This window comes from Chlamydotis macqueenii, chromosome 21, assembly GCF_036417535.1.
Source record: "Chlamydotis macqueenii isolate bChlMac1 chromosome 21, bChlMac1.mat, whole genome shotgun sequence".
Taxonomy (NCBI): Eukaryota; Metazoa; Chordata; class Aves; order Otidiformes; family Otididae; genus Chlamydotis; species Chlamydotis macqueenii.
The window spans coordinates 7461732-7742094 of NC_141576.1; the positions used below are offsets into that span (position 1 = coordinate 7461732).

At 45.0% G+C, this 280363-nt stretch overlaps 9 protein-coding genes and 1 long non-coding RNA gene across 12 annotated transcripts; 7 read left to right on the top strand and 3 right to left on the bottom strand.

Annotated features, from left to right (window-relative positions):
• Positions 1-11278: 11278 nt before the first annotated feature.
• MICOS10 (mitochondrial contact site and cristae organizing system subunit 10) lies at positions 11279-26476 on the bottom strand. The gene is made up of 4 exons (XM_086764281.1): positions 26379-26476; positions 15169-15216; positions 14436-14545; positions 11279-11523 (listed from the first exon to the last, which is right to left on the bottom strand). The coding sequence occupies exons 1-4, from the start codon at positions 26443-26445 to the stop codon at positions 11515-11517; spliced, it is 234 nt and encodes a 77-aa protein (XP_086620407.1). The 5' UTR covers positions 26446-26476; the 3' UTR covers positions 11279-11514.
• CAPZB (capping actin protein of muscle Z-line subunit beta) lies at positions 25855-94992 on the top strand. Its single transcript, XM_086764280.1, has 11 exons — positions 25855-26006; positions 35448-35554; positions 51843-51932; positions 63217-63338; positions 68743-68856; positions 81538-81679; positions 82190-82306; positions 90213-90278; positions 91453-91529; positions 92807-92919; positions 94743-94992. Exons 2-10 carry the CDS (start codon positions 35552-35554, stop codon positions 92907-92909), a joined length of 834 nt encoding a protein of 277 aa, XP_086620406.1. The 5' UTR covers positions 25855-26006; positions 35448-35551; the 3' UTR covers positions 92910-92919; positions 94743-94992.
• Positions 94993-98892: 3900 nt separating this feature from the next.
• On the bottom strand, positions 98893-102974 carry SLC66A1 (solute carrier family 66 member 1). The gene is made up of 7 exons (XM_010128942.2): positions 102767-102974; positions 102089-102218; positions 101770-101857; positions 100502-100656; positions 100174-100266; positions 99576-99761; positions 98893-99244 (listed from the first exon to the last, which is right to left on the bottom strand). The coding sequence occupies exons 1-7, from the start codon at positions 102934-102936 to the stop codon at positions 99146-99148; spliced, it is 921 nt and encodes a 306-aa protein (XP_010127244.2). The 5' UTR covers positions 102937-102974; the 3' UTR covers positions 98893-99145.
• An 806-nt stretch (positions 102975-103780) lies between these two features.
• Positions 103781-108631, top strand: AKR7A2 (aldo-keto reductase family 7 member A2). The gene is made up of 7 exons (XM_086764728.1): positions 103781-103985; positions 105491-105678; positions 106180-106284; positions 106792-106888; positions 106989-107088; positions 107413-107542; positions 108108-108631. Exons 1-7 carry the CDS (start codon positions 103787-103789, stop codon positions 108267-108269), a joined length of 981 nt encoding a protein of 326 aa, XP_086620854.1. The 5' UTR covers positions 103781-103786; the 3' UTR covers positions 108270-108631.
• A 293-nt stretch (positions 108632-108924) lies between these two features.
• MRTO4 (MRT4 homolog, ribosome maturation factor) lies at positions 108925-111355 on the bottom strand. Its single transcript, XM_086764729.1, has 8 exons — positions 111274-111355; positions 111135-111193; positions 110961-111064; positions 110793-110874; positions 110450-110517; positions 110057-110208; positions 109516-109592; positions 108925-109213 (listed from the first exon to the last, which is right to left on the bottom strand). Exons 1-8 carry the CDS (start codon positions 111299-111301, stop codon positions 109061-109063), a joined length of 723 nt encoding a protein of 240 aa, XP_086620855.1. The 5' UTR covers positions 111302-111355; the 3' UTR covers positions 108925-109060.
• Positions 111356-111405: 50 nt separating this feature from the next.
• EMC1 (ER membrane protein complex subunit 1) lies at positions 111406-122998 on the top strand. The gene is made up of 23 exons (XM_086764727.1): positions 111406-111569; positions 111726-111850; positions 112131-112196; positions 112360-112453; positions 112915-113043; positions 113197-113323; positions 113690-113839; positions 114154-114321; positions 114904-114975; positions 115449-115508; positions 115754-115876; positions 116105-116201; positions 116903-117019; positions 117871-118070; positions 118313-118462; positions 119033-119194; positions 119423-119542; positions 119781-119918; positions 120287-120460; positions 120621-120831; positions 121057-121141; positions 121620-121749; positions 121968-122998. Exons 1-23 carry the CDS (start codon positions 111490-111492, stop codon positions 122145-122147), a joined length of 2958 nt encoding a protein of 985 aa, XP_086620853.1. The 5' UTR covers positions 111406-111489; the 3' UTR covers positions 122148-122998.
• Positions 122999-123290: 292 nt separating this feature from the next.
• UBR4 (ubiquitin protein ligase E3 component n-recognin 4) lies at positions 123291-202871 on the top strand. Of its 2 annotated transcripts, XM_086764730.1 has the most exons (107): positions 123291-123461; positions 128218-128315; positions 129019-129122; positions 129825-129954; positions 130059-130198; positions 130532-130634; positions 131161-131302; positions 131461-131585; positions 132289-132413; positions 132637-132696; positions 132822-133012; positions 133253-133352; positions 133442-133579; positions 134088-134205; positions 134623-134810; positions 135396-135555; positions 135674-135759; positions 136736-136905; positions 137552-137834; positions 138451-138583; positions 139006-139085; positions 139683-139811; positions 140259-140441; positions 140649-140771; positions 140861-141090; positions 141746-141870; positions 142384-142481; positions 142605-142762; positions 143455-143664; positions 145367-145468; positions 146347-146447; positions 146639-146837; positions 147022-147210; positions 147578-147641; positions 147832-148023; positions 148727-148797; positions 148935-149082; positions 149620-149847; positions 150080-150250; positions 150379-150561; positions 150844-151002; positions 151615-151767; positions 152058-152285; positions 153140-153297; positions 154383-154554; positions 154713-154914; positions 155211-155374; positions 155598-155814; positions 156200-156416; positions 157771-157803; positions 158942-159005; positions 159481-159615; positions 160282-160456; positions 160690-160827; positions 161275-161396; positions 161770-161881; positions 162430-162560; positions 162702-162879; positions 163071-163175; positions 163671-163808; positions 164469-164637; positions 165768-165864; positions 166298-166405; positions 166882-166998; positions 168151-168360; positions 169102-169251; positions 169966-170193; positions 170306-170384; positions 170844-171083; positions 171746-171914; positions 172508-172652; positions 173338-173423; positions 173935-174022; positions 174155-174348; positions 175397-175636; positions 176768-176906; positions 177408-177533; positions 177701-177829; positions 178278-178621; positions 178869-178959; positions 179331-179415; positions 179819-179946; positions 180681-180810; positions 181293-181450; positions 181957-182066; positions 182605-182746; positions 183521-183602; positions 184570-184743; positions 185190-185311; positions 185732-185929; positions 186042-186122; positions 188449-188536; positions 188935-189062; positions 189504-189611; positions 189840-189959; positions 190678-190868; positions 191221-191394; positions 191919-192018; positions 192584-192802; positions 193072-193185; positions 193502-193644; positions 193944-194069; positions 194452-194646; positions 196577-196801; positions 200161-200251; positions 200819-200981; positions 201720-202871. In XM_086764730.1, exons 1-107 carry the CDS (start codon positions 123328-123330, stop codon positions 201782-201784), a joined length of 15522 nt encoding a protein of 5173 aa, XP_086620856.1. In that variant the 5' UTR covers positions 123291-123327; the 3' UTR covers positions 201785-202871. The 2 variants fall into 2 exon arrangements, with proteins under 2 accessions (XP_086620856.1, XP_086620857.1); XM_086764731.1 differs by lacking the exon at positions 157771-157803.
• Positions 202872-208010: 5139 nt separating this feature from the next.
• On the top strand, positions 208011-212942 carry LOC147598182 (uncharacterized). Its single transcript, XR_015260875.1, has 5 exons — positions 208011-210248; positions 210458-210616; positions 211676-211793; positions 211898-212101; positions 212483-212942. It is a non-coding gene; the product is annotated as an uncharacterized LOC147598182 (long non-coding RNA).
• Positions 212943-213596: 654 nt separating this feature from the next.
• IFFO2 (intermediate filament family orphan 2) lies at positions 213597-253441 on the top strand. Its single transcript, XM_086764484.1, has 9 exons — positions 213597-214377; positions 239829-239889; positions 240148-240243; positions 242467-242607; positions 244345-244487; positions 247132-247252; positions 249450-249539; positions 250164-250294; positions 251038-253441. The coding sequence occupies exons 1-9, from the start codon at positions 213731-213733 to the stop codon at positions 251141-251143; spliced, it is 1536 nt and encodes a 511-aa protein (XP_086620610.1). The 5' UTR covers positions 213597-213730; the 3' UTR covers positions 251144-253441.
• Positions 253442-257967: 4526 nt separating this feature from the next.
• ALDH4A1 (aldehyde dehydrogenase 4 family member A1) lies at positions 257968-267915 on the top strand. Of its 2 annotated transcripts, XR_015260864.1 has the most exons (16): positions 257968-258150; positions 258912-259005; positions 259312-259404; positions 259509-259556; positions 259898-260053; positions 260636-260785; positions 260885-260959; positions 263387-263574; positions 264445-264518; positions 265036-265232; positions 265655-265702; positions 266084-266236; positions 266424-266545; positions 267132-267250; positions 267371-267676; positions 267765-267915. XR_015260864.1 is itself a non-coding variant. In XM_086764666.1 (15 exons), the coding sequence occupies exons 1-15, from the start codon at positions 258116-258118 to the stop codon at positions 267481-267483; spliced, it is 1665 nt and encodes a 554-aa protein (XP_086620792.1). In that variant the 5' UTR covers positions 257968-258115; the 3' UTR covers positions 267484-267915. The 2 variants fall into 2 exon arrangements, 1 of the variants encoding a protein (XP_086620792.1); XM_086764666.1 differs by having other exon boundaries at positions 267371-267915.
• The last annotated feature ends 12448 nt before the right edge of the window (positions 267916-280363 follow it).

The following is a 280363-nucleotide window of genomic DNA, read 5'->3' on the forward strand; positions in this document are numbered from 1 at the left end:
CCAAAACAGCCGCGGGACTGGCAGCCCCCGGGATGGGCAGGGACCCCACGCACGGAGCGGGATGGAGCCCCCCCGACAAGTGATAAAAACCACCGGCTGGCAAGGCACGGCCGTGGAAACCCGCTGGCTGCAAGGGAAGAGCTGTGTCCGAAGGTGATTTCCCAGCATTTGCTCCTGCAGGGACATAAACAAAGTCTGGATTTGGCTCAGTGAACGCAAACAGTTCCTATTTAAACATAAAACTTGATGCTGGGGTAGTGTCCTGGCTGCACAGAAGACTTTGGAAAGTTCTCCAACAGCAGAGAGGATGGTTTTATCTTCTTTTTTTTTTTTTTTTCCTTTCTTTTCCCTTCCTCTTGTTACTTTCTTCTTCTCTTTCTCTTCTTTTTCTCTTCTTTCTCTTTCTTCTTTCTCTTTCTTTCCCTTTCCCATTAAAAAATCTAACAGACAAACACAATCCCAGCGAAACCCCATTCATCGCTACGATAATTATCAGGGACCGGAAGGGCTCTGTTTCTACAAAGGCGTAATTAATCTAATAGAGGCCTCCACATTAAACACTGGCATGGCACTACCCAAATCAAAAGATACCTGCAAGGCTTGGATGGGTTCTGCTGGCTCCTGTTTGCGTGAAGATTTGCACTGAGATCAGAGAGGCAGGAAGAGGAGATGGTAAGAAAGGAACAGCTGTGCTGAGAGCAGCGTTGGTCGTGCCCTGGCAGCAGTCCTGGGGAGAAGCGAGGAACGCGAGCTTTGGGGCTGGGTGCTCCATGAAGAGGCTGGAGGCTGCCAGCAAAGGAACGGTTTCCTGCTGCTTGGCTCCTCCAGCTCTGGGACAATAGGATTTTGTAAATAGGATGGCAAAAACCTGCTTCCATCATCACTTTCTTATCCTTCTAGATGCAACCTACGCGGCTCTGAACCGTATGGAACGGCTCAGCTCCAAATGGGCCAAAAACAGACAAAGGAGAAGCCTTTTGCCACGATCGCATACCCCATCAGGAGCCCAAACTCTACTCTCCCAGCGTTTTCACCCACTGCTGAACTTGGGCCTTTAACTAATCTCTACCTGTTCCCCATGGCCAGTATTACCAGCAGTGAACGCCTGCCCGGGAGGCTATTTTATTCTGGGTAATACAACAAGGGAAAGAAGATACATCAGAGGCTTGGAAGCAAGTTCTGTGGATAAATGAGGAAAAATAAGATCTAGATGTGACCAGCTACAAAGCAACAGACCATGGGCGTTAAGGTGAAATTCACCCAAGTGTATCAGGTCCACAATTCATCTTTTTGATGGGTTTTTTGGGATCCTCGGCGCTGGGATGCGACTACACTTGAGTGGAGTGCCAGGCTGCGTGCAGAGATGTGTTCACTCACTGCTCCCTACTATTCACTCATGTTCCAGTTCTGTAAACAGCAGAAAAGGGAAGCACAGCAATCTGTAGATCCGGGGGTGGCGAGGCGCGAGGAGCAGAGTTCAGGTTCTCTGGTGTCAGAAGGAACAGGCTGAGGTGCCGTGTGACAGAGCAGGCTTGCTGGAGGATGAAAGAAGCTGCCGAGAGGCTGTCAAAGCCCTGGGCCAACACTTTTCCCCTTCCCCTCTGACAACGCGGTATCACAGCCAGAAGGAGTGAAGACCTGATGCCTGCAGATGTCATTTGGACAGACGCTGGCTCAGGCACGGGATAGAAGCAGCAGCTCCGCAGCTGGGAGCAGACGGGAGGGAGAGCAAGGAGGCAGCACCAGCAGGAAAGGAGTCGTCCTCACCGGCCAGACCCCTTGCCCCAAGGCAGGGTCACTGGCTTCAGCAGCATTTTTAGACTCTCACTCCACATCACCCCCTCGTTTACCAGCTCCCGCTCCCTGCAGGCTGTGAGGAGCTTGCTGCCTGCCCCGAAAACACCCGTGCCAAACCACACTGTTGTTTTCATGCCGAGTGGTACGACACGTAGTACGACAAAACTCCCCACTCTCACCCCCCAACGACAGCCCATTTCATCAGTCTGTTGTTTTCCACCACAGACAGACACCATACGAAAACAGGTGCACAGAGCCTTGCCCAAAATGTCCTCACACCCACCTATGTGTTCCCCCTCAGCCTTTTCCCCTGTTGCTGGATCACCAAGGCTTTTGTGCACTGAGACACGGCAGAAACCCGCTCTCCGATCTCCAGGAGCTTCCCTCCCTCGCCCGCTCTTGCTGTTTTGGGCCTGCTGACAAACGCCCACAGTGCCAGGGGCTCCCCGCTTGTCAGGACACGACTGGGAACTGTGGGCGTGAGAATTAAAAGGGTGTATTTGTAAGTTAAAAATACAACTATTCCTTTTATTTGTGTCTAACGCTTCCAAGGCTCCCTGCCCATAGCTGGATACTAGAAAACACATGGGAAAGGCAGATGGAAAAGAGGGAGCGAGCGGGAGCATACGTATCTGCAAAGGGCTGCAACGAGGAACGAATTGCCCTTCCCAGCAGCTGGGCTCACCTTTGTCTCTCCCCCAGCAATTTGTGTTTTGTTCACCATCCCTGTGTCGCACTCCAGAGGGTCCAAAGAAGCACGCTCAAGGGCTAAACCCCCTTGCATGACCCTCAAGGGACTTAGGAGACTGATGTCTGGGTCTGCCCGACTATCCTGCGCCATCTCAGATCAGTCAATCCACTTCACCTCTGAGCATCTCATTTGCAAAAGGGTACAAAATTTTATTGCAGCTACCTGGAATAAAGATGGCTCTTTATCAGCTCCCTTCTCTCACCAGACCATCACCTGCTGGAGTTGAACTCCCACTTCTTGATTCCTAAATAAGCCCTGAGACATCTCCAAGACACCCCTTCAAGACCTCAAACTGCTGTGTGTAAGGACATATGTGCCTGAGGGGAAGGGAGCAGAACTCATGTCAGGAGACAGAAACAAAAATTTTACTACTGAAAAAGCTGGGGGATGGTTTCCCATCACCATCTCAGGTAGATGAAGGGAGTGGACAGCAGTGGTGGGTAGCACGTGAGGGAGTGCATCCTCCCATCCCTGCCAGCACATCCGTGTAGTTCCAGCATCCAAGGATGGAGCAGCCCTTACAAATACCATTCTTGCTTTTTAATACTCACCCAAGCAGTTCACTGCTTGTTCAGACCACCAGGTCAATCCACCCTGCGCTTAATAACGTACACAGAGGTAAGGGGAGGCTAGAGGGGAAGGTTCAGCCACAGGAGGAATTTGGACCAGCAACTTCCAGCAGGCTTTAGGACAACAGGTTTGAGCTCTGTGCTGAATCCCTTTACACAGGCACAGCAGAAAGGCGCAAATCCTAGTGGGAATTTGGCTAGGTGGCTTGAACTGCAACGTCTGACTTGCCTGGTCATGAGTAGAAAGATCTAGGGATGGACCTGGCTGGCAGGGACTGTGCTTGGTAGTAAAGGAAAAGGATTTATCATAGAGCTCATTAGAAAACATCTGGGCTCAGCAAATGACCTGGAATGCGACTCGGCAGCGGGGTGCTCCTCTCTTCTCGAGTCCTGAGAATGCGAGCTCCCGCAGGGTAAGACTCGAGCCAGCTGTTTCCTCTAAACCCATCAGCCTTTCCTTCGACAGGGGTCCAAACGCTCGGCGAGCAGGAGAGAACGAGAAAGTCCTGTTCCCTCCCTGTGGTGACTGGGATTAGTGGTTTCTCTGTAGTGCCGTGCCAGTACATTTTGGGGCCCTGGGGCAGCAGTAAAAATGTACCCCTCCCATCTCTGAGCAAGTCCAAGTGTGTTTAATCGCTTTATTTTCCACCTTGCCCAATCACTCCTGCTCCCAGGCACTCTAGGCCCCTTTGTCCCTCCCTCCCTCGCTTCCCCAGCAACTTAGATCATGCAAAATCCTTCTCCTGTTCAGTTCATGTCTGCAGGGGCAGTTTCCATCAGGGAGGGCTGGGAAGAAGCCGCTGGGCTTCATTTGCAGGTGCCCTCTTCCCTACGAGTTCAAATAGTTTTTTTTCCTTTCTACTTCAAAAATACCAGTTTCCTCTGACTCCATTACAATCGGCTAAATCCCCTCTGATAACCATCTTATTCTCTGCTGCACAACTTCCCCCTGCTGCAATCGCTCAGAACCTCTTATTATATTAATTATTCTTTTCTTGCAGCGCTGCCCGAAGGCTCCAGCCAAGCTCAGGGCCTCGTCACAATAGGTGCTTGTATGTGTTAAGAGACAGTTCTGGCACTGAAGCGCCTACAAACTGTCAAGCAGCAGTACAAACTTAGAACGTACACATGTGTGCAGGGAACATTTTGCACATTACCGAAAGGAAACCAGCACCCGCCTGATACGGGGTGACTCAGCCCAGAGCAATATTGCACTGCTGTTGCACAGGGAGAGGCTCACGCACAAACTCTCTGGCCTTTAAGAAAAGCACCCAAAATCAGAAGTCTCAAAGCACCGGTTTCTGAAGTCTTGCTACTGCAAGAGAGAGTCAGCATTTTTTTAAATGAGAGTAACAGGGAGGAAAGAACGTGTATTTGTGTTTGCTAACAGATTAAACTCCTCTGCTCCCACTCCCCTTACCTTACAGAAGAGAAATGCAAATACAATCCTTAAGGTGATGATTTTCATATTTTAGAGGGTGTGGTTCATACAATCATAGAAATGTGGGACCCTGAGAAATCTGTTTTCATTGCCTCCCTCTCCTCCTGCCCTGAAGCGAGACTGTGATTTTTCAGTTTGTGAAGCAGGTAATAGCAGCGGACGAGGAACTGAATTAAACTGGCCAGGGGTCTTAGCTTGTCATGGCTTTCTTGAACATGCCAAGTGATCTGTGCTAGCACTGGCCCAATTTTTCATCATATCTGGTTTTAATTCTGGTAACAGGGACTACCTCAGTAGCTGCTGCAATGTATGGTAAGAGTTAACACTGAAGCCTCAGTTAAATAATTATAGGCTCATCCTGTGCTCAGAGGAGTCACAATGACCTTCTCTCTATCTGCCAGCCTACCTCTACTTATACCTAATATGGACATAAAATCCACAACTTAGCAGATAGTAAACTAGAGACTCCCACAAGCACGTCTCCTACTAGGATGCTCCCAAAGATTTAAGGGGATTATTTCTCAGGCCTTGAAAGAACCCAGTAAATTCACTTTCTCTGTTCTATCTGACGAGGTGCAGACAGCGGGACGATGCGGGCTTTCCCATACAGTCCTTCCAGTGCCCCTCCAGTCCCAGCCACAAACACTCCTGCAGTTCCAGCCCCAGGCTTCCATCCATCATTCCAAGATGCATTTATTGACACATGAAATACCCTAACTCTCAACAGATTATCTATGAAACCATGTAATCTTCAGAGAGAATTAAACAAAAACCGGGCCCCGTGCCAGGAAAAAGGAGAGGGGGAAGCACACACCATCAGCCGTTCCCTCAAACAAAACCAAGGAAAACAGTCCAAAAGGGAGGAGCTGGAACAACAAAGCAGCAATGATCGGCATCAAAATAGGTTGTCTTGCATCTGAGAACCACGCCAGGGACATCTTCAGGGCGTGTCTAACCAACACGTCCTTGAGCTGAAAAATTTCTGCATTTAGTCCATAGCAGACCAAGCCATGGGACTGAGAACAGAAAACTGCAGGCAACCTTTATGGCCTTGGAAGTTTAAGAGAATTTATGACCAACAAGAGCAGTTAGATCATCGGATATGAATTCATGTGTGTTACAGGTCATTTGATTTCACCCAGTCACTCCCAGGTGGAGCACAGTAACTTGCACTCAAGACACCAAGAGCTGAAAAATCACCCGTTCCTCTACTAGCTTAGCCCAGTCTCTCTGCTTCTAATTCAGGGCCTCACTGCTCGTCTGCATGGGTCAGGCTTCAGCCTCCAGCTACTGCTTCTCATTGTGCCTCCCCCTGTTAGGAGCAAAACCTTCAGTTCCTGGCTCTTCTGTAAGCCCCAAGTCCTTGTCGTGCCTGGATGTCGAACTCCACATTTGACTGCACCAAAATCTACATTGCTCTACTTTCTTTTTTATTTGCATAGCATCCCACCAAATAGCAATTATTCATCTGCCACCAGTTTTAGATTTAATTCCGGCTAATTAATGAAAATTACAGATAATACAAAGCATTATACTGATTCCTGAGGGAGATACAGCATCCACAGACGCCAGAGTGCCACTGCTTTGCAAACCAGACACAGGGCCATCAGGACATGAAATGATTTTCTTCTCCTGTGGCCTCAGTCAACCCCAGAACCTACCAAGAGGTTGCTAACGAGAGAGGTAACACAATCCATGGCAGTTACCTTCAGCCTAAGCCTCTTTTCCCCTTACTCCATTGATTACTACACCTCTTTCTCCCTTATTACTCCGTGCTACAGCACGTTGTCCTGGAGACAAGGCGCAGAAGTTTGGTGACAAGAGGCAGGGGAGTGGAAGAAATGAAAGGGTGGATAAGAAAGTGCAGAAACACTCCCCTTCCACAGCACACCTTTACCTTGTTTGAAACACCTTCCATAGCAAGCATTTACCTTGTTTTCCTAGCATCTTCAAAGAGCAGAAGCCGAAGGATTTTGTGAACTGTGGAGTGCGATGGAATCCAGTGTGGACAGGTAGAGAACTGCGAGGTCCCAGAATATAAACTAGCTGACTGTACAGAGCTGAATTTTACCTGCGAATGAAGTAGGTCTTAAAGCCATGACCAAGGAGAGAGTATCACTATTTTCATTTTAGAGGGGAGAAAATTGAGGTGCTATCACAACTGGACTCCTAAATCCTCTGGGAACGCATGGCTTATGGGATTAGTAATGGTTTTGGGTTAAGCTGTTAGTCACTACTAACAAATTCAAGTGCAGCACCGAGGAGGAGGAAGAATACCCTCTGAAACTTCTAAAAAGAAACATCCTCCTTCATACAACGGGAGATTTATGAACTGAATTTGAACTGATAAGGGCATGACCTTTTCTAGGAAGGGGCGTACACTCCTAACCCAGAGCTGGAGTCTTTACGAGCACTACCAATAAAGACTATAGATGAAGAGTGATTTATTAGTCACCAACAACTTTCTCAGCACCTTTATAAGCTACAGGAGGTGGGTACCCACTGCTACGAGGAACATCCAGCTCTAAATAGCTAGCAATGCTGTACAGCTAAGTGCTGACAGCCAGAAGTCACAAGAGAAATGGCGATCCACAGCTGAATTTCCATAAACTATGTTCCCTTTTAGTTTCAACCTCAGTTAAGCATTTCACTGTGGGTGGGCTATATGCTGGACTCGGAGCAGTTAAGAGACCGTTTGCATTGCGTACAGCTGCCTACTCGAGCTGGCGTGCCAAAATTTGCACCAGTCCCATTTACAAAGGCAGGGCTCGAGTGGGGGATGAAGAAAAAATTTGTTTATTTTTTACTGTCAGGATGTGTGTGGTAGGGCAGAAAAGCAACAAAACCCAGCCAGCTCAGAGCAAAAGGAAGGGTCAGCAACACCTCGCTGATTCAGAACACTGCTGAAAAAAAGCGGTTTTCCTAGCAGGTCGCTGATCACGTGTTCCCCAGCTCTGCCGCTAGCCTCTCCCTTCCAGCTAAAGCCTAAGAGCTATACCTCGTGGTAGATCCCTACCCGACAACCACAGTCTCCTTCAGTCAACTCATGCACCCACTGCTTGCATTTGCAAACAAGCAGCTTTGGGATTTCTTTTGCATTGCTCCAAAAACTCAATAAAAACCAATAGGGAACACAATTAAAATATCTGGAAAGCCAATTCCTGCTCCTTTGGAGAATCATTTCTGTGAACCCTCTGGAAGAGTTGAGTTATGCCATCACCGCTGTGTTTCCACTACTGCAATGATACGCTCTCCTTGATAGCCTCCCTTAATCTCAATCAATTACCTAAGTTCATCTTTAAGGTAGATCTACTAAGGCAGTAATTATCTTCTGGTATTCTGCTTATGTTATACCCAACGCAGTGGTGTCCTACTCCATGAGATGCAAAGAATTGGTAATATATGTCAATATTTTCTCTCCCTATCAGATTCAGATTCACACCAAAGTCAATACTGAGGACCTCAGTGTATAAATCACCTGCTAGTGGTTCTGTAAGCTGCCACTTGGTGGGCAATAAAACAGAATTCCTAACTTAGCAGAGATTTGCCATTAAGAATTGCAGGCAATTTGAGGATAGCAAATGATTGCAGAACATACCCTTCTGGAGTCTCCTAGACTATGAAGTGGGCAGCCTTCCCCTGAGACTCCATGACCTGCCAAATAAAAACACAGTCAGAAAGGACAGCTGATTGAGTCAATGGCTCAAGGCTCCAATCAGAGTCCCAGCTGCATGCCATGTTCCCTCTAAGACTTATCGCTGTCTACAGCTTCTCCCATCTTTAAATGGAAATTATAAACCTTTCTACCTCCCTTAATCCCATGTTTAGTTTGTAAATTCTCCAGGGCAGAGAATGGTTTTTATTTGTGTGTACAGCACCACATACACCAAGGTCCTGATCTCAGCATGATTGAAATACAAAGAAATGATGGTATCTTGATCAAACATGAAGAGCTCACATAAACAACAGAAAAGCAGCTTGATATTTTTTTTTCCTGTAGTCTGTGCTTTTCCGTGACTTGTTTATTCATCTCAAAGCCTCAGCAGGCATCTAATCAAGCTGTTAAGAGTCAGATATGTGGCCAGTCAAGCACTTAGGGAGTTGCTAAACATTCAAAAACAGTTCTATTCAGCAAACTACTTTTTTTTTTTTCCCTTCTTCCTTCTCCTAGATGGTGGTATGCTTTATTTACTCACTGTATACTCACCATTTTCCTATTAAAATTGCATCAGGGTGATACAGTAACTTCTCCACTAAAAGGTTTCATTAAGTTTTGGGTAGGGACACCTGACTTTTTCAGCCTCATCTTGTTTGCACTTTTTGGTACTGATCCAAATCCTGCTACAGTTTGACAAAGCAATGATTTCAGCAGGCTTAAGAAAGAAGGAAAAATGTGATAGTTTCCAGATGAGTGTATTATACTAAATTTAACATGCCTTTTGGTACTTAGAATTTCCACTTTTCTCCCTTCCATTTATGTAATTAGGACTCAAGCAGCAGGAAACTGTTCCTATTCCAATCTCAGTTGGGAACAGTACGGTCTTATTCCCAGAGAGGGAAACAGGAGACTTGTCCTCACAGGGAGATATTCTGCACAGTTTACACAGACAGGTTCAAAAATAGGTTTTTAATAATACAACTTTCATTAAACCAAAACAAATACAGGCCAATTATGTGCTAGTTATATATACATATATATGTATCTCAACACAAACAGCAACAAGCGAGGCAGCTGTGAAAAACAAAAAAAAAATTAAAGAACAGTGACAAAACTTACATTCCACTTTTTAGAGTAAAATTCTGCCATTTTTCCACACTCACCCTAGTGAATTTCATATTAATGCGCAAGAACAGTTGTTCTGCTTATTCTCACTTTAACAATAAATGATGTACGGTCATTTGTTGTTCGAGTGGGTAACTACAAGTGGATACCTACAGGGGTACCCTCCGAGTTCCAGGACCAGGAGAATCACTTGATCACGGGTCACAGTACATCATATTAAGTAAGAATTAACTCCAGGAAGTGATATTTGAACTAAAGCAGAGCATACCAGGCCAGGACAACTCATTATCCCGGACACTAAATAAAAATGGAACCCATCATCATCGCCCAAATGACACAGCGCTAGCTAATGCTTTTTTCTGCATGTTGACAGTAGTTATACTCAGAGCGTTGCTGCCGCTTCTGGTTCCCCTGTTTCTTACCCAAGCTGATGTTCTTCTCTTCAGCTGAACTCACAGGCTTACCAGACTGCTAGCATCGCAGCACACACACACAGAACTCAATAAAAACACTTTCCAAACCACAGAAGAGATATTGCTCCAAAGTACATAGTTCAAATTAAAAATTGGGGCCAGATAAAATGATTCAAAATTGGGAAGAAAGAAAGAGATCCTGTTTCCAACAAGCTGTTTTTTGACCTGACTGATGAATGCAGTCCGGCAAGGGAGGAGGTGGAAAAACAAGGACATGCTCAAGCAATGGTCCTGGATGGTATCATGCTTTGACAGTCTTTAACGCTGCTCTGGCATTAAAGCTATTTTATTTCACAAGTCCGTTGCTGTAGGCGAGCTCTTCAGCTTCTGTTGACTCTGGGCACAGCTCAACATGTTTCTTCAGCATGCAAGATCCACACACAAGTGCCCAGGGGAATGTGGGGGTGCAGGACTGCTGTAGCACCCAGACCAAATCTCAGTCCCACTGCTGAGTAAGATAAAGAGTTCTCAAGGTCTCTGAACTCAGAATACTGCCTCTCAGTCCATCCCCTTCCTTTTTTTGGCATGGTTAAAAAAAAAAAAATATTGCACAACTTGTTTTCCATTGTGTTTTCCTTTCTGGAGAGGAATTTTTTTGTCACTCTTCCATCTGCCAGTGCTCACCACGCAGCAGAACAGGCTTTCAAGAAACAAAAGCTCCCTATCAGTCTCTACATTTACGTCTTGTGCTACACAGACAATATGCAGCAAGCACAGAAAAAGAAAAAAAAAAGTCCTTGAAGGCCATCTCAATAGCTAGAAAATTGTGCTGAGTAAAGAAGCAGTGAGGATGACCTCTCGAACGAGAAGAGTGGTAGACAACATGCCAACAAGTAATGACAAAGTAAATGTAAAGTAGAATGGAGTACTTGGACCAGCGACTTGCCAAGATAATAAAGAACTTTAAATATTTGTGACCCATTCCCAGACACTGAAACGTAGATGTTCTCCGACAGAAGAGGGGTGGAAAAGCAACCACCCTAAAAGGCAAGCTCAGAGCCAGATGGCACACGTGTTTGTTTAATTCGCCCACTATAACAAGGAAGTTCCAAACTTGGGTCACTCTATGACTCAAAGCTACAAGAGGCAGCACTGGCTAGCTGCATCAGTCACATGGTCAGGATTTGCCCTTTCGGATTCTGCCTCTTTGGAGAGGACAAAACTCCAATTTTAAAGGGCAACTGTACAAACAGGACATCGGAGTATTTATATTCCTCTCCAAACACCAGCACAAGCAGCAGGGGTCTAGTGGGTGATTTATGAGGTGGGAATGCTTCTCTGAAGTGTACGTTAGATGGGGGTTGCCTTTCAAGAGTGGAGAGGAACATACGACGGCTGTCTTTTCTGAAGAGCTCTCACAGTGGCTTTTACCCAGGTGGCCACAGCTGCTAGGTACTCAAACTGAAGTCCTCTCCTGCCATTCTCTCTCTCTCTCTCACTCACATACAAAGTCAATACACCAGAGAAGGCCATTTTTCTTTTATTTATTTCCCAGAAGAGCTTTTCCTTGTACTTTCCAGACATGATACAAAACAAGCAACAGAACTTGATTTCATGTACAGAAACAGTTTGTTGGAGTATAAAGAGTTACTGGTGATCGTTACTGAAGAATGTTGGCTTATTCCAGGGGCACTTCAGTATTCCTGAGGAATAATCATTGATTTCTCCTTCCTTCCCACTGGGATAGTCTTAGCCATTAGTCACTGTTCCTGTAAAGCAAGAAGGCTTATATTATTAAAAAAGCCATTCGGGTTCCTTACATGGAAGGTGCTGCACGATGTAAAGCAAGCCACTCAGCTTTGTAACATTTCCAGGAGGTAGGCTCACATTTTCATCCTTTGCTAGACTGAGAAGTTGTGTACGGAAAAGTTAAGCAGCTATTTTCATACCAGAAGCGTGCCCTGTTTTCATGCATATTTCATGCATTCTGGTAAGAAATGGAGGCTTATATGCATGAAAAACCCAACATTATTGTTCAGGTTAACTATTCAGAGATTGAACAGAAATCGGATAGAAATCAAAGCCACAAAGGGCAGGAGGAAAGGTTCCAGTTGCCAAACTTCTTGTATGGCTGCACATCAATATAATCCACATTGCTATCAAAGTACAGGGTTGTGGGGTTTGGGGTGATGAATAATACAGGCTAAATAACCTGAAAAACACAATACTTTCCATTTTGCAAGGAAACCTTAGGCCATGTAATTCTCAGCCACATCATTTTAAGCCTTGAAATAATTGCTAGATGTTGATTTTAAATTCAGCTGAAGTCACAGTGAAATCCACTTGATAAAAACCCTCAGAATTTTATGACCACAAATTAGAACTTTTCTCATTTTAAGCAGTCTCGTGGTCTAGATGAATGGCTCTTGCATTGGTGCTAGTGTTTCACGATCTACCTAATAACCCAAAGGATGGGCAGCGAGATGATCCAAATTACAGCTAGAATAGCTGCAAAATTCTCTTGTAATCTCCTGATTATTTGGTATTGTGAAGGTCCTTTGCCCTCACTTGTTCTTACTGAGGATTCAGAATTAAGAACTTGGTCCTGAAGAATCAAGAATCCGGACTGAACAGAAGTCCTGAGTAACCTGGTCTGACCTCGTAGCTGACCCCAGTTTGAGGTCAGACTAGATGACCTCCTTGAAGTCCTTTCCAACCTCAATTATCCTGTGACACCACGAACTTGACAGGTTCAGAAAACTAGAAATAATTTTGTTCAACCTAATCTGTGTTACGTTTCTCTCTCTCTTAATAAAGTTGATTTTCTTGCAGAATCTCACATTTTGACAAGTTCGCATTTGAAGAGAAACTCAGTTTTGTAAAGGAAGTCCTACAGAGTATAGTTACAGCTATTTTCTAGGAAAAAAACAGATGACTGATAATGCAACAATATTTTCCATGCTCCGAACCAACAGAAATGAAATAATTTTGTTGTAATAACCTCGGAGCCATTATCCATGACACGACATTTTGGAGAGAATTAATGACATTAACCATTAGATGGCTTCATCCGCACCTTTCCTCTCTCAGCATGTTCAGCCTCCTTGTGCCAGAGAAAGCTGGTGGAGACAGTGCACTGGAAACTATTTCTCTTGTCTTGTGCCATGCAGGCAGCTGCGCTTCTTCCGTGAAGTGCCCTTTCAATTACCTCATGCCTCAAACAACTACCCTTGCTCCAGAGCACAGATTAGTCCTTAATCCAAGCAAAAACCCTTACTAGGCTGACCTGAAAATCAGTTTTCTGTTGCCCATCATCCCTAGTAACAAGCATCCTTGAATGAATAATGTCCTCTCAGAACATGCAAACAGGGCATTTACCATTCACATGAAGCCACAGAAACGTCATTCCAGTTTCCTTTTGGAGACATAAATTGGAGGAATACCCTCAGGATGGTGCGGAAAGCTAACACGTTTGGATGTTAACAAATCTGGCCAGAAGAATCACGCACAGACTTTTGATTCTGATTGCATTCTGGCAGCGTTGTATCAGCTGCATCTAAGTCTTCTCTCCATTGCTATCCAAGATATTTTACTCTGAAGAAGTTGTTTCCAGAATCTTGTTATTGTTTCCATTCCTTTGCAGGCAGCTGAAGATAATATTTGTAAACAGGTATGTCTGGGAGGGCTGGCAAAAGGTCATCTGCCAGTAAATCTAAGGAGGACTGGACTCAACTTTCAGGTCTTCTTCATTACATAGAAGAGCAATATAGGAGCAATTTTTGCGTTCTGTGTACTTGCCACGAAAAGTTCCCGGCAGAAGATTTTACCTCAGTGCTTTCTGAAGTGCTAAAATAACTGTGTCCTGGTGCACGCCCCTCCATCAGTACCAGTGAAGTGCTTTTAGCAGTATATGGCTTTGTGGATCCAAAATATACATGCACACCATCTTTATTTTCTTTCAGATGACACAATGATAAATTACCATAAGAACAGCTCCAGCTTTTAGTGTGAAGAAATAAAGAAAATATTAATGGAGTCAGTTTCTGGACTTAGTCCACTGTATGCAGTTTGTGAGCTCACAAATGGTTCCTGCTAATTAATCTATTTTAAAATATTTTATCTCAGCCTGGTCAATGGTAATACTGAACTCATTTAAATTATCCTCTTCAAAACTATTTAAAGTGCACAATTTGTTCAGACTAATTATTACATTACTATCCAGCCAAACCAGCTACAAAACTTAAAAGTGATTAGTGTTTTCATGTTGCAAAAAAACCCTCATAGAAGATCAAAGATCTGCTTCCAGAGGCAGATCTCCCTGACATGCATCTTCTGAGCTCATCTCTTTCAAAGTCTGAAGACAGAATCTTACCACTAGTTTAGTTTTTCAGCTTTTCTAACATGTATTTTATGTGTTTCCAGGTTGTGGGAAAACCTACCTGCAGGATCTCCTAAAATTAGTTTATGTATTCAGTCTAGTAATTTTAGTGCTAAACACACCAGATAGAAAAAGTTTCTAAAGAGCAGGGGAATCACCCCGGCTTCAGCAACACAACTTTCTTCTTTCTAGCACTCTTTTGGGAAAGGCAGAGAAATAACCATTTAAATAGTGTCTAGATGTATCATCTAATGCTAACTTATAAACAGTTACAAATTAATAGTAACTAGTACTGATACTTACTTTTACATATTTACCATGGAGAAGATACGGAGACTGGAAGTCATGTTGACAATTGGAATAAGCCATTCCTAACCCCATCCCTGACCCAAAAGCGATAGGCCATGTCTTTCCTGTGAGGGAAGCCAAGCAGAGAGAAGTTAAAAAGTCAAGAAAAGCTGTTCATTTCAGAGTGATACTATTGTTAAATAAGCACCGAGAAATAATAAATTACTGGAAGATGAATATTAGGCATTTTTAAGTGCTACAAGTCCTAAAACCAGGTAAAAACCAGACCATTTCAGAAAAAATAACAAGAGCAAGAGTGAGTAAGACATCATATTTAGAATTTAATGGAGAGCAATCTCTGAATTCAAGATGTTACTGGAAATTATTCTGTTACTAAAGCATAACTAAAAAGGAATTTAGATCAGTTTTAAAACCCTGGCAAGACTGGCATAAACTGATGTCTAGACACACGGCTCCAGTAATTTGGCTCAGGGTTTCCTGAATTTCCAGAATTTGAGCTGAGCACAGGAGGAGCTTAGAGAGATGTCACATGTAACAACCTTGTTACACAATAGTCAACAGTTTAGGTAACTCCATTTCAACTGGAAAGACATGGCCAATAATGAATGAATTGGTCTAACGTGATGATTAAGTTTTACACGCCTCAAAGATTTCTCGGTTTTAAATTCCACCCACAACAGACAGAAATTAGGAAACTAGGCAGTCAAGATTTCTGCAGTATACCTACTTTTGAAGAAGATGACTGAAAAAACAATTCCTAATCCAAATCCAGCACCTGTAAGAAGAAACGCAGTGAGTGAGGACTCAGACTACATGTTGTTTCAGCACATCAAAAAAAAATGTTCTTAAATAGCAATTCTGAAAAAAAAAAAAAAAAAAATTGTTTTCTTAAGTAACTGCAACCAGCTAATTCAGATTAGAATCCCAACCTATACAAGTATGTTATTGGAAAGATTTGGGAAACAAACCAGACTCTCATCCCAGGGAAAGTCACTGAATTTCTGTCACCATCTCCAATGTGGAATTAAGATTTATTTGGCTCATTGTCAGCAAATGAGAAACACTTAAATGAAAACTTATTGTGTCCTAGAGCTTTAGATTTTGCAGATGAATATCTTATTGTATTTCGTTTATCTCACTACTTTAACTACTTCAATGTGTGTCCTGAGGGCAGCAAAACTTTGATGCTTTGTGTTACCCTATACCTTGCAAAAGAAAGCTCCAGGCTGCTTATCTTTCACATCCACAACATTCATTATGGAGCATATTTAAACACATTAGGAATGAAAGACTTTTCACATCCTTATACTATATATAGAAATAACTGCAGCCGTTGAAAAAAAAAAAAAAATTATCCAAGCACCATTAAAGAACTCAGCTGGCATATTTTAAAATAATTTTTGCTTTCCTTGGAAGGTGTGCTTATGATTTTTTGCAAGAAGTCAGGCAAGTCTGCAAAACTCCTCTCACGACCCAATAAATATAACAGTGAAAACTTTGAGCTCAGTGGGCAAACTCTACCTTTAATTAGATCCACTAAAGACAAGAATTTTAGATAAGGTGCAGACGTACAAAAGTTTAAAAAAGGGGGAGAAAAAAAAAAAAGTAAGTCAGTCATTAAAAAAATACCCAACAGCTTCAGGTTTATTTTGCAGCAAGCACATCCTGTTACGGGTTTCAATTCTCTCCTTTCAATACAAGAAATCTAACCTAGGTATAACGAGTTTTATTAATTAAAAGACTTTTTTTGGTTGTTTTTCAATAGTCCTAAATGTATGTGACCCTTATTTAAGCTCCTGTTGAATGCATTACTAAGTGGGTTGAGTCCAGAACAATGCCAAAGAATCCTGTACCCTCTTGGCGTATAGGAGTATGTTTCTTTTTCTTAAGTCTCCTACTGTTCTTTAAACCTTTTACCTTGCAAAAAGCATACTAACGGTAGCTCCTGTTGAGGCACTGCATTACCTAGTAAATTAACTAAGCACTCCACATTTTTCATTGATTAAAAAAAAAAATTGAATATTAGAAGAGAGATGACCAAACAGATGATTTGAGCAAACCCCCTTATGCTTACTCTCCTGTTCAGACTTCACCACCCGTACTTACCGAGAGCTGGAAATCAGAGTTGCTTTTGAAAACTCTTTTCATTTTACTACATGTTTTCATTATCTCCAGTTGTGACAGAGGTAACTACTTTACCAGGTCATTACAACTCTGGAGTAGGCTTACAAAACACGCAACTGCAGGGAAGAACTTTGACCGCCTGCCAAGTGGTCCTGACATAACTCCCCCAGACATTTTAGAAACCCAGCATTTCTCAGAAGGTCAAGTTTTCACTCTAATCATTTGCACAGCTAAGGGAAAGTCTCAGTTCCTCAGAGATGTCTGGTCAGAGCTTCAGGCTTTTTCTGCATTTCAGACAGCAAGAGATACGCTCCTTGGAGCATCTCCTATAAACAGCTAACTACTCATAGCGTGTCACTGACGGGCATTTATACGCAGGCTGGAAGAGACATCATGCATTGCTAACAGCAGCAGTTCATCCGTGCTAATTCCTCCTCTCCCCCTCCCCAAGAAGAGCCTTCCTTCTGTACCTTTGCTATAATACAGCTGGTGTTGGCTCTCGCAGAATGTTTATGCTATTAAGGATAATTACTATCTTCAAGAATTCATCCAACGGACAACTGTTTGGCCCTCTGACCCGACTCCCTCTGCCAGTCTTTTCCTACAATAGGTAGTTATGCTGCCTTTTTGTTTTGGGTTGTTGTATCGTCGGTCTGAAAAGAACTTTCTGGAGGTAATCACTTTCTGTTCAGACAGCACTAGGCGTTGTTTGAACCGTCTGGTTCAGAAGGCCTGTCATGCAGTGAGCGATACTGGTCCTACGCTTCCTGTCCAAGAAAAGATCCCCTCTGCCAACCCAAACAGTTTACCTAATCAATGAGAAATGATTTACAGGATTACAAATTCTGCATCATCTCAATGCACAGCCCAGGCAGTTTCTAATGTCACCACATTTTCCACATCGCCAGTCAAACCCTCATTCTTCTGACCAGCGTGGTGGTAAACTGCTTACTTTCTTGTCTTAAGAAAAGCTTGCCCTAAGGAAGCAGCTATCGTTAACGCAGTTTTTTTCCATCTACTTCCAGAAACCATCATTATCTTGTATTCTCTTCACCTCTTTCAGATGCTCTCTCACATTACAGCTCCATTTGCAAAGGCTCAACGCAGATGCCATAAATGCTGCTTCCTGTTGGCCATGCGGGAAGCTACAGGATACACTGAAAGGTGAAAAACTGATTATTTCTGCCAACTGCCAATTCAGCCTAAACCTAAAACAAAACCTAAGTCTTCCTCACACCAATACCCAACATCACTGTCAAGCAGATGTGGTTCAGCATGACTGACTTGTTAAGACAGAACGGTCTTTCTTAGGAAAGCTTTTTTTCTTTTTTTCCTGAAGCAGTGATAAGCTTGGTTCTAGGGAGGGATTCTTCTCTTTCATGAAAGTGCACAGTGTAAATTTTAGAGGCTATCACTGCACCCTATTCCAGCAGGAAGGGGAGCATAGTGGCTGATTAGTTTTAAAAGATAATGGTAAGATACCTAAGGCCTTGCTTTAAGTAACAAAAATGCTACAGAGAAGTGAAGGAGGAGATCTGACAGCTAATTTTTTTTTTTTTGTTTTCTGTACAAGAAGGCAACTTGAGAAGTGAAGCCAGAAGAATACCTTAGCTTCCCTCATCGCAAAGACAGTTAGGTTCATTTCTTTTCTGAGGAAGAGACTATGCTGAAAGTTGTGGCTGATCGCAACACCCAATCAACCAGAAATGCTCAGATCTGCCCCCTCAAGTCAGCCAGTGCATAGACAGCATTTGTTCTTTTCTACTTGGTTTTAATGTTTAAGCATTGGTTTTAACTTAAAACCAGAAGCTTTAGCTACATTTAACTTCTTAGCCAGTCTGGTTAAGAATCTATTTCTGTGGACAGTTTGTTACTCATCTTTATTCCACTAGTAAGTATTTGTGGTTATGTGGTCATTTCCTGTGTCTCCAGGACCAAGTGGGAGCTAAACCATCTTGTCTTGGAAGCCAAGTAATGCGTTTCACTTTAATTCTATATAAAGTTACACCAGAGATAAACAATGGCAGAGCTGTTGATGAGTTTTACAGGTTTAAGTTCTCACATGCTCAATTTCCTTTTAAAGAGGCAACATGTTGCTTCAAAGAGCCTCCCACCTGACCAGGGGACACTCGGTCTGCAGCTGTTTCTACTAAAGATCAGCACCTCTAGGCCGGGCTTTAACTTCATAACAATAAAACATGAAAGGTTTATCTTACAATAAAAACAAACGAACATGGAAAAGCTAAGGGCTTGATCCACACTGGGCACATTTTCCCTCCCTTTCTTGCATGACAGACTCTTTGGAAAAAAAGGCCACAGGAAAGAGTATAACGCATTTTTCACCTCCTCTGACAGTTTAAAATGTTTAACTAGAAAAACAGTCTCTTCCACCCTACATCGATCACGTCAGCTTAAACTCATTTACAGTCAGTGTCAACAGGGAACAGGACAGTCCTGCGGACATCTTACTCCCGCTCCCTAGTAAGCATCCCGGCCGTACGGACCAGCACAGCCACACGGAATTGGTATTAGGCAGAAAGCCCAGTCTCCAAAACTTTTTCATTCTACTTTTTTTTGGCCCCTACACCTTCTGAGAAAAACGTCATAGTACCTCAAACCAATGTAACACACAGAAGAGCACGCGCCATATACCCAACAGGACATCATAAAAGTGTCTCGGAGAGAAACACAAATCTTCAGGACGGGCTGCTGCCCCATAAGAACATCTGGGAAAACCTTTTTCTATAAATTTAATCAACAGTCCCTCCTACAGCGATACTGCACGGTTCTTTCCTAGGCTACCCAAGCAGTTACGGGCTGAAGCAGCTATTAAGACTGCCACATCTAGTTATACTGTTCTTCAATAGCTTCAAACGTAAAATAGAAGGATTAAAATATGCTCATTGACACCTGGCAAATGTGCTGCTGTTACTATAGCAGTTGGAAGTTTTTCAACTACTTAATCTGATGACAAAAAGAAAACTATTCTTTTCCTCTGTCATTCCTAATACACAAATACAAAATAGAGAGCTTCAGCCTCCTCTCCTTCAGATTCTGTTATTTTACACCTAAAAGAACTGAATGATTGAAATAAAATTACGAAGGAGCTCCTGGAAGATGGCTTCTTGTTCTAAGAAAATAGCAACCACTCTGTATAGACAAGACCTTCTAAAATAGGTCAGAGACTTGTCCCAGTAGAACGACAGCCTCCATGAGGATTAAGAAAATCCATTGAGCTCAGTTAGTTTCTCTCTGGGGACAGTGACAGCAACAGCTTTGAGGTCCAATAGTAGATCTCATCCACAGGTCTGATGCACTGAAAGTTTCAAATGAGCGTCAGTTCATTTCAGCACTAAAATTTCCTTTGGGTAAGGAAATACCCAAGAAAAGTCAAGATCTTCAAAACAAACCAGGAAGGCAAGCAACTCTCAAAATTATATTCTCCTTCCTGTTGTAGGATGTCCCGTCCTGCCCCGCTCCAATGCCATTTTGACAAGATACGTAGATAATTGTTTTGCAAAAACGGGGAGGAGAGCCTCCTTCCCACCCTAGGGCCTTTACAAGGCAGCACTTAGCACCAGTTAGAAATCTGAGACCATGAAATCACTTATTTACAAAGAGAATTAATTTTAAGCAGACTCTTAGCAAGGTCTTTCGTGACAGGAATCAGATTTTCTTCAAACACCAGCTTCGAAGCTTTCATTCCCATCTCCCCCGTTGTGTGGATTGTTGATATAGCAGACAGAAAAATGAGCAAGGACACTGGAAGAAAACACTGCGAAACTATATACCAAGTACTCGAGGAAGAAGGAGGAAAAAAGTATGTTTTGTTTTCTTCTAGCATTTGACTGTAGTAACACAGAATACTTGGAATGATAGAATATAAATATCCAAATGCCATTATAACACAAAAATCCCAACATGCTTTCAGAGGCCGCTTTCACCCCTAAGGGCTCCTGCAGTCCCCCCGCCGCTGATGATAAACATCAACGCTGCTGCAGATGGACACACAGCAGCAGGAAGTATCCCGGTTAGCCCATGATCTCCCACGCAATCACAGCGATAGTCTCGTAAGGGACCAGACTGCTTATCCCCACACTGGTGAAAGAGCTGGTGAGATGAGAGGGCACGCCCATTTCCTCCCTTTTTTAAGAGGGGAAGGGGAGAAGAGTGGAGTCTGCTCTCTGAAAAGAGGGCACAACAAAGGATCTTATGAAGCTTTTAGACAAAATCAGAGTCGCACTTGCTTTAGAAGCACATATATAAGAAAGGAGCAAGATACTCATACAGACAACAGACCTCTGACAGAGAACTCTGCCTTGTCTAACTGCATTAAAATATTCCACTAATCAAAACAACAGCATTGCTAAAAAGAAAAAAGTTTAGCACATCCACATTTAGGGCTTCTGCAAGCGTAACCATGAGGGCTGGCACTCACGTTTCTTCACACCCAGCCAATGTAGGTTGACCATTACTGATGTCTACTGGCCCAGCTAAGAAACAGAGGCAATGTAGAGCAAGAACCATTACGGTGGCACCTCACCAGCAGAGATGCTAAGGAAAGAAGCCTGATCCTTCTCAAATCTCTTGTTCTCAATTTATTATCATGAAGGATGTGAGAGAAGCCCCAAAATAATTTTCCCAGAGAACTAAATCTCATATAACGAAGAACAAAGAGCTGTTCCCACCTACTGCCATAACATCTCAAGGAACAAACGAGTGGTTTAGGGTATCACTTGGCCAGAGTCCCCCTCCCCTGGACAGTGTCACCGTGTGTCACCTCCCAAAGAAGGCACAGCTGGCATCTTATCAACGTACTAACGCTGAGGACAAGGAAGCCGGTGCACTTTGGATTCATTTCCAGCCAAGGAGATCTTACGTATTTCGGGGTTTTAAGTGGCTGCACTGTCAGAGGGATGTCATAGCTCTTCTTTCAGGTTTTCTTGCACACCAGAAGCATTGCCAAGAGCAGGCCGGAACAAAGGTTGAGCAGGGCGTCCCCCAGCGTTGCTCACGGCTTCGGTTAGTGAGCTGATCAGGTGCACCTAGGCAGGGCAGAGTTTCCTGACTCAGCTGGATGGCCAGCCAAGAGGAACAACAGGACACAATGCAGTCAGGAGGAGAAAAACCTGGATTCCTACAGATTTTTCTGTCTTTTTCTTCCAAAAGAAGATAATAGCCCCTTAATTTGGAGACAGTCATTGCATTCAGAACTCTGCTAAGAACATAACTAAATATTGCTCTTAGATTTTTGACTAAAAGCCTATTCTCAGAAAAGCATTTGTCTGCTTCTTCCAAATAAAACATTTCTTCGTTGGCTGTATTGCCTCTCCGCACAGCCTAAGCCGTAACCAGTTAATATTTACACTACTTGGTCTGCTACAAGATCCAACTAGTAGAACTGGATCTCCTGTATGACAAAGGAAAATAACTTGGAGTTACAAACAAAGCTCACATAACAATGCAGTTGTGTGCTCACACAATATTTGTGTTCTCCAGTATTAAAAACAAAATCCCAAACAAAGAACAAGTCTTTTGACCTGGCAGCTAAGACTGGATGGCCACACTACAATTGCCAACCAAAAAAAAACCAGTTCAAAACAGGAATTTCAGGATTTTTGTATATTTAGAGAAAGTCTAATCCAGTTTTCAGAACGTATAATCAAGTTTTATCATTACAGAGACTGACTTTATCCTATTCATAACCATGTGAAGGATTATTTAAAAATACTGACATTGCAATCCATACAATGATTCCTTCTGAAACATTCAGTCTGTGGAATGACACAAACAATACAATTTCACCCTTGCAGTTAACAGAAACAGCTACTCAAGCAGGCCAGATGATGCAAGCCAGAAGAAATCACGTAACAGTTGCAGGAGAACTGAAAGTGCCCTTTTCTCTTAAAAAATTTCTATTAAATGGAAATTAGAAGCATTTTATTTTCAGATGTCAAAACAGTGGATTAGAAGAAAATGAACATTACTACACTGGGTTATTTACAAGCTTCCAGGCGGAATTTTGGTCAAACAGGGCCATACATCAAAACATTTGCCTCCTGCAAAAAACAACAAACTTCAGCACAGCAATTTAACACACAAGCCAAGAAGCGAACAGCTTTCCTAGGACTACCTTTCAGTATCAGGTAAATTACAGTGTTTAACTCATTTAAAACTACAGCAGTTTCGAAACAAAACAAGACACACAGGCACACAAATCTCCCTTCCCATAAACACACACTCCTTATTGCCTCCCCGTTCCCTGGAAACGGCATATAATAATAATTTGTCCAAAATTATAGCCTCGCAGAGAAAAAACAACTCTGACAGTCCTTCATGAGTAATTGTCTTTCAAAATAAACAGACATGAATTAACAATCAGTTAAACAAACAAATCAACCCTTTAAATGGGGTTTGAAGAAGGTGGAAGAAGACCACAATACTATTTACTTCCCCGTCCCTTCTCTGCAGAGCTCTACTGATAAAAGGGAGGAAACGGTTGTGAAGGCTGGAGAGGACACAGGAGTTTATAAAGCTTTGCAAGCTGGGAAGAAAAAGAAAGCCACTGTAGTTTGATTCTCCCTCCCTGCACACGAAACAAGCAACTTTTTAATGAGTAAGAAAAAACAGCACCAGGAAGAAAGATGGAACAGAAAGTTAAATTATTTAAATGACTTCATGGGTGACAAGTCTTGAGAACGGTGCGAAGCCACAGCCAGCATGATCTGGATCGCCCGTCAGAGAAACTGCCGGCTCAGCCAAGAAAGCACAGCCCAGCCCACTACACACAAAGGGAACAAAAATACCTAGAGCCATCCTCATCATCATCAAAAGAAATAAATGTCAGTCCTAAGAAAAAGGAGGTGAGCGCATAAACTCCATTTAACAGTGTTTTGTTGTTTTGCGCAGGCAAACAGAGGTTTACAGTACTTAACTCTTTGAAATGAAATGTTGTCTTAGCAACGCCTGGCAACACATTCTGTTTTGAACTAACAGGAAAAAGAAAGAGTTGTAATTCTACGGTACAAGATGCACACAGGTAGTGACCAAGAGGTCAAAAATACAATACAGCATTTAAAAAGATGTAACTAACATAAGATAAATATGTTTTGGACGTTTTAGTGGCAGGAGACCAACTTTCTTTCAGGAGCTTGATCTCCAACTGAAACATACAGCACAACTACAAACAACACAGCCAACTACAAATACACAGAAAGCCTGAAAGACTAACACAACACAGGGCAGGCTGCACAGCCCCCAGTATTATTTAGAAATGTGCTATTGCTAATAAAGTCACCCTGATAGCTGCTGCCTCCCCTTCTAACTCTCTTCTGTTTCCCACGTCCCTCCAGTCCCCAAATTAACCCACAGGAGTTATCTGTCTCTACAGTTCTCACAGACATTGAAAATTGTCACATGTGCAAGGCTACAAAAATTCAGTGCTTTCCTTTACTTACAGGGTCTGGAATGGGAAATCACAACACTTGTTTTTCCCCAGCTGGAAAGATCTCTCTTGCAACAGCACTCAGGATGTACAGGAACGTACGGGAAGGAAACTGTGGCCACCAAAAGGAAAAGTCCAACAAAGAAGCTAGGATTTGGTAGACTTCTATATCCCACATAACAAGCAATGGAATTCTCAATTTTCTTTCTTTCTTTCTTTGCAGTATAACAACCGCCCTTGATACTTTATTGGAAACTCCAGCAAACTTTGCAATAATATTACAAAAACAATCACCACAACCATGCAGGTTTTTAAAGTCCCTGCAGAGAAGACAGTCATCTCCGCTGAGAGTCTGAGAGAGTTTGTGTTGTCAGCACGCAGCTAACAGTTTGCATAGTTAGGCCACCGACTCACTTCACATTTAAAGGCCATCATCATCTTCAGTCACAAATCTCTGGAGTATGAAGCGACTTCTCGGTTGTTCCAACTTCCACAGTTCACACCGAGTCGTTTGTCGCTGACACCACGGAGAAGGTTGCCAGCACAAACGCGTGAGTTACGAGATCAATCATACAAGCACATAGAACAGAAAAATGCTATCACACATGAAGAGAAATACGTGTTTGAAGCCATCACACTGGGTTTAGTACTAGGGATAAAATTAAGGAGCTGCAGCCCATGCGCCCTTTTTGGGCAACCTAATGAAAAACATGAATTTCATTAAGACCTCTACTCAACGGTCTAGAGCACTAGCGCAGAAAGTCTAAGCGTGTTTTCTTTCTTCTGTTGCCACTTTAGGATGGAAGAAAATGCCAAAATAAAACAATAGGTGTGCTGAACAGACATGCTGCATCAAAATCCACCCTGTATCCACTTCTTTCAGCTTCCCAGAGAGACTTGTCATGTACAGGATTCCTACACACACAGCTGCAGCATGGAACAAGTTCTTGTTTATAATTTGGCATACTTAATATTTTATGATAAAGCAACCAATGCTACGAAAACATAAACATATCTGGATATGTTTGTCAGACAAACCTGAATAGAATTTCATAAGGCAAAACATTGCTCTGGAGCACTTGACACTTTTCAAAGGCCTGTTATAAACAACAGAAGTTTCAGTTTACATAATATTATTAAACATCTTTTCTAATGGAAAAGTATTAGGCAACTAAAACCTCGAGCTCCTCATCCGCTTTCAAGCACAAGGACACTACAGCAACAAGAAATAAACATTCACATTTCTCAGATATTATTTACGGTTCTAAGAGAGACTTCCCCACCAACATGGAAAGCATACCTTTCGTGTCAGATACTTCACTTCTTGCTCTATACATTGCATTTAAAGATTTGCTTTCGTATACACATTTCATAAAGCCACAACCTCTGTCCAGTCGATTTGCCAGCCTGCCACATGAAGAACACCAAACTGGGCATACACAATACGATCGCTCATAAAACTCACAGTTCTAATTGAAATGTTATGAACGGTTTGTCGCAGATCTGAAGCACTGCAGGCATGTGCATAATCCTAACTTTAAGGACAAATAAACATGAAAGAAAATAATGAAATGAATGAAAGTGTTCCCCTACTTAAAGAAAAGGCACAACTGTCTGCGGGGTCGGGCCACCAGATGAAAAGCTTCTCAATGTCGAACTGCACACACCGTACTCGGTAACACATGCCAAAGTCATCAGCATGTCACGCTGAGAATTGCTTTTAATAAACACAGCCCACCTCGTCCAGTGAGTGATGTGAACAGCTCTGCAGAAACACATTTCGAAAACCAAGCCGTCGTCATAGCAAAACTAAAGGCGGGCAAGGTCGCGGCACTGAAGGACCCGGGGATGCGTACCCGGGGCCCATTCATTCAGGGCAGGCAGCGTCCCACCGGCCGCGGAGCTCAGCGCAGAGGGATATTTCCCTGGGAAACCTCTCATTTTCAACACAGGGAGTAACCAGAGGTCAAAACCGACCCTCCGCCACCGGATCGCCGGTAAGACGGGGCCACGCCGGGGTTTAGATCCCCGGGGAGGGTCCGCGCCCGCGGCCAAGGTCACCTTGCCAGGCCCGGGGCCGCCCGGCTCCCTACCGCCGCCCCGGTCCCCCACCCCCGGAGGCAGCGCTGCCCCTGCACTGAGGGCTGAGCCCTAGGACACCCCGCCGGGCCCGCAGCGCGGCGAGGCCGCCGCCGACCTAAGCCAGGCCCGGAGCAGCAGGGAGCACCGGGCCTCACAGGGCCCTTTGCTCGCCGGGCTCGGCCGCGGGGCCGGGCGGGCGGCGGCTCTCCCGGCCCCGCGGCACCCGGCCGGCCGCCACCGCTCCTCCCCGGTTCCTCCCCCTACCGCCCTGCCCTCCCCGCCCTTACCCAGTTTGACGGCGGAGTCCGCCAGACACCGGTCCCACTTCCTGCCCAGCTCGCCCTCCGACGCCATCTTGGCCGCCCCCTCCCACCGCAGGCCGCACCCCCGCCTCCTCCCCCGCGCGACTCTCGCGAGATCTGCCGGCGCCGGCAGGCGGGGCGGTGCCACATCTCGCGAGATTTCCTCTCGGCCCGGCCCGGCCGCCGTTGTCAAGGTTACCGGCGGGAAGGCGCGATGGCCGCCGCGCTCGACCTTGGGCCTGGCCCAAACGCCCGTTTTTCCCCATAAGACCCGGCCTACCGCAGCCCCAGGCCTTTCTGAGCCTCATCCTTTCAGGCAGGGCTCCTGCTGTGTCCTCGTGAGGCCTCGTATCCCTCAGCCTAGGGTAGGGGATCCTCCCCAGCCTCTCGGAGGCCCCTGACTTGGGCCCAGCCCTGTCCACCTGCTCCCCTCAGGGCTCTCACTTCCTTGGTAAGAGCTGATCTTTGCTGTAGGATCCCACCTCTCTCACTCCAGGGTTGGGTATATCCTGCTGGACGCATATTCCCATGTAGGTTTTTTCCTTCACTGAGGCTTGCAGAGGTGCTGCGTCCTCCATGGCTCCTGGATCTTTCCTGGCTGTCCTCAGTGTCCCTTCAGGGCCTGAAATGAGGTACAGGAGTGTGGAAAAGCCAGCTGTTGCCAATCCCTATCGATGTCCCAGGGATCACCTCTTTTACTTACGAGCAACCTGGGCCCCACACCTTGGTTAATTGGGAAAAGAAGTTGAATAACATCAGGAAGAAAAAAAGTCATAGTCAATAAGTTATTCCATACACTAAGATGCTAATATTAGAGAAGGGAGTTGTGGGAAGGGTTCTCGATGATTTGTCTTTGACACATCCTCAAGTGTGCTACAGCGTTGTAGAACAAGGAATGTAAGTGTGAATAGTTTCAAACTTACTGTAATGAACTTTATATCACAAGTGTTGCGTAGGCTTTCTGGAAGTCATTCTCCAGAAGCCTTGTGAAAAAATACAGAGTGTTTTTTAAGTAATAATGTCTTCATTCACAGTTGCTAAGGCAATTTTTAGCTGTGATTTCTTGTTTTGTTTCCTTCAAGTTCTGACAGTTTTCTTTATCAAGTTGGAGAGGAGGAGGCTCTACTGCTTTATAAAACTGGAAGTTCTTTAAAAAGTCAATTAAGGGCTAAAGCAGCAAACAGAAGTCAAAACTCCCTGAAACTGGCAAAAAAATTTCTGAAGTTACTATTGTTTGTGGTCTTTCATTTGTCTTAAAGTATAACTGGTTTTGATCTAGGTCAACGATGAAAGATTTTTCCTATATTTGGTTTAGTTCAACTCCTTCAGGTGCCACTAAAAAAAAAAAATCGCAATTGCCTATTACTTAGTTAAAAAAAACCTAAATGGCTTTCTAAAAACTTTTTTGGAAGGCACATGATTAAAGTAAGCCCTTGCAGGTTCAAGACATTTCCCTGGAGAAGGCACTCCTTGTTCTTCTGTGAAGGGAACCTCCTTTTTCCCTCCTCCCCTTGCAATTTACTCAAATCAGTTTGCATTCCTGCATAGTTGGTATCACAAACAGAACCATGCATCAAGTTAATTACAAAAACACCTACAGCATCAAGCAGGTTTTTTTCCCTGACCGGATGAAGAAGTGTTTTCTGAAACCACTGACCCAGTGGTACGTCCCAGTGTGCCACCTCCACCCTCCCACTTCCAAACAGCTCTGGAAAATATTGGGAAGGGAAAGATACTTGAAGCCTCCAGATAATTTTTTTTTTTCCCTAAAATTAATTTCCAGAAATCGGTGTTTAAAACCAACCCAGAAATGTGGTCTTCTCTTTGGCAAAAACAAATACCTGCTGCAGGCCAATGCATAGTCTCACATCACACTTACTCATTTTCCGACTGTCAGGCTCGCTGGAAAGCGCAGTTTCTTCGGGGGTGAAGGAAGCGGGGTGAGCTGTTGGACTGGGGCGCTTCATAAAGGGTCACATTGCGGTGTAGGGGGTCTCAATGTATTTTGACAGCCTTGCATCAGGACCTTGGTGGACTAAACCCCTTCTGAGGAGATGGAATAGTTCAGTATAATGGTTTTGAACGTCCAGCTTCCTTCTGAGAAATCGGTCTGCCTCTTTTAAATCCCGGAGTCTGCGTGATCTGAGCGGGCTCTGGAAAATGTTACCCATTAAAGACCTAGAGCACATTCTCTGTACCCCCTTCCCCACCCCAGGGAAATATTAAGGCAGGAGAGATTGTGTCCAGAGACAGCCTTTTCTCTCCATTGCTATAGTTACTTGGCAATTAGACCTTCTCAGTGTAATATTAAGTATTTATTATTGTATGACTCCAAGGTGATGTTTAGAACATGCGGTTTTGAAAAACCTTCTTTGCATTTTACAGCCCAGCGTGTGCTGTCCCAGGGTTCCTTCCCTCCCTTCTCCCCTCACACTTTCTTCTCTTTTCTTTACAGTAAATAAATATCTGAAAAAGTAGAGGAGGCCGAAATGAAGCCAGAAGGCTTCAAAAATCCCTGCCTTTCTCTGATGGAGGTAAACTTTTAGTAGGTTCAAACCTTGTATCACCAGTTTTCTTAATTATACACCTAACTTAATTGTGTATTAAATTAGTAAGACTACTCCCAGACTACACATTAGGCATTCTTTTAAATACACTGCTGGTTAGTTTTTCAACAGATGGCCACCAAAGAAACAAGTAGAATTGGGAATCTAAGATGATGCTGCTCTTCAGGAGCGCTGCTTCCCCAGTGCCGAGTGAAAGCAGCCACATAGAGGGCATGTAGAGGGCACAGCCCGCGCACGCAGGTGGAGGTGAGGGGCTGCACCACCAAAATTCCAAGCCCCTCTTCATCACAACAGGCTTTTTTTTTTTTTTAACTGTTAGCCCTAGCTTTTACATAGTGCAGTACAGGATGGTTCACCCTCACCCCAATAGTTTTTGTTTTAAAGCGTCCAAGCAAGTTTATTTTAAATCTTGATCCTTCCCCAGGATGAGTGTATCACCTCTTATTTTGGTTTTGCAGAGAATCCTATAGCATCTCTCTGTCACTTCCCCACTGGATACTTCTCCTCTTTTCCAAAGAATACACATGTAAGTTCTCCCATAGTTTTAGATAACATGAATTGCCTCCCACACACTTTTTTTTTTTTTTTTTTCCTGCCAAGAGTAGCAATAATCTGCATAGGAAGGCAGCAGTGTAGGAGTTATCTGCTTGAAATGGTTGACACAGCCTTGGTAGTGGGCCCCCACTTTGCTGTCTGTACTTCCAGAACACTTCTTTCATGCTACAGAGAGAAGCAGACCTGGGCAGGAAACTTCCAACGCTGTCTCCACTCCAGCTTTTTGGTTTGTTTTTTTTTTTAATCCTCACAGATACAAGCCACGTTCACCAGATACTGATGCTTATTTTTCTCTTTGAAAGCCTTCTTGCTATCCAAGCAACAACAACAAAGTCTAAATCTGAAGTCTGAGGAAAAAGAAACCCCTCCTCAGCAGGACTTCGCCCTAAAATGGGAAAAGTGCCAGAGACTCCATTAAGTCTACTTTGCTATTCTTATTGATTTTATGGGGAAGGCAGTCGGATACTGTGGGGATGAACAATAGTCTAAAGGCTGAGGTAGGCTTGCATTAGGAGAGACAGCTTGGGATACAGAGTGAAATATCATTCGGTCTTTTCACGGCGATCACATTCACGTTAATAAGCAAGTCCGTTTTGTGCCTGCGCTAATGTGTTTTCATGCCAGGTTCGCAAAGCTGATGTAATGTTATATTCAGTAGTGCGGTACCGCTGGTTACAGTTGTCAGGTACGGCTGGTTGAAGTGGAACTTTGAAAAATGGAACAAGATGTGTCACAGCTCGTTGTGCTAATTCTGCTTTAAGCTGTTTTTGCTGTGAATACGAAGTTTGCCCCCAAAAAATCTCTGGAGGAAAGCACTTGCATGGAAAGACTGATCTGAGTTTTTGCTAACTCTTATTTTACAGGCATAAGCACCGCTGTGACATTTCTCATCGTTATTTGATGCGTACTATTTTGTGATAAATTTTTTAGTTTCATAGTAGAAATAGAAAAAGAACTCCTGCACTGTATTGATCGAGGTTTTCTAATGAATAAGCCTGTGGAAGAGTGCTATTTTTCAACTCTTTAAGTATGTTTTTCCATTCATCCATGTCACTGGCTAATTCTACACAGATTCTAACTAGTGAACCGTGACTATTGTATTAAGAAGGAATCCAGGCCCTTACAATTCTTTTGGCTGGTATATTAGCGAGCTTCAAATGAAGTGCAACGTGTCAAGGAAAAAGTAAGAGAATGGAAAGTTTTGTTTCCTTCTGGTGCATTTAATCAGCTTCTCCTTGATTCTTGTTTAATGACAGGCTGCAGACATTATTGCTGCAGTTAATGACCAGTTTGACAAGAATGTTCTCAATACTCTCTTTGCTTAGGCTAAAGGCATTTCTGAAAGCTCCTGTCTATCAAGGTTTCTGTGCTGAAAATATAAAGTTAAAAGAGCAGTCGCAAGCACAGAAATAAACAGCATCCTAGGATATGCAACTAAGTGGAACGTGCTGGAAAACTAGGGGTCCCAGTAGTCTTGCAGTCCGCTGCTCTGGACTGATATTTAAAAAAATGCCTCATGATCCTTTTCTGAGCAAGCAGTGCTAGGTTTCTTGAGGTGAGATTTCAGATATGTCTCAGTCACATTTGTCCATCTTGTACGAAACATTTTGTGGAATACAGCTGGATTGAAATCTGTGGGACACGTGAACACAGTGCGGCTGCAAACAACTCCAAGGCATGTCCAGACACAGTGTTCTCAAAACGTGGGCAGGACTGAAATACAGCAATTGTTATTAGTGGATGAGGACGTTACTTTATATAAGGAAAAAGAAAATAATTCTTCTCCGTCCAAGATACGGACCCAGATTGCAGAGATGTGACTTTGTAACGTGACTCTGCTAAATCCCGTCAGTGCACGTTGGCTTCAGCTGAGTGGCTCGGTCTGCTCTCAGTCTGTGAAAGAGGAGCATGGGAAATGCCTGGTTCTTACCTATTTAGGCAAAACAATTGTGAGAAAATGGTCAAAGCCAGAAAAACCTTGTGTCTCTAGCAATACGTGAGTGATTTGCAACAGCAAGCTTGAGTGATGTGTAACCTTTAATTTCTCTGCCGTTACTGTGACAGTGCTGCACTGGTAGCAGAATGTCTCATTTTTGGCCAGTATATGAACTTTTTAGGCTGCTAGGTTTATTGTCTTTTATGTTAATCAAATGAGCAGATCTGCTTGGGAGCTGATGAAGTGGAAAAAGTCTGGTTTTAGCATTCCTTCTAGGGGAGGGAGTGCCTCAAACCTCACACTACATGGGCAATACGTTGTTTTTCATTAAAGACGGTATTTTGATTTGCTCATCGGTTCCTGCAGGGAATGGGGAAACTCTTAAAACCTTTATATTCCAAGACTACCCTCAGCAAAGTTGCCTTGGAATGGGAACGGGGGCGGGGGAGGCTTTTTTATTGTTTGTGTGCTATTTTGACAGTGTGTACAAAGATCTCCATAGTGAGAACTATCTGTGGCTTGAATACGGAATTCCAAGACATTGGGTTGGTGTTGTAGGTACCTTTTTCCTATATTAGTTTCTAAGAAACACTCAGTTTTCAGCCTCAAATCAAGCGATGCTGCTGATTTACCGACTCTGACTAATAAAACCCAGCAAGCTAAACTTTACCATTGCTGGAAGACTCTTGCAGCAGTAAATTCAATTTATGAGAACCCCTAATAAAAGTTTACATATCTTTCAAGTGCAACAAGCTTGACATGAAAAAAAATGGGCAATTTGACCTAAAAAAAAAAAAAGCTCAAGATGTCTTTTTCGTTAATAGAAGAATGAATATTCAGTGAAGGATGAAAGTTTTTCCTAGGACCTTGTTTCTAAGCATGTTCTCACAAGTCACCCTTGGTCCTGGCTGGAATAAACAAAATAAATAGCATTTCGCCATGCATGCAGGAGGAGAAAATAAAAACCACATTGTGTTGGACCACAAATGCTTCACAAAGTTCTGGCTAAACGTGAAAAGTACTTTGTAATGCTAATAAGTATTTATCCTTTTGCTTCCTTGAATTTAATCAAATGTACAGGGAAAAGCACATGTATTTTATAGTTGCTGATTGCAAGATCAAAAGCCTTGTTATTAATTGCACATGAATCTGATGATGTAGGGCCGTTAAGCCGTCAACTGACATCATTGTTTGCTTCCTTTGTTTATAGACTCTCATTTTAAAGATGCATAATCCTGACACAAGGCCTTTTGAGCACACTCTTTTCTGTTTCGGTGGGTGACTCCATGCCAGGAGGTGTGGGAAATGCCTGTGGTGCAGGTAATGCTACCTCACAGCGCTGACATTTCTCGAATGCCTCTGAATTAGCTGTATTTGGTGTGAACCCCTCCACGAATCGCGACAGAAGGCAGGATGGTACAACCGTAGTTACGTACGTGGAGCCTTCTGCCTGCCTAGATCCGCTCCACGCAGCAAACTGCAGCCTGCCAGGGAGAGTCTGGTCCTACATCTTAATAAACAAACAACAAAAAAATTCCCCTAAGCACGTCCTGCTATAAACAAGCAAAGCAAGCAGCTGGTCCTCATTTGAAAAGATGTTACATCAATTGCAAAAGGAATCTGCAGATCTCCTTAATGCAAATATTTTTGGGAAAACAAAAAGCAGCTGTTTATTCTTCTTTATACCTATTAACAGGAGAACAAAATCCAGGATGCTTGTATTTCTTCCGCTAAGAAAAACATCCTCTTGGCCTCAACGTTCATTTGGATCTCAAACTGGGCTGTGTAATTCTGCTATTGCTCTGCTTCTTCAGCAAGCAGCTAGAACCAGCTTCTGTTCGTAACTGTAAAAGTAAGAGTAGTCATTGAATAGTTTGGATGAGTTTTGTGAGAAAAATAGTGACGTTTGGAACATCCATTTTCAAATTTAGCATTTCTGTCCTCCTGCACCCTGCCCCAAGGAAAACATGCACATTAGATGTGTGGATCCTTGTAAAATTAATTATTTGCCCTGAAAATGAGCAGGCTTGCTTTTCTTTGTTACTGCTGGTAGGCACCTCTGAAGGAACATAAGGACCGATGGATCTGGGGATTGCAAAATAGAAGCCACTTTGGATTGCTGTGGTTTATACACTAGGTTTAAGGAGGTTAGGCTGACTAATGCTGGCAAAGAATTGAATTTGGAGACTAGAAGAGGAAATGCCTTCTGAGGTTATGTGGCTGCTCCTCTAGACATGGCAAACTTACTTCCCACCTTAGGGTTTATCTGGTAGTGGTTTATTGATGGAGTTTTATGTGCTTTTGTTTTTCTATGACGTAACATAGCTCCTGTTTTTCTGGAGACTGTTCTGCTGTTTTCTGTCCTTTGAAACGAATCCTTTCCGGGTTCATTTTGTTCCTGCACTGAAAACACCGAAGGATTAAAAATGCCAACAGAGGAACGGAAAAAAGCGGATAAAGGTTAACTCAGCAAAATGGGCGACAGCAGACTGTCAGAAGCCAACACACAGGACAGCTTTGACTTTCTGATTAGCGTAAGCAGTGATAGCTGTTATGTCGACACGTGGCTGTTGGTCGTGCAAATCCACGTTTAACAGTTATGCCTCCGTGCTGGCTATTGATACCAGCTGCACGTCCAAGCAGTTCACTTCCCTGGAAGCTGAGCTTGTTCTTTTCAAACTGAAAGCTACGGCTGGTTTGCCCTGTTCTGTTAAATGAGCAGTCGGGGTTGTCATCTCTTCAAAGGTCCTGTTTGGTATCTGACAGCTAGGAAAATTTACAGTGGAGCCACAAACATCTGTAATAATGTCTGAGCGAAAAGTCAGAGCTGGGCCTTGGTCATCTCCTAAGTGTTACATCCAAGGGAAGAACGAAGCGGTGTGTGACTCCCATTGTCAGCATTTCCAGTTTCTCCAGCAAACTGCTGAAAGGAAATGGAATACGAGGGCTTTTGGCTCACGAGGGCCAAGCCTGCAGTGCAGGAGCCAGACAGCACCAGTTCTTGGGATCATGGCAGCAAAACTCTGGTGAAATGCGGGCCAAATAATTGTTCCGAAAAAGCCGTAGAGTAAAAGCGTTGTCACATAATGAAGCCGATGCTTTCCTGGGGTAAGTGGGTACGCTGCAGCTCTTAAATTCACAGGCTGTACAGAGAAATACCAGTCTAGAGTCTGGAATTTGGATCAGTTTTACCTGAGATCACTGAAATGTGAATTAATAGATTAGGGGGGGAAATATAATTTCTTTCTGGGACAGCGTGAGAAAAGCAGGAGTGTTTTATTTGTGCATACACCCAGATTTGCTGATTTCTGTCTCATTTTGCAAGCAGTATTGCAGCTGCCCAAGCCCTGCAGTCATCTAAACACTCACGCACCTGCTTACTCCCCAGCAGGCACCTACATGCTTCGCCAAATCAAAGGCACAGCTTCCAGAGAAGCCTGAAGACTTGCTTCTCAAACTAATTAACCCTGCGCCTTAAGCAGCCAGTGGTTCATTATTTTCCCTCTTCCGAGCTAGGTTTCCCTCTGTACCTCCAGTTTTCAGCGCTGATGACGTTGCCCAAACGTTACCTGCTGGGGCTGACGTTTCCCGTGCCAGCTGCCCGCCCGGTGCTGGCTGCGGTTCGGCCCCCGGGCCCGGTCAATGCTTACCAAGCGCCTCCCGCCCCGCCGAGCACCGGGGCCCGACTGCCGGCCGCCGCCGCCACGGCCGCTGAGCACCCTCCCGCAGGCCCCGCCCCCGTTTCTGATTGGCCGTCCTCCTTCCGGCCGCTTACCACCCCCCCCCCCCACTGGAGTTGGTGGTACCCTCACGCTGGTGGTACTGCTTCCCCCCTCCCGGGGCGGGGGAATGGTTCTTCCCGCTCCGCCCTCCTGCCCTGTTCGCGCGCCGCGCTCCATACTTGGCGATAGCCGGCGAGCCGCCCGCTGATTGGCGGAAGGGCGGCGAAGAGGCGGGGCGGGGCGGTGCGCAGCTGACCCGGATGTTCACTCCTAGGCAACGGCGGAAGTGGAAGGGCCGCGGCCTGCCTCGGAGGGAGACCGGACGGGACCGGGAGGCGCCGCCGTTGCTACCGCCCAGCGCAGCCCCGCCGAGCCGCCATGGTAAGGGCGCGAGGGGGCGGTCCCCCGCCGCTGCCTGCTCCCCCTTTCCTCCTGGTGGTGCTGCCCCCTCCCATCCCCCCTCGGTGCCGCGCCCCGGTGGCTCCTTCACCGCCCCCAACCCCTGTCGGTCGCTTCGAAGGGGGGTGGCGAAACGGCTGGGCCTCGCCCGGCCTCCCCGGGGCGGCGGTGAGGGAGAGCCCGAGCCGGTGCTGCCGGGGGAGAGGGAGGGGTGGCCTGGCCTGGCCTGGCCTGGCCTAGGGGCGGGAGGGGCTCTGCCCGGGGCTCCGCGGGGCGTTCGGGCCTGTCCGGCTGTTCCGCTGTCCGGTTACTTCCAGGTTTCTGGGCCTGGTGCCTGGGGTGGTGTTTACAGAGGGAACGCTTCCGCTTCGGACGGGGAATGTTAGCGCTCGCTGTAAACGGAGCGGGTGAACCAATGCAGCAGCGGGGTGTGAGAGTGCTGGGGGCCCGGTCTGCTCTGCCTGCTGTTCATAAACCCCAAATTTTCACCCGGGGTCTGGCATTTCCTCTGGAAGCTGGACTTGCTCGTTAAGGTGTACTAAGATCTAATGGAATCTGCAAAATACAGGAAAACCGAGCACCGTCAGAACAGGTAATGCTGCAGCAATGGTGCCGCTTCTCTGCAGCGGTGAGAACTTTCAGTTTTTCAGACGAGAACCTCGAGTTTCTTCACTCTGTGTAAAATTATCTCCATCCTCCTGTATGTTCACTGAGTGGATTAGCCCAGATCACAAAACCTTTCAGTTTCATTTTGGCACGGTGTGTCAAGGGGGCAGATTTCATCAGCTCTGAACAAATGCAGCAATAAGGACGGGAACCGGCCCAGGCCCTGCCCAGCTCCTGGCTCAGCCTGGGTGGCCCCGTGCTTTTGTGGAGCAGTGTAGCCCCCGTGGATGTAATCACTTGTAAGGAATCACTGAGATACTTGATACCATTTGGGAATTTGTGATTCAGGTTTTCCCGATGTAACAATTTAAGAATGTTCAAAGGTATTTAGATTTAAAAAACAACCCAGTGCTCGGCTAGGTAGCAATATAAAGGCTGGTTAAACAAGCAAGTGTAATCCTTTACTTCTTACCTTCAGCTGTAAGACTTTCAGAGGCAATATCTTATGTTTTTTTCTTCAAAGCTGAAGAAGTGGTGATCCTGCTGCCTGCGTTATGTAGGATCAAGATCTTTAGTTTGTGGTGAAAGGAGAAGAGGGTTAAGGTCAAGGGTCTCTGTTCTTGTTTGAACAAATGAGTTGTTGTACCTGACTTCTGAGGGTGAGGGGGGTTGACAGGATGGAGCATCTTATTTCGACTGGGTATTTTATTTTAATCTATTGAAATTGGGATCTGTGAGACCTGACTGTAGAATTTGAAATCAGGGTTCCAACAAACCATCCTAACTTCTGCCATGGCAAAAATCCTCACAGGAGAAGAACGCAACGCAAACAAGTAGGCTTCATGTACAGTAACAATGGTGATACCAGCTTCTTCTTTTAAGGGGATGTGAAAGCATTCCGTAAGACAAATCCAGTGAGGGTTTAAATGTAACTTTGTCAGTCTTCTGGAGGAGGAGGAACACAAATCCTTTAGAAATCTCCTGAGTGTTACAAGCTTATGCTGTCTTCTGATTTTTCATGTTTAGTCATGGAGACCACTGCGTGTAGGAGAAATCTGATCAGAACTTGAAATGCTGTGTGCTGGTCTCCAATCCTGAGTGGACCTCAGGGATGACTCTGCAGCAGTCGCTCTGTTATTCATGTATCGTGGTGGCTGTTACATGTCTGAAGACTCACTGAAAGAAAGTGGCAACTTAAGCGTGGTTTATCTAGGTCCGGTAGGAGTGTGCAAGACAAATCACTGATCTTGTTTGCAGACGGCAATCGATCTGTAGTGATGGTTTAAAACTTGACTGACTCTTACAGTTACCTTAGCGTTATGCAGATAGTGCAGTTGTGACATCCGGCTTCAATTTAAGTGCAAACTCAGTGCTTAGAACGCTTCCAGGATTGTTCATTTTAGCAGGTATGGAAACACAGTACTGAAATGGAGCACTGAAACACTGAAATGGCCCTTTCACTGAAGACAACAGCAAGTTTCCTGACAGCTGGGAGAAGCTCGTACGGTACAGGATATTAGGTCCAACATCTTCTTGGTACCATGGGGTTGCTCATATCTGTGTAGGGCAGAGAGGTGGGACCCTTTGTCTCCTCTTTGCCATCTCAAATCTGAATTCCTCCTGGTGAGCTTAAGTGAGAATTCAGAAGCGTGTCCGCATTTCAGTCAGGTGCTTGGTGAAACAGGGCAGGGCAACACATGAAGCTTGAAAACCACCTGGATGGATGCTGTCTCTTGTGCTAAAAATAAACTGAATGCACTGTTCAGGGCAAAGCAGGACTTGAGAGAGTGGATCTGCTGAGATTTCTGGAATTGTGGGTTATGAATGGGTGGAATCCAGCTACTCTTTGTAAAAATAAAAATCTTCCTTTCCAGGTTACATAAACTGTCCTGATCACGTTAGGAAGTATTTCTTCTGCCATGCAACTCTTCAGGAAAAGGCAGACAATTTTAGCACAACTTATAATTGAATCAACCATAAATTCAAACCGTCTAGTGTAGTGTTGGCTGCACATAATCTGTTTAGAATTTGTGAGGCAGCTAAAAAGCGCTGAAGCACGGCCAAGGATGCGTGATGCACCACTGACACTCAGTACATAAACCTTGCGTGCTGTTCAGAGTAAGTAGTATTTTCAAGGTAGAGGCTGTTTGTCTTGGGCAAGGACGTTGCTGCTTGCTAAATAACCTGGGTTTGTGCAACTGCTACCCAAACCATATTGAGTGATTTGTGAAACCGCCCAACTAAAGGCAGCGCTTTTCCAGCTGCTTGAACAGCGAGCCCATCTCCTTTCCAAACTGATCTGTCGCTTTTAAAACCCCACTGTGCAGCCTGAGAGCTCAGGGTAGGCTTTCAGTGTCCACAGCAAGTCCTTTGCACCTTGTGCCTTCTGAGAAATACTGACTTAAGCAATTTTGTAGAGTTCATGTTTTATTAGCCAAGTATATGAGCTTAGATAAATGTTATCTTAAAAGGCAAATTCCCAAAATAATCAAGTTAGAGGATGTTATTGGGATAGGGAATACGACAATTGCAGTGATGCTTGAGCTTGTGGTTTGTTAGCGAAGGAAAGGCATTCGCAAGTTGAAGTTGTTCAAACAGGATTTCCTCATATGGTAAATATATATGCTGGTATCTTACTAGTTGCCATCTGGGAGTAAACCAAAATGAAAGTGCAGTTCAACTCTTCTGAATTATTATTTTTAGTCCTTATTACCGTAGTTGAGTAGAGAAATTACCCTCTTTGGGAAAGAGGCATTGCTGCCCCATTCAGTTTCTACTCCTGCAGTTGTCAGCTGTGCGTTCTGCCAGTTCACTTCCACGTGCGAAGGACAGCTGATTAACTCGATCGTGTGTGTGATCGTGCAGCGCTTGGCTTTGGGTAGGTGGATACTTCTGAAGGCGTGGATGAGGAGTGCTTGTGCCGGTGCTGATTCTCCTGCTTGCCCTTTGGAGGGGTGTTTGGTTAAGTCCAAGTGACTCCTAAGTAAACTTGTACAGAAATGCTTTCTTTTGTTGGTTTTTTTTCCTCCCCTTGAGTTGGTCCATGTTGTAGCAGTGCCACCTCAAGTTGAAATAAAACTGAATAAGTTTCAGGGTCTGCTGCAGAGCAAGCAATTTTACTGGTGTGAAATTCTGAAAGGTGTCTGTACAGGCAGCGTAAGCTGGAGTTTAGGTCTATGCTAAGCCCCATTTTTTACCCCACTTTGGTATGATATGATGTTTAAGAATTTATTTTTTTTTTCACGCAAAGGACATGACTGCAGAAGTATAAGATGCTCAAAGTGATGTTGATCTTCTGGTTTTATTCATATTTTTATTCAGTCGCTGTGCATTATAATTTCCCACTTTGCCATTGATTTATGCAAGGAGTCCTGAAGAGTTTAAAAAGCCTCAACCAAATCTTTGTTCTGCATCTCCCTAATGCACAAGTTCCAAAGTATGTGTAAGGTTCAATTCTTTCTAATCCTTTGCCGTTTCCAGGAAGAAAGGTGGGGGAAGGAAGAAAAAACAAACAAAAGGAAAAAACAAAACAAAACAAAACAACAAAAAAACAACCCCACCCAAAACAAAACACATAAAACCAGGGGACTTCAAATTTGAATTTTCTTTAAGGATTAAACCTGTGTGGTGTGAAGGAGCAGTTAATACATCCGAAGGACATGAGCCTTTCCCAAGCTTCGTGCTCTCTCTAGCTGGGCTCTAGCCCAAGGTTTGCTGATAGGTTGTATTAATTAAAAAGCTTCCCTAAATTGAATATAAAAATCAAGAATTCAGGTCAGTGCATTGGAAGTGTGTGGCCACTTTAAGCTGGAGTATAGACTGATTTTTTTCCTTCATCTTTTGTACAATTCCTTCTTAAATACTTAATAGTCCATGAATGAGGTGCTCATGTTGACGTTAACGTGAGAATTGGCCAAATAGATCAGCAGATGGCTAAGAACTGTTGCAGTTTACTTGAGCTGAGTAACACTGGGTTCCTGTCACCTGGACCTGATCGAGTGGCCAAATCCACTTACGTGGTCTTCTGTCCTAAAGCAGGATGGGGACAGATGCTTCCAAACGGGTTGCTGTGGGAAGTTGGAGCTCTTGCCTGGGTGACAGATGAGACATTTGCTTTTGAAACTTCCTTTATGGGGCATGAGGGTAAATGCTGGTTGAGCAAGTTTTCATTTCCCTGTTAGTTGAGCTGAGAGGATTTATTATGGGAAGAAAATGCAACGTACTTGAGGAAGCTGCTTTGCTGCTTTCCTCGTTAAAATGTTGTCATTTTCCAGAATAGGTGCTGTCTGGGTAATGCCAAATGCAGTGGCCATCCTCTCCTTTTTCTGGGTTTTTAGACACAATGAAGTTTTGAGTGAGGAATTGAAAACAGTATTTATTTCTTACTTGTGCCCAAAATAGGTTTGTATTTAGAATTACTTCAGTTGCATTAGATAATGTCTTGTGCTGTGTTTCTTAGAGTGGTGGCCTGAGCATTGGCATCAAGCAGTGAGATTAATTTTCTTGCATTATCTGGTGGTGTTTTTTTGCCCTGCCTTCCTCTTCTAGGGTTTAGAAAGAAAATGTGCAGCACGCTTTGAGCTCGTGCTCTTTGTGCTGCTGCTTCCAAGTTGGGCTGAGGAACTGCAGAATGTATTTGCACACAGTTGACTTATGTGTCTGTTCTCCTCATAAATTACCTGCTTTATTCCTGCTATATGCAAATTAAACCTTAGTAGTTTATATTTCATCAGTGTAGCCTGTGTTATTTTTTAGTGCCGGGTTGGCTTAGGAGTCCTGACTCTCAGCTTAAAACCACGGGATGTTACTCAAAAGTGTTTGCATCCATGCCGCAGAGCATGTCCTTGCTGGTGCCGTTTCCCCGAGTGTGAAGACGATGTTCTCCATGTCTTTTTGTTTCAGAAAGCGGAACCGAGTTCTCTCCTGGTGCATTGACTTGGAATTTCAATCACGTCCTTGTTGCGAAGTGGGAGGGTTACCAGCCTGGGTGAAAGCAGAACCCAGGATCTAACAATTTTAGCAGCATCAGCTGAAACAAGACTGAAAACAGCACTTAAGAGGATTTTTTGTGGAATGAAAAAGAGTTGAGGGTGCATTGAAGACATAAGCTTAGTGGTTGCCTTAAGCCACCAATCAAAGCCACCATAAATAAAATACTCTTTATTCTCTCAGGGAGTTTTGTTTGCATTTCTTCAGGTGATACTTTCTATCTTTTCCATTAGACAGACTGCTGAGTTTGAAAGTGATGTCCTGTTACCCACCTTCCCCAGTTATTTTTGCTTTGGTAAATATCAGGATTTAAAAAAAGCTTGCTGCTAGTAAAGGTGGTTGGTGCCTGGCTGATAGCCTGTGCTTGCAATTTGAGACAGGCTTGAGAAACAAGAGCTGGGCCTTTTGGTGAGTTAATTCAAAGGAGGGAGAGAGCCTTGAAATGGAGGAATGAGGTAAAATATCAGCTGCGTTACGCTGACCACAGCAGTTCATAGCTGTATTTATCCACTTGAGTCCTGTCGCTGTGCAAATTTAGGGGTCATCACAGAGAGTTCTGAATGTAACGCTAAGAACAGGTGTGGTCTTGGCTCGGTGTTGACAGTGGATGGTCAAACACAGCTTTCCTGCAGCCATCAGTACAGGCAGAGCTAGTGCAGAGCACAGTAAGGTGCAGACTGGCCCAATGGAATAAGTACTAGCTTCATGTTAAATTGAAGGAGAAGTCTGATGTGGATTTAAACTGGCACGTGTGTGTTATGTGAAGCACTGCTCCAGCATAAACTGTCTCTACTACTTAAATTTATTAAAAGTTTTGCAGAACTTGTATGTAGTGTTAGATCGCACGCTGTCTCTCTGCAGTTTTGACTTCAGGGTATGTCAGACATGTGCAGAAGCGGCAAGGAAAGCATGAAAAGCCTGAAAGAATAGGCAAGTCCGGGAATTACTGCAAGGGAAGGAATTCCAGGGAGCATGAATATCTTGTTAGGTGGAGATGTGATATTCTTACGGCCTATTTATATATCTGTATGCAGAACCACTAGCTTCCTAGTTTAAAGCTTGAAATCCTTAGCACTGAATGCATTGGACAAAACTGAACTGTCCTGGCAGCGTAGTCGGCCAGGTATATCTTGCTAGACAGAAGCAAAAGGCATATTAACCTACTTTTTTGACCTTTTAGGCAATCGGAGAACGTTCAGGGATGAGGGCTAATTAGATAAACTCTGTCTCTCCTCTCTGCCTTGCTAGGCATCCGATTACTTTGCCAGAGTTATCTCATGAATTTACAACCCTGGCTGCTAGACTTCAGGACGCTGGAAAGTGCTGAGTTTGTATATGAAACTGGGCAGCTGTGAGCGTGGTGGCAGCTTACCTGGGTGGCGGGGGCTCTGCAGACGGGCTGGTGGAAAGCATTATGCTGAACTGGTGGTGTTGGGTGTTTGTGTTAGTTATGCTTTCAGTAAGCATGTCTGTGTTTGTTGTCACCTTGGTGACAGAGCGTGTGCCTCCCTGCTGCTATAATAATGTGCGCTTTCTCAAATGGTTTTGGTGTAAGTAACTTCTCACGTGAAAAAAATCTAGATTGCAGTTGACTGGGAGGAGAACCTGAATCTGTCGGGCCAGGACCAACTTGCCAAGCATGGCTGTTCCTGCAAGAGAAAATTTCTCTGTTTGAATTGAGCAGTTCCTCTCCTGATACTTTCGTGACCAGGCTGATTTGAACATGAAACAAACAACATGTAGAATAAAAGTGTTTTGAAAAGAGCATCCAGCATTAACAGGATTAAAAGAAAGCATCACAAACAACGCGTCTGTGGATGTACAGGATTACAAATGTCATTGGTGAATCTCAAGAGCTGTTGCATTTGTTGTAATTATGGTTTCATTTAAAAAAAAAAAATTGACCCATGTAAAAATTAAGCAGTCTGTCTCTAGAGACTGACTTGGGCGCTTCCTCAGTAATATTTGAATGGAAGGCAAGAAGACAATGTGACTGAAAAACAGTTCATCAGACTTCTGAACCAACACAGGCTACTGTATTAGCTTATTTCAAAGACTGAACTAACCTAGTTAGCTGGTTACTAGTAGGTTTACAGAGAAAGAATGAAATAATGAAGTGGGGGGATGGGGATGAGAGCATATGAGTCAGTAATTCAGGATACATCTGCAGCGTCGAAGCTAAGAGCAGTACAAAAGGATCTTGCAGGGTAACGGGAGTTTTCACAAAAGGGCTGACAAGATCAGGAAGAAGATCCTGTGAACGATTTCCTGTTGCATGGGCTGTGAAAACTTGACGAGGGCTCAGCAGTAATCCTTCGCTTGGTGTGAATCGGTGTGAGCAGGCTGATGGGCGAAGGAGGGTGGTTAGGAGGTAGCTTCACAGTTTCTAGAAAGCAAGGCTTACTTGCCTGCACGCTACCTCAGTGTATGCCAAAGTATTAGTGAAGCTACGGAAAGTGATTGCAGTGTAGTGCTGAACTGAGTCACAAGGAAATACCGAGAGGCACCTGAAGTTTCTCGATGCATTAAGTAATAGTGAGTGGTTACACTGTCAGTAAAGCTGTCTGTGTCTGAATGTCTGTCTTTTAGGGGTATGTGCATACTCGTGCTCAAGCCAACATCTGTTCTGATAGTGAAATTGTTAGGCAGACACTACAACCTTTCTTATGAAGTGTTTGCAAAATCAGGACAAGTTCTCCTATCTCCATGCTCTGCTGTAACAGTTTTTTTTTTTTTTTCATTTTGTTTAGCCAAGATTGCCTATCCGTAGATATATCTAACAAAGAAAATGTTACTTTGTGTTAAATTCACACTTAAAACTGGAAAAAAAACCTGTTGTGCAGGAATGTTAACCTAATCAAATCTGTTCATTTTAATTGGAATAGGTGGTCAGCTCTACAGTCAACTTCAGTGACTTTAATCCTGTTTATTAAAAGTTAGCAATGCTGTTTTGCAATCTATGCAACTTTTTTGTGTAACTATTTTACTGCTGCCCCATTTTACTCTTTCATGTGGGGCTAATAGATTACGTGTTCGTTTGATGCCATGATTTACTGGGAAATAACTTTTTGCAAACTTTATGCTTCACAGGAATTCTTGGCGCAAGATGAAAGCTAGTAAATTACATTGTCATGTTCAATGACAAGTTTAATAAATAAAACATTGTTTCTGTTACCCAGAAGACAAACACTGGTGCAGAAATCATTAGTGATGGTGGCAAAAGGTCAAGATGTTCTGTTCCCAGAAAGCCTTGTTGCTGGTCCATCCTACTCTTCTGTTTTTCTGTGGTGGCTCTGTTCATTGGACGGGTGATGGAGACTTGCATTGGACCTTATATAAGGTAAAACTACTGACGTTAAATTAGTTTTCAGAGTAGATGCGAGTATCTACCATCTTGAAATACATCCCTGCTGGTAAGGAGGTGCCAAGTAAATAAATATTAGTTTTTTTCACGATGTACTGTACACCTTTGTAGATGTGCTAACAGGAACTGAAGTCTGTCTAGTTGAAAAACAGCAATGAGAAGTGCAAACTAGCAGCAGAACATACTCTGGAGATGCCGGATTCTTACTTCTAAAGCCCATAGTGAGTTACAGTCAAATGGCCTCCACCATACTATCAGGGGTTGTTATTTTTCTCTCAATTGGTATAAAAAGGCTTGACAAATAGTTGTTCCATAAAATTGAGCTTCTAAATAAAGTAATGGAAGTGGCTATGGTTTATTTAGAAACTAATGGATGGAAGTGCTTTTGGTGTATTACAGTCCACTTGATAATTGTTTCTAGAGTTGAGCTAGGATGTTGGTTAATGTCTGGTGAACAGTGCTTATCTGATTTGGAGGTATGAGTGATGAAACAAAGTCAGACACAAAGTGTGATTGAAGGGATGCTTGAAAGCATCTGCCTGAAGGTGAAGGAACAAACAAGGACTTGGCAAAACACAGATCACAGAGCTTAGTGGAGGAGGAGATCTCTTTGGTAGTTGCTCCATTGCAACCCCTTTAATCTGTCTAGGACTTGCCTAGTTGTGCTGTCAGCCTAAGAAGTATCCAGTGTCATCAACATGCTGGTGGCAATGAAACTTAAGCTGTCTCATTTGCTCTCCTTCCCATAGATTATTTTAGTTCCCTGCATGAGTCCTTGGAGCAGATGTAGAAGTTACTCTTCCCCGTAGAACCTCTTTAAAGGAGAGATCCCTAATGAGCACTTGCCTTTCCAAAGTTGGTGTGTATGAAATTTCTGAACCAATGTAGAACAAAAGCTGATCAATGCTTCTGAGGTTCAGAGTGGACCTCATGTTTTGACAAGCATGCAGGTGCCTTTGTCAGTATATACAATACCTAGTCCTGAATTTAGAAAATAAGTCAAGAAGGTGTTTTCAATCATTAATTAGGGCTAGTACTGGTTCTCCATAGTGTGCTCAATTGTTTTAAGAGTTAGAGCAGAGTAGAATAAAAGATATAACGTTCTGCAGGAGGACATCTCTGAGAAGGATTCGCTGACTCAAAAGCTGTGATGTGACTTATACAGTTGCTCCGTAAGTAAATATGGTTACAGGGAAGCTGTGGGAGATGGAGTACAGCAGCTTCTGCTAAAATCTTCAGATCCATCCCCTCTTGCTTTTATTTTAATCTTTAATCCTTCTCACTTGTAATGTATGGAATGACCACTCAGCAATTGATCTGTCTGTTTTGGTCTCGACCACAGCAGTAACACAACCACAGCAAATTGAGCTAAACGTGTTACTAATCATTCGACATGTTCAAAAGTGTCTGAGATAAGAAAAGCCCCTGGATCATATCCTAACCAGAGAAGACAAAGTTAGAAGTAGTTCAAGAGAAGGAGAAGGTAGTCTGTATCAGTGTCATGTTCTCTTAATAAACTTTACTTATTCTTTTATGGCTATCCACAGCATAGTGTATCTTCAGGTTTTATTAGGTTTGATTGTTTCTTAAATATGCAATTGCCGTTTCTCCCACTAGTGCACCTTGCTGTCAGGAAGCTGTGATTTATAAGTATGTTATAAATGGTTTTAGATAGTATCTGCCAGAAGAGGGTTAATAGTCAACGGGAAAATTGCCTAGAAAAAACAGATTGCAAGGGATATGTAGAGCTGATGGAAACATCATGAGTGGAGAACCTGTCTGGGATTCATAGATCGTACAGAGTTATTCCCCTTACCATCTAATATCCTAAAAAGTGAATACTGACAGCTGAGAAGAGAATCCTGCGACTTAACATACTACTGTACTTTTTATTACACAGGGGTTACAATAATTCAACCCTTTGCTGAAGTTTCTAGCAGTAATACTATCCTGTTGTGTGATTTGAAAAGGGAGGCTTCTGCCTTCTGAGCTCTGGCAGTTGGCAAGCATTAAAATGACAAGCAGGAGGGGAAGCTGTGTATCTGTTTCAATTTTAAAAATTTAGCATTTAGTATCGCAAAGCTGAAACATTAGTCAGACATTCCTGGTGGAAGAACTGACAGGAAATAATATGATTTACAATCTGGAGTATGTCTGCAACATAAAAAGATGGGGAAAAAAGAATAATATGCTGGTTATGTACTTCTGGCCCTAGATTAATTTAAAAAGATATTTTGCTTTTAAGCTGACCAGCAACCAAAGTGATCTGATGTGTGATTGCTTCAAATTGCATAAGTTGAGCATATTTCTATTTTTGGTGTCTCTTCTGATTTTTATCTTATGTTTCTGTTCTTGGAAAATTGAGATGCCAGCTTGTACTTTGTTTGCGTAACTTTTCAGATGCCAGTCTTGAGCAAAACCTGTGCACAAAGCCACTACAGCTCACCTGCAGAGTCCTGACAACCTCCGTTTCAGGGCCCAAACATGGGCAGTGTGGGCCAAATAATGGATGCTCTTACTACACCTGTGTCTCTTTTTTACCTTAATCCTTACTACTGCAGTAGTTTTTAGGTCACTCATTGCTTCTCAGCTGGCATCACAGATAGAAAGGGGGTAGGTAGCACAATCATGGCTTGAGTAGAAAGGTTGTATTTGTTTTGCTGATGGGAAAGATTTGGTGGCCCAAGCAGCTTATTTCCCAGAAAGGGCTGAAACGGAGAAGCTGCCGCTGCAGTGGCGTTATCTTGGTTCAGGAGTTAGCTTAGAGTAGTGTTAATATAGAAATACAATATGGAAGTGAAACCAGCCTGGTTTTCTTTTTAAAGAAACTGCCTAATTCTGTGCTTGAAAACAACATAGTCATATGAGCAGGAGCCATGAGAACAAAGCTGTGAAGACCAGGGAATTAAATGTACAGATCTTTGTGACAGATAGAAGCAAACTCCTCCTGACTACAAGGCTGGGAGCTGTAAATGAAATCTTTTCCCTCCTTTCAAGTGGAGTGGCTTAGCCTTTGAAAAGGGTAGAGCTGCAGGTTTGTGTAAACCCTCTTTAAAACCCGGAGTCTAGGTTAAGTCTCAGGTAACTAGCAACGGAGAGTTGTCAAAACTCACGATAAAGCCTGTGGATTTCTGTAAGTGTGTATGGTGAAATGCATGTGTAAAGATATTTAAAAAGAGGAGTGCAAAATACTTGTAGTTAGTAACTCAACAGATTGCTGGTGTCTATTAAAAAGAGAAAACAAGCGTAGCGTCTGTGAAGTGTTACCGGTTCTGCCAGTGACACTGGTCTTTGAGAGGTGTTGGGTACACATCTTGGCTTATAATCACCTTGTTTGTCAGGTGGCATTTTGGGCAAAATACAACGTGAATATGGTGTAGCTTGCTTATACCTTGGTCTGGCAGAGCACATTTGGGTGCCATGAGCTGTAACAGCTGCATGAAAAGTAGTTTACTTGCTTCCAGGTTTGTGTAATCTTAGGTCAGCTCTTGTTGCTCGATGTTATCGGCATAGGGTATCCTGGCAGCAGATCGTTAACGCGTGCCAGCTATTCCTGAGCCCTGTCACCCCTCATCTTAAGCAGCTATGTGGTTTAGGGGACATGACGAGTGGGAGTCAAAAGGAAGTTCAGCGTTTTGCCTGTTTCAATTTTTGCAATTTGCATACCTATGTTAACTTCCTGGGGTTTTTTTATTCGTGTGTTGAGCAACATCTGCCCATACTCAACCTTTGAACAATATTGCTTTTAGTATGAATGGAATTAGAGTATACAGCTGTGCTTCTCTGCAACTGCACATTTATACAACTGGTGGTTGGTGTTTTTTTTTTTTTCCCAGTGCTATTAGTTTTTATTAGTGCCTAGATGGCCAGAGACCTGTTCTGAGAGGGTTTCTCTTTCGGAAATATGCTAAGTACAGCGGAGAGACTGAAAAGAAGAGCAGATGCAGGCAAAGGAAGCTAAGCAAACACAAGTGCTCCTATAGACATGTTCATAACATTTTTCCCTGTGGTAGTACCATGGGAACGCTATAGCAGATGCTTAAGCGGAGATTCTAGATAGCCAAACATCTTTAGAGTAAGCTTATTAAGCAGCTTTCATCTAAGCTAATATTTTCAGTCTTTGAGATTCCTATGATCTCTAAATCCTTCAGTGATTTGAGTTGTAATAAAACTTCATTTAGAATTTCTGTCTGAACTCCCTACTCCTCCACAGGAGCCCCGTGCTGGATGAAGCTGAGGAATCGTGGAAGACGGCCTCATATCAAATAAACACTAAGCTCATTAAGTCCTGCAACCTCAAAGAGCTTGGCTTCCAGAGCAGCCCAGACTGGGAGACGGCCTGTCTAATCACCTTCCCAGTGAGCAGTGTCTAATCACTTCCCAGTGCCATGTCTAACGGCAAGAATTCTGTAAAAATGTTTTGTCTAGAGATCTGTTACGAAGCCATGTCTTCAGTATGCAGTTTTACAAGAGAATTAAGCAAATGGAAATCCAGAACAAGTGAAATTAAGTAGGCTGGGTTGACTGTAGTGAGGTAGGTGACATGTGTCTTGAGTTCTTGAGGAACACTTTCCTCTTACACAGGTTGTGTGAAGGCTTTCTGGGATTTTTAAGTGCCTGTAATTACATGCCACTGTCAAGATCACAGTAATAGTACATCACTGGAAGTGTTTGCTCTTCTGTAAAATCAGGTAACCATGTGCTACTGGTTTTAGTACCTTGGGTGTGACTCAGATACTCCAGGTGGGACGGCGGTCTGGAACCAAAGGATGTGTTTGACTACAGATCTTGTTTTTAAAACCTCACTTCATCTACAGGGAAAAAACCACTTTGCTCTGTAATCTGTGTGCTTTGTGTTCCTTTTTGACTGGACCAGCATGGACTTCTGCTGGATTAAAGTGATCGTATAACCACAGATGTAGGGACAGAAGTACAGCAGAACCTGCCTTTGTTTCAGTGCTTTGAGAGATTTGCTGGTAAGCCATGTAATTATTTACGTGCTCTGCAAGAAAACGGAAGAGGCCTGCTGCTCAGCCTTGCTTTTACCTCTTTGATACCAGAAAAACACATGCTTACTCTTAGTATGTGCTTGGGTATTTTTGTTTTTCCATTGCACACAGCCATGTATGCCAGCTGTGTCTGAACCCCTTTAAGAATCTCTGTCTTAAGCAGTCTTGCTCATGTCTTTTTGCAGCTGATATTGACTATATTATTATAAAAACGCCCAGTCCAGGTTCTTTTGGTTAATCCATAAAACACTGCAAATGTCGATACTCCTTCATTCAGTGTAGTTTATTTCAAAATTGTCACACTGTAAAACACTTATTCTGGGGTTGCAGCTTCAGTGGTGGTTTTTAACATCCGCTTTCCCTAGGCTTTTCTGTCTACTAAACAATTCCAGCTGGCAGAAGAGGACGGAGCACTTCCGCAAGTGTTCCCACGATCCCAAAGTGAGGAGCATGACCTTGTGACCGTGTGCCAGCTTTCCTTCTTTGACGTAAGAGATAGCGGGAGGTAAAGACAATACTTGGTAAGAAAGATCCCCTGCCTGAGCTTGGCTGCTGGAGCTGGGCGGGCGTAGGCCCTCTAAATAGTATCTCTCTCTGGGTTAGCAGCAAAAAGTGAGGAGTGTTCCCTTTCCCTGAACATCTAATGAAGACAAGTCAAAAGTTTTGAAAATCTTGGCCATCACTTTTGTGCATGAATGTGGTGATAGTTCAGTGATCGATTTGGGGTCACTTTCCAACATAACTAACTTCACTCCAGACTCATTCCAGTTGAGGATTTGCTTCTCACGTTATCCAAGTGTTTAAAGAGCATCAGGGAGTTTATGTACATTGCTTCAGTGACAACTTGTAAACTTCTGTTCTTAGCGTCAATGCATCCTGCTTTTCAGGTTGAAGTCTCAGATCTCCAGGAGGCTATTGCAGACATACGGGAGTCAATGCCTGCCTGTCTGGAGACCTGGAATATTTTGCAAAGGTTACATCCTATAACCTGGACTGGATGAGAAATAAATATGTACTCTCTCCAGACCAGGCTGTCTGACTTGCTGGCTGTAAAATATTTATCTTTTGATAGTGAATGGGTAGAACTTTTTAAGAACAATTTTCATAATGAATGCTTACTAAACTGAGAGATCCCTCCTTTCCTCATTGCTCGGGTACAGCTTAATTGCAGGAAACTTTGCTTCCTGTTTCTCCCTGACCTGGGGGCTGCTACTTGAATAACCTGATAATGTAGCTGCTTTAGTTTTCAAGCCTTTCTTAAATAAAACTTCTGGAGCGTGGCAGAGCACAGGAGGGAGAAATTAAAGCTAAGCTTGTTGTATATGAGTGGCTAGAAATCACAAAGAAAAAAGGGAGGGGAAGAAGCAGTGAAAACAAACTGGCTGCGCTTCAGCTGCCTGGTGACCTGCTGATCAAAGTAACTCATGTAGATTTTGGGTATGTGTAGATATGGGCTTGCAGGAAAGCATCTGTTTATATTTGTTGGCAAGAAGAAGAGCTAAAGGTTATGTCAGGAACGTGGTTCAGCTCATCAAGTGTCTGTGGTAATGTCTGTTGCACATTTTCTGACTCTGAAGTGAAGTTTAAGGGTGGGTTTTTTTTTTGTGTGTCAAAACTGGATGTGAGACCAGCTGCAAGTAAGCCCTTTGGAGTATGTTGCTGTGAGTTCTCAAAATAACTGAAGTCCCGGATTTGTCAGATACAGGCAACTTTTGGTGTGTGTTTTCAAAGAAGCAAGAGGGACATAATGGATCATACTTTGTGTGCATGTTTGATTCTGTTTTTTGATAAAGTTAAAGGAGAGGGAGAGAGCTCTATGTTGGAACAGAATTTGTCTTGGATGCTGGTTGTCTCAGGCTGAATGGCACAATACAAATGAGGAAATGTTAAAACTGCTTCCAGAGGAGGACCTTTCAGTTCCCTAGTGCACTTTGTTGTTGAGGTGGCATGGAAAAACTGCATGAAAGGTGTGCACAAACACTGGAAGCAGTTTTTGGTGAGGTAAGGACTAGACTCCTTTCCATGAACAGCATGGTGTTAAATTGGTGACGTGACACTAGTTAAAGCTGTGCTCTTCCACCCATAGTCTAGAACACTTTTTGCAATACCAAGTCAATAACCTGCGATCAAATGGTGCTGAACTTCATTGAAATCTATTTGTGTTAATACAAAACATGCTACCGCTTAGGACCAGAAACGGTATCTCTCATATCAGAGGAGTCAACAAGCACTGCAGTTCTTGTGTGAATGTGATGTATTTACCTGTAAGTATTGTGACGAAGGGATGTTCTTGTTTCCACAGAGTGACCAGCAGCTGGATTGTGCCTTGGATTTGATGAGGCGCCTGCCTCCACAGCAGATAGAGAAGAATCTCAGTGACCTCATTGACTTGGTGAGTATTGGATGCTCTGACCAAGCAGTGGCTGAGCTCTGGGTGTGACAAAGATCTGGTATGTAAAAACATTTTCTGAAGCATCTCAGAGGTGTGGTGATTTGTTTGTCTCTTTGTGTTTTGGCAAGGTTGAAGAATATAGCAATTGTCCAAACAATCTCAGGAATCTGCATGTTTATTTTGGGCAAGCCAAGAGGTACTACTGTGTATGCACAAACATGCTTTCGGATGAAGGGTCATTAGCAGCTTTCTTGATGAAGTCATCACCAGTTTGCAGGCTGCTATTTAGTAAAAGTAATTTGGAACAGCTTATACAAAGTTGATGCGTGCCCTTGTACGTGTGAATTGTCTCCTGATAAATGACCTGTCTGTTTGTCATCTGACGCAGAACTTATGCAGTAGGTGCAGTGGATGTGCTGTGGCGCATGCTTCAAAGACGTTACTGAAACAATATGTCAGAACACTGGGGTTCTGGAGAATACCCAAATCTGTTTATAATTTATGCCATATCAGGTGTTCTGCAGTCCAGTGAGTATCCAAAAAAATAAACCACCTGGCCAACCGTCTTGTGCCCGATACCTGTTTTCTGCTTGCACCCAAAACATTTGTTTTCTCTCTATAAACTGTTAGTGAGGAAAACTAAATTAAGAAGGATGTGTGTGCTCATGGCCAGTTCCATAGGATTTGGTTGCACGTCCTGTGATGCACAGTTGGGCTATGATAGGCTAGCTAGTGTCAGCTTTCCCTTTTTCAGTGTGTGGCACAGTTGCCTCTGGAATCACTTATACGTATTTCAGTAACATTTTTTAGTCTGTATAGAACCTAATAGATGGTCAGCTGGGAAGGCTTGTTTCTGTTGTTCAGTCTAAATAGATGGCTTATTTCTGACCTCAGCTTCTAAATTGTTGCGAAGAGGACACTGAGGCTGGAACAGGGCTGCTAGTCCTTTGAATTAAGCCCTTCCTCTTATGTGTAGTGAGAACTACATCCCTTTTCAGTGTCAGGTCTGAATTTTATGCATGATGCTGACAAGTCTTGTCTGACAGACCCTAAAAATCTGATGACTCTACACATAGCAGCTACTTGAACTAGTACCTCTTAATTAAATGGTTAAAATTGTGTCCAAGCTGTTTATCTTTGTGTGCAGAAGAGCAGCCGCTTACCAGGTAAAAGTTTAGTTGAGTAGATCTGTTCCTAAGTGGTATTGAAGCTGATGTTAGTGAATCTGGGAGGAGTCCCATGGTCAAAAAGCTGTGGCTGACTTAGATTTATCAAGCTCTATTTAAATACTGCTTTTATTTGCATGAGCCAAGGTACAGGTAAGAAAGCTCTGTGAGTCAGGAAAGAAATTGTTGCCTGCAGGAAGGGATTATTTCTTTTTCTTGAAACCATTTACTAATTGGCTACATCTGTGCCACCAAAACTCTTGGCAACCCAAAGCATCATTTTCGTGGCTGTTGCTGGAGGTAGGATGCAGAATAACTAAATCATTTGTATCATCTGGTGTGACACAGTTTTCTGATGAAATTTGGAGGACTGAATGGATATCAGGGTTTGAGCAGCTCCAAGGACCTTTCGGAACAGTGAGTTGTTTGGGGAGCTATGGTAAGCCTGACTGTATAATTGGTATGAGGTTTTTTAATGACTCAGAAAATTGCTGGTTACCTCTAAATGTTGGAATGACTTTTGGATGGTGCTCATTAATGCTCTACATGCTTTCCATCAGCAACACGCTCACTGGGCTTCTTTTCATATTGAAAGTATAACGTGAAACAGACCAGTTTGAATGATGCTTGCTAGGAGCAGGGTCTGTGTGATTCCCACACTAGTCACTGCCATCCCTTCGCTGGGGTGGAGATGAAATAATATGTTAAACCCAGCATGATTTCTTCAGTTTTGAGACATCTGTAGACTTCTTCTGCAGCCCAGTTTCAGCCTGATGTCCGTAAGACTGAAATGTACACTCTAGTTAGACAAGAGCGGTGTATACGTTGCCACCTGTCATAGTTCCAAAAACATCATAAGCCAGACTTAAGCAAATAGTTTTTTGACCTTTTTTGGCAAGTTTCATCCAAACCTTTACGGCTGACGTTTTTATTCTGTTTCCTGTACCATTACCAGGCAATAACCTCCTTGAAGTAAAAGGTCAGACTCCAAATGCCTGACGAGCGTGAGCAGGTTCATTAAATTTGTGACAGAATTGTAAAAACGGCACCCTGACTTCTGCTTCCTTTGTGCTTGATTTCCTTGCTTCATTACACTGCCATGCTGAAGCAGACTTGAAGCAGAGGCCTGTGTAATTTTTTTTTTTTTTTGGCGTGAGGTGTAGGTTATTACCTGAAGTCTGCCTGCAGCTCAGCTTTCCATAGTCTTTCTATAGGAATTGATCTCCTGATGAGTGTAGCTACTGTTTTGATGCTTGCTTAAAATCCATGGAAAGGAGACAAAGATGACTTATAAATGTCTTTGGATGTAAAAAGTTTTCCAGAACTAATATAGTGTGAAGCTGACATCTACTTCCTAAGCTTGTATTCCTGCTGGGATGGGTAACCGCACTAAGCTCCCTCCCTGAGGTCCCTCTAACTCTGTCAAAGCCATGCTCTGCTGCTGCTTCTTAATAAAAGAACATCTTGGTGCCAATAAGAGCGTATGGAATATGTTCAAGACTGTACATTACTGCCCCCAAGTGTTGGGCTGACAAAGGAGAGGATCCACATTTGAATGTGAAATAAAAGGGTGGGTGGAAAGACGAGAATTTTTGGGTCACTGGCCCTCATCAGACCAGACACTTCTCATTCATTAGCAAAACAGTTTGTGGTTTGCCCTTTTACCACATCTGTTGTTGCATTTTTCAGACTGCTGAGTCTTCAATTAGAGTTCATTAGAGACCTTGTCAATCATAGGACTCCACAAGTCCTGCCTGAAAGAAGCTGTGCATGGTGCTGGTAATGTGCCTTGGCATGGAATGCTCTGGTTGGAATTCAATTAGTCATTATTTGTAAATAGACTACTCAGAGGCTGTCAAAATGTACAAGAGAACTTCTAAATCTCTACAAAAAGAGTTTAGTGTAGGCATATACGTTTTTTAGGACAGCTAATATAAATTAGAATAATTTTCCATGTAGCTCCTCTTCAGTTACCTGAGTTTTCAGCTTTGGAGCATCTGCCTGTCAGCCAAGTCCGAACGGTAAAGCAGTTCCCGTCAGAGGAGCGCTCAGGGTGTTTGCACTGCTCTTAAATGGATTTTTCATGAGGAGACGCCAAGTGATAGCACCTGTAACATTAATTCAGATTTTAATTGTGTAGCATGAATAGGCTCACATTGTCCAGAAGTTGCTGCTGTTGATACGTTGTGAGTTGTGAATCACATCTGTTCTCGTTGCTTGCTGAAAGGGAGAATATTAAGGGTATTTTCAGGATGGAAGTGTTTTGTGGTATCAGTTGAGTGAGATCTTGTTTTGGCTTGTGGAAATCAGAGTGGTATGAAGTCAGGAAGCTAGTGGAGCTCACTTCTGAGTGGCGAAATGGTTTGTACTGAAAGATCAGAACAATCCGAGAGAATTATTCCCCTGCTTCCTTTCTCTTAAGACAAGTTGTACAGTAAGTCAGTCCCTGTGTAATTTTAGCTGTGTTCTTTCCAAGAGAAACCCCAAAGAAGGCGTCAGCTCTTCCTAGGACACCTTGGCAGCACGCGTAATAGGGTAGGTGAGCGATAGCTGGGGCCATAACCCCCAGAACCCTTTTGGGTTTTTTTGCAGGACAGCTTCACCGACATGTCTTAGAGGGATGCATCTCTGAGAAAGATGGAAGTTGGATTTGTTGTGCCCATGGGCCATGTGCAGCAAATAAGGGGTCTGTGACAGGATAGTCTTGATGGCCTTGACTTGAGTGTGGAAATTGATGTGCTCTCAGCCTTCATAAAAGTTACAGGTTCCTTTTGCAAGTACAGATTTCCTGCTAACTGTTTAATTTGGATGTTTGCCTGTGTTTGTATAATATAAATAAGAAGAAAAATCCAGCTGACTCGGAAAAATCAGATGGCTGGCATGAAGTGGGGATGGAGAATCAAAACTGGGTCGCAAAATGGATGAGCAGACTCGCCAGGAGAGTGGGGTTTGCTCACACCCACAACTTTCTTCTTCTCTTTTCCCAGTAAGACTGATATTCAGATAATACTCAACTTATTCCCATTTTTCCTCTGTGTTAAGCATGAAAGCTTCCTTGAAGTAAAGCATCAAGTTATGCGGCCATGGAAGAATGAAAGCTGAAGTTCTTTTTAGAACCTCAGTCAGTAACTTTACTGGTTATTTTTCAAGGCTCTGTTTGCATTTAAAGACCTGGGAGGTGATTGTCTTTGCTTTCCCATCACAGGAGAATGCTTAAGCATTTCTAGTAGAATGTGTTACTTCTTATATAATGATTTTGAAATATTTGAACAATATTCAGGACCTTGCTTCACGTAGCTAGTGTTCTTCCAGGCAGGTCTCAAATCTCCTTGCATGCCTTTAGTAACTGAAGATATATGAAGCTAGAGAATTTGTCCCCAGGAACACTGCCTTGCTTGGGCTGCACAGACCATAAAGAACATGAGAATGTGACTGGAGCTCTTTGTATTTTGAGTCCAAGAGCCTAAGCAGTATGCAGTATCGAGGAGAAAGATAAAATAATTGAATGCAGATGGCAGCTGAGCATCTAGTGAGGATGGAGGGTGTTTTAAAAAAAAAAAAGTCAAACCTAGTGAAAACTTAAAAAGAAAAGAGTGGAAGCAGAAGTGCATTGACAGCCTCGTGGTCTCAAAGCTGAGTTTTTGACCTGCTGTTCTTCCTGGACTTGTTGACTTGTGTGATAGGCTCCAAGCCACCAGCAGCCAGTCGGGTTTCTCATGCAGGGATTATTGGCTAAAGAAAGGGGCTCTGGCTCTCTGAATTAATTTATGGTTGTTGAGAGCCAATTTTCCATTTGGTGAGTGGCTGTAAGCAGGAGTTTTTCCAGCTCAAAAAGATTACCTCTGGATATCTTGAAGGTAATTGGAGATAGCAATTAATATATGTAAATTGTTAAGGGGATGCTTGGCTTAGAGCTAGCAACTCCACTTACTTGCATGAGATTGTAAAAGTGAATTTCACTTCTGGCTTCATTTTCACTCACTCTTTTTCTGCCTAAACTCTGCCTTTTTTTTCTTCCAGGCTCCTGCCACTGCACTGCTGATGTTAGAGATCCTTACAATGTCCTTTGTAAAGGAGTGTGAGGGGGAGATCGCTTGATGAGCTTGAATCCTAATTAGAAACCTATCTAACCTACCTAATATCTATCCATACTCTTTTAAAGTTGAGGAGAAAAGCTAGGATATAGAAACGTGGCTGGAGAGAGTATGCCTTATATCCCTTAATTGTTGCTGGATATCTCCAGCACCAGCTGGACTCTTGACAGGGATCGTCAAGACTTCCCAAGATATTGATACGCTGTGTTGGCTCCTGGGACCGGGGACTGGTAATGAGATACAGAAGCCTTCACCTGCAGGTCACTAGTCAAAGTCTAGAGCAGTCTAGCTGTGCCTGCCAGATGGCTAGCTTTTGTTTCTCATGAAGCTACAGAATGCTGGATCTAGCAAAAGCCCCGTTTTATCCAGCAAATCACAGGAAGAATGCCAAGGATCCTGTTTTATGAACAGTAGTCACCTTTCAGAGTTTTTAAATGTAGCTCCTCGAGCTGGATTGAAAAATTCTGTAATTAATGTAATGTTTCTGCTATGACATTGCTGACTAGATTGTGGATCGGCAATCTTGTTCACATTTGCCTTTTTCCTGATTGGTTTTAATTTTGTTTTTGCTAATTCTTGCAGTGCTGGAATTCAGTGCAAATACTTGAATAAAGCTGAGCTGTTTGCAATATCAATTACATCTGGTCTTGAACACAAAAGTCCATTTAAGTGTCATTTAATAAACAAAGCTTGAAGAATGTGTGGCCCTTGGACATCTGATGGATCAAATTAAGGTTTAGCAATGTGTGGATTTGTGGGAGTGACTTTACTGGTGGTTTTAGGCCCAAGATGAGTGGAGCCAGGCCTCCTTCTTGAGTTTCCACAACATCCGTCAGGCCGTGTCTGTGTTCTGCAGGAACAGGAAATTCTGAGGCTGTGGAATGACTTAGAAAAATTATAATAATATTTTATTAGATGCTGGCGCAGAGGGGAGGAATCCGGGCTGAGGGGGGGTTGTGTGCCAAAATGGTTATTTTGTAAGGGTGCGGGGTGACTTGCATGGGCTCTTCTTTTAATTTGAGCAGTTTCCCCAAGTGACGTGGGCAGTGGTTTTGCCCGCTTCTGTAATGATCTAAGTTGTCTTAAAAAAGAATAATCAAGTCTTCAGAGTTCACATGCAGTTAAACACTCACTTTCCTGTTTGGATCTGACTTTTAATTAAAAACTGCTCTGGTCACTTGTGTATTTAGATACCTGCATGTTACAGACACAAATTCAAAAGACAAATGGATCTGAATGCCTTCTTTGCTAGTCTTTTGAAGCTCACTTTGTCTTCCTTCTGAGTCCTTAAGGAAAAATGTGTTTCATCTTTGATTTTCTGCAGTTACCATAGTTTTCCAGTGTTCCTGTGAAGGTCGGTACATGGTGACCTCTGAATAAACATGGAAAAAGACGATTTCCAAGCACGGAACCTTAGACTAACAGTATTGCTGTTTCAATGTAAGGTTCAAAATTTGATGCAATTCGGCCAGCGTGATCAAAGCAGGGATGTAAGGCACGAAGAGCTGAAGTGCTGGTCTTGTTTCCTCTAAACTTTTTAGGTGCTTATTTAGTATTTAAAAAATAATAATTCAGAAACAATTGTTTAGTTACTAGTAAGTTCCTTTAATTAAAAAGTGACTCCAGAAGGAATGATTATTAGGTTAGCTACTCCAAAAAGTGTACGGTTTTGACTTTGGCACAAGTGATTATTTGTCTCGATAGCAGAGCAGTTGACTTAATTAAAACACTGTCCACATACCTGGCTTGCTCTGATGGAGAATCCTGTTACACGAGACAACAGAATCCTTGTTCAACATGCAAGAGAGTATGCTTAACTCACTTTTCATTCAATTTTTCTTTCCTCTGTACTACACATTCATTGTATATCTCCTTGGAAAAAAAATTCCCACAAACACAGTGCCCTGTTGCACAGTATGTGCTTCTGAATGATGCTGCTGTTCATTTCGAGGCTGAACAGCTGAGTCTGAACCCCCAGAGATTCTTCTTTTTTTTCTTTTCTAATTTACATTGAGGGTGGTCTCGCTGCATGACTATACATACAACCACCATAACAGATGATTGAGTGCTTATTTGTGGAAACACAGGTGCGTTAGGGTCCAGAGTTTGCTGTGGAGCAAATTAAATTAATGACGGTCTTTAGCTAAAGATAGAAGGTTAAGATTGTATTCTGCATTTGACCTTCTACTGCTTAGAGTGGGAAAAACTTGTGTCAGATTAAAGATGGGAGCCCAGTCTTTGCTTATAAAACAATCCTCAGAGCTTCAATGTTTTCATCACAGTGACATTTACTTATAGCGCAGTGATGAACTGAACAAAATCACTGCTTTGACATTTCAGTACTTGGCCCAGTGAGTGGGTTAATTCTTGCATTTCTAAATTTAAGTCAAAGTTCTCTGTATAATGACCGTTGGAGACATGCACTCAGGCACCTACGTGTGTTTTGGCTTTTCAATTAACATAGAACAAGCTAATAAGAAAAGTTAACAATGCCAATCCACTGTTCCGGACTGAAAACTCAGAGGATCGATCGGTCTTCTAAGCAGAGTTGTCTTTGCTGGGATCAGAAGATTTGCATGTTTCTTTGCTAAATACAAACTGCATTCTGCAAGAGTCTGGATGTGCGCAGAAGTAATTTAAACACTTTAGGAAGGTTCGCTACTTGACGTGGGGAAGAGTTTAAGGAGAGGTACGTGCAGAGGGTAAAATAATTGCGGCAGCTAGCTTAGCCTGGCTGTGCCCCATATCTTATCATTGCCTCTTTTAAAATGCAAAGGAACTAAATTCAAGAAGGAAGCAGTGTCATGAACATGCAGCTGAAGTGTTTAAAGCGGCAAATTACCTTGTTCAAATTGCTGCATTTGCCTTGTGAGCAGCTTGCTAGCATAGAAGAAGACGACTAGTACACATAAATCTTGTAAATTCTTTCTTAGAAAGGAAGTATAGCAGCTGTTGAAAGTCGGTGTAATAAATGATACAAAAATTATTCTCTTGGGGTAATTGTGCCACACTTGGATTTTTTTTCCAATAATTAGATTTACATGAGCGGTTCAATCAGCTGGAATGTCTCTGTTCTTTTTACATACTCTGTTGAAATTTGCTAATACTTCCGAAGTAGATGAGTGGGTTTTCTTCCCTGTTTTATTCTGAAAGAAGGAGGAGAATATATTGTCTGAAGTCCTGTAGAGTGTCTGTACCAAAGAGACAACAGCTCTATAGCATGCTGTGACAATGCAGTATTATAGTATAGTGCAGTGATATGTTCTGGTAAGTGTATGATATAATGCATTCACTGTTACGGCTGTAACAGCCACAGCTCTTAGAAATGAGAAAAGTGACCATGCTCATGAATATCCGTGTTACCACGTTATCCAGAGATAGGTTTAGTTCAGCATTACTACATGGAAATTAAATAGATTGCATCTTAGAAACAATGTGTTAAGAGTTCCTTCTAGTCAATAAGAGATTGTGCTTTCCCCCTGAGCAGTATGGGAACACCGTGCTACGCATGCGCTATTTTTAAAAGAAAGTTAAATCTAAAAGTTTTTTGTGTTGGCTTTTTCTAAGGGTTGTAAATTCAGATGGTTATTAGAGCTTTTCTGCAGGGGAATTGACTCTGTCTTGAGTTTGGGGTTTCTTTTGAAAAATGCTTTGTATGTGTAGTTGAGTTTGAAAAATCGTACAGCAAGACCTCTCGTGCTCCCTTACCACACGTGTAGCACAGGACTTTTCCCAAAGAAATGAAATGGAAACGGAGTCTGGGAAAAACACCACTTTTCTCCAAATTGTGTTTTCATCACTATTACTCATTCTAAATGCAGGTCAGAGTGAGGAGTCTGTTCCTAGACGCTTATCTCTGTGCTGATGGGCAACTGGCCAAGGAGCAGCCAGGAAGGAGGAATATATTCAGCTGGTTGCTCGTAGGAGCAACACGGAGCATAGCTCTTAATGATGAGGTGCTTTGGGTCTTGTTGTGCACGCATCCGAAATTGAAGCGGTCATCTCATGTTGCTCTCTGCCTGAAGAGTCAGCCTAAAATTAATAGCTAATGGAGAAACTAAGGAAGAGACAAAGTGGAACCAGATGGGCTTATGAGCACAGATACATCATTGCACTTAACTCATGCTGTAACGCTGCTGATTTGTATCACCCCCATGGAATATTAGGGTTGTCTGTTTTCAGAAAAAGTAAAGATTTTTCTAAAAGCTGCTTGCTTCCTGTCCACTTTTATTTACTCACTGAATCCGTAATGGTTTTGAGGTTGCTTCAGCCAGGTCTCTGGTTATTGAATGATGAACGCCAGTGAGAAGCATCTAGCTTTATAGAAATACTGCCCTACTCTTTAATCTGGGCTCTTCAGCTGTCGTTTGTTACCGTATTACAGTGTATACAGACCAAAGTAAGAAACCTCAAACTGATGTTTCAGCTTTTTATGTGTTTATGGGGTGATTGTGGGTGTTGCATCTTTTGCTAACCACATCTCGTTTTGCCCTTTGGCCTTTCTGGGTTTTTTTTCTTTTGCGGTCATGTTGTTTTATATTTGTCCCTGCTTACTTTGACTTAATATCTTCTGTGTATGTTACTGCCTAGTACTTGGGATTAGGGATGTTTTTGTTTTGGGCAGTTTGATCTCTTAAGTTGCATCTAGTGCATTAAAATAATTTGCACTTTTGCTTTTGGGAGCTGTTGCACCCCTAACTTGTTTTTTCTCCCCTAGATTTCTTTCCTTTGATATCATACCAACCAGTTCACTGAATCAATGGCTGGAAGAGAAGAAAGCACATCCGTGTTTTCTTTTATTTCTTCCTCCCTCTTTCGTTTCTTACGAGTTGTGAATTCATCACTTTGTGATTAATTTTACTCTCAATTGCCTTTTGTCTTCATGTTCTCAATCAGATTGTCATCTTTGTAATGTAGAAGAGACTCCACATTGGTTATTTCTTTTATCTTTTCTATTAGCATATTGTCACCAATACATTCCAGAACTTACAACTTTTCCTATATCCTGTGGCACTCCCAGGTTCCTGCTGGGAAAACCTTCTGTTGGGAAAGTGTGTTTTACTTTATTTGCTTTCCCTCAGGGGGGAAATATGGAAGGCTTTTCCCAAGGGAAGCACAATACACTGTTTAATAACAGCTCCAGGAATGACTTGTTGATCATCCCTCAGACGGACTGGGCCACACTGCTGCACGTGCCCGAAAGTACGTACAGGGGAGATGGAATTCCTGGAGGAAGGTGATAGCATGGCCAGAGCTTGCAGTACAGGAATATTGATCCTGATAACGGGGCAGCTGTCAGCCCCGGAACAAGAGGCCACGGGATGGAATTTGCTTGATTTGCTTGTGCTTGCATCCACGCTAGCTTCAGGCTGCAAAATGTCATCTCATCTCGTTGCAGTACATCAAAGCCTTGCTGCCAGGTTAAAAGCAGATCTTGTAGTCTTTCTCCACGTGAAGCACAGGGAGACAGCTGGGATTATGAAGCCGCTAAAAGCTACCTGTGCAGGAGATGTTTGGTTTTATATGTGCGTGCGCGCAGACACACGCGTATTTTTATTGGCCAACATGGTAATGTTTGGCCAGCTGCCTGGAAAGTATTCTAAACTCTACCCAGAATGGGAGCTTGTGAAAAATATGCTGTAGTGTATGGATGGAGTATTCTTTTAGCAGCTCCCTTGTTTCCACTCCATTATAAATATTTGCCTTTATTCATCAGTCCTCGATAATCACTTTACTGGCCGTCTTTGGCAAGAAGCTAACATTGAGAATGTACATATATAAGTGTATGGACCACACTAGTGGTTAGGCAATTAAATCTGAAATTATTGGAGGTGGGAGCATAGGATTGTTTTGTAACTTAAGTGCAGATTGACTTTTTTTTTTTTAAGGAGTTTCTGACTTTGGGAGAGATGTGGGCTATTAATAAGAAAATCCGAAAATCTGTTCTTAGGGATGCCAGTCTCTTCTAACCTTAATGTGTTACCCTCTTTTCCCTCCCTGTTTTTTTTTCCTCCAAACTGTCAGGTCCCAAGCCTCTGTGAAGATCTCCTCTCCTCTGTTGATCAGCCATTGAAGATTGCGCGAGACAAGGTGGTAGGAAAAGACTATCTATTGTGTGACTACAACAGAGATGGAGACTCATATAGGTGAGTTCATATCCAAAGCAAGGAACTAATTGGTTTATTTTGCAAATGAGAGCTATGTACAAGTACTGTAGTCCCTTCTCCCTCTTATTTTCAGTAAAAAAAAAACGAAATTTAATTATGTTAAAGTGTTTCAAATCCACTTCTCTTGAGAAACACATTGACTCTGGAAGTTGTTCTTAGTATTTCCCTAATGCGAAAGGGCATCATCATCTTCATCTCCAGACCACTGTGGAGTGCTTCAGTGTCAGATAACGTGGTATGGCTGCTAATCTGATAACCTTTGCAAGGCAGGTCCTCGCTGTCTGTCTCTGGAACAAAATGAGTTTCATCCTAGAAACCACGGTGTTTCTGAACATTTCCTTTACTGTGATTTGCAGGCATTCATTGAAGCCTAAAATGTGATGATGTTACCTTGTTAAAGGGATGACTGACTTATTTCTCTTAGACTTTCTGTAGTATAGTTATATCTTAGAGAATTAAAACCAGTCCTATCTCTAGAAGAAATGACTGTGATGGCCTTGGCATGAAATTAAACCATCTATTGTTGCAAAGTTGTAAAATCTTTGGAATGGATAACAACAGAAAAGAGATGATGCAAGCAGTCGGTTCAAACAAAATAATCTTCTGCTTGTACAGAACAGGGTGGGTTTGCCAGCTGGGAAAGGCTCTTCCCCTCCTGTTTTGCAAGGGATTGAGGCTGACTTTGGACGTGCAGTGTCATTAGTTCTCTGTGAAAATCTTGGCCCAAGTTTTTTAGCAAAGAAAAGGAATCCCTCTCTACCAAAACAGCTAATTTATTCTGAGGACTGCAGACAAAACCAATGAAAATATTTGTACAATATAAGCTGCATGTAATTATAATGTAATGAATTTTGAAGCAGAAAGGGCTGTAATACTGGAATGGTACAATGAGTTTCAGTATTTTGGCTGCCACTTTGCAGGCAGGCTCTCTTTTAATGTTTTTATTCTGTACCTTGCCATTAGGATGATAACAGTTGCGTGACTGTAATTGCTCAACTATTTGTTGAGTGATTGCCCCTCCTCACCGTTTTTTTTTCCATTGCTTGCCTTTTCCTGGTGGCTGTAGTGACAGCGGCGTAGTTCCAAATGGTTAATTAAGAATCACAAAGCTTATAGTCCAGAAACCTTTGTGAATATTGCATCCCCTAGCTTTTATTCTTTCCTCTTAATGAAGAGTGCTAGGCTGTGAAGTAATGACCACCATTTATCTTCTGTCTGAGTTAACAGCTCAGCCATTCTGCTGCTTCTGGTTATGATTGTAAGGGTTACATCTCTGGCTCTCCTTGCAGCCTCAGTGTCATAGCTTACATTTTTAGTGCTAACGATTGGAACTGATCTACAGTAAGAATTTAGCTTTGCTTTGTGCAGATTTGCAGTAGTGTTTTACACTCGTCTGGCCAGAATGTTTCAAGAATTCTATTTCAAAGTGAAATTCCAGAAAATATTTTAAGAATTTATTTTTTTCTTTGACTCAGGCCATCATTGCAGAAGCAGGTAAGCTTATAAAGGATTCTAGATTAATTGGTTTCAATCCCTTTGAGTTGTGGAAAGGTACTTAATCTAAACTGAAAGCATATCTGTCTGTGGATGATTTACGCAGAGAACACACTGAGATTCATTTTGGCTTAGAAATGGGAGGAGGAGACTGATAATGGATGCAGAGCTTGACAGGGCATCTGGATTGTGGCTGAGCGTAAATCTTAACGAGCTTTTTAAAATATAACCTATTGCAGTGGGCCAAGAAGTAAGAAGGTCTCTAAGGTGAAGTGCTCCCTCGTGTTCTTCAGGGTACTAGTCTAACATTGAAAGTTTCTTCAGCCTTCTACAAAAGAGCCTGGTGCCTTTAAAAGCATTTGTGCATTAGGCTTGGATGTCTGAGTTGGTCAGATCTATGTTAGCAGCTCCATGCATTTAATCAGTTCTAAATTAGCAGCTAGAGTTGAGTTTTACAGCTTTTGCCCTCCACAGGATGTACTCACGCAGCTGCATCCTCTCTGGCAGATGCAAGAGAAGGGACTGGATCTCGTATTTCTTGTGGGTCTTTCAAGAGAAGCTTTCTCACTGAAGTTGTGATATGTTTCTTGCAGTCCCTTTGCATCCTGGTTAGGCTGTTGACATGAGCATCTATCACCAGAGGCACAGGAAACTTGAAAAGGCACTTGTTAAACACTCTTGTGACATGCTGCAGTAACTAGTAACACTTGGTCCCCCCGCCCCGCCACTCCCGTTTAATTAGTGCATGTGGCAGCCCTTTCTTTAAGGTTAGTTGCATGCTTGCCTCTAAAATTTGCCCAATCTCTTTCTTGGTGAGAAGATATTTAAATAGTGACCAGGAAGCAGGAGGCCTTATGTTCTTTAAATGACTTTGAAATTTCCAGGACTTACTAAGCAATGGGGTTTCAGAAAAGCTATGTAATTTGTTCATATAGAATAGGCATAATGTATTAATTGCTGGCATTAAAAAATGCTGTTCTTTAAGGCTTTTGATTCAAGTGTTCTGGATTGAAGTGATTCTTCCTTCTGGAATTGATTGGTCTCAGCTCTGTTTTGTGAAATAAATTCTTTTCTTTGGCACAAAGCAAACACCTTTGAAAACCAAGCAAAGCTAACATGTACACGTGTTAATCCCGTTCTGTGCATGTGCTCAGACACTGTTATTCATACCTCATAAAATCTGAAGTTGTTACTGGGAAGTGGCTCTTACACCAATTTAATCAATTAGGCCAAAATCTAGGAGGAGTTTACTGTGCTTTTAAAAGCTTTTGATATTTCCACAAAGGTTTGGTAGAACCACATGCTCAGTTAGAAGTCACAAGAAATACTATTCCCTACCTGCAAGGTGCTGTCTCCCCAATTACTGCGCACTCCAAACTAAACACCGGTTTTCTTCTTGTTGGAGAGGTTGCTAATTGCATTTCTTTGATACTAATTCCAGGATTTCAAAGCATTCTGCAGATGACTGAGCCTCATGCTGCTTTGGCAAGAGAGGTGGAGCTAGGTAGTCAGACTTTCTCACTGGGAATCAACTTTTACAGGGGTTGTTTTTTTTTTAAGTGGCTTTACAATTGGACTGTGAAATAGCTTTGAAAAAAGGCTGCTGTGGGATGTATGGCAATTCAGGTGATAACTCCACCACTCTCATGGGGCAGCACACAGGGAAATGAATATCCTAATGCTTTAGCCCATTGCGGTTTACTTCTTCCTCATATTCAGGCAGACTTGATTTTCTCCATGTCAAACATGGATCAGACTAGAAGGTGGATTCTGGAGTCTCTCTTGGATCTTCATAAATGGATATTTTTCAATTTTGTTATATTATTGCACTGCTGCTTGTGGGAGCAGCCTTCTGTGCACAGAGTCTTGCTGGCGCTTCTGCAAGTGCTCCTGTAATAACAAAGGTTTGTGGAGAATATCAAACAGCCACAGAATCCACATTGTGAAGGCAGAGCTTTTTTTTTTTTTTTTTTTAATATATAAGACTTCAAGGTCTCTGGTTTTGTCCATACATTTCCACTCTAAGTACGTTTGATCACTCTATTAAATAGAATCCCTAATGGGGAATTTGGTGCCAACAACACTGAAGCTTGTTAGCTGAAACAAAAAACATTCTCTTTTTAGGGAAATTAGAGGTCTGAGTTTTGAAATTTAAGTGCTTGTCCGTCTGTCTTTTCTCAAATAGCCTCCATTTAAGTTTTCAAATGTGTTGTCAGTACGCTTCCACAAAAAAAAAAAAAAAAAAGAAAAAAAATATGAGGTTGTATTATGAGAGGGTTTTTTGGGGTTGTGGGGTTTTTTTTTGTGAAGTCGCTGCTGGCTCGAACCATAATGAGTTGAAAATGCCACAATCTGCTAGCTAGAAGAATCTGTTACTGGGCTTCCTTTACATCCCTTTCCTGCAGCCTGCAAAAGACATCTAATGTTTACAGTTAAAGCATCTTGACCATGGGTTCCCTGCTCAGTGATTTCCTCGTACGTGATGAGAAGCAGTGTTCTGAATTTACAGAAAAAGTAGAGTTTTTTTTGAATCTACCTTTTAAAACTTAGTAGAGAGAGAAAAAGTAAGCGCATCCTAATGGATGCTGCTGATGAGGTGGTGCATTGCCTGGTGTATGACCCCTGGCTTTGCTTTTGCAGCCTTCATGATAGCAAGGGCAGTGCTCTGCCTGAGCTTCTTTCGTGTCGTTGGTTTTGTGTGTGCTGCCTGGTGGGTGTAGGTGTGCCATTTGGGAATCCCGCGGGTAGCACTGGTGGTGATTTTTGTGCAAATCTTTTCCAGATTTCAGAGAGTTGTTAGGTAAAGGAGCACTACTGTAGCTGCTGACTTTTCTCCAAAGCAACCAAGTTTTCAGCAACTGTTTTAAAATGAGAGCCACCACCTGGAAAACATTGCCCTGGGTGGACGTGACAATAATGATTTAGCTTTTCCTGGTGTCTCACCTCTTGAGTCAGATACGATAGGGAGGAGCGAGGTGTTGTGAGAGCGCAAAGCCGGAGCGAAGCAGAGCCTGTTCTTTGTGCTTTGCGTTAAACAGATGTCAAAACTAGGTGCCTTTCTGGGAAATGAGTAACAAATGGCTACTGAGGAAAAAGCCCTTGCGTATGGACTGCATTAAGACCCTAGTGTTAGTAGGCTGGAGTATTTTGAAAAGTGAGTAGGTAAAGGGGAGAGGTACCTTTCTTTAAACTAGCAGTGATATATGTAGGTTGATTATTCACAGGGGAAATGAAAAGGAGAATGGAGGTTTAAGAATGGGAATTATGAAAGTCTCGAGCAGATGGGCGAAGGGCTCCATTAATCTTTTAATACCAAATCTTTCATTAAGAGCACAAAATCTCTTCCACACCTGCAGAAATTATAGTAAAATCTGCAGCTTTACAAACCCCTCCTTCGAGCTGTTCAAATGCTTTCCTAATGTTCTGCTAAAAGTTGAGTTTGTTTCAAAGCAAAATAGTGGAGGAGAATTTGAACCTTAATTGTAGACAGCAGTGTTTGGCTCAAATACTGTCGAATCCCAAATAAAACTACACAATCTATTTGTATTTGCATGAAAATAATTTTAAATATGTAATATGCAACAGCTGAAGCCTCATTTTTGAATGTTTAAGAAGAAACAGATTCAAACCCAAGCATGATTATTTATACAGTAGAAACCTGAAGATGGGGAATGTTCCCCAGGGGCACTGTGAACTTTGAGGAGTCAGTGTCCCCTTTTGTCAGTGTTTGAAATGGCTGTTGAGGGTGAAATTCTTACAGATAGGTGGTTCTTAGTACCTTTTGGTTTTCTGGAAGTTCAGCATCTGTGGGTGGAGTCAGACCTACCGATCTCAAAGCTGTCGGTTTGTCTCAGTTGTAACTGTCTCTGTTTTCCTGTCTCTTTGGCAGATCACCATGGAGTAACAAATACGATCCTCCCCTGGAAGACGGTGCCATGCCATCTGCTCGCCTGCGCAAGCTGGAGGTGGAAGCCAACAATGCCTTTGACCAGTACAGAGACTTGTATGTCAGTTCTACCGTACAGAGCCCTCTGCTTTCTTTGTTTCCTTCAGCAGGCATGCAATACACACAATGAGTCTAAAGTGCAGTCACTAGCTACCTCTGAGAGGGGCATACCGATGTATAGCAGAGGAAGAAGGGTAGACAGCCACTGATCTGCTGGTGGGGAGCGTATCTGCTGTGATTTCACGATACGAAAACATGATCAATTTTGTCAGCTGATGCTAAAGGCAGATGCTGAGGTGCTTTCCTGCCTCCTTCCCCTCTTTAACAGATAAATGGCATCTTTGTCCTGAAATGACCTGTGTTCTCTTTGGTCTTGACTAAGTTCAGCCTTAAACCATCTGCTTTTTCCATTCCCTCAAGACTGTACTCTCTCAAAATATCTATCTATATATATAGCAGCAACTTTCACATCTTCCAGTGGCTAACATTCTGAAATGCAGCAGTTGTGTGGGGATTATTGTCCTTCTGCTGCAAAGGCTGTTCTCTGGTGCTTGTTTTAGGCCCTGTCTTGTTAAAGAGATGTAAAGCAAAGGCATTAATAAAGCATGTGTAAGATAAACGTAGATTAAGCCATGTCTTTTTGAAAGCAGCAATAGGAAACTGTCTGGTTGACGTGTCAATTGAACAATTTTTCTAAAAGGGAGAACTGCACTGGTCTGGCATTGCAGTCACATCCAAGGTCTCGAGATGTGATCAGGTTTAGCTGTCACCTTTAGAGATTGTGGTCTCCTAAGCAGCGATGGGATGGAAATAGTAATGCTAAATCTAAAAAGCAAGCATGTGCTGCAGAGCAAAATGAACTTACTGCTTTGTCTAATAATGGGATGCTTTCTTATTGGAGGTGCCTAATGACCATGAAAAAGGTGCACAAACCTCATTGCTTCTTTATATTGCACGAAAATGGAGATAAAACACATCCTTAGATTGTAGCTGCTCATGTGTCACTGTACTATTGCAGTACTAACAAAAGTAGGTAAAAAGTTACTTTTCTTGCTAGATCTTATACTCGATTTAAGATGTGACTTGATTTAAGTGTAGCCTGTCTAAATGTGTAATCCTCGCACTTTTGATACAGGTATCAAAGTTTTACTTATTTTCATGCATTATTTTCATAGATATCCAACTTCTCTTGTAACTAACAGTTGTTATTGGTAGAATACTGGAAGAAAGGAAGTTTGCATATGCAGCAAAGCGAGGTTTGCAGTTCCTTCCCACATGCAGAACAGACCAGGACCAATAGGTTTTTTATACACTAGGATGAAAATGGGTAGGTTTATGGAACTAAGGTTGTCTTTTTAAATCCCTCTCTGGTCAGATGACCGTGAAGTCACAGCTGGATACAATAACTCCTTTGAAAAGGTTTCATTTGGAAGAAGGAAGGCATGGTACAGGTTACTCTCAGGCTGAGGTGAATCTGCTGTGGTACAACAGTAGTCTTAATGTGGACTTGTAGTAGTAGTAGAGTATGTGCTTCCATACAAGCAGTCTTGTGTGGAAGTAAAAGGTGAGATTGCATCAAATTTCATCTTTCGGTTTGTCAGTCCAAGTTTTATAGGGGGTACACTGTTGGAGGAGAGGGGTTTCTCACAAAGGCTTCATTCTGGTGTCATCAGCCAGAAATGAGGGAGGCATTATGGCTTGCAGCGCAGTCAGACTAGAGAAGCACATCTGTCAGCACAGTACGCTTTGATTCATGTTAGGATCTCAAAAACGTGTCAGAAAAGGAGGAGAAGGGTGGCTTACATTTTGCTGAGTGGTGTAAAAATTGTGGCAATTTTGGAAAGAATTTGCAAAATTATGCAAACTTAACCTGGCCATTGGAAGGATTCCTCATGATTGAAATTGGAAACGATTTGTGCTTTACCTACAATGGAGATTTGGATAGAAACATGCTTTTGTTCTGGTAGTTGGACTCTGCAGTTTCCTTAATAAGACAATTGGATTTTGTGTTTTGACAGCAGAAGCTGAACTTTCAGTTGGACGTCAGAGCAGGAGGAAAATGAGGTGGGGGTAACAAGTGCCAGCTTTTTGCACTGCTGCTTATTGGTCTTGCCAACGTATCAGACTGAGAATGACTGTAACAATTACCGGCATAACAGCTGCTGGAGCCATGTGGGAGTCTGAAGTGTGGGGAAGGTTCTAGTGGGAACAAGATGGCAATTGCAGTGATGTAATTTCCATGGGCTAGCTAGACCTGGAAACTAATCCTGTACACCCACTGTAAAGCCAGAAGTGAGGCTGAGCCATGTGATGTCGATAAAAGGTGTTGCTGGCCTTCTGGTTTGGCAGTTTGCAGTGCTGGGAAAGGAGTGCACGATGCGTCAGTTCCAGGACAAAGTTGTTAGCGTTTTTTCAAATTCCAGAGCCAGTGACAACAGAGGTTTTCCAGTATTGTAAAATATTTCAGGCTCGTTTGAAAGTGTTGATGTATTAATCAAAAAATAAGTAGCGTGCTGGCAGTCTTCAATATTATATCTTTTGTAAGAATTATAGTTTCTGTTATATGGAAGATTTATAACAGGTCCGCCTTCCAGTAATGGTGTTCATTTTGTAGGCAGTGTGCAAAAAAAAGTTTCTTGACTTGACCTGCAGGGACTTCTATTGGCTCTATTCACTCTGGCGGGGTTGTGGGTCCAAACAGACTGTTCATAAGTGACACCAAGCTAATCAATACTTTAATACGTTACAAACAGCTGTAATGTGTACATTGTAATTTAATTTACATGTAGTTTAATGTAAATTGTAATGCATTACAAACTCTTTCTTAAAAAATGTGAGTTTAAGTGCACCAGTTGTTGCATGTTAGACTTTCAGCTTGCATTGCAGATGAAGAGGATGAAAATGATGCTGAGAGAGAAGCTCTGATCTGGCACATCAGGTTCTTACGCAGCCATCCCATCCTGTAAGAGGTTGTTCTGTCCTGCTGTCTCCGGGGTAGAGAATGTTTCTGGGCTACACCTCTAACCACAGCTATGCTGTGTTTTACAGTAGAGAGGTAACAGTTAATACAAAAATAATCTTACGTAAGCAGTCATTCACAGAGAGAACCGAGCTCCAGTGTGCTTGAACTTCCTGGGCTGTTAGACATTTTATTCTTATAATGAGGGGTTCTGCTAGGTTTTTCAAAGCAGTTTGTGGCTTTGTTTCCAGCCTTGCTGGGCGAAACTGCTGGATCTTGTGCTTGCAGTCATCTAGCCAGTATGGACTGCCCATTTTGGAAAGGTGTTGTGTATCCTAATGCCTTGGAAGCCCTTGTCCCTGAGACGTTGCTCTGCATGGTGCTCACTTCACTCCTCAGCTTTACATCTTATACTGGTCACTCCAGTGGGGAGCAGAAGAGGAAGATGTTTCCTTTGTAGAGAAAAATAAGTGCTTTTGAGAATATGTGCTATTCCCACTCTGCTCAGCGTGCAGTCCAAGCTTCCTCTGGATTATCTCCCATTTTACCTTTACGCACAGTAAGTGGTAATATCTCAGAGAGTTCATCCGGGGTGTCTTCCAGGACTGCAGATAGTTTCAGTTTTTCCTTGTGTCAGTCTCACTTGGCCCACATACCATTCCTTTTTGGATATCAGTTCTAATCAGGTGTGGTGAGTATCCACCTACATTTAATGAGTCATTGGCATGTATTTGCCATTTCCCAAGGGGCTGGCACCTGCTAGCGTGGGTGTTTTGAGGGAATCAGCCTGTTAGGCATTTGTTAACATATTAACAATCTGTGTGTAATAATCTATTCAGATCTGCTCGCTGGTGACTAGTCTTAAATTCTAGTTTTGTCCTCAAAAGTTTATTGGCCAGCACACTGAGTGACTGCAGCGTGAAAAGGAAGTTTGGAGAAGTCTTGTAATATTGCATGGAGTTGTTTCAAATCATGAAAGCTTGAGAAGAACAACTCTGCAGAATTTTCAGTGCCTTTGAACCAGTGCTGGATTGTTCTCTCTAAGTTTTAATGCGAACTACCTTTAAGTATCTCTAGAGTTGCCCAACTTTTATTTCTGAAGGCACGTTAATGTCTCTTTGGGTTAAACAGGAATTAGACTGGCTTTCAATTCCCCCTCTGTTATAGATGTTAAACAACAAGCATATTTCTTGGTTGTCTATTTTACCAAAATGCATGTCACTTTCCCAAAAAACAACGGTTTGATTTTGATCTCCTGCTGCCAGGTTTAACTCAGACACTGCCTGAAGCTAATGCCCTGGTATGTTTTTGTTCTGTAAGTTATTATTCCCAGATGGAAGTCTAATATCTTACACCGTTCAGTTAGAGCCTTGGCTCTCCGCTTCCAATATTGTGAAGATAATTTCTTCAAACACATGGTTGTAATTTATTGCCCTTTGCTTGACATGTGTGTGCGACTGATTGAAATAAAAGCGTAATGAGGACCAGGGCATCTGGATAAATCTATCTATTTTAGATTCTGTGTTCTGTTGTTTTGGGTTAGAGATAATCAGTGCTTTAATTAAGTAATCTAATTGCTGTTTGTTGTCTGGAAGGAATAGTTTCTGAAGTGATTAAATAGACCTCCCTGGGGAAGGATGCTGTTGATCTGAATATTTCTGCAAATAAAATGAGTTCTGGCAACTTTAGACCAGTTTAGTAAGCTGTCATACATTTAGAAAGCTATCCCTTACCTCTTTGTTTCTTGGGTTAAGTTGGATTTATTGGTATTTTTGATTTTTAACAGCTTAAAAAAAAAAACCAACAAAAAAAAAAAAAACAAAACCAAAACCCACTCCTTTTAATCATTCTGCTCCTGAAAATGTTTATTGATTAAGGTTTTGAGTTCCCTCAACAGAGTAAGCCATGAAGCTTCTGCTTCTGTCCGTGTTTTGATGTTGATCCATTTTCAATTTGTTGTATTAGACAAGGACAAGGAATTTGGTAGGAGTGGAAGGAGGTCTGGGAGAGGATTGACCTCTAAAATGTCTTCATTGTGTGTAATCCTCTTGTTATTGAATTTTGGATTGGAATCCTGTCCAAAAGGGAGTTAGTCACTCAAGTTTTTGATGGTGTTAGCAGTGCTGAGGATGGCACCCCCGCCAACCAAGCATTTCAGTTCTCTTTGCAGCATAGATGCTGCCTAAACTAAACATCCATCACCTTTCTCTCCTCAGCTTGAGGAAGAAAGGCTACAGTCAGTTCAAAAGTCCTGGAAGCTCCTGGATAGCTTTCTCCTTTTCAGCTGGTTTTTTACCTTTTTTCTTAGCTTGTTTTGGATTGTGTACTTGAACCACCTCTGATACTAGCCTTTGTCTGTCTTGCTATGAAAAAAAAAGACAAACTTCTGTTAATGCTGCCTTTAGATTTTAACTCTTTCACAGCGCTGCTGTAGTTTGTCATCTAACTTCTCCTTCCCTGCCTTTGTATATCCCTTTACCTGGTCCAGCACGGCTCTCTACCTGGTCTGGTAGACCATGAGATGCTCTGAATGGCGTTCCTTCCTCTCCAGTTTTGAAAATACTTTGCAGTTCTCAAGAGAGAAATTTGTAGCAATTGCTGTGTTTATCTGTTTGACCCAATCTGACTGATTTTGTCCATGGACCAGCGCTGATTCCAGCAGGTAGATAAAAGGAGAGCACCAGATGTAAGCGGCGTAATGAGTGCTTTTGGTTTTCGCCCAGCTTGCCAGTGCTCGTGCCCGTAGGTGTGCACGGGGAGCAGCCGCCGAGCTTCGATCTCTGCAGCCTGCCGTGCAACTTTCAACTCACAAAGTGATTGGGCAGTTGTGAGCTCTTTATAGAAGCACTCCGTCTGTGTTTAGATATAAACCTAGTTTGCCTAAACGAAAACCCAGGGAAAGCTTTGAAGTGACTTTATTGCCATTAGCTCACTGTTCCTCATTAATGGTTACTAGCCCTTTGTGATGCCTTTCTCTTGGGCATGAGAGTTGCTGTGGTTTTCACAGCAAGGGCCCTGCAGATTGAATCCAGATGCATTTGTTATGCGTCCTAGTGCTAAGGAAACCTGACTTTCCATCTCGCTGCTGGCTAGGCTTTTGCACAATAGGGTGTGACATCAGGATTATGTCATCTGTGAGATTCTTGCCTCTGGGTTAGACTGATAAGTCCAAGATGAAGTCTCATAAGACAGACCCAAACTGCCAAGATGCTCGCTGCTTTAATGTTGGTGTGCTTTTAAAATTAAAACCATGCTGTTTTCCCAAGGAAATTGTTTGGATGTAAGAGTAAACAGAGTGGTGTTGGGGTCCCTTCCTTAACTTGCCCATGGGCAGCTCAAAACTCAAAACAGAATCAATATTGAAGTTGTTGATAGATATTACACAGATTAGAGTAAATTTAGAAGAAGAGAGGAAAAAATTAAGCGTACCAACATGCTGTGAAAACTAAATTACTTGCTTTTCATCTGATTTTTTTTTTTCTCTTTTTCTTCGGGTGCTTCGTTTTGGAGCAGCTCTGAACAGACTGCATTCTTATCTTCTGAATCTGAGCTTTTCAGCAGAGGAGGAGTTTTTCCCTTGGGTTCCCACGGTTCTCTGTGATTACATAAAATCCCAACACTGGAGAGGGAAAACTTTTATTAAGAGGTCAGCACTGATGATGCAGCGTTATCCTCAAACACCATTCTCTGAAGGTTTTAAATCCCTAGTAAGAAATTACTTACATGCTTTCAGAAATTGAGTGACATGAAATTTTGAAATCTCAGTTTATTATGTATGTCCCATGAAATCCGTAGTCTGCACAGGCTTTGGCAAACTTAATCATGACACAGAAGACTTCTGCTGCTCTCTTTTCCCCTCCTACCCGTATTTGAGTTATAGCTGGCAGAGTCTAAAATGTGTCAGACTGTTGGTGCGTGAAGCGGTGGGCTGTCTCTCCAAGAGCACACTGGTTGAAGGGATGGGTACGGGTGAAAGATTTGTAAGCACTCGGTGCTTCCTGGTGGTTAATGAACCGGTTATTCGTTTGGACATGTTACAAAGTGACCCATTGTCTTGCTTATTAGGTGGCTAATGGAACTGTTTCCAGGTGACTTCTCAAAAGGGATTTGGTCATTAGTTTCCATCTGCCAAGAGCAATTGGATGGTAAGGAAAATGTGAGCAATACATGTTTTTTTTTTTAAATAATGAAAGGTCCTAGAAAGCACAAAACGGGAGGTTCTCGAAAATTTGCAGCCTTCAGGATCCCATTGTTTGGATACTGTTTTCCTTCCTTGCAGAGTTCTTGCACTTCACAACTCTGTTTCGCAGTTTGAGTCATCCCACCGTGCTCCAGATGTGTGCTTTCAAGTACAACTGGCATTGAAGTTACACATACCTAACTAGATTGGTATGTTTGCTCGAGGGATTTTTGCACCTGTGTATGCTGGAAAGAATCTCTGTAAAATACCTGTGCAGAGTCCACAAGCATGCTTTGGGCTGTGTTCATAAACTATGGTGAAAAACAGCTGGGCTAAATACACAAACATTTTACCTTCTTCATTTTAAGTATTTAGGTAACATTCTGAAAGTGTTATACAGTTGCACTCCTGGGACGGGAGGAGGAGGGAGAGAGGAATTGTAAATCATCTGTACTCTCGCCAGTGGAAGTGTTACATCCTGGTTAGTTCCTGATACCAACTTGTCCTTTTTATTAACGAACAGGCTCGTGAGCCTCGTTACTAGAAAGCTGGGTGGAGGACACAGGCAACGAATTTATTTAGTGACAACTCTGATCTCTTGATGTTGTCCTGAAGACTTTTTTCTTCAGGAATGGCAGAAGATTTGAATGAACACCTTAGCAGTGTTTTGGTTTTGGTGGAGGGTGGCTTGCTGGAACTTGCCACTTACTTTGTATTTCTGTTGCTATTTATGTGCTGGTTTGAAGTGACGGGGTGCAGGCGTAGGGGAAGGACTTGGTGAAAACTGTGTCAAGTCACTGGCCCTTACAGTCATCTATTTTAATACTAGTTAAAGTGTCTCCTCCTTCACCTGATCTTTTAGGTAATGTTTTGGGGTTGCTGTTAGACACTAGCTTCTCAGATTGTGTCCTTAGTCATTGTCACTCTTGTAAAAACATTTGTAGCTAAATCCTCAATATTTTCCTTTGGGGTAGGTTTTTTAAATGACAGCTTTCTTGGAAGTCTGATCTAAATAGATGGAGACATTTCCCTTTCTAGCTGAACTTCTGTAGCTGGAAGAAACAGCTTTGCAACCTTTAGGGGGAAAAAAAAAAGAAAAGAGATTTTGCTGCTTTAAAGGAGCTGGTTTGAAGGACTGTCGAACTCTTCAGAAGGTTTGCGTAGCCAGTCTGAGATTCCAGATATGGGTACTTTGGCATGAGGTTTTTATGGCTTAGTGCTGCAGGAGCCATAAGCCAGACACAAAAACCCACCCTGGTGTCTCTGGCTCTCGGTTACTTACTGGAAAATGCACAAGTGTTTTTATGGATGAGCGATTAGGTTCTGAAGTGTAATTGAAAGTCATAGCTTGGCTTTATTGCTGTGTGGTGGAAACTCATTTTCTCAGTATAGGGTCCAGCATTCATTTGCAAGGCTTGCGAGAAGTAGAATGCTATCAGGAAAGTTACAGTGCCTTTTATGATTCTTTAGTGGTAAAACAAAGTGATTAATCTGTCCTCCTTTCTTGAGGTCTATGCTTGAAGCTGGGGGATTTCCTCCCCTATGACATCCCTCTTGAAGTTACGGCTTTGTTCTGGCCACAGTCTCGCTATTTCATGGATACAACTCGAGTTCCTTAAACAAGTTTCCATCCTGTGTCTCCACCCGCTTGAACTTCAAACACTTCATAAAGCTTTGGATCACTCTTAGCTTAAATATTTTCTTTTATTCTTGCATTCGTAAAGTAGGTCAGTCTTAAGTGTGACATTTCTTATATAAAACAGCTTTTTCCAGGAGTTCTGTGGTTTATGAGTAACGGGTATGAAACTTAAGTGTTTGATCATGACATGAAAACCAGAATTGATTTTGAGTTAAATGCTATTCTGAAGTTTGGAAAGAGAATGAATGATTATGGTAGGCCTTGTGTCACCTTCCTGGGCAACCTGCTAGAAAGTGGTTTTACCAGAGATGGAAGAACACTGGCTGTCTTTGAAGAGGACAGGGATATCACTTGGTGGTGTTTTGGGTTTAATGAAGGGATATGATAACCATCAGACTATGTTTTTTCATTGTTTTGTAACAAACTGTCTGTAGGTAAACCCAGAGTACATCCTGGACAGATCCATGTCCTTAAGCAAAAGAGAAGCGATTTTTTTTTTGTTTGAATTGCTGTCCTTTGAAGATGGTTTATCCTTTTGGGGTGTTTCTGAGGTACCCCAATACAAATTGGAGGTTTTTCTGTGGTGTTGTGCCTCTTGTACATCTCAAAAGCATCTGCTGATTGCTTTGTGCTGGAGCTTGGATGCTTTGGGAGAGGACTCAAGCTTCTAAAGAAGACACATTGCCTTTTACGACCGCTGTTGTGCGGGAGGATAATGAACCACGAGCAGGGGTATCCAGAGCGGGCGATCAGAGAGAATTACGTTAGATCCAGGAGCTAGGTAGTGCTTTCATAGTGTTTTGCTGCTACTTCAGCATGTAATTTTGATGTGCCTGTGCCCTGCTTTGCCCATTCATTTCTTTAATGGAGAAGACACCACGTTATGCCTTCCAGGAACCTTTTCCAAGCTGGTTACCTCTCCTGCTTGGATTTTAATAAGTGCTGCTTTTTAATCTATGGTGAAGGGTTTCTTGGAGGTAGTCCAGCCTTCCTGCAGCAAATCCAAGTTCATGAATGTTGATTTAAGTTCCTACCAATCTGTCATTCGGTTGTCTGTTACGTAGCAGCCAATTAACCTGTAGCACTTCTTTATTTTTCTTGAAGAAAACAAGTTTCAAGGAATGTTCTCCTCTCCAAACATGACTTTCCTGGGTTTAGATAGTCTTCAGAAATCCCATTTCAGTGCGTTTTCATTGCTGTGCGAGGAAAGGTGAACTCTAATGTAGTGACTGATTATATATATTTTCTCCCTGTGAAGGAGGAGTGAATTTTTGAGGTGATTATATATTGCTGAAGCACAGAGGAGGCTAAGGTACATCCCAGCGTGCCTTGGATTCATAGCGATTCAATCGCTGGCATTGTTGTTCGAGTCTCAAGATACTGGATCTGGCTGTGGCAAAGCAACTTTATTGAAATAGCATGTCGGTATTTAAAACAATATTAATACTATATTTGATTCATTAAATATACAAAGGCACGTTAAAGCGTTTCCATGTGTGCTCTGTTAGTTCTGGCGGGAGGTTCTTCAGATGGTTTTATGTGGTTTCAGACAACATTTTAGCACATTCTTAAAATACCCACAAAAGCCTTTATGTAAAATCTCATAAAGGTGAACCACATAAAAATGATTTTTTTTTTCTGTTTCATGTCATTAGGATCAAAGTACGGTAGGTAAGAATAAATTTCCAAAAACCTTGTTTCGATCCCTCTCTTAATTAATGTTTCATGCTCATAGCAAGCTCATAAAGTGGGTAATGGGGAAACTGTCTGTGCTCACTAGAATATTCTGTGCCTGCCAGTTCATTTTGAGTGAATTCACTTATTCTATATATGATTTTTTTTTTTTTTTTTTTTTTTTTTTTTTTTTTGAGCAAACTTGCTGTAGAAATGGACAATAGCTTCTGCGCTCCGGCCTTTGATTCACACTGCCTTTTGTCAGAGGAAGGGTCACTTAGCTTAGAAAGGCGGTTTGCTGCAGGACTGAAATCCCCATTAACTGCATTAACCGAAATCCATTTGTGAGTTCCCCAGGGGATATAAAAAGGGTGTTTGTTGGTTTGTTAGGTTTAAATTGCCTGCTGGAAGTCTGGCTTTAGCGCCCCTGTGGAGCAAAGGGCTTTCCTTTTTTAACGGTGTATTATCAGTGCCTTGACAAATGTCGTAGGACAGAGGTGAGTATGTTGGTCCAGATTCAGCTGGGTGATGAGGAGCAGTAGTCACCCACTAAAAACAAAATTACGTGGTGAGTTAAGATGAAGTCATACACCGCTCCTGGGGTCAGCATTGTTTTTGATACAGACTTGGATGCATGCAATTAAAAAGAACTGAGGCTCTTTGATGACTCTGCCTTCTTGAAACAACATACTAGATTGGTTTGTAAGTGCAGAGGAGATGTTGGAAGTTGCCTGTGTTATTTGCATTAACTTTGCCGTATCTTTTCTCCTAATTTGTAGAAAAGCGTGGGTCAGTGTTCTTGAATCTACAACACTTCAAGCTAATACATGAAGTCCAAAATGCACAGTAAATCAAATCTGAAGTGCCATTAACAACTGTCAGACTCGTGTTTAGAAAGGAGGGGAGCATGAAGGTGGGAGGGTTCGACAAGCTTTTCGTGCTGGTGATGAGTGATACCCTCTTGCAGAAGTGGAGAAACATGCAGTCACTTGCAGATCTATGATCATCTTGCTCCTGGCAGTGAGAGGCAGGAACATAGACCGGTTTAATCGGCGTGACTCTCTCCCAGTTTAGCTGCTGGGAATTGTCAGTCATAGCAGCTCCTCATGTGTTTGGATGATGAGCTTTTTGCTCTCCTACAGACAATGAATTCTCAGGCGTTTTGTCTGCTTTATGTGTGTGCTTGCAGAGTGGCAATATGTGCTCAGAAGAGAACAGAAATATCTGACTACTAGAATGTCTTGTCACTGATGGTCTGGCTCAGCTGAAGTTGCCTCTTCTCCTTTCCATAGCTCTTTGCAGGAGATGGTGATTCTCTGCGGCATGAGTTCATTGCTGAGAACTAAGAGTTGTGAAAGAGTATTTCCCTTTTGTGTGATACTCCTTCTGGTAACCTGAGAACCGAAACAGTTGGGAAAATGCTGTGCGTTAGCTTCGGTGTTCTAGAAGTCAAAATTGCTGCTTGTGCATCTTCCTTCCTACAGGGTTGGGTTGTTTACCAGTATTTTAAAGCGTGTCTTCCATCTGGCACATAAGGAGCCTAGCACTAGTGTTATAAGGAAGGGGTTGGATTCTGCAGATGCCATTGCTTTGTTAGTTTTCTAAGAGTACACATTTTGCTACCAGAAACCTGAGATTTGGGTAGTCCAGCTTGCTTTCTATCGTGTACTGTGTCTGAAACGGGAATAATACATAAACCTCAACAGCATCCCATCATTTCTAAGAACCTTGGTTTCAGTTCAGCTCTATTTGCAATAAATCACTGAGTCAGCTCCACACAAACTTTTCAGACAGCAGCATAAAACTACTTGCTCGCTCCCTTTTTTCTTAATTAGCAGACTTTGTTGTAAAGAACTTCCAGACTTTCCTACTAGTGAGAGAAAAGGGAAAAAAAAAAAAAAAAAAAACACCCCGAAACTGTAAAATAAAGCCTTACTCTCAGCCCACTTTGTAGCTTGTGCTTTTACCAGCTGTTATAGTTAATTGGAATCAGAGGAATTGTTTGCTCAAGTACTGTAGAAATCTGTAGCTAGCTCTGTTTCTCACTAGACTTTTATTCTCCTTTAGAGAAAAGTACAGGATTTTTGTAAATAAAGTCTCTGTATTATAAAATGCTTTAAACTGCTGTGTTTCTAAGTATATAACTGGTGAGAGCGTACCATCTAAAAAGGAAAAAAAATCTTTACTAAGATATAGAGATTCTGCTTATTTAAGATTATTAGTGATGTCTGACTCTGGCTTGGATCCCGCTTCCTTCTAACACGCCTGTTGGATTGCGTCCTGCAGGTATTTTGAAGGTGGAGTCTCCTCTGTCTACCTCTGGGATCTGGATCATGGTTTTGCTGGGGTGATCCTCATTAAGAAAGCTGGAGATGGATCAAAGAAGATTAAGGGATGCTGGGATTCCATCCACGTGGTGGAGGTTCAGGTACAGCCTCTGGGGCAGCCGATATTCCTCAGTGAAAACAAAACCCAGTTAATTCCAGACAATTAACGAGCACAGGTGTTCCATTGAACAATGCAATATTGTGTTAGGGGCTGTAAACTTCTTTCCCCTGTTAATTTTTGAAAATTCCCTGAAGCAATTTGGATAGAGATAAGTCAGGGCTGTAATCAAAAAAGAATCCCAGAAGAATTGAAAGTATGTTACATTCTGTGCATGTGATCCTGAGATTTTTATATTTTTTTTTTAACATAAAGGTCTACAGATAAATATCAGTAATTAGGTAATAAAAACAAGGTAATAGGAGGTTAAATTGCTCTAACTAGATTTGCTTTGGAAAATTAGGGAACTATGCACGCTTACAAGCATTTTTAAGAAACAGACTCTGCTATGTGAGTGGAGTTAGACACGTCTGTCCTGGGGTCTTTGGAGCCAGCCACCATTTAGTTTTTGGAGGGATTTTAACCTTTTGTCTCTATGTCTTTCCACTTGTAGGAGAAATCCAGTGGTCGTACTGCTCATTACAAGCTGACCTCCACAGTGATGCTGTGGCTGCAGACTAATAAAACTGGTTCTGGTACCATGAACCTTGGAGGGAGCCTTACCAGACAGGTACGTCTCTATACTGGCATGGGTGTAGGCTGCACACCCGAGGCCTGCCTTTCCTTATTTATATGCCCAGTAGCCCCAGTCAGGAACAAAAAGTTGATTTTGTGAGGTGTTGTATAAACATCTATTCTCCTGCTGCGTACACAGCCCAGTGAAACAGTTAATGCAGAAGTGTGTAATTACCAGGAAGCCCCTTGAACTTTGCTTGACGGCAGTTTAGCTTTCAATTAAAAATAGAAAGCATTCAGTAGGAGTTTAGACTTGCTTTTAAGTTTTAGTTTTTCTTTTGGTACTCCTAAATTTTTATACTTCTGTATGTGTTACCCAGACAAATATTTTTATCTCTAAGATTTGCCCACTTTGGTACTGGAAGATTCCAATAGGATTATAAAAATACAAGATGACCTCTTTTGCTATGTCTCTGTTTTAAAAGCCGGCTAGGCCACCATCATTGAACCAGTATTTTGCATTGACTAGAGGATTCTTCTGTTCTTAAAGACACCAGTTATCTTTTAGTGTCCTTCTTTAGTATTTTCCTCCTGCAGTACCAGGACATAGATTTAAAAAAAAAATCTCAAAAAAAAAAAAAAAAATCCTCTAAACATTTGGAGGGTTTTTTTTGTGCCAGTGTTAATTACTTTGACTTCCTCTTGAGAGCTGTTTTTCGTGAGGAAGGTGCCAGACTGATGACTGTTCAGGCAGTGCTGCTGTCTCTGTCTCTGACAGACAGAATCTGCTGGGCTTGACTTCAGTGGGTGAAGGTGCTTCTGCCCCAGCCACCTGCCAGAGGTTGCCGTCTCCCTGCTTCGTGCGGCTGATGAATTGCGGTTGCTTAAGATCGGGACTGTGGAAATCAGTGACTGGAGCAGAGTAATAAACTCTGGAGGACAGGAGGCATATTGTATGGCCATGAGTGACTAGAGAGATTGGCAGTAGCTACAGCTCCTTTATGAGACTTCCCAGGGCAGCCTTTCGATACAGAGGACAATGCAGACTCTGTTAAACAGTTCATGTTTTTGTACAGGTTTGAGCCAGGCGAAGGAAAGAAGGATCTGTGATTGCAGAGAGGAACTGAAATGGTGTTAGCATTGCAGTCGCAGAAGCTTGCCCTAGACCTGGGTGATTTTTCTTTCCATGTTGTTGATTTACAGAAGAAGCTGATGGAAAAGCCAGCGGGAAGGGGAAGGCATCTGGAGACAGTTTTGAGTGTTGCGTACTCTTTTAAAATGTTTGCAGTGATTACGCACGAGTTATGGTGACCCGGACAAATATTTAATCACAGCCCTTCCTGATGCTTTAAATCATAGCTGTGAAATGGAGGCCAAGGGCTTGACTCTGGCCATGGCCTTCTGGTGCGCGAGAGCCGTGCCAAGGAAAATGAGTCTGCTGAGAATGGGTGTCCTCAGTACACCTTGGCCTGCGCTGCTAGGCCTTGTTTAGTTTGACTTTCACTCTCTAAGCTTTACTGGGGAGATTCATGCTTCTGTCATCATTTTAACAGCAGATCATTTAATTCATCTGTGATGCATTAAAGCAGGGGCCTGCTTCCAATGTAAGTAACCATAAAAAAGCCACTGGGGTAATGATGCACTGCTTCTGCACAAACAATGGAAACTTGACTTTCAGAATTTAGCTTTGGGCCGGAGATTTTCTGTTTGCGGATGCCGTAGTAGGTTTAAGGGGACAGGCTTCATCAGAATCCAAGGCAGAAAGCTAAAATCTTCATGCTGCCTTGAGGTATGCTACGTCTTGTTTGTCCTGAGCAATTTATTTAGGTGTAGCTGAACTAAACTCCTGAGTACCTGACTGACTTTGCTGTAAATCCAGTTTGCCACATCACCTAAGGACAGCAGGTTTTATTTTTACTTTTTGGTAGGCTTTTTATATAGTCTGCAGAAAACCTAGGCACTGAAAGTAGATTTTGGTTATCTCTCAAATGGTCCGTTAGAGTTGATGTTGATACCCGTAATCTGATGTCCTAACCATAATTTTGAAATAATTTTCTCCATGGTAAATTGTACATGGTTCTGGTCAACGCAACATTTAAGCTACTTGACCACCTTTGATCCTAAAATGTGAATAGCAGATGTCCTTGCATTTCGGTGGAAGCTTTTGAAGTGTTCACAAGCTTTGTAATATCCTGGCTTATAAACTGATGGCAGAGAGAACCTTTCAGTGCTTTGAAAAGGAAGTCTGTTGAGAGCCATTACTCTGAAACCAGTTTCACCCTCGTAGTTGCGAATTTTTCGAGTGATGACTGGGATGATTAACTTGGTGGCCGGGAGCAGGCGCAAAGGAACAGCTAATGTAATGCCTCCTAATTCACCACCTCTGGCAGCGACCAAGAGCTGGGCATGTCTCGCATCAAAATGCTCTGGGGCGCGTTTGCGACTTCATATGGAAACACTTGCTCAGTAATTTCCCTCCCTGATGTCTGCAGATTGCACTCCGTGCAAGTAATCAAGCGATCCTGGTTGTTCTGTGAATGGACAGCCTGGTAGCTTGGTAGAGCTGAACTTGGATCTAGAAGTGAGGAGCTAGAAATAGCTGTTTGCTGCTGTCATTTCCTCTTGGTGAAATAGCGTTGCCCTGCATCAGACACAAACCATAGGGATTTTTGTTGCCTTTGTCAAGACTATGTGGAAAAACTTATCTTTGCATTTCTTGAACATCCCCAGACTCTTGTCACTTCCAGGCTCCCACTTAGGCTATTCTGAAATGTTGCACTGAATTTCCAAGAGTAATTTTTCCTCTCTCTCTCTCCAAGACGCTGTGTATTTGAGTATTCTTACACCTGGCATGGGGCCACGTGGTGGTACGTTCTGGGTGGATATTACTTAGCGGTCATGTCCCTATCCCAAGTCTACTTTAATGTCGTACACCAAGAATTGACGTGTCTCTTCCAATTCATTGAACTACTGCTTTTCAGTGGTTTTCCCAAAGCAGTTTTTCATGTGCTACAGCAGCAACCGTCTCTGTTTAGAAGGGGAAAGTAACTGTACAAGCGTTTTACATTTGTAAGTGGGCAGAATAAGTAAAGAGAGGGAGAGACTTTCCAAAACTTTCTTGTTTTGGGAAGTTGAAAACTTCTTTTGTGTAGCTTTAATTTACTCTATCTGGTGGTTTTCAAAATGAGAACTTCGGGCTTTTGCTTTATCAGTTCAGTTATGGGAGCTGGAATTACGGATTAATTGAAATAAAATGTCATGTGATGTGTTCTGAATGGAGTTTTGGATTTTGGTTTTGTTTAAAATGCAGGATTTCAGATTCTGTCCTGATCCAGTAGATAAATGTTTGTATATACACACGTAAGTATACAACACAGGAACAAACATATTGTCATATATATTTCTTTACAAAATTTAGGTATGTGCATAATTGATTTATGTGCATGCATGTATAAACTTTTATCTTGAGAGGATGAGATAAATTTTTAGCCAGCTCCGTGCTTGTAGGATCCATAGATCCTAACTTTGGTCTGGAAGCTTATGGAGAATTAAAGCTTAAGTGACATCTTCACATTGGACACTTCATTAGATCATTGGTGAAGCAGTCCTTTTGTATGGAAGAACACTTCTCCTTTTGCCCGGTGAAGGTTTTGTTCTCATCTTTAGCAATCTATGTTGTTACACATAAACACTGACACAGTGTACGTAGCCATCTCTGTTTTGACTCCAAAGGCTGTTCTAGAAGAACTTTTTGATGGAACTGGAAGGAGAAAGCTGATTTTTTTTTTCTTTTTTTTTTTTTCTATTGCTGTCGTCCTCTCCCAAGAGGCATGCAATGTCAGATAGAGAACTTCTGTTTTTACAGTTGTGTAAACAAGGGTGCTCTTCCAGACAGTCTGTTCTGGAGACAAGCCTGGATGCAACTCAAGGGAGCTTGGAGTTGAAGCACCACAGGCCAGGATGGAGGAAGTAACTCCCAGCTCGTGTCCGACCCCGGCAGGCCTCAGTCAGTACAACGACTGAGGCTGGATTTGGATAGGGAGGAGTGATGGGTGTGTTACGTGCCATCTGCCCTGACAAGGGGCCGCAGATTGAGCTGCTGCATGTCTGAGAGGAAAGGACAGGCCGTTCTACCTTCCATTTACAACAAAGGGTGCAACGCTTGCAGGGAAATGAAAAACACTAGCAGCTTTTCAATTACCTTTCATGTTCTCCAGTGACTGCAGGTAACTCCCACCCCCTCCTGATTAAAGCCAGATGCTTGGCAGATGATTTTCGCTCTGACAGACGTTAGGGTCCCGTCCTCTTTGTGTACATTGGAATGACTTGTGTCGTTTGCTGTGGCACTGCACTGCTTTGGCTGAATTTTGAGGTTTCATTAGGCTGCACTTTTATTTAAGGTAAGAGCAGCTGCAAGATCCTGTTTCATTTTATGCAAAGTAGATGTAGCCTTCGCATTTTCTGGCAAACAGTCAAAACTGCACTTTGTTGGACAGTTTTCTGGAGCTCCCTCCTTAAAAGCAAGAATAACAGGTGCTTTGCTGAGATCTCATAGCACACAGAGAACCTGTGTGTGTTTCCTAAGCCAGGATGAACATTGTGAGGAAGTGCAAGTTTGCTGCGAAAGAAGTTGGCTCAAAACCTCGAGTTTATTTACATGGGGAGCTGTGGGAAGGGGAGGATATAAAGTTGTAGAGGAAGCAGAGCCTGGGATTTCAGATTAAAGCAGCACAGATGTGCGTTGATTTTTGTACTTGAAATACTCTCTAAGCGAAGGTGGAACATTTTACAGAGCTGAGTGAAGGCTGATCTATTGCAAACTGAGCTCTCCCTGCGTTCAGGAAGATGTGCCCTGTGATATATTACTGCTCGATAAAATGCCAGCAGAGATCTCCTGCTCTTTATCATAATAGGTGAATCCTCCGAGGCTTGTGCTCTGCAATTAGGAGAGCTGTATATTTTCATCAAGTTGAGCTTTCATGTAAAGGCCTATGCCACCGACTTCCAGATGTTGGAGCATTAAGCGGGGCGCTGGCGAGTGTTTTTCTACCAGAGGGATCTTCAGGTTGTAGCTGTCATGATCCTTAAGCTCTCCCCTAGCAGTTGTCCCGTTTCCTGGAGGCACTGTCTCTTTCATTGCTAACCAAGTAGTTTTTGGGGCGCAGAGGACAGCAGAGATGTACTGAACAGTAATTGTCCGGGAAATTATTTCTGCTTCACATGAATATATGGATTTTACAGTGGGTCAGTTATAAAATAGCTGGTTTAGCAAAAGAAGAGTTTGTGCACATATGGACTAGCAGCACAGAGAGCTGATGTAGCATCCCCAGATTTGCTCATGGTTTGGAATGTACAATTTGACAAAGGATTTGGGGTATTTGTGGTTACATGGGTTAAAGTAAATACACGTGAAGGACATGAGAGGATGAGGTAAGTTCTCAGCTGATTTCTGCAAAGCTGCGAGCTCCGTGGAACTCACAACCTCCCTTTATCTAGTTACAGTTTGAAATAAGTGTTGGAGAGAGAGGCCAATTTTGCCTCACTGATATCCAAATAATTCCACATATTTTCCACCTGGAGACTTCAGTCTGCCCGCTGCTTGTGGCTTGGGAGCCTTTGGCTCGCATTGGTCTGTTTGTGTTTCATTAAAGAGATTTTCACGTCGCTCTGTGGCCAGAGCAGCTGCGGATGTTGTCTGTTCTTCAGAGCAAAACAGTAGATGAGTTATCTTCTTATCTTTCTAGTATTTTTAGATACTTTCATGATGAACGAAAGTGTTTATCCGACTTAGATTTATCTCTTCGTATTAACTCTGTATCATTTACAGAAAGCCCCAAGAGCTGCAGTATTCCATGCAGGAAACATCCAAAGTGACCAGCCAGCATTGAGAGCTTAATATACCCAGAAGAGTGAGTTTCCCTCTGAGTCAGACTCGCAGCAGATGGCTGGGGAAATGAGGCAAGGAAGCCAAGCGGCGTATCTCTCGAACGAGAGAGGAGCGACTGAGCCATGTAGACTGGACTTGGCTCTTTCTGGAGCCTTAGGTTTTTGGCTGAGCTTGACGGCAGATGGGGAGTGACAGTGGGAAGATGAGCTGCTTGTTAACATCAACTAACAGAGTGGAATTTCCCCTCAAAGCAAATTAACCCCTTTATTTAAGCAGCTATAGGCGTTCTGCTTAGGTCTGTGCAGTAACAGCCTCTGGAAAGAATCTTTAAAAATCCCACCAGCTCTGCTGTTTGTATAACATGGCTGCTTACTGACTGAACTCCATTAAAACAGCCTCTCGTAACATCTGGGCTTCCATAGCGTATAAAAATGTTTTCCTTCTGGCAGCAGTTTTTATGGAGATGTAATAATATACGTTTTGCAAAAAAATAATTCCATTTTCAGATTCTGCTTCTTCCCCATGGTGTGGAGGAGACGCAGTGGGGAGCCTGTGGAAGTAAGTGACCCGCTCCCAACTCCTCGGCTGTCCCAGATTCGGTCAATTTGCTGATAGTTCCCAAACTCACCGTAACGTGTATATATGTGTGTGCACGTAGTTCAGATTTATATTCTCCCTCTACTGCAACTGGATCTGTTCTGCAGGCAATGTGTCTCCATTACATGTAAACAATCTGACTATGATCTACAGGAAAAATTAAACGTCCTTGTTATTTTTTTCCCCCCCTCTTCTAGGTTATCTTTTGCCTTTAGGGGTCCAACTAAATTACATGCTTCCCCAAGCCTGTTAGAGACTTGGCTTATTAGAAGAAACCTGTAGCTGGCCCAGATTTTTAAACTCTGCCCTGAGGGAGGGATATGAACAGATGGATAAGAGAATTCAGTGGGATTAGTAAAACCCTTTGAAGACTGTTCTTCCCACTGCATTTTTCTCCCAGTTTTGTTTTCATGCCATCTCAGCACATCTTGTGTCAGTTGAGGTTCCTGGGACTGGTGTTCATTGTTCAACAGCTTGTCCGTGTCTAGCTGGAATTTTTATCTCAAGAACTGGAGAAGATGGACTTTTCCCTAGCATGGATGCTCAGCCGTGGGCTCTGGATGGACATTACACAGGGCAAAGTCAGGTGAAATGAAGCAAGTACTGCATTCTGCAGTACCAGCTCCCAGTTTCTGATCTTAGTGATGAAAAACCTCACCTAGTTCAGGTACCTGTCTCCTGTTTAGGTGCCACGCTAAGAGCGTGGTATCGTTACACGTTGATCCAGCCCTGAATTTGTACTGCAAAAGGCGTCTCCTTCCTTCCATACTTCCCCCCATACTTAACCACTTTGTACTTCCTTCTTCCTCATATGTAGGTAAATGTTGGTTTAGCTTTTCGGTCTAGAAAGAAAAAAGAACAACAAACCGTCAAATTTCTCTTTCCATATTGTTGCAGTAGTTAGATCACCAGTCTTGCAGGTAGTTGTGGTTTTTGTATTCTCTGCACCTTCCCTCTCTACTGGAAGGTAAATAATGCTGGAGATGCTAAAAAAGGAGAAGACGCCCCACCTGTGGTCGGAAGTAGTGTTTGAGATGAAGATTAGAAGAAGCAGCTGGTTTTGCAGGGATAGTTCACAGCGGTTAAACTGACAGCACTGTCCTTGTGTGCATCTCATCAACAACCACCTTGTAGTCACATCCACGTGCTGTGCTGCTGTGCTCCTTGTCCCGAGATCTCCTGAGCCCCTTGGTAGGTAGGGAATGACAATTTTGTAGTGCCTCTCTACACCAGGGACCTACAGCAGGGTTTTATTGATTCATGGTTTTTATTACACTATGTTTCTGTTATCAATGTGTGAGCCTTTGTCTAGTTCTGGGAATTCCTCGGTACGTTACTATTCTGTTTGCACACTGAAAGAACAGTCACTCTAGGATTTTGAGACCCACTTCTTCCATGTGTTCTCTTGGTAAGGAAAGCTGTCGTGCATCTACCGTCAGATTTCCCTGTTGCCAATGGATCTGTCTTCATTTTCTAGATGGAGAAAGATGAGACTGTGAGCGACTCCTCTCCACACATAGCCAACATTGGACGCTTGGTAGAGGTAAGCCACCACAGCGTGAGCCTGCTGCAGGTTCTCTTGCCCGTACTTGGTCCTGTTCCCTGGAATTTTGTTGCTTTTGTCTTTACAAAAAAGTTATTTATTCATACTGTATCGAATCTAATTGTGTGACTGTTGTTCAGTGTTTGTGGATACAAAACTGCGCTGTGTCTCCTGCTCATCACAGCAATAACCTGCCTGTAAAATGAGCGATCCTTTCCTGAGAGCTAGTTAACAATTTCCTGCCCCCATGTTTGCTTCTACAGTCACTTTTGAGCAGAATTATTTAAAATCAGGTTGTGTTAGACAGAACTGTCCTGTAACTGAAAGCTCAGTGTGTATCAAGTGCTTATTAAATCCTCTGGGATTGCTTTTAGTATTTGCTTTTATGGCACCTGTCAGTCATGCATGCTCAACACGATGAGTGAAGGATGTGATTGTGTTAGTGGTGCAACACGAGTTTGCTGTTTCTGTGTGCTGTCCTGTATGAAGGAGTTCTTGATTTCCTTGATCTCCGTAGCCACTTTGGCAAGAGAGGAGAAAATTCTCAACTGAAATAGATGATAATGTATTTTTTAAAGGAACTGGGAAATGAAAGGAAGGCAGGTGCTTCTTTTTTGAAGTTTTTTTGGCTTGAGTGAAAGCAACCTAATGAAAATACGCTCGTTACTCACAAGATCTTTCTCAAAACGGTTTACCATGCAGTTTTACTGAAGGAGTTGCCAGCTCAAAAATTCAAAGGAACCCATAAGCACAAAATTATTGACCTGTTGGTTGTGCTGCATGACTGACGTGCCACTTGTCCATTCAGTGCCAGGAAGTTACACAGTAAGGTTGAGGTGAAATGCTTTTTTGTTTTCTGCAGCTGAAAGTGGAAAAATTGATAGCTGGGCAGAACCTGCCCTCTTGTGGTCCCAAAAGACATTTCCTAGCCTAGGGTAATTAATTTGGGGGAGAAGATGGGAATAGAGCTAAGCCTTCATTTCTTTGATAAAAGCAGAGAGGTAGGGTGATACTGCCTTCTGTGAGAATTTAAATAGCAGGAATACACTGGGCTGAACCGTGCCACGGCAAATGTATGTCAAGACGAACACATATGATGCAGAGAAGAGTGTAAGGCACCATTCTGGAAAGCAGCTGATATCACTAAAGATCTGTTTTCTTGCTTTTTTTCTAGGACATGGAAAACAAAATCAGAAGTACACTGAATGAGATTTATTTTGGAAAAACAAAGGACATCGTTAATGGGCTGAGGTAAGAGGCTCTCCCGCTGACTGCTGGACCCCCGCGTTCCCCTGCACCACCTGTGGTGCTGTCCCCAGCCAGGCGTTGATCTGCTTGTGTTTGCTGGAACTCCCCTTTCCCACACAAAGTCTTTTCATGTCCCTAATTGCTCACCTCGCTGTGCTTTGGAAACATTATTTGTTGCGTGGAGTTCAGGGAACACGTCCACCTTGTAACTTCAGAAATTTGAAGCAATGTTTTAATCCCTTGTTCCCTCACCAGGAAGAAAATAGCCCAATTAGTAATGCTTGTATTTCAGAATTACTTTTAATTAGGAGTTTTATTCTTCACAGTCCTGAAAGTTGTGCTGCAATTCTGACTTCTTTCTCCTACTCTTAAAAACAGTCAGTTGGTCCCAGAATTACGTAATGACCTTAATGGTTTGTGGTATTTAGACTTTGTTTTAAATTCTGTCTTTCTCTCAACACCGCTGGTCAAAATGCAGTGTACTAGAGCAGATGAAGTGAATAACCCCCTGTGCCTTTCTGTAGGGAAACTGTACTCTACTTTCCAACCCCTGCTTGTTTCTGGTCGGGAGTTTTACATAGAAACCCCAAGCCGTTAGTTCTCATGCTCGTAGAGGGAAGTACGGAACCGTGATGCCAAGTCATTTCATTTTAAACAGCAGACAGACCTCCCGGCACAGCGTGATAACGCAGAATAAACAAATGGTGCAAATAAGTACGCTGCTGTTCTCTCACGTACCGAAATGTGAAAGCAGATAGAATAATGGTGCTAATTAAATATTTCTGGTACCTTCTTAACAGCACGGGCAGAGGGAGCTGACAGTATCTGACAAAGCAGCTGTTCTGGGGCTTTTTTCCCAAACCCCAGCTTTCATAACAGGCCTCTGTTTTCATTAGTGGTGTGCAGGGTTTAGCCAGGAAGCATTTATTAGCATTAAAAGGAAATATGGAATGTAGTCTTTTTCCTTGCGAACACTGCCTTAAGCGTTTGTAATTGAATCGATTTCCTGTGTCTCCCCAATGCTCAGTTTGAGTCATGGCGCTCTGTGCCTCGGTGAGGTGATCTGCGCAGAACTGGTAACACACAGAGCAGCTGGCTTCCCCGCTCCCTCTCGCCTCTCCTGTCTCTTCTAACCTGTGCATTTACGCTTCTCCTCCTGAGCGTGCTCCTGGTGGTCTCCGGAATACCAGCTCTGTGTCACTGAGTTCTTCTGACTGTTCTTTTCCCTGTTTGCCTCCCTCGTTTCTGAACTGCCCTCGTTTCTGAACTGCTCTCTGTAGATCTATTGATGCTATCCCCGACAACCAAAAGTATAAGCAGTTGCAGAGGGAGCTTTCTCAAGTGTTGACCCAGCGCCAGATCTACATCCAGCCTGATAACTAAACCAATCCAGGTACCCCCAGCCTGTGAGGTGTGACAACCAGCACTAAACCAGGACTCACCCAGCTGAGCCCTCTGCATGATAACCCAGACCAGAACTAACCCCTAACTCCGCAGACTGATAAACGACATTTGAGCCGTGTTTCACCCAAGGGTTACCTCTTAATACAGCCAGCTAAATGCTGTGGGTTTTGTTGTAAATGTTACTCCATCCCTTCTCCCCGTGTGAAATATCACACTCTGAAGCGTGGCAGGATACCCCACTTTGCGCTCTAGCTCGGGAGCAAGAAAGGAGCATGTGCTCACGTACCCAGAGTGGCGTGGGCTTGGACTGATTCGATCCAGAAGCCCTGGGACTCTGTCCCTTGTGCACCATCAGTTTTTTACCGCTGTGGTGCACCACTTCAGTGAAGAAACTCGCTGTAATCTTAGCGTCCTCCCTGCAGAAAGGAATGAAATCTTGGAAGTCTCGCAGTTTTGAAAAAAAAAAAAAAAATCACTGGTACTTCTTGTGACTTCTGAGTAACTGTGAGCTCACCCCACGAGCACATCCCCTATTTGCCTGGTGTATCTTGAATTTCCCTGAAGCTTGAAATCCAGTCCTGCTCCAGCTCTCCTGAAACATTTCTAGCCTCCCCTTGCTCGTGCTCTGCACAGCCCCTGAAGGGATTTGTTCATTTGCTCTGGAGCTCTGAATGTCTAGGACGCACGGCAGTGACTAGCCCTGAGCCAGTGTAACCTTCCACTCCAGTTCATAATGAGGTACAGATGTCCTAAACACGTTAAGCTGACGAAGGGGAAAATGCCCTGCTTGTTGGTAATGGCCAAGAACCACTTCTTCAGCCTGTGACAAATGCAAATATAAAATGTATGTATTTTTATTAGAGCAGAGGAAGTCTCCAGAAAAAAGAGAATGGAAATAACTGCTATAAAAAAGAGAGCAGCCCTGCTTACGGGGACAGCATCCAGGCAAAGTAAGGGAGCTTTGAGTACTGAAAAGGTGTGAAATACGGTTTTTGTGGGGAGAAATCCTACCAAAAGATCCTAACCATCCTCTGTGTTAGCAGCTCCTGACAAGTCTAGTATTCCAATTCTTTCCATGATGATATTTAAGAGGGTTTTTTAAAAAGTGGAAATTCCTTACTGTACCACTGAAAATGGAGGTTCCTCCACGACCATCTTACAGCGCAGAGAGCCAAGATGACTCCTAAAAGCTGTAGCTTCTCTGCTACAACCGGACTTTCAGTAAAAGGGAACCCCTGCCATAATCTTGCTGGCAGGATCTCTGTTCTTTGGCTGCTTTGATTCACTAATTGCTCTAGGGAAGGTACAAACTGGAAAAACAAATTCAAGAACAGAAGCTGGCCGCGTTCCCCACTGGTGAACACGCTGGAGGGCGGTTTTGACGCGGCTTCTCGACCCTGGGTGAACAGTCTGCAAAAAGGTCCTGGTGCTTTTCACATTCGTGGGTAGAGGCTGGATTTTCTCTGCCTTCTCCTCACGGTCGTTTGGAGAGCGAGAGCGCTAACACCCTTTGCTGGTGGTACGCTGGGGTTTTTCCAATCTGTAACGTAAAAAAAAATGGGGAATCTCCCTCCAGTGACTGGAGGCTGAGTGGAACTTCTGGGGAAGCGTGGCTTTTGGTGCCAGCCCTGCTGGAGTGAATTTTGCTTTGATTTACTCACTGAAGTGTTCGCTTCGCCTTCTGCTTTCCCTATTAAACCAGGCAAGCCGAGTTTTGTTTCCTCTAAGCCTGGGTTGAGGTGCTTCTCCTTCCTGCTAAAAACCCCTTCCCTCAAACGCATCGCCTGACTTGCGTTTCCTTCTTCCCCACAGGTCTGTGCAGACTTTTGCAGACAAATCAAAACAAGAAGCTCTTAAAAACGACCTGGTGGAGGCTTTGAAGAGAAAGCAGCAAAGTTAAAATACTCTTCATGCTAACAAGACATGCCATGCACTCATTAGGTTCCTTTCTTAGAAAACTCATCCCCCCCTTGCCCTTTTCTGTTACGTCACATCACAATTTGCATTCAGTACTATCCATGCAGCGCCATCTTCTCCCCATGAATAAAGCTGTACAAACTTTTTCAGTCTCTGAGGCCTACTTTGCACCACATTTTACTCTTGAGACCTTAGGCTACGTTTCTGTAGAAGTCCATGTATTTTTTTTTCCCCCCCTTTTCCACCCTCCCCCATTTATATGCATAAACACAGATCATTGTTTGTCTTTTTCCTTCCCACCCCTCCTGCCTTTTGTTACATTGGTGTAAAAAATGTAAAACAAAAATTTATTAAATACTGTGGTGTGTGAAAGAGGAAGAACTGGAAAAAAAAAAAAATCTATTCCACGTATGTTTGGGGGCTGGGCACAGGGGCTGGCTGGCGGGAGGGAGGGAAGAGAGGGTGTTCCTCGGTGTTGTACTATACTGACTAACCCAGATTTGCAAGGAGACGTTCATTAGGAGACCTGCTGAAAGTTCTGCTCTTCTATAGCCTGGTTCCAAGGCGCTTTTCTGTCAATTTTTAATGGAATGCAAAAGGGGTTTTTGTTTTGATTTTGTTTTTTTGTAAAGCTTAAATTGAATCTACATCTGATACTTGAGCCTCCATACTAAAAAAGAAAAAAAAAAAAGAAAAAAAAAAAGACTAAAACAAACAAAAAAAAATAAAAAAAAAATCCCAGGAAGCAGTGTGTGCAGTTGGTGTCCTCCTTATTTCTTTTTCCTTCCTGCAGCATTCTTGGGGTTTGTGCTGTAAACTTTCTCCACAGCAGCTGGAAGCAGTTGTTCTGGCTGTAGGTGGGTAGACGTGTGCTTGAAGGCTGGAAAGCTTTATTTTTGTTTTCTTTTTTCCTCACATCCAGGTTAGCTGAAACTTGCTTGTTTCAAAGAGGGTGCGATGCACAGCTGCTCTTCACACGTGGAGCCTTAGGTAGCTGCGTTACTCATCAGCCTGCTCTGCTTCCACGGTGCCGGCGCCGGGATGTGGGCATCCTGCTGCTGGGATCGATGCTCCGGGCATCCAGCAATCGTGGAGCAGACGTATTTAGAGGAGAAGGATTAGTCCAGCTTTACTGGGTGTGTTAAAAATAGTTGGGGGGGACCCTGCGTGTTGAATGCTGGTGGGCAGAGGTGCAGCGGTTCGGTTCGCTTGGTGGTTGGAGGGGGGTGGTTCCATGCATGGATGCTTGGTCCTGGTGTGAGTTGTGAACCTTGTCCAGACTTTCCCCTCTTTAAACCCTTGGTGGTCAGAGGGTCTGTGCACAGCTTCGGGTCTGCTGCCTCCTTCCACGTGCTTTGGTTTTACCAAACGCTTCATCCTGGCAAAACTGAGAAAGCAAATACGTGCTGGGCACTTCCTGCATGTGGCCGTTGGAATTAGCCTGTGGGTGACCCTGTGCAAATTGAGACTGTTGGCATTAATATTGATTAATATTGATTAACATGCTCTAACTTTGCTTTTTCTAACGTGACATATTTCACATCCGGGCAGCTGCAGGTGATTACAGTCCCGTGCCGGCGTATTTACCCGGGGCCTCTGGTGCGACACGCAGCTCATATGGGACGCAGGCGGGGGAAAGGCACGCACGTGCTTGCCTCAAAGCTGGGATCCCCAGGGGAACATGTTCACATTTTGTCATCGTTGTCTCTTGGTTCTGTCTGAGGAAGAACCTTTTTTGAAGCTGGAGTTAAGTTTGCATGAACTCTTGAGGCTCGCAAAGGAGCGTGTTAGCCGGGGAAGGGGGAGACTCGCAGTTCCTCTCGCCTGTTTCCCATTGTCACTTGCTGAAGTTTCAGGGGGTTTGCGTTCCTTCTCCAACGCCACCTCTGTCCACATGAGCCAAAAACTGAAGTGTCTCATCTCAAATTTCACGTTTAGGCTGGGGTACGCAGAGACGCCCCAACTGCCTGCGTGCAGGGCTCTGCCCTTTGCGCAGAGCAGGTCCGAGCTGCAGGATCGACGCGGCTGCAGCAGCCGTGTGTTCCTCTTTCTCTTCTCAAAGCCCTGTAACCCCCAGCTTTGGCTTGGCTGTTGCACCCCCCGCCTGCCGTTACCTTCAGCGCTTTGGGGCAAGTTGTTTCCGGTCCGTGCCTGTTCTGGTTTAACACTTCCCTCTGCAAAACCTGGAACTGCAGGCTCTTGGGGGGACAGGGCTCACCACAGCCTCGGAGGGACAATAACCTCAGCGAGAGCCTCTCTGCGACATGAATTTCCATCCACCACCACCTGGATGGCTGCTGGCAGATAAACATTTTTTTTTTTTTTTAACCACCTTGTATTAGAGGTTGTTTTTCTGGCTTTAAGCAAAGCTCTTGGCCAGCTGGTACGTGGCAATTACCTAGAGCTATGAACTTTTGTTTCCACAAGGTAGCTGTCCCATCCTGTCCCAGGTCAGCATAGTAAATCCAGCTCTCAGTGAACCAACTGTGCCTTTCCCAGCGCTTCAGGGCCGAGCTAGCAAACACGAGCCGAGGTTAAAATACATTCCTTTAATAAAACCCAGCTCCAGGGTCTTTATCTGTAATAAACAGGTATTGAGGTCTGGCAGAGTCGTGCTTTCTGTCCTGGTAGGAATCTGCTCATGGTTTGTATTAGCACTGGATATGAATTGTTTTTCTGCAGTTTCTAGAGAACAACAGCAGAGGAAGTCCTGCTGACTTGAGAACGGGGAATAGGCCAGCAGCCCCATCACCTGTGAGCCCGGAGGGGAAATATTTTGAATTAATGGAGCGAAAAACTCAGCAGCTTTGTTCAAGAGGCTCAAAGGGTCTGAAAAATATTTTTTCTTTCCAAAACCAAATAGATCAGGTCCAAATACTGGCACAGCCTGTGTTTCAGTTAATCTGCTGTTGCAGTCTGACAGGCATCGGGCAGTCCGACTCCCGTTTCACATACAACACAGGCTGAGCTGTGTAATTACGGAGCTGTGGCTTGGCTTCCTCGGTGCGAGGATGAGGTAAGGAGGAGGGCAGCTTCCTCGGGAAGGACCAATGTCATGGGCCTGGCTGAGGAATCGTAAATGAATAACAGCTAAAGCCAAAAGGGGGAAGGGCTGGGTGTTGGAAAGCAGCTGGAGAGGGAGAAAAGGGGAGCAGAAAGAGCCAACAGTGACTGCAGGAAAAGGAAAGTTTGTGTTTTTAAAAGCACAAATTGTGTTAGTTTTTGGTGAAGGGCTACAGCTTTGGTTGATTGTTCTTTTCCTGGCCCCGTGAGATTGAGCTGCTCCTCCCCAGCAGAAACAGCTCAGCACATGGAAGGGAGCCCATGGCGCTGGGCCGAGGCAGCCATCTCATGAGTATACCACTGCTCTCCCCTGCCCGCCCAAAAGCATCCCTCCTGCCAGGGACACGGCTTTTCCCCAAACTGCCACTGCTTCTTGTCCTTCTGCGGTCAAGGAGCCGCCATGCTGGTGTGCAGGCTCCTGAGAGGGAGATGAATTAATCAGTGTTGGCAATAAATTAATCAATGAGAGGGGACCAAACTGAAAACGAGACTGGGCAGAGAGGCGACCTTCTGCCTGAGTAACTGCCTGCTCCAGAAAGCGATGGAGCAGCTTCCCTGGGGAGCCCACACGATTAAACCGTTGCTAAGGCAAAAAGTGAGAAGTCACAGAAATGGGGACTGTGAGACGCGTTAAGAAAGAGGAGCTGCTAGCTGAACTGGCAAAATAAAACCTAAGGAGGCATGCGGGGCAAGGACTTGCTTTATGGACACGTGAGCTGTGCTAGTTAAAATAGGTAACATGTGAACTGGAACACTTTGGTTATGCTGTTCCTTCTGAACTGGTTCCAGTCACCGCCGTATCTTCCAGAAGGAGCTCAGTGGTGGGGGCAAGGCCCACCGAGGTAAGTGGTGCTTGTGTTCGTGCTAGGTTGGTCATTCCTGTCCCCTCCCTGCTGCCCCTTAGGCTCTTCCCACGTTTGCCAAGGAAGCTCCAGATCTTCCCTGAGAGACAGCAGGTAAAGCAGAAGCAACCGGGCTCAGCTGTGGGGCATAAGAGCAGCGAAGAGCGACCTGTCGAGGTATCAAACAATTCCCTGTTTATCCCAATAGCATCATTGGTATCAAAAAGGCACGAGGTCTCTCAGCAGCATCCTCTGCCGCCTGGCTGGGTTCAGCATCTCAGCAGCACATGTCACCCGCTGGCTCAGGTCCTCTTCTCCTGGGAGCCACCAGGACGGAGGGGCCGGTTTGCTCTCCTGCATCACCCTGCTCTCCCTCCAGCGCAGGTCCCTTGGTCAGCTCTCCAGGCTGGCACCCTGCTCGCCGAGAAGAGCGTCCCTCTCTTCGTGGGTACCAGGTCTGCCCCTGCGATACGCAAGGAACTGGAAGGAGATCTGAGAAGGGGTTAAGGCTCTTCATGCAAGCACGGGTGGATCTACACAACACGATGGGTCTCACCACCCAAAAAAAGGCCATTTGTGCAAGGAGAGGTGGAAACCAGGCAGTGACCCTAATGCAAGTAAAGGTCTGAAGCATTCAGCTGTTGCAACACCATAAATTACTCACCGGCACGCAGGGAGCAAGCACAGCTCAAAAGCAGCCGCCGAGCGGCATGAACCCACCCACTACTGCCTAACCCTGCCCACCCCGAAACGGGATCGCTCCCTGCAAAGCCTTGCCGGCGGGATGCGATCCCAGAGGGAAGCATTGGCAAGGAAAGGATACAACCACGTCGAGGGAAAGGACGCCCAGGCTGCCCACCAGCCAGGGGAGGTGGTGCAGGACATAGTCGCCTTCGCCTTGCCCTGGCTCGGGGTTCTTCAGGAGGACGCTGAGGCCATAGAGCAAGTTCCCCAGCATCACCAGGGCAAAGAGGGAGTAGGAGACCCCGATGGTGGATTTCCTCTTGTACTGGAAGAAGAGGGGCCAGAGAGAGGAGCTCGGGTGCAGCTCTCCAAAATCTCACTAGAAAACAGTATTAATCACCCTCCCTCTAAAAAAAAAAAAAAAAAAAAAAAGAAGAAAAAGAAAGGTGGTGACTCAATGCCAAGAGCCTTTTAGTTCCCCCTTTGCTTGAAAATAAAGACAAAATGAAAGCCCCACCCTCAAAATGTAAGTTAAAGGGAGGAGAGAAAAATTAATCAGGCTTCAGAGCTGAAATACAGAAAAACAGTCCCCTGTGAAGTGATCAGAGATGAGGACCTGGGACCTGAGCAAAGAGGACAAAGACAATCCCACTGCCCCTCTTCAATCTGAAAACTCGGGACCCAGGGGCTCCCTAGGACCAGGCTGCTGCCTCCCCTGCTGACGGCACAGCACTTACGTTAGTGTAGATCTGGGGCACTCGGGAGCACAGGTAGAGCACGGAGGAGACAGAGCCGATGGTGAAGCCGATGATCTCGCTCCTGGTGAAAGGCTGCAAGGCAAGGAGCAGCTTGAGCAGCCCCCACATTTTCAGAGACGTGCTCAGCACCCACGCCATGGCTCCGTGCGAGGCAGCAGCGGGGCCAAACCCCAGCCTTTGATCTCCCCTGCCATCCCTCGCCCCACTGAGCACTAAGCGGGATCGCACTGGTCCAGCGGGACACGCCCTCTCCACTGGACAGTTTATCTCCTCTCCTCTCATCACCCAGATTTAGGAACTGGCTCACCTTCAACTCAAGCTCATCCACGCGAGCGGACAGCAGAGATCTCCCTTTAAAAGTTGCTGGGTCTGGCGCCACGGCAGCATCTCTGCCCAGGAAGGAGAGGGTTGACACCAGCCCCAGGGAAAGGAAGACGAAGGCTGCGTTGACCGGGGCAGCGACTGCAGGGAATCAAGCAGAGCCTGGTTAGGGAGGGCTCCTCCGCCAGCCCCCAGCGCAGCTGGGGAGCCTTGCTGGGTGCCAGGACCATCTCTGGGTACAGAGACCTTCAAGCTCTCTTATCTCTGCGGCGGCACAGCCGGCACCAAGTAACTCGGGCAACAGCTGCCGCGGGGGTTTTATCTCGCAGCAATACAAGCAATTTGTAAGCTATCAGGGAGGAAACTGCTCCTATCTCAGCAGATCGAGAGCAGTCGCATTTCTTTGGGTTTAGGGCTCTTAGGAAAAAAAAAAAAAAAAAAAATCCCCTCCATCTAAAAGCTTTTCACAGTCTTAACTCACAACAGCGCACGTTCAAATCCCTGCTGGAGCAAGCCCTGCTTCAACAGCAAGACCTGGATTATATTCTGTAAGCAAGCTCTCCAGCGTGACAAAACTACACAGTTGATGGGCCAAATATCAACTGGTTTAATAAGTTCAAATGATTTTCCTGAGTTAAAGAGTTATCACAGTCCCAAGAGACGCCTGTTTGTCATTCACAGAAAGCTGGAGTACTAAAAAGTCAATTTTCTCTTGCTGTTTAAGCCTTCTAAGAACTGTTCAGGTTCCCTTTGTGCTCCACTTGAACAGGGAGGAACTTCTCCATCATCTCAAGGCTCTATTAACTGCACGAGGAGCACTGACCTCAAAACAGTCCGAAACCTTCACTGCCTCCCTTAAAGCGCTGGGCTGAGGCAAGAGTTCTGGCTGTGCTTTGCAGCTCCAAGATGGAGTCGCCGCATCACTGCGGGTAAGTAATTTCTTTCTATACTTAATGCTCACAGGGGGGTTACTTTCAACCCAGACACTGCGCGTGGCAGTTTGCAGAAACCCCAGGCGCAGCCGGTAGCTATTTGCTAGCTTTGGCTTTCGTAAGTGGTCAGGTTATCCAAGGGAAAAAAAAAAAAAAACAACAAACAGCAAGCAATAAGAGGCAACTAATGCATCTGCAAAGCATCTCTGCTGCGAAGCATCTCTCCACGGATTGCTTCCCCTCCTGACTCCACAGCCAAGGACACGCCAGCCCCACAGACGTAGGAGTGCAGCGCCCCACCACCCTGGTAACTGCAGCTCACATCCTCCGCCCCGGTTCTTCACTTTGTAGTAGCAGTAGAGAGACAGCATCACCAGGTCTGCGAGCACGTAGTAAACAGCCGTGTAAACCTGCGGGGAGAAGGACGGGCTGGTCCTACCTGCAGAAAGGCTTCCAGCTGATGGCTGGGCTGAGCCAGCATCCCGGGGCACAGCATCACATCCCAGGGGGAGAAGGGAGCATCCCGGGGCTCTTTGGGTCTCTGGTTCCCAGTGCTGGATTAAGCAGCACCCATCCCATCCCTCCTCCCTCAGGTTCGGGATGTTTGGGAGCCGACCCAGCCCCAGCAAGTCGGTCGGTACCTGCAGCGGCAACTGATCGGCCAGGAAGGAACCAATGAGGTTTAGGAGGTCTCCGCCCAGCCATCCCAGCAGGAAATATATGGAGAGAGCCCGGTCCATGATGCCCGTTTTGCAGGCTTGGTAAAACTGCCTGCAGAGAGTCAGGTAGACACACACACCAGAAAAGCAAAGATTTCCTCTAGCAAGACATGTGGTCCCCCACAAACTCCGTGGGAAGTCCTGCAAACCACTGGGTGCTCACAGCAACCTCCTAGGCTCAAACCCTCATGATCTGTCCCTCGCGCGGGGTCAGAAAGCAGCAATGAGAAGGACCAGTTGCAGAAACCGCCTCTCTGGTGACGAAATCATCTGACAATACACCTACACAGAGCATGACCTCCCACGTCCCCCTCCACCATGGTTATCCCAGAACTTCCAAGAAGCCCAGGGCTCCTGGAAATGTTTCTTCCGCACGTACGACCTGCGATGACTGCATTGCAGTTGGCTGACGTGGGTTATTACAGCAGCTGAGCGCAGTCATAACAACATAATAACAAACAAGGCTTTGGGGCTGTACTGCCTCCTCCCTCTCCTCCTCTTAAACCCAATTTTTCCAAGCTTTTTCCAGAGGATTTAATAATTCAAGCAGCGTGTTGTACTAAGGGAAGGGCTCGGCCGGGTTTTGGGAACGATACTTACGGAAAAGAAGCAGCCGCAAAGCAGAGGATGGAAACCAGACCCAGGATGACGCTGGCGATGTCCCGGCTGTCCTGGGCGCATTCATTGAACACGTCCATCACCCAGCGGGAGCCGTTGGGACAGTCGGAGAGATTCCCGGGCGGGACACCCCTCCAGCGCCCCGCGCTCATGGCCTCCGGTGCTCAGCTCGAACAAGGGATGGTTTTTAAGAAACTTGGAATTAGTGTCCAGCAGCGAAACTGTTGGGATAACGCTGTGGAAAACGCAACAACATGGGGAAAAAATTAAGTAACGCTGGAGAAAAAGATAAACATGTTAGGAACAGGCTCACGGCTCCTGCGGGTCAAAGCTGGCTCAAAGCATTGCGAAAAACCTCACTCCTGGCTAACGTACCTTTTCGGGCCTTAACTTCGCATCCGGCGGGACGATGTGTGGGGAGGCCGCCAGCCTGGCAGGATTTGGCCTCAAAAAACCAGCAAATTAAACCCAACCGGCGCGTGCAGGCAGAACAGGGACCTACCTGGAAACTGGCTTTATTTCCCTTGGGAAACTCGCTGCTTTTTCAGAAACTTTTTTGTCTTTTTTTTTTTTCTCTCCTTTTTTCTGCCCCAACTCCACTGCTTCTTCAGAAACTCGCTGTTTTTCCTCGGCACGTCGGCTGCTTTTCCAGAAACTCGCCGTTTCTCTTCCAAACCCGCTGCCTTGTGGGGAAGTTGCCGGGGTTTTAGCAAATCTACTGCTTTTAGGGAAATCACGGGGTTGGTTTTGGTGTTTTTTTTTTTTTTTTTTTTTTTGCAAGCCCGCTGCTTTCCCAGAGAGGCACTGTTTTTCCTGGCACACCTGATTTTTCGGGAACTTGCCGGTTTCCCCGCAAACCCGCCGGTTTTTGTGGAGCCGGGGCAAAGGTAGGCGGCCCCCCGACGGCCCCGCGCATGCGCACCGGTACCTTGCGCCGGCGGGCGGGCCCGGTGCTTCCCCCCCCGCGGTGGGCGCGCATGCGCGGTGGCGGCGGCGGCGACGATGGCGGCGGGAAGCGCGCGGCCCGGGGTGGTGCTGGGCGCCATGGAGTTCGGGCGGCGCGCAGGGCCCGAGGCGAGCGCCGCGCTGCTCCGCGCCTTCCTGGGGCGAGGATACCGCCTCATCGACACCGCTCACATGTACGCGGGAGGCGAGTCCGAGCGCATCCTGGGCACGCTGCTGGCTGGCGGCACGGAGCCCGGTACGGCCGGGGCCGGGCGGGGGCGGTCTGTGAGGAGAGGGGTCGGCCCTGAGAGAGGGGGGCTTCCCCGCTGGGCTGACTCCGTCCCTGAGGGGAAGGGACTTGTCCCCAGCCCGTTCCCTGAGAAGGGTCTTACCCCGAGCCTGTTCCCGGGGAGGGGCTTCCCTGCCAGGCTGACTCCGTCCCTGAGGGGAAGGGCTTTCCCCACTGCCGTAGCTCAGCCCCATCGGGACCAGACTACGCAGTGTCTCTCTCACTCCCCCCACCCTCCGAGAGAACAGGGGGAGATAACATAAGAAAAACGGCTCGAGGTTTGAGATAAGGACGGGGAGAAATCCTTAAAGTTACCGTTACGGGCAAAACAGACTCGACTTGGGGAAAACGATTCATTTGTTACTACAAACAGCAGGAGAATGGAACAGAGAACAAGATAACCTCCATCCACCCCTCCCTCTTCCCAAGCTTAACATTATATCTACCACCTTCCCCTCCTGAGCAGCACAGGGGGGAAGAGGGAATGGGGGTTGCAGTCAGTTCATCACGCGTTGTTTTACGCCGCTGCTTCATCATCAGAGGAAGAACTCCTCACATTCCTCCCCTGTTCCATTGTGGGGTCCCTCCCACAGACCACAGTCCTTCGTGAAACTGCTCCGGCGTGGGTCATCTCTTCCACGGGGTGCAGTTTCTCCAGAATGGCTGCCCCAGCGGACCCTCCACGGGGCACAGCCTCCTTCAGGCCTCCACCTGCTCTGGTGTGGGGTCCTCCACAGGCTGCAGGTGGATCTCTGCCCCTCCGTGGACCTCCATGGGCTGCAGGGGGACAACCTGCTCCACCATGGCCATCACCACAGGCTGCAGGGGAATCTTGGCCAGGAGCCGCATTACTCCTCCCCCTCCTTCACTGACCTTGGCGTCTGCAGCCGTTCCTCTCACAAGAAAAATTCTTTACAACAGGCTGGCAGACGCCTCTCAGGATCTTTTTGCATCTCATTCACATCTCTTCTCCTCTCCGCCGGGCTGGGCTGAGTTGGGCCCAGTCGGCTGCCCGGCGGGAGGCCAGAGGGTGAGGCCTGCAAGGCACACAAGGCTCGCGCCTCCCCCTCTCTGCCCCTGCTCAGCTTCTTCACATCTTTTTTTTTCTGTTTTTCCCTTCTTAAATATGTTATCGCAGAGGCGTTATCAGGGAACATTCTGCTACCAATCGGCTCAGCCTTGGCCAGGAGTGGGTCCACCCTAGGCCCGGCCGAGTCCCATGGACAAAGGGGAGAAACTTCCAGCAGTTTCCTACAGAAGCTGCCACCTTAGGCCCCCCCCTCACTAAACAAAACCACAACACCCGTGCCCATTCCCTGAGGAGAAGGGACTCCTCTGCTAGGCTGATATGGTTCCTGAGGAAAAGGACTTTCCTTGAAGCACCTCAAGCAATGTTTGCGTTATGCGTCTTATCCCCGTTCCCTTCCTGAAGGCGGAAATGTCCCTGCTTATTCTTCCTTTCTCTCTGTTAGTGGAAGTTGCCACCAAGGCTAATCCCTGGGAGGACAAGTCGCTGAGGCCCGAGAGTGTGCGATCGCAGCTGGAGACGTCCCTGGAGAGGCTGAAAAGGAGGAGTGTGGAGCTATTCTACCTTCATGCCCCTGACCACGGGACCCCGGTGGAGGAGACGCTGCGTGCCTGCAATGAGCTGCACAAAGAAGTAAAGTGGGAAGCCCAAGCCCGCACCATTTCTTGATTGCCTCCCTCCCACCACCTTTTGAAACCAGGGCTGCTGCTTGTGCCCTTCTGCAGCGCCGGGTCTGCATAACATGAGGAAGAGAGAACACGGATGACCGGGGCAGAGCTGAACAGCTGACGCTCCACTGCGTGTTCACGTGGTGCACTTTGTTCTCAAAGCTGTTAGAAATGTTAGAATCCCCGGACTTTGATTTCAGCCCTGTTAACTGACGAGGTTAAGATTAGTGCTGGTAGTGTGTGAAGAGTTCCTGAATTGCGTTTATCTAACAGTGCCATTTAATCTGAACGTAAAACCGGGGAAATATTTTTGTCAGGTCTTACAATTCATGGCCGTCTAGAATAGGTGGTGGACAAGGATGAGAGAACTCAACTAAAATTTGGCAACTGTCCTTTTCACCGTGTGCATCTTGTACTGCCTAGGTACAAATGCACAGGAACTGATTGCCCTTTTATTTCTCTGCAGGGAAAGTTTAAAGAACTCGGTCTGTCGAACTACGCAGCATGGGAGGTCGCAGAAATCTGCAGCATCTGCAAATATAACAACTGGGTGATGCCAACTGTGTACCAGGTGAGGGGTGGGGGTTTGCTGTGTTCCAGCAAATCTTTTGTGGAGGCCGAGATGAATCAAACCTAAGGAATTAGGAGGCTTGAGAACAGCATGCGGATGGTACGGTCCTTACAGCAACGGTCAGTTGTGATGGGGAAGGGTTTGGGAGCCCCAAATCTGGGACCAGCCCCCAGTTTGGCATGAATACACACAGAAGAGGAAGCTTCTCCAGCTCTCTGGGAAGTCCTTTCAGGACACACGTGATTAGAAAGCTGAGTGAGATCACTTCTTGGAAAAAGCTGAGTAGGAATTTGTTGCTTGAGTCAGTGACTCCTTTGATGCGGAACTTAAAATGTTTTTGCATTATTTGCAGTCCTTTAGAAAGTCTGTTCCTAAGCAGATAATAACCTTGCGTGGCCTGGCACCGCTTTTCTGAATCGGAGTATTGTCAGGGAAGGGTGGGGAAAAGGCAGTTCCACTGTCCTGAGCTAGCGTTTGAAGTTCTTTGTCTCCCTTCTCTTTGCGCAGGGCATGTACAACGCAACCACTCGCCAGGTGGAAACCGAGCTGTTCCCTTGCCTGAGACACTACGGACTGCGGTTCTACGCCTACAATCCGCTGGCAGGTACGGCGAGGGACCGGGCAAGGCGTTGAGACAAAAAGATGGGAAATGGGGGCTGTAGGAGAGCCTGCCCATCCCAAAACGGGCTGCTGACCCTTCGCAGGAGGGCTGCTGACCGGCAAGTACAAGTACGAGGACAAAGACGCACGCAAGCCCACGGGAAGATTTTTTGGGAATGACTGGGCTCAAGCCTACAGGGACAGGTATGTTTTGAGCCGACAGAAGAGCAAGGGGCCGCGGCGGGAGTGCCTACATAAACCCCCCCAGTCAGAGTCAGCTGAGAGGAAGCAGAATTGACCAGAACTTGTGCAGTGACTGTGTCTGCACTTGTGGTTGGGGCCATGGCTTGTGACTGAGCTTTGCAGAATGGTTTTTAGGCTCAGCTTCCTCCCAGCTTGCAGTGGGGGATTGCAGAAGTCCTCAGAGCTGTATGAGGCTTTCTGAAAGCTTTTCGCACTTGACTGGATTGTAGATGTACGATTCACTGGAGGTCCCAAGGGCAATAAGAGCGATTTCTTTTCTTGCAGGTACTGGAAAAAGCACAATTTTGAAGGAATTGCCCTCGTAGAAAGAGCTCTGAAAGATGCTTACGGCCCCAGCGCGCCGAGCCTGACCTCCGCTGCTTTGCGCTGGATGTACAATCACTCCAAGCTGCAGGTAAGAGCGTGCCACGGCTGTAGCCGGCAGCACAGCACCACCAGCACGGGGCAGCTGCTGCGGCACACGAACGGGGACGTGTCTGCCTACAAACATTTACTTTTTAATCTGTGTGTCCTGTGGCGTTCCGAAGTGAATGCCGCTGTACGGACTCTGCCTGGAGGAGCGAGTCAGCTCTGCGTTTCCCCACAGCATCCTACGTTCATAGCAGAAGGGGAAGATTTTAAGTGCCAGTTACTGGGGTCTTGGCTTCCCACCCAGACAGCTTCCCTGTGAGATGACTTTGCTTTTCATTGAACTAGGAAATGAATGGTTATATTCCCCATCTCCCCAAAATGTTCCCGCGGTCCTCCCATAAAGGAGGATTTGGCAGCTTTAGAGGAGCTGGCGTGACTTGGAGATGTTCTGGCCTTGTGAACGGAGCTTTGTGGTGTCAGTTGTCTTAACATCCAGGAGTTACTGCATGTGTTTTACTGGAAAGCAACATTTCAGGATTGGCCTGCAATGGCTTGGGAGGTGAACTGGGTTTCTTTTGGGATGAGGAACTCCTCTCACCCCTTTCCAGGGTTCTCTTGGAGACGCGGTGATCATTGGCATGTCCAGCATGGAGCAGCTAGAGCAGAACCTTGACTACAGCGAAGAGGGGCCCCTGCTCCCGCCCGTCGTGGAGGCGTTTGATAAAGCCTGGAACCTGACTGCGCACGACTGCCCCAACTATTTTCGCTAGAGAGCAGGGCGGGGAGAAGAAAGCGGGTGTCGGGCGGTGGATAATGGAGCAAAAGTTTCTTGAAGCACAGGAGGTACTTACCAACCCTGCCCCTCTGATTGACATGCAAATGGGTTGTGATTTTTTTTTTTCCCCGGATTAATGAAGCTTTGTAGGATCCACTACAGCTGCCAGCACTTGTCGTGTTGGGCCGTGCCTTATTCTTTATCCCCTCCTGGACCTTCAGCTCTACGCAGCGCACACTACGATTTGAAGATGCAGTTGATTGGGGAAAAGGGACACGTCCCTGGATGAAGGCCCCAGTTCTGCTTTAACATGATCTTAAATAATTACGTACAAGAATAAAACCTTTTTCTAACGCAGTCCCTATCCCTTAACTGTACCTATAACCTGGCTGGCGTCTCCCTGTCGGCGCTCAGGGCCTTTGGGTGAAATAGCTGCTTCTGAAGCTTCTACCAGAAGAGCAGAACGAGCCCTCGGCATCTTCCCCGGTGTCGGGTGTGCTGTGTCTAAGTTGCATTACATTTGCATGCTTTCTGCCTGGCTTTCATGTTTGAGGTGGCATTTCCTCAGATCCCCGCGTACTCAAGCAGTAACAGGCAGCAGCGACAACCATCTGAGGTTTATATAAAGATGTATATTAAAAAAAAACATAATTAGGTAATCTTTTATGAAAAGCATATTTGAGCTGATCGTTCTTGTCCTCTGGGTACAAACAGGGAAGGGAAACATCCTCCTCTTTTTGTCTCTGAAACAGAGACCTGTCTAGTGTCCAGGCACAAGGACTGCTGCTAGTCCTCATTGCTGTCACCATCATCATCATCCGCCTCCTCTTCCTCCTCCTCCGCTGAGTCTCCCACAAGCTTCTGGAAGTCTCCCGTCTCAGAATTCCACAGAAATTTGATGGTGACTTTAAACTCTGCCATCTCGTAGCCAAAGAGTTTCTGGGAAAGGACAGAAATTTGTCATTCCTGCTCCACTGGCTCCGTGGCCAGCCTAGCAAAACCACTGACCATAAATATCGCTGCCAGACGGGAGCTGCAGCAAGGCAGGAGGCAAAATAATTCCTGCAGAGTTCTAGCACTCGCATTAGGAACGCATAAGGACGTTTGCTGCACGCCACTGACCGATACCCAGAAACGCTGCTCACCTTCATCCGAGAACGCGCGCCCTCCAGCGGAATTAAACTGAAGGGTTGATAATTGTATGGGGGGAACGGGGGCCGCTGTGTTGCAACGTCACTCACCAGGACGCGGGCTTGTTCGGGGGTGAGAACGTCCCCTTCTTTGCAGACTTCGTAATCTGAAAGTAGCGTCACCACTCCTGCGGGAACAAAAGCTCTTCAGGTGGGCTTACAAATACTGGAGAAACCTACCGAGAGGCGGGGTGCAGAGCTAAGGCTCTCAAACAGCACCCTGCGTAGCTTTTGCCTTTCCGTGCAAATATTAGTACACCCCAAGAAGCTGGGTGAGATCAGCTCTGAAAAAACCCCGCATCTGGTTTCTGAGGGGATGCCAGCACACGGGGTTAGGCTAGGCCTAGCTGTTTCCACTGACAAAGGACGGTATCTTGTAAAAAGTTGGTTGTTTCGCTCGTCCTTTGACATCAGTTTGGGAAGAACGGCGGAAGAAGAATATAATGAGTTCCAGCACCAGCTGATTAAGGAGAAAGTTGTCCATCAGATTTTCTCAAAAACTAAATTCTGCTTGATTATTTAACATTCTCCTTAGAAGATCTTCTCTGTGCGGATAAAAAACCTAGCTTACCTTCCTAGCCCCTTCACCTACCTTTCTTTAACGCCGTTGGCAATCCCAGCTGCCGTAACTGAGGCTCCATGGAGTGGGGGAACTGCTCCAGGGGCCCCGTGTCCAGGCTCACCGTGTACGTTGCCTTGTTCCCCGCGCGGGCAAAGTCCACCTCGCTGAATTTGGAGAACCACCTGAGGCAGAGACAGGTAAGGAGAGCTTTAGCTGCGGAAAGAACATCCCTTGGGCGCAGAGAGGGATTACGACACAGCCTGCTGTGACTTCCTCCCCGCTGTTGCAGGGACGGCAGAGAAAAAGGTGCGGAAAAACCTCGTGAGACCCTCAGTGCTTTAAGAGAAACATCAGCAAGGGGAGCAGCGGGAAGAAGGGCTGCCCAGCATTTCAGAACCGTGGCTGGGACAGACGCGTACTTACTCATCCACTTCATCTCTGGGGCGGTTGGTGAAGAGGAGGCCAACTTCTCCTCTCAGGTGCTTGCTGACCTGAAAGAAAGAGGCCGTCCCTGAGGCTCGGATGGCACCCAGTGACCAATCTTCCAGGGTTCGGTCCTGTTCAGCTACAAAACCCGTGTGAACGAGAGCTTTCGCGTCACGATATGGATGGATTCAACTAAAACACCCGCAGGAAGGCGACCCGAGGAAGCTCTGTTGTCCCTTGACGTTATCCCGCGACCCAGCCGCCACAGGCAAGGCAAAGCTTTGGAACGCACAGGAAAAAAAAAAAAACAAAAACAAAAAAAAAACAGATCAACCCCTACCTTGTGCAGATTCTCCTTATATTCGCTGCTCGGCTCGCGTCCCAGCGCCACCATCATCACTTTGTTCTTCCCGAAGAAGATCCTGGGGCGGGAGGAGGCGGCGGCGGCGGCTGTCAGCTCCCAGGCCCCGCTCCCACCTCCGGCGTCGCCCCCGCCGCCCCGGCTCACCTGCTGTGCTTCCAGGCATTCCGCACGTCCTTCAGCTTGTTGTTCCTCATGTTGGCAACGGAGAAGACGAAGATGTACTTGTAGGTGTCCACGCATCGCCGCAGCTGCAAGGCAGCGGTTAGCGGGGAGCGGGGCACCCGGGGCGCGCCGGCCGGGGAACCGGGCCGCACTCACCTCGGTGATCAGCGCCTGCTTGGCCTCCAACCCCTTCCTGGGCGTCCGAGTAAGGGAGACTGCGGGGAGCGGAGCAGAGAGGCGGCGTTAGGGCGGGGAGGGGGCCGGGGGGGCGGCGCCGGGGGGTCAGGGCGCTCACCTTTGCGGTCCCGCTTGGATTTCGGCATGGCGCCGCCGCCGTGCTTCGAGGCCCCTCTCGGCGCCGCGCGGGCTGCTGGGAACGTCCGGGGGCTGCCCCGCGTGGTGCCTGCGTCCGGTCGATGGGGCTCGCGCGGGATTTCCGCGCAGGCGGCGGCAGGGGTGGCCCCGCGATGTTAAGGACCCCTCGGCGCGGGGATCGCGGGCGGCCGCTGCTATGGCGGTCGTGCTGTGGCAGCTGCTGCTCCTGCCGCTGGCGGCCGCCGTCTACGAGGACCAAGTGGGCAAATTCGACTGGTGAGTACTGGGGGAAAACCGGGGGGTTTCCGCCGCGCCGGGGTCCTCCTCCTGCGAGCAGGTTTCCTGCTGCAGCCGCCCGTCGGGCCTTTCTCTCCTCCCCGTCAGCGGGGCACTCCGTTGTCCCCGCTCACCCCGGGCTGTTTCCGCTCCCAGGAGGCAGCAGTACGTGGGGAAGCTCAAGTTCGCGTCCTTGGAGGCCTCGCAGGGTTCGAAGAAGCTGATCGTGGCCACAGAGAAGAACGTCGTGGCCGCCCTGAACTCCAGGAGCGGCGAAATCCGTGAGTGAAGCAGAGTTTTGTTGTGGAGAATACACCTGCTGCACAGGGGCTAACGTGACAATCAAGTTGTGTTATGTTTTCCTACTGATAAATTAATGCTGGTGATGTTGCTTTGTCAAACTGAGACGACTCAGCTGGCAGTTCAAAAGCTGTTCCTTAGGGCAGGCAGACTGTTCTCTGCATGAGCTTATTGCTGTAGAGAACTTAGGTTTAAAAATAATAAAAACCAAATGCCTTTAGGGAAACAAATCTTGTCCTCACGTAACTCTGTTTCCTTCAGTGTGGCGCCATGTAGACAAGGGAACCCCTGAAGGAGCCATAGATGCGATGCTGATCCAGGGGCAGGGTAAGGAGAACAAGCAAATTGTGTGCGGGGGCTGGCAGTTGTCCTTCTACATGCGATGTCAACCACATGTTAGACCGCAATTGGAACTTGCCAGAGCTCATTGCCTTGTTGATCCATGGTGGATTTAAGTTCGGTGGTCACCTCCTCTTAATTTCCCGGGCAGATGCCATCACTGTGTCTAATGCTGGGCGTATTCTGCGTTCCTGGGAGACCAACATTGGAGGGTTGAACTGGGAGACGTCACTAGACACTGGCAGGTAGGCTTTTGTGTTTGCCCTGTCAGTTTCCCTTCGTAATCCTGGCCTAGAAAGGGAAAAAGGAGTTGTTGACCTTGACTGGACTTGCATTGTAGGGGAAAATTAGTTTTTAATGTTTCTGAAGTAACATTTGGCTGAAATCCTTAGAAACACCAGAACTTTGCAGTTAAATCGATGCTGTTTCTAAGCAAACCAGTGAGAGAAAGAGATTTTTTTTTTTTTTTCATAGTTTGAGTTTTGTGTTTAGATACACAATGTGTCCAACCTGCATCTGGTTTGGGGTGTTTGGATTCCAGCCTAATGCTCTCTATTGAGATCAGCAAGCATGGATCAAGTGGGTTATAAATTGTCCTTCAAGACTGGTGTTGAAGTGTTTGAAGAAGGTCTTCAAACAGAAAAGTTTGGGGTTTTTTTCCTAGAAGAAAATAATTTTCTGACTTACTGTCTCTGACTCTGCTTAGTTTCCAGGCGGCTCGTTTGGTGGGGCTACAGGACGTGGTGAAATACGTGGCGGTCCTGAAGAAGGCAGCCGTCTCTCTTCACTACCTTTCCAACGGGCACCAGAAATGGGTGGAACACTTACCAGAAAGGTAGGAACATAGTTTAGGTAGTAGTGCAAACATCTGACAGGGAGCCTGTTGCCTTGGGGAAGAAAGGATGCTGTGCTTGCCTTGTGCCTTTGAAAATACCTGAAGGCAGTAATGTGAGAAGATGGTGCTTCATGGTCGTTGCTTCTCTTGCAGTGAGAGTACTCAGTACCAGTTGTTGTATTCCCGTGGGACTGCAGTGATCCATGTGCTTGGAATTGTTCCCCAGAGCCACTTGAACATTTTAACGTTCAGTGTAGAAGAGGGAGAGATTACAAAACAGGTAATTACGAGTCCAGGATTAGGGATCCAAAATATTGAATTTCATGTTAACAAATGTACTTCCAACTAGATGGACTGTGGTGTGGTGTGCAGAGTAATTAATTGTTGTTGTAGTACAGATAAACTTCCCTTTCACTGCAGCACTGCCTACAGGGCAATAAATGGGTTTCACTGCTGAATGCCTTGAAAGCAAAACTTGCAGCTGTTAATGAAAACCATCCTGGAAATCTCAGGTTGATAGATAGTTTCTTCCAGGGTCACAACTGAAAATAATTCTGACGTAATTTCTTGTTTGTGTCCAGGTTGGTTCTTTGAAGATTTTGTGCTATTGACAACTTCATCTCTGTGCTTACATCTTGCTTGGCAGATCAGAGTAGCAGCCCCGTGGCTGAAGAGCTTAGACGATGTGTGCAGCGTGGTGGGGGAGGCAGTGCTGGTGTGCATGGACATGGACACGCGTTCTCTCTATGTCTGCTCCTTGGAGACGGAGCAGGAGATGAAGCAGATCCCGCTGCAGGTGAGAAGTGCTGAAAGAGCATTGTACGTAATTCATTGTCTTGTCGGTAAGCTATGGAACAATTGAAGACGTGTGGGGGCAGTGTGACCCATAAATGGGGGCAGGACAGAGAAAACTTTGTCTCACCATTCCTTCTGGATTGATGTCTCCAGAGCTTTGCTCCAATGGAAGCCTAGGCTTCCTTCCTTCTGCTTTGTTTGTCTTGACATGGGGAACCTCTTCATAAAGCTTACATTGCTGCTGATAGAAGGAAGGTATTAGTTTCTGTAAAGAAAAAGTTCTTACGAACACATGTGTGTGTCTGCCTTTCACAGTCACTTGACCTGGAGTTTGCTGATGGCTTCCAACCCAGGATATTGGCCACTCAACCCAGCGTGGTCACTGCTTCGCGGACTCAGTTCTTCCTGCAGCTGTCTCCGAGCCACTTCTCTCTGCTGCAGTACAAACATGGGCTGCTCAGCCATCTTCGAGACTTTCAGCAGGTAATCGAGGTAAAAGTACTCAAGTGAGAGAGCCAACTACAGCTTAAAATTATTTAAAACAAACAAACACCTCTGTACTCAGCGTTCTGAACAGGCTGCTGAGCTTCTCATTTCAATGGTGCTCCTGGCTGCAACGCTTGAAAACCATTTGATTTCATTTATCCTAGCTGCTGAAATATTTCCAGACATCAGTGTAGGTACGTTTTTTTGCCAAGAATTGTCAGCATTGGGGTAGTTTCCTGGTTTTAAGGTCTAAGTGGCCAGTGGTGCGGCAGTACTTTTGTTAGGCCAGCTGAGAGCTTTTGAAAAGCAGACAAGCTTTAAAAAGCTCAGTAACACTGGAAATAATGGTTCAAAAGCCTGTGGCAGTTCAACTGTTTCCATCTTTGAGAAATATTTTCAGTGTTATAAAAGATAATTTTTTTTTTTAATTTGGTGAAACAATGAAATTTAAAATTTGGCTGTGAAAAATCATCTGGATTTAATTTCAGTATGGCTTAAGTTGCTGCACAGGTAGTTTTTGGTGGGGGTTGGGGATTTTCTTCTCTGTTTTGTGACTTCCTACTATTTTTTTCTTTTCAGGCAGCTCTGGTGAGTTTTGCAACAACTGGGGAGAAAACCGTGGCTGCTGTCCTGACCTGCAGGAGTGAACTGGTTAGCACAGTTTGCCTGTACTATGTAACCAGCACAGCTCTAGTATGGATGTGCACTGGGGGAAGGTTCCACGCATTTCTTCCTTCACAGACCCAAGGATGGGGTAGTAGCTTGAGGAAGATTTAATTAGCTTCTTAGACACGTGAAGACAATGTTAATGCACGCAGGTCTTGATTATATCCAGCTAAGGCTGTCTCTGGCTTGATGAAACGTGCTGTCCTGTGTGCAGCCTGTTTCAGCCTTGTGAGCTGTGAGTATGTAACCTAGGAATCGACTTTACTGATCTGTAGAGGATTTCAGTTCTTAGGGATACCAAGCTTAGCAAGGTTTCATTTTTACCAGGAATAGAGTAGTTGTGTATCATGCCTGTTTTCAGAGTCAAGCTGAGACTTGTTAGGCACTCAAAACCATGGGGTTTTTCACACTCTTACTAGTGTCTGAAGCCATGTTCTCTCTTCTCATCCTCATTTCAGAAACCTGGAAGTTCTGATGGCCTTCATGCTGGAAGTACTCTGGAGGGTTCCCGGAAGCAGGTATAAAGTGCGCTTGTTCCCAAGAATGGTAGAAGTCCTTGACAGTCAATTTTATTCCTTTATGTGCGGGAACAGAATGAAAAAGGTGTTACATCGTCTTTTTGGAGACTGATGTTTTGTAGCAACTCCGTATATGTAATCTAAAAATATCTTGAAGCCACAGTTCTTGCTGAATATGAAATCCTTCTTCAGAATTTGGTATCGCGTGTATGTTTAACTCTGCTATTTTCTGCTTGTTCTTACAGGAATCCTTAACCTGTTCCAATCAGACATACAATATTAATCTCTACCTGGTTGAAACTGGACAAAGATTGTTGGATACCACAATTACCTTTAACCTGGAGCAGAGCAGTGCCAAGCCACAGCAGGTGAGCAGGGAGATTATTTCAGTCCTGTGGTTTATCAGACTTGCAATGCCCCCCCTCCCCTGATTTGGCAGGATTGGTAGAGCCCTTCAGATAAGCAGAGAAGCATTCTGTGGACGTGCCGGATTAGTGCATACAATCACACTGTTTGCTCTTCTTTCACCTGAGAGTTCTGATTTCTCTAAGGAGTTGGGATCATTAACCTCACTGTTTTGCTTGCTCTTTTTCCAGCTGTACATCCAAGTTTTCCTGAAGAAGGATGACTCTGTGGGCTATCGAGCCTTGGTGCAAACAGAAGACCACATGCTGATGTTCCTCCAGCAGCCAGGTAACTGACAAATGGCTAACCTGCTCCATTTTTAACAGTGCACACCAAGAAGAAAATTCCAAGTCCCAAATGATTACGTTTGATCATTGCTTTGGAAACTGACAAAATGAATTTAACTACTCGAAGTACCATGAAAGATACTGGAGACTCTTTCACCCTCACAAGACATCTCATCTGAGAAAACAGTTCTGCAGTGTTCTTTGTGTAGACAGAGCCTTTGGATTTCATGGGTTTTCTACAGATTTCAAAACTTTTGTAGTAGGAGAGTCTACGTCCTGTTCTAGGTTTTCCTCAAAGTTTCTTCAGAAAAGATCCTCATGGCAAAAATGTTAATTTGCAGAAAGGGTTGAAAGTCCATTGCAGTGACAGGAATTTTCTAGGGCTTAAAAGGCATCCAGGTGTTCACACTGTGTATCTCTTATTTTAAATGGACTTAATGACTGTAATTACTGATTTTTTTTACTGTTTTTTTTTTCAACAGTGGCTCCAGTTGCATAAAGTATTTTTATGAAATAGCTAATCACGTGATATTAGATAGATATACACTATTTTGCATTTAATTAAGAACAATGATTTGTATTTTAATAGCCCGCTGGAAGAGACTTCTATACAGAGACTTCCGTACAGAGATTTTTCCTTCAAAAGTCTATTCCCGATATTAAGTTGATTTTCTAATATTCTATTTGTTTTTTTTTTTCCAGGAAAAGTTGTATGGAGTAGAGAGGAGTCTCTAGCAGAGGTGGTAAGCTTGGAGATGGTGGATCTACCTCTGACAGGCGCACAGGCTGAGTTGGAGGGAGAATTTGGAAAGAAAGCAGGTAAGCCATAGATTTAACAGAATTACCTTTGTCAGCTCATTTTTGTTCCCTAATAAATGTATTTATTGCTTTCTTTTCCTTTGAGATGAGAGTTAGGATTCAAATTTCTGCTGAGGGCCATTAAAATGTGCAGAAATAAACTCATTTCTGTCTAAATTTTCTAAATCCAATCCCAAATGCAGATGGCATGAGCGTATTACGTTGTTAGATTCAAAAAACAGTCAGCAGTGGTAGGAGGGATTTTGGCCATCTCTACTAATTTTTTTAACCTTTGACCCTTTCTGGAAGACTTGTTTGCTATAGCTTTTGTTTTTGCTTTTTGTTTGTTTTTTTTTTTTCTTGCTGTCCTGGATGCAGCCATTCAAGGTAACCTCAGACTGCATGCAGTGTTTTCTGATACTTCTGAGTACTGCTTCTTAGTGGAGTTTGATCTCCTTTCTGCTTGCTTTCCTCAGTGGTGAAATACAGTTGAAGTTTAGGGTTTAGCTTATTTCGAGAAGCTAAATATAAACCCTGACTGGGCAGAATTAAGTGTTTTTTTTTTTACTTCAAGGGCTTCTCTTGCTCTGAGTAATGAGTGCAGAGGGAGATACAGACCTTACAGATGGGTAAGCTGTAGGTGGGTGCTTGCTGTGAGTGCGAGAAAGAAGGAATACAAAGAACGAGATGCCAGAGTCTGTCATAGAAATGGTAACTACAGCTCTGCTATTCTGGAGTGGGAGGCTGAGGCAAAGAATTGTCACAGGTTCATGCATGGCAGCGTTTCTTCTACTGGCTGAGACTGTAGTTTTAATTATGAAGTGGGACGTAATGTTTTTTCCCTCCTGTTACCGCGGTTGGTCTATTTGCAGATGGTTTGCTGGGGATGTTTCTGAAGCGGCTGTCCTCCCAACTCATCCTGCTGCAAGCCTGGACCGCTCATCTTTGGAAGATGTTCTACGATGCCAGGAAACCCCGGAGCCAGATAAAAAATGAGATTAACATTGACAATTTGGCCAGAGATGAATTCAACCTCCAGAAAATGATGGTGATGGTCACTGCTTCGGGAAAGGTGAGGAAGCCAGGGTAGGAACCTGTTTCAAGACTGTAGCAAAGAGTCAGCTCTGAATTCCCACTCCCATTTTTAGCTAAGCTTTGAGCAGAATGTCATGACAAGATGCACAGAATGTTTTGTTGGTAGCTTTGGAGAAGGACTGAGACTCTTCTATCTTGGTGTGTTCCTGAAGAAAGATGCAGTGCTTCAATGCAAGAGATGTGTTCTAAACTTTGGCTTTACTGTGTCTCTCTGCTCAGCTTTTTGGTATTGAAAGCAGTTCTGGCACCATCCTGTGGAAGCAGTATCTGAGGAATGTGAGACCCGGCTCCTCCTTTAAGCTGATGGTCCAAAGAACAACAGCTCATTTCCCACACCCACCGCAATGCACCTTGCTTGTTAAAGACAAGGTGAGTCCCTTTCCTCTGTCCCTCCACTGAACTGGCTTAGCATGGAAATCCGCCCTTTGAAAGGGGGGAAGGAAATATCTTCTTGGGGATCATGTGGTTATCGCTGATGTGGGGACAGGAGGAGAGTGAGAGCTGGAAGAGAGCGGATACACAATCCTGAAAAACTCAAGGATGCTAATTTTTGAAGTCTTTTATTGAAATGAAATAATTTCATCCAGTTTCTTCAGTCCTGTGAGATATGTCCTCTGTGACCTCCATTAGCGGGGCGACAATGGCTGTCCTTTAGCTAGCTGCAGGATGTTTTGTACTCCATACATGAGGGACAAAGAGACATAATTATGTGTTGAGACTACTTCATCAGGCGGCAGATAGGGTTTAGTTAAAGCCATGAACGGAGTGTTTTGCCACAGTGTGATTTTGACAGAGAAATGGGGGATTTTGCTTGTCCCAACAATATTTTGAGGGTGGAATAGCTGAACGCAGGGTATGAATAGTTGACACCAGCAGGTAACAGATCCTTTTTTTTTTTTCTACCTTAGAAAAAGTTTTGCATGTTGTTTGTTTTTTTAGGAAACCAAAATGAGCTTTCTGTATGTATTTAACCCCATCTTTGGGAAGAGAAGTCAAGTAGCTCCCCCTGTCTTGAAGCGTCCAATTCTTCAGACTTTGCTTCTGCCTATTATGGATCAAGACTATGCCAAAGTACTACTCTTGATTGATGATGAGTACAAGGTAAATTGCTTTGTCTGGAGGCAGTTTTCTTTGTGTTCTGGTTAATTATTCCCCTCCCTTTATGGAGCAAGATTAAAAAAAAATGCCGTTGAGTCACATTTCACACAAAACTATGAGGTTATTCTGGAAAGACAGACCTCATCCTGGTAAACGTGTTTGAAATAACCTTTTTGTGGTGGTTTCAGTATTTTTATTTTTATTTTTTTTATTTTTTTTTTTCTTTTACAGGTTACAGCTTTCCCAGCAACTAAAAATGTTCTTCGCCAGTTAGAAGAAATAGCCCATTCTATTTTTTTTTATCTAGTAGATGCCGAGCAGGGGAAACTCTCTGGATTCAGGCTGAAAAAGGTAAGGAAAACTCATTACAGTCTAAATGACATAATTTTCCTAAATGTCCTCTGGATAATGGTAGATCTCTTAATTTGATTTACGGAATTTTGCTCGGAATAGAAACAGTTCAGCCTCAAAATGTGCCTAAGAAAATTTAAAATTCAAAAGCAGAGAAAGCTCCCTCTGTCTTACCGGTGGAGATGGTGTTTTTTTGAGGACAAGATAAAACCTCCTACGTCGTGCGTTTTTCTTGCAGGATCGGACAACAGAGGAGAGTTGGGAGGTGGTCATACCCACCGAAGTACAGAGGATAGTGACTGTGAAAGGGAAGAGGTCGAACGAGCATGTGCATTCCCAGGGCCGTGTGATGGGAGACCGCAGTGTTCTCTATAAGGTGCCGTTGGAACTTTTTGTTGACTTCTTATTGGTGCGTTATCTCACGCAAGGTCTCAGCACCATTTCTAGGCACTAGGTTGAGATTAATTGCCCTGAGGTGCCATTTTTTCTATATTTGCATCAGTGTCCGTAACCTTCTGCAGAAGATGCTAATTTTGGTGGAGATTTCTTCTATAAAATGCTCTCATGCAGCAGTTAAGACAGTCAGACATCTGATGGTGGGGCAGTTGCTGCTTGATTTTTTCAGGTGATTTATGCTGATAAGATACTTTGGTTTTTATATACCTAGTCCCAGGTAAAATGCAGATAAACGAGGTGCCTGTGGCACTAAAGTGGGAGTCTCAGTTGTTTTTTGTTTTTCTCTAGTCCCTGAATCCAAACCTGCTTGCTGTGGTGACAGAGAGCACGGATACGCATCATGAGCGCACTTTCATTGGCATATATCTGATCGATGGAGTCACAGGCAGGATCATCCACTCATCGGTACAGAAGAAAGCAAAGGGACCTGTCCACCTTGTTCATTCAGAGAACTGGGTGGTGGTAAGAAGTTGTTCTTACCTTGTTCTTTATGTTTGGGAGGTAGGGACACTTGCTGAACCTTTACGAAGGAGACGCGTTGACCATTCTTTGTGATTTCCTGTTGCCTCTGTATTTCTGACTCTGCTTACCTTGTATTCCTAAAAATCTCTTGTTATTTCAGTACCAGTATTGGAACACGAAGGCACGTCGGAACGAGTTCACTGTGCTGGAGCTGTACGAGGGGACGGAGCAATACAACGCCACAGCCTTCAGCTCCCTTGACCGCCCGATTTTACCTCAGGTCCTCCAGCAGTCTTACATCTTCCCATCTGCTATCAGTGCCATGGAGGCCACCATCACTGAGCGTGGCATCACCAGCCGCCACTTGCTCGGTAAGTACATGCTGTTCTGTTCTGAATGTGTTTATGCTACCTGCACAAGCCAGGTTTCGCACTGAAAACCAAGCAAAATGCACTTTACTGCCAAAAATCCTCCCTGTGGGCTGCCCTGGACTCCCAGTGAGTTCAAGGATAAGCACCAAGAGAGCGTTTATGTTAGCTGTTAGAAGATGCTGTCAGAAATGGCCGTTTTTAAGATGCAATTCTTTTAATGCGCAGTCGGGCTTCCCTCTGGGGCCATCCTCTCCCTTCCAAAGGCTCTGCTGGATCCTCGCCGCCCAGAGATCCCCACGGAACAAAGCAGGTAAGGAAAGCAGGGTAACCACTGTTCCTTGGAAGAAGGATGGACTTGGTGTATAATATAGTAGTGTGAAGTAGAACAACTTGTGTTAGACAGATGGAGGGCGATTCTTGCATGAAATTAAGTGGGGTTGCCTTATTCCCAGTCTGTGACAATGGAATAAATTTGTCTGTAGTGCAGCAGGTCTTATCGTAAGCAAAACCAGCCCGTTGTCTGCACTCTAAGAAGTAGCAGTCTGAGCAACTCTCAAGTTTTTAGAATGACGCTTATTTTTCAAACTTGAGAAGCCTAAAAGGAGGCTGCTGCAGTGTAGTCTGACCCAGCTGGCATGTTGTGCCTGCAGCAAAAATGAATCTGCACTGGGAAAAGCTGCTAAATTTGCTAGTTTAGGTCAGCTTTCAGTGATCAGACTAGGAAGCTCAGACAATGTCCTTTGTGTGCTGTTTGACTGGGTTTTGATTTCTCTTTAAATGCCTTTCAGAGAAGAGAACCTGATTCCGTACTCCCCTGATGTGCAGATCCACGCCGAGAGGTTTATCAACTACAATCAAACCATATCCCGGATGAGGGGGATTTACACAGCCCCCTCCGGCCTGGAGTCTACTTGTTTGGTGAGTGCAGGGTGGAAGATTCAATTTAAGGCTGTAGAGTCTGCGGGCAGAGCAGCGTGATACCGCAGCCTGTGGCAGGGAGGTCTGTAGCTTCCGATCATTTGGCTGCTCACCGCTTAAACATTTCTTCTTTTAATCAGAACTAGAGTCAATAATTTTTGATGTATCTGTTTTTCTTCTCGAAGCTGCATTACCACCTCATGATTTAATCTTTTTAGGTTGTTGCGTACGGCCTGGACATCTACCAGACGCGAGTGTACCCATCAAAGCAGTTTGATGTCCTGAAAGACGACTATGACTATGTGCTGATAAGCAGCGTCCTCTTCGGGCTGGTTTTTGCTACTATGATCACCAAGAGACTTGCTCAGGTGAAGCTGCTGAACCGTGCCTGGCGGTAAGGCTGCCGGTGAAGGGAAGGCTGAGGCTGGAGAAGGTATCTGAGATTTGGACTGGATGAAGATTTGCCACCCTGCTGGATTTGGTTAGAAATTCCAGCTTGTGGGACCGACCAATGGACGCAGACGTCTGTATGACATTTTTGCTGGAAGATATTTGGGAAGAAAAGCTGCTAGCACAGTGAAATGGTATGCTGCCTGCATGTCTCCCCGTGAGAAGAAGTGGAAGAGAGATGAAGAGAGACATTGGTCTGTTGAGACTAAAAAAAGAACTCTCCCAAACCTCCGTTAAAGCCCTAAAACGTGCCATCACATCGTCTCCCTGATGTTAGTGAAGGACGCGTGTCCTCTCAATCCTCGCTTCTTCCTCAGCGCCAGCTGTGGCTAGCGTCTCGGCGAGAGGAGGATTGAGGGGTTGTGGGCTGCTGTGATGCGAGTGCTAGACTTGGTAACTGCTGTATGCGAGGCCTGAGAAGAGGAGGAGACCTTGGGTTGTTTCGGGAGGAAAAAGGTTAAGAAATGGGGTGGATATTGGTCGGAAACGGCCTCATCGGGGCACTTAATTACGGGTCCTTAATTACAAGGAATTTGAATGTGAAGTTTCTCCCTGTTCTTTATTTATTATGACGATAATGTTACTTTCTTCTCATTTAAAAAAAAAAAGTTCCTGTATTTGGTGTCCAGCCCTGGGATTAAGGTGTGGTAGTTCGGCACCGAAGAGCCTTGCACTGTGTCCCCTCAGGACAGCAGCCGTTAACTCTTTGTACGTAGATGTAAATTGTCACGGTCAAGTTTCACAGCGCGTTGTGCCCCCCTGAGAAGCCGCCTGCCCAATAAAAGCCGTGTGCTGAGGAGCCGTACGTGTTTCTGCCATTTCTCAGTGGCTCGGAGCCCTCACCCTGGGGCTGCTCCCACGCAGGGCAGGACGCCGCCACGGCGCATGCGCGCCCAGCCGGAGCCAGGCGCACCTACGGCGCATGCGCCGCCAACAAAGTTGCTGACTCATCTACTGCGCAGGCGCTCGGGCCGGGCCCCTTCCTCTTCCAATCGGGAGGCTCGACGCGGCGCGTGGGCCGTGGGTCACTTCCTGTCTCGCGTCGCGTGCGGAGTGGGGGGGGTGGGAAGGCGACTTCCGGCCCGCCGTCCGCCGCCGCGGCCCCCCCTCGCCCAGCGGAGCGGCAAGATGGCGGCGGGCGGCGGCGCGGGGGCCGCGGCGGAGCCGGGCTGGGAGGTGGCCGTGCGGCCGCTCCTCTCCGCCTCCTACTCGGCCTTCGAGATGAAGGAGCTCCCGCAGCTGCTCGCCTCGGTTATCGAGAGGTGAGGGCTCTCGTCTGGGGCGGGGGGAGCGGGCGGCCCGGGCCCTGCCTCCCTTCGGCGTCCTTTCCTCTGGGCGGTTGCCCGGCGGCGGGGAGCCCCGGGGAGTTCGCGCTGGGCGCCGGTGCCGCTGGCGGTAGGCGGTGCGGGGGTGCCGGGAGCGTCCCGGCTGGGTGCTGGGTAGGGGACAGCGGCGCGGCCGGGCCGGTGGCCAGGACCGGCTGGGGCTGCCGGGGAAAAAGGGAGCCCCGAGCAGCGTCCTGGGAATTACTCACGGCCAGCCGCCTCCCGGTCTTCTGGGGACTGGGAGGCTCTCGCGGTGGTGCCCTTGGGACCTAATAAGCGGGGATGAGGGTGCACGCCCGGCTGTCCGCGTTGGCTGCTGCTCGGCCACAGCCAGAGCACCTCTGACTGGCATCCCGCGGAGAGCCTTCGGGACTGTTCCTGTGGGTTTTTTGGTTGGTGGGTTTTGTTTGTTTGTTTGGTTGGGTTTTTTTTTTTGCGTTTGTTTAAGCGCGTTACAGTTTTGTAGGCTGGGGGGTGAAAATTGTCTCGCCTGGGCGGTCTCCTCTGGTGACAGACTCATGGAGGGGTCACTCTACATCCCTCACTTCTTTTTAGGTTTCTGCCAGTGAAATACTGCTCGTGTTTTAGGGAGAAATGAAGCTGAAGCAAATCAAGTCTGCCCTTTTTTTAACCAGAAAGTTTGGACTCGGAACAGGAGAGCACTCACTGGAGCTATTTAATTTAACTGATAGCTTATTTTATAATCTAAAACATTAGCTATGAGTGCCACAACGTTAAGCTCAGTTACAGACATACAACTCTGACCACAATAAGTTGTTGGGAAACAAAAAATAAACACTGTGCTAAGGAAGATAATAAAATAAAGCCTTGTGATGTTTTGCTTAATATAGAATGGCTGAGCATGCAAACAGTGGATGCTTCAAACGGGCGTTCTGTGCCTGGATGCATAGAGTAGTGGCTCACCTGGAAACCTGCCTGTGTGCAATATTTGTGCGATTGGGGCAGTTCTTAGGCTGGTCATTCCTTTAGGGACCATTTCAGCTTTGTTTTTCCTTGCAGTGCTCTGCTGTCAGTGTGCCTCGAGTTCATTATTGGGGTGTTTTGGCAGAAGAATATTACAGAAACACTTAACTGGATGCACATGACTTTTGGGAGAGGTCTGTTTCTTCCATTAGTGAGAACTGTGGTTCCACTTTCCACTCGAGGCAGGGGTTTGCTGCCTTGAAATAGTGCTGCCCTGAGGTTTGGGTTGCATGCCTGGTGCTGACAGCGTTTCGGACCCGGCAGGCTGTAATACGAGCGCACGGCCCCTGTAGTGTCTTGCAGGACGATTCTTTTCTTTCATGCCTTCATATAAAGTGGCAAATCATGGAGGAAAAAATGCAGCTTGTTCATGTTTGGAGCCATGCTCTTCTATGCTGAACAAATAATCTATCTTTAGATTTCTAATCTAAAATATTTTATCTGTTCAAGTTATTTTTAGAAGATGATTGTTAGCTCTTCTAGTGAGGCTGTTGGTTGACACCATCCGCAAAGTGGCTGGGTTTCCCGTTAAGCAAACACGGTGCAATGACGGTGAATTCACTAACATTATTCTTTTCAAAATAAATTAATAAATTCCTTTTCCTGACAACACTTATGTTTCATTTTTAACTTTAGACATCATCAAGTTACTGGAATTGCACTATTAGCATGTATATTCAAGAACTGATGATGGCTTTGGCCTCTTCTTTGACATAAATTATGGAAACGCTGACTTGGAAAGAGGCAGGTGAAGTGGAACACAGTTTACAAAGTCTGTGACAGTCAAGGGAGGCTGGTTTTTCAATAGGGGGAGAACTCCTGCACCTGCTGCTGTGCCTTTGCAAGGAAGAGGCTGCTTTTGTGCCTGCTGCCTTACATAAAGGGTCTATTTCGGGCCTGTTTAAGGTTTGGAAGCAGGACTGAGAAGGGAGGTGGTATTTCTTGCTGACGTGTATATTTGATATTGACACAGAGGCTTCTCGTTTAGTGTGAGTAATGAGTTTCCCTGGGAAGCAAGTGTTATTTAAGCAATAAATCACAATACGCTAGCCAAAATGTATTATTAAATCACACTATATCTGCAAAATTCCTCTAGCACATCACAGATTAAGCTGTTATCTTTTATTTATATTTATTTGCAAAGACTCGATGATTAGTTGACAGATGCCTTCCACTCTTCATTACCCTAACAAGTCCAGGACTTGTTTTAATAAAACTCAAGCCTCTTCAAATGAAATTTGCCTTATCCAGATGAAATTCCCGATCTTGTTCTGGTTTCTGCCCCTTTGTGTGCAGAACAAGTATGGCACACCTGTGTGTGCTCATGCATATTGTGTCTTGCAGAGCTTGACCTATACAGCAGAACAGGAATTGGGGAGCTGCCAATTTCTCCTGTACACTCTTATTCCCAAATTGTTCTCATTTGTCCTCTTTAACTACGTTGCGTACACCCACTGCTGCTGATTTCTAGTTGGGCGTGAAGAAGTAGGTGAGCAAAACTAGTGCCTGAATCTGAGAGCACAAACTTCTTTGCACGCTCAGTCTCTGGGCTCCTCACCCATCAGTGCCCCCTGGCAGGAGAGGACGAGGTGAAGCCTGGTGAGCGAGGTGTTGAAGCTCAGTCACGTTACGCTGCTGAGTATCTTCACGTGAAGCCTCTCGCTTCGTAATGGCTGCTTCGCTATTTCAGCTTTTTGAGTAGACTAAATGAAAATCAATAAAATCTTAGAACTAGGAAATAAAAGCTACACGGTTGTTGAGTATTTTTTTCTGTTCATTTTTTCGGAAGAAATGATGTATTGTACGGTTTCTTCTGTTTCGGTCACATCTCCCATTATGACTGGAAACGATGACTTAGGATAGAAAAAAGAAAGGTTACTGGACATAAATCGGGCGCTGTTCGGGTTAGCAGGGAACAGTGTGTGCTCTTCCTCCTCCCACCCTGCCAAAGCTGGCATCGCGGCGTGCGGGTAGGTGAAGGGGAGACGTGGGTTTGTTTTGCCGTACGCTACAGCAGTGCTTGTTGTTGCTGAACCTGAGAAATCGCCGTTTTATCTGGGTACGGCATGTCGCGACAGGCTGACGCCCTCTGCTCCCCACCTCGCCTCCAGAAATAAACTCTGTTACCGGAGGTGGAGAAGGCTGTGTCTTCAGAGGCGCAGTACCTAGTGCAGCTCAGTCGTGTAATCTGTTCTTACAGCTTATTCATTTCGTGGAATAGAAGTTTCTATCATCTGAAGATGTGAAAGAAATAAATGTAAGCATTTAATGGACGTGTGTCCCCATCCCTTAGTTTTGTCACAGGAAAAATCAAGCGCAGGACTATGGAGGCAGAGCTCTGCTTCTGTTCTCAGGGTGATTGCCTTCAGGTTTCTGTGCAGATGGGATGTGGTGTGGCACTTCACTGCAGCAGCTGTTAACGTGTCATTTCTCTGCATAAACAGATGTTCTCTGTGGCCAGCGAGACTCGCTGAGAAACCTCAGGGACTTGACTTTCATTGTGTTGATGCGTATTTTGCTTTACGGTTTTCACTTTTGGTTTGCGTTGGCATGAAATTTTCACTCGCTCTGAGCTTTGTGCTGATTTGTGTGTGGGCCAGCGCGATGCAGGTCTCTGAAGCAGCAAGTCTCTACCCATGAGGCTGATTACAGTGGATGCATTTTTTCAGTGCTGTGCATTACCTGCCAAAACTATTTACTCCCTAGCTTGTTGCAGACACTGCTGTTGTGTATTTGTTGTTATTACGCAATTGCATGTTTAAATCCTTCTGTTTTGCAGAATTGCATAAACTCCAGTTGACTCCATGCCTTGACAGAAAGGGAATGCCTGTGCCTCCAGTCCTGGCAAATCCTGCCTAGCGTTAGCAGAACAAACAGTCCAAGCTTTACGGGCAGCTGAGTTTAGAATAACTTAAAGATTAATGAACCACTGACTGGGAGAGAGATTATTAAAGGGGCTGACCTGGTTATGATATAAAGGAGAAAAATTTACAGTACTGGAACTATTTCTTATGTGAGTAGTGATGCTGATGCCCCAGTCTGTCTGCTGGAGGACTCAGCCCTGAGGACACAGGAGATGGGACATAGAATCGTAGAATCACAGAATGGTTTGGATTGGAAGGGACCTTTAAAGCCCACCTGGTCCAACCCCCCTGCAAGGAGCAGGGACATCTCCAACCAGATCAGGTTGCTCAGAGCCCCGGCCAACCTGGCCTGGAATGTTTCCAGGGATGGGGCATCCACCACCTCTCTGGGCAACCTGTTCTACCATCCTCGTTGTAAAAAAAAAAAAAAATTCCTAATATCCAATCTAAATCTCCCTCCCTCCCCTCGTCCTGTCACACCAGGCCCTGCTGAAGAGTCTTCCCCCACCTTTCCTGCAGCCCCCTTTAGGCACTGGGAGCCGCTCTCAGGTCTCCCCGGAGCCTCCTCTTCTCCAGGCTGAACAGCCCCAGCTCTCTCAGCCTGGCCTCACAGCAGAGCTGCTCCAGCCCTCTGATCATTTGTGTGGCCTCCTCTGGACCCTCTCCAACTGGTCCACATCCTTCTTAAGGGAGAGGATTCTGTTCTCAGAACTCAGATTTGGAAAGAGCGTGTGATTTTAATGAATTTGTCTTACATCTGTTAATAGGTACAGCAATTCTGAGTGTTGTGTGGTGCCGCTACTGTGACGTATACAACTGACGTTTCTCCTGTTCTCCTGTTGCAGTGAATCTGAAATCCTGCACCATGACAAACAATATGAGCCTTTTTACTCTTCCTTCGTTGCACTTTCTACACATTACATCACTACTGTGTGTGGTCTAAGTAAGTGTTCCCCGTCCTTTGCTTCTCTTCCTGTTGTGTTATGACTAGGATAGAGTAAAAGTAAACCAGAACTGTTGTCCTTTTGGTATTTGTCTTGAGCCCTCTTTCTGAATCAGATTCTAAGGCAGAGCGTGTGAGGCCAGAATTGCTGGTGTTTGTACTGGCAGAATGTTAGTTCAGATGGAAAGGGAAACTTGTCCATAGCAGTGTTTGGCCACCAGCTACTGAGTGGTTGCTTATTCATCGGCCTGACTTCATTTAGAGAAAATAATTTTTGGTCAAATGAAGCGTTTAAATAATTAAATAAATTTTTAGATTATTCTCCAGCAGTTATGTTACTGTGTTGGAACTAATGATCAAAATACATTATTTTGGCTGACAGAACCTGACTATTTCAGCAAAAAAGTGGGTTTGGTCAGCTTGTTTCATGTTCTTTGATTGTTCTGTCAGAATTAAGTAAAGCTACTGGGAAAACCGATGTATCTATCTAAATTACCTTGTCTGGGTAGGCGGTATTATCCTTGCTTTACTGTGTTACGTTTTAGTGAGATTGAATTTATATTGCATCTGTGTGTTTGGCGCGATAGATTGTATATGCATGCGTGTTGCGTAGCATTCTGTTTTACTTGAAAGTGTTAAGAACATCTTACACTGAATTATTTAAAACCTTGTACTGAGTGATGCAAGCTTCTTCGTTTTTCAGTACCAAGAAACCAATTGCAATCAGTGGCAGCTGCTTGTAAAGTCCTGATTGAATTCTCACTGCTGCGTCTTGAGAACCCGGATGAAGCGTGTGCTGTTTCACAGGTGAGCACAGATTTTGACTGTGTTGGCAAGCCTGAGTGCAAAAATGGACTTCGGCCTCTAATTCCATAGTATTTGCTCTAATGTTGTATAAAACAAAGTTAATGAGATTCTTAAAACAATTTAAGCTGAACCACTTTGGTAGAGACTGATCCATGCTGGATCTGCCCTCTGCACTCTTTTCTCAGAATTTCAGCTTGTAAGTGAGCTGAAATAAAGGTGGCCTGAAGCCTTGGTTAAGCAGATCTCAGTTAAATCTGTTACAGTTTGCTACAATCTGTTTTGGTTTTGTGTAACAACTTGTATCAAAGCTGTTTGTGGTTTTAAAGATGGGTTCTTCCCCAGTTGTATTTTAGTCTTTCAGAAAGAGCTCAAACCGGTTTCAAAGAGGGAAGGCCTGTGAAAAGTTTCACATTACGTAGCTTCTGATAGGGCCAACGTTAAGCCTTAGTGTGCCATAGGAGGGAGACCTTTTCCAGATGCTTTTCCATAACAAGCACATGAGACAGCCTTAGCGACCTGAATGATCTGCAGTTAATAAGCTGTCACGATTTTTGCTATGAGGTCAGAGTGGATTTGAGATGTTGCAGCAGCCTTACTGGCTGAAGCTGCAGTACTCTTAATGCAGCTGCTTAGAATAAATGATACTGAGGAACTATTGGAATCAAGAGAGTTTAAATTGCACTTGATGTCTTTTCTTTGCAGAAACACCTCATTCTACTGATAAAGGGGCTGTGCACGGGCTGCAGCCGCCTGGATCGAACTGAGATTATTACCTTCACAGCAATGATGAAATCGGCTAAGCTGCCTCAAACTGTCAAAACCCTCTCTGACGGTAGGCGTTCTGATTTACGGCTGTATCACTGCGCCACTTGACTTAAGCGTAGAAAAGACTCTGGTTTTGATGTATGAAATGATGTTTTGCTGTTTCCCCTGCAGTAGAGGACCAGAAGGAGCTGGCCTCCCCAGTGAGCCCGGAACTGAGACAGAAAGAAGTGCAGATGAACTTCCTCAATCAGTTGACGTCGGTCTTTAACCCTAGAGTCTCGGCATCACCATCTATCACACCAGAGACACAGGTAAACAAAGAGCCCTAGAACAGAAGCAGTCTGAGTTTTAACATTGATAGCGTTGGTACAGGCAAGGACAGAGGACAGTGAGTGGTAGTTTTTTAATACATGAGTAGAGAAAACCTTTTTAGAGTATTTAAATCCTACTTGGATGTTGGTGAACGGCAAGTGAGAAAATACTGTTTGCGTTGTATTGGCAATAGTTTTGTTGCCTTGTGGGAGCTAATGCTCAGTGATATTTACAGCTCTGTTGAGTTCTCCTACTGATGTGCCTTGCTCCTGTGGAGGGACTTACTGCAATACCATATATTTTTAATGCTTCCATGATGTGCTTGCTTTTAGGTGGAAGGAGAGAGTGAGGATCAAGCTTCCACAGATCAAACCTCTGCGGCAAAGACGAAAAGCATATTCATCGCGCAGAATGTAGCCAGCCTCCAAGAGCTTGGTGAGAACCAGCTTTCTAGCTTTAGGGAGAAAACCGTGCTAGAGCCGGTGTGTCTCTGGTATTATACCTTGCAGCTCTGAATGGGAAGAAACTTTCTGACCTAAAGGATTCGCTTGGTTGCATGCTGATGTTACCAAGGGAGATTGTGGCTGTAATGTAGTTTTCTTCATCACAGAGGAGATGAGCTCAGTGTATTTGTATGCAGGAGGTTTGTTTTTGGGGGGAAAAAAACGGTGGGCGATATAAAGTAGCCTATGAGATGGATTACTGAGTGGGTGTGAATTAGACCTGATGTGCCACATAACATGCACACAGAGCTTTGTGACACACGTTATGAGTACTGGGTGAAAACTTCACCGCCTGGTTTATGTGTTGTAAACTAGTCTTTGTCCTATTACCTGATCTGTGATGATATTTTCTCCCCACAAAGACTAATTAAGTCAATTATTGAGGACCATTAGAGCTGTTCTGCTTGGAAGCTCTCCTGCAGAACAATCACAATAACACTGCTATTCTTGTTTGGTAGGTGGCTCAGAAAAGCTGCTGAGAGTGTGCCTGAACCTCCCGTACTTTTTGCGATACATAAATCGATTTCAGGATGCAGTGTCAGCCAACTCGTTTTTTATTATGCCAGCCACCGTGGCAGATGCCACTGCTGTTCGCAATGGGTAAGAGTCTGTCCTTGCTTTTCTTTGGTAGATGCCGACTACGCTGTAGGAGAGAAAATAATTGTGCTAGCTGTGCAGTATCAGTTATTGTGCTGCTCCCGTGAGCTGTCTGAGGTGTACGTTGCATTGCTGAACCTTGACGTGTGTTGTTACTGTAGATTTCATTCGCTGGTAATAGATGTGACCATGGCACTGGATACTCTGTCTCTGCCTGTACTGGAGCCCCTGACACCCACGCGCCTCCAAGATGTGACTGTTCTCGCTCTCAGCTGTCTCTACGCAGGTGAATGGATTTCCTGTATTTTCTTTGGAGCTTTAAGTCACTCTTGCTTTTGCTCTGCTTTATTACCTGCACATTTGAGGCTCAGCCCACAAGTAACTTTTATTTCTTACGAATTTGCAAGCGATGCAGCATACTGCGCAGTCTGGTGACTGGATTAGTATGAAAATTGGTACAGTCGTGCTGAAGTTCTGATATGTTCTGCAAATTTTATTGTTGGTATCTGAGAGAAAGACTGAGTGACTCAACATCTTCTTAATAGCCTGTAATTTCTGTTCTTTTTTTCTTATGTTCAGAGCATAATACATTTTTGTAGTGCTTATCGCTTCAGCCTAATTGATTGTACCCCCAAATTAACCTTGTTTCCCCGGAGCAGTTTAAGTACACCAGAATCCTGAGTGTTTAGCTGGTCTGGGTAGGATTTTAGAGAGATGTGGCACTCGAGTATGAAGATTGCCTTGACAGTGGTATTGAATTACATGGTAAAACTTTTCCTCCTTTAGTTGTGTCTGTAGGGCAAAACTTTACTCTTTTGAGGGTATTTCAGAAAGACTTTTTTAATCTGTCCGCTGTCATATTGAGTATTCCTAGCTCCATTGAGTTTACGGGCGTGTTTGATACTGCTTGTTTTAATGTGCTAAGTAGGAACATTGAGTCCTGAGATAGGCTCTTAATAAGAAGGTTACCTCCGCTTGTTTTCAATCAGGGGTGAGTGTGGCAACTTGCATGGCCATCCTACATGTGGGTAGCACTCAACAGGTACGAACTGGGTCAACAAGTTCCAAAGAAGAAGATTATGAAAATGATGCTGCTACTATTGTACAGAAATGTGTAAGTAAATGAGAGAGTGTTTGTTGTTTTCATTCTCAGCAAGTGAAGTGCGTAGTATTTTTATTTGTTTGGATTGCAATACTTGCTGATGAAGTAAGTAATGGGGCAGCTAATTGTAAAGGGCCAAATACAATTCTATTTGGAGTTTTAGAAGTGTGTGTGGTGGTTTATTATTGCCCAGTGGAGCCCTTAAACATTACCATGGTTTTGGATTTATTTGCAGCTTGAAATCTATGAAATGATTGGACAAGCCATCAGCAATTCACGCCGTGCAGGGGGTGAGGTAAGATTTGTGTTGCAGGCAGCTTTCACTGGTTTTGTGCTGGTATATTTTGGCATTTGGATTGACACTATTTTGTCTTTTTGGTGCTTCACCCCCCCTCCCCACCTTCACATTTGGGATGATAGCATTATCAGAACTTCCAGCTGCTCGGGGCTTGGTGTTTGCTGAACAGCCTCTTCCTCATCTTGAACCTCAGCCCCACGGCCTTGGCTGATAAGGGAAAGGAGAAAGATCCATTGGCTGCTCTTCGCGTCAGAGACATTATTGCTCGTACTAAGGAAGGCGTTGGGTCTCCCAAACTAGGACCTGGGAAAGGGTATGTAAATACCCCACTGAAGTAATCATTGTCCGTGAATCTGACCATGCCCAGCAAGCAACTACTATGGAGTCTTGTTGGTCTCTTGAAATTTTATCTCCTTTTGTAATTCAAGCCTTGATTCTTGGAAAGAAGAGAAATCTTCTTCTCCAGTTTAGCAAAGCAGTCACGTCACTTAATTTAATATAAATATTTTTAAATTTCCCCTGAGATTACGTTGTATTTTTTATGTTCCTGTAGGCACCAAGGGTTTGGTGTTCTGTCAGTGGTGCTAGCAAATCATGCTATCAAATTGCTGTCATCGCTCTTTCAAGATCTGCAGGTGGAGGCATTGCACAAGGTATGTAAGCAGTGTGTACATTCTTGTGAAACGTTTTGCCATCTCCACTGAAACATACTTTACATTCTCTTTTTGATGCCATCCTCCAGGGCTGGGAGAGTGATGGTCCGCCAGCAGTGCTTGATATCATGGCTCAGAGCACGTCCATCCAGAGAATCCAGAGGCTGATAGATTCTGTACCACTCACTAATTTGCTGCTGACTTTGTTATCTACTTCCTACAGAAAGGTAGGGACCGGCATACAGCTAGAGAACTTCTGTAGCGGGGCCACTCCTCCTGAGTGTCATCCGCATGGAAAATTCTCACTTTACAAACTGTGACTGTGCTAAGAAGAATTTGGAATTCTTCTTTCAGAAGCCGTCAACTGGAGCCTCTAGCTTTCCTCTTTCCAGAGATGTAAATTTGACAAACTTGGTTTAATGTAATTTTCCTATAAGTTCAGTGATATTTGTGAGTTTAGTGAGAAGATGAAAAGGCTGTTTTCAAAACGGATGCTTTTATGTTAGAGCTGTTGCTTGAGGTGTTGCTTACAAGTTTGACATGGATTATTTGTTTTCAACCATCTTGTGTGATTTTTAATACAACTTAAGGGGAAGAAGTCTTGAAAAACTGTTAATAAATCATTTGACACAAATTTGCTAGAACAAAATTGAAATGCATTGTGAAGTTATTCTTATTTTCAAATTCTTACCTTTCACAATCATAAAATTTAACTTGTTCTGCTGTTCTTCTAAGGCTTGTGTCTTGCAGCGGCAGAGGAAGGGCTCCATGAGCAGTGATGCGAGTGCCTCCACTGACTCTAATACTTACTATGAGGATGATTTTAGCAGCACTGAGGAGGACAGCAGCCAAGGTAATAGAGTTTGCAGTGAGCAACTTAAGTCAGGATTTTACATTGTCTTTCAAATTTAGTGGAAGCTTAGCTACTGGGCTGTTGCCTTCTTGGACTGGAATGTCACGTAATGCTGAAAATATGAAACAGTTTCTAAGATCTGTTTGGCAGAAGTAATGCTGACTGTACTCTTTTGTGTAAACTGAGGCGTGAGTGGCTGCAATTTGGCAGTATTTGCTTAAGAGGAGAGTGTAGATGATTTTTTTCTTGTAAATTCCTGCTGGACTGCTGTAAAAGTGCTTAGCTTTGTGATTTGGAAAGGAAAAATGAAGACAGATGCTTACTGAAACTCTTTTTCAGCCTTTTCTAAGCTGAGTAGTTTGCGTAAGGTAGTTGCTTATAATGGTATGCTTTTGTTTTTCTTGCCTCCTGTGTTAGATGACGACAGTGAACCAATCCTTGGGCAGTGGTTTGAAGAGACAATCTCTCCGAGCAAAGAGAAAGTGGCCCCACCGCCACCGCCTCCACCACCACCTTTGGAGAGCTCGCCTAGGGTCAAGAGCCCTAACAAACAGACCGCTGGAGAGAACGGGAACATCCTGGCCAGCCGCAAAGATCCAGAATTGGTATGGGAAGGTCTTCAGGCTTAATTAAATAACTGATACGCTGTAGTGTGATTTACTTGTCAGTGGCTAGCTGTGTTGACAGACAACACAATAAATGTCAGGTATTTTTGAGTACGTTGCTGATGGAGAGTTGATGGCTGTCTTGGCTTTGAGGAAAGATGTTTTCTCTGCTCTTCTGTCAGGTGGAGTATCACAATGTTTGTTACTGCCAGGGAAGCAAAGACTGAAGATAATATCTATTTGGGTTACAGAGGGAGAGGGAAAATGAGGGCAGAACTATAAGCGAAATGACTTGCTGATAGAATGCTTTTAGATCCAACTCCTTTGGGTAAAGACAAAAATAAATACTGCAGTCAAGAAGTTAAGTGACTTGTAACCTTTTCAGAGAATTGTAAAATCGGTCCTGATACAGAATACGGAGTGCTGTGAGCTGATTTGCAATGAGTAAACCTGTACTCCTCTGCCAGGGGTGGAGTTAGGGACCTTTATTTATTTTATTTGCTGGTGGTTTAGTTTTTGTTTAATGTTGTCTTGTAGTCCCTCTGCTTTTGCTGTTTCTATAGTGTATTTCTCTTTTCTTTTCAGTTTTTGAGCCTAGCTTCAAACATTTTGAACTTTATCACTTCATCTATGCTGAACTCCAGGAATAACTTCATTCGCAACTACCTGAGTGTGTCTCTTTCGGAGCAGCACATGGCTACGCTAGCTAGCATCATCAAAGAAGTGGATAAGGACGGGCTTAAGGGTGAGTGAGCAGAACCTCTCTGCTGGAGAATGCACTGTAGGATTTGTAGGTATATGTTTCCTTTGTTCCATGTGGAAGGAAAGCAATGGTAGTAAATGGCTTGATCTCTCTCTTACAGGCACATCAGATGAGGAGTTTGCTGCTGCACTGTATCATTTCAGCCATTCCTTGGTGACCTCAGATCTTCAGTCTCCTGCCTTGCAGGTAACTCTGTGATTGACTGTATAAATAAAATGAAGAAGTGTTGATGTCTGTTAATGCACAGACTCTCTGTACCTAGAGTAGTGTGTCGATTCTGTTTCACCCTAGAGTATATTTTTTGCAAACAGAGCTTGGAATGTTTGGGATCCAATCAGCTGGATGACCTCTGCAGTCATCCAGTACAAAACATCCTGCAGAGTGTAAACATAGCATCTGGCGTTCAGATTAATCCACTGAACTTTGAAGGTGATGATGGCTGAAAAGGAAATGCGTTTATGTATATTTTTGGGAGAGTTGCCTCTATCCATGCGTTTATCAAGAGACATCCCTGCAGATTTGCTTTGCTGTCAGGACTGATGCCAAAAGACCTTGGAATTCTCTCAGGAGAGAATCAGATTAATCCTTTTGCTTTCCTGTACTAACTTTGTAGCCTCTAGGTTTCTTTGCTAGGTCATGGGCTGACCTGACTTAAAAGTATAAGTAGAGGTTATAAATCTGCTTACCAATCAGTGAATTCAATCTCTATACTTTTTGTTGACTTTTTTTTTTCCTACTGTATTTAAAATACTCATTTTTAAGCAGTCAAGCTTTTCAGAAATCTGCCTTTTTACTATATTTGCAAAGAATCAAGCATTACTGTGATCAGTCAAAGGGGTCGTTTTCAAAATTCTTAGATAGTGAGCATAGCTTAATCTCTTTTGCTGTGAGATTGCAGTAAATGAGTGGAGCTCATTAATGCTATTTTTTTCTGCATTGGCATTTAAGTGGAAAGTTTGTTGTGTTTTAGGTGGCACTGTGACAACATAAATATCCCTGAATAGCTACGCCATATATTTGAAACAGGAGAAGTATTGCTGTATGAACCCTTACAAGCTCTGAGAGCCCTGATGTTTCTCGTGTCTGTGTGTTCAGATCATGCTTTTAATTAAAGCATCGGGCAGGACTTAGCTGTTTTCAACAAGTCTCTGTTTTCTTCCAGAACACACTTCTTCAGCAGCTGGGAGTTGCCCCTTTTTCTGAAGGTCCGTGGCCTCTCTACATCCATCCTCAAAGTTTGTCAGTGCTCTCGCGACTTCTCCTGATTTGGCAGCATAAAGCCACTACCCAGGGAGATCCTGATGTTCCAGAATGCCTTAAAGTCTGGGAAAGGTACGATAATTTTTTTTTTTAGTTGAAAGTCAATCATCTCTTTACCTCTCTGATTTTCTGTCAAGTAAAAAGTCTCTGGGACTAGTGTAACAAGTGTGTGTGTTCTCTGATGGTATGTGGTGCTTGGAGGGGCAGATAGTCACTCTTCTGTGTTGCTGGAGTCCTTCACCTAGAGCACAGGAAATGAAACCTAGAGCAGGATTGAAGTGAGTGGAGGCTGAATTACTTACAACAATGCTGATTTTAGAAAGAGAAGGTGAATGTCTTATTTCAGCAAGTTTCTAGTAGGCCCTTTATGATGGTGCCAAGATATTTCCTCTCTGCCATTACCTGAATGCAGAAGTCTCTTGTCGCTGACTTAAAGCTAGAGTGGACAGCCTTTCTCCCTCTTTCTCCCTCTGAATGATTGTTCCTATTTTTCATCAAATATATTTGCTGCTAATTGAATTTATGTAGGTTTTGCTGTTTGCATAGTCTCATTCCAGTACATAATATAGTGAATAATTTGTGAAAGCGACAATATTAGAAGAATAAGCAGAAAAAATGTAGTTATGAAAATGTTTCTCTAACCTCTAGTTAGAGATTTTAAAGAGGGATCTAAGCAAGGAGAAAAGTAAACTTCATAAACTTCCTCTCTTGTTGTCAGGTTTGTGGGCACACTGAAGCAAAATGCTTTGCAGGGGACTCTTCCCAGTGACACAGAAGATCTGAATGTTGAACATCTCCAGCTGCTGCTGCTTATTTTTCACAATTTCTCTGAGAGAGGTCGCAGATCTATCATGATGCTCTGTATCCAGACAATTGTGGAGCTGACAGCAAACATGGATACCCAGCAATGTTCTGTGCCACTTATCATGGCACGTCTGCTCTTGGTGTTTGACTACCTGCTCCATCAGTATTCCAAGGCCCCTGTGTACCTGTTTGAACAGGTAAGATTTTGAGATCTGCTCTGGATATTTAATTGATCACCCAGCAGAAATCTGTAACAGGTAATTGTTTGGTCTGTTCTGATCTCTTTGTGGCCTTTGCGAGTAAATTGGTTTTGATGTTGTTATGAGCCTTTGCATGATTAACTGTGACTGCTGATTCCTAGCAGCAGGTTCAGTTTGAGTGTAAATTCCTTGTAACTACTGTCCTAACAGATGCTTGTAATGACAGGATGAATGCCTTGCATTATCTTTCGTAATCTTGAGTATTTGAGTGTTTAGGCACTGTTTCACAAGTACTTTGTGTGCTGTGTCCTTGCTTTAGCCTTTCACCCTTTAGGCTTTTGGCACTCATTTTTATTCTCATTAATGGGATATTAGTGTTTTGTGCGTGGCTTTTTCAGTTGTTGGAAACTTGACCATTGATTTAAGCTACTCGCTCTAGAATAAAAACCGTCAGGTAGGGTGCAGGACTTCCCCCAGAAATGATTGTATTTTGTATTTTATGGTTCTTTTTCTTTTGGTGATGGTAGCGATGGTATTTTGCCCCCCACGCCTTAATGACAAGGATGCCATGGGTGGTTTTTTATTTGTTTGGGTTTTTTTTTTCTTTATTTAGGTGCAATATAATTTGCTGACTCCACCCATTGGCTGGGTGAGCGGATCCCAGGATAGCAGCAGACGAACATCGGTCCCACTTTATCATGGGTTTAAAGAAGTGGAAGAAAATTGGACCAAACACTGTTCATCAGGTAAGAAAGAAAATGTAAGGATTTTTTTATTCCAAGATTTGCTTTTGCAAATAAATGAGAGCCCTTCCTGTGCTCTGGTGTGGGTAGCTTTTCCTACTTTTAATGGGCATAGTTACAATAGATAAAAATGCATGTAATGTGAGAAAAAGTTTTATTAAAAAAAATTTTTGTTGTCTAGGAGTATGCTACAAGTAATGCAAAATAAGTGTATATTTATTATGCCAGGATTATGTGAGTAGGAAAGCCTCGGCTGCGTATACCATAGGTTAAAATCACATATAATGTGTCATGGCACTAGCTTAGTAGGATCTGGTATTAGTCTTAAAATGTGAAGAGTTGTGGGGATGAAGGAGAGAGCATAACACAGTACTGCCTAGTTAAAACTGTCGCTTTGAACATTATTTTCTGTTCTCACATTCTAGACTCAGTTCCACAGCCCAGATTCTACTGCATCCTATCTCTAGAAGCTTCTGAAGATGATCTGAACCGTCTAGATAGCATGGTACTGGGACTTCTGGTTTAAAGACCTTTCTCTAAGCCTTGAGGGCCATGTTGATTTGACAAGTGCCAGGAAAAGACTTGATGAAGCAGCTAGAACAGAAATATTTGACCAAGTGGAGAAAAGAATAATGTCTGAATAAGATAACATGGGATTCCTTTTTGTGGCCCATTACGTGTCAGGGAGGTCAATGTGCAAACTTGAAGATGTTAGAGTACTAATTATGCTTATAACTCCAGTATGTGTGCTATGACAGATAGCCCTGTCATGTCCACACTTATTTTTCAGTGCTGCCAAAACATCTGAGACAAAGGCACGTGGCATTAGAGTCTCATAATTTTGCTCCATTTTCTTCCTGAGTTTTGTTTCCTCGCTTCATTTGTTGTTAGCAAGGTTATGGGCTTGCTTTGTGCATGCTCCATTATAACCAGTTCATTGATACTCTGACTGGGGAGAGAAATACCCAACAGAACCAACTTCCTGAAGCTTTATTTTGCGTAATTTTGTTCTGTGGGTATTCTGAATGCTTAAGAGAAGAGCTTGCCTGTATACAAGCACAGAGCTGTGCAATTGGCACTCCTGACTTGTCATCTCTTGCAGGTTTGTGAGGTCCTTTTCTCTAGGACCATGAAGTATGACGAGCTTTACACAGCCCTGACTTCATTACTTGCAGCTGGGTCACAGTTTGATACTCTCAGGAGGAAGGAGAACAAAAATGTCACTGCACTGGTAAGACTGTGTAGCTGTAATGTTGTCTGTGTTGAGGAATAAGAAGTTTTCAAACTTAGTATTTTTAAGCAAAGTATTTACCAAAGTATTCTGGTCAGTGATTGGAGTAAGGGGGAACTTAAAGATCCCATAGCTAGTGGTAGTGTTTGTGGTGGCAGTACATCTCCTGAGTTTTTAATTCATAACATGTGTTAGACTTGCTGTATATGCCTGATAATTCCAGGAGGTCTGACTAGAATATGATGAAGCAGAAAAAAAATTGTATAATCTTTCCTTTTCCTTTTTTTACTTCTCTTTGTTGCATGGTTTGTTGTATAATATCACAAACTCATTCCATTATGTGTTTATCTGATCTGGCACATCTACGGGAGTCTAGAGTCTCTGATGACTTAATTTCTGTCGCTGTGATGATTTCTTTATAATTTGTCCAACCGTACTTTTGTTTAGGAAGCCTGTGCACTTCAGTACTACTTCTTGATACTGTGGCGGATACTAGGGATTTTGCCTCCATCCAAAAACTACATGAATCAGTTGGCTATGAACACACCAGAGATGAGTGAATGTGATATTTTGCACACGTTGCGCTGGTCCTCCCGCCTGCGAATTGCCTCTTACGTCACGTGGATCAAGGTACAGCCTCATTTTGTTGATAGTAACAATGTCAGTCTGTTGTTCTTCCGTGCTGACTGGATGTGGGATTTGTTACGTGAGCATGGTGGTGAGAAACAGGAACTTATGTCTGTGTTTTCTAAAGTGTTCTAGCCTGGTAATTGGCAGAGTGGTTAGTTATAGAGCACTTTTAAAATGTGACAGGTCTCTTTGTTTTGGCATCTGTAGGCTCATCTTACCAAGCAGGGCATGAAAGCTGACCATGCTGCTTCTCTCATTGAACTGGCCTCCGGCAAGTGCAGCTCAGTGAAGTATGATGTGGAAATAGCAGAGGAGTACTTTGCTCGACAGGTAAGATGATGGGAAAGCAAATGTGCATATGGAGCTTCTGTTTTTGTGAAATAATTTGCACTGATTGTTCCATCCCTTTGTATTTTAAGATATCTTCTTTCTGTGGTGTTGATTGCACAACTATTCTCCAGCTGCACGAAGTTCCCAGTTTACAATCCATTTACACGCTTGATGCTGCAATTTCCAAGATTCAGGTTTCTCTAGATGAGCACTTTTCCAAACTAGCTGCAGAAACTGATCCACACAAGTCTTCGGAGATAACCAAGAACCTCCTGCCTGCTACGCTACAGCTTATTGACACTTATGCTACGTTTACCAGGTACAGTCCTTAGGATCACCAATAGAAATATCATTTTCTTCTGTGCTTAGGGGCTTCTTTGCATTTTGTTGGTTGTTTTCTTAGAGGTAGGCACTTTCTTTTTTTTTTTTTTTTCTTAATACTCTGGTATAATTATTCTAATGTATGTCCTTTAGAGTGCCCATTGTTTTAAAAGAAGAGTAAAAAGTGGCTTCTCAAGCCGTGTATATGAAGTTGCTGTTTCTTAGTAGCCTCCTTGTCTAATTTTTCAAGACTTTTTTGCAAGCTTGCAAAGCCAACTTTTCTTCCAAAGATGAAACCTCCTGTTACCACTCTCTAGGATAGTGCTACGTAAGGTTGTTTCACTGAGATAATTGAGACTGTCAGATCATCAAGATGAGGTTTAATTCTTACGTTAAGAGTCTCAAGTCTTCTAAACTCTTGTTAGAACCCATGTAGAAGAAAGCAAAAGTAAATCAGCTTTTTCTTTGGAGTGGGTACTTTTCCTGGTAAGTAGCTTAAATGAGATAAAAGTCCAGAACTCCCTTAGTGGTATAACATGGAGTATGGGGCAGAACTTCAGAAATTTGCTTTCTTATCTGTCACTATATTGACATACTTAGTTCTGAAATGCAGAGCTTTTTCCTGAAATAAATTCTTTCCATCGTGAATGCAGATCTTACTTGCTACGGAGCCTCTCTGAAGAGGGCTCCACTGAGAACCAACCCTCTGAAGAGAAGCTCCGAGGTTATGCTGCTGTCCTGGCCATTGGATCCAGCCGTTGCAAGTCTAATACTCTAGGTGAGGGTACCAGGTCCTTCTCTCTGTAGGTGAAGCTCTCTACAATGCTGCCCAGCTTCAAAAGCCATATGCTGGCTAATGTGTTCTTTTTGTCAACCACTTTGTTCAAACGAGTGTATTATCCTGTCAGCAGCAGACCGAGAAGTCTTTTCCTTGTCGAATTGTAACAACTGAAAGAGGGGCAAGTCTTGAAAGAGTAACCGTCTTGTGGGCTTATCTGGCTTACGGGAGTGATTTTATAACCATGTTTGTGCTCCAGTGGCATGGCACAGTAAGGAGAATTATGAATTGTTGATATGTGGAAGGCAGCTGCAAATTAGTATTTCTGCCGTGTTTCCTGTTGTTTAATAAAGTAAAAGAAGTTGGGAAGCTCTTGCAAACTTTAGGGATAATTTTGACTAGAAAAGCATGAAACTAGCCCTCGGTAGAATTACAGCTCAACTTAGCTACAGATGTGTCTTAATCTAGTTTTAAACAGTGTTGTAGAAGCATTCTGATGCGTTCTGATTGCAGGTCCAACACTTGTTCAGAACTTGCCATCAGCTGTGCAGACTTTATGTGAATTGTGGAACAACATTCATACAAATGAGTTTCCAAACATTGGCTCATGGGTGAGTCCAGCCTCGTGGATTGATCTGCTGTGATCTTAACTCCATAAATTGCTGGGAATGGCGGGCAGTGTGTCTTTCTGTTAAAGATTAATGGTTCTGATTTTTGTGTGTCTCAATCCTTAGCGCAATGCCTTTGCGAATGACACGATCCCTGCAGAAAGCTACATCAGTGCAGTTCAGGCCGCCCACCTCAGTACTCTCTGCAGCCAAAGTCTACCTCTTGCAGCTTCCCTAAAACACACCCTTCTCTCCTTGGTCAGACTCACTGGGGATCTCATTGTGTAAGTTATGTTTTTTCTGTTACGTTCTTGCTGTATGGATATGCTCTTCTGAATGTCTGTTCATCAGGCTGTTTGGGTGGAACACTCGGGGAACTGGTGCTGTATTTTGAGCTAAGTCTTTTAACACAGTTACTTTCAGTTTACAGTTCTAAATTCTAAATGAATGAAAGATAGCCTTTCTGTCTGCATCTGATGTCTCTAAAAGTCAAAGTCAGTCAGAGAAACCTTTAGCCCTTTTTGTCAAATAGGGACTTGAAGAAACTGGGATATAAACTGAGACAATATGGATATAATTAATTCATTTGCATTTTGTCACCATTGGCTTGTGTGATGTTTTCAAACCGTAAGGAAAAAGTGAAATGAAATAATTTTTTTTCCAGAGACTAGTCTAAGATATCCTGAAAGAAAAAAAATATTTGTTGACACCGCAGACAAGTTTGAAAGCCATACTATGCAATAGTGTGATTGTCTAGGAAAATGTTGTAACTATATATATGCAAAAGTAACATGTAGAGTCTTCCATATGAGGACTATTTCTGAGGGGAAAAATGAATGAGCCAATGTATTTATTCTAACTTTCTAAAAAGGGTTTTATCACGTACTTCTGTCCAGACTTGTATTCTGATTTATCCAGTAAGGATGCTCCCAGATATATTATGCAGAGAATTAACTTGTTTGCTTTTCTTTTCAAGCTGGTCTGATGATTTGAACCCGCCACAGGTGATTCATTCCCTGTTGCCCCTCCTTTTGGAGACCAGCACAGAAAGTGTGGCAGAAATAAGCAGCAGCTCCCTAGAAAGGATCTTGGGCCCTGCAGAATCGGATGAATTCCTGGCACGTGTTTATGAGAAATTGATCACAGGATGCTATAACATACTGGCCCATCACTCTGATCCAAACAGGTAACAGGCTGTGTGGCTTGTAGTTCTCCGGCAAAGCGGTATGCAAAGAGTTACTACGGTGTATTTAAACATCAGTGTCAGTTCTTGAACAGAAAGACAAAAAGGCAAAAGGCAAAAAATCAGCTTATTTTGATCTGTTGAAGACTTCTGTACTTGTAGACTAAAAATATAAGATACTTTATTCATGTTACCAGAATTTTCAGCACTGCCATTCAGGCAGCGTGGATTTTAATTGTCTCTTGTAACTCTGGATGGAGCATGTATATATCTGGATAGTTTTTTATTTAGGCAAATCGAAAATTATGTAAATATAAAGCTAAATCAAAGCTGAAGATGCAGACCTAACTTGCTTTATATTCCTTTGTCTCTGTTTTTGCTGTTTGTAAGGGTGGCTAATCCCTGCTTTATCACAGCAAACTAGCCAGATTTGTGCTTCCCATCCCTTACTCCCTGTGTGTAGAGGGAATAAGCTCGATGCGCAGATGTTGATTCTAGCCATCTGAAACATAAAACCATTAGGCATTATGATGTTGCATCTTTTTAATGCTGATCCGCTCTGGATGGAAGGTATTCAGAGGAAGATCTACTGTGCCTTGTGGTAGAGAATGTAAACGTAATTGGATTTTACTTGCCGGGTGCATTGTGGAGTGGGGATGAGCACAGGAGAGAATGGAGAGGAGTAACACTAAAAGAGACTTAAAGTGTAAAAACAGCAGCCGTTCAGAGGAATTTGTAATTTGAGGAGTCTGAAAGGTCTAGATTATTTTGGGTTTCTGACTGTAACTTGCCTACAGCATCATGTGCCGCTTTTTCTTCTGAACATTTGGTGGATTTTTTGGTGTTCATGTATGTTTATTGATCAGTTTGGGAGTGCTGGTGGACGAGAAGCTCAACATGAGCCGGCAATGCGCCCTTGCGGCCCAGAGGGCCAACCGCATCCTGGGCTGCATCAAGAGGCGCGTGGCCAGCAGGTCAAGGGAGGGGATTCTCCCCCTCTACTCTGCCCTGGTGAGACCCCACCTGGAGTACTGCGTCCAGTTCTGGAGCCCCCAACGTCAGAAGGACATGGACCAGTTGGAGAGGGTCCAGAGGAGGCCACAAAGATGATAAGGGGGCTGGAGCACCTTTCCTGTGAGGCCAGGCTGAGAGAGTTGGGGCTGTTCAGCCTGGAGAAGGGGAGGCTCCGCGGAGACCTTAGAGCAGTCTTCCAGTACCTCAGGGGGGCCTACAGGAAAGATGGGGAGAGACTCTTCAGCAGGGCCTGTTTTGATAGGACAAGGGGTAATGGTTTCAAAATAGAGGGAGGTAGATTTAGATTGGATATTAGGAAAAAAATTTTTACACTGAGGGTTGTAGAACACTGGCCCAGGTTGCCCAGAGAGGTGGCGGATGCCCCATCCCTGGAAACATTCCAGGCCAGGTTGGCCGGGGCTCTGAGCAACCTGGTCTGGTTGGAGATGTCCCTGCTCCTTGCAGGGGGGTTGGACTGGATGGGCTTTAAAGGTCCCTTCCAATCCAAACCATTCTATGATTCTAATTATTTTTCTCCTGTCTCTTGGAAGGAGAGCTGCTTTCAGCTAGTGGAAAGTTTATTAGAACTGTTTTAGCAAAATTAATCACTTTTTGGCTCTCAGAATTGTTGAAATGGTTGAAATTGTTCTTGAATACAATTCTTATTTTATATACATCTTTTGATCCTCAGTGGCCTGGATGAATCCATCTTGGAGGAATGTTTGCAGCATCTGGAGAAACAGCTGGAGAGCAGCCAGGCCCGAAAAGCCATGGAAGAATTCTTTTCAGAAAGGTGAAGTCATCCTGAGAGTGGTAGCCAAAGGACTTTGTTTCTCTTCCGTTTTATCTTAGCTTGTCACTGTCGAAACCTGTGACGTTAGTGCCTTTGCACAGGAAAATCCAGAACCGTGTAGAGATAGGATATCATACCCTTCAAGCAGCGCAGGAGAGTGTGAAAAGGCTTTCTGTGTTGGAGAGCACTTAGGTGTTTGTCACTCCAAATAAAACATTCAGCGAGTCCTACAGTGATTATCAGTGGGCAATCTTCCAAGATGATTGTTTTGTTAAAGGTATTATAAGGGGGTTTTTGAGATGCTGGTCTATAAGGCGCTTACAGATCAGGTTGCAAAATCCCAAGCTCTTTCAGTGCTTCTTCAGGGCAATAGGTTGATAATTTTAAGGATGGAGGTGAGACGTTGGCCTGACTTAGAATTATGAAGACAAACTGTGATGCAAACAGCGTAGCACGACAACAGTGTTCTGAAGAAATAGCACGGTGAAATGGAGGAAAGTTTTTCTCTATTAGAAAGCTGACCATTGTCTGGTTTTACTCTCTGCTTGTTCAGCATTTCAAAATTGAAGCAATCTGGTGGTTATACTTTGTTAACATGGAAGGGAAAAATAGGGCAAGAAAATACTTAATTTTGGTTTCAAAACCAGTAGAGGCTCTTTTGTGACTTGGTAGGTGGAGAATACTCATGAGATTTACAAGTTTTAGTCTGAGCTAAGAGTTTGCTGTTTGAAAACAATTCTGGTGGCTTGGCTGCTGAGCGTTGTTAGTACAAGCTGTTGCCAGCTGTAAATGTGAGGGCAGATGTAACTAAGTGCAAGTGGAAAAAAAGGAATGGGTTGTCTTTTTCAAAGCTGACTTAATTTCCCGCCTCCATATAGTGGAGAACTGGTCCAGATCATGATGGCGACAGCCAATGAAAACCTCTCAGCGAAGTTCTGTAACAGGGTGCTGAAATTCTTCACCAAGCTCTTCCAGCTAAGTAAGTGATCAGTCTCTTCTGTCCTTCCTTTGTTCGTCTTATGCTGTTCTTGTATTTGACTGCAGTACGGAGATGCATGAAAGAAAAGCTGTAAAAGGACGTGAAGTGACAGCTTCATACTTTTAGTGGAAAGCCATCTTCAAACACGTTCATTGTAGCATCTGTCCCTCACTAGTAATTTTCTCCACCAGCTGAGAAGAGTCCCAACCCCAGCTTGTTGCGACTTTGTGGCTCATTGGCTCAACTGGCTTGTGTGGAGCATGTACGTCTGCAGGCCTGGTTAATCAGAATGACCATGTCCCCGCCCAAAGACTCAGATCAGCTGGACGTTGTGCAAGAGAACAGGCAGCTGCTGCAGCTCTTGACAACTTACATTGTTCGGGAAAACAGGTAAAGTAGAGCCTTTGTAGTTTGTTTTGTGTACTGTTTATTTCTTTTGTTCTCTAGGTGTGCAAATTATTTGTGAGTTGCTGATGGCTTGTTGTCGATTTTCTAATGAAGTGATGGGTCGTTACTGTGTCAGTGCTCTTGTGGTGTGATGTACTGTGTCTGAAACTTTCTTCTTTTTAATTAGCCAAGTCGGAGAAGGCGTGTGCACTGTTCTACTGAGTACTCTAATACCAATGGCAACAGAAATGTTGGCCTATGGTGATGGCACAGGCTTTCCTGAGCTGATGGTCGTGATGGCAACTTTGGCTAGCGCAGGACAAGGCGCGGGACACCTCCAGCTTCACAGCGCTGCTGTCGATTGGCTGGGCCGATGGTAAGAGTGAACTGTGTGCTGCTGTTTGTTCCTTCACATCACTTAGACTGATTCTTTAACTTTTTTTTTTTTCCTTGTAATTTGGGGACAGTTATTCATGTTAACAGTGCATGCTTAGTTTTTAGTTTATCGTTTGTTGTTTGGAATGTAAAGTGTCTGAGAGAGGCTGATCTATGTTGTCCCCCCCCCGCCCCTGTAAGAGCAGTTGTGTTTAGTCTTTTCCACTCTTGATGGTTTAATTACTGCATTTGTAACTTTCCTGTTGCTAGTTTAAAGCAAACTGAATACTTGAAGCTATTGCTGAGAACTGAGTTTATACTTCCCAAAGACTGTTAGTTGTAACAGTCTTCACTGTTTTGTGTTACAGCAAGAAGTACCTGTCTCAAAAGAATGTGGTAGAAAAAATGAATGCAAACGTCATGCAAGGGAAGGTAAGATGTGACTATTGCTTAACTTGGAGGAGTAAATCTCAGGCATGAGCTGTATCAGCTGTCCTGTTTTGGTTGCGTAGTAAGTGTTTCAAAGCAATTTGGTCAGGGGGCTGTTACATTTTCTTGTCTTATGGCAACTATTGTGGGATCTAAGTATTGTCCCCCATTTTCATTCATCTCTGCTTTATAGCATGTGACTATCCTGGAGTGTACGTGCCATATTGTCTCTTACCTGGCCGATGTCACTAACGCACTGAGCCAGAGCGGTGGCCAAGGACCAAGTCATCTTTCTGTTGATGGAGAGGAACGGGCAATTGAGGTGGATTCAGACTGGGTGGAAGAATTGGCAGTGGAGGAAGAGGACTCTCAAGCTGAAGATTCGGTAGGCAAGAGTCACAGTTAATGCTGCAAATGAGATGAAGATTTATTTTGCAGCTTTCAGATCAGAATTACTCAGGTTATAAATGAAGATGTTGTTGTTTATACCTAATGCCAGACAGAGTGAAGAACCCTAGTTGTCAGACCTGGAAGAGAGTGTCTAGAATTGAGAAGATCTGTTGACTTTGTGGATGTCAACAAAAGTTAAATTTTTTTTTTAGAAAACAAAAAGGAAGAAATGGAGTAAGATTAGTTTGTTCCTACTGGTTTGTTTGTGAAATTGGTAGCTTTTCTATAAACAAGCAACTTATATTAGGCTTTTAAGTACTATTGGGTAGAAACAAAAGGCTCTTATTAATGTATTCTTTAAAATTTGTAATCTCAATCTTTGTTACTGTTTTCTTTTTCTTGATTCACTCTTTTGAGTTGCTATAAAAGCAACCTGATCTAGTCGGAGATGTCCCTGCTCCTTGCTGGGGAGTTGGACTAGATGACCTTTAAAGGTCCCTTCCAACCCTAACTATTCTGTGATTCTAAAACATCACCATCTTCTCTTTCCATACCAGCTGTCTTCTTTTAGCCAGGTGGTGCTAAAACTTGCTGTTCTTAAAATGCACATTTAGTGTCTGAGGAACACATTCTGTACCATGTGCCTTTACTGTAGCTGCAGTTATAACACCTTTCTAAAACAACTTTCTTCTTGACAGGATGAAGATTCTCTTTGTAATAAACTCTGCACCTTCACCATCACACAGAAAGAATTCATGAATCAACATTGGTAGGAATCTCAAACTTGTGTTCAGAATTTCAGACTGATATTTCTGCCCGTTGAGAAGGAAACAGTCTGTGGACTGCAGTCTGTGGAGCCTTCCTGAGGCACTGTATTTTATAACTCATATGGCTTATTTTGTGCAGGTATCACTGTCACACTTGCAAGATGGTTGATGGGGTTGGTGTTTGCACAGTTTGTGCTAAAGTTTGTCACAAGGATCATGAGATTTCTTATGCCAAGTTCGGATCATTCTTCTGTGACTGTGGAGCCAAGGAGGATGGCAGTTGCCTGGTAAAGTGTCTTCATGTCAACATACAAGCTGTGATTTCTTGAGTTTAAGTCTTTTGCAGAGATTTCTGTTCTGCAGTAAGTTACATCGTGATACGAGTGCATAAGAGTAATTAGTCTTGAAGGCCTTGGCTTTATAATGAATCCTTTTAATTTACGACTTGCCTGGCAATTCACTTTTTTGCACCAAATAAGTGCATTGGCAAATCTCTGTCCTAGGGACTACTGGGATTCCACCTACCTTTACAGAATTTGCAAGTTAGCTTAAGCGACGTAGCAGTCAGTATCACCTTTTTGCGTGTTTTCCACTGGCAGCAAGCAAAGTAACTTTATCTTAAATCTGAAGTTTTTCCAATACTTGGGTGGAGAGTGGCATGCAGGATACTGCTGTGTTGTTTCTTTAAAATTGCAGTCTAAGAGAATTGCACTCTATTTCTTTAAAATTGTATTAATCTTGCTACTATTACAATCTGTATTCTTTTTGTCAGTGGTAAAATTTAGTCTAGTTTTGGGCTTTCAGCATTGCTGTGTCATTCCCAGGCTTTGGTGAAGAGAACTCCCAGCAGTGGTATGAGCTCTACCATGAAAGAATCTGCCTTCCAGAGCGAGCCCAGAGTGCCCGAAAGTGTCATTCGACATGCAAGCACCTCTCCTGCAGAGAAAGCCAAGGTCACCATCAGTGAGGGGAAGGGCCTTGATGAAGAAAAACCCAAGAAGAGCAGCTTGTGTAGAAACGTTGAGGGCTGTCGAGAGGAATTGCAGTCCCAGGTATAATTATCAACTAGCTGTTCAAAGAAGATAGTTTATGATGAGGATCTTATGCAGATTGTGTTGGTTATCAGCCAAGTTGCTCGTTTGTTTGGATTTTTTTGTTTTGGTTTTTTTTTTTTCCTCTTCTCTATGATAAGAGGGATCATAAAAGCAACATCAGGCTTTAAAAACTGGTTGGCATGCAGCTCTTCGGAAGATTCCCTCACTTGACGTTATCCGTTTCTTGTAGGCCAACTTCTCCTTTGCTCCTTTGGTGCTGGAAATGCTGAATTTCTTGATGGATGCCATTCAGATAAACTTCCAGCAAGCTTCAGCCATGGGCAGCAGCAGTCGTGCGCAGCAAGCTCTCAATGAGCTGCATACGTTGGACAAGTCAGTAGAAATGACAGATCAGTTGATGGTACGGTACTAAAGGGGTTATTATGAGTGATTGGGTTATGGGTCATCACTCATTAAGTGGGATCGCTTTTGAACAGAACAATTTCAGTAAAACACTTTTGTATGCTTTGTCCATTAATAACAACTCAGGTCCCAACTCTTGGCTCTCAAGAAGGTGCTTTTGAGAACGTCCGCATGAACTACAGCGGTGACCAGGGCCAGACGATCCGGCAGCTGATCAGTGCTCACGTGCTGAGGCGGGTGGCGATGTGTGTACTGTCCTCTCCGCACGGACGTCGGCAGCACCTGGCTGTGAGTCATGAAAAGGGCAAGGTGAGTTCTCTGACTCCGTGGAGGATATTGGAATCTGAAGGAAAATGAAACAGACTTAGAGCACTGAACAGCAAGCAGAATATTATTTTCTGCTGCCTGTCTCGAGATCTGGATCTTCTGTGAAGTATTGCATAGCTTAGAAAAACCTCTCCTTTTTCAGACAAAAGAGTTCTTGTAGCAGAAACAGTGAAAACACCGGGGACACAATCCTAGAGCTGAAACTGAAATGCCTTCTTCCTCTCAGTTGTAAAGTTTGGTAACTAAATTCATTTTGTTCTGCAGATTACAGTCCTTCAGCTCTCAGCATTGCTGAAACAAGCAGACTCCAGCAAAAGAAAGTTGACCCTTACACGCCTTGCGTCTGCACCCGTTCCATTTACTGTCCTGAGCCTAACTGGAAATCCCTGCAAGGAGGACTACCTAGCTGTGTGTGGACTGAAGGTAAGTGCCTCACAAACCCTTTTCTAAGCAGTTGGAAACATCAGCTCAAAACCAGCTGGATTTCTTTCCTCCAAGGAGCTAGCGCAGAGCTGGCTCCAAAGGTCTGTCACTAATTTTAGCTCATGACTCACTTTTCTACTAGACATACGGAGAAAAAGAAGCAAGACCTATATGAATAATAAATGAGACAATGCCTCAAAATAGTAGTTCTTGTGTTTAGGCCAATTTTACATTAAGACACGAGTCAAGGTTCAGTCATATGAAATCTTGTATGTTAGAACTAGTCTGTAACAACTAGTGTTTTGTAGCAAGGACTCCTCTTTTTTGTGTTCTCCCAAATTTAGATTTGGCTTTCACAGTGCAGAATCCACAAATCTATTATTTAGCCAAGAAACAGCTGGACTCTTTGTGGTTTTGGTTTGAGTTTTGTGGTTTTCTTTTTTTCTTTTCTTTACAGATTTCATGTCATTCATCTTAAATGCAGGAATTTTAGATTCTTACTCTATGAATCATTATTACTAAGAGGAATGCTGGCTTTTAACTCAGTTCTTGGCTTGAAATGTTTATAAACACTTTGTTCTAATATTTGACCAATTTTTTTCACTACTCCAGGACTGCCACGTGTTAACGTTCAGCAGTTCTGGATCGGTCTCTGATCATCTGGTACTTCATCCCCAACTAGCCACTGGAAATTTCATCATTAAAGCTGTGTGGCTGCCAGGATCTCAAACAGAGCTTGCTATTGTGACTGCAGACTTTGTGAAGGTATGTTTGGTCATAAACTATGACCGTCTTCTGGCACATGATGCATCTTCTTGCAGATGTTAGAGTCTGGATCTTTGCGGAATTGTATGTGGAAGAATGTGATCATATTCTTAGTTAGAAATAAATTGGAAGTATAAATTTGTGGTGTTGTAAGAAAAAGCAAAACCAAAGAACCCGAAGAGCAAAAAAATTAACTATAACATCTAATAGATATTCCCTTGTCTCAACTCTTGCCCATTTGCACTGTTTTAAATCGGAGTAGTTAATTATTTCCTTGATTCTTCCCACAGATTTACGATCTCTCTGTAGATGCCTTGAGTCCAACTTTCTATTTCCTTCTACCAAGTTCCAAAATTAGGGATGTCACTTTCCTTTTCAACGAGGAGGGGAAGAACATAATAGTGATCATGTCCTCTGCGGGGTACATCTATACGCAGCTTATGGAAGAGGCGAGCAGTGCCCAGCACGGACCATTCTATGTCACCAATGTGCTTGAAGTCAATCATGACGACCTAAAGGTACTGGTGACTTCCCTTTCTTGTCACATGGGCTGCAGTGGCTTTCTCTCTTTTGCTTGTGTCTTACATTTGAAGGCAGAAGTTTCCTTTCTCCTTTTTTTCTTTTAAGCCCCCTGATCTAGATCAATGAGCTTACCATTCCTCTAAAGACAGAAATATCCTTGCAGTGAAAGGGGGTGGGGGTGAAAATTAAACTCCTTGATCCTTTCATCTAGAAAATGGAGCGTGTTTTCTGTGGCTGACTCTGAAGTCATGCCCAGCAGGATTTCTCAGCAGGGAGACTGCTTCAGAGCAGTGCTGTTCTCAGAGCAAGGCACTCCGAAGGTGCAGTGACCGGAATGGATAAAGTTATGACCATTGCCTGGGCTGCAGAGGTGGAGTGAGCCTTTGCTTCTAATCAATAGCAGCTCTGTAGTCTTGGGGGTGACTTAAAATCTGTCCACATTTCACTTGGTGTTTTTACCCCAGCCTACTCCAAAACAGGGGAGTAGATGAGAAGGTGGCCCTCAGGAAAGCTCTTTTTTGAGCTGAGTACGTGGGGAGTGCTCCATGTGAGATTGTCATAGAGCATTCAGGCACGCAGATGCAGTAGCTGAGGGCGCTACCTACAGCCTACGGATATGCAATCAATCTCAGTATCCCCTTCAAAAGCCTTTGAAGTGTCTGATGGATGAGTTCACCAAGGAGTTGAGCTTAGAAAATTGTCGTTTAGGGCTGTGTTCTCTCACTGGTGGGGAGGGGGTGGGGAAGAGGCTTTTGGAATAATTCCATCATGAGAAATTTAAAAGCCTGACAGACTCTTTTGGAGGGTGTGTGTTTATCTTAAATGTCATCGTTTTGCTCTGATCCTACAGGACAGTAATGGCCAGGTAGCAGGAGGTGGTGTGTCGGTGTATTACTCCCATGTGCTGCAGATGTTGTTCTTCAGTTACTGTCAAGGCAAATCCTTTGCAGCCACCATCAGCCGGGCCAATCTGGAAGTGCAGCGGCTGTTCCCCATTAACATAAAGAGGTGAGGCTCCTGTGAAAGGCTACCCTGAAGTCTTCATTTCTGCTTATATTAATAAATATTAATAATTATTTTTAACATCCCAGCTCTGGATAGCCAAGACCTGTGGTCAGGATCCCCTTTCTGATTGATGATTTCTTGCTTTTTTTTTTTTTTGTGTTGCTTTTGCCCTAACTGCAGAACGATTTGAAACCAAAGCTGGCTGTTTGGGCAGTTGGGCACACATGCATTTTTTTCTTCCCACTAGGATTTCACAGCAGAAAGGTAGCTGCAGAGCGGCCTTACTGCACAGCGCGGAGCTGGTGCAGCAGCTGGAACCGATGGGATTACCCACCCTCAAGGAGGCTGCAGAGCAGGAAGCCTTTGTTTCCTTTCGGCACCAGTACTGCAGTGGACCTTGTGTATTGTGCCTATTAAGGCTTATTTTCAGGCTCCCTTGAAGGAAACCAGTCTCTTGCACTATGAATGTGGCAAGAAAAAAGCTGTTCTGTCACCTGTTGTGACAAGCAGAGCTAGGCATTTAGGCCACAGCCTCTTCGCTAGCCTGACACAAAGCCACTGTCGTGAGAAGGCTCTGTTGAAGGGTCAGGTTCCAAGAGCTCCCTAGCCCCAGTCAGTTTTGGCTTAGTCTTTTTGCAGCTTTGTTTTCTTTTCTTTTTTTTTTTTTTTTTCCCCCCCAGTGAGCATTGTCACACAGATTCTCCTGCATTGACCTTTGCTTAGTTCCACTGGGTGTGTAGAAACATGAGACTGTACATCTGTTCAGATAAAAAGATAGCTGAAAGCCATTTTAAAATTACTCTCTTGATTTGGGGCATAAAATGTTGATAAGTAAGTGTCTGTCGTCGAGTTTTCAGGGTAGAGATCAGGGCTGTAGGTAGGGATACTCGTGCCTTCTGCCCACTGAAGTGACTGCCTCGGTTTTCTCGTCTGTAAAATGGGTGCCGATATTCCTGGTTTTTCATGAATGCAGTGCTTTGAATTCCTGCTGAGGATGAAGCTTTAACCGATTTGAATGGTGATGGATTTTGTGTATTTTCACTTGTTGCCTCTCAAATTAATGTCATTCTGCTCTTCATCCCTTGCAGTTCAAATGGTGGAAGTAAGACTTCACCGGCGCTATGTCAGTGGTCTGAGGTGATGAATCACCCTGGCTTGGTGTGCTGTGTTCAGCAAACCACAGGTGTCCCACTGGTGGTGATGGTGAAGCCAGACACCTTTCTCATCCAGGAGATCAAAACCTTGCCAGCCAAAGCAAAGGTTAGTCATAGTTTCCTGTATTTTTGTCCCTTAAAATGCGGTTTCTTGTTATTCCATCAACAAGATCTCTAGTCTTTGCAGCTTTTCTAATGCAAAGAGTTTGTTTCTCCAAGCAGCAGTTGCCAGGTCCTTTCCTTGACCATTGCTTGCCTTTGCAGATTCAGGACATGGTGGCCATCCGTCACACAGCCTGCAATGAGCAGCAGAGGACCACTATGATCCTCCTGTGCGAAGACGGCAGCCTGAGGATCTACATGGCCAACGTAGAGAATACTTCCTACTGGCTCCAGCCCTCTCTCCAGCCTAGCAGTGTCATCAGCATCATGAAGCCAGTTCGCAAGCGCAAGGCAGCTGCTATTAGTAAGGGACTTCTCATACTTATCTCTTGCAAGGTAGCAGTGGCAAATGTAGATGCAGAGATTGGTCAGCATTGTATAGACACTTCAGATGTTCACTTCTGACAATTACCAGTTAACCTCAGGGCTAAGTACTGGCTAAGTTTGGGTAAAATGTTTCCATAGATGTGTGTATAACTGCCTAACTGTCTGGCTCTCATGGGCATTTCCAAAGGAAGCAAACTCATTCTGCAGCTTTTTTTACCATAGCTTTGCCTGTTTAGAATGTATTTTGTTAGAAACGTCTCTCTTCCCTTTCAGCAACTCGCACATCCAGCCAAGTGAACTTCCCTATTGACTTCTTTGAACACAACCAGCAGCTCACAGATGTAGAGTTTGGAGGCAATGACCTGCTGCAGGTTTACAATGCTCAGCAAATAAAGCACCGGCTCAATTCCACTGGCATGTATGTGGCCAACACAAAGGTAAATGGGGCCGCTTGGGAATTCTCTTGGGCTTCTAGGTGACATTATTGTCCGGATTGATAGCATGCCTTTTCTTAGAAGTCTACATTGTTTAAATGACCCTGTACAAATCCTGTGGTACTCTTACATAAACAGTGGAGGCACCTGTGTACACACTTCAGTTTCTCAGTTTAGCACTGAATTTTTGACTTCATCTTTCTGAGCTCTGATTTGTCTTCTGCAGCCTGGGGGTTTCACCATTGAAGTGACGAACAATAACAGCACGATGGTGATGACAGGCATGCGGATCCAGATTGGCACACAAGCGATAGAGAGAGCGCCCTCATACTTGGAGATCTTTGGCCGCACCATGCAGCTGAACATGACCAGGGCTCGTTGGTTTGACTTTCCTTTCACTCGCGAGGAAGCCTTGCAAGCTGACAAAAAACTAACCATCTTCAGTAAGTCTTCGTTAATTGTTTGCTTTGATTACATGTTGGTTTTACACTTGAGTGGACTGAAGCTGCTGTGCTTCACCTCATAGTAGGGAGGGTTTTCTGTTCGTTTGACCTGGCTACAGAAACAGTTCGAGGGGCAGATCCTGAACATTTAATAACTTTATGTATGGCCCAGTTTCTTGCTGCAGTGGATGAATGTGCAATGCTCAGTAATTTTGTGTTGAGGTAATAGAGAAGGAAAGTGGCCTTGAAAAGGAGATGAAACAGTCAGATTGGGTGTATATTAATTATGCAGTACAGTTGCTATCCTGATCTTACGAGCTGTGCTTGCTTGTATTCAAAAGAAACTGTTTTGCTAGTTTTTAAGAAATTTCTTTCATCACTGCAGTTGGGGCTTCTGTGGATCCTGCGGGAGTCACAATGATGGATTCCATAAAAATTTATGGCAAAACCAAAGAGCACTTTGGATGGCCTGATGAGCCCCCTGAGGATTTCCCGTCCGCTTCGGTGAGCAACGTTTGTCCCCCAAACCTGAATCAAGGGAATGGCACTGGAGACACGGAGTCGGCTACCCCTGCTGCTGCCAGTGGTACTGTCCTGGAGAGGTATTTCCACAGTCTTTCTTTTATTTCTCCTTGAAAATGAGTAGTTGCTCTAGAGGGATCCTAGGTACGCTTGTGTGACTTTCCTAGCTGGGAGAACTTAAGGGAGTTAGCGAGTTGTTCTCACTGCCATACAAAAGAACAACTGAAAGGTCAGTGATTATCCCCTAAGGAGGGCTTTGTGCTCACTCTTGATTTCTCTGGTAGAGTAGGTGGATAGATCTGTGTGCATGCTTCATTTTGCTAGGTTCATTTGTTACAGCAGTCTTGAAGAGCTAAACAAGATTTCTGCAATCTTGGTCCATTTCCTCATTTCAGACTGGCCCTTTTTGGCTTACAAAGGTTAGGCCTCTCTGAAGTTAAATTTAGTTTTGAGGAGGACTTTGTGTGTGACCTTACTTTAAGCTAGTGGTTCCCACCAACTTAACTTGCAGCCCGTATGTCTCAGGCTTAACTGCTGTGGTGGAAAAAGTGTTGGGTTCCCCCCGCCCCCGCCATATCCCTACTGAGAGTCAAACCACAAGGGTGAGCTGGGCGTATATTTAGCAGAAGAAAGAGAAGATTTTTCTTTAATCCACCCCATATTCTTCCTCTGAGCTCATACAGTCTGTAGCATAAGGGTTGTAGAAAGCCTGGCAAACCAGCAAGGATAGAAGGGAAAGAGATCAAAGGGGAACTAGCACTGCTGAAAAATTAGGTTTTTAAGGGATGCACTGCTTGACTGTGAGTAAATGGTGGTTAATTTTGTCTTACTGAAATTCTCAGGTAAGGTTCAGGGCTTGGAGTGGCAGATATGTCCAGCTGAAGGACCTGTTTGGTCACCCTTTAATATTTTGTGGGATTTTTTTGTCTTTTCTTCCCTCCTCTGCTGTGACATCTCCACAAGATGTCCCTCTCTGCTCAGACATGCTTCCTGGTTTTCCAAAGCAGTGGGGTTAGATTCTAACAACTCAGAACCCAGAAAATCATTCTTTTCATTTTTACTTACATGTTACAGAATGCAGCATAGTTACCTTAGAAAGGGTTCTTGAGTAGCAGCAACTAATGGCAGGCAAGAGGCAGCTTTCCTATCAGAAGTTTGATGTCTGCACTTCAAATTTAACCTTCAGTGGTGTTAAGCGATGTGCTTGGCTTCTCTGTGCAAGGTGGCCTGGATCTCCTTTATTTGTTTTGCTATTAGGCAAGTGTCTGCTGCCCAGACAGAAAGAACTGTGCTTAGATTAACTGTATATAGTGCTCTCCCGGCTTCCTGGTTTCCCCATTTAATTTGCCTGTTGCTTAGAATGTGTTCTAGGGAGTTTTTCTGTGAGCTTTACACATTATTTTTTTTTTTTCCTTTTTCTTTGCTCCCCCAAAGTTCTGAAACTGAGTCCCTAACCACCCTGGACCGGTTAGTATATCATCCTTTTCTCTGCACGAATGGGTGTGTGTCAGAGAGACAGAACACTTGGTGTGGCTTTTGTTGATTGGGTTTTTTTTGTTTGTTTTCCAAGTGACATTTGCTTCTTTACATTCTGGTCATTGCATGGCAGGTGGTTTAGCAAAATGTAAAGATGAGGTGGTTTGCAGATTTTTGCTGTACACAGCGTAACTGTTGCTTGATTGACAGACTCCTCTTTTCGCTTTGTTCCCTCTTCGCATCCTTTTATCCCACATATATTCCCCTCCTAGCTTTATCGAGGCTGACTGCGCGTAGGGGAATGTAATGTTGTTTATCACCACCAGACCAGACAATTGTTTCTTCTACCTCATATCCAACCCTACACTGTTATTTCTCCCCTTAATGCTCTCTCTTCCCTCCTTTTTCCTGTATCCTTGCACTGCTCCTGCTGGTGTGTCAGATGCCATTTCAGGTAGTTCTACTGCGAGGCATGAAGTGGTGCTGCAAGGGAGATTCAGCACTTTGCCACAAGTTGTAAATAAGGTTTTCCCTTGGGGCAGGTGTTTTACGAGCCTGCCTTACCGTTGTCAAAAGTTTAGACCTCAGCATCTCTCGCTTGGGTCGTACCCAATGCTCCAAGTTAATTTTCCTCCGGAATATTTTGTGCTGAAACTCCAAATTGGAAAGAACAACCTGTGTGAAAATAGCAAGCGAGTAGAATCTTGCTCCCTTAGAAAAGTCGGTTACGCTTTTTCCCATGTGTCATACCAACCCTTGATCTGCAGTCATATGTACGTCTGTGGGCCATGGTGAATTGGTACTGTCAAGACAATCCAAGTTATCCCTGCTGCAGGCTGCGTAAGGAAATGTTTTATCCTCTTTGGTAGAGAAAAGCCCCTGTCTTTCAGCTGTGGATTATTAAAGCAGTCCTAAGTTTGTCTGTGAGCGTGAGCCAGGTTTAACTCTGGTCTGTAACACAATGAAATGATATGCATGGTGCCTGTGGCAGGTTTTATCATGCTTTGATTTTGTACTTGGCATTCGTTAGCTGTCTCTGAGCTACTCATGACTGTAGCCCGCATAAAGCAGAGTGCTAAGGAGAGAGAAGGGTTGCTGTACTCAAGCCTGCTTTCCTTTCTCCCTTCAGGCTAGTAGTGAGTTCTTTAGAAGCGCTGGAAAGCTGCTTTGCTGTAGGACCAGTCAACGAGAAGGCAAGTAACTTTCTGAATACATTCTTGAGCTTTCAGAGATGGGGGAGGAGGGGCAAGATCAGCAGCACCTCCTGCAGCCCTGGGGGCCTGATACAGAAGAGAGCCGCATCCGTTTTGCTCAGAGCACTGATCTGAAAGTTGACGTAGCGAAAAGCATTTGAAACTAGTTTAGAGTGACAATTGGCATTTGCATTTATCGCTGGTGGGATTTTTGTGCTGTGGAGTGACCTCGTTTACAAAAACAGCAGGGTAGAAGCCCATAAATCTCAACAGGACTTTTCTTATGTAGACGTGTGAAATGTTCCTTAAATGACAAATGGTAAATTGAGGAGGCTCTCAAAACCGTACTGAAGGAAGGCAGAAACTTGCATGCACAGTGCAAGGAGGAGGGAGCTGCAGGTAGGCTGAGAAACCAGACTCGTGCGTCACCTTAATGGTAAATGTACTGAAGAATGTTTTTTGTTCTCGGGAGCAGGAGAAGAATAAAGTGGCAGCTCAGGAACTGGCTACTATGCTGCTGTCCATGCCAGCTCCTTCCAGCGTCCAGCAGCAAACTAAGAGCCTTTTGGCTAGCTTGCACACCAGCCGCTCAGCGTACCATAACCACAAGGTAACATGGTGCAAGGATTTCGATATCTCCTGTAACTTGCCAGTTTATGGTTGAGGTGCAGCATGCCCCTAGAAAGCCCTCCATGCAGCATAAACCTGCTGGTTAATTTTCCTTTAGCTTCTGCTGCCTGCCTTGCTGGCTTTTGTGTTTCACCAGACCTTCACTACTTAAAATGCTTTCTGAAGATTTTGGTGGGAAATGGTGTCAGTTAATCTAGAGAAATGAGGATCTCGAAACACATGAAGTTTGTTTGCAAACTGTGTCCATAGCTCTGGTTTTCATTTCCAAAGGCATCTGGCTTAGGGTGATAAGAAAATACTCAGGGTAAGCAGTGGTTTGACTGTGTGCTAGCGTAACTGCAGTAAATGCACAGATGCCTGCAGAGAGCCTTTGCTAAACACTTGCTGAATGATTGCGTTTATACACTGGTCTTTCCATCCACATTCAAGCCTGAGGGGAAGCAAATGTGAAAATCAGTTCTCGAGCCGGATTTCTTTTGTTACAGTGACTTTTTAATATTAGTTGTCCTTCCTATGTGACACTGGCCAACAGTTAAAGCAGCGAGTGCCGGATTTCCCCAGGATCTGTCTAGCAGTTGTACTTTACTTGCTTTGTTGTACTGCTGTCTGTTGTTTTTCTTTGCCTACGTCAGCTTTCACTTTACAGGACCAAGCGTTGTTAAGTAAAGCCATTCAGTATTTGAGTTCCTCAACCAAAGAAGGAAAGGACCTTGATCCTGAAGTATTTCAGAGGCTAGTCATCACTGCTCGATCCATTGCGATTATGAGACCCAACAATCTGGTCCACTATACAGAATCAAAGCTGCCGCAGTTGGAGACAGGTAGATAAGTCCATAATTTTCTTCAACTTTCTGTTGTGATAATTGAAGATGTCTTGAGGTATCTGGTTCGGTGTAACGGGGACTGTATTTGACACGTTTGTTAGGCATGCGATAGTCCTTGTAATGAGGATATTGGAGCCTCTAACAAAAGCCATTTAAGTAAACTTGGTGTTACTCTGCTTGCTAATGCTTTCCCCTGCACATATCTGACAAGTGTTTTTTAATCTGTACAGAGAGTGAAGAGGGACAAGAGGCCCAGAAACACGCTGAAGGAGATGGCTGCACGTTTATTACCCAGCTGGTTAATCACTTTTGGAAACTACATGCATCAAAACCCAAAAACGCCTTCCTTGCCCCTGCTTGCTTGCCAGGTGTGCTAGCTCTTTTTTTTTTCCTATTCTAAAGCTTGTATTTTGAAGGAGCCTATTTTAAGCTTATAAACAGAGATTACTTGTTCCAAACTAGACTTAAGGTGTTAATGATGTGATGAATGCTTTTTAAGGCATATCTGCTCTAATGCTTTTGTTCAAAAGTATGTGTATTGTGCTAGTAAAAAGCGACTGATGATTGATTTATTCACATCTGACTTCATGATGGGGTTGGAGGATATTTGGTGGTGCTCGAATATGGCATACACAGTATTATATTAGACAGACAAGACTGGTGTACAAGCTCATTTTGGATTGAAACTTTTATATATTTGTGGTGCTAACATTGTGCCTTGAAGCCTGCAGACAAAAGATGCTTCCTGCAGTGTCTCACTCTATGTGCTGAAATGGAAGATGGTTGACTACAGTCCTACTTTTCTTCCTCCTTAGGTCTCACTCACGTTGAAGCCACAGTCAATGCTCTGGTGGATATTATCCATGGATACTGCACGTGTGAACTGGATTGTATCCATACAGCATCCAAGATCTATATGCAAATGTTGCTTTGCCCGGTATGTAATCTTGCTCTGCTCTGCATCAAACTATAGCGCTGGTAATACGAAGAGAATTAAACACAGGTAGAATGATCGTACGTAGTACGGGTTCAAAACGGACACATGCAGCCAAAACCATAGAGCCAAAAGTGAAAGAAGGAGAAATTCCTCTCCTTGTATCTTAGTAATGTTTGTGATGCACTGCACATGGAATGGTACGTATTGCTTTATTGCTGGGGGAAACAGGGAGTTTAGAAATTGGGCAGTGACGTGTCTTATGTGAATCATGACCAACAGAGAGTCGCAAGTGTATTTTTAGCTATTCTTGCCAAATACTGTGAATAAGCACTTAAAGCTTAGGAAGTTTAATGATTAACTATTAACCCTCTAGGATCCTGCAGTGAGCTTTTCCTGCAAACAAGCTTTGATCAGAGTGCTGAGACCAAGGAACAAGCGGAGGCATGTCACCTTGCCATCCTCCCCTCGGAGCAATACTCCTATGGGTATGCAAGATCCATTCATCTTTGCTTTTAAATGAGCATGACCTACTTTATTTGTCAGAAAAGGCAAGAAAATAAACCAATCGTATAAATTGGGACTGAAAAAAACTAAAACCAGTATTTCTCCTTTCTTTTGCTCTCTCTTGTCCCCTAAACACCCTCGCCTTTTTTTTTTTTTTTTTTTTTTTTTAAATAAACATTCACCTCTTCTTTGGTATCCTGGGATTCAAGAGGAGGCCTCTGTGAGATATTCCCCTTTCAGTGACAGGGAAATTCAGTTATTTTATCTAGGAGTTAATAGTCCAGACTGTCTTAGTATTTCTGTGCGTATTTTTAAAACCTTATAAATCAGTCATAAAGATGTGTGCAGACCAAAATTAGAGTATCAGATCTCCATCCAAGAGATGCTTTTTTACATTAACGTGAATTGTACTTGTCATAGAATCTATTAGTGACTGGGGGTAGGCTGAGGACAGCTTAGATTTTTCTCCAGCGTGTTCGTGTTGTTGTGAGGGAAGAGTGCATTTGTGAATTAATCCTTTGTAACTCAGGAGATAAGGATGATGATGATGATGACGACGCAGAAGACAAGCTGCAGAGTTCTGGGATAGCAAATGGCGAGCATATCCGACAAGAAAGCCAGGAGCAAAGCGAAGTTGATCACGGGGACTTTGAGATGGTGGTAAGTCCAGAGTGCTTTTCTTTGGAGCCTTTTAAGTATGTTAGGTTCTTGAGTTTAATTTAGTTATGATGAACCAGTTTGTAGTACTCCACTAGCTGGTGGTGGTTTGGTGAAACCTCTCACTGTGTTTCCTCTCCATAGTCTGAATCCATGGTTCTGGAGACTTCTGAAAATGTGAATAATGGGAACCCTTCTCCCCTGGAGGCTCTTCTGGCTGGCGCGGAGGGATTCCCTCCTATGCTGGATATTCCTCCAGATGCAGATGATGAAACAATGGTGGAATTGGCTATTGCCCTGAGCCTGCAACAAGATCAGCAAGGTAAGATGTAGGCGTTATTGGCAGTCAAAAAGGTAAATAGAATATGAGGAAACTGGAAAGGAAACAGAGTAGAAGCTGTTGATATCACCACCAACAAAGCAAAGATAGTAGAACTATGAAATATGTAGAGAAAGCCAGAGTTAATTTAATTCTCTCATGGAAAGATAGGCATAATTTTTTTCTTCTTGCAGGGAGCAGCAGTAGTGCACTTGGACTTCAGAGCTTAGGACTGTCTGGCCAAGCACCCAGCTCTTCTTCTCTTGATGCAGGAACGCTCTCAGATACAACGGCATCAGGTAACTTCACTGCGAGGAATCAAGCTTTTTTGATTTTGATCTGAATGCTGACTTAAAATTTGTTTGTAAATACAGTTCTAAAGAACCAGTTATTACTATTGGCTTCGTGTATTTTTGATAGCGTATTTATGACCTTTTCCTGCTTTGATAGACTTTTGTTATAGGCTTTTAAGGAAGTTATTTCCTCTTCTTAAAATAAAGCAGACAAAGTAAACCATATACTGTATTTCTTTTGCATTTATAAACAACTAAACATTGGTCTTCAAATAACTTGTATAATTGTCTATTTGATGAGAAGGTTTCCTTCTCCCCTCCACTGCTTTTAGCAGGCTTAAATGTACTGATGAACACTTCATAAGTTTAGTTTTGTAGTTGAAAATTGACGCAAAACCCAAAGACAAATCTTCGTGGCTTTTTTTTTTCATAGCATGTGCTTCTTCTGAAGTTCTATCAAGACAGTGTTTTTACTTGTAACAGCTCTCTTTATTCTCTTAGCTCCAGCATCCGATGATGAGGGCAGCACAGCTGCAACGGATGGCTCAACCCTTCGGACTTCGCCTGCAGACCACGGTGGGAGCGTGGGCTCTGAGAGTGGCGGCAGCGCAGTGGACTCCGTAGCTGGTGAGCACAGTGGTAGGTATCTCTTGCTGCACCGGTGTCTGTCCATCTGGTTTCTACTGTAATAGGACTTCACCAAAGTGAGAGGAATGGGTAATCCCTCTAAAGAAGAAATCCCGGTTCCAAGTAAATGATGCCATGCATCATTTTTTGGCTACTGCCAAGGTGACTGAGTGTTTACTCACTTTTTGTAGTTTTCTAGAAGTGTGGAATCTGCAGTAGTTTTTGGTGGCCTGTAATGACAAAATGCAGTAGCCTAGAGTGAGACTGAAAGAATCCAGTACACTGCTGGATAAGTTTGACTGGGGTAGAATTAATTTCTCTCTTTTTTGCTTGGGACCTTTACCCAGGTAAAACTCATCACAGACTTTTATTAAAAAAAAAACTCTGCAAGCTGCCCATCCTGTGTATAACACACCTCTTCTGACTCAGTTTAAATTACTTCAGTGAAACCAATTCTGTTTGGGACATAAAGATGAGAGTGGCAGACAAAAGAATGTTAAGTTGCACCTCTAGAAATTACTCTTCTAGCTTTATGAAGGTAACCAAAGACAAAGTCTCCTTTGAATGATGGTTCCAAAGGATAGTTCAGCTGCGTCAGTTGCTATAAGCAGGCAAGATGCATGTTCCGTTGTGCTGACATTGTCTTTCCTTTTCTTAATTTTTCTTTTTCAGTGTCTGGCCGGAGCAGTGCCTATGGGGACACGACAGCTGAGGGCCACCCTGCTGGACCCGGCAGCGTCAGCTCAAGCACAGGCGCTATCAGCACAGCCACAGGCCAGCAAGAAGGAGATGGTTCAGAAGGGGAAGGGGAGGCAGAGGGAGATGTCCACGCCAGCAATAGGCAAGGGGCTTTGTTTTCCTCTTCAAGAACAGCACCTCTGGTCTGCAGTGTCGTTGCTTATAGAGGAGTGGACTATTGGTGCTGGAATTCAGAGTGTGATTTGTGACTGTTGCATAATAAAAAATGAAAGTCAGAAACAAGGAATAGAGCAAACTATGCCATTGGAAAATGCCTCCCTCTGTGCATTCACCGTGTAACGTGTTACACATACCTAATGTGTGTCCCACAAAACCGCTGCATGTACAAAGTGATGAAAAAGCCCTCCGTGAGTCTAGTAAAGAGAGGAATCGCCAAAATCTACAGCTTGTGAGCCTGTGAAATTCAGAGTTAGAGAAATAAAGTATGTGAAAGAGTGCTAAGCACTTTGGGAAAGATCTGCAGTTTTTCATTCTGTTAGGAACAGATGTTCAGTCATTTTTACAGTGTAGTTTGGAACTAATTTGTAGTATCTGTTTCTAGATAGAATTCTGCAAGTAGTCGTGGTAGCCAGGGTAGATCTGAAGTGAAGAACTAAGTCAACTGCCAAAGTTGCTCTCATCTTTGACATAGCTTGAGTGCAAAGTCTGAGGGAGTCCACTCCTGTCTGTGCTGATTTTTCTGATCGCTAAAATTATCAGAGCACTGGAGCATCTCTCCTATGAAGAAAGACTGAGAGAGTTGGGACTGTTCAGCCTGAAGAAGAAGAGGCTCCAGGGAGACCTTAGACCTTTCAGTACCTAAAGGGGCCTATAAAAAAGATGGGGACAAACTTTTTCTCAGGGCCTATAGCGATGGTACAAAGGGTAATGGTTTTAAACTAAAGGAGAGCAGATTTAGACTAGATATAATGAAGATGCTGAAGCACTGGAACAGAGTTGCCCAGAGAGGTGGTGGATGCCCCATCCATGAAGACATTTGGGGTCAGACTGGACGGGGCTCTGAGCAACCTGATCTGGTTGGAGATGGGCTTTAAAGGTCCCTTCCCACCCAAACCATTCTGTGATTCTGTGATTTGATGACCTTAGGATTACTTCATGTTCTGAATGTATGTGGTAAATTGCAGTGCTCTGTTGGTAATCCTGCTGGGTCTAATATTTCTTGTGATGTGTCTGAAGTCCTTTGTGTTTGATTCCTGGCTTCTGACTTCCCAGGTTGCACATGGTCCGACTCATGTTGCTGGAGAGGCTGCTGCAAAACTTACCTCAGCTGAGGAATGTTGGAGGAGTCCGGGCCATTCCTTATATGCAGGTAACTGAGGAGAGCTCCAGAGTTAAGCTTTAATAAAATAGTTGATCACTACTACTGCTGAGCTTCTGTTTGCACATGCTTTTCTCTTTCTCTTTCTGGCCCAGTCACAGTGTGTGAGTCCAGCTCTAAAGTGTTAGATCAGTTGCACAGCATTCCTTACCTGTAGGTTTTTGCTGGATGTGTACCCTTTCTCAGTGTGGTGTTAGCTGGCTGATGAGCCTGAGAACTGAAATCCTTGAACCATGATGTACTTGGGAGAGTCTTCTGGGTTTATACTGAATGCTCATATTAGGGTGTGATGGCGCAGGCAGAATTTGGGAAAGCATGTAAGTAAGTGAAGATAAAATCTGCAGGGGTTTTGCGAGAGATAATCCGTATTTATCTTGAAAACGTGGAACCTGCCTTCTATTCATTCTCTGACTTCTATTTTCAGGTTATTCTGATGCTCACAACAGACCTAGATGGAGATGATGAGAAAGATAAGGGAGCTTTAGATAACCTTCTGTCCCAGCTGATTGCAGAACTGTGCATGGACAAAAAGGTACGCTGTGGTAGGAGCACATGCTTTTCAGTTTGCTCCTTCTAGACAGGGCTTCTTCCCATGGAGTAATTAAATGCATAGGAGTCATAAAAACACATTGCGCTATGGATGTGTTCAGGCAGTTTCTTTCTCTTGGCTCACTTCGCATAAGGTTGAAAATAACATGAGTGTAACTCTCACTGTTGCTTGGTTCCAGCATCCACAAGTAAGCATGAAAATTTGTTTCGCTTGAATTAAATTCTTAAAACAGGCGTAATGAGCGATGCATAATTGACATATATACCTTTTCATTTGTTTAATACTGTTCTCTGGCATCCAGGCCACTCTCTACCCTTATATTGAGGAATTCGTGATGCCTTTTTAGTATTATTCCTTGAGCCTAAATTGGAAATGCTTCATGAGGATCAGGGCACTGAAATTCAGATGCTTAGAACAATATGCTCAGCTCTGTAAGTAAGCAAGCTCTCTCCTTGCAGGATGTGTCTAAGAAAAATGAGCGCTCTCCTGTGAATGAAGTGCACTTGGTGGTAATGAGGCTGCTCAGTGTGTTCATGTCCAGAACTAAGTCAGGATCCAAGTCTTCCATTTGTGAGGTACATTGTTCAAACTTGGTTTGTCAGGGGGATGATGTGGTTGGGGGGCTGCCGACTGAAAGAGCTGGTCTAAAACTGAAAACAGAAGTGCTTCGGAAAAAATTATGAGGAATCTGTAATGTTACTGGACTCTTGTGGAAAAACATCTTTGCTGAAACTCAGAGGCAACAGACATGTAAAGGCAACAGGATTCACTTGTTTTGTGCGCGGTTTCTGACTGAGCTAAGGGCAGCACGTTAATGATGTTATTTAAAACGGTCTGGCAGATTTTTTCCTTGCATCTTACTGATGCTGAAGGGGTTAAAGAGGATTTGTAATGTGATTATTGGAAAGCAATATGCTGCTGTGTCAACGTAAAAGTCGCTAAGAGGATTCCTTAGATATTTGTTGCTAAAAGGTACAGTAATAAGGCATAAAAAGCAGTATGTGTGGTGGGAAGGAGATTAATAAAAAAGCATAGAGGTTAAAAAATTTAGTCTGAACTGCATCAAATTTTAATGAGCTTATGAGCTGTGGGGTTTGTTTGGATTTACAGGGCTGCTTTAATAGTTTTATTTACAGTAGCTTTTTCTCCAGCCTTTGTTATTCATTTGAGCTTCCCACAGAAATCAAAGCTCATCGTCTTGCAGAATGCAGGTGGAGCAATACCTGGGTGGAGCAGAGCCTCTGAGCGGCATCTGCAACAGGAACTCTTTCTTTACCAGAATTTACCCCCAGCTGGCCAAATCCAAGATAAACAAATAGAAATCCCAACTTTAAAAAAAAAAAAAAAAAAAAAAAAGACGAGTGAAAAAAAAGAAGGGGAAAAAAAGCCCTAGTCGTCTAATCCATAGCAGAGTGGCCTCTGGCACATGTGTCGAGGGGAGATTAGACTTAAGAGGAGATTTTATTTGTTTTCCTTTACTAAGCGGTTGTTCAAAAGAGTCTCTCTAAATATTTGAGTTGCTTTTCATAAACACAAAAAAAAAACCAAAAAAAAAACCCAACCTCAAACAAACCCCAAACTTAAAAGCTGCCTGTAAAGTTTCATAAAAACCTGCTCTCTTATCCATACTGTCAGGAGCAACTGCTGTCTGATTCTCACAGCTTGCCCTGCTCTTCCAGCACGGTGGTTCTCAAGTCCTCTAGTAATCCACCTCGTCTTTGTTTCAGTCTTCCTCCCTCATCTCTAGTGCCACTGCTGCTGCGTTGTTGAGTTCTGGTGCTGTTGACTACTGTCTGCACGTGCTGAAGTCTTTGCTGGAGTACTGGAAAAGCCAGCAGAATGATGAGGAGCCTGTAGCCACCAGCCAGCTCCTGAAACCTCACACTACTTCTTCTCCACCTGACATGAGCCCCTTTTTCCTCCGCCAGTACGTGAAGGTGAGTCCTACCCTATGCTGTTAGCTTTACATGACCTGCATTAAAAGTCTGCTGCACAGAAACAAGTAAAAGCCTCTTTGCAGAACTGGTTTTCCCCTAGTAGTGCAATTAAAATCCATTCTTGAGCATGTGGTTACAACTAGGATTGCTTTGAGTTCTCTCAGAGCATCCCAGCTCGCTGTGTCCATTGATGCACTCCTAAACCAGGCAGTTCTGAGGACCTGCTGTCACTGTTTCTGGTTGAAATGTTAATCTTCATGAAGGGAAGCTGCTGCGTCGTGTGACTCCTTTTGCTTGGCAGGCAGAATTTCTGAACCGCTGCTACTTACTGTGGCAAGGAAGCAGAGCAGTTGATGGGGATTTCCACCCTAAACCCTGAACTTGTTCAGCCACCCTGGTGCCTTTGTGCTAAGGTGCTGCTGGCAGTGGGAGGCTTTGATATATGTACAGGTGCCCTGAAAAAAGCCCAGTTAAATGTAAGAATGTCTCCTAAGTTGAAAGCTCATATATGAAAATGCCTTATTACTATTACTAGCTTACTGCCTCCTAATAGTTGCCATCTAAAGTCCTCCTGCAGGTTTGTCAGCTTATTTTTATTTATCAATAAGGAGTTGTTCTTCTGGCTGCAAGGTGCAGAAGAGTTTTGTTTTTAGAAAATCAATAAATGTACGCTGTAGCTTGTCATGACACCACACCGGGAGCATTCAGTGGCAGAGCCCGATTGATTGCTCTTGCTTTCAGGGTCACGCTGCAGATGTCTTTGAGGCCTACACTCAGCTCCTGACAGAGATGGTACTGCGGCTGCCCTATCAGATCAAGAAGATTGCAGACACAAACTCCCGCATTCCACCTCCCATCTTTGATCACTCCTGGTTTTACTTTTTGTCTGAGGTAAGTGAGAATGTGATATACGTGCAGATTTTAACAAAAATTTCTGGTAATGTTACCTTTCATGGGAGAGGTGAGCTTTTGTAGGAATGATCTCAGACCCATCTCTGATTTTTTTTTTTTTTTTTTAGTCCCCCTTGAAAGAGGGTGAACTCTCAGCTTTGTTTTATTCCTGTTGAACAGAAATCTGTAGGAAAACGTGAAAAATAAGATTGCTGTTGCTCTCTGTACTTCAGTGTTTGCTGCCAGAAAACTGATATAGAAGACTTTCTCTGAGGTGGTACAATGTAACATTGTGCTTGGCTGTTGGTTCTTAACGTAGTCCTTAAAAAAGAAGTCAGGAAGATATTTGGAGAATATCTTTTTAGTTCCTTTGGTTGTATAGCTTCCTACTTGAGATTACAAGTTATCTGACATTTGCACAAGTTTGGGGAAGAATTTCTTCATTGGGCTTGACTAGCTTTTTATCTGAGATCATAGATGACAAAGAATGGTTTTGAGAAGCAGTTTCATAATTGCACAGCTCAGGATGCTGCAGTGTTGTTGTGCAGTGTTTCTTCTGCCTGTCACTTGCTTTTACGGGTGACTTTACAGTGCCTTAAAGCTGACGGAGTCATTAGTGCATCTCCGATATATTTTCTTTTTGTAAGAAATCATATTTTTGTGGGCATGAATTGTGTGAGTTCCCAGTGCTGATGTAGACTTCTCTTTGTCTAGTACCTGATGATCCAGCAGACTCCGTTCGTGCGCCGCCAAGTCCGCAAGCTTCTGCTCTTTATCTGTGGCTCAAAGGATAAATACCGCCAGCTCAGAGACCTTCACACATTGGACTCTCATGTTCGTGGAATCAAAAAACTCCTAGAAGAGCAGGGCATTTTCCTTCGTGCCAGTGTGGTCACAGCAAGTTCAGGTTCTGCCCTGCAGTACGATACGTTGATCAGCTTGGTAAGGAAAAGTGTGTCACCGTACTAGGAAAAAGAGTAGGCTGCACACACGTAAGGTAACAGTAATAGAAATACTGACTTGGTGTTTAATCCTGTCCTGTTGTGCCTTTCAGATGGAACACTTAAAGGCTTGCGCGGAGATCGCCACACAGCGAACAGTAAACTGGCAGAAATTCTGCATTAAAGACGACTGTGAGTTCTTTCTCTGAGAGTATTTGAGGGAGCAGTGGGGATGCATTATGTGTCTTGGTTTGCATCAAGACTTCTCAGGTGGTGAAGCTCAGCAGAGAAAAAGCAGGGACACAGCTGAGAGTTTTGAGTAGGACTGAAGCATTACCAGTACTAATTATCACAGTGCTCTGATTGCATCTCTTCCTTAGCTAGAGAATGCAGTATGGTGTAACGGATAACTTACAGGACAGGAATAGATCTCTTGCACTGCCATTGTTCCAGTGTGTAATTTGGGATGAAACACTTTGGTGTACCGAAACGTTATGCTTCTGTAGTGTAAGGACAGGAAGATTCTGTGAATTTGTGGATTAGTCCTTGTCACGTTTAAAAGGTTTTTTTTTTGTTTTGAGTTGGGGCTTTTTTGCTTGCTTTTTTTTAAATTCAGACTTCAAAGATTTTTTTTTTTCCTTCTATCTCCAGCGGTTCTCTATTTCCTCCTTCAAGTCAGCTTCCTGGTAGATGAAGGAGTGTCGCCAGTTCTCCTGCAACTGCTGTCTTGTGCTCTGTGTGGCAGTAAAGTGCTGTCTGTGGCTTCATCCTCTGGATCAAGCACCTCTTCCACTTCTGCTCCTGCAGCATCAGGCTCTGGACAAGCAGCAACCCAGAGCAAATCCTCCACTAAAAAGAGCAAGAAAGAAGAAAAGGAAAAGGAGCGAGAGGGTGAGCTGCAGCTGTGCCCTGTTCTGTGGTGTTTGAGTGGGCTTTAAGTTATCCAATGGAAGTTGCCTATTCCAGTGACCAAGAAGCTTCCACCTAACTTGTCTATCCCGGGTTGTAGGTGGTTGAAATGCTCATGGGGATTAAAACAAGTACTGGAGATGCACACCCAGTTCGCTCTGCTCTTCAGTGATTGTGTTCAGACTTGTTTCCTCTGCCTAACTTGTAAGCTGTGTTGGAGCCAGGGCTGCTGCTTAATGGATATCCAAAGTCCTGGGAAAGTAATTAAGCTTTCCTATAAAAGTCATGGGCATAAATTATCTCTTGGCTTTTCTTCAAGGAGCCATTTTGGCTTTCTCTGTCAGATGATTCTGGGTCTTTTCACTGCCCCGTGATTGATCCTTTTTATCAGGATGTGTAGCACATTTCTCACGTCCTTATCGGCAAATATTCCAGCAGTTTTCTACTATGTCAGTCAGGAGTACTAGGTTATATTTTTGGAAAGATAAAGGAACATTAAACTTACTTGTTGCCTGAAACACAGTAATTTGTCCCCATTATCCTCGCTCTATGATCTGCAAAATAGGAGGCTAGCCTGCCTGTGAGGTACTCCGTTCATCTACTTTCTTAAATCTGTCTTTCTTCTGCTACCTGGTGTCCCCTAGGCGAGAGTTCAGGCAGTCAGGAAGATCAGCTCTGCACAGCTCTGGTGAACCAGCTGAACAAGTTTGCTGATAAGGAGACCCTCATTCAGTTCCTGCGTTGCTTCTTGCTGGAGTCCAACTCGTCCTCCGTGAGATGGCAGGCCCACTGCCTCGCACTCCACATCTACAGGTGAGCTGGGAGGGAGCCTCTGACCTGACTCTTGTTAGTCACTCTCAGCTCAGCTGTGAAGAGCTCTGTCCTTGTGGAAGAGTTAACGCTTGAGCCTCTGTCCTGAAGGATGCTGAGGCTTGCAGATGATTGCATCCCCTTGAGTTCCTCACACTATTTTGCAGTTACTGGGTCTGGAGGTGACTTATTTGTTACTAATCAACTGGAGTTATCATCTGCAAGGGGCATTTTATTTCTGTCTGCACAGTCTGGCTCCTGGCATCTACGGGAGTTGTACTTGTGGGAGAATGAATTTCTGAGGCAGATGCAGACTCGTACAGTTAAAAAGGTGGGAGCTGTGTAGGGAAAGACACACTTCAGGGTGCTGAACTCCTTCAGGACTCTTCAGTTGTTGCAAGACAGCTGCTTTCTTTTCAGAGAGTGCTAGAAAGCAGCTGGTAGCAAGAAGCTATGATATTTAACGCTGAACTTTGATGTATAGTTTCCAAGTTTGGCAAACTGTAGCATGTATTTGCCTTTTGAATGAGATTGTGTGTCATGCAGTTCGTATGACTATCGTTACAAGCCTAATTGATATGTAATTGATTCAACAGGAACTCTAACAAGTCTCAGCAGGAATTACTTCTGGATCTCATGTGGTCGATCTGGCCAGAGCTTCCAGCCTATGGAAGAAAGGCTGCCCAGTTTGTAGATCTCCTGGGATACTTCTCTCTGAAAACACAGCAGACTGAGAAAAAGGTACAATGTGATTCTGAAAAGGAGGTGCAGCATCCCCTGTCCTGCTGCTTCCTCTGAATTTTATTAGTGCTCGTTTATAATACAGCTGGAATGGATTTTCTGTCAGAAGAAAGTTTTTGTTCCTAAAACTGGAATGTTCAAAAAGGCAGGGTCCTTAAAAAATTGGGGAGTGTGGATTTTTCTTTTTTTTTTTTAATTCATTTGAGGTTTGGGGTTTTTTTTCTTTAGAAGAAAACCTCTTTCCTAGAGGAAGACTTTGGGAAAATAAATTTATCTGCTAGCTCTAACTTTTAGATTTTTGATATTTCAGCTCCTAGAAATCTTTTGTAACCACAACTTGTGAACAAAGGAAGTGGTAGTATTTCTTAGGGGACCAGTGGGCTTGAGAACAAATAGTTCAGGCACATTGATACTTGCATGTGAATGTTTAAAGACCTGGGAGTGCCTTACGAATCTTGGCAGGCATTTGCAGTGATTGGCTGACAAATAGCATTGTTATTGTGGTAGAGGTCTAATTTTAGAATCCATTACATTTCTGGGTAGTGATTTAACCGCATAAATTCATGTGGGTATAGTGTGTGCATCTTCTGGGGGACCTGGAACACCGCAAGATGAGATATCTTTGTGTCTTTGTAGCAATAAAAAAAAATGTTGAGAAGGCAATATTGTCCTAATTGTATTTCAGTTGAAGGAATACTCCCAAAAGGCCGTGGAGATCCTCCGGACTCAAAACCACATTCTTACCAACCACCCGAACTCCAACATTTACAAGTGAGTTCTGACTTTGATCCATTTTACTAAAAAGCTTCTCAGCAGACAAGCTGCGATCCACAGGGCGATACACAATTCTTCTAATAAAATTATGGTGGAGGAAGGACCCCTACTGAGATTGTGTGCTGGCTGCAGCTGGCCTTGGGAGAATAGCAGATTCCTTTTTACCATCTGAAAAATGTGACGTTCCATGCGCTATCAGCAGTGTGGGTTTAGCTTTTTTGCTTTCATTTTTGGTACATGTTAAAAAATATTAGGAACAATTGGAGAACATAGGCTTGCAGAGTTAAGTGTTGTGTTCTTAGTCGTACCTTGGCAGTTAATAATTATGCTAAAGTGCTGCCTAGTGGAAAACAGTAATTTTCAGTGTGCTGTACATTGTAATGCTTCTGTTACTAAATCTGGGACTTGAGGACTACAGGTAAACTGAAAATATTCTGATTGAATGCCTTGTGTTTAAAACACAGTGAATGCCAAATTACGTGTGTCAATGTTCTTCCCCTCGTTCCAGCACTCTGTCTGGGCTGGTGGAATTTGATGGCTATTACCTGGAGAGCGATCCTTGCCTTGTCTGCAACAATCCGGAGGTGCCCTTCTGTGTAAGTAGCTGCTGTTCTTAAACCCTTCCCTATTACAGGGATCCGAGATTTACAGCAGTGTGATTCGCTGTGTTTCTGATTTGTTTGGGATGTAATCATACGGACAGTGTGTCCTTGTTTTTGCCTTCTCAGTACATCAAGCTTTCCTCCATTAAAGTGGACACGCGGTATACTACCACCCAGCAGGTGGTGAAACTGATTGGCAGCCACACCATCAGCAAAGTGACGGTGAAGATAGGAGACCTGAAACGAACCAAAATGGTCCGAACCATCAATCTCTATTACAACAACAGGACAGTGCAAGCCATAGTGGAGCTGAAAAACAAGTACGTTCATCCATATTTTTGTGTGCAAGTCTCTGAATTTGACATTACCATTTCTGTTGAGGTGCCTAGCTGCTTGTTTTAGCTACTGTTCCTTCTTAGACTATTACTCATCACTGTCAGCCCACATTGGGTGGGATTGTTCTGAATCTCCTGCAATAAATTGGTGAAGAAAAGGTCCAGATTTCACCTAGAGGTTAAAGTATCCCTGTAAAATTTCTACACACAAACTTTGTACAGGCTCGGTTTTAAGCACCTAACTTAATTCTGTGAAAACAAATATTAATACCAAGAGCACCTCCTGAAGAGTTTGACTGGGAAAGGGATTTGGACATTTCAGCATGTCTAGAAATGCAGAAAGTTCTCACGTTACTTGTTTGAAGCCATATAGTGGAATTAAAATTAGAAGTTGGATAGCCTAGCTCTCGGCTGCTGCTTTACCCACGAAAAATGGCTAGTTTTCAGTACATTGCTCAGTCTCGAGCCAGTTCTGCTTATATGCTTTCCCTTCTTACTTCTTGAGATGTTCTCACCAGAATCAGATCTCTTTGGCTTAGGGATTAATCTGTGCCTGCCGCTTATTGCTTATTTGAAGTCTTAATCCTCTGTGACATCACAAGTGGCTGCTATGGAGGGGATTATGATGTCACAAAGAGAGGATTCTGACTTCAGGTTGAGAATAAGCAGTGGGAGCAGATGAGATCTTCAGAAATAAATATCCTGTTTTCATGCAAATGTCCTTACTAATAAAAAAACGGAGGTGAAAATCCCTAGAAAATGTCTGTAGAATTAAAGTTTTTCCATGAGGCATCAACAGCTCTTTAATCCTAAACAGTCTCTCTCTATGAAGAGGATAAAAGCTTAAAATGTATTTCTGGCTACATATCATGTCAATACAGAAGCTAAGGAAACGAATCCTAGAACTGCTCTCCATTCATCCCATTTAAAGTAGATTTGGAGCTGAGACGATTGCATTTGGCTTCTCTTTGTGCGTGGGCAGGGAGGGTACTTCCCCACTGAAAAACGACGCCGCTTTCTTTCCTTTTCCCAGGCCGGCTCGTTGGCACAAAGCTAAAAAAGTCCAGCTGACCCCAGGCCAGACAGAGGTGAAGATTGATTTGCCGCTGCCCATTGTGGCTTCCAACCTGATGATTGAATTTGCGGATTTCTACGAGAATTACCAGGCTTCCACGGAGACCCTGCAGTGCCCCCGCTGTAGCGCGTCCGTCCCAGCGAACCCGGGGGTGTGTGGGAACTGCGGCGAAAACGTGTACCAGTGCCACAAGTGCAGGTACGTCATCCTCCTTCCTCCCCACAGAGCCAGCGCCGGGGGTTTACAGAGCCCTTGTGCTGTTGCCCGCGTTGGATGTTCAACAAAATACCCTGCTATTTAAATACATGATTCTGGTTAATACAACAGCACAATCAAATTAGTCAAGAAGTATAAAACAGGCTTACAGGGATTTAATGTTAATGCAGGCTAACAAAGGAAACCTGATACGACAATACTGAATGAACGCAGAAGTTTCACATTGAGCCCTCAGAAGTTAAAGAAAGAAAATTCCCAGGAGGAGGTTATTTTTGGCCTGTTCAAGGGTTCAGTTATACGATGGCGGGGGTGTTCCCCCACGGGATCCTTGACTTAGTGTGCAGGATGGCCAGTTCTCTCTTGTCTATTCACAGCTTTTGTTGTACTCTCCTCATTCAGAGCAGGGCTCAGGGCGTAATTTACTGTGCACTATTCAAGCTTTCACTACAGCATTATAAATCCTTCTCTTTGGTGAGTTTTGTCTCCTTATCGGATATCTCTTCTCCCCTTATTGTTGTCCCATGTTCTTCACTAATCCTCATGGGATTCCAGATGTTTAGCAGATTCAATATACCAGTAATCAGCTAATCTATAGAAAGAAAGGTTTCCATATCACTTGAATTATGAGAGCTATAAATCAGTTTGTGTCATGCTACTCTAGCCTGCAACAGGATAATAAGTATGCTGTAGCTAGTTCCACAGCAACTGGGTAGAGTGGAAGCTATTGAAAGTCTAGACCTTACAAAACAAAACGGTTTCTTTTAATCTGTGTTCTTGTAAAGGGCACAGTACCCTAGTCTGACATTCTACTGGGAATTCCTGTAGTTAAAGAAGAATCCTTGGGAACAAATTCACGTTTGTTTCTGCTTTTTCCAGCCAGAATGTGGCACTGCTTCTGTAAGGACTTTTTTTTGTTGCCTGATGTGTAGGTTTTGATTCTCTTGTACCTCATGTATCTCAGTTCTGGCTTCCCCAGGGCAGTTTGGTAGCTTAGACGTTTTAAGGGCCATCCTTCTCTTTTACCTGCTGAATCCACTCACAGCTTAGTTCATTGCCTCAGTTACCTTGATAAAGCTTAGCTGTGTTCTTTGACCTTTCTGGCTTGCCTTTCAGATCCATTAACTATGATGAGAAGGATCCCTTCCTTTGCAATGCCTGTGGGTTCTGTAAATATGCCCGCTTTGACTTCATGTTGTACGCCAAGCCTTGCTGTGCAGTGGATCCCATCGAGAACGAAGAGGATCGAAAGAAGGTGAGAGTAATAGCAGGTTCATTAATGAAATGCTGTGTCTCTGGGCCAGGTCAACAGTGTAGGGACATCAGAGGTGCATCCCTCTTAGGAATAACATGAAAAGCAGTGTTCCTTCAAGGCTTCTCACTGACTAATGCATTCCTTATTTACCATCTTGCTCCACTAAATAAGTAATTTTTCAGAAGACATAATTCAGTGCTTTACTTTCAGCTAGCTATCTAGCACTGCATTTCTACTTTGCTGTACAAGGGGGTGAATTTGGGTTGTAGTATTTGTGTTACCATCCCATCTGAGGAGCCCTGCTCATGAGTGAACCCATTGCAGTATGTGGCCTGTCCCTAAGGATAAGTGTGGAGTGGTACTCATGGCAGAAGCAGGGTGCAGGATCACTGTTTATTTGTTAGAGACAAAAGACTTGGAGGATGGTGGTTGTAGTTCTGTAGACTTAAAAATTGCATCTGAACATAAAATAAGTTTCCTTTCCTTTTTTTTTATTCTTAGGCAGTAACAAATATCAACACTCTCCTGGACAAGGCTGACAGAGTGTATCACCAGCTAATGGGACACCGACCGCAACTGGAAAACCTTCTGTGTAAAGTGAACGAGGCAGCTCCTGAGAAGCCACAGGTAACGAGGGACAGCTTAATCTTGCACAGAACCCTAGGCAGATGAGGCACTGACCTTTGTACTGCCAAAAACAACCAGAGGTCCTTGCCTCAGATGCTGTTCTGCAGTAGTTATTTTTATGTATAGCCTCCACGTGTGATTTGTTTTTGTTTTCCCCGCTGTTCCAGGATGAATCTGGTAGCAGTGGAGGGATAAGTTCTACCTCAGCTAGTGTGAATAGATACATACTGCAGTTAGCCCAGGAGTATTGCGGTGACTGCAAGAACTCTTTTGATGAACTTTCCAAAATCATCCAGGTATTGTGTGCTTTGATTTGAATTTGGGTTGTATGTTTTCTTCTCTCACTAGATACAGTGCATATCAGAAATAGAAAGTAAAATATTGTCATTCTATGCTTAATAATATCATTAACAACAGGTGATCAGCTGGTTTCAGGGAAATAACAAAACAATAATTTCTGAAAGCTATGGTTACCATTAATAGTATGGATTTTTCACATTTCCATTATTACATTGCATGTCATGTAGACAACAGGCCTTTAAACAGGGCAGATAACTGGGCGTTAGGCTGATATTTATAATGGATTTCCCAAGTCTGCCATTGATATGAAGGATTTCATGTTTTGAGATACTTGACTGAAATGTTTCTCCACAAAATAAAGTGAAAATAACCTGTGAATAGGATTATCAGTTATGTACTGCCTCACAATTCCACAACTTTAGTTTCTCCTTTTCTGCGTTCCAGAAAGTGTTTGCCTCTCGAAAGGAACTCCTGGAATATGATCTCCAACAGAGGGAGGCAGCAACGAAGTCCTCGCGAACCACTGTCCAACCCACATTTACTGCCAGCCAGTATCGTGCCTTGTCTGTTCTGGGCTGTGGCCACACATCATCGACTAAATGCTATGGCTGTGCCTCAGCCGTCACTGAACACTGCATAACGTTGCTCCGGGCTTTGGCGACCAACTCTGCCATCAGGCACATCCTTGTGTCCCAGGGCCTCATCCGAGAGCTCTTTGAATACAACTTGCGCCGGGGTGCAGCCACGATGCGGGAGGAGGTCCGGCAGCTCATGTGCCTTCTCACCAGGTTAGATCTGAGTCGGTGTTTGCAGCCCTCTGACTTCCAGTGAACTCTGGAAAGCTCTGTGTTTGCAAATGCATGATCAGGAGTAGCAGCTTTATCGGGGCGCTATCTTACATCAGCAAACTGTCAACTGTAACTGCTTGTACATTTTTTATCAACTAAGCTGAAATCACAGGAGATTTTGTATTTAGTATGAGCGTAGCATAAGTGTTTTTTGTTTTGTTTTTTTGTTTTTTTCTTCTGGAATTAGGGACAATCCAGAGGCCACACAACAAATGAATGACTTAATCATTGGGAAGGTTTCTGCAGCTCTGAAGGGACACTGGGCAAATCCAGACTTGGTGAGAGACTCCACTGTTTTCCCGTTTCTTTTTTCTGTCCCTCTGCGACTGCTGCTGTATTCTAATCATTGCATTTTCTCTCTTATCGTGGTCTGTTTGTAATACAGAAGATGTTTATGTCTTGATAGGAAGTAAGATAAATGTCAGAGTAAAGCACAAAATTATGTGATTGAGTTTCCTCAGGCAGTTCTGCCTGTCTTGGCTGTTACTTGCAGCTCTCAAACAGATTGCCAGTCATCCCAAATGGGCATGGGATTCAACTTACTTAGATCGATGTGTTTTGAACCTGTGTTTTTTAAATATCAGAAGGCAAGAAAGACTGCTGCATCACCAAGACTTCTTAAGCCTTTGAACAAGTGTCTGTGTTACAGGCTAGCAGCCTCCAGTATGAAATGTTGCTGCTGACAGATTCCATCTCGAAGGAGGACAGCTGCTGGGAGCTCCGACTACGCTGTGGTGAGTTCAGACAACTAATCTGAAATCTTTATCTTAAAATGCTGTGCCTAGATCCGTGCACTATAGTAAGAATTTAAGGAAGGGAACTGGCGCTGACTCAGTTTGTGATGAGGGTTAAAAGTGGAGTTAGCACCAGATAGCTTTGTCTTCCAGTAGCATGTTTCTTGAAGCAGGAGTGCTGAGAAATAGAAAGATGGAGGCTTAAAGGGAAGGATGACATGACTCTCTTGCTGTAATAAAAAATAATTGTTTCCCATCCATGGCTGCATGAAAATGTGATAGTTTTGCTTGAGGATATGAGATCTTACCTCACTCTAAACACTTCTAATGTGCTGTATAGAGCTGTGGAGCTGTACTATCTGCAGATTTTCCAGTGGCATGAACATGTATGTCTGTCTTTCAGCTCTTAGCCTCTTTCTGATGGCAGTGAACATTAAGACTCCAGTGGTTGTTGAAAACATCACCCTTATGTGCCTGCGCATTCTTCAAAAGCTGATCAAGCCACCTGCTCCTACCAGCAAGAAAAACAAGGTACTGCCTTAGATGCTGAGCAAAGCATCTGAAAATGTGCTGATTAAAGTCTGGTACACTGCTGATCTCAGTGATGAATAACTTTGTGAGGAAGCCAGGGCTTGCTTTTCCTGTTCATGGTTACTGGGGAAGCACAAGTCTTGTGACTCTTGTCTTTGCAGACTGCAAATTACAGATAACTGCTTTCCGTTTTTTACTGTTCTTTGGTGGCTTTGACCACTATTATTTAAAATAGGGCTTTTTTTTTTTCCCCTCAGATTTAATGCATGGGGAAAGAGATGCTTCAAAGCTACAGCTTGGTTATTTTGGTCAGGCTTTTGTTGCTTTCAAGAGCTTTGTAGAATCAAGCACCTAAACATGGTAGAATCAATTGCCTTTCACTTAGATTTTTAAATACAGAGCTACAATTCTGATAAAAATGATATTGATTCGCTGCTCCTTGATTGTATCTTAGGATAACATTTGTGAGGGAAAAAGTATGTTTCTGCTTTCATCTAGCTATCTGATAACCATAGATGGATGTCAAAGATGAATTTACTAATATTTCAGTAGTAACTGGAATGAAGCATCTCTCTTAGTTCATCGTTACAGAAACAGTATACCCTGTGTTGTCCCAAAGCTACATTTACCTGTTCATGGAGCAGGCACAGCCAGTAATTCACCTACAGGAGTTACTCTTAAGGGAAGAGGCTGTGGCTTTCTGAAGAATCATAGAGCTTTTTTTTGTTTATTAGGATGTGCCTGTGGATGCTCTCACCACTGTGAAGCCTTACAGCAATGAAATCCATGCACAAGCTCAGCTGTGGCTCAAGAGGGACCCCAAAGCATCATATGAAGCTTGGAAAAAGTGCCTCCCTGCCAGAGGTAGTCCTGTGCTTTTAACTTTGTGCAATTCTGTGAAGGAACCTCCAGGTTTAATAAGGAATGTACTTCTGTAGAGTTGTATTGGCTTCTGTCCCGTTATATCTGATAACATCTCACTTAGCTGTGTAGTCCTTAGAGATTGCAGTAGTGATTTTTCTAGGCTGTGTTGCTCAGACCATGAGCAGACAATGCACTGGGCCTGAAGATAATCAGGGGAATGTAAAAAATGAAACTACTTGTCTATTTAAAATGCTATCAGCCGAATGAAAAACTGATTGAATTCCCTTAGAGGCTATGGGATTTGCATCTGGCTTGGAAGTAAACATTGCTCCACGCAGAAGTGAAAATGGCAGCAGAAAGAAATAAGCTACTCGGCTTCTCAGCTGGAACTTGGAGGGTTCCAGTATGAAGGAAAAAAATACAGTGGCAGTTTGCAGTTAATAGCTGCTGACAGTTCTCCTGAGCTGTGTTCAATATTGCAGGTGTAGATGCCAATGGGAAATCTCCCAGCAAAGCTGAGCTTCACCAGCTCTACTTGTCAGAAAAATATGTCTGGAAATGGAAACAGTTCATGAGTCGTCGTGGGAAGAGAACTTGCCCTCTGGATCTCAAGCTGGGACACAACAATTGGCTGCGACAGGTAAACGTGCGTGAAAACTCCAGTGGAATGCACTGGGCAAAGTCAGCCATCAGAGATTATTGGTAGTTTGCAGCATTTTATGCTCTTTGCAGACAATATGAGCAGTGATATTTGGGCAGACTAACTGACTGCATCTAATTCCAAGTCAAGTTTGCAGCTTTATTTCCTTCAAATACTACATCTAAATGTTTATCCAGTAGTCTGTGTGTTCTTAAACTCTGAACTTTTAGTTGCCACGGGTCTCCTACCTGTCTACTTAGCTGCATTTTGACTAGTGAATTTTCGTAGGTCCTTGGCAAAAGTATGTGGAAGAATTATGTCGCCTACGCAGCACATTGTTTAAACATTTTGATGGCGAGCCAAGTAGGCGTTCTCACAGTATCGAGTCTTTGCAAGAATAAGAGGGTGCTGCCATTTGTCCTAATGTGTGCTGTGCCTTTTTATAACATATCACTACTTAGTCTGTGCACACCAAATGATACTGTCTTTTAATGCTCTTGCCTTAGGTGCTGTTTACTCCTGCCACTCAAGCTGCAAGGCAGGCTGCGTGCACTATTGTGGAAGCCCTGGCTACCATCCCTAGCCGCAAACAGCAGGTCCTTGATCTCCTAACAAGGTATTTCCGTGTTGCCACACTTGGCACTTCCAGAATTGTTTTTCTTTGATTCCCATGAGAATCTCTCCCTTCTTCCAACTTTTCTCACACCTCTCCCTTGTATACCTCCAGTTCACAGGTCCTTTTTGGCTGGATTCTAAAACGTAGTTAGCTGGGATGGTACAGATTTTAGCTGAGATGGTATAGATTTCGGGAGACCTTTTTTTTTTTTTTTTTTTTTTTTAATTTCCTGCCTGGCAAGAAGCTATTGCAGTTCTATGCTTTTTCCATAGGTAAGCAGATGGTGTTCAGCTGTGTAGACAACGTTTCCCTTGCCTCTTAGACAGCAAAATAATAGAATCATAGAATGGTTACCCCACTTGATGCTAGTAGCACAGTTGGGGAACTCCTTTTGGGACAAAATACCACCTGTTAGCTAGGAAGACAACAGGGAGGACAAATTTCTGGAGGCTTTTTCTTTCTTTCAATGGTGTCCTTAAGCTGTGAATACCTCTTGTTACTTGTGCAGTGGTTGTCAGCTTGTGTTTCTCTTTACTAGCTACCTGGATGAGCTGAGCATTGCTGGCGAGTGTGCCGCCGAGTACCTGGCACTGTATCAGAAACTCATCAAACCGGCCCACTGGAAGGTCTACCTGGCAGCCCGGGGGGTTCTGCCGTATGTTGGCAGCCTCATCACTAAGGTATGGATTTGTAGAAGATTAGAGGAGCTAGGTAGCAACAGAAAGCTTGTCCCTGACCTGTCAGTTTGGCTTTTTTGCTTTGAAATCTTCCATCTCTTCATTCAGTGCCCTGTTGCTGACACTTGCCAGGTTTAGGAAGTTCACACTTCTGCACTGTCATCTCTGAACAGAAAGAGCTGCAGCAGTTTTAGCCCCAGCTGTAGCATTCCTCAGCACAAACTGGCTGGTACACAGTCATTAACTGCTCGAGGGGCAGCTATGCTAGGGGGTATAAATATTGCTACACTGACTTTGGTACCAGCTCCAAGTTGGAAGCTGTCATAGCTGCCAGACTGGGCTCCGAAAGCCCTTAATGACAAGGGAGGATTAGGTGTGTTACCATTCCTTGAGTGTGAATTACAGCCTGTTGGAGAAGCACCACATTTAATTTGCAGTTTTTAGAGTGTTAGGAGTTTGCTGTGGTGATCCCTTGTGCACTCCAAAGAGGCAGACGGCACTCTGTGGATTAATGGTGGCCTTGAGTCCATCCCGGAGGGTCACTAGAGCAAAGCAGTGGTAACAGGTGGGTATAGGGAGGAAATGAGGAGGATGTTTGGGATGTTTTTTTCTCTCCTCTCCCACTTCCATCCCTGCTGCCGCGTTGCAGTTCCCTTTTCTCCATGTCTGGCTCTATTTCTTTGCTGTGTTCCTTTGCACTTCATGTTAGACACTCACCAGATAGTCATTATTGGCGTTGCAGTTTCTTATCCTAATGGGCTTGTTAATTATTTTCAGGAAATAGCTCGTTTACTTGCCTTGGAAGAAGCAACACTCAGCACTGATCTGCAGCAGGGATATGCCTTGAAGAGTCTCACAGGTATTTGGTGGTGTCAACACAAGTCAAGAGATGGGGTGATTTGTCCTGTAACAGCACGAAGCAGAATTTCAGAGACATGATTCAGTATTTTGCAATTATCAGCACTGGATTTTTGCCATCAGTTTAACACTTAATCCCTAAATAGATTTCTTCATAGTTTTTTGTGGTCAGAGTTTTTAGTTACTTGAACTGTAGTAATGTGTCATAAACAAACATTGTCATATAACTTTTCTCCTTCATTTCTTAATTACATTTATTGTACAGTATAATTCCCAAGGCCATTTGCTGATTTATTCCTACCTGTTGTTTCCTACCTACTAATTCTATGGTAGCTTTTATTTTTTGGAATTTTCTAGGGTATACCTTTTTCAAAAACTTGTTGAAAATGGAAGTATATCATTAACTAGGTCATTCTTTTTCATATTTTCTTCCATGTTCTTCAGAAAGTAATGAGTGAATTAATAAAGCCTGGCTTCTTGAAGGAAGCAACATGTTGATAAATGTATCATGGGAAAGAATCCAAGTGCTCACTGATTTTTTTATTATAGGAATGAACAATCTGAGAATGCGACCGCTAAGTCACGTACCACACTTGCTGTCACTTACCAGAGCAGAGCTAGCTTGAGTATTAGAAGGGGAGCAGTCATCTGCTTTGAAATGTCTTGTGACAGACAAATACTAAAAAGTGCAGAATTTTGTATCAAGCGCTTAGAAAGCTCCCTTTCGTCATTCCCTCGCCATGGTCCTGTATGGAATAATTTACAAGGCAGCTCTCGCAGGCCAGAGTTTTGCCTCCATTCAGTTCATAGAAATGAGCTTTAAACCACAGCCTGACAATAGGAGTTCTAACAAGCCATTTCATTGTGCTGCTTTTACAATATTTTGCCCTGTTTGCTGGCTGCATGAAATTTAGAGCTAACAAATCAAACTCTCTCTCCCACTTGGTGAATATCTCACTGCTTTATAGGTCTTCTCTCTTCCTTCGTGGAGGTGGAGTCCATCAAACGGCACTTCAAAAGCCGCCTGGTGGGTACAGTCCTGAACGGTTACCTGTGTTTGAGGAAGTTAGTGGTACAGAGAACAAAGCTGATTGATGAAACCCAGGACATGCTGCTGGAGATGCTAGAGGATATGACAACAGGTAAAACCACCTCGGTTCTGTAAATCCATAGTTTGGGTCAACCAAGATGAAAAAGCAGATTGTTACAGCAGATTGTTACAGCCACATAAAGAACTTTTTTTCTGAAAGACTACTGTAGTGAAGGTTATTCTGTGGCTTGGACCTTCCAGTATTTCCTGTTGGCAAAGAAAAGGTAAATATGATTCCTGGAGTCGTCCCTTATTTTCTAGGAATTCAAACCATGTCCTTTTTATGAGGTTATTTTACTGCAGCCCAAGCATGCAAAAGATTTTCCTAGTAAACATACCAATAAATAGCCTTTCATCTCTTAAGTAGTGGATGTGCAAAAGAAGAGGGCACTGAAGTATGGTGCTTATTGCAGAAAGATTTATTGTGTATGCTGAGTTAAAATGGAACCTGTAAAACTAACGTCTGTGTCTTTTTTTAATACTTCTGTTTCTTGGCAGGCACAGAATCTGAAACCAAAGCATTTATGGCAGTTTGTATAGAGACTGCAAAACGTTACAGCCTTGATGACTACAGGACTCCAGTATTCATCTTCGAGAGACTATGCAGTATTATCTATCCAGTAAGTATAGAGCCGTAGCATTCCTTACAAACTAAGACCTCTTAAACAGATACAGTTGCTTGCATTTTGGCAAAAAAAAATGAATAGTGTCTGCAATAATGATTTAATATTAGCCAATGTAGAACTGTATTAATATGGTATCCCATTTGGGGTTTTAATATTCAGGTTCTCTGCTGTGGTATGCTGTGTGCAAAAAATACTACAGACCTGGTAGTATTGTTTCATGCTGAGGAATTTGCTTACTAAGTGGTACTAGGCATCCTCTAAATGCCTCATGTGTGGCAATGTATGGCAAAATGCACCAGTGACGAAAGGACTGAAGGTTTAGGGACATCCTGTCACTTGCTACCATAAAAATGCAATGATGGGAGTGTGGTTAAGGGAAAGCCTATTCACTCTGTCTCTGCTGCTGTTCTTTAGGAAGAGAATGAAGTGACCGAGTTCTTTGTAACTCTGGAGAAAGATCCCCAGCAGGAAGACTTCTTACAGGGCAGAATGCCAGGAAATCCCTACAGCAGTAATGAGCCTGGCATTGGACCGCTCATGAGGGACATCAAGAACAAAATCTGTCAGGACTGTGACCTGGTAGCTCTGCTGGAGGATGATAGTGGAATGGAGGTGAGGATGCACAAGTGTGGATTTCATGCATGGAGACACCATTTCTAGGCAGCTGATGATTGCTAAAATGGTGATGCAATGTGAGCCTGACTTTTCATTTTCTCCCTTTCAGCTTTTGGTGAACAATAAGATCATCAGTTTGGATCTGCCTGTGGCTGAGGTCTACAAGAAGGTGTGGTGTCCCACTAATGAGGTACGTCTTATCTTTATGTATGTTAACAGCACAAAGCACCTGTCCTTGATATTAACAAAAAAAATATATCACACAAGTCAGGATTTATTTTCTTGGATATAATTTCTTGGATATGATTGGTGAGCACCTTTTTGTGCTCTCTTAGGATAGACTGTTCCTCAATTCTGCAACATAAGGGATTTAAAAGCACATAGTGCTGACCCAGGTGAGTGTACTGAACTTACCCGTGTCGCCTATCAGATGTGAACTGTCTTCCTGAGTAACAAACTTTCTTACATTCCTTTGGGGAAACAGCTGAACTTTGTGTCGCTGCCTTTCAAAGCACATTTCACACTCCATCTGCACGTGACAGTTTAATGTGTGTGTACAGACAGGGACACCAGATGGGTTCATCTCTGATGCGCAGACTGATGGAACAAAGTTATTTATGCAGAGGGAGCATCCAACATTTCTCCATATTACTTTGCACTTCTGCTCTTTTGGTTTTCATATAGATATCTCAAGGATTTGACAGATTTCATCCTCCCAGCTTGCTCTTAGTAGTGTGTATTGCCTGGTTTTCAGATGAAGAAGTGATCGCAACAGTCTTCAGGAACTAGTCCATCAGTGTCACAGTAACCTTGTTCCAGAGGTGGATGTGGTCCAGAACAAGCTCTCCCCTTCCTTTTCTTTTAGCCACTAAAATAAACTCCCACTGAGAAGGAATCAATCAGACTAAATCTTGCCCATTATGAATATGTTCTTTGGAGGCACTGCTAGTAGCACTTGATCATAAAAGATGACCGATTTGCCCAGTTAAAGGGCAAATTCATTTCTTTGGTTGCAGTCATCTTTGACTGAAAGTTCTGTTTCCTGAGACCATTTGTTTGCTATGTTTTTGGGGAAGAATTCAAACAAAAGGCCTGTTTTAAGTGAATTATGACACGGGGAATGGTTCTCATCGAGCTTTATTTAAGTCAAAAAGCCTTCTGTACTGCAAAATCAAGCACAAAGCTAGGTGACAGTGATAATTTTTTAGTAAGGTGCCAGCTTGGATAGGGAAATGAGGTGCTGGTCTTAATCTGTGAATTCTGATTTGAACTCTCATCAAGTTACTGAGGAGATCATCGCACGTGCTGCCCCAGCCTGCCTGCCCGTTCGGAGCAGCGAGGTGCTGTTCCCGTGAGACGCCGAGCTGTAGCTGGCGTGTGGCTCTCCCAGGATGCGGTGCCGATGGTGAAAGGCAGAGTTTGCTCAGCGTTACTGTTGCTGAACAGCTTTCATCTGTCTTCCTTTGTGTGCACCTTCGCAAAGCGCTTCTGGAGCTGCGGCTCACGTTCCCTAGGAAATAGACAGGCGCACAAGAATGCAACCTCAGGCCCCTTTTTATTTCCCTTGTCTCTCACTGGCTTTTTTTGTTCATCTGCCATTTTGCTAGGGCCCCTGTGGTGTTAATTGCTGGTCTCTAGCATGGCCTTTGAGCAGATCTTCCCCCCAGGGTTTTCCCTGTGCTTATGTATTTGCTGTGACATTAAGCACTGCTTATTCCACATTAGGCTTAGTGCGCTCTCTGACAGATTTTCTCTCGCAAGGTCTCCTGCTCCCAAATCTGGGATTTTTCTTTTCTGCTTTTTATTCAGACCTATGGATTAAAATGGAAAGTTTAGTGATATGCTGTCAGTATTTGCAGCTGGAAGCGCAACTGGAAAACTAGCCCTTTCCCAGGGTAAAAGCACAGGTTGTCCTTCAGTGGATTTGGCTGTATCATTCTAGTAATACACTGTCTTACTGAAAGCTCATTAAACTGCTTTTTACTCCTCCTCTTCCATTTTCCATCACTGCAGATTTTATCTGTTTGGAAGCACTCATCCAATTAGCCTCTCCTGCTTCATTTACTGGGCTGTGCCCGATCCCCGTATTTCCCAGGTATTCTGTGCGATACCCTTGGAAGGAAAGGTTGCCGTGGAAAGCAGGCGTTTCTGTGTAGATGAACACGTTTTGCTTGGCTGGGTCTTTCACTGGTGCTAAGGGAGACTGTTGGAGAAGATACAAGGAGGAAGAGACTGTTTATCTGCCTGTCCATCCAGTTGGCAGTGCTAGGAAAAGGTGGACAGACCAATAGATGAGTTAGGGATGTTTTTGCAGGTGCTGGCTTTACTGTTGTTTTTAATTCATCTCAGTAAGGAGAGAATGAGGGAGTGAAAGATTTCTCTGTGTTGCCACCACCATCAAAACACCACGAAGGAGAACTGAGGCTGGAGTGTCTGTTGCACGCTGTAACAAGCGCTGAACTTGTGTAGAAGTGTCCACAGAGGTATAGTTGATATAATGCTCTCCTCTCTTGCAGGGGGAGCCGATGAGGATCATTTACCGCATGCGAGGGTTACTAGGAGATGCAACTGAGGAATTCATCGAGTCTCTCGACTCCACTACTGGTAATGCCCTTGTCTACTGAAAGCTGGGATTAGATTTGAAGTCTGAAGTTTGCTGCAGAGCAGTGACACTATTATCCTTACAGCAGTGAGCTTAGAGTTGATTGATGTTGCTTTTGCTACATTTACCTGCTTCACATGGAATGGAGGAAGATTTTGACATCGCTTTAAGTCTCTACTTTAAACATGAACACTTGCATGGCACAGGGCCGTTCTGCCCAGCCTTTCTTCATATTCCTGCTGATAATTATTTTCAAATGAGATACAGCTGAAGTGACAAACTGCTGTAAATGTGTCCTGCTGTACACTCTGGTTTTGCTTCTCTATTTTCTCCTGTGAGCTGCACGAGCTTGCCCTGTTGTGACTGCTTCCTTTGTTCACAATCCCTGTCTGTCCTGTAGATGAAGAGGAGGATGAGGAAGAAGTTTATAAGATGGCAGGTGTCATGGCCCAGTGTGGAGGCTTGGAGTGCATGCTCAACAGGCTGACTGGAATCAAGGACTTCAAACAAGGCCGGCACCTCTTAACTGTGAGTCTCAGCTTCTGTTCTTTGGGGTCAGGAGCGATGTGCTGGAAAATGCCACAAACATTCGTGAAGTTTAGTTGTCTGCCTTGTGTTGCAGTTTAAGTGCTGGAGCAGAGGTTTCAATTCACTAATTCATGAAAGCCTGAGAAATTCCTTCTTGGCCTCTGCTGTTCCTCTCGGTTAACAATTCTTTACAAGGACTTTGAAGTATGTAGAAGCTGAGAAGTTTGTAAGACTAAATCCCACCATGCTTAGAGTGGTGATTTTCTGCCTTGGCATTGAAAACCAAAGCTGTCCCAAGGTTAACATTGGTGTCAAAGTCTGGCTTGTACTTTACCCTGGAAGTTTGGAAACCAGCTGTATTATCAGGTGCTTTTAATTTCAGCAAAATCCTCCTACTCATTTTGAAGGTAACATAGAAAATGCATTCTCTGTTTTTTGTAGGTGCTGTTAAAACTGTTTAGTTACTGTGTGAAGGTGAAAATAAATCGTCAGCAGTTGGTAAAACCAGAGATGAACACTTTGAATGTCATGCTGGGAACTCTTAACTTGGTAAGGACAACCTGGACTTTCATAAAGTGTTTTCCATGGACTCCAGTGAGTTTAAACTACCTCTGACTGTCCTGCTGCCTTATGACAACTGCAAGAGATCTTAAATATTGCTGGTCTGGCACTACAAATTATCTGTTAGCCATTCCTTATATGCTAGTGAGTGGAAGTGTGTGGGTCCAGTAAACCAGTTACTGCTGGTGTTACAGTAATTGCTGCCATCCTCTCTAGGCTCTGGTGGCTGAGCAGGAAAGTAAGGACAGCGGAGGAGCAGCCGTGGCAGAGCAAGTGCTTAGTATAATGGAGATCATACTGGATGAGTCCAACGCAGAACCTCTGAGCGAGGACAAGGTGAGTGCCTGGGGCTCAGTGCACGAATGGAAATGTTGACTGGGATTCAAGGCTTGTATATATCTCATTACGGCGATGCTGAGCTTTGGAGCTGTAGAGGCGTGCGAAATGGGAGTTACGCTTGCTGGCATGTCTTAGCAGGCCTTGGAGGTAGGGCAAGAGGAGTGCCCTGAACCAAAAGTACTGTGAGGCTTCTTTTGGATGATTCCTGCACGCGGTCAGGGTGGGGGTTGTTAGGCACTGCTTGGATCCCTTCCTGCTGCTTTGGGCCACAGGCCAGTGAGAAACAAGAAAAGACACAGCTCTGCCTTGGGTTTTTATGAGTGTTTTTGTACATGTTGAAAACATTATTGATTTTCCAGCTAATTGAGGATAAAAACTGTATCTCAGCTACACTGAGAATGAGAAGAATTTCTTGGTCATCTTTTGAAACTGTTGGTGTATAAGAATCTGACATTTTTGGGGCTAGAGTTCTTAGACCTTTTTGACTAGAAAATTCTTTAATAGTAAGTGAAAGAAGTCAGTTGTCAGTTAGAAGAGTTGTTACAGCCATTCCCTGAGACATTTGGGAAAGAGGCAGAGTGTTGTCCTTCATCTGGCTATCTTATCAGGGTCTACCCTTCAAGACTGGAGTAGTCCACCTGCTACTAGAGTGAGGGTTTTCTTGAACGTTGCAGATTTATTCCTGAACATAAATGATTATGTTCTTCCTTTGCAGGGTAACCTCCTCCTAACCGGTGACAAGGATCAGCTGGTAATGTTGCTTGATCAGATAAACAGCACTTTTGTCCGTTCCAATCTCAGCGTCCTGCAAGGCCTATTGCGCATCATCCCTTACCTGTCCTTCGGGGAAATGGAGAAAATGCAGATTCTGGTTGATCGATTCAAGCCCTACTGTAACTTTGATAAGTATGTTGTCGTATTTCAACTAAAAGCATATGAAATCAGTTGTACTGACATGGCTATACTTTTTTTTTTTTCTTCTCATTGTTGCCTACTTCAGTGCAAGGCAAAGCTTCAGAGATTCCTGGTGCAAAAGCTTAATTTCTTATTTCAATTCTAAGTCATTTTTAAAAGAAATATGTGAATGTGTAGCTCAAGAAAGAGAGCTTTAGAGTATATGCTGAGATGACAAGGGCCTGAATAGCTTTTCTGAGTCTCTGAGCTGGAGTAGATACGTACGTTCAGTGATAACGTAGTGAGAATTACAGGCAGAGATTTTTGGAGAGCCTCCAACTTAGCATTTCTTCTCTTCGTTCAGGTATGATGAGGAGCACAGCGGAGATGACAAAGTTTTCCTGGACTGCTTCTGTAAAATAGCAGCGGGAATAAAGAACAACAGCAACGGCCATCAGCTGAAAGATCTCATCCTTCAGAAAGGAATTACGCAGAATGCCCTTGACTACATGAAGAAGCACATTCCCAGTGCAAAGAAGTAAGAGTCACTACTTAATGTATGCGATAATCCTGAACATTCTTCTCTCATTTCATCAACACAACAGTCTTCCAGGAAAGCTGTTAGCAGATCCACATTCAAAAGTGTTTAGATTTGGTACCAGTGTGATGCAGAAGGTCTGGTGAGACAGTGCTACTATAGAGATGGGCTAAAAAGCCTGTCGTCTTCCCATTTGATACCCATCCGAGCTGATTTCTTGGGTATCACAATGCTTGTGTATCCTCTGTGTTCCTTACCTATTGCACTCTGATAAGGCTTTCACAGTTGATGGCCAGCTCATGAACATAAAACAAATCCCAAGGCTAAGAGTTGACGCTCTGGCTTTAGCGTACAGAGCATGGAAGTGGGAATGTGAATGTCACTTCATTAATTAATGGGGGAGGGACACAGGGGGAAGGGTGCTTGTCTTGCCTGTAGCCTGCGCTGTGCTGCTGGCTGACCGCCAAGTGCCTTTTTGGAACAGGTGACTGCCCTTCAGCTGCTGCCTTTTGTTTTCTGTGCAGTTTGGACGCAGACATATGGAAGAAATTCCTGTCTCGCCCTGCGCTTCCTTTTATCCTGCGCCTGCTCCGAGGACTTGCCACGCAACACCCTGCTACGCAGGTAAGGAGACTGTTCTGAAAGCCAAGTAGGACACAGCTGGCTTGTTACACAGCTTTGTGGGCTGTAGCTAAGCAGATATTTATATAATAGTTGATTCTACACTGGTTTTGTTGGGCTGGGGAAGACACACCAGCTTCAGGTATCATCTGTTAGTCTGGAAAAGGCTTGGAGGGCTTTTGAGAGATTTTTGACTTGAATATCTTTTCATGCTGCATGGTGTGAGATTTACACGCCGATGTGAAGAGAAGTTAATTTAGGACTGTCAGCTGTGTAGTACTGACATGCTTCTCAGGGCCTGATTGCTGTTTTAAGAATGCTGGCTATCCACCATCCACATCCGAGCTCTTAGTTACAGCCAGCATAGAGGCAAATTGCCCCAGTCTCGTACGCAGTTGTAGCGTCCTGGGTCCATAATGTAGAAGCATCAAAGAAGACAGTGAAACACTTGGCAAAAATTGTTGCAGATGAGTGCTTCTGCTCAGCTGTCGTGGGTGGGATTAGAGGGAACGGTCACTGCGTGTGCACCCTTTTTCTGAAGAAAGTGCTGTGTTTCAATCCCTGTTAGGTGCTAATAGGTACAGACTCGATTACCAACTTGCACAAACTGGAGCAGGTATCTAGTGATGAAGGGATTGGGACGTTAGCAGAGAATCTTCTGGAGGCACTAAGGGAACATCCAGAGGTGAATAAGAAGATCGACGCTGCCCGTAAGGAGACACGTGCAGAGAAGAAGCGTATGGCCATGGCAATGAGACAGAAGGCCTTGGGCACTCTGGGGATGACGGTAATGTCTGTTTGCACTTGATGGCAGACTAGTGATCTAGTGATCTTTTATTTCTGTCTTGCTAAAACTGCCACACAAGGAATTGTGTAAAATGATTTATTGACAAATACTGCAGAGCTGAAGGCCACTGTTTGCCTGGTGCTGCTGGGAGAGTAAATACGGTTGCTAATAGCAGGCTGGGAAATGGGTTGGGCATTCCCGTTACGATGGTGGGGATGCTGGTGTTCATCATTGTCTTTTTAACCTGCTTGAGTTGTTCTCTCTTTCAGACGAATGAGAAGGGTCAGGTAGTGACCAAGACAGCGCTGCTGAAGCAGATGGAGGAGCTTATAGAAGAGCCAGGTCTGACTTGCTGTATCTGTCGGGAGGGATACAAGTTCCAGGTATGCAAAGCCCTCTCACCAGCTAAAGCGACTTGCCAGTGTGTGGCTGCAGAAGGGTTGGGGCATTGGCTCTGGGAGATCAGGAAATCTCAGATTTTCTTCTTGGGATCAGTAATTCCAGAGGTGGTTGGGAAGTGGAAGTGTGTTTCCAGTGAAAGCTGAATGTTTTCAGTGATAGTGAGGAAAAAAGATTTGCTCAGTGTAGGTTTGAGGTAGGGTTGGGAGAGATAAAATTCCAGTGCAGTGTCAGAATGGTACAAAGTGTTAACTATTCCAGAAGTGAATGTTCTCTAACATAATTGTTGTGTCATTGCAGCCTACGAAAGTCCTAGGTATTTATACCTTCACCAAACGCGTTGCACTAGAGGAGTTTGAGAACAAGCCCCGAAAACAGCAGGGGTACAGCACAGTCTCTCACTTCAACATTGTGCACTACGATTGTCACCTTGCAGCTGTGAGGTATGTTCTGATCACAAGCTGGATAGCGGTAACTGATGTTATTTTCCAAGGTGGTTTGTGAGCATGGCACTCGGCCTTGTAAATCAGGATGGGTTTGCTTCTGATTTGGTCACTTTGCAGCCCGGAGACCACCTTGAGCTTCTCTGTTGTGGTCTGCTTTAATGTACCAAATAGAGTACACTGTAAAGTGAACTCCGTAGTTTAAAGAAGCTATGGAATTGTCAATTTTTAAATGGTTTCTTAGACAAAAACTTGCATACTTCTAACTTGCCTGGATCTGGCTTGCTTTTTCAATGCAGGCTTGCTCGTGGCCGTGAAGAATGGGAGAGTGCAGCCCTACAAAATGCCAACACCAAGTGTAATGGGCTCCTGCCAGTCTGGGGACCTCATGTGCCAGAATCTGCTTTCGCTACTTGCTTAGCACGGTGAGTAGAAAAAAGTTACTTCTTGAGCTGTTTTGCGTTTGCGTAGGTGAGTCAGTAGGTTACCACAGAGGCATGCAAGTTTCAAACCATGGAATCAAAGATGATGGCCACTTAGTCTTGGTAACCCTGAGACATTTCAGATTCTGCCATCAAGAGTACCTTTCCTAAAAAAGTTCACTCTGGATTTGCCAGAGTAAGCTGAGAGCCTCCCTTTGGGGAGTTTAATCGAAGGTGGCAGTGCTTGTGTTTTTGTATCCTTTTCATTCTTCAAAGCTTTTCTGTGAGGTACTTGCTCAGATTGTGAGCTATGGTGTGTAGGAAGAAACTGTATTCATTTTCTTTAAAGGTTTTTAATAAAGTGATGCTTACTGCTGTTTTTCAGACACAACACTTACCTCCAGGAATGCACAGGGCAGCGGGAACCCACCTACCAGCTCAATGTCCATGACATTAAACTGCTATTTCTCCGTTTTGCGATGGAGCAATCGTTCAGCATAGATACTGGAGGAGGAGGAAGGGAGAGCAACATACACCTCATTCCGTACATAATCCACACGGTGCTCTACGTCCTCAACACGTCAGTACCTTTCTTTTAGCAACAACCTCTGCCTTCTGCTCTTAGTCTCACAAAAGTCTGTAAGGGCTGCAGCCTGGGCTTTGTTACATGGATGTGGCAAGAAAGATGGAAAAATCACACAAAAGTTTTGGGAGGAACCAAATTACACATCTTAAGCAGACTGTTAGAGTTTTATATTGTTTGGAGTAAAGCATTGCCGCCTGAACATGCAGGATAACAGGGAACCTATTGAGTAAAAGCAATTGGGAATTAGCTTTTCTTTCCATTCTAGATGTAATTATTACCTCTGGGGTGAGCAACGGGGTTATTAGATTAAAGAAGCACTGCCAGCTTAATTTTCTCTGGAGCCGACAGAAGAGAGACACTGTGATGAAGTAATTGTTAGTTGAAAACTTAACCTTGGTATCATTTTATCTGATACTAAAATTACACACATGAGTTTTGTTTCTAGTTTTGACATACTGAAGTTCTCCTCTAGTATTCAGGTCCATCAGATTTTTCTGACATTTTAAATATATTTTTTTATTATTACTATTTTTTTACTAATAAACAGCAGCATAGGAACACTTCTGAAGTGTTTCAGTAAAATCTTATTTATGCAAAGTATAATAAGATAAGGGTGTGCTTTGGCCTAACACTATGTCTAAGTGTACAAATCTGTAGGCACCTAGATGCTTTGGAAAGCTTGAGCTGGTTCTGATAATCCAGTACCCCATGTAGAATTGTAATGCCCATACGCCTGCTGTTTGTGTAGTTAGGTACCAGAAAGTAACACCAATGAGATGAGGGCATGAGTGATTAAATATATGCCGCTTCAACCAAGGTCACTCCAAATGGAGTGCAATGAAATCTCTCTCACTTTCCTGCCTGGAACTAATCAACGTTTTGGCTCTAATATAATTTGTCTATTGTTTTTAATATCTGTCTCCAGATCCCTGTGCTATTGTCTTCCACGTCCCTTGGGAGACAAAGAAATGAAACTATTCTTTTCATCTTGTTAGTCTGCTTACTGGCACCAGAGAGCCCGAACCCGCTGTGCAGCTGTTGTATAAAAATGCATTATGTAGTTTCCAGACATTATATTTTTCTAAAGACATGTTCAGTATTAAATGGAGAAAATGAAGAGCTACTAGTTGGCTACCAGCTGCATCATGTAGGTCACACAGCACTGACACCCAGACACAGCTTTATCTGCTAGAGATGCTGCTTTGTACCGTATGACAGGGAGAGCGTATCTAATGTAGGAATCAAGGGACCTGCCTGGCTGCCAGCGTCTTCCTGATGAAGCAGAGCGATGGACTGCGGTGAAGTGTGATGCATCTTCGCAAGGTCTGCTGTAACACTGAGTTCGCAGTCAGCTCTGGGGTGTCAGGACTCCCGAAGAGACCACAGCTAGGGGAAAGGAAAAAAATTATATATATATATATATAAGCTTACAGTAAATACACCATCTTTTTGGTTTTGAAATTGGCCTGTATCTTCTCAGTGATCGCTTTTGCGGTAGATGAATAACAAAAATTGATGCTAAGCTCTGGCTATAGGAGCTGCACTCACGTGCCTGATGTCAGATGGGAGATGGTACAACGTGGACTGGCAGGGCTGACTATTTTTTTTTTCTCTTAAAAAATGATAAACAGCTTTACAGTAGTATTGCCCTCTATTGAGGCAATGCCACCTGCCTCGCAAACCTCTGTAGTACCATACACAGCTCCAAGGAAAAGTGAGTTTGCTCGGCGTGTATGCTTCACTGGGCACAAATACTCAACCAGTGGATGAATTTGGGAAAAAAAAACCTGATAGCACAAAGCTAGCACTGCTTTTTCCTGTGTAGGACTGTGTGAATGCGGTACCTCAAAGAGGTACATCCTGAGATGTAGCAGATTAACCTGTAAGAGCCAGAACAGCTGCTCACGCTTTTCTTGTGTTTCAGAACTCGAGCAACTTCGAGGGAGGAGAAGAACCTCCAGAGCTTCATGGAGCACCCCAAAGAGAAGTGGGTGGAGAGTGCCTACGAGGTGGATGGGCCCCATTATTACACCGTGCTGGCGCTGCACATCTCGCCCCCTGAGAAGTGGAAAGCCATGCGAGTGGAGATCCTCAAGAGGCTCCTGGTCACCTCCCACGCGCGAGTGGTGTCACCAGGGGGAGCCAGCAGGTTAGCCACCACCCTGCTGCTGCTCTGCAGCTGCCAGCTTACTCCTGAGCATTCGGTTCTGGGTGGTTTTTGGAGTGGGTCAATCAGTTGATCAGTGGGAATGATGCTTTTCCTAGGAGTATAGCTAACAGTAGGTAAATAGTAAGAGGCTTATGTCCGCCCCCCCCCCAGTGAAACACTGTCGTAACTTCTGTTGTGTGCTGCTTCAGAGCCACTAGCATGCTCTCTGCTTGCCTTACTAAAGAAGCTGTTTCTGTGCTTTCTTGATCAGTGCACCAGCTTCCTTAAATAGAAAAATAGAAATAGAAATCAAATGCCATTGCTTTTAAAGAAAGAATAAAAAACTCAATAGCAGCTGTCAGGCACTTGAAGTACAAGAATAGGTGTCTGTGCCTGCCTGACAAAAGCACATATTTCCAGAGAAGGAAGGGGAATTCTAGTTTCTGAAAAGATGATTTTAAATAGCTGTCATAATTAGGAATAAATTCATTATTATTCTAAGTCGCCTTAAAGGGCATACTTACTCTGATGACATTAATTATGTGTTTGATAAAGTCATTCCATTGTAGTAGCACACAACGCAGCATGCAGCAATGCTATTAGAGGCATCAAAAGTGAAAGAGCCCTTCAAGGGACTCCTGGATTGATTTCAGTGCTAGTTTCTGCTCCTCAGGCTCAGCCTGCTCTGCATTCATGTCTCCTGTTTTCTGAGTTCTGGGAAAGGGGCTGTAACAGTTAGAGGAGATGTTATCCCGGAGCTCTGTTTTCTCAAACGCAAGGGTGTGCAGCTTTTCACATGGCCTGGGAAAGCAAAGTCCCTGTGTGGGTTTGCTGTGGACGTTTGATGTTTTTTAAAACCCTCAGTAAATGATTCAGTTTCTCTCCCAACTTATCTCTAAGCACGTATGTAATAAAAGCATATTGACACGGGCATAGCAAGAAACTTCCAGCTAAACCATCCAATCTCAGGAATTTCAGGGGAAAACACTCAGAAATAGTTCTCAGGAATTATGTCAAGGTTTCTTCAAGGGTTTTCTTTAATCCCTGCAGACTAAGAGAGCACGAAGCCTTCTGCTGATAATATGTCTCAGAAATAGAAATATGGCAATTCTTATTTCCAAGCTCTGTGCTTATTTATTCTTGTGGAAAATCAGGAAGAGAGCGATGGATGGTGAAATGCTCTGCAGATAAGTGCCAGTACCTTGAATTCCAAGGCAAAGGCAAAGATGAAGCCAGCGTCTTGTAACATCAGAGTAATACATCTGCATACAAAAGATTTAAATTAGCATTCCACGTTGGATGCAGTACAAGAGCATTATCTGGGAGCACCACCTTTCAGAGTACATCGGGGTGGTGTGGAACTAAGGTTAGGGAGATGCAGGGACTCAACTGCTACCTTTACTGGGGGAGATGGAGAGAAGTCACCATAGGAACCAGCAGGGCATCTAAAAGCAGCTGAGGATCAACTCATGATCCTAAAAAGGGCCTGTAAATGTTATTAATGAAGGTACAGGCAATACTGTACATACCCTCGTACTTAAGTGAAGGCAACAAATGCTGCCAGTGCCCTGTCCTGCGGTTAGGTGTTTTATCCAGCTGCTCAGCTGAATTAGTGTAAGACAGATTTGAGGAGCATCTAGCCAAAAATGTGTTCTCTCTCTGCCAGGAGCTACAGCTATCGCAGTTTGTCTGCAAGACTGAAGTGAAGGATACTCTGCACCTTCTGGGTTTTAGAAACACATTGTATTTAAGCTAAGGGTTAAAATTACCAGGATGGATAGGAGTTCCGGGTTTGTTCTTTTTTTTTTGTAAATACGGTTTACAAATTCCAAAGGATTGAATCAAAGTGACCAATTACCTGCTCGTTACTACAAAGCCAAGAATTCTGGCTAGAAAAATCCTGTGGATGCTTTTCAGTATAGCTTTCATAGGGAGTTTGAGAGGAAAGTATCCTTTTGATTCTTTTCCCTTTGCTCCTGACTGTGACCTTTGTAAACACTCATGACAGAAGCGAGGCTCCCAAAGTGTTAATGTCTAACTTTCTGCTGGCAATCCGTGCATACCTGGTGAGCCCGAACCAGCTTACATTAACGAAAACGCGGCAGCTGTTATGTGAAGTAGCTGTTCTAGAAGGTACCTACCAGTCTTAACCCACAAGGGCCTTTTAGTTTTCAATTAAAGGAGCAGACTCCAATTAGATCAAAACCATTCACATGAAAAGAAACTCTGTCGTGCAGTATTTGGGAGTCTGGAATTAGCCTTGCTCTAAGTTGCTGTTCTTCCCATGGAAATTTAGTCACCTTTACTAATTGGTTTTCCTTTAAATAATTAAGCTTAGCTTCCCAAGCAGACTGCCACCCTCCAAGCCGTCTGTTTTAAGAGGAGACACACAAATGTAGCCTTTTAGAAATAAGACCAGCAAAATGTTTGTTTCCCCTCAAAAAACCCCAACTTGTGGCAGACTGCGGTTGGGCCCAAGGTCAGGCGATACCTTTTGTCTTGCTGACTTGCGTCAGTGGCAGCTGAAGTTGTTGTAGATACAAAAAAGGACTTTTTTTTTTTTCCAAGCTTTTAAGTGGCAAGCAGGAAGCGGCATGTGATGGAGGCAGATGTACCTGAGAAGTGCATGCAAGAAAATTCCAAACCCATTAGTGTTGCTGGCAGAAGGTTCCACCTTGCCAGAACCTGTTTGTGATTAATCCTGTGAACTTCGGGAGCTGTTATCCCAGGATAGCTCTGCACCTTTTATAGCATTTCTTCAGCCAGATGCTGAATTTCCAAAAGCAGTTGGCCTTTTGTGGCGACAGAATAACCAAGAAGGTGTTAAATGGAAATTCCTCCATTTCTTCAAGGGCAAGATATTTCCTTCACAGTCTTTCAGAAACACTTTTATGAGTTAAAAGCAAAAACATGTTCTCTGTCATTGATACAGACTGTGGCTGAAACCTGGATTTCGTTATTTTTTCAGGAATCTGCTGAACACCGGGCAGTGAGGATACCACTGGGGGGCTGTGCATTGTTTTTTCCAACCTTGCTGTTGACTTCCTACATGGTCTTAGCAGTCTACTTCCCTCTGTGCTTGTTTTCTTCCTGTGAAATAATGTTTTACGGGCTAACCTGCTCTGGTTACACCAGGTGCAGCTGGTGAAGTGACTTCCTAGCCATAGGAACACAGAAATCACAGATGCCCAATGTTTGTTTCGTGTCCAAGAGCACACGACACAGCTTACTCAGAGCCGTTCCCCACGCGTATTATCGATAGGCTTTTTGGCCCTGTCGGCTTTTGTGCTATTCATCAAATCGGTTACCGAAGCATAGTAAAGTGATTAACTCAAAGACTGATTTCATTATCTTCCTAGACTGGCAGATAAGACGGTGAAGGAGTACGCAACGTACCGCTCTGGCCTTCTCTTCTGGGCCCTCGTAGATCTCATTTACAACATGTTCAAGGTAAGAGTTCATCTCTATCAGCTTTCTAACCTGAGCTACTACATGCCTTTGAAATAGACTGCAGAGTTTGAAGCCCCTTTTTCCAAGATCATTATAAAGATAAAACTCCACCTTGTTCGAACAGAAAGGCGGCAAGAGGCTGCCTGTGCTTATTGTACCCCTTGCAATTGGGTGTCTGAAGGACTGAGAGGCTTTCCCAGTTCCAGCACTCCTCCTGTGTTGTGTATTTGCTTTTTTTCTGTTCATCATTCACTAAAGCAAGCACATTTGGAGCTGCACCAGGGAACCGGTTGAGTAAGGAAGGAGGTGGGGGTGTCCACCAGAAAGGAACTTGCACCTCCCAAGAGGGTTCAATAATTAGGATGAGAAATTGCCTGCAACTTTTTTTGCTTTCTGTACAAAAAGATTTGAAAGTCACATAAGGGGTAACTGTGTCTATGTGGCTTGTTTGCTAGGTGCAGGGAATGCAAGTCCAAGAGCAGATGGGAGAAGACATCAGGGTTTGCAGTTATTCTTCTGAATAGTTTTTGGTTTTGACTGACTTGGTGCCATTTTCCCCCGTCATAGAAGGTGCCTACCAGTAACACAGAGGGAGGCTGGTCCTACTCTCTTGCTGAATTCATACGACACAATGACATGCCAATACACGAAGCTGCAGATAAGGCTCTGAAAACGTTCCAGGAGGAGTTCATGCCAGTTGAAACGTTTTCCGAGTTTTTGGATGTGGCTGGTAAGTGTGCGCTTTCCCTTTTATAGGCTGTCTTACGCAACTCGTGACTGCCGCTTGCTTGAGACGGCAGCATTCCTGACACCGCTGCGGCAGCTTGTTTGTACGAGGCAGTGAGAGGAGGAGACCCTGGCACACCAGCTATTGCCTCAGCTATTTCAAAACAGTTGGGAGACACGCTTGAGCATCCCCAGACAGGAAAATTTCGCTCACCTGATCCCGTGGGTCCTCCCTCCGCTCTTTTAAACATTCATACTTACATCACGGCTTAAGCATGTTTTGGGGTATGTGTGGTTTGGAGACTGATAAACAGATGTGACCGTGTACTAGAGGCAGCAGTTCAGTGCAGCAAGAGCTCCTGCTGTAGGGATTTTGGTATCCCCAGGAGTCGGGAGATGCTGAAAATTCACCTGCAGAGAGGCTACTCTTACTGCTGTCACAAGTTAGCTGTGCCCTAGGCCAGTCTCTCGCCCTCCAGCGATGGAGCTGCCAGGCAGGCAGTGAGCAGGGTCCCTGTAGTAGCTCTGTTGCAGCACAGTGAGTGCCGTGTGGTTTTCATGTACACGCTTTGGTCCCTTCTGTGCGCACAGAATGAGCGTTTATCTTCGTCTTCTCCATACTTAAAATAACATTGCAGCTGTCATTATTAACTTACACATGCTCTCGCACAAATCCCTCACGCGGGCAGGAGAAACCGCTTTGTGGGTCTAATTATTCTGTATTCTCTTCTTTTGTTTAAAGGACTCTTATCAGAAATCAATGATCCCGACAGCTTCCTCAAGGATCTTTTGAACTCCATCCCCTGAGCCACCAGCACGGAGAAGCGTTGGGCAGAGACTACACTAGCTTGCCTTCCATCCCTTTGTGTTCCTCCCTGTGCAGTCTGTCCCTTCCCTGAGGAGTGCTGCAGTTTTTTTGTTGTGGTTTTTTGATTATTTTTTTTTCTACATTTTTTTCTTCTTGGAGTGATTTGGAATTCAGATTTGTTTTATCTTGTATTTCAGTGCTTCTATCTGTAAAGCCTTGTGTATTCAAGCTGGTTGAAAGAACTTGTACAGAGAGGAATCCAAACCAGTAAATCTTAATGCTTTAGTGTGCACCTCTTTGAAGTTAAATAAATCGAACAAATGGGTAAGATGGGTTTGACTAGTACTTTAACCATGCAGTAGCCTAAATACCAAGCTCTTTCTCATCTTTTCTTTCAGAGTTCCTTCTCTCAGGGCTCAGAGCTGTTGCTCTTTCTGGCCCATACTCCGGACAAGGAGACACAGGAAACAAAAGGCTCGTAGCGAGCAAGGAAGCATACTGACACTATCTTTACTTATTGTACATGCAGAGCAGGTTTCCCCTTGTGGGACATGAGCCTTAGAGACTCGTGGGCTGCAAGGACAGCGTTTCCTTCCACCCCTTCTTCACCTGGGTGAGGGCAGCTGTCCCAGCCACAGTCATCTACCCCGGCGCTTCGTGTTACCCCTCTCCAAGGCATGTTGCGTATCACGGTGTCTTTCTTGACTTTACTCTCACCAGGGCTGTATTCAAACCAAGCACGCATGTTGTTGCCTCAGGTCACGTAGTACGATGGCAACGTTACCTCTCAGAGGGATGCTACTCACATTGAATTTATTTTCTCTCTCTGGTAAAATTTTCAGCTTCAGCAAAATGCATGGAAAAAGAGACACTGCGTGCTTCTCGAGCCAGCCGCTTGCCCTTTCGATAGCTTGCATTCTGGTGTGCGTGCCCTGACCTGAAGCCAAGTACCTGCTTTGAATACAGCCTTGCCTTTTCTCACCCGGTTGTGCATGCTGGTAACTTACCTTTACCACCCGTTCTGCTGTCCTGTAACCCAACTGACACCTGGTTAAGCTGGAATCTAATAAAGCTTTCCCCGTCTTCTTCGTCTCTGTTTGAACTTGAATTTCCGCAATCCTAACACAGTCCCATCCCATAAATAATAATTTTAGAGGCTGAATAACTCATCCACCTATTTGATGCCTTTTGTTAGCGTTGAGCACGCATTGTGATTTGGCAATTAGCAAGCAGGTGAAGGCGCAGTGTTTTTGTTCTCGCCTCTGTGGGTGCTTATGTCACTCCTGGCATTCGGATTTGGTTCTGGGGAGGAGTGCTGAATAGCAAATCACCTTGAGAAGTTTGGGCTAGTGTCTTGCAAGGGACTTGACATGTCAGTGGGCTGCTCTGTTGGTTGGGTAAATCTCTCTTGCCTTATGATACAGGAGGGGGGCTAATGCATGGAGTTTGTTCTCCTTTAGTATTACATTTCACCTGCCTTGTAACCACATAAAAAAAAAAAACACACCTTGGTTTAAAAGCACTGTAAAGTCAAACCTAACAGTCTTCTTTCCAAATAAGCAGCTGTAATATACCTGTGGGTGGATGCACAAGCATTGCTTAGCAATACCAGCGTGCAGTAGCTTGGATAGTACTGAAAACCATTTTTGAGTAAGCGACCTTTCCAATCAGTATGGTTCCTGAAAGCAGCAGTGAACAGGTAAGAAGAAAACGGATTTTTATGACTGTGGTTCTAAAGCTTCTCGCAATACAGAGAGTTCAGGTGGAAGACTGAAACCGCACCGCATTTTGACTTTGTTATTTGTGTAAGATTGACTGGTTAAGCTCCGGACAAGAGCTATTAATGTGATTCAGAAAGCAGGGGAGGAATACTAGGCTGCCTTGCTACCCACTTACTGTCCTTTCACATCTTTTCCTCTTCAGCCGCGGCCTCAGCATGCCAGGCAGTCCTTCAGCTTTTGCCTCACAGCTGTTGCCTCACTGGCACGGAGGAGGATGTTACAAATACCTTGTGCGGCACCTTTCTCCAGCTTACCTAACCAGGTAACCTCAGCGTAGCTCCGCTTTTTGCTGATGCAAATCCTGGTATAGCCCTGTATATGCTGGCAGAGGTCTCTTGCCAAAACAGTCTTTGCTGTTGCAGGAACTGGTAAAGTTACCAGCAAAATAATTCTTTTTCTACCCATGCAGTTGGATCAGCAGATCCTTAAACTTACCAGGAGCAGAACTCGATCGCCGTTTGTTCATCGATGTTATTACAACTGTGAGGAAGTAGGATCTTAAAAAGAGATAATAAACTGTTTTAAACATATATATATATATGTGTAAGACATATTACCAGTATAAGCACAGTTGCAGTAAACTACTCAGAGCTATTCTGCAGGGTTTTGCAAAGGCCTAGGGATGTATTTTGGAAGATGAAAGTGGCATATCAAGTGCCTGCCTGCCCAGAGCACAAGTGGGCTGCGATTTATGGGGAAGCCAGATTTGAAAAGAAGGTGGAAACAGCATCAGAGTGCTTCCGCGGAGCAGAGTAGCTTGGGAGGGACTAAAGACTAGCAATAACAACCCCAGAAGACCTAGAGAGGGACAAGAACAAAAGAAAAATGTTTTGGAAAGTTTCAGCTGACGCGGGCCACACACAGAGGCTGAAACGTTCACAGTGCTGCACAAAGGCAATGCACTCCAGGCTGCAGAATCCCCAGTGGGCTGGGCTGGGGAAGGGGAAGTGAGGAAAGACTTTTGGGGGGAAGCGTGTTACTTAAATTAGAAGTAAGAGAGGAGCAAGACTGAGAGGAAAATGCCTCAAACCAGGTAGAATGACTCAAACTGATGAACCAAACCACTAGCTGAACAACAGAGTCAACCCCCTCTCAAAAAAAAGAATAGTTTATTTGCAAAAGACATTTTTTGGGGAAAAAAAATCCTTTGTATGAGAGCCAATGTGATCTCTGTGATCGCTTTGAACCTGACTTAATGGGCAAGAGCTGCAGGTAAAAAGGCTCCTGTGAGCCTGAATTCATTTGTTGTCGCTTCTGCGATCCCGCAAACGTGTTGGGCAGGTGGTACCCGAACAAAACCGCCTGGCTCCTGCGGCTTGTTTCACAAAGATGGGAAGCCCTTCACCTTCCATCTTGTATTTTGTGATGGTTTCCTTTGTCCTGCTGCCTCCTCCCTTCGTAATTCCCTTTTTCAAGCCAGGGAAATGCCCTTCTGGAAGCTTTGCACAGCTGGATGCTCTTTCCAACAGCTGTCCCGCTGGGACGGGCGCATGCGGGACAGGAAGCCTTCCTCCTGCTCCTCTCTGCCCTGCTACCAATGCTCCCGACTAGCTCTCCGTCCAAGTTTCTCTCCTGTGTTTTGTCTCTTACTGCAATTGCCTGGAAGTATTTCCAAACAAGCGGTAGGATTAGAGCTGCTGAGGATAAACACACTGTGAGCTGCAATATTTTAATGCCATAAAAGATCGCTTGGACTTTTTCTGATGCAGGAAAAGTAATTTATCTCCCTGGACACGCGTCCGAGCAGCTTGTTTTCCAGGCAGGGGAAGGCCACGTGGATCACGTGCATTCAGCCAGACCTGTGGTGGAGCCTCAATGATTGCGTGAGTATATCTCAGGGTTGCAGTTTCTGATGCCAAAATTTGGAGCAGGAAGCCTCTTTTCCCTTTCTCCAAAGGTTTTGGGGAGCCTTACTGTGTGTGAGCACACGTGGTACTGAAGGCTGCCTCGGTATTAAACAGCAAAAAACCCTTTCATACAAAAACATTGACAGTTTCTGCCAAGACAAGGCTGAGATGTTGCTCAAGGAGCCTACAGCAAAGAAGCGAGACACCAGATGTGTCAGACCACTGAACCACATGAAAACAACTCCTGTGGCCGGGCTTGCGCTTACGCTGGCAGAAAAGTTTGCCTCATGTGTTGGCTGAAATGGAGTTTGATGTTTTGAGTTTACCAAAATGCCTCCTGAGCTGCCTGGACCGCTGGCTCTGGGAAGCACAGAGGTTTTTTTTTCTGTGCCAGGTGGTGAATTCCCAGGGAAGGACTCCCACTTTGCTCCGTTTGGAGGGCAACACGTAGAGCTGGCCTGTCCCTGTTGCTGCAGCGTTGTTAGCTGAATTATCAGTCCCCCCTCATCAGCCCTTGGCTCTGCAGACCTCATCTTCACCCATCTTGCTCTCAGGATTGCTGAGACACTGCACTGGCACTGTCCCTCGCCTGCGCGGACCTGTACCGAGTTCCAGGTGTTTATTTTGGCCGCTGAGCACCTTTTCCTTCAGGAAGATCACACCAGGCTTTGCCAGCGTGGCCCTTTCTGTCTCTGTCGCAGGAATAACCGCTTTCACCACGCGGTGAGCACAACCCATGTGGCACCCGCCGTGCAAACAGTGGGCACCGTGGCAGCGCCTTTGCCATCTGCCTGTGACAATAAAGCAAATCTGTAAAATGCCCTCCCTGCCTCAGCCTTGCCTTTTGGGGCAGACCTGTTTTCAGTTCGGGGCTTAATCCTTAGCAATTTATGCCCCATCGAGCTCAAGGACTAGATCAGATGTCCTCCAAGCAAGTAAGTGACATAAAGAAGTACAAAAAGCACCAAGTCCAAGTTCCCAACTTGCTTTTAAATTCACAAGTGAAAGCAGGCAAGTTTTTAGCTGCTCTGGAGAACGGCCACCCTGCCAGCCTGAGGAGCAGCTTTGCCAGCACATCTGAGGAGACCTCCCGTGGTCCATGTGAGCTTATTTAGATGCCACCCTGTGGGTCCTGTTTTGCTCCCTGCCCAACTCCAAATAAGAAAATAAAGATTGGCCTTCACTTGTTTGCTGCACATTGCTGGGGCGCAGCCCGACCACGTTATCACCCCAAGCAGGGATGATTCACAACTCACGCATACAGGATCGAGGGCACGGGGAAAAAGAAGCTGCGCAGCTTGCCAAGGACCCCTAAAAAAGATGCTTGGGTGAAGGAAGTACAAAAATTAAGTACAAAATTGCGTTACGGATGTTCCCCCTGGTACACAAAGTTGCTGGGAGAAGCCAGCTGCAACTGCCTGAACCTCCAGGAGTAGTTACTCCCTTGCTGGTTTCCAAGAGGGGAAAAAAATGATTATTAAACCCCCATTTGCAGATTTTTTTTTGGCAGGATTAATCCTGCTCATTCACATTGACTGCTCAGCTTGCAGAGGAACCACCGGCTCTGTCCCCTTTATGAAAACCCCAGAGATCAGCAGAGATCCCGCTCCCTGTCCCGAAGGGGAACATGCTGGTAGGAATAGATACTTTATGGTTAAAATTAAAAAGAAAATGGTACAGATGACATGGCGCAAGGGCTTCCCCTCGATGTGTTTTAACGCTGAGACCCAGGGCCGGTTAGGGGCCCCTGGGCAGCGCTCCCCAAAGGCAGCATCCCCAGAGACCGGGATGGGGAACGCAGCTTTCAGCCTTCTGAAGTCTGTAGAGGTCTGGCAGCTGCCTCTTGACAGATTTTATTTCTTTGCATAGTGCTTATTAAGCCTTTATGAGAGCAGGATAATCCCGTGCTCAGTGCTATTCCCTGCATCCAGGCGCTGTTCCTACAGGTTCCAGATCTGAGGCAGGAGTTACGGTCTCTCCAAACCTCCTCTCCTGCCCTGCAATAATTTTTCCCTTTGTCCCAGCATTGCTATCGACCCGGGAGGGATCAGACGTGTTCCCCGTTCCCTAATTTGCACAGCTGGGTGCCCAGAGCTCCCCTGCCCCTTCCTACACCACCCCAGGAGCATCGGGCACCTCACAATGGATTTCCCACTCTAAAAATCTAAAAAATCCTGAGCTTCCTTCTGGAAATGTGCCACCGCCCCGACGCTCCTCTGCCTGACTCAGCCTCGTCCCTTCCCTTGTAAAATACAAACCGCTTTGGGCTGAATCATAGCCTGGGCCGTGAGCGCGCTCCAGCCAAACCCGGTGCAACCCTGCAGCGAGTCCTCGGTGACCTGCAAACGTCCCCGGAGCCGCAGGAGAAATGATTTCAGTGTACAGAGCCCAGCTCTGCTTTTGGGGCTGCTGCCATTAACACCAACCTGCTTCATAGGGGAACACGTTGGGTTTTTGGTGTTTGTTTGTTTGTTTTTTTGCATTAGTTTTATGCCACTGGGGAAGTGGGATAACGCCCTCCCTACAGCCTTTTTCTGCTGGGGAAGGTGCATAATAGAAAGAAGGGCATATATTAGGCTGAAATTGCAAAAATTAAGCTGTTTGTGGTTTGAATTCAGCTTTGATAGATGAAGAGAGGCTGGGCTTTTTTTTTTTTTAATACAGAAATATCAAGAACATCATGTTTAGTCTCGGCTGGTTTTGCCAGCAATGTTGGGTCCAGCATCTTCTGCATCTTTCCCCACTGTGGGGAAGTGCTGAGGGCTGGAGGAGGTGGGAGAGGAATAAAGGAGATGCTTTAATTTGGGGAAGGAGGCGGAAGGCAGGGCAGCCAGGATTCCTGCTGATTAATGGGCTGTTGGATTTGAATTGTTTAGATGTAGAGATCTTTACCGTAATGATAACCCCAATAATTACAGTTATTAATTATAATCCTGCTTAGCGCTTGTTCTTTCCCAGGTGTTGCGACAAGAGGACCCCAGTAACACTCGGCGCAAGACTCGGGGGTGGATGCTGTCCTCACCCCAAGATGGGGAAATCGAGATGGGAAAGGGCTCGGGATGCTCCTGCGCAGGCTGAAGTCCTCTGGGGCTTGAATACAAACCAGAGCCTTGGGTAGCTGTGAAAGCCAAAACCAGCGCCCCAGGACAGCACGTGTGCCTGGACGATAGAATCTCGTTTTCAGCCCCTGCCGAGCATTTGTGACGGTGTGTTGCACTGGTGTCTCTGCTTTTCTGGAGTGTTGGTGTTGGTACTCACCGCATCGTCCGGGAGGCTGAACGTCTGCTTGTCGGGACACCCCACAAGCCGTTCTTCGGGAGTTTAATCCCTGCAGCTTCTCCCAGGCCGTTTTTTTTAAATCTTATTTAATGAACAAATATGAGTGCATTCTAAACCCAGCGCCATCCTTTAATTATTCCTAATATTTGATGACAAAAACCTAATTCCCAAATGATGAGATCAGACATTAAAAGCACATCTGAGGGCCAGGTCATTAATATTTCTTTTCCCGTGGTCCGTATTTTGCCTGCTGTAAGCAGTTTTGATCTAACGAGCTTGGTGACTCTATCAGCTGGCACAGTGGAAAAGTATTTACCAGCCACAGGCCACTGGGCTGCACTACAGGCTGGGAATCATTGAAAACGGGGCGTCTAGCTGTCAAGGTGCTCCACCCGAGGACCTCTCCCTCAGAAACACCCCAGGACATTGGGAAATCCAAGAGGGGAGCAGCTCGAAATGCTCGTTGACTCACTCCGCTGACACTGAGTTTTCCTGCAGCCACCACGAGCATCCCTCCAGGTTCAGGATGGGCTGGAGTGGCCCAGGGCTCCGGTCACCAGGCAAATATTCCAGCTTCCACCAGGAAGCTTTTCTTCATCCAGTGTTGTGCAAAACATCTCAGGCTAAAAACCCCACAGTACAAGGAATGAAAATACTCAGCTAATGGCTTCAGGAAGAGAGATTTAGATAGGGAGCTAAAAATATATCCTGACTGAACTTAACCCACTTCTGTGCTCTGAGCTTCAACTGCTGCTCAACCCATTGCTGAGCCCAGCACAACTGTGGGGGAACAACGGAAAAGAAACCAGATCATATCCAATCTTTGCCTCAAAAATAATTTAAAAGTTGTTCTGCGTCTAAATTAATCAGGCCAGGATCTAGCTGCTACCTGCAGAATGAAAAGCTTAGCACCGACGGGATTGAAACTGTGCACTTGGGCATGCACGAATTAACGATGCAGCATCCTGCAATTATCCTCGACGAGCTGCCAAAGCAATCGCTGTGTCCTAGAACACACCTGCGGTTGCCTGTACGGGCTTATCGATGCATATTTGCTGCCAGACTCAATACAGATGCAAATATTTGGTTACTAAGGAAGCAATTAATATTGCCACAGTCTGCAAGGAAATACTACGGCATGTCTCAACCACTCCACGTTACTGGATGCTTCACAGTCGCTCTCAGCATCTTTATCTCTTGCTGCATCCCTGGCAGTTCAGGAATTCACCCACCTTTTTGGGTTGAACCTGGTGCGGAAGTTTTTTTTCCGAAATATTTGCACCATCTCCATAGAGATCATCCCCAGCCCAGGTGAGGGGGATGGGGATGTGCTGAAGTCAGCCAGCTTGGCTCCATTCCTTGCGTCCCCGAGTCACTGCTGATGGACTGAGGACAAACGTAGCTCTTCAGCCGAACATGAGCAGCATCTCTCTTTGTGGCTGAATTTTGCTGTGCTGATCCACCCCAAACCCCCAAATGGAGCAAAATGAGATTTTTACCTCCAAAAAAGCAACTGGAGCAAATGAATAGACCAGCAATGGGAAAAGATGTTGGATGTAAGTAGCAGCTCCTGTTTCATGTGAGCTGATAGAACTGGTAAAAAAATATATGGGGGAAAAATCCACTGAGGAGAAGAAACTTCCTTTAAAGGCACAAAGAAACCTGCAGGGAGGAAAAATTGCTGGTTTTGTAAGTGCTGATGTAACTCGTTCCTCCCCTATTATCAATAGCAGCCAACCTGCCAAATATTTTCTCTTTCCCCAAGGTGACGTGACGACCAAAGCAGTTCTGTACATGATCCAAGGGCTTCCCTTATACGGCTGGAAACGATAACCGCGGTGACTAACCCAGCCCTTTCTCCACCGAGCGACACCTCGGTAACACGCGGAGAGGCGCAGCCTTTGTGTCTTCACACAACGACCAGGTGCGTTCGGCGGGGTCTGAGCCACCAGCGGAGTCACCAGGGCAGCCCACGCGTTCTTGCCCGTCTTCCCACGTGCCTGCGGTGGGACACGGGCAGGCAGGGATGGTTTCTGCTCCAGTTTTTCAAGAAACAGCCCCGATGCTGATGCAAACGCGAGAGCGTGCAGGGGAAATGGGTTGACTGGAGTCGGAAATGCTTTGCGGGACAAAAATGCAGCCGGGATGCAGCGAGGCTCGTTGCAGCAACTCATCAGCTGCTAATGCTGATGCTCATGCACCATCACACGCGTTTGGGTTAAAAATCAACCATTCTGGGGGAGGCACTGTGAAAAATTCTGCTTCTTTCAGCAGCCTGAAATTCAGGCAGGCAGCAAACTGCAATGCAAGGGTAAGAGCCCCAGGTGAGCAGTGCTCATCCCAGTTTAACCACTGATGCCCACTGGTTGTTAAATGGCAGCCTCGGAAAGAAGCTACCTCTTGTGACTGCTGAGTCCGGGGTGAATAAATCACCCTTTTCCACCTCAGGTCAGTGAAGAGCAGGCTCAGGCCATTGCCGCAGCCCGGGGGAATAGGAAGGGGGATAAGAGAGGGATGCTGCAGGTTGCTGGGGGCTTTGGAGGAGACGCTGCTTCAGCACGACGTTAGAAAGTCAGAGCTGAGGTTGTTGAGTTGAACTTTCCACAAGTGTCAGACTAACAAAGCTCCGATGTGTATAAACAAATCCAGGAAAATTTATATTAAAAAAACCCAAGCAGATTTAGAGAGTGGTCCTGAAACAGCCGCTGGACTTCGCGAGTGAGGGATGTTAACAAAGTGAAGGTAAAAATGGGTGTAAAAATCAAATCCAAGGGTCCAGATTGCTCAGCCCCCACTCCAGCCTGCATTTGGGTGAAGCAACTGAGAGCCAAAATAAATCCAGTGCATTATTATTAGCATCGCTGTTATTTAATTGCCAGATAGGTTCTGCATTCAGAAATAGCACCATTTCCCATCCCGTTTCCTCCCCTCCAAATAGGAAAGGGCTAATCAGTGCTTCATTATTTATATCGGCAACTGGCAGGCAGCGGGGAGCTTTCCATGGCAGGAATTGGAGGAATCCCTACAGGAATGTCCCCAGCCGTCGCGAGGTATCCCGTGCGCCGGACCACGGCTGCTCGGCACAGCGGCAGTGGCAGCAGGTCAGCTCCACGGTTGCGTGAGCCCTCGTGGAAGAGGGATTCCCATTTCTCCAAGCCTAAGCCTAATTAATTGTTGTGATTAATTCAGAATGATTCACTTTCAGGGGCTGGGATGAAGCCGCGGCCCGGTGGTGGAGCGAGATGCTGGTGGTGACCGTGCGCATCCCAGGGATGAGCCAAAGCCCATTAGGAAAAAGACTCATGGATTTAACGACCTTTGGATGGGGCCGTGGTGACTCCGTCCTCCCCGCCGTGGCGATGAGTGCTGCCTAACGAGCGATTGTGATACGCTTTGTCTCACCAGGCAGGTACAAAAGCATTAATTACCCAGCCGGTTTATCATCCCCTCTGATGTTTTCCTGCTTCCTTATGGGAAAAAAATAAAGTATCTCTCGTCGTTCAGCAGGATTGTCCCCGCTGTTGACCATGCGGTTTCGCCGGTTTCTGGAATCACCCAGCTCTTTCCAGCATTGCCATCTGCCAGCGAGGATGCTGCGTGTCTGAAAAATGGAAAACGACACAGATTTGGGAGAAACATGCTCTTGGTTGGCTTGTGCCCCTAATAAAATCCGTACTATTGGCAGTTGTAGTCTATTCGTGCGCTTGCAAGTATGGCTGTGAGTCTGCAGGGGCGTACATGCCGCGGAAAGGTTTCCCAGTGAGCTGCAATTTTTTTTTTTTAAGTACAGCTGTGTTTGATGCACCGACTGCACCCAGCCTCAGCAGTTGCGGCCATGCCCTAGCGACCGAGGTGTGAAAGGTGTTTTCCCGCAACCTCAACATCCAGCACAGCTTACAGCTGACAGAAACTGAGGCCGAAGTGTTTTTGTGCTCGGTGGCAGATAATCTTTTCAGGTGTTTCTTTGAGTCACCCTTTTAACAAAGCACCTCCACCCAGCACCTTTATTTTTTTTTCCAGGAGGGAAAACCCGTGCTGGGAAAGCACGGCTTTGTGACACTTTAACAGAGCCCTTGGAAGAGCCTTCGTTAGCGCGCTGCGGTCTGACGGAGTTTCAGCAACTGGATGCTGCTGCCCGTGCACTTTAATACAAATATTACCTGGTAAAGCGCTGTACTTTTATTTCAAAACCTGTTGGCGCGAATAGCGCTGCTACAGCTTTGTGCCAGCGTTACCGACAGTTTTCCGCGTGCTTCGCCGCGCCACAGAGCATCATTCCCATCTGTAATCACGTCAGTCAATTAAACAATATCCTTTGATTGCCAAGCAGCTCAGAGGTGCAGGAGTTGGGAAACGCTTATTTAATAACTTAATTATTGTAATATGGATGTTATTTAGCACTTGGGCAGGATGCTGTATTCAGATAACGAAATTCACCCCGTGTAATTTAATCGGATCGATTGTGTGATTTCCCCGGAAGCCAAAATCGGCGATGCGAGGGCAGGGGGCAGGGAGCATGTCGCAGGGCAGAGCGCCGCTCTCTCATTTATTTTATCGATTATTAATTGTTTTATCACCACCCCCCCCCCATGGTGAGGCCTCGCTGGGGGACACGTGGAGGGACCCACCGAGGGGGCGTGGCTTGTGCAGACGGGGGCGTGGCTTGGGGAGGGGGCGTGGCTTTTGGCGACTGACTTTGCGGGGGGCGAGGCCTATGCGGGAGGGGCGTGGCCCGGCGGCCGCGCTGCCCGCAGCCGCTCGCGCCGGGGGTGCGGCGAGGCGGAGCCGGTCCCGCCCCGCGCCGGCGGCTGCTCAGTGCCCGGGCAGCGGCGGCGGCGGCCGCAGGAGCGTGAGGAGGCGGTGGCGGTGGCATCGGCGGCACCGATACCGGTTCCCCCTCCGCCTTTTCTCCCCTCAGCTCCCGCCCCGGCGGCCGTTGGCGGCTCGCGCGGTGCCCAGCGGTCACTCCGCTTCGGCGACCGTTACCCCGCCGCTTCCGGCCGCAGCCCCCCGGGGGCTGAGGCGGCCCCGCCGGGCCATGAACTCGCTGCTTTTCGGTGAGATGGCCCGCGCCTTCTCCCCCGGCGCGGCCGCCGCCGCCTCCTGCCCGCTGGGACCCGGCGGCGGCGGCGGCCCCGGGAGCCCGGCGGCGGTGGTGGCGGCGGCGGCAGGAGGGGCCCCTCCGGTCACGGCAGCGCTTCGTAACGACCTGGGCTCCAACATCCACTTGCTGAAGGGGCTGAACGTGCGGTTCCGCTGCTTCCTGGCCAAGGTCCACGAGCTGGAGCGGCGCAACCGGCTGCTGGAGAAGCAGCTGGCGGCTCAGCAGAGCGAACGCGATCGCCGCCTGCGCTACAAAACCTTCACCCGCGACCAGGCCGTGCAGACCGATGCCGGTAGCCCCCTCCCGCTGCTCCTCCCGCCGCCCGCGGGGTCCGGGCAGGGCTTGGCGGCCGCTGCCTTGGCCTCGCCGCCTCACTACAGCCGGTTGCCCGGTACCATCTGGAGCTACACCCAGGTGCGGCGAACCGGAGGCGGGGGGTTGGAAACGGTGCAAGGGCCCGGCGTTTCCTGGATCCATCCGGATGGCGTCGGGGTCCAGATCGATACCATCACCCCCGAGATCCGAGCCCTCTACAACGTGCTGGCCAAAGTCAAGCGGGAGCGGGATGAGTACAAGAGAAAGTGAGCGGCGTGGGGATGCGGGAGATGCGGGGGAGGGGGCAATGCGGGCTGCGGGCTCCTGCAGTGCGGGGAAACGGGGCGAGTCCCTCCGTGGGGGTGAGGAAGGGTTTGGGGAGTATGGGGGGAACACCCTTGGGGACCTGGGGACACGTCCTCGCCCTGGGGAGGATGCTCCTGGGGGTTTGGGAAATGCTGTGTCTCAGGGAGGGTTGGGGGTGTGCATCTCAGCTTGGCGTCCAGAAAATTGTAAGGTCCTTCCCTGGAAGGCTGGAGAGCGTTGATTTTTTTTTTTTTTTTTTTAAAAAAAAAAAAGCATAGTCAGCTTGTCTTAAAAAATAATTTTAAAAAATCATTTCTGGAGAAGGGAAATAATCTGTTATTAATATTGCATTGCACAGTTATTCCTAAATTTGGCTTGCCTTCATTTTCTGGACTAATCACTCCAGTGGTCAATCTGGTGTGCCAGCTCTCCTGAAATTAGCTCAGTGCTGCAATATTTGGGTTGCAAATACTGCAGGGAAAGGTTTGCACTCCAAGATGTTCCTCCGAATTAGTCAAAACAAAAGCGCTCGCCGCCAGCCTTTGTAAAGCCTGCTGATCTGGAGGCTTCTCTTAGCCTGTTGGGAAGCCCTGGCTTTTTAACTGGTCTTCTCCCCTCGGAGATGGATAGCGGTCCCTTCAGTTTGCCGTATTCGCCTGCTCAAGCTGTGGCAGAGATGGAGGCCAGAGGAGAGGGGGGGGGGGGAAAAAAAGGGCAGTTGGGATTCTGCAGGGAGATTCCTGCATTGTCTGCTGAGTCGCCTGTCCTTTGGGGCTGGCGTGGGCCCTCCCGTTCGGGAGTTTTGTCATCTTCAGGCTTAAAATGTGTTTCCTCCTTTCCCAGCCTTGTATTTTATTTTTTTTTTTCTGCAGAACAAATTCATTCCTTTCTTATTTTTTTCTGGAGGCAGCCGGCATTTCTGGGCTCGGTGGCCTGTGAAGCGTAGCTGGATTTCTTCTGTCCAGGGTAACGGGACTGCAGTGTGCTCTTTGCATACCTCCAGCTGTCAGCTTTTGTAACTGACCTCTTCTTGTGAATTAACTCGGTTTAGAGAGGTTTTACAGGCAGGCATGGGCTGCTCAGGTCATAATTTCTGGCCTGTTTGTTAACTAAAGCACTGCCTGCTTTCAGTGCATCTTCTCAAAGCCTGCGTGCCTTCATCACTCTGTACTTGGTGGCTGGAGCACCTACTGAATCACAATGGAAAAAGAAGTTGGCCTCTTTTTTTTTTTTTTTTTTTTTTTTTTTTTTCTTTTTTGGTCTAGAATAGTAGCTGCCATCGTGGCACGAGGTTGTTTTTGTTTGTATGGTTGGTACCAAGGAGATGGCAGTAGCAGTGCTTCAGAGGAAGTTCTGCTTGATGGTGGCTTGGTTAAGGAAGATCTGTGTTGGGTGTGGGTTGTGTCACCAGAAGCTGGGCATCCTACTTTCTTTTTAATGGACACATGAATTTTTTTAAAAAAAATTTAAATTTCTTTAGGGAAGAGGAGACTCGTGGACCACTAAAGTTCAATCTTTCTGCTGATACATAGTTGATTCTGTCTGTTCTGCTTTCAGTGGCTTGTGCACAGCAAATTTGCACGCAGTGTCTGTATTCAGGTGTGAGTGCTTGCACACTCGAGGGTGGCGTAAACCAAATGAATTCAGTGGAGCCAAGAGGGCCTCTGTAGGAAATGGCCAGTCTTAATCTCACCACCCTTCCTGCTCTTGAAACAGATTTTTCCTCTGATGCTTGGAAAAAAAAAAATGATTAATACATATCACACTAGTGTTGTATCTGCAGTGTCTCTTTTATGGTGCGTTCGTTACTGTGCATGTAACTGGAATGGTTATTCCACTCTCCTGTGACCTTCACTGATCAGATGGGCATCGCACGTTCAGCTCTTTTGGGGCAGATTGGCTTTTTCATTTGTGGCCTTGAGCCCACTTTGCATGCTTATGGAGTAATACTGTGCTGTTTTAAATTTAATTCTCGCCGTCAGAGTAGATTAGTCAATTGGATTTCATGTCCATGAGCTAATGGGGTGTTGCAGTGTTTGTCAGCAATCCTGTCAAGATTGGTACCAATGTTTTCTTGTTTGGTTTTTTTTTTTTTTTTTTTGGGGAAGAGATTCTTTGTCGTGGCATGTTTGTGTGTACGTACCTGTACATAAATACATGCTTTGGCTTTACCTTATCTCGCGGTGAACCCTTTGATGATTGAGTTTTATTTAGGCAAATGAACTCCAAGTGGGAAAAATGAGCCTTGTGCCCGTCTCCCGATGGCACTGTTAAGGCCTGCAGAAAGTCAAGCGTGTGCCCGAGTTTCTAACGCTGACTTGGGATCTTAGAAAGATGCGGGAATGTTTATAAACAGACCACGGGCAGCCCCTTTGTCAGCAGGCGTCGGGCCTTGGAAATGGCTTCGCTCCAGGTTGTAGATACCTTTGTGTTGGAAACACTGTTTGCTAGATACATGTGAGTGGTTGTCTATGCTGTTGTTGTTTTACAGCAAGAAAATAACCATTCTGCTTAGCTCGAGAGCCAGCAGAACACAGCATTGCTTTTTGAAGTCATCAAAAACCTGATGGTAACCTCACCAGTGAGCCCTCTACTTGATGGGCAAGGATGCTGAAGCAGATGGCAGCACGTTACATTTATTTCCTAAAACAACAGAGGTGGTTTTTTTGTTTGTTTTTTTTTTTTTTTTTGCTTTTCCAGGATGACCACTTGATTAAGGAGGGCACAGCTAGCAAATGTTTCTTGTTTGAAATATTTGGCTACCAGGAAAACCCCAGGCAGATGATTGCATTGCTAAGTCAGTGAATGCTCCTCAGGTGAATACTTGGCTTCAAAGACGTACAGCTCCCTTGTGATGTGTCTGCTGTTGTTGAAGACCCAAACTCATTGATGTCATACTTGTGAAGTGAAAAATGCAATGGTGGAATTCAGAGGTGAAATAATCCTCTTTGTTTCCCTTCTTTTAAAGGTAGCTTTACTGCTACTCTGAAAAATAGAAGATCATCTAAGATGCTCTTTCAAATGAAATTCTGCCTGTGCAATTTTTGGAATTACTAATGACTTCATTTTAGGAAAATATGTTCAGCTCTGTTGTTCCATCCCCCTAAATAATTTTTCTTGGACATCCTAACATGAGAAATTGGAGTTCTGAGATCTAGAAAATATTAGAATGTGTACTCAGCATAGCACCTACATTACATTTTACCCATGTTTTGTTTGTATCTGAAGTACAAATGAGAAAAAGTTCCACCTAAGGGGCCTAGCAGATACTTCAGACCAAATTTGCCTTTTTTTTTCCCCTCCAGATCATGTTATTTTACACAAATGGTATATAAATGTGAATATTTTTCTCCTTAACATCTTGTCTTAATTTTATGATATTTTTTTAGTAATGATCATGGTTTTACTCTGTGGATTACAACTTCAGCTGTGGGACTTAGCAATTGGAGGAGATTTATAGGAAAAATGAACTTAACATTCATTTTCTTTTGTTGGTTTTTTTTTTTTTTTTTCAGGCTGTGTTAGCATTTAGAAGCGCTTTTGGCCGTAGATCTGATCCCAAATCCCTTGTAACTTTTTATCTGTTACTACCCTTTTAACAAGAAAAGGTAAAATTGTCCACTTTCTTTGCAGACTAGCTCAATAAAGACACACTTTCAGGGATAGTTATCTGAAAATGGAGGCAAGTGTCAGGTTTTGTAAGTTGAAACAAATAGGTGAAGTCTTTCTTTTTTTTTCTAGACAGAAATAAAAAAAAATATCATCCATACTGTTCCACCTCCTTTGAGGTGAGATTAACCAGATGTGGGTTTTTAAATGGCCAGTGTTTGAATCTGGAATCTCCCCATCCCTCCACCGTGGGCACCCAGCCCCACGGAGGAGGACAACCCGGTTTAACTGTGGGCATGAGATTCTGCCCCTGCCCTGACAGGGACTTTGGGTTCCTATGACCTGTTTAGGTTATTGAGAAGAAAAACCTGCTTTCTGAAGAGCGATCGGGGATGTGAAACCAGCATGATTTGTCATTGTGTAACTGCCTGTCCCTGGTACGTGCATGCTTTGGGGTCCTTCATCTCATCTTGAGTGACAGATGGTAAGATATTTAAATCTACTTGGTTATGGGAAGGAGAAAAAAAAGAAATCTGCTTTTTTTCCCCCCAATTAGTCAAGTTACGTTGCCAATCGAGGCAGAAGCACTGACGGTCTGCTTTCTGGCACACCAAAATGCATGCGTATGGAACATGTCAGGCGGTGACGCCGAGGATAGGGCACAACCTGGCTGCTTCGGGCGAGGTGTCTCACCTTCCAGCTTCCAGGCTTGCGCGGAGATCTCCCTGGAAGATCTAAGCGCATTGCTGTGTGTCATGACAGTCAAAATCCTGCTGCGTGTGGCCACTGAGAGTCTGCTGACTTGGTGAAAACCTTCTGCAGTCATTCCCTATTCTCCTTTTTTTTTTTTTTTTCCCTTTTAACTGCAAGAAGGCTGCTCAGCTGTCTGTGGAGAGCTTTAGTCTGAACACTTGAATAGATTTGTACATTATGGTTTCAAAATTGTTCTTAATTGGTGCAGATATTGAGTCTGCCAGATGTTAGTCGTCTTTTCTAGCAGAGACTTAACTGTTACTAAGGGTTGAACTAGAAATAATTGTTTTACCTCAGGATGGTATTTCATTTGGAAGATTGATAAAGTCCACTTGAAAAAGAGATTAACTTAAATTTGCTGCAGCTGGAAAGGACAAAGATTATCATTGTCAAAGGTAGTGCGTGTCAAAACTAACTGGATCTCGTTTTTTTTAAAGAAGGGAACTTAATAAAAACGTGCTTAAGAGAAACCCTGGAGGAACGTCTGAAAACTTTTAAAGCTAAAATATCAGTGGTAACAAGATGCAAATGTTACGCGTAGACCCAATAAAAACAAATAATTTTTTTTATCCCTATAGAAGAATGTAACGAGCACGCTAGACTTCTGTCCGGGTTTCAATTGGTTACAGAGCTGGTAAGAATGCAGTCTCTGTGCAAAGCCATGTATATATTTAATTCTGGTATTTCTACTTTGCTTTTTATGTTTTAAAGGGGTAGGTATGTTTCAATGTGGCTTTTCACTGAAATTTAGTGTTCCTGACTGCTTCCAAATCTGTCATGCAGCCTAATATTAGAGATTTTTGGATACCCCTTATCAGATGTAAAGTTTGATGTTAAATGCTCGCCTCTGGTGAAACCTGATACTGAGTCTAGAAAAGACTTTTTTTCCTTGCACTGGGAGGATGTGAGTTTTCTCTGTGCAGAATGGATAAAACTGTCTAATGTGAGAAAACTTGGCCATAAAACAAAAATATACATCCCTTGTCATTGCTGGGTGGAAAGTTGTACTGCTTGGAGCTGTGCAAGTGAATAAAGTTTGTGTGTCTGACATTTTTCTTTAAATTATATCATTTTTCCTTCTAAAATACTGCTGCAAAGACATGCATTTAGAGTATATGTAACTATCTGGAGCACTGTAACAAACCTCGGATTGATTTATTTATTTTGCCCTGGTATAACTAGAGACTGGGACTTCGGGGTTGTAGTTCTGTAGGAGAAGTTTTGGGAGGAGAGGAGGACATTTCCCTCAAACAGTGCTCCACAGTGGGACTGGGGCTGTATTCTGTTAAATATTTAAGCAGATAAATCTGTATGTGCCCCTTACTTAAACTGGGAGCAACCAGGGAGGGCCAGCATACGTTATGACTGACTTGAAATAGGTGTCTTAGCTGTGCGAGCTGGCTGTTTATTCTGAACTTGATCTTTGGCTAACTATTAGCTCTGAATTCTCATTAAAAAAATGAATTCACAGATGAACAAGATTGTCTGCACTGGAGAGAAAAATCACCCATCACCACCTCATGTTGTGGTTAGAGTTTCAGAGAAACTTGGGCCAGGATCCGTGCTGTATTTTTCAAAGAACAGCTTCCTCTGTTGCAAAAGAGCCACAGGATTTTCTGTGTATATTTTGAATTTACTTTTTGAGTCCTCCCATGACTCATGGTGGGAAGCTTAGTACTTTCAAAGTCTGTTTTTTCGCCTTCAGAAAGCACAGCTTAAGCGTTGAGTAGGCCTGGAAGCAAAACCCCCCAATACCCCTGATCTTAAACCCAAATAATCTCTGTAGACCCTTGCAATTTAGGGCTGAGGTGAAAAACAAACACAGAAACAAGTTATTTCTAGCTCTTCATCATCTGTAATCATAGGCTTTTGTTGCCGTAATGCTGTCTGAGTGCTGGGCTTGTAGCTAAAGAAAGCGCTGAACCTACGTACAGCTCAACAGCTGCTTTTTTGTGGTCAAGGTTGTGTGGTGATGCTCTGCCAGGCCTTATGTTGGCTTCCTGCGTATTCTTTTCTGTGACTAAATCTATTTTTTTTTAGTTTGCCAGAAATATTCACAGGATGTTGTTCTAAGCCTCCATCTTAATGTTTAAGACCAACCTTTTTATTTGTACAAGAAAGGCTGATATTTCTTCCAGTTTGGTCTTTTACAAAACAGGTTAAAAGTTTAACAGTATGTATTTGTACGCTATTTAGTCTCACTGAAGCTCTTCTGCAGCCTTGTGACCTCTCCGATCTAAAAATTATCTTTTTCCCAGAACCCTAAACTGATAAGTAATAAAGGTAATAAAAGATAAGAAATGGGACAAGACTGATTTTGCTTAGTAAGCAAGGCACAGAGAAATCATACAGTGCACGGCTGTGCTTTTAAACCAGTTTTTAAACTCCATTCTGCTCTGGACCCTGTATGACCCTTCATACATCTGACTTCTGTAGGGTATTTTCTGCCTTTTACTGTCCTCAGTTACGTTTTGTGAGTGCTCTCCAGTTGCTTTCATGTGCTGGTATTATCCAGCACATGGTGTTTTTTCTTAATTTTTTATCATGTACCTCCCACCCTGGCATCTAAAGTGAGGGAACACATCACTTTATTACCTGTTTAGAATGGGGGAAAAATAAGACTACTGGCACACAGCGATAGCTTGGACACACTGGTAGATGACCGAATTTCAAATATATTGTTGATGTGCCCCAGTTGGAGGTGAGGGCTGTGTAAGTGTAGCTGGTGACCTAGAGATGCCTGTGCCTGCTGGTTCAGGAGGAGCCATTTAGGAGGGCGAGACTGGGTTTACGTGCCAAAGAAATAAGTAGTGTGGATGGTGTTTCATAATCCCTGTCTGTCACCTGGGCTAGAAACCGTTCTGATCAGACCTTTCTGCTTCAAAGTGGGCTTGAAAAAAAGCTGAGGTGATGTAACAGTGCTTGCTAGCGTGGTACCTGGATTGCCGGGCTCATGTTTGTGAAAATATCAGAATAATTTTGTGACTTTTTCTAGGACAGTTGCAGAAAGTGGCAACTGGGAGGCGTATACTTCTACCATGACTGGATTAACGAGATGCTTGCTTTCAAAAGCCTTTTAAAAATGAAATTATTAGCATTTGTTTCAAATACTAAAAACCTGTGGGAATCTCTCTTCAGCTTTATTTGCTGTGAGTGGTGCTGATCCACGTACAAAAAAATGACATCAACTCTGCCTCTGGATCTGCTTCAATAACAACAGCATCGGGAGAGCTGGGAGAGAATGGTGCTCTGTGCCCATTAATGATGCGTCCTGCTTGTTAACGACACAGAACATGGACTGGTTGCATTGTGACTGTGTGAAAGTGAATCACAGATGATGCATTTCTTCAGTCTTTTGTTTGAGCACTTCCCCACTCTCATCTACACGTGACTTGCTGGTTACTCGACTCGATTTGGAAGCATTCTGCTGGACTCGATGTATCCTGGTTCCCCCAAAAAATTGTTAATTTGAATCTCCTTCCAAGGAGATTTTGGGACTGAACCTAGTCACGTCTACTTTCTGTGTCATGCCTTCCAAAATAATCCCACTGCTGCGTTTTGGAGCTTGTTCTCACTGGAGAAATGTTCCACTGTCCCTTTTTTTGGCTTTTTCTGTCTGGAAACCATCAATGTGCGTTGCTTTAGAGAAGGATTTTAGCTGTGTGTGATCAAATGGTTGGCTTTGTTACCCTTTGTAATGAGGTTCCAAGTTTAATCTTCAATCTGATGCTAATTTCAGTGGATTTATTCTGGATTTGCACTGAAGTAGAGTCAAAATCAAAACTTGGCATTACAGCCTGAGCCTCAATTCCATGTAGCTTCATAAATCTCTTTGTGCTCTGGACAAGCCAAATGTTTTGATTTCCCAATCTTTAATGGTTTTATGGATTTGCATAGAAATTACAAAGCCTTTGTGAACAGGTAAGCTTCAGATAAAGTTCTGTAGTGCTTGGTACCGATGTACCCAGGTGTGCCACTGCAGGACAAACCCGGTTTGTTTGCTTTGAAATGTGTGGGGTTTGTACATGTGAGCAGAGATCAGCACTAGCAGAAAGACGTGACTGCTCGCAGACCCTGCGCTAAAAAGAGGAATGCCAGGGAGGAATTAACTCAGGCCTCTTCATGTGGGCACAAAAACTTGTTAATTTACAGTGGCTCGTTAACACAGAGAACAGGGATGGTGAAGGAGGTGATGATGTGTAATAGCATGGGATCCCCCTTTGCCCTCGAATACAGTAGCTGTGTTGAGTCCCGGCAGTGACTCGTGCTGGAACTGGAAATCAAAGGGATCCTGGCTCAGTAGTTACTCCAAATCAGTGGTTTCAATGGAAAATATATTTCTGTCTGTGGATTCTTACAGGTGAAAATTTGTCTGCCCCTCTCTGAGGGGAGAAAATAGAACTATGTAATTTGGAATTTTTGTTTTTAATTTAAATTCAGCTTTCTCTGATACATAGAACTTAATTGAAGTTTAGAAGGCCCATGTCTGTTCAATCACAGAAGTCAAGCCCCAACAAGTCAAATCCAGTTAACAAAAATCCTAGGTATTGGTGTAATTTTGCATATTGTGTAGAATGGCATGGGTACATTAATACTAATTGTAATGGGAATGTTTTAAGTGTTCAAAAAGCTATTATCATTAAAACTGCTACAAGAAAATTTGCCCCTTGCAGGTACTAAAAGATCTCTATTTCCCCCTCTTACTTTTTCAGTAAGGCATTGACCCTATGATGAAGCCTTGGGCGACTGGTTTCTGTTCCTAACTCTTCTACTGATTTTTTTTTTTTTTCTTTCCCCCAAATGACTATACCAGCATAATCACCTCACCTTTGACAGTTCGTCATTCACACAGTTCTGAAACATCTCCTTTTTCTTCTTTCTTTTCTTTCCTTTTTTTTTTTTTTTTAATGTGTGCGTAAAGAAAGGGAGAAAAAGGGAGTGCAAAGCACTTAAGAACTCCTTAATGCCCTGGAAAATGTTTTTCCACTAATCTATATTCTTAACCAGCACGTAGAACTGCCGGTTGTCAGTGGGAGACCAGCTTTTCTTGTTACAAAGGACAAAGTGACCCTGGGAATGAAGTTCCACTTGCAGAGATGCCGTACAGAATTTTATCCTTTCAGGAATGGCCGTGGGACGTAAGTAAGCTCATTTTGTGATTACTATCCCTGAAGGACAGCCAGCTCCTGGTGTGGTAGCTTGCGATGAATCTGCAAACAAACTCATTTTTAAACCCATTTTATTTGAAGCATTAATTACCTTCTCCTTTAAAATTCACAGTGATACAGCTCTAGGCCCGCGGGCAGGGATTTGTTCCCCGTGGTGAGCTAGCGTGGCTCTCTCCTTGAGTGGGCTGTGATTTAGTGGGGTTTGGGTCCCTGACTCAGCCTGATTCTCCTGTGATCGTAGGGCAGGAATGAGGTCACCGTCCCAGTCGCTCTGCTCCTTTTCACTGGCCTTTTGCATTAAAACCAAGTTGGTACGGGAGCTCTTCCCCTCTCTAAATAGCACAGGGTCGCCACTGCCAGTGGTTTATACCCCTGCTAATAACAATTTGCAGTGTTTCAGACTGTCTTAAAATTGGATTTCACTTGTGAAAAACCTAACTACAATTTCCTTTGCAGCAGCAGGCTGAGCTTACTCCCTCTCAGGGACTAGGTGAGGCCTGAGTAAGCCTGGGACTGGGGTCTTCGAGGGTATTCTGGTGTTCCTCAAGGGGTTTTGCATTGTTTGCCCGTGAATTCAAGTACTAAACAATGATGTTATTGGAAATGTGTGGAACCGAGACAGCAAAAACAACCATTACGCTTGTGTGAATTTAGGACTGATTTGTCATTGTACAAATATTTTTAAAAGCCTAATTTTGAATTTTATATCCTCCTAGCTGTCATCTTTATTAATTTGCTTCCGTCCAAATGGTGTAGTACTGTGGTTTACTGGTAACTCCGTCACCATAATTAACTAGAAATACTAGACTGTATTAACCTGCCTGTTGTAGTAGAAGTGATTAAAGCAGATTGAACAGTGAGCATTCTTACATTTCTTGAAGGACCGTGTGAATAGTGCTGTGTATTTCCTCAAGTGTCACAGCAGCCTTTGAAGAGCAGTTTATTTCTTACCCTTTGTGTTCTTAGAATCCCGATACTGCACATAAAAGCTACACTTAACTGTATTTACTTTTACAAAGGTAATAAAACTCTTAAAATGTGGATAAGATAATGGATGTATAGGAGCACTGTTGGGAGGCTTTGCCCCATACTAGGTATGTATCTCACCTGCCTTCCTGACTCCTGAGGGCAGATAAGCATTATCTCATTTTAATAAACAGTTTCCTTGATCTTGAATAGGTTCAGTGAAACTATTTAGTGTTGGGGCAGAGATTATGACTTCTAGCTCTTGTTTTTGAGGCTGGTTCCTAAAGGATGTGGAGGAAGAGCAGATGGAGATAAACCTAAAGACAAGGCAAGGAGAGCAGTGAGCACTTATCAGCAACTCGCAATTATTCTTGGTATTTTCAGGCTGAAGAACTGCAGAAGTGAATGAAAATGTTGTGGTAATGCAGGATCTCTGGTTCCTTTCCACAGAAGAGTAATTCCAATCTTTTATTACCCCCTCTTGTCGGAGCCTTTCAGAATTAGTCTGAGGTGATAACAGCAGTGTGGGTACATGGCTAGCGAAGGGAATGGCTGTGCGTATATAAACCAGGTACTCCTGAAATCAGTAAGTCAAATGGAGACCTCTTCTGAGAGGATGTTAAAATACCAGTGCTTTGAACTTAGTACAGGTTCTAACAGCTAAGCTTAGCTAGTTGTACATTTAATTACAAAGCTCAGTATTTCTTTACAGAAATGGAACAGTTTTTCCCTGAAATGGATGATTTGCCTGAATACTGAAATGAGAGGAGACGGGAATATCTGTTGAAAAGGAGACGGGGTTTGGTTTATGTGTTAATAGATTGCAGTAGGTGTTGAAAATGGTGCTGTCCCTGATCATTCTGAGCCATGCCAGTGATGTGTTTCTTTTTCTTCTAAGGTCACCGACTAGCCTGAAAGCAATCCTTTAGAAAGGCTCTCTGTTTAACTGGGTTTTTTGGTCAGCTGTTAACTGTGGAAATCAGGTAGGCATCCTTGGTCTGCTCTCCAGAGTAACAGTGGTCTTCATGCTGGCTTACTGTGAAAACCCCTCTACATGAGAGATCTAGCTGGGCATCCATTTGGTGGAATTCAACTTGAAGCCCACAGGCTCAATGTGAGTGTAAGTGTCCCAGTGCCAGAAAATCCCTGCTCCAGCTGGAGAGCAGGAGACCCACAGTGCAATGGCAGCATTCAAAACATCCAGATTCTCCTCTTCGTAGCAGATTGCCGTGAAGTCATAAGGCAGTGCTGAAAAGAAATAATCCTCACCCTACATGGGAAAAATTTCCTGTAGTTAAAGGCTGCTAGATGACTTCTTTGAGCTGTGATGTAAGAATCTTCCATGTAGTCATGTGCATCAGCTGAGATAATGCACTATTTTAACTTGGCAGCCTCCAAGAGGACATTCATGAAAGCTTTCATTAGGTGTTTATAGAAAATAGAAAGGAAATTCATGCCACAGAAGTTTGCCTGTACTTTCCGACAGCTTAGCATTAGATCTTATTATGGCTTTAAATCTCTTCTGTAACTACTTGTCTCCTCAGCTGCCAGACTTTTGGCAAGGTGTCTGCATTTTGCTGAGAGTCCTTCGCAGCAACAGGAGGTGAGAAATTACAAGTGAAATGTCCCGAGCACCATAAAAATACAAATATATTTTTTAAATGGTGATGGTGTATATTAGAGCATGCTTCTATGACATTTTTTTAAAGTTACTGCAAGGCTAGAACTATATAGAATTATACTCCTTTGTTACAGTAGGTGTTCTTGGCTATAAGGAGATTTCAAATTTGTTTTATTATATGCTTTCTTTTTCTTATTCTTCTTCCTCCCTCCCCAAAGCCCTCCTCCATACTAATATTCTTATCAGCTCTTTAAGTGTCTCCTGTGTTCTGGGGATAAAAAATGGGAATGAGAACTGAGAATTAAGGGTTTTAAAAAAAAAAAAAAAAAGGAAAAGTGAGGGAAGGGGGAATACAGTTATCTTTGGAAACATGCAGATTCTTCTTGTATTGCTAAAGACCAGAGGGAAAACATTGAAAATCAGCGCAAATCTGGTGTACTGGATTTATGTAGAAGCTATGAAGCTCTTGGGGTGCTTGGCTTCAGAAAGCCATGTCAAAGTCTATGTAGTCATGTGCGCTGGTAATACTTTTACTGACCTGTTAGATTTATTAACGGGCATTTTATATCACTCTTCTGAAACTAATGTGCTGAAGCGGAGGTAAAGGACTACGAGAAGAGAAACAGTATAGGACCCTTGTGCTTTAGAAACCACAGTATGTCAAGGGCAGATCAGTAGTTAGATTTTTAGCATGGAAAATAGGAGTTGAAAGTCTTATTTGGTGGCAGGCTGCAGAAAGCTTTAATTTATTACAAATATTTGCTTAACACTACTTGGTGTGCAGTTTACAATGGCGTGGAGGCTTTTTTCTAAAGGACTCATGTTGGTCTTGTGTCTTAGCAAGCTATTAAAACTATATTGAAGGCCTGGAATAAGATTGATTTTTTTTAATTATTATTTTTTTTTTTTATATGATTATTATTATTTTTAATTATTTTTTTCTTTCAAGCCAGTGAAGCTTCATATTCTGGGACAGGCATGCTGGTGCCTATCTTCTGCTCTTTAAATACATTGGATTAAATGAAGAGCATTAAGCAATTTTTAAGTTTCCCTAAACAATGGATGAATTTTTCTGTGATTATGACATGAGTCAGTTATAATAATCCCTTTTCATTGTGCAGTTTCGCTGCTGAAACTGAGCACTGAAGTATTGTAAACAACCCCACTTCCAATTTGCAGAAGAAATTTTCCTCGCTCCGTTCTGTTCTGCTGTAGCCTGTATTTATGTCAGTAATGATGTGGATGCTGGAGATGAGCTGGCCAAAGGAATCACATGGCTTTACTGGGACACCGGGATAATAGCATGCTGTGTTCCCCGGTTCACTCTCGCCCAGGCTCCCCTTTGTCTGCGCGGGGTCTCTGAAAGCTTGTTTTGACCTTTTTGGTGCAGGAGACTGCAGTTCTACAAGTTTCTCACATTAGCACTTGTACCAGGCTATTTCTGTACGTTGACCGAAAGAATTTGAGATGATGAATAGCCTGTGCAATAATTGCAATGTGATTCAAAAGCACTGGACGGACTACTGTTTCCTGCCCTGCTGTTGCAGGGTTAGCAAAAAAACTACTTCAAGATGTCCAACTTCTGCTTCTCATTTGTTCAGAGGTGCTTGTATGTATCTGTGTCAGACCCCCATAATGAAATTTAAGCCCCCTGCCGTGCCCTAGGTGGGTAGATATAAGTGATGCACTTTCTCAGAGGGAGTAGAGAATAATGGGCAGCTTTTTTACTTCAGCAGAAAGTAAATAAAAAGGATTAAAAAAAAAAACCAACTTTTCTTTGGACTGAGTCTCTGTTCTTTGTCCCTCACTTAAGTTTTATAGCATCTGTCACTGTATTTTGATAATATTTTCTTCTAAGAGAAAATGGTTATTAGGAGTAGTGAGGTTACTGGGATGAATTTACATGACCTTCAAAGGTCCCTTCCAACCCAAACCACTCTATGATTCTAAGAATTTCACACCAACTTTATACGTATGCCTGTGCCAAAGTGTTAGGACAAAACACCTGAATATTTGACATACTGAACACCATAAAATTGTGGCCTGTTGATAGGCAGAGTTGTCAAACAAATGTGTATATGTGATGGGCTGTCTTTAATGCACGAGGTTTGTAGTACTTATGTTTGCCAGCGATTTCCTTACATGGGAATTCAGTGTTTGATAATTACCGTGTAGCTAGCAGCGCTATACAGTAATGTAATCCTCTGCTTTTCAGATTACCTGTTTCAGAGTGAGTCAGAGTAATTACTTTATCTGCAGTTACGACAACAGTTGTACAGGGATGTGATGTTCTTTGCCTTGGCTGTTTCATAAGCTGCGCTTGCAGTTGTCTTCTGCAGGCCTGGCGTATGCAGAGCTCCTGTGTGTACTTCAGTGGGAAAGGAGATAAGGGTTTGCAGTATGGATGTGTAGAAACCAGCACAGTGCTGCGATTTTCTAGAAAACAGCTTAATCAGACAGAACTGATGTGAGCGTGGACTCAGCTATGAGCTAAAAATGAGAGTATAGGACAGCAGCTTTTGCGACCGCTGGTCTGCTCTCTACAGAAATAGGATTTCTTCCCAATTGTATTAATTGCTCGAGCTCTCCTTTTCCTCTTTGTTTCATAATTGTGCGAGTCAGTGGGTTGCTGGCACCACGAGCGCTCTTCAGCGCCTTGAGACCTGTCGGAGGTAAATAAGAATAGCGGCACGGGAAACAGCCTTGGCGATACGATGCTGTCCTCCCATCAGGATGTGTCCATCTTCTTAAATTTCCTTTTTATTGTTCACAGAAATATATATAGAGAGAGAGAAGGGCGGGGGGGAAGGGGAATCATCTGCAAAATGGGGGCAATGCCTTGGACCTAATGGGTACAAGAGGAAGAGAACCGAGAGTTTGAGCGTTGTCCCAGGAAGGCTGATGTAGTAGCTACCTAGGCTACAATAAAATATTTATAAAGATGACTTAATTCTGCACAGTTGAGCTAAAAAGAAGCCCGAAATGCAGTGCTCTGATCCTTATCTTGCCAAAAGTGTCATGCTTTATTGCCCTGTGTCACATGGGTGTTTGGGTATAAATTTTATCAGATGTTTCATAGTCAGACCTGATCATGTTTATTATGCCGCGTGTGGGCTGTATCGTATTCCTGGAATCGGAGCAAACTGTCTGTCTGACATTTCCTTTCAGAATATGATGTTGCTGCAGGTATCTTGGAGCCCAGAGACGTGGTGCTGGAGGGTCCTGCTCCCCAGCAGACTGCTGAATTCAGGCTAACTGGAGAAATGAGGGAATAGCAGTTGCCTGTCTTAATGACACAGAGCAGGCTGCTAGTAGTTGATATCTTAGCTAATTTAATTGTTTTGTAGCTCTCATGTCTGCGATGTGTTTCTGATAGCTGCAAGGCTGTCTCAATAAAACTAAGGGCTGATCTCAGTAACTGGAAGTTGAAAGTTTATAATAACATTTCGCTTTTGCAGTGGGAACTTCCTAGAGGGAGGCTTTTCAGGGGGTTCCTCTTCTGTGGTGCACATTTTCCCCTTCCCTGTGCCTTAAGTCTTTGCCTAGTCTTGAGCTATTGGTATTTTTCTAATTGTAGACTGTTTTGTCCTTATCTTGTTCCCTTGGCTGCTTTTCCTTTATTCCACAGAGTAAACCCTTAACCCCTCCAAAAGCAAGCCCACAGGCCAAACTCGTAGGCCTTGCATTTGCCCGAGTTGTTTTTTTCACAAGGCTCTTTTGTTAGAAATAGATCTGGGCCAGCTCCCGTCACGCCAAGCTTACTGGAAAACGGAAGGTAGGCAATTCCCGCTTCCTCATGTTACTGAGCAAATCCCAATCCCCTTCCTGGGGTCCGCTGTGCCTCCTGAAGAAAACTGCATTTCAGCTGTCAAAAGCTGCAGCAGATCCACACCGCAGAATTATTTGTTCGTGCTAAAGAGACATATCTTTGTTCAGGGATTGTAAACACTGGCATGAAGATTTTTGACAGGAGTGCAAAAATGAATTTACATTGCAGGTGCTGAGGGGAACAGAACCGGTGTTAATTCTGCCTGCAGCACTGCTGCAGCCTGGCAGCGCCTGCCGTTCTGTGCTGGGAAGTGAACGCAGCTGGATCCACTATTCCTGGTGTTTGTGGTAGCTGGGACAGTTTGGGCACAAATGTGTAGATCTGTCTGGACATGCTGGCAAATGTAAGAGGAGGACACCAAAAGCAGTGTTTCATTTACCTTCTGTGTTAGTTATCTTTATCATGAGTTACTTCATAAGCCTTGCTCCGAGAGCTCGCGCTCTGATGGTATCTTATCAGCTGGAGCAGTTCATGGCTAACCAGAAATCATTTCTCTACAGGAAACAGTTGTACTGTGATCAGCACAGTGGGTTCAGGTGTGGAGGACACTAGTGAAAATGTGATTTTAATTGGGCTCCGATTCTAGAGTTACAGATACTTTATAAATAAAGATTGAATAGACAGATGCCTTTTGTGGTTTTGCTCCTTAAAGTGTAAAAGCTCTGTTCCTCCAAAGCTGTTATGATTTCCATATGCCTGAGATGAACGGGAGTAGCAGAATTGATGCGCAGAAATGTAAAGATGCCATGAGCTTGCCTGAGACACAAAAAGAATTACCTTACCTGATCAGGCTCATTTCAGGAGGGCGTGCTCCTGCCATCACTGGTAGGTGTTGTGGCTTTGAATACTTCTCACAGATTGAACCTGTTGATGTTTAAAATCATTTGTTGCTGTAGGATTTGCAGGTTTGAGTTGTGTTGTCGTGGGCCTGGTCTTTCTCTTCAGGAGAATATGAAATGATTTTTAGAGAAGCAAAAAGCATGGGGAAAGAGGAAACTGTACAAAACTTTTCTTTCCAATGAAAGTAACTTACCTACTTGCAGAATTTTTGGATTCTCCTGCAGAATGGCTTAGAAACAAAGATGCTGATTAGGTTATAAACCTAATAATATAGAATCACAGAACGGTTTGGCTTGAAAGGGACCTTCAAAGCCCATCCAGTCCAACCTCCCTGCAAGGAGCAGGGACATCTCCAACCAGACCAGGTTGCTCAGAGCCCCGGCCAACCTGGCCTGGAATGTTTCCAGGGATGGGGCATCTACCACCTCTCTGGGCAGCCTGTTCCAGTGTTCTACAACTCGCATTGTAAAAAATTTTTTCCTAATATCCAATCTAAATCTACCTCCCTCTATTTTAAAACCATTACCCCTTGTCCTATCACAACAGGCCCTACTGAACAGCCTCTCCCCATCTTTCCTGTAGCCCCCTTTAGGCACTGGAAGACCGCTAGAAGGTCTCCCCAGAGCCTCCTCTTCTCCAGGCTGAACAGCCCCAACTCTCTCAGCCTGGCCTCATAGAAAAGGTTCTCCAGCCCTCTGATCATCTTTGTGACCTTCTCTGGACCCTCTCCAACTGGTCCATGTCCTTCTGATGTTGGGGGCTCCAGAACTGGACACAGTACTCCAGGTGGGGTCTCACCAGGGCAGAGTAGAGGGGGAGAATCCCCTCCCTCTACCTGCTGGCCACGCTCCTCTTGATGCAGCCCAGGATGCGGTTGGCCTTCTGGGCCACAAGGGCGCATTGCCGTCTCATGTTGAGCTTCTCGTCCACCATCACTCCCAAGTCCTTCTCCTCAGGGCTGCTCTCGATCCATTCTCCACCCAGCCTGTATTTGTGCCTGGGATTGCCATGACTCACGTGCAGAACCTTGCACTTGGCCTGGTTGAACTTCATGATGTTGGCATGGGCCAACCTCTCCAGCCTGTCCAGGTCCCTCTGGATGGCATCCCTCCCTTCCAGCGTGTCGACAGCACCACACAGCTTGGGGTTATCGGCCAATGTGCTGAGGGTGCACTCTATCCCACTGTCCATGTCGCCGACGAAGATGTTGAACAGGGCCGGGCCCAACACGGACCCCTGAGGGACACCACTTGTAACCGGTCTCCACTTGGCCATCGAGCCATTGACCACCACTCTCTGAGTGTGGCCATCCAGCCAACTCCTTATCCACCAAATGGTCTGTCCATCAAACCCATGTCTCTCCAGTTTAGAGAGAAGGATGTCGTGCAGGACAGTGTCAAAAGCTTTGCACAAGTCCAGGTAGATGATATCCGTTGCTCGTCCCTTGTCCACTGATGCTGTCACCCCATCATAGAAGGCCACCAAATTGGTCAAGCACGATCTGCCCTTGGTGAAGCCATGTTGGCTGTCACCAACCACCTCCTTGCTCTCCATGTGCCTTAGCGTGGTTTCCAGGAGAATCTGCTCCATGACCTTGCCAGGCACAGAGGTGAGGCTGGCTGGCCTGTAGTTACTCGGGTCCTGCTTGTTCCCCTTTTTAAAAATGGGGGTTATGTTCCCTCTCTTCCAGTCATCGGGGACCTCACCAGACCACCACGATTTCTCAAATACAATGGCCAGTGGCTTGACAGCTTCATCCGCCAGTTCCCTCAGGACCCGCGGATGGATCTCATCAGGTCCCATGGACTTGTGCACCTTCAAGTTCCTTAAATGATCTCGAACCTGCTCTTCCAGCACAGTGGGCGGTTCTTTATCCTCGCAGTCCCCGAGGATGCTTTAACGGATTTTTCTTTTTCACGTAGCTATTTGATTGAAAACAACTGGAGTTAATAATTGGTGCTTTTCCTTTGCAAGGTCTGTTAGGTGTTTTCTCTGTCAGGAAGTTGTGTAAAATACTGTGAGAACAACCAACAGCAGCCTCACCCACTGTGTCAGAGCTATGGTGAAAAAGTACCTTGTGTCTCTGTCAGTGGACTTCTGTGCTTGGGGCTGGGTGCAAGTACAAAAGGAGAGGTCCAAGGCTTAGCCAAGCATTGAAAGACACCTTAGACTTAAAACTGGCCTTTATTTAGTGCGGTGTTGTTTGCAATAATAAGTCACACAGGAGTGTATGGCTTGTAGTTCTGTAGCTTAAAATGTGTTTAATGTTGCTGTGAATATTGCACAATAATATGTGGATACTCCTAACGTGTTAAAAGCACCATAATTTTCTTTATAAAGGAATGCAAGCATGGCTGTTGCATCTACGTGAAGTTGTTGAACTCCTGCGACATTATGCGCGGCTTTTGTTTAAACACCTCCTGTGGTCGGGAACACAACACAGATGAACTTGCAGATTATTTTTATTGTGGTTCCAGTAACGAGCTGGAGCACCTTTCCAGCTGTATGTAATTGGGAGGCATAATTATGGAATGTTTTTCTATATAGTAATTTCTTTTAGTAATTCTCTTCACAAGCAATTGCTGTTGTTCAAAGGCCTGTATGCTGTTTTAAGTAGCGCGCGAGTCTAGAACAGGGCTTTAATATTAACCTTTCCTTTGTAATGAACCCCCTGAGTTTTAAGCCTGCGAAGGGTACAAGCTCTGCTATGCAGTGAATTTACCGGTATCATCCAGACCATTGCTGCAGGTTCAGGGGTACAGACTCCTCCAGTGCTCTGATGTTTGGGAAACGTGACGCTGCGATGGCTGACTTGTAGCAGAGAGAGGCTGTGATTCTGTGGAGGGGATGTTTCTCGCCTGTCGTAAGTGGCAGATAACTTCATTCAAGAGTGCCGCTGCTGTTGTGTTACAGCCAGGCTTTAATGGAATCAGACATTCGCGTTAAATTAATACGTTTTACATGGAGCCCATCAACTGACGTTTAATTTGCTTCAATAAGAAGTCAGGGCGTGTGGGATCAGAACGGTCTGTGCTTGGGATAATCTGGAAGGATCCCTATATTACAGCATCGTAAAAATGCTCACGTAAACAAGAGGTAGCATTTGTGAATAAGCTAATTGCTTAATGCAGCTTATATCTAATTTAGTGCTAAACTAAGACTGAAAGGAAAAATGATCGCTTAAGGAAGGGTTCTAAAAACAGAGAGAATGGTGCGTTGCTGCTATTTTTGTTTTTATTAACAAAATAAAGAAGGCTTCATAGAGGTTTTTCTAAAACGAAATCCGTCTTGCATGATCCAATTCTTTTGAGCTAATGAAAAGATGCAGATGGGTGTTTGTATTTGCAATCCCAAACTGCCTTCTTCTGTTGGGAATGGTTTAGTGAGATTGCAGATGGAGGTTCTTCTCTCAATTAAGAAGCACCATTGCGAATGGTTAAATAGAGACTGATGCCGCAGCAGAGTTTTAGCATTATGAAGGTTTCTCTGCATCTGACCAGAAAGTCTTGAACATGACGCTTTCTTATCCCAAACTACCACGGTGTGTTTCTCTCAAACAACATGCCCTGCCCAGATTTCTGTCTCGGCAGATTACAGGATTAGACTGTGGATCCTTGTGTGGGAATCGAAGTTTGTACATCTGATGGGCCGTGAAGTCAATTCGCATGAAATCAGTGTATAATAACTAGAGTTACAAACTGTAATGTTGATAGTTATTATCTAGGTCTTGGAGGGAGGATTAGTGGGCATGTTACTACAGCCCCGCAGTGAGAGGCGGTGCGTAATGACCATGAGTAATGCGAAATGATTCATTCGGGTAGGCTTCTGCACGTTAAGTGTTAAATCTCATGCCAGCACTGGTGAGCAGCACGGTACGCCTTGCCATTCAGGGTTCCTATAAACAACATACGGGCGTCAAAAAAGATCCCGACGCGCAGAAGAACAAGCAGTGCTGCCGTGGAGGAACGGGAACACAAAGACGTGTCTGTCACCTGTGACGGCAGAGTAGGAACCCTCCTGGGCGGTGCCGGAGGGGAAATGACATGGTCCTGCCATAGCATGGGTGTTTTCTTCAGTCTCCTTGCAGGTGTGGTACATGAGAGAATGCATCTTGGAGGCTTCATATCCAACAGTTGAGCAAGGCTGGATGCATCTTCTGCCAAATATGGAACTGTGGTGTCTTAGCGTGCAAGAAAAAAAAATTGTGCTGTTCCCTGGAGTAGCACTGACAGTTCAACCCTTCAGTGTGTGTGTTTTCAGGAATCGTTAGCTGTTAATATTTTTGTGAGCATTTTATAGTTGTTGTTCAAACTAACACTTTAATTTCCTGTTGTGGATTTAAGCCCTCAAGAGCTTAAGGTTTTCCTTTCTGTTACTGCTTTTCTCCCCATGAACTGATGGGAAGACACCGCAGCAGTAATGAAACAAGGTGAAGAGCTTCAGAGTCAGGACCTGAGAGAACGGCGGGGAAAAGCTTAGACCACTGTACATGTTTTCTGTTGTTCCCTTTCTCTTTGGTGGTTTTCTTCCCTGCATGACTCAGTACAGAAGTACCAGGAAGAAGGATCTTGTCTTCCTAAAGAGTTTTTCTTCTGGAAAAAATGTATTTTCATTAAATGTTTTTGTAGGAATATTTGCTTCCTTGAGGGAGGGATATTTTTTATGAAAGAAATAGTGCAGTTGATACCATCAGGCATCATTAGCTATCAACTAGTCTACTTGTGCTTTTCTGCCTCGAGCAAAAACATATTTAAAACAGTAGGTTTATACCTGACATATTTTGTAAGCACGTTGTTTTCTCTAAATAATACTGTACTCGCATCTTAAAAGCCCTGGGTTTTTGAAAGAAAATTACTGAAAAAATTTTGGAAAGGCTCTAAAACTAACTTTCTGTTCTAAAGAGGCTTTGAATCCGCTCCAACGGGCGATTCTCTTCACTGCCTATATTCCTAAACTTGACTTGATCGTAGTTGGAGAGAAGAAAGGAAGATGCTTGTGTTCCTTGATGCAGGTATTCAGGGAGTGGAAAAGTGGTTTGAAGCTTCTTGTGTCAGCACGGACTGCTTGGCTTAATTTCATGAACATTAAAGCTTGAAAACGTAGAGAAACTTTTAAGGGACGTTACCCAGTTCTTGAGATGTCTCCATCGGCTTTCTTTGGCGTAGGAGAAGATGTTAGTATGGGTGAACTGGTAGCTACTCTTCCAATTTCAGAGGAAACACGCAAGTTTGCGGTGTGACTCAGCTTTACAAGAACACCGCTGTGTGCAGTGTTAATCCTAGCTGACTGTTCGTTTGTTTGGTTTGTCTAATATCCTTGTAATGTCGCTATTCCCGTTAAAGAAAGCCAGCGTCCTTTGTTCTCCTCTAAGCTATGTAAGACATGACTGCAGAAGTAGTTTGGGGCCCGAAGCTGCGATGACTGAATGCCGCTGGAATGCAGTGTGTCACATCTGGGGAAAGGGAAATAGATCCATAGCTTCTAAAATCCAGACTAGCCCTTTATTTGGTGGGTGGGGAGGTGGTGGTTGGAACTCAAACATCCTTGGAAGGTGGCAAAGAAGGAAAAAAGCTGGGTTAGATTTGAAATTCATATTGCTGATTTTTTTTAAAAAAAGAAATAACTGAAAATATAATAAGAAACATGAAATCTGGTAGATTTAGATGGCAACGTTTGCCTTTCTGGGTCAGGAAAAAAAGATTTTTGGATACAGCTGGAAATCATAGCAATTGATGCATCTGAGCCAAGAAATAAGTGTATTTGAGACCAGCAGAGCAGCTGGCTGGTTAATACCCTGCAGCAGGTACGTAAAGACTGCTGGTGTTTTTAGCCTGTAGCGTGCAGAGCCTTTCCCTTTGGGGATTGCAGTCGTCGTCGTTCCTGCTGCGGCTATTCAGCAAAGGAGCTACCTGTCTGCTCGTGTGGACGTGATCAATCAGGTGGGGTTTCCCTTTTGTCGGTGTTTCGGGCTCACATGTGAGTGACATCGCCGGTTGTGTTTATCAGGAAGCAGAGGGCATCCACAGCCAGCTGGGATTGAGATTGTGGAAGACCGAGCCTTCTGCTTTTAGATGGTAACTGAAGAGAAGAATATCGATTAGTATAAATTACTAGAAGAATCATTTAGAGTGTGTTTGAATATTAAAGACGTCAGAGCCATAGTTAGCATCTTCTCAGCAGCACGCTGACTCCGGACGGCTGCATTTCTTGGAGCGTGCAGTAGCACAGCTGCCAAGGTCCCTTTTAAAGCCTTGTGTCTTACAGCAAATACGGGATGATCGTATGAATGAGCAATCTTTCTATTGTCTCACTTCCTTGGAAGTTTAAATGGAGAATTAATCCTCCGCTCCATTGTCATCCTCTGCCTTCCCATCCGTCTCCTTCCTCTCTTTGCTACAAATAGTCTCCTGAGATGTAAGTGTGAGGAAAAAGTAAGATTGGCATTTTTAGCTGTTAAATGAGGTTAATCAGCTTGGTAGTGGGTGGGAGAAATGTTCTCCGAGGTTAAGAATGGGATATTAATGGGTTGCAGGACCCTTGTGATCAATGCAGTGTAAATTTCCTTCTGTCAGGTGTGAACTTTTTGGTTAAAAATTACCTGATTGTTTTATTCTTCCTATAATTAAGAGAAACAGAGAAATTGTGGGGAGGGTGTGTAAAAGAAGGCATCCTTTTCATTTTCTCTTGAAAACAGAGTCTTGAGTTTGACAGAAGGGAATTAGGGCTGTAAACCACTGTTTTGCAAAATGCACTTTAACTGGCACAAAGAAGAAGAAATGGAACTCCTGGAATTTCGACAGGATGAGGAAGGTTAGTCTGAGCAGACTTTGAGATGTGTAATTTTGGCAGCTGCCCAGAATGGCTGAGCTGCTGGGGAGGAACGCTAATCCTTTTTGCTAGCTTTTGGCATAGTCAGTAAAAATATGCAGATACGTTTTCCAAAAATATATATATATTTATTTTTTTTTTCCCTAAATGCACAGTGCTCTGTGGGGATGCAAATAATATGGCAGGATAACCTGAATGCAGCCAGTATTCCAGTTAAAACCTTGAGAAGCAGCATATCAATTTTTGCAATGTCTGCTTGACTTCCATCCATAAACGACAGCCTGCTGGCAGAAAGACCAGGAGGAATGATTAAAGCCACGCTGCACTCCTCCTGTAACAGAAGGAGACCATCTTACGGATTGCAAATATAATTGGTTGCTTTAATTAATTTCACCTTCTTGACTTTAATACTGAAAGCTGAAAAACGAAGTTACTATTTTTATAGAAATGTACATATAATTAGTAGACAAAAAACAAACAGGGTATGGAAATATGAGCTAAAACATTTGATGACAAATGCAAATTTCAGCCTAAATATTTTACTCTGCTTGGCAGTAAATCGTTGCTGGTAAAAAAGATGCACAACGAGTCTTCATGCATAAATCAAAGTTCAGCCATACGGTGGAGAACTCACACGCCATTGTGTCGGATGTTCCTGCAGCACAATAGCAGGAAAGAGCCGGATGCAGCCAGCATCTCATCTTGGCACCACGCTCTGGTACCGCATTCGGATGTAACCTGTTCAGGTGCCTCTGGTCGCGCCCGAGGACAGCGAGCTGCGATACCACCCTGCCTGCCCATGTCCCTTCCTGCTGCCGTTTCAGATGGGATTAAATTTGCACTTGGAATGCAGAGCTGTATCGAATAGCACGGTGATGATGTATGCAAACTGAAAATCAGCTGTCTCAGTGGGAATAGCCCATCATCCAGCCGTCACCAGATTTCTTTGCGGATTTGAAAATAGGGTGAAATGATGCATTGTGGCAGATTTAACATTGCATTTTCAAGAATACTTTGATTTAATAGATTTCTAGGCCCATGGTTTGCCATTGTCAGTTAAACTCTAAAAGGTGTTGAAGTGGCAATAGAAATTATCATGATGGTACTTGGGGGTCATGTTCACAGGATGGTTTTTAATCATGCGATATCCAAAATTTCTTTTCCAGGGATGTAATTCCCCTGGGCAAATCTTGTGTGGCTCTACTGCCCATTCAAAAAGAGGGGCACATGGTCTGCTTTTTAAAGGGTTTCTCTGCTTAAAAAGAGGAAATGCTGGATATTTTTGCATTTAATTCAACAATAAACTCAAACATAATGTTTTTTTTTTTAATTGTACGGTTTCTAACTGTAATTCCTTTTCTCCCCTTTCAGTACCACAGCAGCCGCAGTGTGTATGCCCTGCATTCAGGGATGTCTGAGTACTGTCCCTTGTAATTGTAACGCTGGGAAATGACTGAGGTATATAGATCATTTATGTAGAAGGCACATAAATGTATTAATTAGACCAAACAGACATCTTACCTTCAACTGATTATTTTTGCACTGAAAATTTCCCACCTTATTTGCAACCAAATATTGTGTAGGAGAGCAGGAAGAGTACTGACCTCAATGGAAGTGGATTTAGCTTTTATTCTGTTACAGACTTAGTGCTTTGAGGGTGTACAAGTGAGGGGGACCATCTGCTTTACATTTCAAGTAACTGTCATCATCCTACAGCTACCAGAAGACTTGTGATGTGGCGAAAAAAAAATTACTTTTCTCCATAGTTAACACTTGCCTGCAAATCTTGTCTTTCAGATGGGAAGAGGAACTGACGAGAAGAATGAGCCTGGAATCTATGGTAGAAACCTTGCGAGAGGTAAGTTTTGAGTAGTGTGTATTGAGAGGTACAGGTTTCCTCAGCACCTCTTGTTATGCTAGTAATTTGTCTTTTAATTAAAAAGCTCTCTCCAAGCTAGAGCAGCTGACTGCCTTGCTGTGTGCTAGAGAACAATGTTAATGTCTGGAAGCTGAAGCAGGAAGGTGCAACTGGGGTGGTGTGGGCCCTGCTCGCGTCGAGGGAGGAAGCACGTGTTGGCCCCTTACCTCTTAGTTCTTTGTGTGCCCTCTCTTGCAGGAGGCGCAGGAAGCGGAAGCTCTCCAAGAGGAGCTAAATGAAAAGATTGAGAGACTGAAAGCAGAACTTGTGGTCTTTAAGGGCCTGATGAGTGATGTAAGTACACTGACGAGCAGAGCGGCCGACTCTCACCGCCTTTGTGAAATGTGTCTGTCATGCAAGTGGCTTCATTCATAAAAAAGGTTACGGTCTCAGTGAGTGCTGCTTTGTAGTTAGCATTATGGCTGCTTTTATGATCTAATGCATCAGGCAGATCACCCTTCCCCCTGCTTCCGTCTGGCCTGTGTAGAGATGCATTAACTTGCCGCTTAGCCCGTAACCCGGACTCTTCCCTCCCTTCCCCATCCTCCGCAGCTGGCAGTGCCGGCCGTCAGATCTGCAGCTGTGGGACAAAAAATGTTGGAGAACTCGCAGGTCAGGGTAAAGGGTTCCTCACCATGCAGCACTGGTGATGCTGACAAGGGGGATTTTGCTCTGAATCATGCAAGGAAGTCATGTTGGAGAGGGAACGCGCTGTGTGTGTTTCCCAACTCCCTCTGTGAAAGCCCCGAAGAGATTAACCCACTATCACTGGTTCAGGCATCTGGTTTTGTTTCCAGTGCTGCTTCAACCTAATTTTTGTTGAAGACGACTTGTTTTCTCAGGAATTTCCTCATGTCTCATTGGATAGTGCCTTTCCTTCAAAGCTGGGGGAGCTGTTAGGCTGTGACTGGAGAACTTTGTCTTGCATTCAGGCGTACTGAGAGCGTGTACGCAGGCAGGTACCCAGATAGATAAGCCAGGTGACCACTCAGAAAGGTGCCTGTCTGGGTAAGACTGAGGTAGCGCTGATGCCAGTTGTCTTACGAATATGTCCTATTACGCTTATTTATTCTGTAATTTTGCCTAGAACTGCTTCCTTCTGTCTTTATATAAGCTTGCAGAACCTGCTCTCTGGTGTCAAATACATTCTCTCAGGGCCGCTAGATCTGTTTGTGTGAAATTCGGCAATTAGCCGTCTCTTCTTTTGGTATTTAATTGAGAGTAGGCATGCTTGGTTAGAGGCAGTGGGAAAGGGAGAAACCTATTAGGGCTGCATCCCTGGATGACTTCTTTTTTGCTGAGGTAAACTGTTGCTCAGTGTGTACAAAAAGGGTGGCGGTGAGTGCAAACATCCTCGACTTGAGAGAAAGTGTTCTTTGGGCTTTGCGAGCTGTATAAGGGAGAGGAGAGCCGAAGGAAGGCAGTGAGAATGCTTGTTTTGAATACTGCTGTGTAAACATTTAGAGCGGAGAAATGCAAATGTTGGCGTGTGACACATGCCTTCCTGCGGATGAGAATCACCGGTACCTATTCAGTTGATAAGATTGTGTTTAGAGTGTGTCAGTGTTTAGAGACTTTTTTTTTCTCAATGTGTTTAGGGAAAAAGAAAAAGTCTCTAACTTGTCCAAGTGTGGCTGACGGGCTGGAGAAGAGCTCTGTCTAATAATTAGGAAAAAATGAAAGGAAAAAATTCCAAAGCTTTATTTTTTGAAAGCGGATTTGGTATTTAAGAATGAGTTTTTCTGCTTTTCTGGTCAAAGTGGAAGCATTGCCTAGCCATTGAAGTGGAACTTTCCACCACAGTAAGTCTCGTCTAGGCTGAAAATGCACTTTTTGTGAAACATAAGGAGCCAGCTGTACTGTCTGAGTGGGAGCATCTCTTACAAATTATGTTTATAATTACTGCTCAGAGTGAAGCAAGACAAAATATTTTTCATTTAGAATTTTTGCTAGGCTGTAAGCCAGGTTAATACCAATAAGGAATATTTTCTGTGTCAAAAGCTTTCAGGGATGTCTGTGGATCCAGTCGTTATTTTCTGTATTTGTGGTACATAAGAAGTTGCTGCATAGCCTGGATTCTGTTTTAAAAGCAACTTCTCCTTGCAAGCATAGTTTTTCTGTCTTAAAGAGGGGAGGGGAAATGTTGCACACTCACCAGATTTTAGGTTTCATTCTATTCTATACATGCTCAACAGGGTTTTGGTTTTTTTTCTTCCATTCTTTTGAATGGATTTATTGATCCATAAAAGTTTACTGTTGCCAAATCTAGCAGTTGTTTTGGGGTGGGTATAGGTTTTTCAGTGGCAAATCACTGAGTTGAAATTCTGTTAGAATCCAATATGAATGTTAGTTGTGAGCTGTGTAGTCTGTTTAGATTGTCCATGTACTGCCTTTCCCGGAGAAGATATAATATTGTTTAAGAGTGGTATGCCCTGGGGTTAGAGAGATACTGTGGGGTATCTCTTCTTTCCTGAACTGTATAATAATAGAAGATAATCACTGCTGTCCTTCCTGCAGCCCATGACAGACCTGGACACAAAGATTCAAGAAAAGGCCATGAAGGTGGACATGGACATCTGTCGGCGAATCGATATCACAGCCAAGCTGTGTGATGTAGCGCAGCAGCGCAACTCTGAAGACGTTTCCAAGATATTCCAGGTGATTAGGCCATGAATTTTCCATAGGGTAGGACAAGAATTGAGGGGACAAGAGGGAGCAGTGTTGAGTGTGGTCCAGGTCATTTGCCTTTTCTTGAAATTTCTCTGTGTGGACACATTTTCTTCTTTCTCAGTCTTGAAGTGTAGCTCTCTTCTGCAGAAGCTGCTGTAGTACTAAGAGCACAAAGTATAGAGAGTTTAAACAAAAGATGACCTTTAAGACATGCTGTTAGTCTGATGCTAGTCTACAATGAATGCAGGGAAAAGAAGCATTACAGGGCCTAGGTTTGTATAAATGTCTTGCTCACATTTGTTCCCTTCACAAGTGAGAGGTTTTAAACTTGTAGAAGTGTCATCTGAATGTTCTTATTTCTGACTCGAGCTCTGTGGCTTCTGTGGTGGTGAGCTGTGGCTGCTGTGTGAGACTGGAAACTCCAGCCGCTTTCCTTGAGCTGCTGTGGCTCCTTGGTGCCAGTAGGAAAGTCATTTAATTTGCTCCAAAAGCAAGCAATTACAGCTCTGCATGGAGCAAACCTGTAACTCCTAATGCAGTTGGTCTTCTCTCATAACTGCAGTTTCAATTGCAATTAACCCAACTTCCTTCTACTTTGATCTAAATGTGTCTTGTTCAGTCCTTCAGTAAGTCTGATGCTTTTCTCTTCGTAGCAATGTGGTATAGTGTGCTAAATGCTGTACAAAAACACTGTAAAAGATCCTTGTAGTCTCTGCTGGTTGTGCTTTCTGGCTATAGTGAAGTTGCCTAAACATTTGATAGTTTGATTTTTGGTTTTTTTGTTGTTTTTTTTTTTCTTATGTATCCCAAAATATTCAAACCTCTTTATTGGAGACAATTATTTTCTAGTATGTAGAGCCACTGCTGGTGGTTCCTTCTTGTCTCCTCCTTGCCTTTGAGTAGAATTGCTATGTCTTTCTGCTCAAAGGTGACTGCAAATTGCACTTTTAGTCGAGCATGCAGTGGTTAAAATGATCAGCCTGGAGAACAATACCAAGAAAAGGACGGCTTATATGCCAAATAGAGGGAAAATGACAGTAGGTTGGAAGCAGACTGTGTGTTTGTGACTCTGTGGGACCATCTGTGAAGATCTTTTATGTTCACAGTCCTCGGGTGAAGAAATGATCCTCTGCACCCTTTGCAGGGGTATCCTTTGAGTTCTCTGCATGTCTGTGAACTTCATTTCTTTGAAGTTGTCCAGGCATTTTCATGGTTCAGTTAACCAGTCTTCTGTCAACTGGAGGACTAGGTCCTCTGCTGATGGGGGGGTAACAACTCTGAAGTAAAGACTATCTAGGAAGGCTTCCCGTCTGCTCTTTGATGGTGGTTCAACGCTGGAACAACAGCCTGTGGTGGTGGCAGGAGAGGGAGAGTTCTGTCCTTGCTCTCAAGCCTGCTGCCTGGGCACTCCTGCCATCTTATGCTTTTACCCTGTATCATTCTAACCTCTGCATGTTCTCTGGTAGATCGTAGACTGGCATCAGTGAACAGACAAACATCTGTAGAGCGCTGGCAGCCTGCAGCTTGCTTTGCTCTCGGCCGTTCTGAACTGCTTCCTTGTGCTCTGTGTTCACCACTCATTAACAGATGCAATCCCTGAATTGCCTGGGAACCAATGAAGAGTTATATTCACTCAAACCTAATGGCTCTCCTTCTCTATTTCCACCCCTCATGGCACAGCACCTCAGTTGAACCTTCTAGTTACTGCTCTTCTCTCCAATTAAGGTGGCTCCCAAGAAGAAGGAACGCAAGCTCACATCTGACGACGACCTCTCTGAGCAGGATGGAGACAACGGCAGGTTCTCTGATGATGAGGTCAGCTGTTCTTTGAACATCACAGATGAAATGAAGCGTATGTTTAATCAGCTGTGAGTATCATGGACAACGTGGGGAAAACTTACTCTGAATTGCAGACTTAGTCCAAGAATACCTGAGCTGCCAGCATGGTACATACTTGAAGGTTTTCTGGAAGTTCAAATGAAATTAACTGATCTTTGTTCCTGCCTTAAGTAGGGGGAGCTATAGAGAATATAAAGAGTGTAAATACCTAGTTTTACAACTATATATTGTTACAACAGTAGCAAAAGGAGAAACATGCAACAAAAAAAAAGTACAAGACTTGAGTCTATTCTGTATATTTGGCTGAGTATTAGATTTCTAGGGTTTTGGAAGGAGCCTTGGCTGCTGCTCGGGCTGGATAGAATTTGGCAATGATGTCACTGAAAGCTCAGTTCAAAGCGGATACAAACTTCTCCAGTATTTTGCGTTATTTTTCAGTTGAGCTATAGGCAACCGGTAGTGGTGGATCTGCCCAGAAGATCAGTTCTAGCAGTGAACAACAGTTTAGAGATTCCAGGAATGCTGGTGGTGTAAGGCTTGTTGCAATGTCTGGTCTCCCAGGCTGGAAAAACTGCAGTTTATTTTGCCTGAAGCTTTACCCCAAACCGGAGCGCTAGGCAGCTTGTAGCAGCTGAGAAGAGACTTTCTGCACCTTGGTGCTACACAGAGCAGTTCGTGAGGCCGGTTGGTGATGTGCCCTGCTGTTCTGTTCTCCTGTTCTAGAAATTACGGAGATGGCCACAGCCTGGTGAGGCTTTTGAGGGTCTCTGCCTTTTTCTTTTGTCAGAGAAAAGCCCCAGCAAGCGCTGTAGGTCTGACTTTCCTAGGATTTGAATACAGGTGTCTTCTGTCAACTTCTGCAGTAACTGCAGAGGGAAGAATTCCGAGTGCTTTCCCACACAATGTAGGACAGTATTTAATACGTAGGAATACACCAGAAATTCTCTGAGGAGCACTAGCTCCTCTTCTGTTGTCAGCTGTTGCCAAAAGTTATGTTCTCAGGGTGTGTATCTCTTTCTTTCCACCGGAATTTCACAGGGGGAGGGAATAGGAAGGCATATTTTCTGCAAAAGTTGTAGGTAACTCCTCCTGTTAGAAGTCTTGTTTTAGGAGTCTTTAGGCCTTCATTAAAATTCAGTGTAATAAGTACAGATTTTTTTACTTCTCCACTGCTAGAATTCAGTATGATGATACATAGTGTGGATTTTTTAGAAAAGCATGAGGCTAAAATTTAGTTACTAGGTTGGTAATGCAGTTAGGATTTAGTTTTGTTCCTCATCCTGTCCTGTGATACCCAGTTTTTACTGGTGCTGCTAAAAAAATTCTTACCTCCTGGTCCTATCTTTTTTGGCACATAGCGCTGCAGGAATCTTGTTCCGTGCAAACTGAGTTGATCTAGAGCAGTGTTCACGGCTTGTTGAAGATGGCACATCTCTAAGGATGTCTGGGTTTGGGGGCTTTTGTGAGGCAGAAAATATTTTACAAATAGCTGAGTATCTTACCGCATTAACAGAAACGGAAAGCAACTTGCATTTTATCTGTAATGAATTTAATCTTTAAGTGTTTAGTAGTAAAAAGTCAAAATGCAGCCAGCTTTGAACAGTGTGTGTGTCTGAAGGAAGCAGCAGTCCGAACTGGGAGCCTTTGTGCTCTTGGACAGAGATAGCTCTGGCAAAAAGAAACGGGAAGAAGTTGAATTGCAAAACGCACAATTGCGTATGTCCAAGTTTACGAGATTATTTAAAAATTATTTTTTAAAGTCCTGCTGAGTATAGGCAAGTAGCATGTCTCTTTGCCAGGCTCTTCAGCCTCCTAAAGACAGTGTTGGCCTCAGCTTCCAGCCCGAGATGTTATCTGCTTAAAAGGAAGTGAGCTAAAGTAACAAAAATGCATCCGTCTGAAATTAGCAGACTACTTCTGGGAGCAATTTCAGATTTTTGTCAGGCCTCCTTAACAAGGATGAGAAGCAGCTACTGGTGTTTTGCTCTGCTGCTGTTCAAACCTAAAGGGACTCAGTGCCCTCTGAAACTTTCCTTTATTGCACAACTGACCGTACTAAAGGGGCTTGACCAAACAACAGTGTTAAAGGCTGCTCTTGCCACTGTTTGTGCTCAGGCTTAAGTGGCTCTAGTAGTATCTTTGGTGTTCAGGTCAACAACGAGTAGTTATGCTCACCTGCACATCATTTTGGAGTTAAGTTTTTTCATAGTTGTTACTTTTGAAAATAACGTTTTCCAGTGCTGCAGGGAAAATGCTGGCTGAACTTCAATGTGAAAATCAGCAGGGAGTCTTCTAGTGACTGTTTCTTGTAAAATTCCTCAAACTGTGTTTGGGCTTATATTCCCATGTCTAAAGAATAGTTTAAAACATTTTTGTGGTTTTGCAAACAGGGGAGACTAATGTGCAGCACCATCTGGAGGACAGAGCTAGGGCTGTGTAGCTGAACCAGGAATGCTAACAAGGATCTTTTCTTCTGCTTTGGGGTGGCAAAGAGCCCAGAAACGAGGGACTTGGACAGCGTGTTTGTAAAAACTGTGAGGATTTTCAGCTGCTGCATTGTGTGCTTCATTCAGTTCTCATAGCCTCTTTTTTTTCTAGAAGATTGATTGAAGAAGGGAGGGAGTGGGGCTGGAGTAGTTTTCACTAATGCTTTTTTTTCTGTTACCTTAACAGTCGTGAGACATTCGATTTTGACGATGACTGTGATAGTTTAACGTGGGAGGAGAATGAGGAAACATTGCTTCTTTGGGAAGACTTCACAAACTGCAATCCTTCAATTGACCTCCAAGGAGAGGTGAGTTTTTACTTCTGTTATTTTCTGTGGAAACTGTATCCCTCAGCTGCTGTCTTAGCTATTTGAGCCTTTGGATATTTGACTGGTGATCTAGTTTGCCACACAAACTAGAGGATTTTAAAATCCTCTTAGTGTTTTCTCTCTATGGTTGCTTTTCAGTCTGCGCAATCATTTTATTTGCTAAACTTCATTTCTTCTGCTCCTTCAAACTGAGTATTTAAAAGTACCAACGCGTCTGGCTGTTATGGGAGCATCGCACAATCTGTCACTCTAAGCAGTCGTTTATCTAAAATCCCGTATCCTCCACACAGCATCTCACTTTCTCTGTCAATTATCATTCACGCTTTAATTGTCAAAACAGTACGTAGTGCACACTTGCATGCACACTTTGGCATGCATCAGGTATCTGTGTTTAATTGCTGGAGCCTTTGTCTGTGGGTTCCTTGCACACTTGTTCTAGTGGGGAGAAAAATAAACTGGGTATGGTCCGTGGAAGATGTTAAAGTACATCCAGCCCATCGCAAACAGAGAAGCTGTGGTTGCAGCCCCAGGGATCTTCTGAACCCCTGTGCTGCCATCTTCCCAGTCAATAGGAATCTCCTGGTGTCGGTGGATAGTGAACAGCTCTTAATCCTTAAGATCCCACACAAAGTAAGGCAATGGCTGCGTGCTGCCTCATTTGGTGGCTCCTGAGCCTTTCTGAGCAGGCCTAAAGAGAGACTGAAATGGCAAGGTTGGGCTTTGTGCAGGTAGTCTTAAATGTGTCGCTGGTATTTCCTTACTGAGTAGCACAACAGCAGTAAGAAATAATCCTGCCTCCTTCCATCATGGCTGTGCTGTAAAATGCTGAGGCAGCAGTCTCCTGAGCACTGCCTTGTGTTGGCTGCCAGGGGTGTGTTAATTTACATCTTCCCATTTGTGTGTCATCTGGCATACTCTGAAACTGCGGAGATTACTCGGAAGTGCTGGGACTGCAGAAAGCAGCGTACTCGGCTACGTGTCGTCTTTTGAGCGGGGAGAGTGGCAGAGTGATAATGTGGAGCCTTGCGCTGGAATTAGTGGCAGATTTATTTGCATATACCCATGTGTGCATGTATAAGCACAGCTATCAGAGGAATATTGCCGAACTCAGACCTTCTGTGCAAAAACTCTAAAGGTTTTAAGAAGCTTAAATCCTTCTAAATGAAAATTATACAAGGGAAAGGGTAGATTTGTCTTGTAGATGGAGATTCAGAATAAAGACTGCTCCATCTGTGCCTGGTCTTTAACACAGTGCTTTACATGCCTGAATCTTCCTTCCACTGGCTTTATTCCTTTCAAGTTCTTATGAGGTGCCCCAGCCACCTTCTTTTGTGACCTTCCTCCTTAAAGCGCTTCTGCATATAAAAGGATAAGTGGAGTGATTCGTGTACCATAGGCTGGGTAGCCTGACGCTGATCCCAGGTATGATCCCAATAAAGCTGCTACGGATGGGGCCAAAGGATGGAAACGTAATTAATGCTCATCAGTGTGGTTGCATTAAATTGATGATTTTTTTTTTTGTTCCTGGAAAATGGAGATAGGTAATAACATGGAAGAGAGAACAATGACATTGTTTTAGTGTCTTTGTGACAGCGCGAAGTAGTGCTTTGTGTTTTGTAGCCCAGACTGAGCAGTGATGTCACAGGAGGTGTTGTCTCGCGGGATGTTTCCCGTGGGACAGCACGTGTTCTTACGTGTGATACTTTCATTGGTGGTGTGCTGGAGTGAGCTTGCTTTATTTAGCAGTTCAGTGAAGAATTTCAATAGGAAACAACGCTTGCAGAGCACACATGTGAGGTGCTGGAGACCGAAGGGGCTGGGGAGTAGTAATACGTAGTTGGGAAGTGAGAATTCCAGTGCAAAGCTGTAAGTAGTGGTGTGGTCGATGCAAGTTTTGGCATGCATCAGGTATCTGTGTTTAATTGCTGGAGCCTTCGTCTGTGGGTTCCTTGGTCAGAGACTGTATCTTTGTGTGTACATAGCTGTGGTCATGGTACAAAAACGTGTTTTAAGCAGCAGAATATTCTTTGCCTCTGTAAAAAGGTATTTTAAAAAATCTTTGCACGAGGAGCATAACGACCTGCATTTCTGAGTAAGGCTAAATAAGATGATCTTCGGTCTGTCACTGAATTCCTTGTTAGTTGCTTGCTGATTCTTCGTGTCCTTTCCCCTGCAGGAAGAAAACCTGGGAAACTTGATCCACGAAACAGAGTCTTTCTTTAAGACGAGAGACAAGGAATACCAAGAAACAATAGGGCAGATAGAGGTAAGGAAGTGGTTAATGACAGTATGTTGTTTCTAATGGATGCAAACATGCACAGGGGAAGGTGGAATGTCTGTCTATCTAACAATACAAAGGCATTTTCCTTTGACATACCTTTGGGATGTTTTCTAAATACCATTCTCTATACAGCACTGATACTGAGTAAGCATAAATCTGTGGGAAGTGGAGAGAGAACCTTCAGAACAAAGAGAATAAAAACGCACTATTATTCTTTTTCCGCTATTTTTCTTACATATCCACCGTCACACTGGGAAATGCTTTTCAAGACTTGGCCTCCGAGGTTGCCAGACACAGCAGCTGCAGCTTCTCAAAGTCTTTGCCCTCCCTAGAATATGCTTTCACTAATTGCTGCATGTTGACAAACAAGATGCCAAACAGCAGAAAAAAACTTGAGGGCTGTTTAAAAACAGTGTTGAGCTCTGATTAAAGTACACTTTGCAAGCTGATGAATACATCGGCAGTATACAACGCTGATGTTAAGCGTATGTTGTGTGGGTGTTGGCTCTGGACAGCTTAACATCCCCACCAGTACGTAAAATTGAGCGAAGCTGAGAGAAGCTGCTAGCAACTCACCTCAGGCTGATTATTTTCTTTTCTTTCTTACAGCTGGAATTGGCCACAGCCAAGAGCGACATGAATCGCCACCTCCATGAGTATATGGAAATGTGTAGTATGAAAAGGGGCCTGGACGTACAAATGGAAACCTGTCGGAGGCTTATCAAAGGCTCAGCTGACAGGTAATAAGATATTACTGTTCTGCCTGGGGTGCTTCAATAACTTATTTTGCTCTCGTTTCCTGCCAAGTTGTTTTAAAGGCAATAGTATCATTTTGTCCTTGAGATAATCTTGTTTTCTTCAAGCCAAATACCAGTCTTAAAAGGAGCCCTGTAACAGTGTATAGGTTCCCAGACACAGTAACACTTGTAAGGGTTCAACACATGCTGGTAAAACCAGGGATCTCTGACGCAGGCGAACGATGTTAGTCTTAACATCATAGATCTAGAACTCTTAAAGAAAAGCCCAAATTAAATCTTGACTGTGGGCTTATATGAAGAACTTGGGTTTTAATCTTCTCACCTTATACAGTGAGAGATGTTTCTTATCTTTTGCTCACCCCCAGTACGCATCCTGTATTAAAGGAACAAGAAGAGAAACTTCTTTTGAGTTTTCCAGACTGCACATGTTATGGATGAGTAGAGTCTGTAGGATGTTCATTGGACTTAATTTCCATTTCCCCATCCGTAAACCTTGGGCAGCCTTTATGTTTGTAAAGGAGGTGGCAGGAGTGGAGTGATAGCACATGGGATGCTTAAATTTGCTGCTAATATTTACTGTAAACCCAAAGTTTAATGTTAATAAAGGATATTTTAAATTGTTTTAGGAAGTGAAAGTGACCATTTTCTTTAAAGGTTTCCTTTTTCTTCTGTCAGTGATACTTAATTTTTTTTTTGTCTGAACCTTTCTCTGGATTTTTCTACAGAAATTCTCCATCTCCCAGCTCTGTAGCCAGCAGCGACTCAGGAAACACAGATGAAATTCAGGATGAGTTGGACAGAGAGACGGATGTGGAGCCCATGGTCAGCTGATACGTAGTTGGAGCATTCCAGTGAAAGGGAAGATACAAGAAACGATTAAAAAAAAGAACACACTGGTGGGAGGAAAAAAGACTTGTAAGCCCTTGCACAGGGTTTCTAAGGACTCATTCCTACACGCATCCCCACCCCACCCAAGGATTGGTGCTGTAAATTTCTATTGTTATATAAATCATAAATGCAGAGTCCTGTAAGAAAACACGGTGTTTTAATTGTGCCTTTGCCCCAAGCTGAGCCACTTTGAGCTCCACTGGAATATTAATAGCAGGTGTTTTTATAAAAAAAAATATTATTTAAAAAAAAAATCTGGTAGCAGCAGAGAATGGTGCTGCAAAGGTTGCGGCTATCTCAGTAGGCTTATGGTTTTATTGAATTGCTGCACTCATTGGCAAAAGGAACACTGGCAAAATGAGAAGCAAACCCAGGACAATTATGGTGCAATTACCAATGTCTGGCACAAACAAGAATGCCTCCAAATTGAACTGTAAACATTTAAAAATAATAGTGGGTTTAGAGACTGCTCTTAGGATTAAGCAGTTATACAATATTAAAAGGATTTTCTTCATTCCATCTGTTTGGGTGAAGCAGCCTTTGAGATTTGGACAAGCTTTCTGCTAGACTCCAGGATCTGAAGAAGCAGGTCTCAGCTCGGTGGCAAAGCAGGTGGACAAAGGAGGGTTCAGTGGGGTGGGACTATCACTGATTAACTACTATGCAAAAAAAAAAAAAAAAAAAAAGCTCGCCTTATTTATATGGAATGTTTGGTCCCTGCTGGGCTACAGTTATCTCTTGGGGAAAAGAAAGCTAAAAACACATTTGCACATGTTAGTTATCTGTAGAGCTTCTTTTGAGGAGGAATGTCATGTTACAATGCCTTTGTTTCCAGTGATTGGATTAAGAGGGGAATCAGCCCTTCAGTTCCCATGTTGTTTTGTCTTTTTTTTTTTTTTTTTTCAGGATTTTTTTTTTTTTTAAACATAGTGTTTGCAGATTTTACTTTGCTGACAGGGAGATAACTCCATTTTATGCTGCTTTCATGATGTTTATAGTGGGACAGTTGAAGCATCAGGATAAACTGACATGCGGTGGTGTGGATGGAGGCTTGAGATGTGACACTGGGAGAGTTCCAGACCACTGTTCTTCAGAAAAGCTGAAGATCGGAAAATAGTGTAATCCTTTGTAGGGCATAGTGAAATGAATCCCAAACTACTGCTGCCCTAGAATGAGGGAAGAACAGCCATGTGCTTTCTCTGTGAGAAAGTGAGAAGACCTAGGCTTTGTCAGTCTTTCTTTATTTTTACACAGGAGAAAGCAGCATCAAAAGTCGGATCACTTGGTGGTATTTGAGGAAACTCTGGCATCATCAAGCTGTTAATGGTTACAATGGGAATTGTAGCACCTCAGCCAGGCGAAAACAGGGTATAAACCTCAGCCAATAATTTTCAAGATTGAAAGTGTAGTGAATACTGCCTTAATGGTAACTGTGTAGTTAACTAGCAGTTGCAAGACTTGGAGTAAATACCAAATGTATTTTTTTTTTTCCTGCCAGGAAGCTTAGAAACTGCTGTGTAGGAGCAGAGCTAGGACTGGTCAGGGAAATACCCGATTTAAGCACCCTCTCAGTGTTATGTAAAGGTAAGATGGCCAATCTTTTTAGCTTCCTCAGTATTGCTTCCAAGCCTCTCTTAGTATTGATCTGAAATCACCAGGGTTGCATTGTAAGCATACAGCCAGTATAGATCAGTGTTGCTTTATTCCAGAAAAAGCACAAGTGTCTCAGCAAACGTTCCTGGGCAGAAATGCCTCTCCGTCTTGCGCAGCTATGCAGAGGGGCAGGACCTCACAGGGTTCCTGCTTGCACTGTAACTATGGGTACAGTAATGTCTTCTCCATTTGAGTTTTCTGTGTCGCTGCCTGGAGTTTCATCGCTGTTTGGATCTGTCTGCTGCTTGGACACGATGGTGCTTTCAGGCCATGTCCATCAAATGGGCTCCTGGTGTTTTTCGTAGTTGGGAGGAGCACTGGGATGATCATCTGGGTCCACAGTGTGGAGGCCACGATCCACAGTCAATGGCTTCTGTCCAAGGAAACAGATCCAAGGATAATCTTGTGGCTCCCTTAGTGATTGAAATACTCAGCGCAATTATTCCTGGAGTAGCTAGCAACTTCTTGGTTCTTGTGGTGTGGGTTAGGGGCTTTTTCAAAGCCTGTTTCATGATGTAAATGTAGATAACTTTTCTCTGGAAAAGAATCCTTATTCCAAAGTGCTCATTCCTGTTATTTCTTAGGTGACCAAAGTGGTAAATATGTTCTCTAGAGCCGCAAGTTGCGGGGGGGTGGGGTGGGGCAAGAGATGCGATATTTTTTTGAGGGGGCTGGGACTGCATGTTTTCAGTAAAGTACTCTTAAGGTTTTCAAGCCTGTATGAACTTCAGCTGCTAATATCTCACAGGGCTGAGAAACCGTCTGCCAAAGCTGAATGTCTGTAACGCTGTAGTGACTTTGGTGGAGGCATTGTTAAGCAATCTACTTGCACAGTGAATCAGCCTCATTGGAGGCCATTGTTCAGCTCGCCTCAGTTATGAAATGCTCTTTGGTACTGGAGAAACTGAGCAATTTTACCAGCCGTCCGGCTTAGCTGCTGTTTTTTTTTTTTTTATTCTTTATAACTCAGTGTCCTACTAGGAAAAAGGCTGAGTGTTCTTGAAACTAGTAGCTGGTATGTTCAGAGTAGGAAGGAATATCCTCAGTGGAAGGAATATCCAGTCAGAGCCAAGCGAGGGAGCAGGAATCTAGCTGAGGAAACCAGCTAGCGGTCACGTACCGTCTGTCTCATAGCCATAATCATGAGGAGCATCTGTTAACAGGGTTGCGTCTAAGTGTAAGGGATGTGGGTCTGTAGTAGAGGGTGTAGAAATAACGTGTACGGTGGTGACGTGTATGATGGTAAATCACCATGGTCGTTGGTGTCTGTTTCTTATAACCATATGTAATCCATTTTTAAAGAAGAAAAGGTGTTTTCATACTTGGGGTTGGGGTTTTAGTTTCATTTAGGTTGTATAGGACTGGACGGATCACCCTCTCTGGAGTTAGGAGGGTTGGTCCGTGATGGTTTCCCTAGGAGGTCTTTGGTTTAGTTTCAAGCAATGCTGCTGATTCAGGTGACAGTGGTCCTGTTCTGTTGCGTATAACCACTCTCTGTAGAAACCAGATCAAAAGCTTGCCAGAAAAAAATTGTGAAAATGCTGGAAATGATTTTGATGACCTCTTTCTTTTTCCTTTGTAAAGCTGTACATACTTTATTTTTGTTTTCTATTCTTAATGCAGTGTCATATTGACACATTTTTAGACTTACAATCAGAAAATCCTCATCATTGTTTCTCATTTTTTAAAAGGGGATTTCAAGGAAGCAAATTTTTTTGCTTGTTAGCAGTATAATAATAGATCAAATTCCTAAAATGGGTTTGTACAAAAGATGTTTTCAATAAACAAATGGCAGTTGCTTTTGTGGATGCATGTTGTTAAAAAATGTCCAAAGAATAATGTGGTACAAACATCTTTTTCAAAGACTTAGTAATTATCATATTAGTTCACACAACAAAAAACCAAAATTCTTTAAAAAAAAAAAAGTGTCTGGGGGGGAATGTAATTAAACTCATCTAAGCTAAATGTGTAATCTATTTATAAAAAAACACAGTATATATTCTATTTTTATTAGAGGTTTTTAAAGTGCAAACAGAATTCTGTTAGCAAATGAAATTATTCCCTTGTAAAGTATCTTCTGCTCTGATGGGACTCCAACGGTTTCAAGCGACAACACGGAATCAATCGAACAGGTACGGCTGTGAAGCACTCACCCATCGCTTCCTCGGAACAAGAAGGGGAGGGAAAGAAAAACAGGCTAACAGCTTTTCTGCCACTGCAGAATTATTGCTGTTTCCACTGTTGGTTGGTTTTTTTTTTCTTCCCCTGATTGCAAGGCGTTCTGCTGGAGAGGGTAAGGGCCTCCGTTTGCTGCCCTAAGTACCGGGGGCGATTGCAGCACAGTAGTTTTACAGTCCGCCCCAGGGTGGGTTTTGTGTTCCACCTGGTCGGAAGGTAAATTGTGCTTGTCTGCACCGGTCTGAATTGGAATTTACTTGATGAAACAAAATAACAGGTCAGAATTGTGCCTGAATATAGACCTAAAGCTGCTTCTAAGAGATGTAATTTTTTTTTTTTTTTTTTAATAACTACTCCTGCCAGCAGAAATACAAGCTGGCTCATCAGTCCGGGGCTGGCTGAGGAAATGCCGTGGCGATCGGTGGGTGCTCGCAGCCTGGCCGCAGCATTGCGGTCTCTGTAAAGCAGCTATTTCCTTGTGTTTCCCTTGGCTCTGGAAAAAAGTGGAAGAATGTTTGTGTTGGAGCGCGAGAGGAAGAGAATTGCAATACTGGGAAGTCTCTGACTGTGTTTCATGTTTGAGAGTGCTTCATTTTAGAGCTGAATGTTTAAAGCACGATTTATCACAGCAAAATTAAGAAGTGATCATGCTTACATGGTGTAATAATACCCTGATGAGGATTTTCCACATTTCGTTTCAGGACTTCTGTTCTTTTTATTCTTTTGTGCTGGTCCAAGACTTGGTTGCAGGGGAACACACAGGTTTTAAAAACGTTTGCCTTCAGTGTTAAGTCACCCAAACGCTTGATTTTTAAGCTTTTAGTAGAATGTAGCTTCTGCTCTTTAAATGAGAAAAGAAATGGCCAATCAAGGCAACGTAGAGTATCTGGTGTTAGTAATGCTGGTTTTAGAGGAGAACTCGAAACACTACCTGCCAAATTCTTAACTCAGTCCCTTGCCAACCTGTTTCTGGAGAGGGGAACACTGAAGGCTTGAACCCAAGTCTTTGGCAGAGTAGTGAAGAAACACTTGAGTATTTCTTTTTGTCTGTTTTTGTGTGTAGTTCAGTGTCTTAAGACCCTTCTGCGTTTGCGGGAGCCTTTCAAAGCTTCTCTTTTGAAGAAGCCACAAATTGTGTTTAAGAAGTGGCTATTTGATGCTTCTGGAAATCACGTGAAGCACTTCTGTAAGCAAAGGTGGTGCTCGTGGGTCTGGCTCTTTGGAGGAAATAACAATGTTCATGCTTAAAACAAACAATGGAGTGACTTCAAACCTGCATCATTTCCATGGCAGAGCACCCCGGTACCGCTGTCCCACAAACCCAGCGGCTGTGGTTTGTGGCATACCCAAACTGACAATCCCCGCACAGATTTCATCTGAAATCCAGAAATTTCTTTTTTATTAGAAAGTGCTGAGGGTGATTAAGCTTGGTCTGTAGACACACTTCTTGTGTAACGTGGTTTCACCAAAAGACACGCAATTCAGTCCTTAAAACACCTTACCTGCAGCTAAAGTGTATGTAGCTAAGTTCTGCCAAAAATGATTATTTATTATTTAACGTGTTTAAGTGGAGGGTATTGATGACTCCTTCCCCATGCTGCGTCACTTCTTGTCAGTTCTTCTTAGGTCATGTAAGAATTTCTTTTATACACATTAAAACAGACTACTGATCAGTGTGGAAATGAACCTGTTTACTGTACTGTTGTAAATACTGTGCTTTATATTCTGTATATTAGCTTCTTTTAAAGAAAAAGACTGAACTGATGATGCTATTTGATCTCTGGTGAGGAAAAGGACGAAGGATGAACCAGGTCCCGAGCTTGCTCTGGAGTCAGGATGTAAATCAATTGCCTCTGTGCCTGGAAGTCTGTCCTGGGTATTTGAAAGCAGACCAAATGGTACTCGCGCTCGCTGGCGCTGGGTTTGGGACCATCAAAGGCTTTGGAGACCCCATCCACTTCAGCGAGGGGACCAACAAACACCCACAGCGAGAGCCAGGATTCACGCTCTTCTGAGTTCCAGCGGACTATCTCCATTTTTTCCCCTTTTTTTAGTGCCAAAACCAACCCCGCCGACCCCTTCCAGGTCTGCTCTCTGGTTCCCTGTACGCTGCTCCGGTCTCCCAGCCCACGTCCGTCCGTTCGCTGCCTCTCTGGAGTGGTTCATCCTTTGTCGCTTGACCCCACGGGCTTCTCTGCACAAAGGGGTGTGCGGGAGCTTGTTGATGAAAACGGGTTATAGTCATTCTCTGGTTACAAAGAAAAAAAAAACAAAACAAAAATCCTATAAAATAAATACCAAACTCCTAGTTAATGGCTGTGTGTGTGAATTTTGGGGTTGCAGAACACCTTTTAGGGCAAAAGCTGCCTGAGCGTTTGGATCTGAGGGGTGGGGGGACCCCTCCTCTGCTCCTGGAGCCCCAGCCCGGGGCTGCGCAGGTGCTTTGGGGTCCCAAAAAACCCCAAACCCCTAAATATTGGGCTGTTTCAGCTGCTGCTCTTGAAGCACTGATATCCTTTCTGAAAACAAAAATACCCCATGCAAAGCCCAGCTCCCTGCTGGCCCCTGTGCTCAGGCCTCCATTTTGGGTTAAAATCCTCTAATCCTCTTTATTTTAAAATTTGTAACTCCGACAGGGGACGGGAGCTCTTCCTCTCTCCCCACGGCTCCGGGAGGCGCCGCCAGCCCGCCGTGCGCAGACAAAGCCGCCTCCTTCGCGTTGGTTTTTTTTTTTTTTTTTAAACATTTAATTTATTTTTTTTATTATTATTTTTAGCTCCTGCCAGCGCCCCGCCCCTTCCCGCGTGCTGCGGCGTGCGGCCGCCCCGCCGGCCGGGCGCAACCACCGCGGCGGCCGGGGCGGGGGGGGACGGACGACGGGCACGGGGTGGGCGGCCCCACGGGGAGGGATACGCCCCGCAGCCCCACGCACAGAGCGCCCGGGCGTGGCGCCGGGCCGGGAGCCACCCGTTCCTCTTCCTCTTTAAAAATTTTATTATTTAATTTTTTGGTTTTGCCTTACCTCACCCCTCCGCGCGGTGAGTTAGGCGCGGCCGTCGGCCGGGGAGCGCGGCGGGGGCCGGGATGTGGCGGGCACTGCGTGGGCTGCGGGGCGGCGGGTGAGTGCGTGGGGTCCGCTCCCCTTCCCCTCTCCCTCCTCTTCCCCTCTCCCTCCCCTTCCCCTTTCCTTTGGCGGAGGGGGAGCAGCCAAACCCCGTCTCCCGCGCCCCACCCGAAACCCCCCTGCTCGCCCCGTTTCCACGCGTGGCGGGTGGCAGGGCCGCAGCTGGAAGGGCGGCAGCGCGGCCCCCGTGCTGCGCGCTGCCTCCGTTCCCTTTCGCCGGCCCAGCCCTCCCTTGCTTCTCCCCGGGCGCCTTCTCCGCGCCAGGCGCAGGCGCTTCCTCCCCTCCTTGGCCTTTCCCCCCGCCGTGTCCCCCATTTTTGGGCGATATTGCTGAGCCGAGCGGTTCAGTGCTGAGGCAGAGTTGTGAAACGCGCGGCTGCCAAGGTCCAAGCGCTCTCTGGAGCCGGCCGAGCGTGCCAGCCCGGCTCTTGCCCCCTGGACTTTGCCAGGAGCTGGTGGCACGTTGGGTGTTGGAGCAAACTGGGTCCATTCCGAGCTTGCCCTGCACCTCGCCCCTTGGAAATTCCTTTCCCAGTGCCTTTTTCACAGCAGAGAGGCAGGGAGAGCCGGATGGGAGCTATGTCTGGGCTCGGTTCCCGGCTCTGGCATCATCATCCAGTGGGATGGAGTGCGGGCGTGATACACGGTGCCGTGCCTGGGTGTGCGTAGCTGTGGGCAGGGCGCGGGGCAGTCAGCGATAAAACATGTTACATGGAGGGAAGGGGACTTCAGCATCTGTCTTTGCTCCTGTCCTAGGCGGAGATGGCAGCACCGCTCGGCCATCCAGGTGACCAACGAGCCCATCCTCGAGTTTAAGCCAGGCAGCCCTGAGCGTGCAGCGCTTCAGAAGGTACAAGATCGGCTTTTTGGGGAGGTCTTTAAGGTCCCAGTTTGTGCTTCTGGTGCTGCACAGCAGCCCCAGGCTTTCTTGGAGTGGGGGGAAGCCCTATCCTGCCCAGCCCTGCTCCTTCCCTTTGGGGACAGTTGGAGTTGTAACTCCTGTCCCCATCCCTTCCGCTCACGGGCACCCGATACCCAGGGGTTTCCCGTGTCCCTGGGTTTCCCTTTGTTCATGGGCTTGCAAGGAGGGGGAATGGCTGGTGCAGGTCTGCCTCTGCAGCTCCTACTGCAGCGTTCTCCTCTTCCTCTCGCTTAGGCGCTTGCTGACCTGAAGGACAAGACAGAAGACATCCCATGCGTGATCGGGGGAGAAGAGGTGTGGACGCCGACGGTGCGGTGCCAGCTGTCGGTGAGTTTGGGGAAAAGCTTCAAAAAGTGAGAACAGAGCAGGGAACCTGGCAGGAGAGAGATCTGTTGGACTGATAACTACAGAGGCTTTTCTTCTCTTTGCAGCCATTCAATCATGCACACAAGGTGGCCAAGTACTGCTATGCTGACAAGGTGAGCACACCTCACTGCCCTCCCTCTTAATTTCATTTTTTTCGGGGTGGAAGCAGCAGCATTTCACCTGGGTTTAACGAGCCTTATCTCATGGCGGGTTGCAAGGCTTGTGGCGTGATGTGTTTTGAGGTTGCTTGTGAGAAATCTGGATAAAACACAAATCGCCACTTGGATTGTGAGCAGGGAGGGCTCCAGAGGCGAGTGTTGGCTTTCCAAGTCCCAGGGGTCCCCGAGCAAATCGGTACCAGGAGCTGCACATCTGAGGTTGTGATGGGAAAATGGCTGCTGTGGTTTGTGTCTGGGGATGGATGACCGCTTGCCTTTCCCCTTCTCTTCCGCAGGAGCTCATTAACAAAGCCATTAATGCTGCCTTGGCAGCGAGGAAGGAATGGGACCTGAAACCTGTCCAGGACCGGGCGCAGATCTTCCTGAAGGCGGCTGACATGCTGAGCGGCCCGAGGCGAGCAGAGGTGCTGGCCAAAACCATGGTTGGGCAGGTAAGGGGGACGTGGGGTTGACCTGGTGGATAGCTGGGGTGAACGGGAGGGAATCTTGGGGAGCCAGGGAAGCGGAGCAGTAAGAGCTGCCAAGGTATTTTGTGTCAGTGGGGATGTCTGTAATGTTAGAAGTGCCTGTACTGCAAAGGGGTTACAGACTGATTCTTGCCCCTTTGCTGAGAAAGAAGGGAGGTGAAGCTGAGAGTCGTCAGGCTTCATGGGAACAGGATCAACGGATGTGGTGGACTGCCATTATTGGGGTTTCCCCTTGTGAAACGCCCCAGCAGCCCTGGCTTTCCCCAGGGAGGAACTGAAGGGCAGCGGGGGAACGTGGACGGATGTGATGTCCCCTGGCGCAGGCATGGGCTGCATTTGCCTCTGCTTGGTGCAGAGGAGACATGGCAGGACGGGGCCTTTCAGGTGGCCGCATCTTTTGGAAGCAAGCATGTGGTCTGCTTAAGAGGCAACCCGCAAACTGCATCCAGATGCGCTGTGCTGCACCACTGCGCCTCACAGCTGCTGCATTCCACCCTCCACCACCTCCCCTCAGTGCTTTTTACTCGGCGTGACCTCTCCTGCCAGGGTAAAACAGTCATCCAGGCGGAAATCGATGCTGCCGCAGAGCTGATAGACTTCTTCCGGTTCAATGCCAAGTACGCCCTGGAGCTGGAGAACAGCCAGCCCATCAGTGTGGACGTCAGCACCAACAGCATGGTCTACCGGGGTCTGGAGGTGAGGGGCTGCCCCCCTGCTGCTGGAGCTCCCTTTTTTCGTTACGCTGCAGTGAGAGGGGACACCCACCCACTGGTCCCGTTCTTCTCCCACCCGCAGGGTTTTGTGGCAGCCGTCTCTCCCTTCAACTTCACGGCCATTGGCGGCAACCTGGCAGGGGCTCCGGCGTTGATGGTGAGTGTCGTGGCGGGGTTTAAGGAGAGCCAGGGGTGGGGGGGACAGGCTGGAGAAAGTCTGGGAGAGGGATCCAGTATCTCTGAGGCTGCGGTTTGCCTGGTTTGGGATCTGCAAGGAGCAAATTTGGCCTCCCTGCTTTTCTGGTGCCGTTTGATAGGATACACGTGGAGCCCTGCTTCTGCTGGTCCCCTTGATTTCAATCAGCTGCCTTGCAATTAGCTCAGATGTCTTTAATTACAAGAAGGCATTCCAGTGCCTTCCAGACTTTAGACCTGTCCACTGATGGAAGCAGGTGTGATGGGGCAAGTGTTGGAAAAGGGAAAACTGCCCAAACCTGCCCTTCTGGGGTTTTTATTGAAGCAAGGTGCTTTTCACCCCTAGGCTGGGTTTTCCATCGAGAGAAGGTCAGGGTGCTGCAGGAGGGAGGGGAGATGAGAAATACAGCCAGGTTTTGTTTTCCTGCGTGGTGCTTGCTCTGAACGGGGCTTCAGGGTGCTGCCACGATGCAAAAATGCAGTTTGTAATTGCTCCGGTTCCTCTCGGGTGACGCTTTTTCGGTACAGTGGGTGCCTTAGGGTGGATGTAGGAGAGAGCGGGTCGTGGCCCTGGCGTTTAGTGCTGATCTGGGAGACAAAAGATCCTGGCAGACCTGAAAGATGGTCCAAAAAAGTCAAAGTTTCGGTAAACAGCATTTCTGTACGTGTCCTACCCCAACGTGCCCATGGAGCACAGGGAGTGCCTGCCTTTGCAGACTGGGTTTAGGGGAGAGACTGTAATAACCTGATGAATTTGGGCCAGGGTTAATTAATTTATTGTTGCACTGGAAAATAACCCACAGAATTGCCCCGAGCTCTTTACTAATGAGGCTCGGATTTCATCCTGGCACCAAAGACTGTCCCTCCAGCAGTAGTGTCCTGTGTTGGAGATGGAAGAGGCTGCGGTGAGGGAGAACACCGAGCTTTTAATGTGGGGCCATCACGTTTTAAAGCAATATTCCAGGCGAAGTACTTGAACCTGTCAGTTTTGTAGGGAAGGAGTGGGGAGAAGGAAGAGGGTGAAGCTAACGCGGAGCTGGGAAGTTTTTTAGGGGAGTGAGATGTGTTCCTCCCACCCCAGGACTGGAGGAAGGTCCTCAGCTTCGGGGAGTTTGGTGGTAAACTCATCCCAGAGCGGACAAACCTTGCTGGAACAGGGCAAGCCCATGCTGGCAGGGCTGGATTTTGGGCATCCTGCAGTGCATCCACCTCTCCCTCCTTGAATGTCATGAAAAATTCCTGCTGGGCTGTGATGATGTCCTCCTGCTTGCCCTGCGCCTGCGGCAAAAAGGAGCAGGGCATCAGTGGGTGACTTGAACGCTCGGCGGCAGGTGGTACCTGGAATTAAATTTAGGAGAAAATGGTGGATATTAATTTGAGCCCCTGTGTTTTAGTCACCACAGAGTGGTTCCCAGGGGATTAAACGTGGCTCTTGCCTAAACAGCTGGATGGTTCAATGCGGTTAATGCCATGGCAGCATCAGGAGCGGGGATTTTCTTGGGACTGGAGCAGTTCCTGCACTGTGCCGGTGTCCGGGCTGCCGGGCATCCTGTCTCCCACCGTGGCCAGAGTTGGATTTCGGAGTTGCTTGGGGACTTTTTTTGCAGAGTGTGGTTTTGCTTTCTCACTGTTGGGAGTGGAAGGGCTATGGGGGTCCAGGAAGGAGCTTTGCCTGCACCGCGAGGCCCTGGCAAACTGGCACCTGGCTGAGACAAGAGTCCAAAAATCCCCCTGCTGCTGCCCCTGGGGCCGTGACCCTGGTGCACGGTGACGTGCGCTGGGGGCCGAGCAGTGGGGCGGTGACGCAGGGGAGGTCACTGGGCCTCCTGTGGCCCCACGGCTGCACATGGGTATGGGTAGGAAGGTGGCGCAGAGCCAAAGGGGTGGGGTGCCCCCGCCGGCCTTTTCGGCCTGTGGTTTCCAGCCAATTGTGCCGTTTGCTTGTGCACGATTAATCTGGGCGTGAGGTTTTATTTCAGTGCCTCGGCTGGCACAGGCACCTGCTGGGTCCTGCGCAGACCCGGCGGCACCAAGTGACAGCACTGGCAGTGTCATAGGCGCCTTTCTTAGTGGTGCTGTCCCATTTCCCGAGACGTAAAACAGCTCCGTGTCTCGTGGCTCATCTCAGGGAAGGCAAAGCTCTGTGTTTTGGGTGTGAAAGGCTAGCACAGCGACCTGATGGTGTGAAAGGCGAGAATTTTTGTGCCTTCAGCTGACCAGGGCAATTGCAGTCCTTCTCACAACCAGTGCTCAGGGTAAAAGGTAGGGGTGAATCATCCAAACCCCCATCCGTGGGTTGTGGGACAGACTTTTGCCAGTGTTTGAGCATTGCATACCCGTGTTTGGGCTGAAGCCCTTCCTCCTGTGCTGACTTTATTTTCTCCCCCAGGGGAACGTGGTCCTGTGGAAGCCCAGCGACACCGCCCTGCTCTCCAGCTACGCCGTCTACAAGATCCTCCTGGAAGCTGGGCTCCCTCCGAACGTTGTGCAGTTCGTGCCGGCGGACGGGCCCACCTTTGGAGACACCGTCACGAGCTCTGAGCACTTCTGTGGGCTCAATTTCACTGGCAGCGTGCCGTACGTTGGGGAGGCGAGCGGCAGGGGGGAGAGGGGCAAGGAGCTGCCGGCTGAGACAGTGCTGGGTGCTCGTCTGTCAGTCCTCTGAATGCATAGGACAGCATTGGGCAGGGTAGCAGGCAGACAACCGGCCATCCTTACACAATGTAGGGTTTTAAAACTGAGTTTAAGTGTCTAACTAGGTTTTCCTGCTACATTTACTAGCAGGGAGTTTCTGTTTGAAGGCTCAGAGAATAAAGTTCCCTGTGACACTGTCCTGGCTCCCAGGGATGCTGTGACTTGGCTTAACGAAGCGCACTGTGCTGGCAGAGCAACGCCAGCTCCACGCAGATTTGCAAACTCATGCTGTGCCCGCATGTCGGGATCTGTGAGTGGCATTGAGGGCCCCGGTGCCCGCAGCGGGCCGTTAAACCAGGGGACCCCGCTCCACCAGCGAAGGACATGGTCTGATGAGCATCATGCTTTAAAGCTGGGAAGCTCAGAAATTACTATCAGTGGCTGTGCCTCCTGGAGGGAGGTTATTAGCATTTTTATTGTTTTACAGCCAAGGGGGTTTGTCACAGTAAGGACCCAAAGGAAAGGAGGAAGGGAGAACAGAAACTTCTGCTGGGCACGTGCTCCTGTGTCTCCCCTGTGCCACTGCAACAGTTTCTTATTCTTAAAATGAGGGAGCTGTTGTGTCGTGCCATCACTTTGAGACTCGGCTGGCGTCTCCTCTTCCGCTTGTAGTGGGTCCCTTCTTCTGGGGGTGGACGCAGCGGTTTGCTGGGGTCCCCTTCAGCAGGGCCTGTCACCCACAGGGGCCTTTTCCAATTGCCACCCCTGTGCAAAGGCAAGAGTGCGCTAACCAGCTCCTCCTTTCTCTTCCAGGACTTTCAAGCATCTCTGGAAGCAGGTATCCAAAAACTTGGATCGCTACCGCAATTTCCCACGCCTGGCTGGAGGTAACTGCCACTTACTTCTTAACACCTTTTTTGGCAGGGGGTCAGGGGTAGGCTCAGTTTCTCCCCTGCTTGAGGAGAAACTAAAGTGACGGCCAGGATTCCTCTCCTTGTGAGCAATGACGTAGTAAATTGTGTCCTGTCCATGTGCAGTGGCAGAGGCGTAAAGCTTGTTTGGCTGGGTATCTATCTGGAGGAGCTTACAGCCCTGGCTCCGCCGGCACGGGATGGGCTTTTTTCGTGGGGAGCTGGCACTTGGGTGGGAGGAGGCGATGCTCTGGGGTTGCAGAGCCTCCGTGCAAAGTTTGGGAACTTGGCTTGGTCCCTTTTCCGTCAGTTCTGTCTGCGGTTGTGCTCCCTGGGATCGTGGCGTCGTCCCTGTTCCCTGAGGAGCTGTGGACAAGGCAGGCGAGCACTGGCCGAGCCCTTTGCAAGGGACCTGGCTGTGGCTTGTGCTTTTCAGAGGTGGCACAACCCTGACAACCTCACTTGCCACTCTTCCTCCCTTCTCCTGCACCAGAGTGCGGCGGGAAGAACTTTCACCTGGTGCATAGCTCGGCCAACGTGGCCAGCGTGGTGAACGGGACCCTGCGCTCGGCCTTCGAGTACGGCGGCCAAAAATGCTCAGCTTGCTCCCGCCTCTACGCCCCGGACTCGCTGTGGCCCCAGATCAAAGAGAAACTGCTGGAGGAGCACGGGAAGATCAAAGTGGGAGACGTGAGCGGAGCTGCTGGGCTGCTGAAGGGCTTTGCGGCTCAGCGGGTGGTTGATGGGATTAGAGACTGCGGTAACTGGCTGCTAATTCCTATTGAACTGAGCTTTTTATCCACTAGTTCTCCCCACCACCACCCCTCTATCCCCCCCCCCCTTCTTTTTTTTTTTTTAAGTGATTAGAAATTAACTTGTAGCCAGCGTCTGCAGGAAAGAGTGTGTAAGTCAAGCTGCTGAATACTGCAGACTAATTGAAAAGGGGTGTGTGCCCTCAGACAGAGGTGTGCTTGGAGCGGGAGGAAATGGTAGTTAGGGAATTTCAGCTCCTTCTAATTTCAGAGTTAGGTGGGGTTTTTTTGGTTTGTTTTTTTTTTTTTTTTTTTTGGCACAGTACGTACTGACATTGTTTCCTTTGTGGCTTCCCACAGCCTGCCCAGGACTTTGGGACATTTTTCTCGGCGGTGATTGACAACAAGGTGAGCTCACCTCTCCTAGGGCAAGAAGGTACCGGCCTTTCATTTAGTGTTTGGGTAAATGGGTTGGTTTTTGGTTTTTTTTTAAATTGCTTACAGCAAAGTATGACTATCAGTGATCAGTTAGAGCTGATTAGCAGCCCTCAGTTGCTCCCTCCTGGAGTCTTGCATGCCTTAGTCATTGCCTTTCTTGAAAAGGGTTTATTTTACTGAGACACTGTCTCAGACTTGCAGTTCAGAGCACTGGGAGTGTATTTCCAGCTCCCAGCCCTCCTGAGCTGGAGGAGCACTAGAACTCCTCCAGAGAGGAGTTGCCCAAACCTCCTTTTAGACCCCCTGAACCCACACTCTTTTTTTTTTTTTATTATTATTTCCTTTTCTCAGTCTTTTGCCCGGATAAAGAAATGGATCGAGCACGCCAAGTCGTCGTCCAACCTCACCATCCTGGCAGGAGGCGGCTGTGACGACAGCGTCGGGTACTTTGTTGAGCCGTGCATCGTGGAGAGCAAAGACCCGCGGGATCCCATCATGAAGGAGGTGAGAGCGGTCCCCGTCCCGCGATGGCTGCTGGGTGCGTGGAGCTGGGGTGACCAGCGCTGTGCGGAGAGCTGGCGCAGGGGCCTTCCTCTTCATCACTGTTTTAGCTAACGGGGTGCTGAAGCACCCACCACTTATGGTTGGAGGCTGTCCCCACTGAGCGCTTTATTTTTTTTTTTCTCCACAGGAGATTTTTGGCCCTGTTCTCACAGTGTACGTCTACCCAGAGAAGCGGTACAAGGAGGTCCTGGAGCTCATCGACACCACAACGCCCTATGGCCTCACGGGGGCAGTCTTCGCCCAGGAGAAGTAAGTGCTAAAATCTCTGCTGTCTTACGGAATCCCCAGACAGCAAAGATGCTTTTTCTGAGGTGAGCCATCTATCTCGCTTCTCTTCAGCACCCTGCACTGCACGGTGAGGAGGAGACAGAGCATTTCCTGCAAAGTTTACGTTGCTTTTAACCCTCCTTCTGCAAAGGAGGGAAGAGGATGCAGCTAAGGTAGTTTCTCAGCCCCAAAAACACTTATTTGCTGAGAAATTATCCCAATGGTGATGCTTAGACCCTACAGGAGGATGCATCCCCAGCCCTCCTGCTGCTAAAGAGCAGCGTAACCTTGAAGGGGAACATCGTGAAGTTATAATCACCTTCATTTTACAACAGTAAAGTTTAAAAAGAGAAACAAACAAAAAGAAAACAAAATTGGGATAATTTAGTTGAGTTTTAAGTATGCAGGACCTCTTTCACTGTGTGTTAAACAATGTGCAGTCCTGGAAATGCGTGCAAAGCAACACAAACACCGTGTTTGCACAATTTTAATTGCTGTAGCAGGGGAGAGGCCTCTGCAGAAGTTTCTGTCATTGTGTTATGGCACAGCTGTTTCTGTCCCTCCTTAGGAAGATCATCGACGAAGCCAGGAACCTTCTGCGCAACGCAGCCGGCAATTTCTACATCAATGATAAGTCGACAGGCGCTGTCGTGGCTCAGCAGCCCTTTGGAGGCTCCCGCATCTCAGGTGAGACCAAAAACCCTCTCCGTGCAGGAGAGGGCATTTACCTGCACGGCCACGCGCTGAGCCGCAAATCCCCCGTCCTCCATCTCCTGGTCACCAGTGCTCGCTTCCCTTCCAAAACAGGCACCAACGACAAACCTGGTGGCCCCCACTACATCCTGCGCTGGACGTCTCCCCAGGCCATCAAAGAAACGCACGTGCCGCTGACGGACTGGCGCTACGCCTACATGCAGTAATGCCTTCTCCCCGGCCCCGCGCCGCTACTACTGATCCTCAACGCACAAAGTGGCTTCGCAGCTACGACCTTTGAAAAGCACTTAAATCTACTGATCTTTAACGCGACAAGCTTCGGTTTTATTTTTAGAGAAAAATTCTATTATTAAATTGTTAATTCAAAAAACCGAAACTCTTCATGGTTTTCTTAATCAGGTAAGCATGCTTAATTAATTACTTCAGGGGAGGCTGGAGGTGTGGTTGCAGAAGCATACCTGGACCCCGGGTTCCCTTTTCCTCCCAGCTCCAGTGTGGTTCCCTCGCAATGGGGCTGAGCGTGCTGGAATTAAAGCAAGAGAAGGGCATTATGACACTGGCCCTGTCCCAGTCACCGGTAAAAAGCAGCGTCCTGCCCTTCTCTGTCCCCGAGGCCGCCCTTAGCCCAGCAGAGTGGGAGCTGCTTCCCAGGCCTGGGAAGCTGGGCTCGTTTTAAACCAGCAATCGATGTGCTGCGAGCCCCGAGCTGTGTTTTCTCCCTGTTCCTGAGCAAGAGCAAAGCCTCCAGCAACCCCAGAGGTTTTTGATCCAAGAGAACCTGGCAGAAGGCGCAGTGTGCCAGGAGAGGGCAGCTGCGAGTGCAGCGCTGCTTAAAAATCAGCAGGAGTGCCTTATTTCATCCCCTGAACCCACGGCTGGGGCTCCCTGCCCGTTACCTCGCAAATGGTCTCCGGTTGAGCTCAGACATCGGGCGGCTGCAGCAGCAACATCCCACTCGGTCCTCTTGTTCTTGTTTCTAATTTAGAAATGTGTACATTTGTAACACCTGCAGTTAGTAACTGTTCAGGATTTGCAGGTAGCACAGATAACCCTGCCCGGGCTGCTGTAACAAGCACTCAGTGTTGATCTTGGCCGTGCTGGGGCTGGTACTGAGCACGCAGGTCAAGAACGAGCTGTGTTAATGACTGTGAATCCTGGTTTAACTGAGAAAATTAACAATAAAGTAAATTACCAAGAACTTTTATGTTCTTTTATGAATTATTTCTTCAAACTGTTGCTAAATAGCAAGCTAGACTGCGCGTGCATTCTGTGCCCTGCTCCTTGAAGCGGGGGGGTTGGACTGGATGGCTTTAACGGTCCTTTCCCACCCAAACCGTTCTGTGATGCTGCCTTTAGTGCCTGCAACATGCTAAAAAAGACGGGAACAGTAAGGCAGGCCCCGAAACTGCTGCTTCAGCATCTGACCAGGCTGTTGATGTTTGTTCCAGCAGCTCTGGTCAGTTTTGGGACCCAACTGCAGGTGCTTCCCTTCACGCTGCTGCACCCAGTGCCAGCCAACTCTGGTGTACACAGATTATGTCTTGGGAAAAACATCTCTCTGCTCTTCTCCTCTTGAACAGACAAACTGGGGCAGCCAGTTTGCAGCCACCGCAGATCTGCCTCTGCACACACATTCACACTGCAGAACCCCTCCCAAAAAGCAGCCTCTTGGCTGCCCTGCTCACCGCACACTCATCCCAGAGAGAAAACAAACAAACAAAAAGCCAACAAAATAAAAACATCCCCATCTTTATATTTTCTGCTAAAACTAACACATTCCCCTCGCATGAGGATGAGAGAGGCAGGAACGATTTAGGAGCCTAATTCAATGTCATCTGGGTTACTACAAAGCATCCTCACGCTGCATACTGGGAGGGCATGCAGCAGTCCAGCTCAAAAAAAAAAAAAAAAAGTCACCTCCAAAACCCCCAAAACTCAAAAAAAAAAAGCAAAACCCCAAAACTTCCACAGCAAGAAGAAAAGGACCAGCCCCACCCCAAAGTCAGGGATGGTCTCCGAACCCCCAGAGATCGTCCAGGTGGGACCACAGCCACGTCCCATTCTACCAAGTCACCTCCTGCTGCCCAGCTTGGGCTAAGCCCCCCCCAAAGCTCCCCGACCCTTCCCCCTCAGCCCACCAGCCTATTTAAATCTCATTCCGGGCGCTCACACCCCCTCGCCCAGCCATCCAGAGCCATGGCCAAAGCCCCCAGCGCTTGTTTGAGCCGCTGCCTTTGGCTCATGCCTTTTGACTCAAGGCCAGAGCGTCAAGTGGATTTTTTTAGCCTTAACTCTGAATTTCATGGCTTTTGTGACTCTAAATCAGGGCCCTAATGCTATTTAAACAGTTGGCTTTTTGAAGCTGATAAACGCTTTGGTGGCTGTTTGGGAGAGGCGGGGGCTTTCGCAGCACCCCCCCCGGGCTCTCCCTGCCTGGAGCTCCTGCTCTCCGCCGGGATGGGGAAAACAAATCCGCAGGGACGGAGGGATGGGGAAATGGGTCTGGGGAGGGCGTAGGGGCTCTGCATAATCCCACAGGGTCCAGTAAAGAGAGGCAACAGGTTTGGAGCATCCCTGGTAGGGATTCAATCCCATTCCTGCACGCAGCACCCGCACAGCATCCCGAAGTGCTCAGGGACCCATCCTCCAAGGCAGGAGTGGGGTGGGAGGCTGAGCCAGGCTCTTTCTGGGAAGTGGCAGATTTTTTTCCCTCAGATAACACGCAGCTCCATCTGCTTCCCGTTAGCGGCCCCGGCTGAGGCTAATTGGCAGATCAAACCCTCTGACGTCCCGCATCAGGTACATCGTTACCGGAGTCCGGAGCAAGTATAACGCTTCTTGGACCGAGCCCAAACTCCTTCCCGGCCACCCCGGGCTGCGCAGGGGTGCTAACACAAACCATCCGGAGCAGCCCGCGAGCTGAGGGGTGAGGAACAGGCGGTGAGACAGCAAATTCTCAGCTTTAAAAGCAAAGCACAAAACCGAGGCAGCATGGATGTCTTCGTCCACGGGGGTATAAAATTGGAGGAGGAGAGGACGGGCAGCATGCGCTGTCGTAGGGAGACCAGCACAGCAACAGCCGTCTTGTTCAGCACCCAGCAGGGATGCTTCTGCCTTTCTGGGCAACTTAAAAATTCCCCAGAACGAACAGGAGAGGCAGTGACCACGATGATGCAATTGCTGGCCTAATTTTAGCCTCACTGACATTGCTTTTTTTTTTTTTTTTCCTCCTAACAGGTTTAACTCTCTGAGGTAACATCTGCAATTCCCCACTCTTAACGCACACGTTGGGAACGGCTGCAGCTCAAGGCCGGGCACAGCACTGGGAAACCCCAGCACCGCATCCTCCGAGGACCATGACCAAACGAGGGTGCCGCGTCGCAGCACACGCGGCCTGGAAAGTGGCTGGAGCTCGGGTTGCCTTCCTGCTTCGCAAAATCCCATCTCCGCTTCCCAAGCTTCTCCCTTTTCCTAGCCAGCACCCTGGGAAACCACGCGAGCCAGATTCCGCAGCAGATTCCGCACAGAGGGTGAATCCCTGCTTTTACCCTACAGGATCTGACCCCCTCCCAAAAGAAGCACCCCCTCAAAGGCACATTCTGCAGCCCAAGCCACATCCCTGCTCCAGAGGGGCTCTCCCTGTTCCCATACCAGATTTTTGGGGTCCCTTCACAGCGCTGCCCAGGCGGTGACTGCAGCACCCACCTGCGGGTGAGGCTGAAGGCTCCTTCCCCAGCCGGGACCTATTCACAGGCTGCTGCCCCTCCTGTGCCCCTCTTTTCAGCAAATTGGTTCAGGGAAGACCTTGGTGCTCCCTCTTTTCCCAGCCTGCCTGATTTTCTTCTAAAAAAATCCCAGATACAGTGTCCTAGGGGCAGATCTCCTGCCCAGCCAGTACCAAATGCAATTCAAGAGACTGGTTTTACCTTCTGCTGGTGCCAAGGGGGTGCAAAGGGAAAAGCTTCTCTCTAAAGATGGGCCTGAGCCAAAGCCCAGCTTTACAAAGCCCCCTGAGCTGTGCTGAAAACCTTTTGGACCCCCAACGCCAGTGGGGGGGGGGGGGGGGGGGGGGAGGTTTCGTGCAATCCTCCCATAACCCCCGCCATGTCCCCATTTACAGAGTGCATCCCCTGCCCAGTATGGAGACAGCAACCACTGAATCAGGCCCCCCCACCCCAAAACACGCTCTCTTCCCTCCCCATGCAGGGCTTGACGGTCCCCGGGGCAGCAAAAGCCTGGCAACACCTATTCCACCTCCGGGGACTGGTTTTTGGGCACAGCCTGCGTCTTCCTATTTTTCCATCCCTGCAAATAAAGGATGAGGAGGAGAAAAAAGACACAAGGGTGAGGGGGTGGCAAGGTGGGGGGGGGAGGAAGTGACACAGGGCAGCACCACAAGTCCTGAGCATCCCGGGATGGGTTTCTAAGAGGATGGAAACCTCCTCAGCCTGTTTTTTCTCTCTTTCTGCCTCAAATTATTCCTCCCTTCTTGCCATTTCTGCCTCTTCCAGGCTTCGTGGCTTTGGGAGAGCAGAGAAATCCTCAGCGGACTGGGCAGGAGATGTTTGCAGTACAAGGACTTAGCAGCAGATGGTGGTCTTTATCCCGTTCAACGCAGACAGGGAAAACCAGCGACCCCACAGCTCCCACTGGGCTGCAAGACTGTGGTTGTGCATCCACGGGGGCTTGGGACTGGGAGCCTGTGGGATCTGGGACTGGGAGGAGCAGCTGCGGGGGTAAGAGAGTTGGTTGAAACTGGTGGGGGGTAAGGAGAGAGCCGCAGGGTTCAGCTCGAGAGCCAGAATTTCCCACAGCGCAGCCGGGAGAAAGCGAGGAAAGAAACATGGACCAGCAAGAAGGGGTAGAGGGTTGGAGCACATTGGCCCCGTTCAGCAAACGGCAATTTTAAGGGCCATAGCAAGCGCCCGCGCTCCCTGTCCACTCCAAAAATGCTGCAAAGTTACAGAGAGTCTTCTAATGTTTAACATTTTTTGCTAAAGCCCCAGGTCCTGGAGTCATGAGAATACAGCAGGATGTCAGCTTCCAGCTAAAACAAATAAAGAGGGGATTCACAGCCCTCAGCCTCAGCTGGAAGATGTGACTTCCACTCTTTGGGGCCAGAAGAAAATCCTGGAAAACAAATACAGGGCCAGAAAGCCCCTCACACACCCCCTCCCCATCTCCTTTGCACAACCACGCTGCAGTTAAAAACGGCAGAACATCCCTCCAGAGGAGGGCACCCTCCCGCCCGGGGCACCTGAGGACACCTTGGTCCCTTCCTCCCAGCCTCGGGTGCCTCTTCCTCCATCCCGGGAGGCACGGGTTGGCCTCAGGGCGCAGCGGTGGGAGCTCTGCAGCTTTGGCATGGGGATGAGGATCGGACCCAGCCCGGCATTTCTCAGCTTACCCCCGGGAGTGCTTGTCTGGGAGCTTGAATTATTTTGGAGCCAGGCTGCTTGAGAAGAGGAACAGGTGAAGGCAGCCGGCACAGCTGGCGGCAGAGCCTGGCTCGGCGTCTCTCTCCTCCTCCATCTCTCCGGGGAAGCCCCCCCAGGAGATAAATTACTCGCTGTTGTCTGAAGGCCTCGAGGTTGGCTCGGAAGGTGAATAAACGGGGTTTCTGGCAGCAGTGGGGAACCACAGCAAAGTTGGCCCAGAGCGGCTGGGGATTAAGGGGAAACTTCTCCATCTGCCAAGCTGCTCCCTCCCAGCCCTTCCCCTGCCAGCTGCAGCCCCCGCTGCCCCCAACCCCCCGCTTCGCCTGGGCACATCAGCCCCCCCAGGGATGGGGAGAGGCAGAGGGCAGTATGAGGCAGAGTTTTCTGCCTCGAGCTGGATGGTTCGGGACCAGACCCGACCAGAGGGAGGATGCGAGTGCTCCCCAATCTGCCCAGCTGGATCCCATGGACCAGGGAGCACTCGCCATCCCTGTCCCCTGGGGTGCAGGCAAACAGCGACAGTCCCGCGTCTGGCCCCCAAATGCCACAGCACCATCATCATCACCTGCCTCCCAAAGCTCAAACCTCATCCTCCATGGCCGCAGGGACGGAGAGGTTTCCCTCACATCACCGTTTCCTCATGCCCGGAGAGCCACTTGCACCCACATTTCCTCTCCTGGCAGGGGGGTTATCCCCCAAATCCTGCTCCTGTCCTCACAGCCTCCCTCCCCAGGCTCAGCACCAGCCCTGGCACAGTGATTCGCCTTCACAGAGCATCCCCCACTCCCCAGCCCCGTGTTCGGGTGCTTAAAATGTATCTGCAGTACCATCTCAGCTGCTGTTTTTCATCCTTCAGCGATAAGGCATCTGTGTGTACACAGCACCCAGAAAATTCCTTACAAACAGCAGCTTCCTCATGTGGATTTTTTTTCCCCCCCAATTATTAATATTATCACAGAGGCAGCCCCACTCCGGCGTTGTTTTCGTTTGAGATTTTTCTCCTCCACCCCACGCTTTGGTGTTTTTACCCCCGCCCCGCGTCATCATCATCTATTTGAGATCACAAACCTGACATTTCGGTGCCTGCTTCACAGTGCCAGGCGGGCAAAACCACCAGGGACAATCAATTTTCCCCGCATCGTCTACCGGTGCCATCCAAAACATTTAATCAACGCGAGATCAACCCTTCCGGCAGCTCCCCGCTCGCTTTTTTCCCCAGCCTGTGAAAATAGGCAACACCCCAAAAATGAGGGATGCAAGAGAGGGTGGGAAAGGGAAGGGATCAGCCTGAGTGATGGGGTCTCAGTGGAGAAACCAGTGCTCCCTCCGTGAATAAACTGGTGATGGCTATGGGAATGGTCTGTGGGAGCTTCAGCATCGCATCTGCGTCCCACTGAGGGTCAACCTATGCAAGCAAAGGGGATCCCAGCCCGGTGCCTACCCTAAGAGCGCACGGCAGAGTCTGGGGGCTTGTAGGGAGCAGGATTAATCTGACTTTGGACTCCCAGAGAGACTTGCTGGGTCAAAATTTCCCCAAGCTTCCGAGGGCACAGCCTGGTCCTTGGATGTCACAGCTGGGTGCTCAGACAAGGTCTCTGCCAACCGGGCTGGGCGCGGTGAATGCGTTTAGAGCAGCTCAGTACTCACAGAGGTGTCCCGAACCCCTTCCTGCAGGGATGTGTGGGCAGGGAGGTGTTGCCATCCCACTCAGCAGATGGGGAAGTCGAGGCACAGCAGCAGGAGAGAGCCTGGGAAATAACAGATTCCCCACCGCAAACAACAAAACGGCGCTTGGGCTTCCGAGTCCTCCGCTCCCATTGCTGGCCCGGGGATGGTGGGTGGCACGCAAAGGGATTCTGGGAAGCGGGTGAAAGCCAAAAAGCTGAGATCACTACGCACTGCCAGCACCCCCATTTCTCCCTTGTGTGTCCCCTCAACCTCGCATCCCCTTCTCCCCTGCACCCAGGAGGAGCGGGGGGGGCAGGGCAGAGGCAGCAGTCACAGGGGCCACGCAGCTTCGAATAAAACCCACGCGCGTCAATCCGTGGGGGAGCCGCACAGGCAGGGAGGCCAAGGCCAAAGTGACGCCCGTCCCCCAGGAATGCATGTCCCCCTCCCTCTCCCGGCCCTAATCCGGGGGTGGCAGCAGGATGGCTGGAGACAGCTGGGCCTGCCCCCCAGGCCCTGACATCACCGCCCCCCCCCGGCTGCGAAGGCCTCGCCTTGGCCAAGGAGCCCTTCTCCAAGTGTCTGCAGGGGACTTGGGGGGAAACAAGAGACGGCCGCACTCCCCTTAACCCTCCACTTGCAAAGTGGCTCTGGGTAGCGTTCGGCTCCCAAGGAGAAACGGTTTCTGTAAGCACGCGGAGCAGGGTCATTCCTGCACGCAAAGCCCGCTGCTGGGACAAAGGCAGCACAACACCAGGCTGCTGTAACCGTCTGAGCACTGCGATCTGGAAGTACGGACAAAGAGAAGGCCCCAGCCAACCTGTACGGTGGAACAGCCCCAGTGTTTCCCCGTCCAGCTGCCCAGAATCCAGCTGTGAGCTTTGTTTTCTCAGCCCCAAGTCTCTAGAAACATGCCTGCTGCCCTTGCCTCTCTTTCCTTTGCAGCTCTTACCTCTGTGGCTGCTGCTGAGGGGTTACACACCAATACTGTCCAGCGAAATGAGTCCCAGGGTGGCCTGGCTACGCCCAGAAAGGATGCTGGCATCACAGGAGCCGTGCTAGCACCCTCTGCTTTATCGAACAGCTGATTCCCCCGCTCCCGGTAACTCCTCCGGGTCTGTACACCACACCTCTGAAGCTGGTGACCTTCAACGTTTACCTGCACGCTCACTGGGGTTGCTACGGAGGAATTTTTTTTTAAACTATACCATGGTGCAGCTACCCATACAGATACTGGGAACACCACTGGGATAGTCCCGGGGCTAAATGGGAAGGTAGTTTTCCATAGCAGGCTGACTGGCACCCCAAATTCGCTGCAAACTATGTTGGAGAAGAGGGTTTCCTTCAGCATTGCCCAGGGCTGGGGACCACAAAACCTTCCCCTGTTGCTGCTGCCAGCGGCTCGCGGCTGACCAGCAGGGACCCACCCGGGCACAATGCTCCAGCACCAGAGGGATGCTGCTTCCCCTCCGCTCCTCTTTCGTCCTCCGTCCCCGGCTGGGTAATAAGTGGGACAAGCGCAGCCAGTCCCAGATCGTCGCTGGGCTTGCGAGGAGGGATAGGATGTCAGCCGGCTGCGCCCTTGAGAACATGATCCCCTCTGGGCCAATCTGCCTGGTGTTTTCCACTGGAACCATCAATCAGGGCAGGAGACACGATCATGTTTTATAGCCAGAGTTGCTTGTGAAACTCAAACTCAGCACGGCCGCCACTTCTCTGCTGGCTTGAAAGAGGAGGGCGAAGCCTGGATGAGCCTTTAACCCCTTGTGATGGGTCCGTTAGCTGCAACCCTGCGGCAGCCTCGGCAATTCTGCTGCTGTGATATCTCCCCTCCTCTGCCCTCAGCATCCGGTGCTGCAGAGGCAGCGTAGGGCATTGTGTAACGAGCCCGCAACCTCTCCTTACACTCCCGAGAAGCTCTGCACCAGGTGAGAGGCAGAGAAGCATGGAGAAGCTCCTTCCCACACTATTTAGATACCACAGCCACACATTCCCCCAGACTTGCTCAAAACAGAGGACAGCATCACACATAAGCATGTTCTCCTCCACTCCCACAATACCCAGCCCTGTCTGCTGTGCTCAAGATATTCCCGACGCATCCACAGACTTGCAGCTAAAACAGGTAATTACACAAGTGGCTCCTCTTTGCACGAACCCGGGCAGATCTCTGCCCTGGAAACGCTGCTCTTCGTGAAATTCCGATCAGCAACACTGCTGCTATTCAGCTAAAATCACAGCAGTGATCTGGCCAGACAGCCCAGCTCTGGTTTCGGAAAGTTTACCCCGGTGTGCTGGTCCTTTTGTTCCCCCTCTCCTTGGGGAGCTTGTTCCCGGCCATCATCCCACCGTGCGATGCTGTTCTCCGGGAATTGCTCCGGTGGCTTTGGTTACGCTCGCTCAGGCACAAAGCGGCTCTCCCCACCGGGCGAGCATCCTCCCTGTGGAGGGCAGAGGAGCCTTACTATTGAGACCAGGGGCATTTGGGAGGCCTGTAGGACGGTTTTACAGCCTGCCCATGCCAGGCTGGTGGATTGCCAATTGGAAATTAGATTTCCAAAGCTGGAAGCAGTCATAAGCTTTGGGGAAACAACAGCTCCCACAAGGAATGGATGCCTGCAAGGGGAGGATGGGGCTGAGGTGGAGACAAGTCCCTGGGAACAACGTCGGGACGGTCACACGCTGAGACGTGGGGCACCTGCTCCACACGGTGCAGGCTCTGCATCCCAGAGGCAGAGAGATGCAACGTGCGATCGCTGGCTCTTCCGCACCGGGTGCTGGCTGTTGTGTAGTCCAAGAACAGCTACAGCGATCGAAAGCAGAGCCTGAGCATAGATATATACACAGGGAGTGTAGTAATTAGCTAAATGGAGTTTTTGATGGGGTGACTGGGATGAGGGGATGAACTGGCCGTGTCACAGAGGCCCAGTCCTCCTTCAGCACAAAGATCCCAAACCGTGATGCTCAAGGGTGCCAAGGTCTCTTGGCATCCGAGATTTGCCACCCCTGCGCGTGCCAGCCTGCGCAGCCGCTGTATCCCCAATGAGATCTCGCTAGCAAACGGCGGATTAGAAATGAATAAATCTGTCGAAGGAAGAAAGAAATTGAACGCACAGCGAGGAGACGAGCTGGAAGCGGTTTCCACGCTATCAAAAATAGGAGCTGGCTGACTAAATCAGGCCTAATTTCCAAGAAGCTGACTCCAGGACCGTGCAGTTTTGCAACCAAACATTGCAAAGTCACAAGTTTGTGGCTGGGGGAGCTGAGGGGTGAAGCAATGGCGGCGGGGGGCGGGGGGGAAATCAGTTAAAACCCAGACATCCACTGACCTACTCGTGACTCAGAGCCAAGAACCAAAGGGTTTAGTCCACACAAGAATAAAACACCGTGGGCTACGGCCAAGCTGCTGCTCCCTGCCTTGTCCCACAGCTTTTGGGTGCCATCCTGCTCTCCACCTCACCCAGGGCTGAAGAAGGTGGTTAACATCAAGTAGATAAATGACTCTTGGAGCAGGATTTCTTGTTCCCTGTTGAGGGACAGAGACTAACTGAATATGGAAAGAGAAAAGAAGGAAGGAGGAGAGGAAATCATTGTCTTTTCCTTCTGCTTTGGCTAATAAAATGCAAACTGCCTGGAGGTTTTTCACAGCTGGTGCATTTTTAGCCCCTCAGTTGCCCACCAAGCCCCTGGATCCTGCCTGGGAAGTGATCCATGTCAAACAACATAGCTTGGGATCTGCTCCCTAAGTCCATTCCTGGACTAAAACTCCCTGCTGGCTCTGAGCACTCTCAGCCCCAAACGACACGGTAGCAGGGCTGATTTACTCCTGCCCAGGCTGTGGGGAAGGCGATAATTCCTTGGTAACACCTGCATTTACGGTCTGCTTGGCTGGGCTGCCTCCCTCACTTGTCACCTCCTTTTAACTACAGCTGATAACTTGTCAGAGGCTCCTGACGTTGTTTTTTTCCCCGAGCTGAGCAATGTGGTGAGCAGCTGCACGCAGGGAAAGTCTCATCTTTCTGCTCCAGCCAGGAAGAGCCCAGCCGTAACCCCTCCACCTCTCGTTTTCATTACGAACGCCAAGACTTTGGCACCACTTCAGACTCTCCGTCCTGGCCTGGGCTGGGGGGGAAGCCAGCTGTGATGCCTTCTCACAGCCTGGGAAAATACTTCAGGGCTCTGCTTTTCCCTGAGAGCCCTGAAATTCGAGTGGCCAACACTCTGGCTCCCTGCTCTCTCCTCCATCTTTCTCCCCTTTGTTTTTCCCTCCCCTTTTCTCACCCTAACCTGCACAACCCTTGTTTAAAATTAATCACTCTTCCTCCTTCCTTCGGGGTGAGGTCAGGCTACCCAGCCCACACCCTACGAGGAGCCTCAGTGCCCTAGACATCCCACACCTATCTTCCCTAGAAATATCAACACATTCCCTCTCCACCCCATTATCTGCGGACAGTAATTCCAAACAATCCAAGACAGTCCTTAAAATTACACTGTCCTTTTCCATTTCCCTGCGATTGTACCTGTACAGTGAGGTCGAGAGCATTACTGCCGCTGGGCAGTTCCTCTCTGTTCCTGTATCTCTCTGGGGTTGCAGCTCCCAGGCAAAGATCCCACATTTACGAACCTCTGAAACATCCCAGTTAATAATTAAGTCTATCAATGCATCTCAGTCTTAAGTGGTATCACGCAGCACCTCCATGGCAGCTGAGAACACTACATAGCCCTGTTTTGTAGAGAAGGAATCGAGGCGCAAAGGGATTTCACAGCTTCCCAGTACAACAGAGTAGGGCCAACGGACATTTAATTCCTACAGCTACCCAGGATGCTATTTCAGTAAGCTTATCTCTGTTTTACCACTGAGGAACACCCCCAACACATCACAGACGGTGATTTCTGCAGTTCAGGCATGAAACCACAGTGTAAAGCCACCTATTTCCCCAGTAAGGAGTCAAGGGACAGCCAGGGCTGCCATTTTCAAACTGGATTCCCCAGTTTGGCAAATATTTGGCATCACACCCAGGTGATGCTCATGTGCAAAACAGGTCATGCACACAGACTATCTACGCAGCAGAGACCTTTGAAACCTGTGTCAGCACCTCCAGGCAATGCCTTGCCACACTCATCTTTATGCAAAATAATACTTTAATGCTGCTTGGCAAACAAAGGACCCAGTTCTCTCCCAGAGCTCCTGCAAAATGCCACCGAATCAGGGTAGTGATGGTTCACACCCACTTTGTACTCCAGAAAGCCATAGCACAAGGTGCAGTCAACAGCCAGTGTACAGATATAAAACCTTCTTGTGGACGCAGCATTAATTCCGGCACAGGGTGCACTGAGCAGAAGTAAAGAAGGGTGGCTGCATCCCACCAGTGTGGATGGTTGGACAGAGGATATAGCTAGAGCAGTTTGGGAAGGAAATGCACGTGGTAACACAAATTTTACTAAGATAATGCAGCTCTTCCTCCTCCTATTTTCTCCTTTTTGTCCTACAGGAAGGAGGTGGCTGCTTGAGGGGCCAGGGGATTCTCCGGGCCTCACCCTCCTCTCCAGCAGGGACTGCTGGTAGAAGCTCTGGATGTGCATGTCAATCCCACGCAGCGGATGATTTGGAACAGCAATTTGTCACAACCCCCTCAACTCATCGGGTTTCAATGATGCGAAAGGCCCACAGATGTAAAATCTCGCTGGTAGGGCTTTGATTTGACAACTGTACGGAGCTTGGGTTTTGATTCCGGTTCAGACGCAGCTGAGAGCCATTATCCCAGAATTGTGACCCAACACGATCAATAAATTTGGTGGTGGGGACAGAAAGAGGCAGGAAGATTTTCAGACCAGGAAATCCAAACTTCAAGACAAAGCCTGAGCTCCTCAGAGAGCTGAGCACCAGACTCCATCTCCATTTGCCAACCATCACTCAAACCAAAAAGTCTGGCCCCAAAAAAATGAGCCTGAGAGGCTCACAGTGAAGCTGGTTTCTGCTTTC

Coding starts and splice junctions, on each gene's coding strand:
- MICOS10 (XM_086764281.1), bottom strand. CDS start 26,445: ATGGCGTCGGAGGGCGAGCTGGGCAGGAAGTGGGACCGGTGTCTGGCG. Junction 15,217..26,378: donor GGACTCCGCCGTCAAACTGG/GTAAGGGCGGGG, acceptor TTCTTCTTACAG/GTGCTGGATTTGGATTAGGA. Junction 14,546..15,168: donor TTCAGTCATCTTCTTCAAAA/GTAGGTATACTG, acceptor CTTCCCTCACAG/GAAAGACATGGCCTATCGCT.
- CAPZB (XM_086764280.1), top strand. Junction 68,857..81,537: donor TTTGACCAGTACAGAGACTT/GTATGTCAGTTC, acceptor TGCGTCCTGCAG/GTATTTTGAAGGTGGAGTCT. Junction 91,530..92,806: donor GACATCGTTAATGGGCTGAG/GTAAGAGGCTCT, acceptor TGCTCTCTGTAG/ATCTATTGATGCTATCCCCG.
- SLC66A1 (XM_010128942.2), bottom strand. CDS start 102,936: ATGAGCGCGGGGCGCTGGAGGGGTGTCCCGCCCGGGAATCTCTCCGAC. Junction 102,219..102,766: donor TTTGCGGCTGCTTCTTTTCC/GTAAGTATCGTT, acceptor GACTCTCTGCAG/GCAGTTTTACCAAGCCTGCA. Junction 101,858..102,088: donor CCGATCAGTTGCCGCTGCAG/GTACCGACCGAC, acceptor TTCTCCCCGCAG/GTTTACACGGCTGTTTACTA.
- AKR7A2 (XM_086764728.1), top strand. CDS start 103,787: ATGGCGGCGGGAAGCGCGCGGCCCGGGGTGGTGCTGGGCGCCATGGAG. Junction 103,986..105,490: donor GGCTGGCGGCACGGAGCCCG/GTACGGCCGGGG, acceptor TCTCTCTGTTAG/TGGAAGTTGCCACCAAGGCT. Junction 107,089..107,412: donor GCTCAAGCCTACAGGGACAG/GTATGTTTTGAG, acceptor CTTTTCTTGCAG/GTACTGGAAAAAGCACAATT.
- MRTO4 (XM_086764729.1), bottom strand. CDS start 111,301: ATGCCGAAATCCAAGCGGGACCGCAAAG. Junction 110,875..110,960: donor AATGCCTGGAAGCACAGCAG/GTGAGCCGGGGC, acceptor CTCCCGCCCCAG/GATCTTCTTCGGGAAGAACA. Junction 110,518..110,792: donor ATAAGGAGAATCTGCACAAG/GTAGGGGTTGAT, acceptor TCTTTCTTTCAG/GTCAGCAAGCACCTGAGAGG.
- EMC1 (XM_086764727.1), top strand. CDS start 111,490: ATGGCGGTCGTGCTGTGGCAGCTGCTGCTCCTGCCGCTGGCGGCCGCC. Junction 119,919..120,286: donor ACCGCAGTGTTCTCTATAAG/GTGCCGTTGGAA, acceptor GTTTTTCTCTAG/TCCCTGAATCCAAACCTGCT. Junction 121,142..121,619: donor ATCCCCACGGAACAAAGCAG/GTAAGGAAAGCA, acceptor AATGCCTTTCAG/AGAAGAGAACCTGATTCCGT.
- UBR4 (XM_086764730.1), top strand. CDS start 123,328: ATGGCGGCGGGCGGCGGCGCGGGGGCCGCGGCGGAGCCGGGCTGGGAG. Junction 140,772..140,860: donor AGGAGTACTTTGCTCGACAG/GTAAGATGATGG, acceptor TTGTATTTTAAG/ATATCTTCTTTCTGTGGTGT. Junction 189,612..189,839: donor TGCTGGGAACTCTTAACTTG/GTAAGGACAACC, acceptor CATCCTCTCTAG/GCTCTGGTGGCTGAGCAGGA.
- IFFO2 (XM_086764484.1), top strand. CDS start 213,731: ATGAACTCGCTGCTTTTCGGTGAGATGGCCCGCGCCTTCTCCCCCGGC. Junction 240,244..242,466: donor TTAAGGGCCTGATGAGTGAT/GTAAGTACACTG, acceptor TCCTTCCTGCAG/CCCATGACAGACCTGGACAC. Junction 242,608..244,344: donor ACGTTTCCAAGATATTCCAG/GTGATTAGGCCA, acceptor TCTCCAATTAAG/GTGGCTCCCAAGAAGAAGGA.
- ALDH4A1 (XM_086764666.1), top strand. CDS start 258,116: ATGTGGCGGGCACTGCGTGGGCTGCGGGGCGGCGG. Junction 263,575..264,444: donor AATTTCACTGGCAGCGTGCC/GTACGTTGGGGA, acceptor TTTCTCTTCCAG/GACTTTCAAGCATCTCTGGA. Junction 267,251..267,370: donor TGGAGGCTCCCGCATCTCAG/GTGAGACCAAAA, acceptor CTTCCAAAACAG/GCACCAACGACAAACCTGGT.